At 26.3% G+C, this 253,159-nt stretch overlaps 25 protein-coding genes and 2 long non-coding RNA genes across 75 annotated transcripts; 16 read left to right on the plus strand and 11 right to left on the minus strand.

The window, feature by feature from the left end:
• Positions 1-12,153: 12,153 nt before the first annotated feature.
• LOC122720757 (myoblast determination protein 1 homolog) lies at positions 12,154-22,245 on the minus strand. Of its 8 annotated transcripts, none has more exons than XM_043947698.1 (6): positions 21,993-22,245; positions 21,139-21,789; positions 20,337-20,667; positions 20,048-20,221; positions 15,288-15,366; positions 12,154-12,464 (listed from the first exon to the last, which is right to left on the minus strand). In XM_043947698.1, the coding sequence occupies exons 2-6, from the start codon at positions 21,687-21,689 to the stop codon at positions 12,328-12,330; spliced, it is 1,272 nt and encodes a 423-aa protein (XP_043803633.1). In that variant the 5' UTR covers positions 21,690-21,789; positions 21,993-22,245; the 3' UTR covers positions 12,154-12,327. The 8 variants fall into 8 exon arrangements, with proteins under 8 accessions (XP_043803633.1, XP_043803637.1, XP_043803635.1 ...); XM_043947702.1 differs by having other exon boundaries at positions 22,097-22,219; XM_043947700.1 differs by having other exon boundaries at positions 21,139-21,797; positions 21,887-22,027.
• A 2,245-nt stretch (positions 22,246-24,490) lies between these two features.
• LOC122720666 (43 kDa receptor-associated protein of the synapse homolog) lies at positions 24,491-32,415 on the plus strand. 4 transcript variants are annotated; one of them, XM_043947488.1, is made up of 11 exons: positions 24,491-24,681; positions 26,415-26,773; positions 27,389-27,605; positions 28,093-28,244; positions 29,044-29,190; positions 30,488-30,647; positions 30,718-30,918; positions 31,005-31,103; positions 31,214-31,405; positions 31,541-31,740; positions 31,835-32,415. In XM_043947488.1, the coding sequence occupies exons 2-11, from the start codon at positions 26,736-26,738 to the stop codon at positions 32,040-32,042; spliced, it is 1,614 nt and encodes a 537-aa protein (XP_043803423.1). In that variant the 5' UTR covers positions 24,491-24,681; positions 26,415-26,735; the 3' UTR covers positions 32,043-32,415. The 4 variants fall into 4 exon arrangements, with proteins under 4 accessions (XP_043803423.1, XP_043803424.1, XP_043803425.1 ...); XM_043947489.1 differs by having other exon boundaries at positions 26,430-26,773; XM_043947490.1 differs by having other exon boundaries at positions 26,511-26,773.
• A 439-nt stretch (positions 32,416-32,854) lies between these two features.
• On the plus strand, positions 32,855-36,927 carry LOC122720774 (protein PAT1 homolog 1). Of its 2 annotated transcripts, XM_043947741.1 has the most exons (10): positions 32,855-32,954; positions 33,673-33,867; positions 33,996-34,425; positions 34,527-34,630; positions 34,704-35,200; positions 35,318-35,531; positions 35,612-35,720; positions 35,787-35,815; positions 35,993-36,256; positions 36,344-36,927. In XM_043947741.1, exons 1-10 carry the CDS (start codon positions 32,916-32,918, stop codon positions 36,599-36,601), a joined length of 2,139 nt encoding a protein of 712 aa, XP_043803676.1. In that variant the 5' UTR covers positions 32,855-32,915; the 3' UTR covers positions 36,602-36,927. The 2 variants fall into 2 exon arrangements, with proteins under 2 accessions (XP_043803676.1, XP_043803675.1); XM_043947740.1 differs by having other exon boundaries at positions 35,612-35,815.
• Positions 34,474-43,424, minus strand: LOC122720777. Its single transcript, XR_006347810.1, has 3 exons — positions 43,096-43,424; positions 34,708-34,821; positions 34,474-34,628 (listed from the first exon to the last, which is right to left on the minus strand). It is a non-coding gene; the product is annotated as an uncharacterized LOC122720777 (long non-coding RNA).
• LOC122720772 (protein diaphanous) lies at positions 39,791-52,518 on the plus strand. Of its 4 annotated transcripts, XM_043947739.1 has the most exons (18): positions 39,793-39,864; positions 40,037-40,254; positions 40,935-41,015; positions 43,990-44,172; positions 44,241-44,539; positions 44,642-44,662; positions 45,592-45,901; positions 46,092-46,438; positions 46,514-46,805; positions 46,920-47,291; positions 47,414-47,556; positions 47,637-47,904; positions 48,026-48,265; positions 48,391-48,645; positions 48,788-48,952; positions 49,016-49,259; positions 51,284-51,365; positions 51,634-52,518. In XM_043947739.1, exons 3-18 carry the CDS (start codon positions 40,980-40,982, stop codon positions 51,653-51,655), a joined length of 3,279 nt encoding a protein of 1,092 aa, XP_043803674.1. In that variant the 5' UTR covers positions 39,793-39,864; positions 40,037-40,254; positions 40,935-40,979; the 3' UTR covers positions 51,656-52,518. The 4 variants fall into 4 exon arrangements, with proteins under 4 accessions (XP_043803673.1, XP_043803671.1, XP_043803672.1 ...); XM_043947738.1 differs by lacking the exons at positions 51,284-51,365; positions 51,634-52,518 and having other exon boundaries at positions 39,791-39,864; positions 46,920-47,133; positions 47,230-47,291; positions 49,016-50,647; XM_043947736.1 differs by lacking the exons at positions 51,284-51,365; positions 51,634-52,518 and having other exon boundaries at positions 39,791-39,864; positions 49,016-50,647.
• Positions 52,519-52,888: 370 nt separating this feature from the next.
• On the plus strand, positions 52,889-64,074 carry LOC122720775 (rhophilin-2). Of its 2 annotated transcripts, XM_043947742.1 has the most exons (13): positions 52,889-53,161; positions 53,645-53,750; positions 57,856-57,971; positions 58,051-58,182; positions 58,280-58,355; positions 60,808-60,885; positions 60,966-61,349; positions 61,477-61,575; positions 61,689-61,959; positions 62,085-62,276; positions 62,362-62,591; positions 63,321-63,473; positions 63,560-64,074. In XM_043947742.1, the coding sequence occupies exons 2-13, from the start codon at positions 53,685-53,687 to the stop codon at positions 63,758-63,760; spliced, it is 1,998 nt and encodes a 665-aa protein (XP_043803677.1). In that variant the 5' UTR covers positions 52,889-53,161; positions 53,645-53,684; the 3' UTR covers positions 63,761-64,074. The 2 variants fall into 2 exon arrangements, with proteins under 2 accessions (XP_043803677.1, XP_043803678.1); XM_043947743.1 differs by lacking the exons at positions 52,889-53,161; positions 53,645-53,750 and adding an exon at positions 55,370-55,981.
• Positions 58,287-60,799, minus strand: LOC122720776 (dynein axonemal assembly factor 11). Its single transcript, XM_043947744.1, has 4 exons — positions 60,290-60,799; positions 59,299-59,560; positions 58,909-59,228; positions 58,287-58,806 (listed from the first exon to the last, which is right to left on the minus strand). Exons 1-4 carry the CDS (start codon positions 60,625-60,627, stop codon positions 58,386-58,388), a joined length of 1,341 nt encoding a protein of 446 aa, XP_043803679.1. The 5' UTR covers positions 60,628-60,799; the 3' UTR covers positions 58,287-58,385.
• A 1,479-nt stretch (positions 64,075-65,553) lies between the features above and the next one.
• On the plus strand, positions 65,554-67,802 carry LOC122720655 (clavesin-2). The gene is made up of 4 exons (XM_043947468.1): positions 65,554-66,437; positions 66,607-66,917; positions 66,979-67,072; positions 67,181-67,802. Exons 1-4 carry the CDS (start codon positions 66,050-66,052, stop codon positions 67,330-67,332), a joined length of 945 nt encoding a protein of 314 aa, XP_043803403.1. The 5' UTR covers positions 65,554-66,049; the 3' UTR covers positions 67,333-67,802.
• LOC122720653 (cobalamin trafficking protein CblD) lies at positions 67,799-69,333 on the minus strand. Of its 4 annotated transcripts, none has more exons than XM_043947465.1 (5): positions 69,202-69,333; positions 68,851-68,989; positions 68,361-68,773; positions 68,045-68,261; positions 67,799-67,952 (listed from the first exon to the last, which is right to left on the minus strand). In XM_043947465.1, exons 2-5 carry the CDS (start codon positions 68,987-68,989, stop codon positions 67,828-67,830), a joined length of 894 nt encoding a protein of 297 aa, XP_043803400.1. In that variant the 5' UTR covers positions 69,202-69,333; the 3' UTR covers positions 67,799-67,827. The 4 variants fall into 4 exon arrangements, with proteins under 4 accessions (XP_043803400.1, XP_043803399.1, XP_043803398.1 ...); XM_043947464.1 differs by having other exon boundaries at positions 69,064-69,269; XM_043947463.1 differs by having other exon boundaries at positions 69,079-69,259.
• Positions 69,334-69,459: 126 nt separating this feature from the next.
• LOC122720654 (RING-box protein 2) lies at positions 69,460-95,241 on the plus strand. Its single transcript, XM_043947467.1, has 2 exons — positions 69,460-69,939; positions 94,769-95,241. Exons 1-2 carry the CDS (start codon positions 69,786-69,788, stop codon positions 94,945-94,947), a joined length of 333 nt encoding a protein of 110 aa, XP_043803402.1. The 5' UTR covers positions 69,460-69,785; the 3' UTR covers positions 94,948-95,241.
• LOC122720649 (facilitated trehalose transporter Tret1) lies at positions 70,955-89,622 on the minus strand. Of its 2 annotated transcripts, none has more exons than XM_043947458.1 (7): positions 88,557-89,622; positions 80,037-80,489; positions 74,708-74,833; positions 73,591-73,714; positions 73,242-73,415; positions 72,768-73,147; positions 70,955-72,672 (listed from the first exon to the last, which is right to left on the minus strand). In XM_043947458.1, exons 1-7 carry the CDS (start codon positions 88,623-88,625, stop codon positions 72,094-72,096), a joined length of 1,905 nt encoding a protein of 634 aa, XP_043803393.1. In that variant the 5' UTR covers positions 88,626-89,622; the 3' UTR covers positions 70,955-72,093. The 2 variants fall into 2 exon arrangements, with proteins under 2 accessions (XP_043803393.1, XP_043803392.1); XM_043947457.1 differs by lacking the exon at positions 88,557-89,622 and adding an exon at positions 85,595-85,705.
• Positions 95,242-99,659: 4,418 nt separating the features above from the next.
• On the minus strand, positions 99,660-127,632 carry LOC122720648 (serine/threonine-protein kinase PAK mbt). 4 transcript variants are annotated; one of them, XM_043947454.1, is made up of 8 exons: positions 110,581-110,707; positions 105,667-105,747; positions 104,759-105,131; positions 104,269-104,668; positions 103,767-104,180; positions 103,096-103,628; positions 100,493-100,646; positions 99,660-100,382 (listed from the first exon to the last, which is right to left on the minus strand). In XM_043947454.1, the coding sequence occupies exons 2-8, from the start codon at positions 105,704-105,706 to the stop codon at positions 100,221-100,223; spliced, it is 2,076 nt and encodes a 691-aa protein (XP_043803389.1). In that variant the 5' UTR covers positions 105,707-105,747; positions 110,581-110,707; the 3' UTR covers positions 99,660-100,220. The 4 variants fall into 4 exon arrangements, with proteins under 4 accessions (XP_043803389.1, XP_043803391.1, XP_043803388.1 ...); XM_043947456.1 differs by lacking the exons at positions 105,667-105,747; positions 110,581-110,707 and adding an exon at positions 127,588-127,632 and having other exon boundaries at positions 99,661-100,382; XM_043947453.1 differs by lacking the exon at positions 105,667-105,747 and having other exon boundaries at positions 99,661-100,382; positions 110,581-110,930.
• LOC122720652 (odorant receptor 30a-like) lies at positions 107,359-108,712 on the plus strand. Its single transcript, XM_043947462.1, has 5 exons — positions 107,359-107,874; positions 108,026-108,125; positions 108,225-108,344; positions 108,424-108,579; positions 108,656-108,712. Exons 1-5 carry the CDS (start codon positions 107,384-107,386, stop codon positions 108,704-108,706), a joined length of 918 nt encoding a protein of 305 aa, XP_043803397.1. The 5' UTR covers positions 107,359-107,383; the 3' UTR covers positions 108,707-108,712.
• LOC122720793 (zinc finger protein 84-like) lies at positions 110,833-111,852 on the plus strand. Its single transcript, XM_043947770.1, has 2 exons — positions 110,833-111,694; positions 111,812-111,852. The coding sequence occupies exons 1-2, from the start codon at positions 110,833-110,835 to the stop codon at positions 111,850-111,852; spliced, it is 903 nt and encodes a 300-aa protein (XP_043803705.1).
• Positions 112,916-118,189, plus strand: LOC122720647 (ATP-dependent DNA helicase fml1). The gene is made up of 13 exons (XM_043947452.1): positions 112,916-113,167; positions 113,256-113,423; positions 113,507-113,679; positions 113,803-113,892; positions 113,990-114,214; positions 114,345-114,498; positions 114,577-114,698; positions 114,779-114,898; positions 114,972-115,137; positions 115,210-115,364; positions 115,531-115,768; positions 115,846-117,797; positions 117,866-118,189. Exons 1-13 carry the CDS (start codon positions 112,999-113,001, stop codon positions 118,112-118,114), a joined length of 3,981 nt encoding a protein of 1,326 aa, XP_043803387.1. The 5' UTR covers positions 112,916-112,998; the 3' UTR covers positions 118,115-118,189.
• Positions 120,001-125,668, plus strand: LOC122720651 (serine protease inhibitor 27A-like). 2 transcript variants are annotated; one of them, XM_043947459.1, is made up of 8 exons: positions 120,001-120,112; positions 121,160-121,356; positions 121,443-121,625; positions 121,738-121,951; positions 123,592-123,809; positions 123,864-124,046; positions 124,130-124,280; positions 125,504-125,668. In XM_043947459.1, exons 1-8 carry the CDS (start codon positions 120,088-120,090, stop codon positions 125,653-125,655), a joined length of 1,323 nt encoding a protein of 440 aa, XP_043803394.1. In that variant the 5' UTR covers positions 120,001-120,087; the 3' UTR covers positions 125,656-125,668. The 2 variants fall into 2 exon arrangements, with proteins under 2 accessions (XP_043803394.1, XP_043803395.1); XM_043947460.1 differs by lacking the exon at positions 120,001-120,112 and adding an exon at positions 120,719-120,760.
• Positions 127,633-128,666: 1,034 nt separating the features above from the next.
• LOC122720702 (TBC1 domain family member 20) lies at positions 128,667-131,572 on the plus strand. Of its 2 annotated transcripts, XM_043947583.1 has the most exons (6): positions 128,667-129,342; positions 129,412-129,531; positions 129,731-129,974; positions 130,092-130,295; positions 130,371-130,590; positions 130,678-131,572. In XM_043947583.1, the coding sequence occupies exons 1-6, from the start codon at positions 129,084-129,086 to the stop codon at positions 130,981-130,983; spliced, it is 1,353 nt and encodes a 450-aa protein (XP_043803518.1). In that variant the 5' UTR covers positions 128,667-129,083; the 3' UTR covers positions 130,984-131,572. The 2 variants fall into 2 exon arrangements, with proteins under 2 accessions (XP_043803518.1, XP_043803517.1); XM_043947582.1 differs by having other exon boundaries at positions 128,669-129,531.
• Positions 131,573-133,085: 1,513 nt separating this feature from the next.
• LOC122720714 (phospholipase A2 group XV-like) lies at positions 133,086-135,221 on the minus strand. The gene is made up of 7 exons (XM_043947608.1): positions 134,933-135,221; positions 134,712-134,854; positions 134,407-134,641; positions 134,085-134,312; positions 133,763-133,934; positions 133,482-133,604; positions 133,086-133,366 (listed from the first exon to the last, which is right to left on the minus strand). The coding sequence occupies exons 1-7, from the start codon at positions 135,033-135,035 to the stop codon at positions 133,147-133,149; spliced, it is 1,224 nt and encodes a 407-aa protein (XP_043803543.1). The 5' UTR covers positions 135,036-135,221; the 3' UTR covers positions 133,086-133,146.
• Positions 135,222-135,859: 638 nt separating this feature from the next.
• Positions 135,860-138,118, plus strand: LOC122720724 (integrator complex subunit 14). The gene is made up of 6 exons (XM_043947627.1): positions 135,860-136,245; positions 136,328-136,652; positions 136,762-136,973; positions 137,050-137,304; positions 137,369-137,698; positions 137,768-138,118. The coding sequence occupies exons 1-6, from the start codon at positions 136,069-136,071 to the stop codon at positions 137,993-137,995; spliced, it is 1,527 nt and encodes a 508-aa protein (XP_043803562.1). The 5' UTR covers positions 135,860-136,068; the 3' UTR covers positions 137,996-138,118.
• A 338-nt stretch (positions 138,119-138,456) lies between these two features.
• On the minus strand, positions 138,457-139,252 carry LOC122720748 (pyroglutamyl-peptidase 1). The gene is made up of 2 exons (XM_043947666.1): positions 138,979-139,252; positions 138,457-138,903 (listed from the first exon to the last, which is right to left on the minus strand). The coding sequence occupies exons 1-2, from the start codon at positions 139,192-139,194 to the stop codon at positions 138,514-138,516; spliced, it is 606 nt and encodes a 201-aa protein (XP_043803601.1). The 5' UTR covers positions 139,195-139,252; the 3' UTR covers positions 138,457-138,513.
• Positions 139,253-139,652: 400 nt separating this feature from the next.
• On the plus strand, positions 139,653-142,531 carry LOC122720688. Its single transcript, XM_043947526.1, has 6 exons — positions 139,653-139,898; positions 140,194-140,816; positions 140,927-141,240; positions 141,361-141,600; positions 141,690-141,956; positions 142,029-142,531. The coding sequence occupies exons 2-6, from the start codon at positions 140,348-140,350 to the stop codon at positions 142,317-142,319; spliced, it is 1,581 nt and encodes a 526-aa protein (XP_043803461.1). The 5' UTR covers positions 139,653-139,898; positions 140,194-140,347; the 3' UTR covers positions 142,320-142,531.
• Positions 142,532-149,342: 6,811 nt separating this feature from the next.
• Positions 149,343-152,330, minus strand: LOC122720699 (bis(5'-nucleosyl)-tetraphosphatase [asymmetrical]). The gene is made up of 4 exons (XM_043947563.1): positions 150,949-152,330; positions 150,723-150,726; positions 149,781-149,936; positions 149,343-149,664 (listed from the first exon to the last, which is right to left on the minus strand). Exons 1-4 carry the CDS (start codon positions 151,006-151,008, stop codon positions 149,348-149,350), a joined length of 537 nt encoding a protein of 178 aa, XP_043803498.1. The 5' UTR covers positions 151,009-152,330; the 3' UTR covers positions 149,343-149,347.
• A 155-nt stretch (positions 152,331-152,485) lies between these two features.
• Positions 152,486-206,584, minus strand: LOC122720695 (serine/threonine-protein kinase MARK2-like). Of its 25 annotated transcripts, none has more exons than XM_043947541.1 (18): positions 201,561-201,693; positions 177,550-177,639; positions 176,731-177,437; positions 176,035-176,314; positions 172,897-173,112; positions 172,432-172,810; positions 172,109-172,329; positions 171,927-172,038; positions 171,309-171,421; positions 170,985-171,201; positions 170,318-170,515; positions 169,386-169,587; positions 167,910-168,077; positions 166,228-166,348; positions 165,953-166,041; positions 158,691-158,732; positions 155,265-155,376; positions 152,486-155,049 (listed from the first exon to the last, which is right to left on the minus strand). In XM_043947541.1, the coding sequence occupies exons 3-18, from the start codon at positions 177,435-177,437 to the stop codon at positions 154,831-154,833; spliced, it is 3,396 nt and encodes a 1,131-aa protein (XP_043803476.1). In that variant the 5' UTR covers positions 177,550-177,639; positions 201,561-201,693; the 3' UTR covers positions 152,486-154,830. The 25 variants fall into 25 exon arrangements, with proteins under 25 accessions (XP_043803476.1, XP_043803475.1, XP_043803474.1 ...); XM_043947540.1 differs by lacking the exon at positions 201,561-201,693 and adding an exon at positions 178,092-179,142; XM_043947539.1 differs by lacking the exon at positions 201,561-201,693 and adding an exon at positions 177,988-179,142 and having other exon boundaries at positions 177,550-177,835.
• LOC122720700 lies at positions 179,898-182,468 on the plus strand. The gene is made up of 2 exons (XR_006347800.1): positions 179,898-180,355; positions 180,582-182,468. It is a non-coding gene; the product is annotated as an uncharacterized LOC122720700 (long non-coding RNA).
• Positions 206,585-206,776: 192 nt separating the features above from the next.
• LOC122720698 (ADP-ribose glycohydrolase MACROD2-like) lies at positions 206,777-208,470 on the minus strand. Its single transcript, XM_043947562.1, has 7 exons — positions 208,299-208,470; positions 208,162-208,229; positions 207,965-208,091; positions 207,515-207,772; positions 207,301-207,417; positions 207,035-207,243; positions 206,777-206,965 (listed from the first exon to the last, which is right to left on the minus strand). Exons 1-7 carry the CDS (start codon positions 208,453-208,455, stop codon positions 206,879-206,881), a joined length of 1,023 nt encoding a protein of 340 aa, XP_043803497.1. The 5' UTR covers positions 208,456-208,470; the 3' UTR covers positions 206,777-206,878.
• An 885-nt stretch (positions 208,471-209,355) lies between these two features.
• On the plus strand, positions 209,356-215,562 carry LOC122720668 (lysosome-associated membrane glycoprotein 5). Its single transcript, XM_043947492.1, has 7 exons — positions 209,356-209,525; positions 210,118-210,323; positions 211,010-211,192; positions 211,281-211,397; positions 211,968-212,055; positions 212,137-212,275; positions 212,407-215,562. Exons 1-7 carry the CDS (start codon positions 209,483-209,485, stop codon positions 212,615-212,617), a joined length of 987 nt encoding a protein of 328 aa, XP_043803427.1. The 5' UTR covers positions 209,356-209,482; the 3' UTR covers positions 212,618-215,562.
• A 9,012-nt stretch (positions 215,563-224,574) lies between these two features.
• On the plus strand, positions 224,575-228,319 carry LOC122720750 (homeobox protein SIX6). The gene is made up of 4 exons (XM_043947670.1): positions 224,575-224,921; positions 225,248-225,709; positions 227,733-228,058; positions 228,144-228,319. The coding sequence occupies exons 1-4, from the start codon at positions 224,575-224,577 to the stop codon at positions 228,317-228,319; spliced, it is 1,311 nt and encodes a 436-aa protein (XP_043803605.1).
• The last annotated feature ends 24,840 nt before the right edge of the window (positions 228,320-253,159 follow it).

The following is a 253,159-nucleotide window of genomic DNA, read 5'->3' on the forward strand; positions in this document are numbered from 1 at the left end:
AATATATATCATAAATATATATAAAATATATATAGATTAAGTCAAGTACTATTATCATATCTGATAAACATTAAAAGTCTATGATATTAGAAAAGAAAAAATTTAAACATTCAATTATAAAGTTTGTAGATGCTATTACTGATATTTATATCAATACTTAAAGGTATATAAAATTTTTTTTTTTTAAAATATTAAAAAAGATTATTAAAATATTATCGGTTAATATTTTATACATATTCATTATTTTTTTAAAAATTATAATATTTGTATTATCTATTTCTAACAAAAAGAATAATTTCATTAGCTATTTAAATTATTAAATATATATAAACTATTATAATTATTAATTATATTACATTAAAATTTATTCAATAAAATATTGAATAGATAATTATTTGAAATAAATAATATTAAAAAAAATAATATTTGATTGAAAATCAAAATATGTCAATTTGAATCTATTTATATATGTAGTAATATAGAATAAATGTAGTAATAATGATAATCATTTACATTATATAAATACTTAATCTCACTTTTTAAGTGAAAAAAATTCTTTTTACAGCAAATTTTAAACGACGAATTTGTGCAAATAATCAAATATGAGTAATAACAATATAATATAACATATAAGAAAATGAATTGAACGAATGTATAATTTGGTACAATCACTAAATATATTATTTCTTTAGAAATGTTATAAGATTATGAAAAGTTTTTTGTTTTTGTTAATTAAAAAATAAAAAGTTTAAAAAAAAGTATTAGTAGAACGAAATAAATATGGAGATCATTTAAGAAAAGAAGATAAAAAATTAAAAAATTAAATTTAAGAAAAGAAAATAAAAACACTCGCATATTGAAACACAAAAATTAGATACTAATAGCAAAGAAATAAAATAAAAAAACTACAATAATAATAAGAAAAAAAATAAATTAAATTATTATATACATTAAATCTGAAACAAACAAAAAACAAAGAAAAAATAAAACAAATTTATAAATAAATTTTATAACATAAAAAATAAAAAAAACTATGAATATATGATATATATATAAGTGTATGATTTAAAGAAGTTTAAAGAAAATTTACTTTAGTAAAATAAAATAAACAAAAAATCTTTGGTAAATTTATATAAAATTACTATAAAAGTTTTTAATAAAAACTTAGAAAGTTATAAATTAGAAAATTATAAATTAGTTTATAAAAATAATATAGAATTGTAAGGTGAATTGAAAAGAATTTGACAAGCCAAAAAATCTATAAAAAAAAGAAACATACAAATAGAGTCCTAAAAATAAAAAGAAGAAAAAATATTATTTCATAGCAATCTTAAACTGAAAATAATTTAAAAAAGAAGTAATAAATGAATGGAAATGATCCATTAAAGAATTAAAAGAGAAATTTGCATTAAGATAATAGAACCAATTTGAAATAGAAAAATTAAAAAGGAAAAAAAGTAAACAACAAAAAATTATTTGGAAAGAGATAAATAATATTAATCAGATTTAAAGATTTCAGATTTAAAATTATTAATAGGCCATATATGCGTAAATAAAAATGGAGCCAATGAAACAATACTACAATTGCTTTTTTGATTTAGGCATGTACAAAAAATATAAAGCATAGACAAGGAAATGTTTTATATATATGGAGGAATATTATACATATATTATATATTAATATAATTATTATAATTATTATTATATATTATGTAATTATATATTATGAATAATATGAAATGTATAAAAGACATAATCAATGAAAAACATATTATAAATATCAAAAAAATATTTCAAAGAGCAACTATAAAAAAAAATTATGGCTTACAAAATTATTAAATTAAAATTATGAAGAAACCAAAGAAAGATATTAAATATATAATGTAGATTCAAAAACATGAAAGACGATATATATTATAACAAAAATCTAAGAAATAGAGATTTCTCAAATGAGAAGACAAAATGAAGAACCAAAATGAATATTTCAATAAAAAAAGAAATATTTATATTGGAGATAAAGATATGAAGCATAAAACAAAAAAATAGAGCAATCAATAGATTTCAAATAATAAATAAAAAAAATGCAGAAAAGAGATAAACTTTTGATTAATAGATAATAAATATAATAATATATATCAAGATAACAGAAGAGATATATCATTAAGATTAACTAAAGAACAAATAAAAAAAATAGAGTATGAATCAAAAAAATAAAATCAAAATTGAATAAAAAAACTCAAAAAAAAAAATGAAACAGTTAGGAAGATAAAAAATTGATGAAATACATTCAGGATTTAATTAATCTGATAATAGAAAAGAATCTATAAAAACTTGACGAGTCACAACTATATCAAAAAGAATAAATAAAGACAAAAAAATGATAATATTAATTATAAACAAGAATAGAGAAAAAAGGAATAAACTATCCAATTTAAATAAGATAGTAGAAAAAAAAATGTAAGTAAAAAGAAAGAAATAGAAAAATTAAAAAAAAGAAACTAAAAAAGAAATAAAATAATTGAAAAATTTATAAATGTAATAGAAGAAGGAGAAAATAGAAAAAGAAAAGATAAAAATAGAAAAAAATTATTAATAGTTAATTAAAAAAAATAGAAATAGAGATCAATAAAAACACACATATGAGTAAAATATATATAAAAAAAGAACAACAAACAAATGAAAATATAAAAACAGAAAAAAAAAAAAAATAAATATAACTTACAGAAATTTATATAACTACAACTTAAAAGTAACAAACAAAACAAATTACAAGAACAAATAAACAAAAAGAATAACTAAAAATAACCAATAAATAAAGAGAAAAATATATATATAATAAAATAGAAAAATTAATATGATAATTATAGAATACTAAAAAAGAAAAATTATATAACTAAAAAACATAATTAAAAAATACAATATATTAAAAATAATAAAAACATGATTAAGAAAATATGATAATATTTATATAGTATAGCAATATAAGATAGAAATAAACAATAAATAAATATATAATATATGATATAATTTTAACTTATAGATACTGAAATCCAGAACTAACAAGAATGGAAAATATTTTTTTAAAACATAAAACTACACACACACACACACACACAATGAAATAAATATATAGTGCAAAAAAAATTAATTAAATTTATGAGAAATCATTGAAGAATATGATTTATATCATAACAAAATCATCATTTCTAAATTATAGAATGGAAAAAACCAATGAACATTAATTGATACTATCATAATAAGCAAAACATTGAAGTCGTAAGTCTGATCATCAAATTTTAATTATAAAAAAAATATATATATAAATAAAAATAATAAATAAAAAAAGTAAATTAAAGAAAATTTAATAAAAATAAAATAAACTAAAAAAAAATATAGAAATATTATAAATATAAAAAAAATCAGAAATACAAATCAAAAATACAATTCTGAAAACAATATTGATACAATAATAACAATTATGGAGAAATACGAAATCTTTAGAAAAGCAATAGAAACTATAATTAAAAAATCATTCATTAAAAAAATATAAAAAATAAATAAAAGAAAGACAAAAAATAAATATATAATTTAATAGAAATAAAAATAAGAAAAAGTTAAGAAAATATATTTGGAAGTTAAGAAATAGAAAGAATAAAGAATAAAGTTAAGAAAATATATAGGATGAAAAATACGAAAGAGCAGATAGAAAAAAAAAAAAATTTTGAGAAGATATAAAAACTAATATGAAAAAAATAGAAGAAATGAAAGAAAGCGATTAAAAATAACATTTATATGAAACATATAAAAAAATTAAACAAGCAGAAAAGTAGGGATGGATTTTATGAAAAAAATAAACTCTCAGATTAGTGTCTTAACAAAGTAGCAAAAGATAATAATTTGGCTTTAAGATAATTTACGTGTAATTACAGACTAAAGGAGAAAAATCAAAAAAGAGAAAATATAAAAAATTCTAAACATCAAAAGAAGGAAGGAATATTAAAAAAAAGACAAAAGAAAATTAGTGATGAAAATAGAAGAGAATAAAATAAATAATAAGACAATTTATGTGATGATTTCACCAAAGACAAAATTGTTTATAAGTATGGAAGAATGTCCTACGGCTCTTCTAACAAGCAAAGAAACACGAACTATAATTGATTCAAGAGCTATCAATTTTGCTTATTAACAAATTATATAATAAATTCTTCAATCGCTTTAATGCTCATAATCATGTTTTATGTTTGATTTTACTGATTATATATGTAGTAGTGATTTGCTCATGATAAAAATCATGCAATTCTTCGAGAAAAAAAGTAAGAAGAGAATCTAGATCTAGATTTGTGTAACTCTCGAAGGGAAATAAATTCAATTAAAGTATACTCTTAAATAAATAATAAAAAGATTTTAGATATATGTTGAACAAAAATATAAATATATATGTATAGCAAAAAAACATGATTTCAAGAAATTGGATTAAGATCAATAGTGATATTAAATCACAAATTAGATAAAATATGTTTTTGATCAATAGCTCTAATAAATTAGCGAAAATTATATATATAATATAGAATGAATCAACAACAACTCATAAACTAGGCAAAAAGAAAAAGATATATAATAAACAAAATAATAATATTGAAAATCTGAAAGAAATAAATTCAAAAATATCAGCAGAAAACATAAATAACTTTAAAGAAAAAATATAGATAATACAACAAAATTTTTAGAAATAAGATAAAAAGATTAATACGATAAGAAAATGATAAATGAAACAATAGAAATAAAATTACAAATAAATAAAATTATAAAAAAGCAAAAAGTAGATTATTAAAATATATTCAAAGAGTTAAAACCAATATTATGATATCAATTACATCAATAATTTGTATCGAAATGATACAATTATATGAAATAGATAATTATCAAAATCATTAAAATATTTAAATCGATATATTAGCAAATATATTATAAAAAAAAAAGTATTAGAATTAAGAAAATATCAAAACTAATATTTAATTTTTATAAGATATTATTATTTTATTATAAATTTATTAGTTTATTATAAATTTTTAAAGTTCAAATAAAGTTCAAATATTTTTATAATGCAAAAAATAGTTGTGATTTCATTTAATTTTTAATATTATTTTATTATATTAAATTAATTAAATAAATGATTCATATTTATACAATAAATATTATATCAAAAAAAACGAGTTTGAATTTATTTCTGTTATAATTAAACAAAGATATAAATCATTAAAGTTAAACATATGTTAGTATCAGAATATTTTTGTGTAGTATCAGTATATTTTTACACTTGATTTAGAAAAAATTCTATCTTTTCCAAAACTGAGTATATATATATTTATAAGTTTATTTATTGGGAGCTCGTTCTTTTTAACGATAATAAAGAAAACATGTTTATGTATGATATAAAATCTCGTCAAAAAAATCATAATGAATTGTACTAATTCTTATAAAGTATATTAGAAAGCTTTTAGTTAGATTCATGTTTATTATATATTTAGATTGTTGTACAATTCTAATAGAATTAAACAGAAATATTAAATTAAGTTTATTTTTATTAAGATTTAGGGATTAATGCTGCATAGAACAGAAATGTTAAAGTATCTAAAATGTTAAATTTATCTTTATTAAAATTAATACAAGATCCATTAATGCTATTTTTATCAACAAAAAATTTTTTGTATTTTCAAAAAGCAATGATTTGGTTTATTAAAAAAATAATTCATTAATAAAAATAATTTATTTAATGTAATAAAATGAAAAACTAAAAAATCGATTAAAAAATTAGAAAATTATATTTATAATAAGAAAATAAATATTGAAAAAGATCAGATAGATCATTTCAACATAAAATGAATAAGATTTTTTACAAAAATCAACCGTATTCCATCTTCCAGAAAAATATAAAATGCTTTTTCTTTGTTTAGAAAATGATTTTTCATTTTTATGAAATAAACATAAAATTAACGATAAAGAAAGATCTACAAATTTATTAGATGTTGCATAAACTGAAGTGAAATAAAAAAATAAAAAAAAAAACATGTTTGATATATTACAATAAATTCTGCTACATTGTTATTAATTTTATCTAAATTTATTAACAATAAATAAAAAACATGAAAAACATCAACCTTAAAAATAAATCAAATTAGACATTGATGCAAAAAAAAGTTTCTTTTATGAAACTAATACATATGAAAATAATATATAGATTGATTTATAATGATTTATAATACATAGATTGATTTATTCAAATCTTTCAATGGATATTTAATGTAAATCACAATTTTTTTTCATTTAACAAACTATGAGAATTTTTTTCTTTTTTTTTATATTTAAATTCTTTTGTATATAAGAATTGTATTTGCATCATTATTTACAGTATTTTTATAATTAATTTGTAAAAATCTTATTTATCTCGATTTTTTAATAGATTTGGACTTTCAATTTAATTTTAAGTTTACGAAATATGTTCGGTTTTATTATAATTTCATCACAGAAATAAAATATTTAAATTAGAAAATAATGAAATTATATTGATAATATTTTGAAATGCGATATTATTGATTAGATTATCCATATATTATAATTAAATATATACTATAATTAAATTTATTTAATATATCCTATGTTTTCATATATCCTAATACTTTCATTACTAGAATTTGTTCTATTCTTTATTTCTTTTTCTTTTGATTGCGAAGTATAATTGTAAAATTCAGCAAAATGATTAAAAAATAAATATCTTGACAAATTATTAATGTTTTTTCTGAAAATATAAATCTATAAAATCTATAAAATCTGTAAAATCTATGAATCTATAAAAATGAATATATGAAAATATGAAAATATAAAATAACAATCAAATTTTTACATTTGCTTTTTTAAATAAAAGAAACTTAGTATATATAATTAATTAATTAAATATATTAATTTTTACATTATAATTTATATGTTACATTATAATTGTATTGTGAAAATTATAATTGATTTGTAAACAGTATTTACTTTTTTATAACCAATTTTTTCTATGTATATATACTAATACTAATACTAATACCAATAAAATAAAATAAAATAAAAAATAAACTAATAAACTAAAAACAATAAATTAATAATGTAGTAAAAAAAATAATACTAAAAAAACTAATAACAAAAAATAATACTAAAAAACTAATAACTTTAAAAAGATCTTTCTTTTACTACTATTATTCGTATTTTATATTATAAAAAAATTCACCTTATCTGAAAATTCTGATTTTATTAAAAATTTGTTTGTATGTAAAGCATAATGGATACAGAAGTAATTATTTTTGCCGATAAAGAATCTTTTTGTGAAATTAACTTTCTAAGGTTTCTTTATTTTTTTTTCAATTTTTGATATAATTCATCTAAATATATTTTTCACAATAAAATGATAAAGTATAAAAAACTAATATCTTATATAAAATTTTGATTTATTTCGAATTACTATAAAAGTTATTGAAAACAATAAAACAATATTAAAACTTTGTATATTGATTTTAAATATTATTAAAAAACATTGCCTTACATTTTTTTAGAGATGAAATCAATGTTCAATATTTTTTCTTTTTTCTTCAAGTTTACAATTATACAAGATAGAATATAATTTTATATTATAAAATGTTTAATTTAATACTTTATTATTTCTTCATTTAATACTCACTTTTAATTTTAATATAAAAGATTTCCTACAAAAATAATTACTCCTTGTATAATTTATGTTTTATATATCACGAATTATATATTTTCATATGAATTTTCAATAAAATCAGAATATTCGGATAAAATGAATTTCTTTGTAATATAAAATATTAATATAAAATATTTTTTTAACAATATATTCGTTCGTAAAATTCGATTATCTAGTGTTTATATCATAGTAGTGTTTATATTCTCATCACCGATTTCAAGAAAAATCTTTATTTTACATTCCATTTTATCGTTGAAATCTGAGCAAAAAAAGAATATTTCAATTACCGAAAATATTACAATCACAAATATCATAATGGAATTCTATTTCTAAAATATAATTCTATACTTTTTATATCTTAAAATATACAAAGAAAAAACAAATAATAGATAATAATATTATAAATAATACTGATTCTAAAAGTATTTTAGCCAAATAGCAAAAAGCAAAAAAATTAAACATAAAATGATAAAAATAGAAAAAAAGAACATTTGGACAAAGAACAGTGAGAATTAAAAAAAATAGAAAAAAAGGAAAGTAACAATACAAAAGCCAATAAGAAAAAAAGAAGAAAAAAAATTTTTAAAAATAGAATTTGTTTAAATTCTAATCCATATTAGAATAATAGAAAACGAAAGAACGGGCAAAAAAGCGAAAGGAAGAAATTAATATATACAAAAATCAAAAATATAAAAGTAAATTTACTTTTAAAAACATAAAAAATCACAAACAAACAAAATAAAAGATTAGATAACTATATAATATTATAACAAAGAAGAAAACAACGAAAAAAATTAATGTTTTTTAATGATTTAAGAAACAAGAAGAATAAAAAAAATAAATAATTATTATATAATAAAGAATCAGAAAGAACATAACAATTTGTTAGTATATAAATGCAAAGCAGAATTAATTAAGTAATTAATTAGATGATAGGGACATGAAAAACATTAAAAGAGAAAGAATGAAATTGAAAGAAAAACTAAAAAAACGATAATAGAGCTAATACATCATTTTTATATAATAAAAACTAATATTATTTTTATTTTTGGAAATGAAGGAAAAAAGGCAAAAAGAAAAGAAAAGAAAGAAAAATCTTAGCAATTAAAAATTGAAACAACTTAAGATCAAAAAGATTTCAAATAATGAATAATGACAAAGATTTCAAATAAATTAAAAAAGAAGAGGAAAAGAAAGATTTAGGAAAAAATAAAGGAAAAAAATAGAAAAGATTAAAGGAGAAAAGGAAAAGAAATTAGGATTAACTGGAAACTAAATGAATAATTTACAAAATTCAAAAAAAAATTACAAGATTTACATTATTATATTTACATTATTATGATATGAATTGTATTTATGTCTAAAATAAAAAAAATAAAAAGATAAAAAATAAGATATACATATATTTGCATATATATATATATATATTTATACATATATTTGTATATATCTAAAATGAAAATATATAATACATAAAAATATATAAAAAATATATATTTATATTTATATATGTATATTCATATAATTTTATATGTACTATATTTAAACATAATTTGAATTTTAAATGGTATAAGTAAAATAAATAAAAAAATATAAATATAAAGAATATTTAATCCTCATTGAAAATCAAGTATTTTTCTATCCATTATTTTATTTATACATATTTAAAAAAATTTTAAAAATAAAAAAACACTACAAAAATATTATATATTATAAAAATATTATATTCATTATTGTATCCATTTTTGAAACTGTAAAAACTCATGACAAACTGACAGCATTTTTTTAGCTAATATTAAATTTTCTGAAAAATTTCATGAAGTATTAATTTCATTTATAAGAAGATATTTTATTCTAATTTCTAATTATTATTTTTTTAAAACTAATTAGTTATTTGGGTAACAATTCTTAATATAAATGAAATTAAATAAGATAGTACATTTATGATAATTGAAATTCATTAATCACTCTGTTTAAATATAAAACTTTTATCAGTATTTATTAATATAATATTATTATAATAAACAATAAATATTGTTATAAAAAAATCAAATTACTAATATATGTTTATAAAATCTTTGTCTATAGAAATAAATTTTATATCTTTATTACAAATATAAAACAATTTTTTTTCTTTATAGAGTTTTGTATTTCATATTTTCAATATATTATTATGTAAAAAATTAGAATCTTGTTAATATTTTTTAAAAATCTTAAATAAAATATTCTATTAATTTCATTAGGTAAAAATGAATCATATTTATATTGACATTTGAAATTTATATATTTTTATATTGTCATTACTTATTTCATACAAAATATAAATTTCATCTAAGAATATATATATTTTGTATAAAAAAATTATTAAACATAAAATACGATCATTTCAATTTCTAAAAACAACGAGCAGTATTCAAAGAGACATTCGAAAGACACATTCGCCTCAAAATATAGTAAGTTTTGACGGGTCAGTAACTCTAAAAATATTTATGTCGTCCTCAACTATTCTTACTCCCGCGACATGGATATTTTCGGCTTATGTTGGGTAACCCCAGTATCCCAATGTTTCTCTTCTTTTTTTGTTAAAAGATTTATCATTAAATAAAAAAAACTGCAATGAATTATGAAAATAATTCTTAATATTTATAAAATTGTTTCCAATTTCATTTATAATATTTAAAGAAATATTAATAACAATTTTGAATTCATAAAATATTTTAATATATATATATATACATATTTCGTGAATTTTTTAATAGAAATAAATTCACATGTAAAGATAATTCTAATTAATAATTTTATATATTAATTAGAATTTAAATCAAAGTATAATCGAGAGATAATAAATATTTATCTATTTACTTAATCATGTTCGAAATTGATGAATTGTTGATAATTTGAAAAGTGATGAAGAGAATGAGAATCAAATAATATGTGATTTTCAAATTAATTATAAATTATATATGATTGGAATTTGGACACATTTTTTATACAAGATGTATAAAAAAAATATAAGAAAGAAAAAAAAATATAGTAATGATTTTTTTTTGAAAGAGAATCATCAACGGAAGTATAAGAATGTCAATGTAAATCAATGTCATAGGATGACATAATATATAACGTTGATTTTTAAGTGGGAAAATAAGAGGGAATGCCAAAGAAGGAGAACAGATGTGTAGAAACATGTGTCTTAAGGGATGCATTTTACAGGATGTTTTGAATACGTGATATCGCATCCAAGCAAGTATATTGGTAATTAAATTTTACAAAGTTTCCAATTCGTCTATTTAAAAGTAATCTCTGGTTTCCGGAATTAATTTCTTTAGTCGTGCCGATTGCAAGTTTTCAAAAATATGTTCATAAATCACATTTTAACTTTTAACTCTATAAGAAAACTACAGATTTTAGTTTTTATTGATCAAAAGAAATGAGAAAAAATGACCCGAATATATATATATATATATATATGTATATTATATATATAATATGTCTATTGAGAATCTAAGATTTAGGCTTGTAATAAAATTCACATTTTAATTAACATAAATTTGAAGAGTTAAATTGATAATATCTATTTTTTCTATTTATTTATTATTTTTTTCTATATATGTTTTTAGAATTTAATATTCAAAAATTTAATTTCAATTTTTGTAATTATAATCATTGTTTGAGACTTATAATTTTTTAATATAATTAAAATAATCATTGATAGAAATTTATTGATAAAAAAATTTAACAATAAGTTGAATTGATTATATATACGAAATAAAAGGAAAATTAATAAATACAATTCAAAAAATATACGAAGTTTAACGTATCCTCATATATTTTATTATTTGCGCTTATAAATTTGTATATATGTATATAAGTAGATATTATGTACTGTTCAAAAAAAAAATCCTTTGAAAGGAATGCAAGTCTGATTACTTGTAATAAATCTAATATAATAATAACAATAAGCATGCAATAAGCATTAATCAAAAGTCTCATATCTCAAATAATATTATCGTATAATGATAAACGAATATAATGAAGTAAGCAAAATAAATACATACATGTATCAGCATATTTTTTTTTGCTTTGTACCATGCCAGTATATATTTATTTTTTCGCAATACATTATACGTATACATTATATATATATATATATTTATATATACATTATATATATATATATTTATATATAATCATATAAAATATATATATATATATATATATATATATATATATATATACTGTGCATACGTATTTATATACAAAAGATTAGATAATTTGTATAAGATTATTTTGTTTAAAATTCTTTTATAGGATTAATAAAATATGATTGGCGAATTATGCGTAAATAGATACATACTTAATTTAATTAATTGATAACGAGATATTAGTTAAACTTAAAAAAAATAATTGCTGTATTAACATTAAAAAGAATAATAGATATTTTCATATTTAATTCACTTTAGGAACTTTGTTGTTTTTCCATTCGATGATGTATTCAACAATGAATCAACAAGGAACGAGAAAAAAAAAAATTCTTCGATCTTTCATGCTTCAAACATCTCTATTTGTATTGATATTCGAACATAGTGTCATTGATGCGAAGGATATCGAAGCGTATCGGTGGTTGCACAAATCGGTCCGTTGATACTTTGAACAATCATATTGAGGCGATCCAAGCTGCTTCCATTGAGTTGAGATGACTGCGATTCCAGCATTTCCTCGAATTCTAGCAAAAATGAATAATGAATTATTAATTTATTAAAAATTATTCATTTTGATTCAACTATATTTTGATTTATGAAGATATAAAACAAACTGAAAACTTGAAATTTTAGATTTAATTAAAATAGTATATTATTAATAATATATAAACATTGAACAACGTATATATATGAATGATAAAAAAAAAAGAAAGAAAAAAAAATGGAAATAAAATCCATTTTGGAATTCTTTCATTTTATATTTCGAATCTTATATATATACATAAATATATAAGTGGTTTTGATTGAATTCATGTTGAATTATTTCTGTAATTTCAAAATATAGAATAAACATATATTTATTTGAGCGATGTTCGAAAGAAATAATTGAATTATTTATTTTGCAATTGTATTTATATGTCAATACAAATGTATATGATTTAAGCTTTGAAATATAATCATTGATAAAGAATCGAAAAGGAAAATTAAATGAGAGATTGAAAAAAAAAAATGAATAGTGTTTCGCAATGTTTAATATTTACGTATATATTATATATACATATTTATATATAAACATATAAAATATATATATACACTGTGCATACGTATTTATATATAAAAGATTAGATAATTTGTATAAGATTATTTTGTATTAATAAACTTTATTTTGCATTTGTTGGAAATGTATCAAAACAATTTGATTGCACTGTTGATCTTCAAAAAACATCGATTCATTTTTATCTACGGCAATAATATTCTTATTACAAAAAAAACATGTAGAAGAAATTTTTCGTATTATCGAAATATAATCTCATATTAATGAAAAAACTTATAAAAAACATTGATTTTTCTTTGATAAAAATACTTTTTATCTCCGATTACATCACATATAGATGTACAGCAAATTGAATGAAATAAAAAAATTTCTGTGAAAATTGATTGAGAAAATAAAAATGAAAGATAAAGAATAAAAAAAAAAGTTAAAAAATATAACGAATAAGAGAAAAAGAAAGACTAATTCGCTAATTCATAAAGGAAATAAGCGAAAAGTAAGAGAAAATTTTCAAAAGATATGAGAGAATTCTGAATGTGGCAAAGTATGTATTTTAGACGTTACTTCCGTCGTATTTAAATGAGCGGCCTGTTGGCAAAAGGATAGTCCAGCAACGATGCGTCATAGTAATGTACCATAGCAATATATAGCACTTCTACTTGGATTTTCTCATCATTTCACCGAATTTTGAATTTTAAATGTAAGTTCTTATGAAAAAAATGTACATATATACAGATCCGATAAATATAATGTAAAATATACTGATAAATATGCGTTTTGATGATTTACGCTTCGTAATAATATCTTATTTATTATTGTTTAATATTTGATTATATTAACTTATGAATATGTAATGATAGAAAATAATAGAATAATAAATTTTTTTAAAAAAATTTTTTTTGAAAAATATTTAAAATATTAAACAATATTATTCGATTACAAAATTGTGAAATAAGATAAATTTAATATAATTGTATAATAAAATCTCGAAACATTGATCGAAATGATCAAGATCTACGCTAATGGGTTACGGTTTGATAAATTCGTTGGCATCTTCATCTTGTAAGCTATTCGTTTACCAAGAGGAATTTGTTTCTCGTCGTTGCAATTATAAGCGTTCTTTTTCCTCGGCTCATGGACCATTCGGACTTGGCAGATGTGTCGCGTGTGAATTATAGATTGTTGCATTTAACGAGAAACTCGTGCCACGAATTTCTGGCGCAGTTTCTCTTACTCTCTTAATTCTTTGTTATTTTTTCTTCCTTGAGTTCTGCTATACAAAGCATCCAAAGTTATTATTTTCGTGATAACTGCGTGAAATAATTATGAACGATTCAATGTTGAATATGTAATTAAGTCTTATGCATATGCAAAATTACATTCTCTTCATTAATATTTTCTTTTTTTTATCGATTTGAATTACGTTTCACGGTTGCCAATAGTCAGGTATTCATTAATGCTAATTAATCCTAAGTTATTTTAACGATCGAAATTAGATTGCGCGAACATATCTGCTCTTTTTGGCTCATGAAGCAATTCGCTCAGCCGTCATCGGTGCCAAAATTGATATTACCATGATATGAGAAATGCATAGTTACATGTACACATATGTACTATCGGTTTTTTTTCTCTATCATTTACAATATTTGTTAATCAATTTAGTCGTACATAAATTCACACATGATTTATTAATTTTCATAAAAACGAAGATAGGATCAGTCATCTAATTTCAGAATATGAATCAATTAATTCGATAATACAATCACAAATCGGAAAAACAAGGAAATTTTGGAAGCGAAAATAGAAATTGAAGTTGAATATAGAATGTTAATTGCAAAATGTGTGTTTTCTAGTCGGTTCGATTAATGACGAACGATGCACAACTCATGATACATGATAGACTATGAACCATAACGCATGGCACGTGGCTTATAGATCATTGCGAGTAATGCGACCCACGAACAAGACGCGAAGCGACTATATCCGAATGACGTTACATCGTTAGAAACTTACGGGTGGGCTATCTATAGCAGCGCGTGTAACCAAATAGAAACGGAGTGTCATTCAAGGGTGACAAAACTCATTAATACCGATCTGCTTAATGCTCCATCTCGTGTCAAGCATTAATCTATTTAAAAATATCAGTATCATACGGCTGATACCATTTTGGAAGCATTAAACAAACAAGAGAAACCGATCGCATCGCACTCCTTAATAGTCGCTTCCTGTCTTCAATTCCTATCTCGGCAAAGTTTCTCAAAGAAAATTACTGTTTTATGGATAGAATATCACTTACCATTGATAGGTTGAAATCTTGCCAAAGGATCTGAAAATTGTCTCAGCTTTTCCGTCATGTATCGCGGAGAAGTTGTATCCTAAAAATGAAAAATAAGATTAGATTAGTATTTGGAAGCAACATTGCTAATATCTGATAGCATTGATTGCTTGATTTTTATTATTCGCAATATACATACATATGTACATACTTACATATGTTACAAATCTTATCTTGTCATATCTTAGATCGTTGCATCGCGTAACTTACCGTGACCATGTATCGAAAGTAGTACAGGTAGGAGATAACGCACCGCACAGTAGTCCACAATTGGCCGATTTAGCTGACCAAAATTAAAAATACCTCCATATTGATTTTTTCGATATGAAAATATGATATCATTTATGTGTATATAAAAATTTTATATTTATATAATAAATTATATTATGTAATATGTATCTAAATAATTTATTAATTTATTATTATTATACACAATAATAATTAATTTGAGAATAAAGGAACACACGATTATTCCCGAATTCAATCTATTTGCGTATATTGTATGAAAAGATACTAATTTTCAAAAAAATAAAATAGGATAGAGTTAAATTCAACAGAATTTAAAATATTCATTTATAAAATTAATTAATTAATTAAATATTATCATACTATCAATTTGGCGTAGGAAAATGAAGAGCAAAAATAAAAAAGAGCGAATAAAATCATTGATTTTTGCATATTTGTATAAATTATAGAACAATTTTATAATTATTTGCATTAAGAAGTAAAAAAAATATATCTTTTCTTTTTACGTTATTCAAAGTAAACTTTACAAATAACGAACAATTTAACAGAACAAATAAGTACGTTAAGATTATATATTCTTTTAATAATGTGCATATTTATTTTAATATGATAATAAATAATAATATTTTTTAATCTCTATATTGACGAAATTGTATAAATACATTAAGTAAAAATTCCTTATTAGAAATTATTTATTAGAAATTATAAAATGAAATTATGTAAAATAGAGAATATAATATTTGAAAAAGAAAAGTATATAAAAATGATAGTGACAATAACAATTAGGTTGAAGATATTTAATTATAAAATAGTAGATGAAAATTTGTTCATTATTCTATATTTTGTTTGTTGTTGTTGTTTAAAAATAGTGTTTTTATTTTTGTTGAAAGAAGATTTTTATTATATAATTTATTAATTATTTTTATTATATTTATTATATCATTTTTTTAATTATTATTATTATATAATTCAAATTGAATCTTTTATAACACATATATTTGGCATATTGTCCCGGAAATAAGATAAAAATTTAATTCAAATATTATTTAATAATTATTATTATTAATATTTTATAATATATTTTATAATTATAAAATATTATTTAATTTATTATTATTTATTATTTAATTAATATTAATTCAAAAACCCATTTTGAATTAATAACTATTTTGTAATATAATTCAAAGAAAAATATACGATATTAACAAATTTTGTAAAAGTAAAACATGATAGCATTAGAATTATACAAAATAAAAAAGTATATTTTTAAATTATTATTATTAAATTATTATTATTAAATTTTACATAGGTTTATACAAAAAACTCGATAATTTTCGGCATTACTTTATCTATTTCTATAATCTATTTCTCGTTTGGTTTGTAAATGATATTTCTAAAATGATTCTTTACATTTATTAAATTCCTTTTTGCCTTATTGTTATTTGATCATTAAAACCGATTATAAATATAACAATGTAACTATCATAATAAAAAAATTGCGTTTGAATGAAAGAGCGTTTGTAGAATGCTAATAGTTAACTAATATTAAGATCAATATCAGTCTTACCGATACAAATTTCTATCCAGCATCAGTATGTATTAAAATATGTATTAAAATGTTTAGATCATTATTAAATCATTTTTTTCAACATCGACAACTTTTAAAACGATATCAAATCAATATTATATCGAATCAAAAATTATTCGATACTTATAAAGATTCCGATACTTATTCAATAACTTTAACTTTTATTTCTAAATATTATAATTAAAACCAGATTTGATTAAGAAAAAAAATAAAATATAATAATAATAAAAGAAAATAGAATAATAGATATAGATTGGAATCAAAGACAATTAGAATCAAAATAGACATAATATGTTTATGATTATGATTAATAATGAATATGAAATATCAAATAAAAATCTTTTTAACATATAATTTTTGATTCGATATAATATTGATTGATTTAATATCATTTGATGATTGCTTTAAGAGGCATCAATATCAAGAAATAATATCAAATACTTAAAATTTTGATACATATATAGAATACGTATCTTTTGATACGTATATCTTCTATTGAGTATTTTCAAATCGTTTGAACATTATCAATATCGGTATTAATTTGATTACTAATTAATTCTTTTTAATATAAAAAATAGTTCTTTTATAAAATGAAATAATGCTTAAAAACATATTGATACTTGAAATAAATAATATATATAATAAAATCATTCATGAAATTTTATAATCTATGTCAATAAAAAATATTATTAATATATATTATATATTAATCACATTTAAATCAATAATCACAAAAAACTACAAAAACTATATAATATAAAAGCAAAAATCTTAGAACATAAATATAAAATATATTTATTAGAAAAATGTCCATAAAAAAAAATACTTATAAAGCATAAAAATTATTTCAAAGAATTTTAAAAATTTAGTATATATTAACAGTTAATCTTAATATTATTTAGTATTATTTTAATATTTGACAAAACATATTTAATTATTTTGGATAAAAATTTATTAACTTAAAGTTTTTTAAATTGATTTTTGATCAGCTAAATCGATCAAGAGAGACCACTATACGCCGTTTTATTATTTTATTATTTATTATAAATATTATATATTTACATTACTTACTTAGTTGGAGAAAAACAAAGAAAAATTATAATAGCATTTAAAAATGTAAAATAATATTTGAAATATATTGAAAATTATTGACATAATCTCGATAAGATCTCAGATATCATCGTATAGAGAAAAGAATTAATTTCGTCAAAAAATTTATAAATATTATTAATAATTTTCTTTTTCTTGTTCATTGTTCATCAAATAGATATACTAAACATGGTGTATACATTTTATCTACTTCAGATTTCTTTATTTGTTTCTATACATATACGTCGTGGCGACCAACTATTCTTGGAGTAAAAGCAATTCCTCGCTACACTGTCCTCATATCGTACGTTCATTCTTGCGCATTTGAAACTTGTTGCAAGAAATTATCACATTGAACACTTATCTATTCTTTGTAAATATATACGTTTTTCTTCAAAAATTGTTGGAAAAAATTTTTTTATATCATTTTTTACATTGTTTTTTAATTGATTATAAAAAAGTTATAAAGAAAAAAGATATATATATTCAATTTTTAATCGAAACAAATATTTTTGGAAGATGAACACGATGAAACTAGAGACAAACAACACGCAATGGGATGGCATGTGAAGTGAAACCGACGAGCTTTTATCGTAAAGTAGGATACGTTAACCGCTTCGTGCTCATGACTCAAACGACTGCTTTAAATAAGCACGATGTTTGTTCTGGGAGATAGCTTTGCGTTCTCCATGTCGGAGGTCGATACAAGAGTAGGTAGTCTTCTTTCAAAGTATACATGAATGTATGTATTTTGAATCTTTCAAGTATATAATATAGCAGAGTTTATCAAATTGTTACACGGAATAATATTCAAAAACATCGAGAATCATTGATTGCTAATTGCTCAAAAATTGTAATTTTCACAAGTACAAATATTTTTATTATATAATAAATATATTATATATAAATATATTATATTAAATATTTGTCCCTTTCTTCTATAATATAATATATACTCTCTAATAACTATCTATATAATTGTCATCTCATTTTGTAACTCTGTCTTATATTATTTTTAAATTTCTTCTATATCTGAATATAATAAATGCAAATAAATAGAATGTTAAAAATTTTTTAATCATTAGAATGTTTCAAAGGTAAATATATCAAAATTAAAATTTCATTTCAAAGAAAGAAAAGTGTTCGTTAACATGCTATGAATCGATGTGTAGCATCAAACTTATATTTAGCGAGGATACAAGTCGACTGCTTTGCGCGATACGAAATACCAGGGAAATATATTTCATTGTATAATCCCCTCGAGAAGAATCCCAAAGTAGCTGGCTCGTTAACTCTATTTTAAAGACCATACAACGATGGTTAAATTTTTCTAGTCGCAATTTTTTATCAGTTTGATTTTTTTTTCTTTATCACAAAATTTATGAATTTGTAAACAAATATGATATATATATATATATATATATATATATAAAATGATTATAATATATACAACACAAAGAAGTATTCCGGATATTCCGAAGCAAGTGCATCCTGTATATTTAATAAATTATATATTAATATTTTTAACTTTGTTTATTATTAAAATTATATTTTTTAATATTATATTAACTAAATGTTCAATACTAATTTAATAATAATAAATATAATTAATAATAATTTTATAATAATAATTTCTACTGATTTAAAATAAATAAATTGAATAAAGAATGAAAAAGATATTTGTTTTCATTTATTAGAGAAATATTGAAAAAATTGGAAGAAGGTTACATGCATGTTCGATTCTTCGATACGAAGAAATACAGAATATTATAAGAAACATATATCTATATAAACTTACTGTCGTGTTTTCTACCGAGCCATGATCTTCAGCTAAGGAAGATCTGTTGTTCTGCAACAATGCTTCGAGACTTTCAATATACTCAATTGCGTTCCTTAAAATCTCAACTTTTGGTAAACGTTGATTGGGATTATTACTTGTTCTTCTTTTTAAAATTTCAAATGCCTCATTTACCTGAAATACAAATAATTTTTCGGATTATTATGTGTTATGATACGAATCGAAATACTAATATAAAAAAAAAGAATTCTATCATGAACTCAATTATTCATATATATTTGAAACTCACTTTTCTCAAACGTCTCCTTTCTCGTAAAGTAGCAGCTTTTCTTCGATCGACAGTGACAGTTTTCTTCTTGCAAGCTTTGCAGGCCCAAAGTAAACATCGGCGAGGTCCATGTATTGAAGTAGCGGCATCCAGAGCCACGTCAGGATGAGGCACATGTTCATGTAGTTCGGTTTCGTTCAATTCGTGATTCCTTTCGTTTGATTCATTCAATTCGTTACCCTCATTGCTCTCCTCGGCTTCGACGGAACCGGATTCAAGATCAGCTGAAGCATCCACCGATACAATAGACGACGCGTCGTCTGAGTCCACCGCGTATCGTAATGATTGCGATCTATCGATGAATAAATTTTTGTTATACCTCTTTTCTTATTTCTTGTATTGTTTGAAATCAAAGAAACAAATCAGAAAAATAAAAAAAAAGAAAAAAAATAAATTAAAAATAATTAAAAATTGGTTTATATGTCGGTAAATAAACCAGATTAGGCCCCGTTTCATGGAAAATGTTTTTTCTGATAGAAATAATTCCAAATTATTGGCAATGTAAGATTCCTAACATTGTCGGTATGACGATGAATTCAAGATAGTAAGCATAATTAAATGAAATATGAAATGGTGAAAATGATTTGACACGCGACAAAATTGCCGTGTCATCGTGTATGAGAACGCATTGCGTTCTTCTTTGAAATAATGATATTATACGATATATGATACGATTTGAATTTCGCTTAAATCCAAAAAAAAAGAAAAAAAAGAACAATAAGAGAAAAAAAATGAAATTGAATAATTTTTTTCTTTATCGTACTGATAGCGTTGAGAGTTCGTTGATCCTAATGCAAAGTCATTTTCAGCTGTCTCGATTACACGATTTTTCGTTTCTTCATCCACATTTTCTTCAGTCAAATGTCTTTGTAGATATTCAATTGAAGGATTATCAATAGAGGTATATACACTTTGTCGCCGACGATAATGATAATGATGATAATACTGATGATGATGCCGATGGTAATAATAACGATGAAGATGGTGATTATGATGCCGAAGTTGTAAGTGATGATGCCGATAAACGTCGTAGGATTCTCTACCAATCGATTGACATGCATAAGATATAGTATTTGTCACAAGAGTCATCGTTTCTCGTAAGACACTCCGATAAAAAGTTTTTTTTCGTGCAATCTTTCTCCACTTTCTTCCACTTTCTTCCCGTTCTCTTCTTCCTCCTTCTCTTTTTTTTTCTTTCCGTCCTTTTTTCGTTTGGAATCGAATAAAACGGCGTTTCTCGACTCGCGTATCAATATTTTGATTATCAATATATTTTTGCAAAGGAAATTCGTGATTGATTCGATCGATTTTCATGCCGAATTCATGTCCCGTTAAGCGATTCCTAACATCGCAAGCAATATCCGCGATCCGATTTCCATTTTTGTTTTTCCTCGGGACCTATCCATCTATCTACCTATCTATCTGATAATTTATTAATCGATCGATCGATCGATCGATCGACCGATAGACCGACCGATCGATCGACCGACCGATCGATCAATCAATTATACCTGTAGACAATCGTTGGAATTATCCAATTTTTATACGAATTTAAAAATAAGAAGGCACGTGAATGGAATAAAACGTATAGAAGAAACGTATAAATAGAAAATGTACACAATATAAATGATGAGAGATCAATAATCGATGATTGAAAATTTTCAAAAATCGCAAAAATCAAAGCGAAAACTCTAAGATTAAAAAGTTGCAATGTGTCGCACGTCGCAACGCAGTTTCCGGGAACCGGCTCGTGGCCCTGAAACGTGTACGAATGCGGACCGCAAGCTCTCGTTCACGTTCGTCGAGTTCCGTACCCGATCACACTTATGCTCGCACTCGCGCTCACACTTTGAACCACGTTCTTCGACCGTCGAAACCCACTCCTAGCGAACAGTTCGGATACTTTACGAGCTACGTTTAGCATCTGGGTACACCCAGATGGATTATTTTCGACGAGAAACCAACCAATTGGAGTCCGTGAAAATTCTCCGACGTTCACTATCGTCCCGCCTCTTTTCTTTCTCTACTCGAATCTAATGGTTGGTCAAATGTCGTCACATTGGGGTGTGGTTTCAATCTCGATACTGTTTAAAATTTTTTCATCTTCTATCTGATCTATAAGTTACACATCGAGTTGATATAAAGTCATGATATTTTTCCTTCTCTTTTTTCATAATGATTCATTCTCCTCACAATCATTGACAAATTTGAATGAGATGTATTCGAGAATTTTCAAACTTTCTTATTTTTTCTCATATATTTAAATATTAATTTCTCAATTGATCAAACTAAAATTACAATATCTTGATATCAAAAATGGAAATATAATTAAAAGAATATAAATATCATTTCTTATTCAATGCAACTTAATGCGTCATCATGGCGAAAGATATATATATATATATAAGTATATGTATATAAGCGTATTATATTCGCTTCCTGTCTTTTATACTAGATGCGATCGACTTACTTTTACTCTCGGATTGGATTGAACATATCGAACAAATAAAAGCTTTTGATTCAAAGAAACAAACAAATGATGAAACAAATGAGGAATTTTCTATGTAATATCAAAGACCAATGGGTAAGCCAACAAAGGCCATTCGATGATATAAGAGAAGAGATTAAAATTAAAGGAGAGCGATGCAGAGAACACGAATTGCCCTACGGCAAACGGCGAAGATTGGCCTTGAACCGGTGACCTATTTACCTACATAGGAAAATATCGTAGAAAGAGATTGTAAAGAAGGACAAAAGGCATTTTGCAGAATATAATCGCAAAACACCGAGGAAATTAGAAAGAGTGTTCGAAGAAAATTAACGGTTTTATCGATAGATAAATGAACAAATCATCCAGTTGAGAAATTTTCATTACACTGTAAAATTTTTCATTTTTCATTTTTCATCGTGTAATGTGTTATCAATATAAATAACATACATATATCCATGAATGTATCTTAAATAAATTAGACTAAGTAAATTAGTGTATACAAATATGTATCCGAATCACAAATAAAATATAAATATGTAAATAGTATATAAATGTATAAGTATGCATCTAAGAAAGAAAGAAAGTTTGACGCGTAATAGGGGTGGTGCTGTATTGCATCCCTATAAACAGTATTCGTGAAATCTCGGACCGACTCGGAGGTAATCGTGTCGAAAACGAAGAGAGAAAATCGCAAGGCGAACTATTTGAATCGGAGAAGCGAGATGGAAAACAGGTCACCCTCTTCTCCTTTCAGGATTCGGTTGGCTGGGATACCTCATCCGGCAAAGCTAAAAGTTCAGGAAAGGGCAATGCCTCACCCATTTTTATGGAAACGCATAAATCAAGCTGAATGATTCACGATTCTCTTTCTATTTCAGCTTTTCTCGTTTCAACTTTATTTTTCGAGTGATCACGAGATTACCAATACAGAAAAGATTTTCGTCAAATTTATGATATTTTTTTCGGTTTATTTCGTTTTCTTTATGTAAGTATGCTTAGTAGCAAATCCAATGAAAAAGAAAAAAGCATTCAGATGAAAGATAAAAATCGATTAGATCAGAATATAGTTGACAATTATAACGAAGATACAAAAGTAAAAAGCATATCGAGATAAGTCATTACCGAATACAAGAAATTTTGTTCCCGTAATTGCGCGCGCGCGCGCACAAACTCGGATGTATGCCATTGTGTATGCATGTATACCATTATGTATGTCAGTATGTATGTGCTATGCATAAGAAAGGAAAAAGAATAATTCTGTAAACAGAGATCGTGAAGAGCTAAGGAATGATCGGAGGAAAAGAAAGACAAAATAAAGTATAACGATACGGCAGGAAATGAAAAGAAAAGTGAAAGCATAAAACGAGGGTAGCGACATAAAGAGGTTAGGATGGTGTTGAAAAGTGTGCAAAAGCGGCGCTGTGAGAAGAGACGAGAAGAGGCGCGGAGAGTAGTTGAGGGCAGAGGGGAGAGGACAACGAAGCAAGAGTTTGGGCGAGGAGTTGGAGGGGGAGGTTTTGCGAGGGGTTTGCAAGGGGTTGCGAGGGGTTTGCGAGGGGTGATCGGGAAGGAGAAGAGAGAGTTGGTCGTCAGGTCGTGTGTTGCGGGCTGCTGCGGCTCGGGCGCGACAGTTCTACCTCGACCATTGCCGGTTAATTTTCGCAAGGCGGCTACGTATACGAAACAATAGAGGTGATCTTTTCAATGCGATACGGCGCGATATGGCGACAGTTTGTGTGTTAGGTTGAATCGTAAATCTACTTGCAACGCTTCGGTTACATTTCTGACTTTATCCTCATCGCGGTATTACAGACGGTAAGCACTTTCGGTGTTCGGACGGATCATCATCGAATATATACATCAATATCTCAACGTGAACCAAAAGAAACTAAAGAGGAAAGAAAAAAAGAGAAGAAGCGAACGGAAGGAAAAGAGAAGAAAAGAATTTCATATGACAAGAATCATTATCGTGTCATCTATATATCGAGTCCTTATAATAATATATCAGACTACGGCATGTGGAAATATATTAACCGAACAAGATCGTTAATTTCATCAACAATATACATCATAGCACGCGATTAAATCTCAAATGCATATGTTTAGCTCAGAATGGATAGCAAATTCTGATTGAATTTTTCTCTCTTGAACAGTGTAAATTTTTGAATCTTCGTACCGATCTCAATTATTATCGTTCATTACAATTCTTACAAATCTTTTTTTTGTTACGACAACTGTTTAATGATTTAATTCGGAAATTTTTGATATGAAACAAACCGATTAGGCGTTTTTTGAAGTAAGAATTGATTGAATATTGTGCAATCGCCAGAAATATGAACAATCAATCCCGTGGTAATTTCTTGCTATTAATTATCTTAATTTTTGATTGAAAATTCGCGCGCGCAGTATTATTTTTCAAGAGATAGAAATAGAGATATTTGAGATAGAAATAAAATGATAATAAATAAAGAAATAAAATAAATGAATCACTGATCAAAGAAACCATATATATAAACCATATAATTGCTCTAGAATATACGACAAATCGATACTTTGTATACCTTATCACAACGCATTTTGTTGATCAAGATCGACATCGAACAAATGACGCGATTTTTTGATGAAACGATGAAACGAATGAGTTAACTCATGCTTTTCATTATGATCAAATTTTTTCAATTGTCTTTTAGTTTTATATTTAAATATCATTGTGTTCGAAATTAAATAATTGTTACGTAAATACATATATATATATATATACATACATACATACATATATAACGCGACCGCATGTAACAGGCATTTATATATAGTTCATGTTCATAAAATTCAATAGCGCATGCTGAATATTTGTATATTCTGTTATTACATCACAAATTATAGAATGTTATATATTTAACAATAATCATATTTAATAGTAAAAGAATAAGACGAACGCTCAAAATTTCCAAGTACAAAGAGTCAAATATAATATAATAATGTATAAAAATCATAAAAGATATCATTCGATCAAAAAGGATTTGGTGAGATTCTATAAAGATAATCATATTGAAAATAAATTATCGAAATGTTAATTATTTATCAATTGATATTCAGTTTCTTCTTTACGTACAATTCAAATCCCGATATTCGTGGCCTAATTCTTCTCGTTTAAATCTTTTTTTGTTTCCTTCCTTTTTTTCTTTCATTCCTTTAATTTCTCCCCTCTGCCCTTCTTTTTTATGCTTCTCTGTCTTTTCCTTTCTTTTCTATTTTAATTCCATTTCCTTGTCGTTTGCAAAAACTCTTCTTGTTTTTCGACTAATTTTTGAAAATTAAAAAACTAAACTTTGGCAATGCTCAATTAAAAGCAAGTACAAAACTTCACAAAAACAAAAACTATTTTTTTCTGCAAATATAAATATAATAGTCGATACACAAAAAAAATTCTGTCCAAATGCACAGTGTGACGTTAAAAAAAGCTACCTCAATATTGTATTATCTTCTTTTTGATTGCATATATCGTATTTAACAAGTTAGATCCGATTTCACGATTTCTTTTGCAATAGGTTCATGATTTACAGATAAAAAATCATATTAGTTGATTAATTGGTGAGAAAACAATCGTATCTTCTTTCTTTTGTATTGTAATTCGAATTTAAAAGATTGAAAGAGTTAAAAACAACTAACTAATGACACATCGAGTGTCGATTCGATTTAAGAAGAAGGATATGTATCATATCGAAGTAACAAGTTGCAAGCATTGTAGAAACAATGCCTCTGCTGACGAGGGAAGTTGAGTTTAAACTTTGGCGAATCGACATGCTGTTGTGGGAATACTGGAACATACATTCCAAAGGACAAAGTAACGAAGAAAAGAAGACACAATCATGTCATGGGAATCAATCTCTTCGAGAGATTATCTCGGGTAAGTATCGAATAAAATAAAATAGTGATTTATTCGGTTTTAATAGACGTGAATTCTCGGATTGCGCGAGAATCACCGAAACGGGAAAGGAAACGAAATGGGAGGGGCAACTGTCGCGGTGCCATAATACTCGGAGATAACTTGGTATATAGGTCAGAAAAAGGGGTTACAGATGCCTCGCCCACTATGAGCATACAGGTCGTTCGTCTCGAATTGAGAATTCCGCGATTGAATTTTCGCATCTCTTTGTTTGATCGCAATAACCGCCATCATTCTTGTAATCTATTTAGGAAGGAAAAGAATGTTTTCATAATCTAATATTTCGTTCGATCGACAATAACAAACTGACACGAATATAATAAAAATTATAATACGAATATAATAAAAATATATAAAAAATATATATAAAATAAAAAATACAGTTCTATATATTATTGATTTGAAAATATAAAAAATAAAAAAAAAACCATTTCCTTGTCGTTGAGAAATTGAAAATGCTCGATCTTTATTTTCATGTGTCTTTTCGCAAGTCCACGAATCGAAAAATATGTAATCATGAAATATGTAATAATACGCGATTGAGCAATCGTTGAACGTACCATTGGAAATTTACAGCGGGGCGGCCAGTCATCAACTCTCCGCGACCGCTCTTCTGGGTAGTCCAGATGGATCGCGGCATCCGCTAGATGTATGTGAATTCACCGAAGAGGACTATCGGCATCAGAATTCCAATGGAAACACTCATTACCAGAACGGCAGGTCCGGCTCTGGTCTATGGGAATGTCTAATAGGTTGCAGACGTCGTTTAGACCAACATATGGCTCGAAGACGGGTAAAAATTTAATTTTTTATAACGATTCGCAATTTCGACGCTCGAATTTATCCCTTCCTTTTCTTCGGTCACGGTCATTGCCGAGAATGGGATCATGGCGCGTATAAGATGCACGCGACTATGATTGCAAGTCACGCTACGTATAAAATCGATTTTTATATTTACTTATACTTTTGGATTTTCGCGATATAATGTAGTCGACACAAGTAAAAAAAAAAAAAATGAAAGAGAGATAAATCAAGAAGGAAAAACTTTCTGATTGATCGTTTGAGTTAAACGTCAATCATGCTAGCTGTATTATTTTTATTCGACGTTTAATTAGTCTGTTCTTTCCATTATTGTCGAGGTTGACCTTCGTGCTATTTATATTACACAGGATCGAGTGATCTTAAACCGATGGAAGAAGTTCAAGGCCAAATCGATACAACCTCCTTCATCATCGTTTTAACTGATAAACGCGTGTATCTATATTCTCTATTTTTTTCAGGTGGAACAAGGCTTGAAGTTATATCGCGCTCATAAACAACAAGCTGCTGTTCGTAAATGGAGAGGTGCTTTAAAGAATATCAGACAACGAGAAGATAAATTCGCCCTTCTCGGCTATCTGTATCAAGCCTACATGGATTGGGGAAAGTATAGGTATGTGATCAGAATTACTTCGATACTTTTGTTTTTGAATTCTTGTCCAAATGCTTGTCTCTTCTTCGTATTCGCTACCTAAATATGCTTTTTCCAAATCGAAATAACTTTTCATTTCAACTAGTTTTTAATCAAAAAAAATGAAGGTGGAGAAAATAATATGACATCAATAAAAAAAATAAGGAAGAACGAGAAATGAAATGGATAAAGAGATGAAGCGATGAAAGAAAGAAGCGAAAGAAAAAAAGAAAAGAAGAAAGACACGAGTTGGTTTGTTTCGCCGAAAGGCACTGGTTGTCCAGACTATTCAACCCACTTCAATGCTATGGAGAGGCACTGTCAACCTCGTAACTTAAACTACGAACAGGAAGAGAAAAAAGCTTAATAAAGAGATTATAACCAAGAGATAATATTTAATTAGCGAGACACATCATACTTGAAAGGTGAAAGGTTCGAAGATTCTTGACACCGTAAAGAAGCTTTTTCTTTTTTTTTTTCTTTTTTTTTTTTTTTTCTCCCTAAAAAACGAGTAACGAACCACTAACAAACCAACATGTTCGTTATTACTCGCAGATATTCATTGTGCTCATTCATGTGTGAAAGAGTATTTGATGCACTTCGATCTTTCACCATTTCCTATTTTTATTTCGTTTCTTTTAATCGTTCCATGAACGAAACTTTCAACTTTAACCAACCAAGTTCGTCGCTCGACTTATTCTCGCTTTCGACAACAACTTGTTATTGATAACAAATAAATGAACAAATGTAACCTATTAAAAAAACCATACATCTTTTTCAGAGATAGCATCGATTTTGGACACAAACAGTTATGCATTTCCGAAGAATTGGATTCGCCAAACATGCGGGCAGAAGCCTATTTAAATCTGGCGAGGGCACATGAAAGATTGGGCGCATTAGATAGGGCTTTGGACTATGCGAGACACAGGTAAAAATATCTATTATTTTTTTCTTATTATTATAATGGTAATTATAATGATACGTTAAATTATTTTGGCTTTTTTATTACATTATACATATGTCTCAGCTAATTTGATCATTTCGAATAATTGCTAAACGATACATTTTATAGGAAAAAATTATAAGAAATAGAATTTGAGAGAAATTTCGAGAAATACATCTTATAAGCTACATGTTTTTTTGTGAATAGAGACATTCCCCAGATTTCAAAATCACTTTGATTTTTTTAAATAGAAAAATCTATTTTTTGTATTGTAAATCATTAGAATATCACATTCGAAATAAAAATATTATATATCAATCTTCATTAAATTTAAAATGCATTATCTTTAATTTAATAATTAATAAGATTAATTAATTAATAAAATAATTTTATCTCTAAAAGCTAAAGTAGATGCTTTAGAAATAGTAATTTAATTTTAATACGATGCACTCAAGTGTCATTTTGTCAAAATTATTATGTTTTATTAAAAACTTTTATAACAAAAATAATTCTTTTTCTTTTTCTTTTTTCACAAAATATTTTATTTGCGAATAAAGCAATATTTACTTGTTATAAATATATTAATTTAAAAGATGTATTATTGGTTACAAAACATTAAATAAATTGATCATTAATGACAATGGAGTGAATAATTAATATATGATGAGATATATTCAATAATAAATAAGATAATTAGATCATATTTTTCATTGAAGATTTGATAGGATGAAAATAAGTATTGAAATTAAGTTGAAGTTATATTAAAGGAACATTAATTCAAGGATTTAGTTTAACTTAGAGATAATAAATATATATTAAAAATTATTTTGTTAATATTTAACTATTTTAACTATTAAGATTAAAATGCATGAAGATCAATTTTTACTCTAGAAATGATATTCTAATTTATAATATAAAAAAAATTCTATTTAAAAAAATCAAGATGATCTTGAAATCTCTGAAACATTTTCATTTACAAAAAATCACATTTTATGAGATATGTTCCTCAAAACTATTTAAATTTCATATCTTAAAATTTTCATGAAATTATATAGCAGTTTCGAGATCATCAAGTTAACTGAGATATATACAAATAACTTATATATATGACTTATATACTTTATATACAAATGATTTGTATACGGATAAAATATGCATTTATCAAATTATCCGATTCAAATTATTTTCAATTGATTTTTGATTTTCGAATTTCATATTTATTGCTCGATTTAATCCAATTGAATAAAACTATGAATGAATTATTTAATATGTTGTTTCATAGCTTATACAATGAATGCGATCAATGTGCGACTGCTGGATTGGTTCATTTGACCGTAGGCAGAGTTCACTTAGAATTAGCAGGATTTTGTAAAGCTTTAGAAGCTTTTCAAAGAGCTCATAAAATTGCTCATTCGATTCAAGACCCGTCATTGGAATTGCAGGTAAGCTTTTAAAGATTCAATCTCATTCAGATATAGATAATTGTTGTTTCATATTGTTTTCGATCCACAGGTATACGTAGGTTTATCGGAGCTATTCTGCAGATTACACGATGCTGATAAGAGCGCTAGGTATGCGGCTAGAGCTTACGACCTCTCAAGAAGCTTGCAACTGGGCGACTTAAATTCCCGACATCATAGAGCAGCTCTTCTTCAGATGGCAGCGGCACTCCGGAAAAAAGGAGAACTCGGTGACGCCCACGATTACTGTTCGGTAGGCAGTAACTTTCTTTCTACAACCCCCATATTCAACTGTCACGTATCCACTTGGACCTGTTTATTTTGATCGGGAACTCGCAGGAGGCAACACGATTATCGTTAGTTTCTGGAGATCAAGCTAGTTATGCCAGGAGTATACGAATAATGGGAGATATTTATAGAAAAAAGTCCGATATAAACGTAAGTATATAAAACGGATAAAAACTAGATGGACAAATTCTTATTCATATAAAAAATGAAATAAAGATATAAGATATAATTGTGTGATTATATTATTGTTTCGCTCGTAGAAAGCATTTCGACAGTATGAAAGTGCGATGGGATCTGCGGCAGCGACCGGAGACCGTCTCTGTCAAATGGAAGCTATGGACGGCGCAGCGAGATGTCTTGAGGCCCTTCGATTACAACATAAAATATGCAATTGTCGTCCTCTTGAATTCAATACTAGGCTGCTCGAAGTAGCTGGATCAGTTGGTGCGAAGGTAAGAAATCTTATATTTTAATTTCTAATTTAATTTTGACTAACATTTAGATCCTAATAATCTTCGCTGTTTCTTCTATTTCTTCTATTCATCCTCCCCTCTTCCTCCTCTCTCTCTCTTTTCTCTGAAATGTAGTTCCTGGTACGAACAGTGAGATCGAGGCTTTCCCGTATTTATGGTTCTCTTGGAGATGAGGAACAAAAGACTCATCACGAAAGATTAGCTACGGCAATGGAAGAAGATTTAGAATTGCGATGTGGTAGTTGTAACGAGCCTTTCGGCCTTGAAACCGATTCTTTGGAAGCATTACCTTGTTCTCACATATTACATGCCAGGTAAAGTGAATTCAAAAATATAACATGTTTTTTTCATTTTTTTTTTTCGAATTGCTTTTATTATTTATCGCATTATATTATATACAATTTATAGGTGTGCATACGACATTTTAAAAAAACGTGACAAAAAGAAGAAACGTTTGTGTCCCGACTGTCACAAATCCGTTAGTTCACGATTGTACCTGCATTGCGAAGATCCTCATGGCATGAATACTTTAAATCACAGTTCCTTGAGTCTGGCATCATTGAGAGCCAGCAGTTTAGCCACGTTGGACGACTGTCACGCTACTAGCAGTGTTTAAATCTAATAATCCGTTACATCAACTTACTTATTTACTTATGTACTTAGGATTTTGTTTACTTAGAATTTTTTGAACAATGTGTTCTTTGTAATGATCACTACTAATATTTCACGTATGAATGTAAACAAAGCAAATGCAAGCACGACCAGTTGTATCCTAAATCTGACTCAAAATGCAACTGTGCACATTAGCTTAATTTCAAATATTTTTTTTAGGATATAAGAGATATCAAGCTTGCGTACAGTCTGCCAATTAAGCGATTAGACATGAATATTACTTAATGCGTGAATTGTTTAACATTTAAATTAGAATGAAGAAATTTAAAAAATATTAGCACAATATCAAAAGACTTGATGGCAATAAAAATGCACATTCAATTCATTCGTCTTTTCTCATTATTTTTCCCTTTTTTATCATTAAATGATTTTTTTGTCATTATAAATATCTAAATATTATACAATTTATTTTTTTAATATAATATAATGCATGCATATAAAATAGTGTATGTCAATACTTTTCAATAATATTAATACATTAAGATATTCTTATTCTTATTGATTTAAATAAAAAAAAAGCTATTTAACATATGTATTTGATACATGTAATTAAAAAAATAGTAACATTTTAAATATTTTAAGTGTAATTAATGTAATCCTTGAAATAATTTAATTGTAATTAGAGCTTCGAAATATTAAATAGTAAATATATAATATAATAGTAAATATATGCTATATATAAGCTTTTTAAAGAAACGACTGCGACATCTAGAATACAGTTATGAATTCACATAGTGAACCGCCATGACAGCTGATGCATTTCGTATCGCTTGACGTTTGATCAGAACATGTCATTTTGCACATTTAATTTCGACAAATGGCAGACTTCTTTTTCGGTTTCGATACGTCGCTTGCAGTAAGTAAGCAAGTTCTTCTTGGGATTATTTTTTTTTTTTATCTCTGTTTAAAAATAATGAAAAATAACACGACAAGATTAAGAGATTGTGCATGATTTTAACCAAGAGTCGCGTCGTGGTTTCATCAGAAATATAACAAATTATAAACTGTCCAATGCAATCCAATGCTAACACGAATAATTTATTCATTTAACATGGATTGGCAAAGATTATTTAGCGAATTCTTTATATCTTATATTCTATTATTTTTTTTTTTACGCATATATAGTTCTTAAAATACATAGTATGTATCATTACCATTTCCAGTCGTTATGGAGATACATACATCGCATAACCTCGTCAATGTTTTAATCTCTTCAAAGGTCATTAATACTGCTATTTTTATATTAATTATTATTTTTCCTTCACAAGCTTGTTTTATTTTAATTTTTTCTTTATTTTTTCTCCCATAATTTTGTTTTATTTTAGTTTTCTATTAGATGTTTTAACAAAATAAAGAAAGCGAATGATCGTTGTATAGTTTGCTATTATCTTTGTATCAAAATTTTTTACTTATCAATCAATTTTATCAATACAATTTTGTATTAATTTTAACTAATTTTGTATTTATAATAAATAATTAATTAATAATAAACTAAAAATAGTAAAATATTATTTTAATAATATTTCTTTTTTATTTACTATTTTTATATATACTATTTTTTATGATTTATATAGAATAGCAGTTTAGAAGATGGTCTCGAATGTCCCTTTGAAGAAGATGATCTTGGAGAAGAGGAAGAATATGATGCTTTGAATGATGAAACTTTTGGCTCTGAAGCTACTATTGGTGATTGGGAAAAAGATCATGAAAAACTTGCAGAAATTACAGAATCCAATCGCCCTCATAATCAGAATACTTTAAGCAAAAAAGTAAATATATATAATATATATATATATATATATAATATATATATATAATAATAGATTTATTATATTTTTTTTTATTTATAATCATTTATATCAACTGATTTGTAAAAAAATTATGATTATTGTTACAGAATGTAACCAATTTAGATATTGAAGATAATTTATCCCATTTGGTATTAGATGAAAAAGAAGGTATTGTTCCACGTCCTGGAGTATGGGATAGTCCTTCCAATTTAGTCCTTCCTAAACCTCGACCACCTTTAACTTTATCACCAGCTATAACAAATGTATGCACAGTGGAACAATTGGAAAAGGGATTAATTGCAAATAGACAACCATCTAGATTAAATAAACCTACTCAAACACAACAACCACAACAACAACAACAACAACAACAACAACAACAACAACAGAAATCCGATGGATCACTTTTGTTTGAATCTTTGTCTGCACCACCGCGCTTCCCGCCAGGATTGGGTATACCTCCACATCCTGTTGTTTTACCAACAAACATGAGATTTCCTCATCCTCAATTTTTACAGCATCCTAGATTATTAGCCAGTAAGTATATGAAAAATTAAATTTCATTATTGATAAATTAAGATGATATAAATTTGAATTCACATTATTTTCTTTTGAAATCAATATATTTATTTTTACAGATCAAACTGGAAATGTACTGAGATATCCTATTACAGCACACTTGATGTTACCACATACTGCTCAAAGACAACCAATTCATGGTTCATTTTGTAATAATTTTCCTGTAAGTTTTAATAATTAATTGTATATAAATATTTCTAAAAAATATTTTGTAAAAATTAATCATATTGTTACAGCAACCATCGCTTTCGAATTTATGTCCACCTCCATTTTTACGAGCAGATCATAGTATGATACCTCCTTTCTCTAGCAATCAGACCAGTCATCAACAACAGCAACATTCTTTTCCGCATTCTGGAAATCAAAGAAATCAAAATAGAGCTTTTCATCATGGGGAACAACAAGGAAATCACCAACCATTTTTTAAGAACAATCAACATCATCGTAATCATGATCGAAATAATCAACGACATTATCATTATAATCATCACTGTCAAGGAATAAATGGAATCATCGGATCAGGAGAATATGATGAATATGCCGGTCTCATGAGTACTCGGGAAAAACAGTGGTTAATTAATATTCAATTATTGCAACTTAATACAAATGAACCATATGTTGACGATTATTATTACATCGTTTTCTGCGATAGAAGAAATAGGCAATGTATAAATCAAGAGCAAAAAGATAAAAAACACAATAACAATAATAATAATTATCATAGAGATTCCAGGTAATCTTAATCTTTCTTTTATTTTCTTTCTTTCCTTCTTTCTCTCAGTTTATTTATTTTTTTTCTGCTTAAATTCCTGATAAAATAAATAATCATTATTATTACATTTGTTTTCAGAGATCGAGAACAACCACATCATGTGCTTTCAAAATCTATATATACACCAACACAATTTGAAAATTCTTTGGGAAAATTACAGTTTGCTAGTGTTATTGCACCACGTAAAGTTATTGATATGGATGTTGTACCAAATAGTGATCCTCAATTAGCTACTCAAATACAACAAAAAGATACAAAGCGAACAAGACAATTGTTACTCGAAATTGAAAGGGTATTAATTTTTTTCTTATTTTTAACAAAACGTTTGATTTATCTATAAGCATTCTATTGCATGAATAATATTATTTTCAGTTATATATAATTCAATTAAAACTTGAAGATTTGCATAATCCTTTGGCTCTACTTAGCGAGCAACAACAAAATCAAGAAGAAGAGAATGAAACAAATAATATTAAAAAAGGTAGCTCAGATATAATAAATATGATATTATCAGCTTTTCTTCAATTAATACAAGATGATAAATTAGCGAGCATACTAAGTATTCGAAAAGGAAAGGTAAGTGAAAATAAAATACACATCTTTATAAGAAATAAAATACGCACATATACATACATATATATATATATATATATACATATACATACATAATACATAATACATAAATACATAAATACATAAAAAAAAAAAAAGAAAATTATATATCGATCATTCGAATATTATTGTTTATCGCAGACGCTGTTGTTGAGGTTCTTACCATATTTAAATATAACGGACCATCGTAATCAATTAGAAGAATTATGGAACGCGATATTTCGAGGATTAGCTATTATAGGTCGTAGAGATTCTCACCTCTTAATAAGCCTGTATTCGGAATTTCAACGATGGTTCGATACCGTGCAAAACTTCAATACAATATTTCGACTAGCTCGATCGCTATCTGACTCTGTTAATCAACCTATCAAGAACAACAGTTTAGCTTTTGCTTTAACGAACAAGGTTTGTTTAAAACTTTATTGTTAAATTTTTTAATTTTTTATTTTTCTTTTTACATCGATTTCAACATTTAAACGCTTTTCTGTTTAGTTTGGTGTATCTGTAATTGCTTCGATGTTTGAACAAGCAGAAAAATTATATCCCACGGATGATTCTTTATCTTCGGAATGGTCATCTTTCATAGCAAACATCATTGAAATAATTGGTGAAACTCCACCCTGTGTCGCACCTTGTCGACCGATTGCTGCAAATACGCTCAATCAGCATTTGAATCGACTATCTCATTTAAAATGCGGGAGATATACAAATCTGGAACTTCTATTAACTGATGCCAATCCTTCTCGATAGTTAAACGTTATTAGATATTTTTTTGCCATTTCTTTAAACCTGCTTTTTATAATCATTGATTGAACGACAAATTACATTGAAAAAGAGACGTAAATATTTTAATACTTTATATCATTAAGATTAATCAAATATTTTCTGCATATGATTAAATATAGTAATTGATACTCAAGTTTCACATAGTAAACATATATCTTTTATGTTTATTTTAACAAAATATTATATCAATCGTCTGATTTATTATGTCAAATAATATGATATTGATTAATAATCTGTATAATATTTACAATTGTTATAGTTTGTTTACAATTTCTTTTTTTGTTTTGTTTTTTTATTCTAAATATATCACGTAAAGCAGGTATTAATTATATTCATTGGATAAACTGTACATCTTATTTTATGCCCTCTATTCGTCATTCTTTCTCTATCTTTTCTAGTTTTTGTATAATATTTTTATTACAATCTCATTAAACAGAAACATATATAATTCAATTTCTAGATATTTTAATATTGTCTTTTACGATTTTGCAAAGTTTTGCAATCTTATGTGCATGTAATTTGTTCTCTAAAAATTTTGCTTAAACTTGAATTATTAATATTCATCATTAATCAAATTTACTTCTTCAGAATAAATATGAAAACATATCTATAATTATATATCGATGTTTTTATATACAAAATATTTTTCATTTTCTTTCTATTATTTTTTTTTTTTTATTTTCTTCTTTTTCTATTATCGATTCTATTAATGATTTTTGATTTATTTTTTTCGATGACGAATGGAGAGGGAAAAGTGATAATTTTCGTAGTTTCGTTTCAGACTAAAACATATTTCTATTAAATAAATGACAATGAATATCCATAAATTTGTAAAAAAAAAAAAAAAGATAGATTACGTTAAAATATAAATATAAGTTATTAATTTCATTTAAGATTTTGAATAGGATAAAATGTTATTATGAAGTCAACTATTTGTTAAACAAGATTAATTATATAATACTTAATTAATCTTTACGTAAAAATAATTATAATATAAAAATAATATTGTTCATCCATATCTTTAAAAAACCGAAAGAGCGCAAGAATCATATATGCAATAATTATGTAAGTTTCTATAAGTTTCTATATGAGAAACAAAAATATTGCAATGTTTTTGTGTAACAATTAGCGAATTAAAAACTTTCATTGATAAAGTTATAATGTGAACATTGCAGACATATAAATTCAATGATTTCATTTTATCTGTTATTTGTTTGCAAATTTGTTTCATAATGTCTGTTCAATCATTTGGTGTATATTTTAAGAGCAGGATTATTATTGAATAAAATGTTGCATACTTACTATGAATGAAATAGTCACAAAGATATCAAGTAGTGAGTACATGGAATGCGATTTACAATATACTACTACACGGCCTTTGGTGCACAGTATGAACGTTTACTTTTTATTGCAGTATACATTTATAAACTCATATGTACATTTAGCTTGTACATAGAGCGATGAATGAATATATTTTATAATCGGATGCGAAAAAGAGAATTTATTTTTTGCCTCCGTAAATATAGCATTAGATCATTTTTGCAAGAATAAAAAAGGGTAAAAAGAAATTATAAAAATGATAAAAAAAGATAGATCATGTTATTTTTCAATATCAATATATATTGATATATTGATCATGAAATCGAAAATTTAATTCGATTTCTGAATCATAGATTTAATTTTAATTAATAATAATAATTTAAATTACGTGTATATTGCGTTGTATCGAAATTCAACGCTAATACTCTTTTTTTATTACATAAAATCATAATTTTAAATATTGCGAATTACTTTCCCTTACTTTAAGAGATATTTAATAGAACAGCTTTTAGGTTTCATAAATTTTTACGTAGTAATTTTTTGGTAAATCTTATATTTATATATTGATTAACATAATACAATATGATATAAAAATGTGATGTAAAACATATAAGCACTGTCATTTATGTTGCAAACCAAGGTTAGTTGAAATTTCATAAGAAATGAAATGTCTTTATCATTTGTAAAATAATGATCGAATGATAATTAAACTAAAGCGAGTACTTTTCAATTCTTTACTCTGGGATGAAAAATATTTGTTGAGACTGTACAAATTTTTTAATCTTTGAAATTAAATTGTATTATAAAGTTTAATTCGCATTATCCCTTGCATATAATCTTGCGAAATATGTTATCTTTTTATCCTAATTACATGCGTCCACATAATATCGCGTTGTATACTGTAAAACAATAAAACGTCGATGTATTTTTTATTTTTTATTTTATTAAAAGCAATTTAGAATGCATACAATATTAAATAGGAAGATCGTTAACGCATAACATATATACGTAGATTTTTGTGTGTATATACAATCGTAAATTTTTAATTTTTTTTTTTTTTCTTAAAATCAAATGCGGGAATAATTTTATATATATAAAAAATAAAATACATAAAATATATAATAGCTGATATTATAAATAGTTGATATATTATATGAAATAGTATTTCAATTTCTTTTTATATAGTGCAAATATTTAAATATAAATATAATAAAAAATTTCATGAGAAAAAGAAAAAAAAAATAGATGAACTAGAAAAAAAATATTTCATAAGATAGATTGAATCAATTAAAAAAACACTTTTCATCTTTCATTAAAAATATATTTTTATAGAATTTTACGTTATATTTACACGAAATTCTTGTAGAAACGAATTTAGATATAAATATCTTTTTGAAAATTGATACTTGTGTATCAATTTATTTCTATCACTATTCTAATATGAACATTAATAAAATCGTGTATTTTATATACATTTTTGATGTGATTAACAGTAATAATTCTATTTCAATATGTATCTATATAATCGATATAGTTTAAATTAAATTAAATCATTAAACCAATAAATATTTTGCATTTTGATTTTTATTATTTAATATATTATATATATATATAATAAAAAATATTTAAGAATATATATTTTTATATATATATATATAAATAACAAATAGAAATTATAATTGAAAATTAATATTGGAAAATGATATAATGTTTATGTAGATCAAATATATTGTGTTTACTGTGTCTACTGTTAGAAAGTAATACATGAGGAGTTTATAAAAGGCAATAGTGAATAATGATAAAAATATTTCTACAATACCGACATAGATATGGAGAAAAAGTGACATTTGCAATTCGTTGTTCATTGGCGCTGTTGTGCGTGAGTAACGTTTCTCGCATGCTACTCGGTACGACTTTTCATTTAACAAACATATATTAACTGATACAACAGTTTTCTTTTCCTAATTAATAATATTTGTTATTAATATTTTTTTAGTCAATTATTTTTTTATTATGAAATGTAAAAATTTTGTTAATAATTTGGTGATTCTTTCTAAAAACTTGTTTTCATATTGGCAGGTGTTCCATTGTCATAACGGATGAAATGAATATTTATCTATGGAAAGGTCATTTCAGTTTGCTCGAGAAATTACAAGTATTTTTTATATGGTTTAAAAAAAACTGTTAAATTTTGTTACCGATTAATTTAATATAAATAACGAATGAATACAAATAATATCGAATTTGTAATTATTAAAACTGTATGTCTTGACGAATAAAATTTTAAGTAATATTAGGTAAGTAAAATAATTTTTATAAAAAATCACTTTATATTTCAGTAAAATATATATAATCAGAGTTATTTTTTTTTTGTTTTTTTTTCTTTTATCAATATATTGAGTATTATTTCTTCTTCTTTTTAGATTATTTTAAATAATTTGAGAGTTTTTTTATTGTGTTATGTGATTAAATTTTTATATAATAAGATAATTTTACTATTCTAGTATCATATTTTGCTTTTTTTTTATTATTTTTATAAAATTTTATTTCAATGAATGAAAATGAAATTAGAATCGAAAATGATTTTAGAAATTTTGTAATAAAATAATATATAATTTAAATTTGTTAAACTTTATTTGATATGGAAGTATTATAAAATACTTTATTATAAATATAATCATACATAAAATTATTAATTTTTGAACTATCTGTTAGATATAAAATATTCAAATATTTCAAATATAAAACATTTTCTTATAAAATAAATATCAATATAAATAATTTATAAATTTTTATAATTTATTATATTATATTATTATATATTTATTATATATATTTATTAATATATTGTTATTTATAATTATTCATTATTTATTTATAAAATTATTACATTAATATGAGAACAATTATTAGAAATTTAATAAATTTTACTGTACATAAATATATGTTCATAAAAAATTTTTCATATCTTTTATAGAAAAACAATGTATAATAGAAGGTAACAACTGAGGAAGATTAAACTATGGCCAACAGAAAAGATAAATCATCTACAGGTTTTGTAAGTATAATATTACATATAGAATTAAAGTTAATATAATTAACATTACAATATAAATAGAAATGCAGAAAAGAAATAGAAAATATGATTTATTTTTAATTTTTGTTTATACTGTTTATTCAGATTTCATCGACTATCATCCATCTGATGATAAAATTTGAAAATTGTCTTCTTTATGCGATATCAATTTTTATAAAATTTTCAAAAAAATTAGATAAATTATGACATATATAATGTCTCTGCATATAAGTATAAATCATCTTTATAATATACAACATATTTATAACAATCTTTATAATATATAAGAGTTGATAATAACTTTTATAATGGAATCATGCTTGTAAAAATAATCAATTTGACAATATTTAATAATATTCAAACAATCAATGAAAGTAGTAATTTAAAACTATCAAAGTAATGTACTGAATTATTTAAATTATTATCATATAAATATGATATTTTGTTAGTTTCGTAAAATCGTTTTTATAAGAATACAATTAAAAATAAATATAACATTATATTGAAATTCTTAATTTAAATCTCAGCAATATATATGATGTGTGTGTGTGTGTGTGTGTGTGTGTGTGTGTGTGTGTGTGTGTGTGTGTGTGTGAACACATATGTTATATTTCCTGCTATAATTATGAATTTCATATGATAACAGAATAAATATTCAATCGAAATAAATTTTAATTTTAGATATATTATCGTATAAAATTAATTTGTTCAGCATGAATAAAGTTTCGAATATAATTTGAAAAATATTTTTCAAAAATAAAATATTATTACATATCATTACATGAATCAGATGAATCAAAGTAAATTATTTCACATACAGAAAAAAATTATTTTGCGCGATATATATTAGGACAAAATAACCAGAATAATTTAAGTCAATATATTTTTTTGTTTTTTTTTTTTTATCATTTTATTTCATTTCATATTAGCTTTTCTCGCTTTTAGAAATTTTTTTTTATTTTTTTTGTTAATAATTATTAAAATTAAAAATTTTATTTCTGAGAATTTTAAAAAATTGTTTAATAATTAAAAAATTATTTAATTAAAAAGATTAAAGTTTCTTTCATAAATTATAAATTAATTAAAAAGATTTAATGAAAAGTTATTATTATTAATTAAAAAAATTTTAACTCTATTTTCAAACAATCGTATAAATGATCGAGAAATATGCAAAAAACATATATATTTAAAATATATAAATAACAATGCTTTTTTTTTATTTTTTTCTTTGCGCACAAACAAAACAATTAACGAGAGATATAAAATATGATAAGAAAAGGATGGAACGAAAGCACGTTAGCTAATTATCTTAATTATCTTAATAATTTATTAATTATATTATTATTAGCTAATTAGATTAATCACTTATAGAGATTATATCGTCGTTCATTCGTATAACTTTGATCTCATCTGTGCATACATTTCTTTTCTCATATTTTATATCAACAACAATTCGTTAGCGCATAATGTTATCAATAAATTGATAAAATTTATATATAATATTAAAATTAATTTTTAACATAAATTTTGAAAGTAGAAAAGAACAAAATATTTTTTGCAAATTTAAAATGTCAAACAATATATAATAATAATAATAATAACAATGATTTTAAAATACTATTTTTATTCAAATTATCGCAACCTTGAACTATTCACGATTATGACATCGAAAAGTGATATAGAAAACTTTGAATGTGAATCACTATTACTGTCACTCCTTCATTAAAGTTGCCAATTATCATATTTATATGCCGATAATTGTTTTCTCTTTAACAACTAAATTATGTTATTACATTATTGTCTTAAAAATTCCTAAAAAAATTTTCTAAAAACAAAAATAAAAGAAAGAAAAAACAATTCGTATAGATTCGTATAAAAATATGAGAAATATGAAAAAAAGTATGGAGGTAAAATGATTGCAAGAATTTAAAGTCATTAGGAAAAGTTGTTTACAATATAAATAAAAAAATTATGAAAGAGTTCCTCGTTTTATTCGCATCAAGAGGCATGAACGCATGAAGACCAGTCTGCGATATACATGATGCGATGCTAATCTACTTACTTAGTTGATCGTAGATAGACTTGTAACAATTACGCAGACGCGCTTCTTGGATATTATCGAGGCCAACGCGATTTTCCCTTCTTTCGATCCGTTCAATGACTTGATCATGATGCCGTTAACTTGATTCTACTTTTCGATTTGATACTGTTCGCTCGTTAATCCAAGAAAACATTTTATTCTATGATTCAATATCTGTCCGAAGGAACGCGCTCGCATGCACCAATCTTGATTTGTGCGAAGGTCACGAAACAATCGCGCCGTGACGTGCCTTGCCGATTCATTGCTCTACTCTGAAATAAAACGACAAATTACACTTTATCGAAATTTTTTATTGGATTGTCATATATCGGGAATTTATTGAAATATTTTTTATCTCGAAGAATCTGAACTTTGAAAAATTTTATAATACTATCATAATATATTTATCGGATAAATGAAAAACGATATTATAAATAAGTCAATTATTGTAGATAAAGATATTATTATAGATAATTCTAGAAATCAAAATTTTTTTATTCAATGAAAATAACTGAATAATTTTGATGCATCAATTATTGTAAATGATAAGACACTTCTCTTTTTTCTTTTTTTAAACTTTTCTACTAATGATCACAGATTGAGTAAAATTTATTTTCAAATATGAAATCATGGAGTTGCAATGAAGAAAAATAAAAACAAAGTCAGAAGGGGAAAGGGAAGAGAGGGATTAATTCTAAGAATAATACAGTGACATTACATTCATTTCTTGATAATTTATACGAATTGAAAGTTGAATAATGTAATATCATCATCCCTATTCGTGAGTGAGTGCTATATTAAGATCGAATTAGAACGACAGCAATTTTGTAATTGATTTCTTTTTTATTTATTTATTTTTTTTATTTATTGTTGTAGCTGGACACATGGTTCGGCCGACCAAAAAAATCCGGGCGTGGAGGTGGGGTCAGAAGTGGTTTAGGAAACAATACTATACCACGACCTCATTCCGGTGATGATTTCAATGAGATTGAGCAACAACGTTGTATCATTGAAAGAATGGATAAAGAGACAGTAAATGACAAATTTGAGGAAATGTTGGTAAGTTAAAATCTATCTTTCGATCCATGATATATGATTTAAAATAATTAAATTTTTTATCGAAATAGGCTAATATGAATTTAACCGAAGAAAAAAAAGAACCATTACGACAACAATCGGAAGCGAAGAAAAGAGAAATGTTGGTTTTGCATTATAAAGGTAGCATTCAAGAGAATAAATCAAAATTTGATAAACCTGCGGATTATATTCAGTATTTGGCACAACCTGATTTAAGTGTCAACAAAATCTACAATTGCATTGAATCATTAAGAATAGCATTGACAAACAATCCTTTAAGTTGGGTTCAGGAATTTGGTACGAAAGGATTGAAACAGGTTTTAGCGACGCTCAACGAGTGCTATCGAAAGTAAGTATTTTTCATAAAAAAAATTATTATATTATGTATCATAGCATTGGTATTTAATATTGTCAATTAAGAATTTCTAATATTCATATTATTCTATTGCAGTGCCTTCATATATTATAATAGGTAATCTTTGTAAAAATACTATTTGTTTTAATTTTATAGCAATTTAGAATATTTTGCATTTTTTTTTTTTTTTCTCTCCTCTTAGCTTTTTATAATGATATAGATGCACGTTATTATGATAGTATATGATAATATCTGATGTATAAATATATATATATGAGAACACTAGTAATATTATACATATATGTATGTGCGTTATATGGATAATTTATAAGCAAGATTCTGTAAATTTTATGCCAAAAAAATTTTCTTTATATGTTTTTTATATAAATCAGAATGTTAATATATTTGTAGAATATTTTTATAGAATGAATATTTTTGTAGATTATACAATGGATAATATAAAAATTGATATGTAAAAATTTTAAATTTGATTGAAATTTTATTATTAAGCCTTTATTTATTATATTATAAGCAATTTAATTTTAATTTTGTTTAAATTAAATGAAACTAGAAAAAGATGATGCAAAACAGCAGTTTCGGAGATAAAACTGTTTTATTTTTGTTTTGTTTTATATCTAACGCAAATTTCAACTTATTATAACTTAAGTAACATTTTTGTATATATAAATTTTGTTTTAACTTCCAGAATTATTCCATAAATATATTAATGTCCTGCATATATATTTTAATGCTTCAATAATTGCCATTAAAGAACAAAATGTATAATATCAATGTTTGTTCTTTAATTGCATGATAATCTATGTGATGTTCCATATAATAGTACTGATCGATTAATCGAAAATCAAAAATCATATAAAATTTATTGAACACGATTTGAATTGAATAGTTCGAATAATCAATGATTAAATATTCGATTTTTCTTTTCGAATAGTTGAACAGTTCAATGAAAATATTCTTATTTTTTTTTTATTTTGTTTCCTGTAATTAGTTTCAATAAATTGATATTCTTTTGTGTTTTATAACAGTGACAATCGATATGAACGTATACAGTACGAATGCATTCGATGTTTGAAAGCTATTATGAATAATACTGTTGGTATAAAGGAGATGTTGGCTCATCAGGAAGCACTCACGATCGTAGCTAGATCATTGGAGCCGACAAAACCATCCGTTATGTCAGAAGCTGTAAAACTGCTTGGTGCAGTTTGCCTTATTTCAAGCGACAGTCATAAAAAAGTTTTGGATGCGATTACTATGAACGGAGAATTTAAGGGAAGAGAAAGATTTTTACCTATTGTGCAGGGTCTAATGAATAAGAAAAATGAAAATCTAAGAGTACGTTTTATAATCGCTCTATCATATTTTTTTTTTCATTTTCATTTTTCAATTTTATTCCTACTTTATTTTTTTTTTCTTTATTTTCTTTTTCTCATTTCTCTTTCTTTTTTTTTTTCTTTTCATTAATACTTACTATTAAAATGCAACTTATAATATAACTAATAAATTGCAACTTATTGATTGATAGGTGGAGTGCCTTCAACTTATCAATTCTATCATTTCTTCGGCCGAAGAATTAGACTTTAGATTGCATTTACGAAATGAAATCATGCGAGTCGGTTTAGCCGATATTTTAGAAACATTGGAAAAAAATGAATCTGAAGATTTAGCTAGACACTTGAAAATTTTCAATGATCACAAAGAGGAAGATTATGAAGAATTTGTACAAAGATTTGATCACGTACGATTGGAATTGGATGATATAAATGATTGTTTTGAAGTAATTAAAAATATGGTAATGGAAACGTCTGCTGAACCATACTTTTTATCAATACTTCAACATCTTTTATTCGTCAGAGACGATGCTTTAGTCAGGTAGGAAAGAGCATAGTTTTTTGCATACTATTTATTTTCTTTTTTCTTTTTTTTTATTTTCTTTTTTCTTAATAGACCGGCCTATTATAAACTGATAGAAGAATGCGTATCACAAATTGTGTTGCACCGTTCAGGCTGTGATCCAGATTTTAGTGCAACTAAGCGCTTTCAAATTGATGTCCAACCATTGATCGATACATTGGTTGAAAAATCGCGAGTGGAAGAAGAAAGGCGATTGGTTGAAGTATTGCAAAAATTAGAAGAAGCTATAGCTAGTAAACAAGAAGCAGAAGCAAAACTTCAACATGCAGAAAATAAAATTAGAGAATTGGAGCAAGGAGGAATAAAATCAACTAACGGTAATGCGGTAAGTTTATCATGAAATTCTCATTTAAAGTTTCTATTTGATATAAATATAAATTTGCTTTTGACTTATAACTATTATTAACAATTATTAACTATAATTGTTTTGATTTGATAGAAAATTGGTTCAGTCCTATCGGGTTTGGCTGGAATTGGTAATCTTCCACCTCCACCACCTCCGCTTCCAAATGCGAGTGGATCAACAATAATAATAGCACCGCCACCTCCGCCGCCACCACCTTTACCGGGTTCTGGTGGTCTATGTCCGCCTCCACCACCACTTCCTGGATTAGGAGGACCACCACCACCACCTATGCCTGGTACACTAGCAGGTCCTAAACCTCCACCAATGCCACAATCAGGTCCACCACCGCCAATGATGGCTGGGATTAATTCCGCTATTAACACGTCACAATCACTTCCATTAGGATTGAAGCCAAAAAAAAAATGGGAAGTCGATGCACCATTGAAGAGAGCAAATTGGAAAGCAGTAAATATTTATACGATAATCTTTTTTATTTATTTATTTATTTATTTATTTATTATTATTATTATTATTATTATTATTATTATTATTATTATTATTATTATATAATACAACATATGTTGTAGATCATGCCACATAAACTCACTGAAAAATCATTTTGGATAAAAGTACAAGAGGATAAGTTGGCCAGTCCCGAAATACTAAATGGTTTAAGCTTAAAGTTTGCATCAAAACCAAGTGGGAAGAAAATTGATGACGTTGTTGATAAGTAATTAGCTAATAATTATTCCATTATTGAAACATGAAAATTTTAAAATCATTAATAATATGATGCTTCTCATTATATAGATCAGCTTCATCAAAAAAAGTGAAAGATTTAAAAGTCCTTGATGGAAAAGCTGCTCAAAATATTCTTATACTTCTTAATGGTACTTTAAAGCATATGTCATATGAAGAGGTAAAGTCTTGTTTACTCAAATGTGAAGGACCCGTTATTTCGGATAATATACTTCAAGGACTGATACAGTATTTACCGCCACCCGATCAATTAAAAAAACTTCATTTTTATAAAGATCAATATGATGATTTAACAGAAGCTGAACAGTTTTGTATTACTGTAAGTGCATTTTTCAAGCAATCTTTGATCGAAATGTTTTCTATAAAAAAAACTGTATCTAAATATTTGAAACAACTATTTTATTTATTCTTTGAAATATTTTTGAGTCTATGTACTATAGATATCGACAATCAAGAGATTGTTGCCGAGATTGAGATCATTAAGTTTCATGCTGCGATATGAAGAATTAGTGCAAGATGTAAAACCGGATATAGTGGCAGGCACAGCAGCTTGTGAAGAAGTAAAGAATAGTAAAAAATTTGCCAGAATTCTGGAATTGATCCTATTGCTTGGCAATTATATGAATTCTGGTTCAAAGAATGGTCAAGCATTTGGATTTGAAATTAGTTTTCTTACTAAGGTTTGTTTCTTGTTGTGAATCATGTTTGTAATTTCCAATGATTTGTAATCATGTTTATAATTTAATATAACAAAATCTCAATTTTATTTTTTTATTATATAACAATAATTTCTTTTAATTTTCAGTTAACTAGCACTAAGGACATTGATAACAAACAGACTTTAATGCATTATTTAGTAGACACAATAGAACAAAAGTTCTCAGAGTGTCTTAGTTTTACAGAAGAACTGGCACATGTAGATAGAGCAAGTCGAGTTTCTTTAGAAAATGTACAAAGAACTTTGCGACAAATGGATTCTAGTATTCGAAATCTCGAACAAGATTTATCGAATGCTAAAATACCACAATCCGATGAAGATATGTTTTTACATGTCATGGGTGTATCCTTTTTTTTTTATATTTTTTTTTACATTTTTTTTTCATCATTATATTGTAATTACAAATATCGTTAATATTTGATTGAGTTTTTAAATTATATTCTTTATTACATTGTTTTCCTTAAATATCATATCGAATATACAGCCTTTTGCAAAAAAAGCCCGTGAATCTTACGAAGTTCTTCAAAATATGTTTAAAAATATGGACAGCTTATACACAGAAATTTCCGAATTTTTTTCTTTTGATAAACAGAAATATACAATAGAAGAATTTTTTGGCGATATAAAAACATTTAAAGATGATTTCATGGTAAGTAAAGAAATCAAAAAATAAAGCTTGTATCACATTTATTTTTGATGTATATTTTTACAGCAAGCTCAAAAAGAAATAATAAAAATGAGAGAAACAGAAGAAAAACAAAGAAGAGCGAGAGAAGCGCGAGAAAAAGCAGAAGCAGAGAAAGCAGCTCGAGTAGCAAGGAAAATAGCACTTGTCGATATGAATGCACATGAAACTCAGGAAGGTGTTATGGATAGCTTAATGGAAGCTCTTCAAACTGGTTCCGCGTTTAGTCGACCAGATCAACGTCGGAAACGTCAAACACGCGCTGCTGGTGGTAAGTTGTATAGGACTGCATACGCTTCAACGAAATCTACGAAGAAGGAGAAGTTGTTATTTGCTAAATTGTATCAATCGGGAGAACTTAAGCAATTTGCAATTAAACGAAATCAAAGCAATATTACGCGAAACGTCTCTCTTTCTCGTGATATGCTCACAATTTCAAAAAATTCTGGTTTCACACAATATGCAACACCAGAAGAAAATCAACATTTTTATAAATGTTTATTACTTGATCTTGTCACAAGAACGCCTAAACAAGATAAATTTTTATCTAGGATTAGTTCATTTAAGAGAAAAAAACAAAGTGAAATCGCATCCAAGAAAATACGTATTGATCGATTAATATTTGAAGAAACTCCAAAAAGAGAAATTTCTATAAAAATATCTCGAAATTTCGATGATATTTCGAATTTATCAAATAATTCCGACCAATGTGTTGCATCTTACGGATTTGTGATAGATGAGCTAAAAAAACATACACCGAAACATGTCAAATCGAATTTAGTTTCATCCTCTCCAAATCAAACGATTTCTATAGGTACAGCTGTAAAGCTTAGTCCAGTTAAACGAAGACAAGTTATAGTAAGTAAGAAACATAAAAGAAACAGTATAGTGCGGCGTGTTGTTAAGAATCGTAAACAAAGGCATTCGAGATTTAGCGATAATCGAAGAGCACGAAAGCTGTTCAGTTATTTGGGCAGTCCTATAGGCGAAAGTATTTCGCTGATCGAAAATCGTTCCCTTTTCCATGCATTCGAATCGGATAATAGAATATCGAAATCTATGGACAATATTATAACTAAAATTGATAAAATTCCATTAAAATTGATTGAAAGAAAAAATTTAGATATCCTTTGTTGGAAAGATGAAAATAAAAATGATTTGTCTATACAATATTCGAATAGTCAGCTTTCATCTTTGAAGTGTTTCTTTCAATGTCCGATCTTGAATTCGAACAGAAAAATGACTGAGTTGGACGAACTTACTTTTCAAATGACACAACCTATTACTATTGAATCTCGAATTAATAATAATCTCGATACTTTTCATCAGTTAAAATTGACAAATAACGCATCAAAAAATTGTTCGATATTTGCGCTCAAAAAGGACACGCTTTCGATATCGACTAAACAAGAATGCAATTTTATAATTACAACCGAAACTGAACAGATCGTTTCGATGAAGAAAAAACATCGGAAAAGAATTTGGAAATTTTGGTAGATTTGTTAAATTGCGTTGTTGTCGTAATTTCTTCAAATGTTACATATCTATAACTGTTTCATATTGTATTTTATTGTATTTATGTAATTTTAACGACAAGACTGAATTTTGTTTCATTAATATTATTATATATTTTATTTTTTATTTTTTCTTTTTTTTTTCTTTTTTTTTATATATTTTCTTTTCTTATTTTCTCTTTTTATATATATTTATTTCTTTTTTATAATTCTCATTACATTGAATTTAAAAAAAAAACATGATTATTTTTTCTCTCGTACTTCTTTTTCTTTTCTTCATTTTTTATTTTTGGAGAAATCATATTGCATCAATTATCGAAACAGTTTTTGCGAGTTATTTGAAACAGGAAAAGAAAAAAGAAATAAAATTAAAAGAAGAAGAAAAAGAAGAAGAAGAAGAAGAAAAAGAAGAAGAAGAAGAAGAAGAAGAAGAAAAATACATATAATACAGTTTTGTTTTTACAAGAAAAAAATTATAGGCTGTGCTATATTTTGTGATCGAGATATAAACAAATATCAAATATATATACGCGTATACATGTATCGATCACTTGTAATTGCATTCGTTGTAAATATCGTAAGTTTCAAATTAATAAAGAAAGTTTCCTGTACTATCGATCACTATTTAAACTATTTTCGTTAAAACTGATATGTTGCGCGCAACAGATAATTCTAATCAACATGATATGCAAGCTTATGACGTAAAATGATGCAAGTTAATATAGCGCATACAAATGTATGAAAGACGGATACAAACGACGTAAATATTTCTTTTTTACAGCAGAAAGAAGAGCTCAACTTAATAGAAGTCGATCGCGTACCGGATTAGTTGGAACTGGTTTGCTAGGAAGAGAACTTTCAACGTAAGTATTTAGATATAATAATATTTGTATTTAGATCTTCTCGCGATATATATAATATATATATATATATATATATATATATATCGTATTCCGATACTCAAAATCGATTATCATATACGATATGTTTGATAATAACGAGAAAAGATCACAACGAAAACAAATTCAGTAAAAGAAATGAGATAGACTTGGGACAAGAGAAGAGGTATAAAAAAATTATAAAAAGGGATTATTTCCAAAATAATACTTTGCCTAACAAACATTGTTACAGAGAACTTATAAGCTCGGCATAATCCATGGAATAGCCTGTTTCCGTCCTAAATTCAAAACTGTGATGGATCGAGTGTTTGTTTTATCAATAAATGATAAATCGGTAAAAAAAAATACAAATAACTTGAAAAACATATAAATTTTCGATATTAATTTATTCGGCATCAACAGAAGAATGAGCTTTGATTTTTGTGAATTATGATTAATCTAGCAGTCTTCCTATTGTTATGGATAATATGTTTAGAGCAATTGTTTCGTAGATATACATAACATGTATAATACAGTACTAAGCGTTTCAATGACAATGAAAAAAAAAACATTTAAAAATAACTCGACTAAATTTTCTATCAAATTTTCAACTTCTTGATTAGTTTTTATTTTTATTGAACTAATTCCGTTAATAGAAAACAGATTTTACGACTGTGAAATAATATTATGTAAATATGCATATATATATATATATATACAATATGCGTACAGTAGATCTTTTTCTCTGCGATAATCCAAAGACGGCTGATCTTAAGCACGGTGATCGATTAGCCTTGTTCGATTATGTGAAAACGGTATCGGTAATCGAATCCTTGTGTTGTCGCGAAACCTTTCAAACCGTGCCAAATCAATAAAGCGTCGAAAAAAAAAGTGAATTATGCGATAATATTAAGCATTTGCGTAAAATGTTTAAATGCGGACTGATTTGTAAAAATTCAAGTGAATTTGAAGATATATTTTGACGCTATATTAAAATAATGAAAGACCATTTATTTTTCGAATCTCGAGTTCGACAATTGTTTATATTGTATGTATTAACGTCGGATTTTAAAATAATTTGTATCTATATTGTGAATATGTGAACTTAGATAGTGTCAATACATTGCGATCAATACAATCGTAACGCTTTTTTTTTTTTTTTTTACCTTACGATAAATAAAAACACCTTTAAGTAAAAGGTGTGGTATTTGATTGGTATTATTGTTCGAGCGACAATCAATATTACAAAACACGTTGCGTATATGTATCTATGTGCATTGGCGTAACTGCCAATCAATTTTTTTAACAAAAATTGCTTACAAATAATAATAAATCAATAATAATAAAATGAAAATAAAATAAATCGATTAATAATATGAAATTGGATGGAATTGAATAAAAATGAATCAATTCGAATATATATTTATAATCGTTGTACAGTTTAATTGCGATTATTTGTTCGGCTTTTCAATTGTCGCTTGAGCAACGACAGAGAAGCCTTGCAACGGCACATCGATACTATATGGCATACATATGCGCATACGCACATGCGATGGTGTTCTCGAGCGCGCACACGCGTGCGCGTCATTATACTCGCGCACACCTGTGAGAGAATAGTTGAATCCATTTGCAAACAGACGAGGTCACATATATTCGTATGACGAGAAAAACCTATCTCTCGGTACACGCGTGTATCGGGCAAACAAGTGTACGGTCAACAAGCTAGTTGACGCGTAAACGACGTGCTTTTAGCGTCTCAATATTTTAGTGCATTAATCGTGGTACTGTTCGCAGTCATTTTTTTCTGATTTCCTAGCAGTCACATTCCGCTTGATTCATAACCGTACATTAAAACGGAATATTTACGTGTTCAGTTTGACATATGAACACATAAGCATGCGACAATTCGCCTATTTATCCGGCGACATTTTAAATGTTTAAATATTTTGAATCGATGATTTGCACTGTAATTTTATGTAAATTCATTATTGAGAAGAAAACATACGCATTTTCTGTCCAAATCACATCGAATAGTAAATTGTACAATATCGAATCAACTAAACGAACAATTGACGCTACAACAATTGACTGGATGCTCACTTTTCTCGTTTCGATTCATATCTCTGATTACAACAGTCTTTCGTTTGCACATCTACATTTATAATATATTAATTAAAGAATAAGGAAATATTGATATCGTGGATGAAACATTCTATTTGATTTCAAATAGTTTACCAATTGAATCGTATTATTATTTTCTGAAGGTGATACATATTGCTCGCTCGATAGAATGAAGAATATACAATGAACATACCTATCGTGTCAGGAGATATCATCGAAAATGATACCCATAAACTACATTTTATTAGGGTGAGTATCGCATCAAATTTTTTAAATACCCTTTTTATTTCTAATTTTACTAATTGATTTACATTATTTGTTTTGTTTACTAAATATATTACATTTTAATCGAATATATTTCGATTAAAATATACGTTTATATGATACAATAAAATAAAAATATAATTAAAATTTCTTCATTAATATAAAATAATGAATTTAGAAGAAAAAGGAAACTTCAAAATATTTATATGTCTATAACGTTCAATAAATTTCACTGAATTCACTGAATTAAAAATTCAAAAATATTATCTTGATAGAAAACGATATCTAAATTTTTTGCTTATATATATATATATATATAATATAATATATATAATATAATATATATATAATTATTTTATCATAAATAGTAAAATATTTAATATATTTGTTCATTCAACATAACGCATTTATATGATTTTTTTCATTGATTCTACGTTCTTTTTTTCTATGATTTTTTTCATTGATTCTACGTTCTACGATCTTTCAATCATCAATCCAATAACTACATTTTACTTGTACTTTATAAAGTGATTTAAATATAATAACGTGCGTGCACGCGCGCGCGTGTGTGTTGTGTGAGTGTGTGTGTAAAATTGTATTGTTTCTATATGCGCGCGCATGTGTGTACGTAATAATAAAAAATCCTCAAAAAATTACAATAGGTAATAACGAATTAAATAGACACAATTTGCAATCATTTATTTATAATATGTGATTCAAAAAGTAAAATGCATAGCAAATAAAATTTTGATTTTCTCTATTTAGAAATTATAGAGTATTGATCTAAAATAGAATTATTTATTGCAAGCATTTTGAAAAATTACATACAGAAAATTGCAATAAAGAAAATATATATATCTCATTAATCATTAATCTTATAAATTTTCTATAAAAACTTTTAGTAGAAATTTTTATACTTGTTAAGTTGCAAGAGAATTATATAAAATTTAACAATCTTTTTGTTTCATTGTATAAAATGTTGTATAAAACACAATCAAACAGTCAATGTTAATATATGAAAAAAATCATAACATAGATATGGAAATCAAGAAAACATGAATTCAATTTGCTTTAAATAATAAATATATGCATAAAAATGTATGAAATATAAGGATTAGTAAAAATTCGTCAAGAGACGATCATTTCAAATTATAAAAAATTTATGAAAGATTTTATAAAACAATCGAAAGATTGCTGAAATTCATATATTAAATAAATATGATAAATTGATTTACAACTCATCATAAAATTAATAAATTAATCTAACTCATAATAAAATCTCAGATTGTAAATTTCAAAATAATTCAATTATATTCAGATTTAAAAAAAAAGCGCGAATAATTTTTTAAAACATTTATTAATGTTATAATTTAATAATATTAAAAAACGAAATAACCGATAGTGACCGAAAGAGAGCGTAGTCGGTCGGATTGTCACGAATCGAAGCGAAATTTGCCGAATGAGAAAAGAGATCCGATCGGTCATTAACTAGAATAAATTGTGGAAGGTGAAAAATTGGTGGATTATATTGTGCGCGTTATTCGTCTTTTGATCGATATCGAGCCAATAGTAATTTTCTTGGTTAGTCTTTTCTTCTCTCGTGTTCTTTCTTATATATATATATATATATCCCCTCTTATTCCTCTCATTAGTTCGTTTGATACTCCCTCCTTTGCGCGAGCAACACCGTTCGTCGGCTTGGGAATTCCGCTTTCTCATAGAAAAGAAATGCATCGCGGAAATATCGAATGCATCTATTTCTATAACATCTCATTCAGTTAAATTTTTAATTTTATCGTATTGAATGTATTTGTTTACGCGAGTGAAATGTGAAGAGATACATTTGTTACTAATTTATTTAGTGTTTTTTACTATGCAATTGATTATAGAAGGACATGGATTTATCGGTGTTCAATTAATCGGTATGCGTAATTGAGAAGCATCGATCATTTTGAGCTATTTTTTGAGAAAGAATCTTGATTATTAGCATCCGTTAGTGTCCGTTATATCATCTATTTGTTCATATTAATTAGTGAATTAGCGAATAATCTTTTTTAAGATCAGAAAAACAGATAAAAATAAAAAATTTAAAGAACAGTACAATCTGTGATACAATATTATAAGAAGAATAATCTATAAATTTATCAAATTCGGTTGTTTTTAATAATAACCAAAAACTCAAAACTATGCTGATTCTTCCAGATTTAAGATTACAGGTAAATCAAAATCATTCATATATCGTTTTCTTATAATGCAACTTTTTTTTCTATCATAAATTTTAAAAAGTAAAAAGCTTATTTGTTAAATAATTAATTTATTTTCAAAAAAAAGATTATCATCAAAAATGAAAATATTATCTGCATAATCGATGAAAATAATAAAAATTAAAACGACAGGAGAGTACAAAATCTAAAGACGAAATAATGAATGAAAATTGCATTTCCTGTTTCATAAGTATGAAAAGCTATAGCATGCTTCAGATTCGATAGAATATACCTCGTCTACTGAACTCAAGTGGCGATACCCACGCGTAACGAAAAACCACTACAAAACTATAAAAACGTTAGCGTTTATTTCCTTTCGTTTCTTTGAACACTACTTAACCATAATTATTTCCAAATAATTGAAGCGATATTGTAAACATATTTAAAATTTGTTAGGTAAATAATCTTTTAATATATGAAAATTAGATTTATAAAAATGTAGATTGAATATCATAATATTTTGTATCTTTGTATCAAACTTGTTCTCTTTTTGATTTTCACGAAAAAAAAAAAAATAGAACATATTGCAGAAAGCAATTATGTATAAAAAACTATTAAAATGGCAACAGTAAGATCTTTGACTATTTTTATTATTACATACATCTTATTCGATTTCTATCCCGATTTCTTATGATAAAAAACTAAACACAGAATAGCTAATTGATTAGAACGCTTTAAATAATAAATAATTTAAAAGATATTTAATATCATTGAATTAATAAATGAAATCGGTAGTCAAGTATGAAGCATGCCGACCTTAAAATTACATTTTTATGTAGCTGGCCGCACCCGGTAAGATAGAACGAACGTTATCCTTCTCCCCACCATCAATCAGTTTCTCTCCTTTCACCAAGAATTTTCGTTCCATGAAGTCGGTTGAAGAAGCTGTAAGGCATGGTATGCCATAAGATAAAGAAAAAATATTTTATAAATAAATGTATTTCTTCATTTTTCGAATTGATATTATGATTTACTAAATTATTAGGAATAAAATAAATTAATACTAAACTAAACTAACATATGAAGAGAATAAGAATATATATAGAATGAGCAAAAAGAATAAAAAAAGATAGAATGAAAATAACACGTTATTTATTGAGGATTTTGTTTCGTTAAAGCTTTCGCAGAGAATGCTTTAATATACAAATTAATTGAATTGTAGATTAAAATGTGTATAATCGTTTACGTTTTATTGACGAGTTATGAAATAAGTAAAACTTAAATACATGATCACAATCACAAGTATCAAGCATACCATATCTTGAAAATCTATATAATCTTCAATGAATTTTTTATGTAGACTGTTGCTTCTCGCTCGACGAAGTTTATTTTCTATTCTCAACAACGTACTGACATGAAATAGTGATCGAAATAAATGATGTGATTACGAGATTAAATGCTATGTTAATGAACTTATGCATATTTTTTCTTTCGGAAAATCATACATTCTTCCAATCAACTTCGTTGAATAAATAAGAAAAGAGAAAGAACTCTGCAAAATTATTGTATCATTACAATATTTGCGAATAGAAAAAGCTTCTTATTATTCAGAAGATAGAGAAATATTTCAAGAATTCTCTACGAAAAAATGTTTCGGGATGAAAAAAAATTTCTTTTTAATCCGGAGAATAATAAATCACTCATACATGTATAATTTAATCGTTTTTAACGAGCCCAAGTTTGATTCATACTCAGTTTATCTAAGCTCTTCTGTCATTCATATATCTTTTTTTTTTATTTCATTGTAATACAACATAATTGTTGATCTTAATATCAGTGTCCACTTGCAGTACAAATTAAAATTGCATGTTCAATTGATTGTACAGGGTTCCGATCCTAGAGTGGCTACATGTCGAGGAAAACTACAGAACAAACGAAGCAAATTGAATCAAGAGATTAATAAAGAGCTTCGATTGCGAGCCGGCGCAGAAAATCTTTTTAAGTAACTATCTTTCTTCTTATATATATCTTACTACTACTCAATTACATACAATTATACATTATTTTACTTTATATTTCAGAGCAACAACAAATAGGAAATTGAGAGAAACTGTTGCGTTGGAATTGAGTTTCGTTAATTCAAACTTGCAATTACTAAAGGAACAACTTGCCGAATTAAACAGTTCAGTTGAATTGTATCAAAATGGTGATAGGTTTGTGAAATGTTTTTATATTGATTCGACACAGCTTAAATTCACTTAACTTTATATTTGTATATGTATATTTGTATATATATATGTGTATTTTTAGCGAAGAACCGGCAATGCCAATGATACCATTAGGTCTAAAAGAAACCAAAGATATAGACTTTCAGGATCCATTCAAGGTGAGTATTTTATATGAAAGTCATTCTCTTTCATTCAAGTGGTGGTATCTCTAAATTATTATCGCAGCAAATCTCTTCATTTTTTGATTTTACTACTTGATTATTGACAATTGTCTTATTGATCGATGGATTGACAATTTTCAAAAAATCTAAATCATTTTCTGGACCAATTTCTAAATATTCCCGTACACTCATTGTTAATCGTCGTTCGATTGTTGTATATCGATCGGGATTTTGTTTAGTTATCTTTTTATTATTAGAGAATATCGTAGATAATCCATTTAAACGTGGCATCATTACTATAAGCTTGCCGTTCGTCGTATTTCTTCGTGCCGTGCTGCCATTTACTGATACTTCACAGGGTAAAGTCAATTGTAATATTTTCTCTTTTATAGTTACGCGCACGTAATCAGGATGCACATCTACATCTACGTAACAAGTGTCCAAATATCTAAATTCATAATAATATTCGAGTATTAATTATTGATTAATTATATTAAAGTATTATATATACTACATAGAGCAATATACATAATATACATATAATACATACCTATATAAAGCAATCTCTAAAACAATGTGATCCCTATCTTCCTCTTCATTCAACTTGAAAGATACTTTTGGCTGATTAATGTTATAGGGTTTGCCTTTGGAATCAAATAATTTTAATTTATAAGTAGTTCGTGATTCAATTATTTGATCCTTTTTCCGATTTTTTTGTGTTTGTTTTCGCAAAAATCGTTCCGCAATAGCGATGCGTTCTTCCGGTGTGTGACGACTAATTTGATTCCAAAATAATTCATCTTCCTTTTCTTCTTTGTCCTCTACTTGCTTATCCTCTTCATTTTCATTTTTTTCTTTATCTGCATCTTTCTATAAATAGATAATATATTAATATAATTAAATTATTATCTCTTCATGAAATCAAAAAAAATTTGCTTACTTGATTTTTCTGTGATTTTATTTGCTCGCGATAACTTAATAATTCAGCTTCTCTTTTTATCTTATGTTTCATACAACTTCTAACAATTTCCCCTTCGATTTCAGCATAATGTTGTAATGCTTTTATGCGATCCGATCTTTCAATTGGTGTTCCATCAAGCTCCTTTAATTGTATCAATGTTGCAATTACATATTCTCTATAACCTTGATAATCCGCACACGGATTTCCCATCAAAAACAGCTGTTCCAATTGTTCGTTATATCTGTGATACATTGAAATAATTATATTAATGCCTCTATAAATGGATCGTGAGAGAAATGGATTTTTAACTATCAGTTCATAAATCTTCATCCAACAAAAAGATGATTATTTCATCAAAAATCATCAATCGTAATCAGTTAATTATAATTTAATACATTTTGGTAGCATAAACCAAGAATATGAGTGTTTTATATATCGCGTATTGCATATTTACGTATTTTCTGAGTCAAAATAAAAATTGTATATTTTATGATTACAATTGAATGCAATTGACTATATAAACAAAACACGTTTTAATATAAAAATTATATATATAAATATTCATATTATAAATATCATCATTATAAATATAAATATTCATGAATTGCCATTTGTCATATGCAGAAAATAGAATATGCTAGCAATGCGATACAATGTTTAGTATCGATTTAGTATCATTATACGGTAATGAGGATTAAAAATATGATTAATAGATAAAACATAACATATAAAATCATCCAGCCAACTTTGATGAAGAAAATATGGTGTATAATGTACAGATATTTTCCTGACCTTAAACATAATTAATTTAGAAAAAAAATTGAATTTTTTTTTATAAAAATATAAAAAAGTTTCAATGACTTGACATGATTTGACTGAATTTTGACATATTGTCATGAATTTTGATATGTTATCATTTTTCGATTAATTTTTCCTTGTAATTTAATTGTATATATTTCAACAACAATACCTTAAACTTTTGATCCCTCGAAGATCACCAATAAAGTTAACAGTTAAATCCAATTTTTTCAAACTCTCAAGCCCTTCCAAATTTTCAATTACTTCTATATTATTCAGAGCTAAATTCAAATATTCTAACCTTTTAAATTTGCTTAGATTTTCAATTTTTGATATGAGATTATTCTGCAATAATAGAATCTTCATATGTCTGCATGTTTTGTCGATTAATTCGATCTTCACGATATTTTCTTGATGCAATGCGATCTCTTCAAGTGTTGAAATCTCGCCCTCATTATGTTCCGAACGTTTTCGTAATAAATCGAGCGTGATTCTCGACATTTTGTACATATAACGCGAATTCTCGTGGTCGCTAAGCAATTAATATCGAACTTGTCAAACAATGCAATTGTTTATTATTTTATTAATTTCTATTTTATTTCTATTTTATTTATATTTATCACATGTATTATGTAATGTATTATTATTTATTAATGTATTATTACTGTACTTATATATATTGCGTTACAGGATTTCATTCTCGAACATTATAGCGAAGATGGAGTAAATTATGAAGAGGCAATAGCAGATCTAATGGAGACTAGACAGGTGAGCTACTAATAGTTGAATTCCGACAAAATGGAATAAAATAAAAAAAAATAATTGAATTTCTTTTCTATTGTTTAAAGGCAACACGTACACCGACCAGAGATACTGCAGGTATTGCATTGTTGTTGCGGTATTACAATCAATTATACTTCGTTGAGCGAAGATTTTTTCCTCCTGATCGAAGTCTTGGCATCTATTTCGAATGGTTCGACTCGTTGACAGGAGTTCCGAGTTGCCAACGAACTGTCGCGTTTGAGAAGGCTTCAATTTTATTTAATGCTGCTGCTCTTTATACTCAATTGGCTGCGAAACAAGATCGTTTGTCCACACGAGGCTTAGATCAGGCGATTGACGCCTTTCTTCGAGCCGCTGGTACTTTTCGTTATATATACGAAAATTTTACCAATGCACCGAGTATGGATCTTGGACCGGATATGCTGGAGATGCTTGTTCAACTGATGCTGGTAATGACACGTTCGTAGTTTTGTTACACACGTTTTAAATTCATCACAAAATAAATGATTATAATCAAATGAATAGAATGCATTTCGAGTGTTTTGTTTAACATGCATTTTATTATTCTCGTTTCAGGCCCAAGCGAGAGAATGTTTGTTCGAAAAACTAGAACTTCAATCAAAAGATGGAAGGAGTATTGATGTTTCATTGGATCTCGCGCAGGAAGCGTCACAGGTAGCGACCGTCAAAATTTTACTTACGCGTGAATCTAATACGCCTATATTTCGCTTAGATCCCCGAACCATTTTACCGAACGTATGACCTGCGTACGGTCATCAATTGCCTAGGTTGCGGCTGTCTACAGCGACGTCCATGGATTGATCTCGCGCGAACCAGTCCGTGACTACGTTCCAGAAACCTGGATTTCATTGATCTTGGTAAAACGCGAACATCACATGGCTCTCGCACATAAGCATCTTGCACTTGGATTGTTCGATCGATCAATTTCCGAATGGAGAGCGGAAACTAAATTAGCGCTCGAACACATACAAAAGAGTGATGGCAAAACGCAACTGGATATAATCGTGCCACGAGAGGAAAATGAAAGGAAGTTATTAGGTGTGTTGCTAATTATTACCAATTTTTAGTTGATCTCTTTCTGCTCGATTTTATTTCTTTTTTATTCTACTCTATCCAATTCAATTGGATTCAATCTTTGATCTTAATCGATTTAAATGTTTCAGCGAAAGCACATCTCAGGGAAGCTTTAGTTTTACACGAAGAAAGTCAGAGATTGCAAAGAATGTGTAGAGACTTAAAAGCAAAGCAAGCGCTTGCCAAAGTTTTGAAAAGGATACAAGAATCAACAGTAGAAGATTATAATAGAATTAAAAATGAAGATGATTTTCGAGAATTAGATCCACCTGATATTATAGGTAAATGGAGAGATTGCATGGAGGAAAAGCAGAAGATATATATTCATTAACAACGCGAATAATGATATCTATATTTTTATCACAGCATCCACAAAGTTCCAATTGAGCATAACTCATCCGGATTTTGGACAACATGGAGTCGAAGATCTTTTCAAATCATTAGGCCCAGTTGCCATATTTTCGGCAAAAAGACATTGGACTGTACCACGATTAATACAGCTTCAAAGAGGACCTGAAGGCGAAGGATTCGGTTTTAGTGTTCGAGGAGATTCTCCTGTAATAATAGCTGCAGTTGATCACAATTCTTTGGCCGATGTAAGTATATACATATATAGGATGTATATATGTGATGATTAATATATTCTTGGAATATTTTTGAAATCAATTTTAAAAATTAAAATAAATTGTTATACAAAAATATAGTTTAAAATTTAATAACATATTAAATACTATATAAGTATATTTTATATTCAACTCAAGCTAAATGACTAGAAGTTTTATAAATCTAATCTCTAAACTCTAAAGAAATCAGGATGTGCTTCATATATTACTGATTTTAATAAAGATATTCCATAAATTGTATATAATTATAATAAAAAAATATATTTTTTTTTAAATTTATTGAATTAAAAAGATATTAAGAATAAAAATATGCAATCTTTGAAGATAATAATTTTTTTTTTTACTTTGATGTATTTGCAAATTAAATTATAAATAATTGAAATTTTAATAACATAAAACAAAATTAAAAAAGAGTGAGATAGCTTTATCTCTATTACATTCCTATCTCATTTCACCTAATATTTATAATATGCAATAAATTGCTTATAATTTAATAAATAAATTTCAACATTTTTTTTATATTAATTTATATTTATTTTTCTAGAATCGATTTAGATTCACAAAGATATTCACAAATATATTAATAGATTATATTTTTAATTTTTATTTTATTTTATTGATTCTTTTTATTCTTTTTAAAGAATTCTGCACATTAAAAAGCTTTGTAATAAATTTATAATTGAATTATTTTTTTTTCTTTAGTTGGGTGGTATGAAGGAAGGTGATTTTATAGTAGGAATTGGTGATAAAGATGTAAAATGGTCATCACATGAACAAGTAGTTCGATTGATCAAGCAATCTGGCGATTTTATCAATTTAAAATTGGTCACACCTATGGATAGAAATTATTTAAAGGTAAAAAACTTAAAAGACAAAGATTCTGAATTATAATGATTAAGAAAAATGATTTATAACAATCAAAAATTTATTATCGATTTTAGAAACCAGGTAAAATTAACCAGCAGGATAAAGGAAGTGTTTCAGCGAGTAGTTCTTCCGGAATTTCTTCTGGTCAACCAAGTCCTGCTGGTTCTGTTACCACTGCTCATGTAATTAAGAAACTGCCATGGAATCCATTTAAAAAGTCAGCTACGCAGCGTGATAGCAGGGACCTGACATTTGATAATGTAATTCTCAGATGACTCTTTAGATATCATGATATATGGCTATTGTAATTGGAATTTTCGAACAAACTTTGAAAATAATATGAAAATATTTAATATTCATGTTTTAAGTTTTGACTTTCGTTGATAATTCTATTACGATTGATTTCAACATCGCAATTCTCGCGTTATAAAACTCGTATCTTTCTCAACAATTATATGATTCTTCCTATCAAACTCAACAAATACATATAATATACATACACACATAAAATATAAATTGTAAACATATTGTATATGAACAAAAATTTATCGTTTGTCATATCAAAATACAATAATATCCAAATAAACAATAAAAATATTGACATACATTTACAAATGTATGCATATATATTATATACCAATTATATTTTGTTCACAAAAAAAAAAATAATTCATTATATTACCTCTTTTTCCTATAATTATCTTATAATATAGATTCTATTAAAAAAATTAAGTTAATCATAGTAATTATTCTATAATTTAACAAAAATATAAATTCTGATAAAGCTTCAAAATAAATTAATTTTAGATAAAATTTTTTCGTATATATATTAATCGAACAACTTGAAAAATAATAAAATTGATGTAAAATAAGCGTAAAATATATACAAGTTAAAAATGAATAGAAAGGCACAATTCCGAATGGAATCGAATCACGACTTTCACCAAATCAAGAAATCAAATAGTATACAATTGATTATGTAAGTAAGCGAGAAAAAACTTCATATATAATATGTAATTATAATTAATCATTAAATAAATATTGACATTATTGAAACAATCTTTCTCAAAAGATTCGAATTGATGAAAAAAAAGTAAGAAAAAATAGAATATAAAAAATTATAAAATGGTTAAACATAAAACGATTTAATAATAATTATCGATTATAATTCCAATAGCTCTATTCTGGAAGATTTTATCAAATCTTCTTTTGTCATTGAAATGTTGCTTTCAATGACGATATAAATTTTATAAATTTCTTAATGTTTTGTCGCATAACATAGTTTCAATATTTAACGATTCGATCGAAAGAAGATTTATGGTGAAAATAAAATATAATTATGAAAAGGAAGTGAATTCTCAATGACATAGTAAATAGTAGACATTTGTAAATAAAAATTTAAATTTAAAAAAGTTCTGATTATTCAAAAAATAAATGCATTATTCATAAAATCATTTTATTGTAATTTCAAAAATAGCAAACAATTATGTTTCAATTTGATTTTTCAATAATTTTTTTAAAAGATTATAAGTATTTTTCTTTTTTTTTTTAAAGATATTTAAGTATTTAGTATTATATTAAGTATTAAAGATTATAAGTATTTTTCGTATATATGTCAAATCTTTTAATTATTCAGAAATAAAATTAAACTAAAAAGAAAAAAAGAATAAAATTGAAAAGAAGAAAAAGAATAGAATGATAAATACGGGAAAAGTAGAAGAAGCAGTAAGAATAATGCATGATCTTAAATTGATTGTACAGATAACTAAGCGGATCATTTCAATCCAAGTCAGTCAAAAAGCAAGATTTTTTTCTGGAACATATTTTTTGATGCGAATCATAATTTGATCGAAAAATTTGATGAAATTGTATATTTTCATATAATTATAAAAATACAATCACTTAATTATACCGTAATTACATTTTTAATTAATTCTAATAATATCACAAATAAAAAAATAGAATATAATAATATTTCAATTTTGCAGATATTTATATAATTTTATATAATTTTCATTAATGCATGTCTTTTTATTGTATTTGTGACGAAATCAAATTTCATTATCATAAGAATGTGTGTCTAGAAATAAATGAAATTTGTGTAATTATTTACTTTTAATTAACAAAAAACATCAATATAAATATTGAATAAAAAATTCAAAAATAAAAAACGCGGTGAAGAAATATAAGAATAGTTTTCTCGCAAATAAATCAATGTTGAACTTTCTCCTTGATGAACTATCAAATGGCGTAAGAATTTGTCGAGTCTTATAATCATTGGTAGCTCGGTTAAAATTCGAACGAACAAAACGAGGACGCGGGATCAGAGAAAGGGTAAAAAAGTGAAGGGAAAGGAGGAAGAGGAGAAGGAGTAAGAGTAGGAGTAGAAGTAACATTAGTATGTAGCAGCTGCAGTAACAACATAACGAGAACAAGAAGGAGGTTGAGAAGCAAGAAAAAAAAAAATAAAAAGAAAAAGAGAAAAAGAGAGGAACTAAAAACACGAATCTATTCATGAGGAAAGTGCTATTCTGATACTCATCTGCTAGTTCTTTCGTACATCGATGATGGCCAAGTTAAAAGAAGAGAATTACGGATGTGCATTAAGCGAAGCCACGAAAACGATCGCTCGTTTTGAACTTCGTGAAGACGATGCTACTAGGGAAGAAGCACTGAAACAATTCAGACACTGGATCCAAAAGCATCCAAATATCAAGCATTGTAGAACAGATGCAGCCTTTCTTCTCAGATTTCTCAGAACCAAGAAATTCAGTGTACCGATGGCAGAAGAAATGCTCGAACGTTACCTGACTATTAGACAAATGTATCCAAACTGGTTTCAAAATCTCGACATTGAAGATAGAGATATCGAAGCTATAATAGATGCTGGTTATCTGATACCATTGATGGAACGTGATCGTCACGGTCGACGAGTGATTCTTTCTTGCGCTGGTAAGTAATATTCGTTTCTAAGCTCCGTTCTAAATGTTAATTCCAAGTCCGAAATTATTTTTCTATTTTCTTTTTCTTCTCTATTTCATTCACTTCTTCTTCTTTTATTTCTTCTCGTTACATATTTATTATATATTTCACATGATAAAAAATATATTTTTTTTCATAGGACGCTTTGATCCATACAAATATACATCTGCTCAAATGGCTCGAGCTCACAGCCTCGTCGTGGAAGCTTTAATGGATGATGAAGAAAATCAAGTGCGTGGATATACACACATTAATGATGAATCTGGATTAACAATGGGTCATCTCAGTGCTTGGTCTCTAACAGATATTCGTAATATGTTACGATGCATCCAAAATAGTACACCCATGAGACACAAAGAAACGCATTTTGTTAATATTCCAACTTGTGCAATCAAGATCATCGAGTTTGGCATTTCTCTTCTCAACGATAAGTTAAAAAGTCGAATTTTGGTATGTAAAGATATGATTAAATTCTTTCAAGTTTGTTAATTTCATTATATTTTCAATTAAGGTACATAAGAGTTTGGATGAATTAAAAAATGCTATTGATCCAAGTATTTTACCTAAAGAATATGGAGGAGAAATTCCACTCTCTGAGATGATTGGTATATACACATATTTAATTATCATTATTTAATTATTAATTTGATATTAATCATTTAATTAAAAGATTGCGTTTCAATATTAGTGTTAATTTTAATTTTGTTTTCCAGCCAATTTCAAAAAAACTTTGAAGGAACAAAGGAATCGAATAAAAGATCTCGATGATATGTATATTGAAATTTCATCGACAGATTGCCAGTATGTTTCAAACAATGATTTGTGTGGTATATCTGGTTTTTTCCGTAAATTAGAAGTTGATTGACAATTTTTTTTTCTCATTAAAAAATCATTCCCTTTTTCATTATTTCACATTCAACTGAAACTTGAAGTTATTTGTGTGCGCCTAGATAAATACCTTTTATTTTATGTTCAGATCAAGAACTCTCCTGCCGGTGGTATTAGTTACCTATTAATTGTTTCAATTTACATACAATATAGCATTTGTAATATATGACATATACTGTACATCCTTTAAAAAAATAATTTTATACATCGACGCAGAAGTAGTAAGATAACAAATATCGATGCGTGAATCGAACAAGATGCACAAGTTGCAATCATGAAACAATGTATACTCAAAAAATATATATCGAAAAAAAAGCATTTTACATTCGATTTCGAATGAAAATTTTTTTTACAATTATATAATATAACTTAATTTAAAGATTGAAATATTTCAATGACACATGTAACATATGTTAAAATATATATTGTATCAATACTCTGTTTTCCCTTGTTCCCTTTCATTTTATTTTTATTAAGCTTCATTAACATTTACAAGCTCGCAATCGTACAGAATTTCTTTTAAAAATTCTGTACTCGCAGGCGCTGTGGTGTAGAGATTTCCTGTAATATACACAACGGTGCCATGACCGTTTTGAACTGTTCAATCATGTGAAATTGATAAATCTTCGATAAATAATGGAGTAGTTTATAATTACAAATAAAACATTATATAGCTTATGCTTACTTACCCAAAAAATTCTTTGCATTATTATCGTATAAAATAATTTTACAATTGTTTCTATGTAATATTTTAAATCCTAAACATCGAAATCGCTCATCCGTTTTGTAAAGAGTATTATTTTTTTGTAAATTTAAATGTGGTTGTCCACTAAATGGATTGATGAAATCTGCCCAATAACCCATTCTCCTTAATTTTGCACAAATATCTGAAGCTGCTAATACAAACTATAAATAAAAGGAAAAACATACTTTGCCAAACATATGAAATGAGTGACAGTTTATGATTAAAATATAAGCCATATTCTTTACATTTTACATACTCACATATTTAGCTAGTTTCTCAGTTTCTATTTCTTTGTTCCATTTCATAACTTTAAAATTAATTGATTGACTGATAGTAATTATAGTAAGTTGTGGAGAACCAACATCTAAACATCCAGGAAATAATTCCTCTATACCTTTTCTCAACAGTAAAGGGCATTCTTGTGCAACACAATGAAGCATTGAATGTTGAGTCCCTTTCAAACGATTTGATCGAGGAGCAGGTTTTTCTTTAGAATCATCTATCGATATCTGTTTATCATTGTCATGAAAATCAACTAATTGCGTTCTAACTTGAATAGTTGTGGTTACATCTGACCAACCAGGGCCAATGCTTCCCGGTAAATAAAATCTGAATCCTCTAGGTGTTAAAAGCTCCCAATTAGAATTTATTCCAAGCATAGCACCATCCACATCTAAAAAAAAATAACAATAAATATAAAAAACAAATTTTTTAAAATAAACAAATTTAAACTTTAATAATAATATTTACCATTCAAGTTTTCACTATTTGCTTGAACGATTTTGTATGAGTTTGTGCTTTTATTGCTACGTCGAGAATAGCAACCCTTTGATAATATATTAAACAGAATTGTGGTATTATTTTTCTTGACATATTTTACACAAAGCATCTGAAAAAAATGACATCGTGTAGGTTATGTTTTATATATTCTTTTTTATATATGAATAATCAGTAAATAATTACTATTGAATTGCTTACAACTGAGCTGCGATTAAATTAGTTTCATGGAAAAAATATAAACGTTACTGTTAAGTCACGATTCACATGCTGAATTAAAAATTTCTTTTTCCAAGATATCGTTATATGATTCAATTATCTAACCTTACGTAGAGAATTAGTCGTTTTGATCACTCGTATCCAACTATGTAACGATATCAAGCGCAATATTCTTCGCGCATCAATCAGATTTAACGAAAAGAAATAGACATTTCATCACTAGATGGCATAATACGTTATGTTCATCTTTTTTAATTGTAACCACAGCATAGGAGTTTTATAGGAGATATAATATATATATATAAGACTTATATCTAGTCTGTAATAGTATTTCTATATCTGTGACTATAGATTGCTCAAACAAGGTTTCTTACCTACAATCAATATAGTAACTTATCAGTGTTAAAAATACAGATTCGATTATTATCGATTGTACATAATATACGTTATTAAAATCCTACATGAAAAAAAGAATTGAACTTCTTCGTATTGAATTTCCGATGTACTGATTTAAAGATCAACTATAATGTTAACAGTGTCATTAATTTTATCTAAACGTGTGTGATCAAGTTAATTAAAAATAAAGTGTAAATAAACAACAAAATTCTTTGAAATATTTTAAGAAAGTACGAATGTCTTAATCGCTTTAATAACGCTACATTGCTTTGTCGTTTTTAACCTAAATCGAGATGGCTGACTCAGAACAAGATTTCGGAGATCGTGGAGATAATGACAATTTAAAAACTGATAAATTATTTATCTTAAAGAAATGGAATGCTGTAGCTATGTGGAGTTGGGATGTGGAATGTGACACTTGTGCAATTTGTCGAGTTCAAGTAATGGGTAAGTTGTGTATACATTATATATATAATATATATATATATATATATATAATAAAAAAGTTTATATTTATATAAACTTATAGGTTAGATTATTCGTTGCACATTTTTAAAACATTTTAAAAATCGAAATGATACTGTAATATTAATACGCAGTATTAATAATATACTATTAAGTTTTTTTTATAATTAAATTTGTTATTTTATATTTATTTATTAATATTTATGATAAGATATTTAATAAATATTATACATATATAATGCAAAATAATGAATACATCATAAATAAAAAAAATAACATTAACAATAAAAATTCAAAAGGAAAAAAGAAAAAGAAAAATATTCTGTTAAATGTTGTACTTCAATAATTTAGAAACTTACATGTAAATTTAACATAAATATTATTAATAGCAGTAATATTTAGTAATAACAATAATATATATATATATAAAATATATATATAGTTATATATAGTTATAAATTTTGTATATAAAATATATATAGTTATAAATTTTGTATTGAGTAAGTTTTTTCTTCAAAGTTTGGCAAGTACCTTACGCCCAAGCAACACACAATAAAAATATTCGTCAGATAAATAGAAATGACGATAAAAAATTAAAGTAAAAAATTAAAATCAAATGTCAGTATATGGCAAAAAAAGATAAATTAGCATATGAAACAAAATTTCTTTCGATGGAACACATATTACTCTCAACATAATATCATCGAAAATTGTACGTGAATTTGCAAAATAGTAATAGTAACGTTTTTTCTTCTTGTCTTGCCCTAATTTTAAGATTCGGAATGATATAAAGGCAGTTTTATTTAATATTGAGAACAATATGCATCTGCGCAAGAAAGAAAAAAAGAATTGAAAAGAAGAAAAGGTGAGATAATAGGATTAAAGAGTAAATAGTATATATATATATGAGATGAATCAAGATGAGATGCGACAATCGAAATTCAATCTGGATATATTATCGGAAATTAGAATAAAAACTAAAAATTAAAAGCGCACATTTGTAAAAAATAACTACATATACAAATATATATTAAAGATTTACAAGAAAATCATTTCTTAAAGTATATACAGTTCACATATAAGAGATTCAATGAATCGTGCGCGATCATGCATATGTTCCCTTCGTTTGTTGATCATATATATATATATATTTTTTTTTTTTTTTTTTTTTTTTTTTACTAATTAGTTACATTAATTTTGGTAATGGAAAAATAAACGCAATTATTTTTATCTCTATTTTTTAACTATATGTATATCTTATGATTTAATTAGTTAATAAATGATGCAGTTGTTCATTGACGTAAATCGGTAACTGTATAAATGCGACGGTTACATCCATAAAGATGTATAAGAATTATACATATATACGACCGTCGCGTTAAAATTTTATTGTTGCTTGTATAAAAGGAAGAAATTCGTTTTTTTCCTTTGCTAGCAAATGCTGGTTATACATATTTTCTTAAGTACAACATATCAGCATATATATCAGCGAATTTATGCACACAAATTATGTGTATTAATTAAATAATTCATACTTGCTGTTAACCTACTCATATACTTTTAATAAAAGTACTAATTTGAGGTAGACCCTAAAATGAAAGAAGAAAAGTAATGGTTACGTATAATATCTAATTAACGGATCATTTTCTTTGTTGAGCTTGCATTCGCGATTATATCGCTAATTATAAACAAATATAGCTCATAAGTACAGAAAATTGAATATCCGAAACTCTCTTTATTGTTCTCTGATCTATTGCTCTATTATTTTCTTTTGTACATTTTTTCCTTGTTATTTCATTTATCATGTTTTCTGCTTTAATTTTCTTTTCAATAAGATAAAACGCAATAATACAAATTTTGTCGATCAAGAACTTATTGCTATGATCAATGTAATCAATCATTACGTATGTAAAGATCGATATGATTATAATAAAGAGAGAATCAGAAAAAAAAAGAAAGACGATCCGGAAGACTATTATTAAATCTGTTCGTTCTGATCGACAGAATGAACTATAATACATATTCGTTCGTTTGATAAAACGAAACGTAATTGATCATTGATCGAACAGATTGATTAACTAATTATCAAAAAGAAAAGATATAAAGCGAGAAAATGATAGGAACGATTAACCAGCATTAAATGGTTATTGGCATCGGTTTTAAATTGGCGATCGCACTCGTTCTTCTCACCGGTCCAGCGAATCTTCTTTCGATTTCTTCGAGAGATCGTCCTCGTGTTTCTGGTACGCAAATAATTACAAAAATGAATGCTACTGCTACAAGCGTACCGAACAACCAAAAAGTTCCATATGGGCCGATATGGGAAACCAAATCTTCGTAAGTTTTCGTAACGACGAATGTACAGGACCAATTGAAAGCTGTTGCAACACTGGCAGCCGTACCACGTATCTTAACTGGTAAAATTTCGCCCATCATTAACCATGGGATCGGACCAAAACCAAATGAGAACCCGATCACATAAACGATCAGACTCATTAGTGGAATCCAACCAAATGCAGTAACATCCATTAATTCTTTCACATAGAAAAAAGTACCGAATGTGAATAAAGTTATACACATTAGTATACTACTTATATAAAGCAACATTTTTCGACCTAATCTATCTATGATCATTGCTGCAACGAACGTTGAAATGAAATTTACGAGACCTATGATGATGGTGGAAAGATTTTCATCTATAGTACTTCCAGCGTCCTGAAGAAAATATAATTGAAAAAATCCGAAAATTAAACTTTGATTTTTCATTAATTTGCAAGTAGATATGGTAAAAATTATAGAATGCGATATACCTTGAAAATTTGAACTGTGTAAAATATGACCGCATTGATTCCTGAAAACTGTTGAAAGAACATTAAGCCAAGCGAAATAAAAACCGGTTTTATATGATTTTTCTTGAAAAGTTCTATGAAAGCACCCTCTGTAGCGATACGTTCACTTTCGATATGCATTTTTTGAATGGAATCTAATTCCTCGCTAATATCGGCAGTCTTGCCCCGCAACCATTGCAACGATTTTCGTGCCTCTTTTATTTTCCCTTTCGAAATGTACCATCTTGGCGTTTCAGGAATTAGGAACATCAGAATCAAAAATATTATTGGTATACAGGCACCTAATAATGCAAGATTTCGCCAAGCTAAATACATTCCAGCTGTGAAGCACATTAAGATCCCTGAAGAGACCGAAGAAAAAAAAGAAAAGAAAACTTATTAAGTTTTGTTTGACATGGATAATGATTGGTATAAAATATAATTCGATAAACTTACCTGAATTACCAAAGACGGTTGGTAAGAGACCAAGTGAACCACGTACTTCTGGTTGTATAGATTCTCCAAGATAAACTGGCAAGGAAAGAGAAGCAATACCGACGCAGAAACCGCATATACTACGGCCAACCAATATCATCGCAACATTTGTTGCTAGTGCGATAAATAACCAGCCTGGAAGATATTATTTTTTTTTTAATTATAATTAAAATATATAATATAATATAATAACATTATATTAATATTGAATTGATTTCACAATCTAGGATTGTCATGCATATTATCATGAATAGAATGAGTAAAACACATTATCTGTTGCATAATTATAATAATAAAAATGTAAGCATACCTGCAAGAAACGGTAAAGCAGTGCTCAGAATAGTGTTTCTTCTACCAATATATTCAATACATGGACCACCGATTATGCCTCCAATAAGAGCGCTCAGTGGCATGATCGATCCTATCCACATAGCCTGAAACGAAAATTTCATACGATTATTTCTCAATCATTTCGTTTTAAAATTTCGAGCTACGATTCTCTTGTTAAAAATATATTAAGCAAATTATATTATGTCTTCCCGCTTTTGATGTTCAAAGATTAGTGGGTTATGCGCTGATCTTAAATACAATTATATATCCGAAGAATAAAGAAAATGTAAAGGAAAAAAGGAAGATAGAAAAGAAAAAAAAAAAGAGAGGAAGGAAGCAAACAAGCAAGAAAGAAAAAAAGGAAATGTTAATATGCTTATACAGACCTCGATTTTTGTAAGTTGGAATTGGTAGGGAAGACGAGGGACATTGACTTGAATCCAGAAGTAGGTACTTGTACAAAGATCTGTTCCTGTCGAGTAAATCTCCAGGTGGCATATCGTCAAATAATTGAAGGTTATGGTAAATCGCGATTAATCGCGATAAATTGCGGTAAAAGACTCGTGTCGTAACAATGTACGGATATAATTGCATCGATCATGAACGAACCAATTACCAATCGAGGTTGGACAAGACACGTCGATAGCATAGCTATTAACAACCGGGGTCGAATGAAAAATGTGTTTCGAATCTATATCGCATTGACGCACTTGATGGGTTAAAGACTTAATCATTTATTGACCCTTCCTTCATATTACCGATTTGACAATGCATCGCGTCATGCGTTGTTATTTGAATGTAAATATGCGAATCGATCGCAAGAATTTACGGTGAATCGGTCGTTCGAGGAGGAAGTCTCGCGTAATCGGAATACGTTTGAAAACAAACGTGCCTTGTTACGAATCGTTTGACCTTCGGTTGGTTTTCGGTTTTGATAAGAAGAGAATCCAGATAACATTGTCTTTCGTTTCACCGAAATACTCAAGATTATCCGACATTCTTGCGAAGCACGTTTGTTTGAAAACAATTTTATTCGTGATAGAGAAAAACAATCTTTTTTTCTTTTTACATATCCACTTTTGCACTTTTCTACTTACCATATCCATAGTTACTTCGAATGTGGCTGTCGTGTTATCTCGCATCGAAACTAAAGCAGGAGACGTGTAGGAAGTGGAGTAACCGATCATCAAAGAGGACATTGACACCGCTAGAGCAGCTATCAGCTAAGAATATTAAAAAAAAAAAAAAAATGAATTTACGAAATTATACGAAATTTGAGCAAAATCAAATTGATATTTCTATTAGAAATCAAAATTTTTATAAATGGCCAAAATTCGAGAATCATAATACTCGTGATGTTTATGAAGCGAAGTCAATTAAATAAGATCTGGTAAAAATCTCGACCAATATTCAATACGAAACGAAGGTCGAACAGTGGTAATATACAATAATAAAAAGAATGAATGAAGGACGAAAAGAAGAGATGATTATACACTTAAGATCATATGAATAAAATGAAGCATCAATTTCTATATAAAGTATACAATGCCGTTGTCGATACCTGAGAAGGGGTGCATTTAGCAACTGGCGCGTTGCCCGGTAATTCGATGTCCACATGAGTATCAGCTCGCATAAAAATCTTCATGATCGATAAGAATATAGGAACAAGATGAAAATTGATCGAAGAAGAGATATAGAAATAACAGGCGAAAGCTTCACGTTGTAACGTCAAAGAGATGAAAAACAATTCTACGATCGTAGCACGATTTTCGCCTATACGTTAACCGCTCGATTTTTGTTTCGAATCACGATATGTATAACGAACCAAACGAATACACCGTTCAAACGCGCGTGCGCACCGATCAATATCGATTTAATTTTATTTGATACACCAAATCAAATCGTTTCTTAATTAGAAATTCAAAATTTTTCGATTTCAATACGCGTATTTATCGATTATTTGCTTTCACCGTATTATTAATTTCGCGTCCTTCTTATATCAAATGTTATTTCTATTGCTATAGTTGCTGTTGTTATTATTCTTTTTCTTCTTTTTCTTGCTGGTATCAATTTTGATGATATTACTATCGATATCGATATTTTCGTTGTCAACGTTGTTGTTGTTATTTATCGTGATTTTGTCGCCAATTGGTTTTGTTAATGTTAACAACGTTCCCGTAAGTTTAAAACGCTATTGACACTTGTGGACCGACGGGTGGTTCCCTGTTTATATAGAGAAACGATGCTGGGGGGCCGCGACTATCCCTTCTCTTGTCATTGCGAAGATCCATCGTCCGCGAATCGGACGATTATACGTATAAACGTATATATGCGCGCGACTTTGCGTACGCGGGGTTCTACGCGTAAACGTAACTTGTGCCATTACTGGACGACATATAGTTAATTTCGAGAGACCGTTTAATACAGAAAGCAATAAGGAAGAGAATGGATGAAAAGAGTTATCGGGAGGAAAACTTTTTCCTTTCAAATTTGATTATAAATAAATCAAATTTTCTTATATTTAAATTGCAATTGAAAAAAATATTTAAAAAGTCTGTATTTTCGAAAAATAGTCGCTTGTCTTCGCGACAGAATCGCGTTGTTATATGATCAACCGATCTTACCGCTCGCGACCTTCTTTCGCGTTGCGTAATGTTCTGTTGAAGCATGACACGCATTGCTCTTCTTTTTCTTATTCGTGATCAAAGAAATATTGCCATGTTTCGTTTCGTTTCGTTTCGTTTCGTTTCATTATTTTCCGTTTCACAAACTTAAGAAGATGAATTCGTTATGCTTTTTTTTTATGATTGACACGATAGAATGTATAGTAAACACTTCTGTAATTTTGAATATATCATTTCTTCGCTTTAACGACAATATAAAACAAAAATCATGATTTCTAAATTTTTCTTCATAATAACATATAAAAATAATAATTTTAATTTAAAAGTATTTGAAAAATTCTTTATTAAATTTATTTTAAATTAACGTTCTAAAATGTAAAAGACTACAAGTTTTGAATTATATGATTATTTCAACAAATTGAAGTACACAATTGAATGGCACATTTAACTTCAACTTGAACTTCCCATCTCTATATCCATTCGCATTCATGTTTGTAATGATAGAGATTATTATTAAAGAATCGAAAAAAAATCAATGATAGAATTCGTGAATGATATATCTATCATTCAATTTTAATTCTTTCGTATCATTTATCATTATTAATTGTTTAATATGGTTCACAAACATCTCGAGTCTATACGTCAATGATGTACGTGGAAGAAAATTAAGTCGTTAGTTATTATCAGAAGCGTATACAAGGTCAGTATAGTTGAGTACAAATGTATATGCACGCATGCAATGCATACATTCGTCTTTTGTTTTTCGCAATTGTTTCTTTCGATGAATCGACCACAAAACAAGTGAGAGATCAACATTTCCATTTTCCGTTTTTGCACCTGCTCCATTTTTGCTTTTGCATTCTTCTTCACTCACATGCCCTTCTCATAGATAAATATATTTCTTCTCATCTCATCCCATATTTTCCTCATTTACTCTTCAGCCCAATTTAGGTTACGTTTATATTATCCGATGCAACAATGAACGTCACGACTCAGACAAATATTCTCGCATGTAATCAGATGAGAATGTTATACATATATCGCGTATCCATCTTCAATCCAATCGGTACAAGCTAATTTATACTCGTTCAGATGCGATGTATTATCAAATAATTTATTATGATGAACTTTCTTGGAAAAAATCAAATTCATATAGCATATTAGATATTTTGTTCAATCGACAAATATCTATCATTACTATCAATAACAATATTTCGTTGAATAAACATTTGACAACAGATTAGCATATATAATATATACTATAGAGGACTCAATATATATATTTCATATTATCATTATGTATTATTTCTTCTTGTATTATAATTATATTATTTAATACTTCAATAATTTTCAAATTTTTTTGGTCAATTTGCCGATTAATTTTAGTTCTTCACTAATGTTAATGAATTTGAAATAAGTTAGAATATAATTTAAAATAATTTAAGTTAGAATAGAATTTGAAATAAGTTAGAAATAAATAAAGAATATTATTTTAAATAACTTTTTCTTTTATGCATAATCATCAATTTCAGATTATTCACAAAAAATTTTCTTCGTATAATACTATTGAATTTTGTCTTTGCATTAGTCTTATGTATTAATATGCGATCGCCTCTTCAACTATTTATATGAATATTGTGATATGCAAATATCATTATACTCATCCAAGTTTGGAATAGATCCGTAGAATGTGAAAATAAAATATAAAATAATTCTTAGAAAATTGAAATTACAATGATCAAAGATTCTTATTGTATATACGAATGTTAATATATTCGTAGAACATTATTAAGGGATTGATTCTAGAGATCAAAACAAGAATTGATACGAAAATGTCAATTGAAATGTTTATTAACTATTGAATTGTTTATTAAATTATAAGTAATTTAAATTTTCGTTAAATAAAACGAGGCAGAAACAGAACAAGACAGCAATATAATAAAGATAAAAAATAGAGTATTATTTTATTTAACGCGAGCTTAAATTATTTATAATTTAATAAATAAATCTCAATTGACATTTTTGTATATCAATCATTATATTTGTTTCAAAGAATTAGAATTCTAAAATTCAAAAAGTATCTCATAAATATATGTATTAACATCTTGTATATAATTATGTCAAGAAAAGAAGAAAATCTTAAAAAAAATTATTTTCAAAGAAACTAAATTTAGGAAGTAAATTTTCGATGAATTTACTCATTTCATGTATGTATATATATTATTATTCGCTCTTAATAATTGCATACTTATTATATAACGAATGTATGTGTACAGATAAAATTCAATGATAATATTATAAAAATCAATAAAAATTTTTTGCAAATAATTTGAAATCTAAAACCACTTATAAAAAAGTCGAAATAAAAATTCATTAAAATCACTTTTTTTACAATATATTTCAAATTCATTAAAATTCATTCATAAAAATCAATGAGAAAGGAAATAATCAGCAAGTTGACAATTATAATATTAACATAATATTTTATATTATTTTTTATATAATATTATATAATATTATTAATATGATTATTATATAATAATTATATATTATTTTTTATTATAATTATAATTATAATATATATTATATATATATATATGTGATAATTATAAATATTATATTAAATAAAATAAGAATAATTGAAAATTATAAAAAATTTTTATTTTGTCAACTTCTTATTATTCAAAATTCATATAATTTCAAAAAAGGAATCATAAATGAAAAAAATATAGTAAAAATATAAAAGATAACATAATAACAATCTAATCACACTCTAATCAAATATCTTAAAATAAAATCAGATTCTAACTCCAGGAAATGATCTTGTATGCGTATATGTACTATTCTGTAGTATATAATATATTTGACAAATATCTTATGTTATTGGAATCGAATAGTATAAATATTATATTAAAGAAATATCGTCATGTCTGAGTCGTATTATTTAATGTCGGATCCAAACAGATAATATATATAAACATAAGTTCAGTTTGCTCTTAGTTGGGCATTATTCAATTGCAACTGAAGATATTAATTATGAAAATGCGATTAAAGTGAAATTTTGCAATAATAATTACGAACTACGTTTAATCAATGTTTTGAACATATTGAGTTTCATGAAATATTTAAATATGAATTAAAAATTTATCTATCTTTTAAAATCGATTGATTTAAGATCGCACTTTTTTTTGTATGCTTTCATAATATTATATCATTGAAGATGTTATTGTCGTGCATTCTTGTTTGCGTAACGATAATAAATACATGTACATACATGTACACACGCGCGCAACATGGATGTCGTAAAGACGAAGATCACGTTGCCCTCAAGTTTAGCTCAAACGACAGGGCGGAGAGGCACGCATGGCATTTGATTCACGCGAGAAAGAAAAGCATCGAGGGCAAGAAGCTTCGGGATCTGCCGCATCGCGCAATCATCGCGCAAGATTCCCTTGAATCATGAAACTTTCGACTTTATCAATTTGATGACAATTATCGATAATATCATTTCCAACTTCAAATATTCAAATATTCAAATATTTCGTTTCAAGTTTTGATTCTCGCAAAATGAGAAAGAAAATAGATTAAATGCTTAAAAAGATGTTTTCTCAGATTATCCTTGAAATTTCTACGCGAACAAAAACGAACGAAGAATAACTTTGTTTTTTCACTTGAATTGAAAAATATAAACGCGATTTCACAATGTTGCTCGTGATATTTTTTTATACGGTTAATTATGTATAATATATTATATGTATATAATATAATTAACGAAATGATTAGAAAAAAGAAAATTAATTACCTGCATACTATAGCGCATAGGTGATCGTTTTACTTCTTTGAACTGTGTATGTAAAACATCGTCCGAGTCCTTGGCCGGTTTTATATTTTGCGAACTCATAGTTTGCTTGGTGTTTTCGACCCCCATATACGGAGGTTCGCCGACCAATAATGGATCGATTTGCTTGTAATCGTGATCAGAACCCTTGTCAAGAGGATCGTATATGTGAGACCCGTTTAGAGTCTTTTGATGATTGTTCCTCAAGTTCTGTGCATAGTAATGGTTAGCAATGACAATATTGCCAGAAGGAATCACTTTTTTCTCCGCGATTAGGGCTGTTTGACTGTTGAACGGACTCGCGATTGTTGCGAGTGTCGTATTCGATGAACAATCTAGATTTATGCCTGAACTGTTCGTCGACGATCTTGCAACCGAAGGCACTCTCGTATAGTATTTTGGTAGAACAGTTCGTTCCTGAAAACAGACAAAATTAACCTTATCAATTTTTTTTTCTTGTTTTATCATTCTAGTTTTTTCTCTTTTCGTTTCAATTACTCATTCTCGTTCGCGTTCGCATTCCATAATGCGCAAATGAACTTTCGATACGAAGCAATCCGATATCTTAAATAATTATAAAAATTTATTCAACTGAGTCAATAAATGTTAAACTTATTTATGTTATTCGATTAACTTATTCTTTCTCTCTCTTTTTCTTCATAGAAACACACACTGGGCACTTATGATCAAAATTACCAGAACCTTCGTAGATAATTATTGTTTATTGCAATAGATGTAAAAAAAATACCTAAAAATACAGCGTTTATTTAATTAACTAATGTGTTGTATTATTTAACACAGCAAATACCTAATCTATAGTAATCCAATGTTCGCCAGGAAACGGTCAATTATGTTAAGGGGATGAAATTTCAAAGTTGGAATATTTATACTAGATTCGTTTATCGAGAATTGTGCCAAAAGAGGAGGAGACACATACCGATTATCGTTCTGAACCAATGACAGAAAGCGATGAACGAGAAACAGCGTGATTCTTACTCGACGATTAGATGACTTTTACCCCTGTGATTACTGATAACCTCTGTTGAACTTCATGACCAAATCGTGAGCTCTTTGCTTTTGCGAATGTTATGCTCGTGCACAACGCATCTTGACATATATGATACATAAAAAGTTCATGGAATTTGCTTTTTCGTTTTGTAATGTTGACAACACTGTCATTATTTTTTCTATTGGACTATACTACTGATAGCATATTTTATTATTAGTTCAAATTTCACAATTATATGACTTATAGTTCTTATGCAGCGACAATTTTAATAGACTTCTAACCATCATCCCAAATGAAACAGAATGTTTCACAATCTTTTGAAAAAATAACATGTTAATATTTTGTTTTTTCAAAAATTGCAAGACTTAACTTGTGACTTGTTTAACTTGTGACAATGATTAGACACAAATGTTTATTAAAACTGTAAGAACTATAATATAATTATGAAATTTGAACTAATAATAGAAAATATTATTAATAATAGTTTAATAAAAGAAATTGCAGTGTTATCAATATAAATAAAAAATATTCCACGAACTCTATTCACATTCTGTATTTTGTATATGAGGTGTATATAAATCCTAATAAATCGATTTAATTTTATCGATTTACCGAAATCTTTGAATATCTCACTCAAAAATTAAATGTTGATCACACGTGTATTACACATTCACTGAAATATTAGTGATTCTCTATTGTTGAAAATTTAAAATTTATATATGACGATGTACAACATCGCGTGGCAATTAAATTTGCAAATAATCGTTTCAGTATTCTATTCTAATAATAGCGATTGTTTCTATGTGAACGTTTTATTCTTCAATAACGATATATTTCCTATTTTTAATAATTATTTATTTTCCTTCATTTTCCACCCTTTCATTTCATTTTTTTTTCATATAACTTGATTATCGGTCATTTTTTTGCCTTTTTTTTTTTTTTAATTTTATTTTTATTCTTTGATTTTTTCTTTTTCTTTTTTTTTTTTTCTTGTTAAATTAATTATGTTCAATATTCGTAACATTTCTCAATGGTATTTGATATCGAAAATTTATTGTCAATATACAAAATAAGTTAAATACAAAATAAGCTAGTTAATAGTTTCATTGTTTGCATTTTAAAAACGATGATTTTGTTGTTTGTTTTATACTATCGCATTTTTTTTGAACTCGACCGATTGTATAGTCGATACGGATACAACTTGTTAATGATCTATAACTACGCGTCATCTTCTTTAGTTATTAAGAAAACAATGGAAACATTTTTTCATGATATCGTTGGTGCACAATGTATATCATGTGAATGATCTTTGACTCTTACATTTATAATATATAGATTCAACAAGAAATGTTGGAACATAGAAAGTCAAAAAACACGCATTTGCATCTTTGTTTTGCGGTTGGCGCTAGTTTCAATTTCGTCGAATTCTTGTGGCGCTATCTCTCGTGAATGTTTAATACCGATAACCGACAGAAGAGAATCGTATATTTGAATCACAAGTTATACGGTGTATTAGTCATCATCGTTACATTCATATACCGACAAATTAACTTTATCCTTTGAGTTTTGATACGATTATTTGTTTTCCATTTTTTTCATTTCGAAATGAGAATTCGTAGAATTTCGAACAATATAAAATAATTAATAAAAATAATAAAATTATGTTTACTTTAAATAAGTATTTAAATATGTTTAGTTTTAGTTCAGTACTAGTAGGTTAATCGAGATTGTTAAACTCTATATTTTATTAAAATTTAATTTACACAAGCAATTGTTATTAAATTAATTCGATTGACCAACTAAAAATTTATTTAATATAAATGTTTAAAATTAATTTCTTTTCGGTTACAAAGTATAAACAATCACGAAAAATTTTATATGTCAACTTTTACTAATAGTTTTATTTTAATTATTACCATCATAAATTAGAGAACATGTAACAGCTTGATCAAAGTTTATATTATATTACAATAATTATAATTAAAATTGCTGTATTCTTAATTTTTTGAAGATATCAATAAAAATTGTTTTATATTGAATGTTGCCTATATGATACATATATGATAATGTGTACATCAATATCGCTTCTTATCTTTCCAGGTTTCTGTAAACACATCGTGATTGGTACTTAAAATGTATAACAAAGAACTGTGATTTCATATTTATCCAAAGAGTTTGAGATCTTTTGAATCTATACAATATGAAAACAAAATATAAAATAATTTTTGGGCAACCGAAATTACAATAATTAAAATTATAATGATAAAGTGAAGCAGGTATTGTTATTATCGTAACTTTGATTATTGTAATTTTTATCATTATAATTTCGATTCTCTAAAGATTTATATTTTATTTTTGCATTTCTTAAATGCAAAAAATTTCAAATTTTTTATAATTAGATTCTAGTTATAGTTATTTATATATTTTAGATGCCGAACACAATGTGTTTATATAAACAGTAAATAATTGTATAATGATGCATATATTCTCATGGATGCATATATAAGCAAAATTTAATGTAATAATAGTAATAATTTCTTATATATCTCAAAAATTATATTTGCAACAATCCAGAATATAAATATTATAATTCTTGAGATATAAGATTTCAATCATGATATCATATGATCAACTCATTATTTAATATAACTCATGGTAACTAAAAATATCGAAGTATTCAGTATTTAGAAATTATTTCAATATATATTTATTCTTTAAGATTATCTATTTCTCACATGATGTCATTTATTTAAAGTTTTCAGTACATTGAAACATATGACAGGATTATAAAATAAGAATTAATGCATAGAAATTTTGGATCATTATTGAAAATAACATTAAAGTATGAATATTAAACATATGCATTTGAAGTATTTATTTTTCTTATTTTGAGAATATTCAGAATTATATTTGCTATCCTATTTCCAGAATATATGTTGTCCATACATCCAACACAAATTTTTATCGTTTCATTTGCGTAGTCTAAATCGAACGACGGTACTATTTTCGTTCCTCCCGAACATTGCTGAAGGAAGACGCAGCTTTTCGTTATTCATCAGCCTCTCGAACAATCGATTTGATAAAAAGAAAAAGAAATTTACAATGTATATTTACATAGAACAAAAATACTATAAAATGAGAATAAAAATAATTAATAAAAGAAAGGAAAGAGAAGTATAATTTCATCATATTTTCATCATATCAAAAAACAATGATTCCATAGAATTTAGATGTAAACCATAATAATTGAAATTCAGTTATATATAAATTGAACAATTTTACATTTCAAATATTTCGTAATTATAATATAATATTGCATCAATCATATTTACCAAGAAATATGTTAAAGAAAACAAATCCATAGTTATAAAGATTGAAATAGAATATCATTTGTATATTCGTATCGTTTTTCAGTATTCAAATCTACAGTATTTTTGATTAAGCTTAAAAAATGTCGCATGTTCTACTAATTTGTAAGTAAGATAACAAATATAACAAATTAAATTTTACTCGAGAAAAATTTCATTGATACGCAGAATAATATGCATGAGTACGTGTCGTAATGATCTTGTCTCGACCGTGAATTGACGTTAAGGTGACATTGCGTATATACTAACGATATGCGCAAATATCGCATGCGCATGAATCGGAATCTGTATGAATGTATGTGTACAAAAACAAAAAGCAGCTGCATTTAATCTTCATCAACTAGTAACAAATTCGTTTCGATATCGTTGCATCCATTCAAAATACAATAATACTAATCTTTCAATTTATATATTCATATAATATCGCTAAATAGAAAATTCAAAATCTATTAATTCCTAGAAACGAAAAAATTCTATAATATAATAATTGATTCATTATCGATAGTTGCGTTTAGTATATTATAAATATTAGGTAAAATACTATATATACATTCAATCTTTCTAAATGTCTTTCGAAAATTTCTATTGAAATTATTTTTTTTTCTTTTTTAGTTCTTTTTACATGAAATCTCATTTAAAAAAAAGTGCACAAAATAATAAAGTTTCTTTCAAAATAATCTCGATTAAGTGAATATATAAAATTATTATGTATATTTTTCGCAATAAAAAAAGAAAAAAAAAGAATTAAAATAAACGAAAAAAAGAGAACAATGATCAAGAATATTTAATAATTTTGTGTGCGCACGCACATACAACACAAAATATTTAAAAAATATAAATAAAAAAAGAAGAAAAAAAAGAAATATATATATATTTATATATATATATATATATATATATATATATGCACGGATATTTCATTCAGCTATATCTACAATCCTACATTTCTGCATTTTCGCTAATTTTACACATTAGTTCCGGTGATTTATCTGCATATCAATCGGTTGATTGGATCCTCTCGACATAATAAATTCTGATGTTTTGAATTATTTTTCTACATGATCGATAAAAAAAATTCTACACACACTTTTTCTACATATTTCAAAACGAAGCTGCGATTGATTTAGAGCAATAGTATGACGTACCAACGATGTAGACACTTGTGGCTGACGAAGCATTTTAGCGCTGCGTCCGTGACAATTAACGTAGAGATAAGTCGACTGCAATATCCACATCCTGCTGGCCGAAATATATTATGCTACGAAAAGCGATATAGCGGGGAGTACTACATAATAGTTGGTGTAATCTTGGATATCTAGCCTGTCAGTGGTCACAATATATGACTCCTTTTCATAATTATCAATGTATATGAGCCGTATTCATATATGTACGTCTTACCTATTTTCCCCTATTTCTCTCCCGTTTCTCAGTGATTCGCAACAGTGCATCATCGTCATCAAACGCGATACGATAAAACATAATTATATATATTTTTGTTATTCCATTTTCGAAATCTAGTGACGTTAATGTTATATGCTCTTTTTTCATATTAAACATTTATTCAAATAGTTATACAATATTCTTGTTTCGTAAGATTTTTATTTTTTTAAATCATAGTATTTTAATAATTGTTTCTTCTCTGAATTTTATTTTAATAAATAAGTTTCATAGGTACATCGCATCATATATCGATACGTGTCATTCAAATATGAAAAAGAACTTTTAATGAATAGTATGTAGATAAAAAATATTAGATGTATAATTATAATGTATTTATAATATGTCTTTATGTCCTAAATCATGGTGATAAGTATAATAATAGATAAGTATATAAGTTCATTTTTTTCAGATAATGATCAATAGATTTTTATGATTTTATGAGTAAGGAAGATCTATTATAACAACCTATCCTATTGTATAGATTATATATTTTATTATATAATAGGATTATTATATAGATTATTATCCTATTATTTATTATTATTATCCTATTATAATATTATTATATACTATTATATAGAATATTAATAAACATCTTATTCATATATTGATAGAATGATATGTGAATGTGAATCTGTGTGATTGCGTATTATTACATACATACATAAATGAATACGTATACACTTTATTTCCAAATCATGTGGTATAATGTATTTCAATTTAAAATTTTTCAAATCGAACTTTTCATAAAACTTTCCAACTAATATATGTATGTAAATATACATAGATGAAAAAGAAATATTTGTTGGCATAGAAAGTGAAACGAATTCTAAATGAATAAAAATGATGAATAGTATTTGATGATTAAATGTTCGAATGTGAATGGTAATGGAAAAGTAGGTCCGAAAACATTTAAAAACTGTTTAACGATTAAAAAATACTAATTTAATAATTTATTAAAAAATAATAATTTATTAAAAAAATTTTTTTATTGTGTTACAAAATTTCATGTCATCTTTAGATTCGTGTGTAGATCGTACATGCCGATCGATGATTCTGGTAGACAAATCCTAAAAGACAATTTAATCTTCGAAATTATATATATATATTTCATCATTCAATAAATATGAACTACGAGTGTAAATATGAATATAAATAGCAATAAACAATAACGATAATTAATTGTTCAAAGGTTTGTCACTGTCGCAATTTCGATTATTCAATAGAATAGACATAACACAATTTATATGAAAATTATACGTAAATATTGTGGTTTGTCAATGATTGAAATGAAATAATTGATCGAATAATAAAAAATAAGCGAAAAGACAAGTAAAAGATATTGAATCTAAATATGAATAACTCATATTGTTTTGCGGAATTCGATTATTTTTATACAATAAAATTATTTTAATAAGAAAATAATATAAATATAAAAACATATAACTTTTTTTTAACGACTGATATTTTCGGATGATACAATATTAAATACTCAATAAAACACCTATGAAACATGTAAAAGGTAAAAGATATACATGCGAAATGTTGGTATAACGAAGAATATCTAACATCGCGATCGCGGTCGCGGTCGCGGTCGTGATCGCGTTCGCATTCGCATTCGTGTTCGTAGACGCAATCGCAGTTATATACTATGTATCGCATAATATGTATACTATGTGCTCGAGTATAGTTTGGTTCGCGATTAACTTCCGACATATGATACACCCGGTAATCTCCGCCGACATCGATACATACAGTCTTTCTTAATATATATAGAACGAAAAATTTTCTGTACGAATGAAAGGTCGCGCACAATGAATAAAAAAGCAATAAAAACAGACCAATAATGACCAATTAAATTTTAAGAAAATCTTAAACAAACATACTTGAAAAAATAGAAATGAAAAAGAAAATAGAAAAATAAAAATATTAAGTAATAAAAATAGAATTGAAAAAAGCTAAAAATTTAATGTGCATTTATTATAAAATTTGTAGAATTTTATATTTATCCAAGTAAAATGAGAGAAAATAAAGAAAATTATACAAAAAGTAGAAAAGTAATGATATATAATAAAAAATAAAAAATCTAAAATTAAAAAATAAATTATCGTTATTGATTCATATATATATATATATATATATATATATATATATATATATATATATCAAAATATAATTAAAATACTTTGTGTGTAACAATAAAATACAATGATGATTGAAAATGAAAGAGAAAGAAACGATTAAATTGAAAACAAATAAAATTATGATAATATGAAATCTATATATATATATGAAAAAAGGAATACATAGAGAGCGATGAATGGTAAAAGAAATATATAATGAAAAGTTGCAATGGTAACGATAATAGTAATGACGATGGTAATCGAGGCGCCAGCTTCAATACCGGCCCCGGCGTCGATGGCGGTAGCGGCACGTACAGTGGAACTTTCCAGAAGCTCGAGAGGGGAGAAAGAGCAAGACGATGAGAGTACTGAATTGTGGAAACAGATATGAGAAAAAGAGAGAAAGAATATGCCGAAAAAGAACGAGAGGACACGAACGGCTAACATGGTTAGGTGAAAACGAGTCGGCGGAGAACGATTGGTTCGTCGATTACGAACGGTCGAATGCGCATTATATACGTGAGAGATAGCATACGTGTCTTACCTTCGTTCTTGAAAGAGGTACTAGGCACAAAGGCCATTTCTGCATCTGTCTCCTTTCGGAATTGGACATTTTGTCGTCACGCCTCAAAATGTTCGTGTTGTGTCAGTGCTGCGTGTTGTCGCCTGGTTGAACTGGATCGCGTCACGTGAATCTTCACATTCAACTCGGAATCAAATTCTCGAAATTCTATCGATTTTCTTCTTTTTTACCCGTTGCTACCTCTTTTTCTGGTTTGATGCTTTGCAACTTCTCTTGTCGTGCAAACTATTATATTCCTTTCTGTGAAATTTCTCGTGACTTGCAATCTTGTTTATAGTGTCCTTAATAATATCACGAGTCAGTTGTATTTGCTATGCGCAATAAATAATATTTCATTCGATACAACTTTGATGAGGATATAGTTTTCGATAATGAAGATTTTGAAAATGACCACGCAATCTATTTTTCAAATAAATGAAACGCGCGTGTAAAAGCTATTTTTTTTCGCTTTCTTTTCCCACGTGTACACAAACCACCCTTACAAGACTGCGCAAGGAATGGTTAAAGTCTAAATGATGCCGCGTGGACGGTTCAACGTATTTCTTAGCTCGAGCTCGAACTACCACCACTGCTAAGCGGTACCAGCGACACTACAGCTACCCTCCTGCTCTCTAGTGTTGCTGTTGTTCGTACAGTACCGTGCCGTGTCGTGCCGTGTTATCCGTTGTTTCCCTGTTGTTTGCTTTGTATGTTTCCTACGTTCCTGATTCGCCGCGCTATTCCTGCTACATTTACCGCGCTTGTGGCATGCGTCTCTATGCGACTTCTCACATTTACAATTTTGATTTTTTTTAAATTTTCTGATCTATTACCACTCCAATTTATCAGTTATCTTTAGATGATTCTTCATTTATCGCTAATTATTGGTACCAATTTGATTTTCTGTGTTAATATGTTTTTTCTTCGATTTAAACACGTGAAAATACAGTTTACATTTGTTTTATAAATTTTTTATTATTTTTTTCGTTTATCCGTAAACTTAAATCGTGTAAAATATGAGTGAAATGCACTTTTACGTGTGTTTGAAACTTTGCTAATCAGATCGGGGGGTTTGTCTCTTTTATATAGAGACCGGTGTGGTCGTAAGCGCCGCCTCTTCTATTGGGGCGCGTGTAACTGGTGGGGGACGCGCGGTGACCCGGCACTTCCTCTCACCCTTCTTTCTCTCAGTTGCTTCGTCTCTTGCCTCTCACCTATCTGTTCCATGTTTCGTCTCGTCGCGCTTTATCCTGCCTCGTTTCACCTCACCTCACCTCTCTTTACCATATCTCGCCAGGCGTAACTGCTGTTCGTCCTATCTTTCTTCGCCATAAGTCGCATCTCGTTTCGCTTCGACCAACTTTATCCTCTCTTTCTTTTTCTTTTTCTCTTTTTCTTTTTTCTATCCAGACGCGTCAACGTGATGTAGTCACACATCGTTTCGCGGCTTCTCATATGAATTTGACGCAGATTGAAAATGCGACATATATCCAGAATAATTTGTTTTTTTTGCATTTATACAATCTATCATATCAATATACTTGGTTTAACAATTTCACCCATTTTTTAAAAACTAATCAATATTGTATTCATTTTTTATTTCAATTTTCATTTTTTCTTCATTGCAACTGCCGTGAAAGTCGAATTTATTTATTCATTTTAATTATAATTTATTGCAATTATCAAACAAAATCGCTTAGAAAAAATATGTATATATTTTACATATTTAGACTTATTTCTCTTGATGAAAAAAATAAAATTAATATATTAGATTTCTAATTTCCAAATACTATATCAATATCTTATGAACTTTTCACAGAATTTTCCAGTCATTCGACCTCGTTCAGTTGCAATAGTATAGAGATGCCCTCGATTTTGTTCATTTGTATACATAAATATATGTGTGTTTGTTTTCCTGTTTCTTATTTTTATATTTATATTATTTTATAATTTCTTGTTTCTTATTCATATTTTCGAAAAAAAATAGTAATTGAAATTATATTTATAGTTTAGATTATTTAAACAATATCTGGGAATAATAGATAATATTTTAAAATTTTTTATGTAAAATTATATATAAATTTTATAATAATGTTGAAAAAAAGATATAAAGAATGTCTCCAAAATCATGATACAAATTATGTAGTGTTTTTGCATACAAAAATAAATCGAAAAAAAAGAATTAATTTTTTTGTTTAAAGTTCGGTTTTCAAATAAATCAAGTTTGAAAAATTTTCAAGTATAAGCGAAATTAGCTATTTTCTGATTAGATACGAGTAAACTATCGATAGGAGGTAATTCTACATATAAAAATAAGTATAATACATAAAAAATAAAATAAATTTTTTCGTTTAAAAATTAGTTTTTAATGAGAATTGAAAATTTGAAAATTCATTGATTATACAACTCTTTAATTGTAAATATTCAATTTCGATTTTTTCGAAAAATAAAAATATAAGCCATAAAATTTTATTTTATATTTTTTGCTTATTTCCATATGTAGACTAGATCACTTATCGATAGTTTATTTATATTCAATCGAGCCAATTTCATTTATATTTAAAATTTTTTCAAACTTAATTTTTGATATTTGAAAATGAATCTTTAAACAAAAAAAATTTTTATTTTTTTTTTCGATTTATTTTTGTACAGAATCATTTTGAACCCTTATATTTTGCTTTCAAAAACATTCTATATAAATCATATTAATTTTTTTTGCAAAATATATTTATTGTTTTTTAAGTTCTTTCTTTAAATTTCTTTTTCTACTTTTATTATATATTAATTTAATATGCATATAGGAGAATAAAAAGATATTTGTATTTTTACATTAAAATTCATCGCTTTAATAATTGCTTAACGGAAATAAAAGATAACTTTTATATTTTACAAAAAATGTAAAAGATCTTAAAAATACCATATTATATTCATAATTGAATTTTTATCTTTATCAAATTCATAATTGAAGATTTTGTGTAATCGAAATCGTGTTTTTTTTTTAATGTTTTATATTTATATATAAAATGCTTTTTAAAATTTAATATAAATATAAATTTTTTAAGAGTTTTTTTTGTATATACATATTTAATTTAATAAAATATTTATTTTAATCTTAATAATATATGTATATATTTATTAATTATTGTATTAGTGAATTAATATATAATATTGAATTATAAATAGGATCTATCATGAGTCATTTAAGATATTGAAATATATCAATTTCTCTTAAAAATTAAAAAATTTCTCTTAATATTAATGTGATTTGCAAAATGTAGAGGATGAAGATAAATAGAGTTAAATAGGATAAGAAATTGAAAAGCATAATAATTGAGATTTTAAAACTAAATTCAAAAACAAAATGATAGCTATATTACAAATTTTATCTCAGACGAAGATCAATTTCTTTTTCTTCTTTTCGTTTCTTCGATGATCAGATTTCTTCAACAATTGTCGTGCATGGTTATATCACGGAATACGGTCAACTCATTGATCGATAGAGGTTAATCGATAAAGCGAATTGTTAGTATTGTATCGAAGGAAAAATACCTGGTAACTGTAATGATCGATAAAAATTTACGAATGTAACACTGACAGAATTAAAACTGATTGAAAAAAAAATAAATTAATATATTATGGGATATTTTTCGTTTTTATATAAATGTAATAAATGTTTTTATATAAATGTGTTTTTTAATATAAATGTAATAATATTTAATATCTTTTTTCATATTTAATTTGATAAAAAAAAAGATGAATGTACCGATTGATTAGAATCGTATATTAATCAAAATATGTTAGGATTTATGAAGCGAATATATTTTATATTGAATTGTATAATTTTATGAACATATTTTTATGAACATATAGAAAGAAAATGTGAACGGAAGGTGTGGCAATAAAAAAACAAACACATATATTTTATGTATATATATATATATATATATATATATGGCATTGTCATAATTGTCAAAATTATATTTTGAACTTCGATTCGATGCAGAGCTTCTCAGAGTTTTTAAATGTAGATGTAAAGTATTCATGATTTTAATAGCGTGCAATTCAATAGCATACATTGTGAGAGAACATTATCACACATACGCCATTCAATCGTTCTTGTTGCTCGGTCGTCGTGCATCATTTGTCAGGTTAAAGCACGTGACAAACATTTTGTAATTTTTTTTGAATTTATAATCATATATATATTATTTATTTTATAATCATTAATTTTTATATGATTGAAACTTCTTGAATTTCTTAATGTATAAGTATACATAATTACATAATAAATTTCGTTCACTTTAATATTCCAAATAGTGTTTAATGAATTAAATAAATTAATTAAATGATTAATGCAACATGTAACATCGATCAATCTTTATTGCCTGTCAAATCTCACGAAGAAATGGATAGGACGCATTCTTCGAACGTTCGAGAAACTCGTTAGAAAATCGAAATGTTTGATGCAGTTAAACTAGTTCGATAACTATCGCAATCTCATCAGTATTAACGCATACGATCTTCAATTTTCAAAATTTAAAAGCAAAATAGTCATTATTACGAATAGCCTATTCAATATGTAAATTATTTTCTTGGATTGTAATTAAATACCATTACCTATCCATATATTATTTGAAGTTTGAATCTATTTCTAATTTTGTTGTAATCAATAAATTATGCTTTTTAGGGAAGTTATTATCGTTTAAGATCGATAGATTATCGATGTTCTGGTTAATCGAGGAATGCAAAATTGGATTGTTGATTCGAAACAAATCAATTTATTTTATAGTAACTATAAAAAATATATTTATTAATTCATAACGAATTCACATTGATTTTGTAATTTCTAAAAATAAAAAGTAAATGTAAAACAAAAGAAAGGAATATTTTTGAAAAAGACGTATTTTATGTTTCTCATTTTCTTATTCGTTTAAAATTTAATTGGTCCAATGTTTTTTCGCTTTAAACTCGAGAGCACGGCTGATATATCCCCTGGTGTGGGTCAACGAGAAGCAATTCTCGTGAAGATCATCGAAGATTGACCAACATTATTATTTCTTCAGAATTGTTGCATGCGTTTTATCAAAACTATTTTTATAATCTATCGTTAATTGTCAATGTATCCTATTTTTTTAGTTTTTCTCGATATTCATGATAAAAAATTTTTCGATTTATTCATGATAAAAAAATTACATTTAAATGATAAAAATCTTTAATTTTTAATAACTTGCTTAATTTTTTTTAATCTGCGCTTCTATTGATTTGCTAATTATTCCTAACAAAGCGCACCTGCATTAGATAAGACGATGGAATTTTACTGGATATGCTTCGTATACCCGAGACAGCAGAAGCCAACCGAGACGATATCGATGATACCAGTCAGTTAGTTGGTCGCTGGTGAATCGGCTTCTCATTCAAAAAATTCAATGTAATAATTCGATTGTTATCATTGTATTTCAATTTTATATTTATATTTATATGTAAAATTATTAATCAATTATTAATCAAATTTTTCGATATTAAAAAATTGAAATATCTATGAAATATATTCATATTTTTTGACAAATTTCAAGCTTTTTCTATCACAAAAATATAAATACATATATATAATATGTATAAGTGAGCATGATTTTTATAAAAAAATAACAAAAAATTTAGAATAAAATTTTTTAATCCAAGATTTAATTTTTAAAATAATTAAATTCAAAAATTTATTGCATGTATATAATAACTGTTAAGATATAATAACTATTGATGATTTATTAAAGATATATATCAATAATCAATATATCAATAATATCTATTGTGTTTTTGAATAATGTTTATAATATTTTCGAATTTTAATTCGAATATTAAATTCAAGAAAGATCAGAAAGATATTTTTACAAATAATAAATATTATGTGATAGTTTGATCATATCTTAATCATAACTGCATACATAAGCAATGAATTTTCGAATTTAATTATTTCAAAAACAAAATTTTGGAAAAAAAATTTTATTTTATATTTTTTTCTTCATCTCATATCCATCTCAGAAAAAATGAAATCATTTTATATTTACTTGTATATGTTATTTGGTTGTACTTTATACATTGCACAATAGGCATATTATATTTAATTAAAAGTTAATATTTAAATCGAGAAGATTTTGCCTTATGAACAATCATATATTCCAAATCTTTTTAATTTTCAGATGCATGTCTTCGGTGTCAAGCAGAGAGCAAAAAAGATGATAGCCGACAGGATTGTGTCGTCGTCTGGGGAGAATGCAATCATTCATTTCATTATTGTTGCATGTCACTTTGGGTGCAACAGAATAATCGTTGTCCATTATGCCAGCAAGAATGGTCCATTCAACGAATGGGAAAATAACTAAATCAATCAAGCAAAACTTCAATACTTATTTTTTTTTTCGTTTTCATTTATTTTTTGTTTATTTTTCCTTCTTTCATTTCTTTTTCCTCTCTCTCTCTCTCTCTCTCTCTCTCTCTCTCTCTCTCTCTCTCTCTCTCTCTCAAACACACCAAGTTGATTAACTTACTTTCAAATTTGTATTTTTACATGTTTTTTTCTATTCTTCATTTTCTATTTTCCTGCTTCCTTTATTTTTTTGTAGTTTTTAAATTTCATGACTTAATATTTTGGTCATAAAATAATAAATCAATAGTAATTGATCAAAACATTAATATAATAATATTATATTGTATTCAATTTCAAATAAAACACGAAACTATTTATTTAAGAAAATATTTTTCGTTTTAAGTTACCAACAAACGGGACAAAATGGTTAGCAGTGACAGAAGTAGGAGAAATGGGCGAATGATGATGAAAAGCTAGCTTATTATGATACGATGTAACGGTCTATTCGACGGATCACACGGTATAATGACGTGATTATTGCTTTTCTATTCTCCTACTTTTTTTACGTCATTGCCGATTATTTTGTCTCGTATGCTGATAACTCAAGTTGTTATTATATTATGAATTATTACATTTACGAATTAAATTGCATTTTTTTTATTAAAATTTCAAAAAACAAAGTACATTTCATATTGTTAAGTTATCAAATTATATTATGTCATTTTTGATAATCTACGCCGAATTATTTTTTATTTTTTTATTATATGTTGAATTATTTCTTAATATCATAAATAAAAAATTAAACTTCTAGTAAATTTTAAATTTAAATATTAGAGAATAGATTTTGAAAACTTTTATTAATCAATTTCATGCTTTACTTTGATAATCTTTTTAATTTAAATTTTTCAAATAATTATACTACTTCATTGCATGAACCTAATTGATAATTTTTCAATAAAGAGTATAAGATAATTCAATAAAGAGTTCTTTTCTTCATTTCTTTTTTCTTATTATTTTTAATTAAAATCAAATAAGATAGATTAATTAATGGTATTTTATCTATAATTCAATAGTTAGAAAAATTCGGTATTCCACAATACGATGTGTATTGTGTTGTGGCGTGATACGAACGGCACGTAATCACGATCCAATGTTCGAAGGTCGCACCTTTCTTCTTTTCTTCGTTCGTAGATTTCTCGTTTGTGCTATCCTTGTCTTGTCTGGTTCATCTTTGATCTTTCTTTTTTGTTTCCCCTTCTTCCTTGTCGAAGCACTCACGCCTTCGTGCGATTGTTCATTCTATCGTTTCTCCGGCATTACGTATCGTCATGAGTATACTGGAGGCTCGTCGGAGGCTCGACCAATCAAATAGTAGAAAGGTATAGCAGCGCTTATATTTATGACCTCGCAGTTGTTGCCACTTCTTGCATCTTTTTTTCTCTCTATACTCTGCACTCCTTAGTCCCTTCTCTTCTCCATTCCTCTACTACGTTTCTCTTTGCCTCTGCAAACCTTCTCTTTTTCTATTTTTGTCGTCAATCTATACGTAAAACTACGGTTATAGCAAATGCATTTTCTAACAAACTAACGGTAGAACAATTAAATAAATAAATTCTTATAAGAGTAGTTGCATTCTTTTTTTCAAATAGTTTATGAATTCGTCTAATAAATTATTTATTTTTCAATTATTTTGAAAAATATATAATCTATATCAAGATGTTAAGTTTATCAGAAAACGTTTATTTAGTATAACACGGTTTAGTGCATGCATATATATTTATATATTTAATGTTTTTCTATTTTTAATATTCTAACTATTTCTTTTTCTTTAAATTTTGTTATTTCTATTTTTTATTCAGAATTGATGAAAAAGAATTTAAATAATGTTATTATATAATATATTGATAGATTTTTAGCAATGTATTTAAATTTCCATCAAAATTCTTCTAATCGATTAATTAATCGATCAATTAAATTAAATGATTTATAATTTTTATGCAACTTCATCATATTAAGATAAAAACAATTATGATTTACCATTTTGATACTTTGTATAATTTTTTCTGTATTATATCTATATATATTAATTAATATTTTAAGCGCTTTTTATCAAACTTATTTTATTTGTTTTATTAAATGTTTTATTTTTTGTTACGTTAAACTATAGAGGATGTATCATAAAAAAAAGATAAATTGAATAAATTTTTAAAAAAAATTATTTTATTAATTTTTAATAAATGTATAATTTGATATATATTATACCAAAGTTTTAAATATATACATATGTATACAGTTTTCATGAAAGAAAAAGTAAAAATTAGTGACAACGAAAAAGAAAAATGAAAATACTAAGAGTTAAATATTGATATAGAATGACGTAATAACAAATTCGTTTATCACGTTCTGTTGAAAAATGATGATTCGAGGTCAACTTGAATCGAGTCTTTATGAAACTTATTTTCATTGATTTTCTAAACCGAAAATAAATTATAAATAGAAGATTATTTAATTTTTAGTATTTAAATTTTTAGTTAAACTATAATTTTTTTGTTTTATATAATATTATTATTTATTCTACAAATAATTTTTAAACATTGTATAATTTAATTCGAAATATGTTAATCATATTTAATCATTTTTTGAAATGTATCAAATTATTCTTTTTTTTTACAATAAAAAAAGTTAATTTTTTAATTATATTTGCTTGTTCATAATATAAAATATGAATTTACAACGTCAATAATGTAAGAATTTACATTACAATATATTTTTCAAATTGAATAATGATGAGAATAAAAATCCTGACACGTTGGCATGCGATTACGTTACTGCACACAGTCACGTAGCAATGTACGAATACGTAAATCTTCTAGATGCAAATATTCATTTTTTTTCTTTTTATCTTCAAATTCCATAATGAAAACATATTGACTGAAAAAAATTTATGACCACTGAAATCTATTATTTTCTTAAGTAAATATTTGACATGTGAATTGTTTGATATAGTTCTCTGCTATGCAATTCATGAAAAATTATCAGTTAAATTGATTGAGAAACATCAGTGGCGCCAGTGACCAAGCATAATATGAAGGTCATTTCGGTCAAATGGAGGCTCGTCACGTTTCACCAATCAGCAAATGGTATTTTAAAATATATTTGTATTCGAATCTGATCATATATGCCTGATGTTATATGGCACTAATACTTTTAGAATAGAATTATAAGATAAGATATAATATTATAATAGAATTATAAAGATAAGGTAAATTGATTTTATATTACCTTATATTTATATTTGATTTATTTCTTTTAATCATTGGTCCAATTATTTTAATCATTGTGCTTCCAAACTTATGACCCAAAGTTATTGTATACAATTGTATACAATATAAATACAATATAAATGTTATGTGAAAATTCGAGATTAAAATATTTCAACATATTTTCTATTATTATATATTCCATTATTAAAATATTTTTAAATTGAAAACATATATTTTAATTTTCTTTTAAATTTATATATATATATATATATAATATATATATATATATAAAAATCATGAAATTTAAGTTATAATCAAATCGATTAGTTTTTTACGATTGCATACAATTTGCGATGCTCTTCATTTTCAAAGATTATCTTTAAAATGATCTATAAAGAAGAATCTATTAGAAGAACATTATTAATGTATATAAAAAATGTAATCATATTCTATTATAATTTTGTTTTTTATTGCATATATTGATATATAAATATATTATAATATAAAAAAACTTGAATTATTTAAAATAATTTTATTTTTTATTTCATATCTATTAATTCATTCAATATCAATTATTAATCAATAATCGATATAAATTTACAAATGTTATCATATGAAATATGTCATCATAATAAATCTTATGAGATAAAAAAAGTAGGATTGTTTTGTATTTTTATTTGTATTTAAAATTTCTTTTTATAAATAGCGAAGAATAGCTATATGATTCATATCATTTTGTGACAATTTTATTTCTATATTTTATTATTATGTAATTCGATAATACCATTCTGTAAACATTCTATCTGTAACTTAATAATTTAAGTTATTATAATCATAATAATTGATGATTATAAATCGTGTATTTGATTGGTATTTGTTTGTATTGCATTTTTATTTTTTATTCAATCAAAATAAATTTTATCATTTATATTATAATTTGTTCGTGATAAAAAATATAATAAATGGATTATTATTATAATTTGTTTTATAATAGTTTAATAGAATAAAATAACTATTATTTTAATTTTTTTTCATTAATTTCACTAAATATCTACATTCAAAAGTATATATAATTACAGTTGTCTATTTTCTTAACCAAAATACTTTTTGTTGATATCATTAAACTTAAAATACTCTTTCATATTTATTAAAAATACTGAACGGAATGCATTGAATTATATTTGAAAAATCTAATTTACTTTATAGTAATTCATCTTGTACTTATTTTCTCAATCTGAAAACTGTAAAATTATAATTGCCAAATTACTTTAATTTTTATTTGAATTGTATATTTTATAAGTATTATTATATATATAGTATTATTTTAAGATATATAAAATAAATTATGAATAAAATCTCACCGTTTTTTTTTAAATTAAATACATTAAATAAAACACATGAATTGTCAATTGAAATAATATAATTATTGACATTATTATTCCTTTCTCAGAGCATTTAATGTAAGAATGGTCTTATTAATACTTTTGAATTAAATATGATTATTTAATCATTACTAAGTAATTATTAAGTAAGTACTTATAATTATATGCACAAAAATATTTTTATTTTACTAATTAAAAGAGAAATATCTCTTTTCATTATCTTTTGAATAAACAAGTACAATAAAATTTATTTCTACCATCTCACTCTCTGCTTTTACAGGTAACAAACAGTGAAATTAATATCGAAATAAAAAGTATAAACAAGAAACAGTATTATTTATGAAGGCACTTGAATGTTTATAATATTTTGTTAAATAATTCAATATAAAAAATATCTTTTATAGCATTAATGCCTATCAAAGGCAATATAGCCATTTGTAACAACGTTTTTAAGTTAAGGTCACAATGGAATGTAAAATTTTTTTAACAATAAAAATCGCTTAAATGTTTCTAAATTCTACATATTTTAAAATGTAACATCTAACAACAAACTTAAAAAATAAGATCGTAACTATTATTATTTTTATAATCTATGTACGTTTTAATTACTACTCTTATTTTTATTTTTTACATCGATTTATTAGCAATTCGTATGTCTAGAACCTCTCATTAATGGAATTAAAATACTTGGACTCTGTGCTTGCCTAAGAAACGGATGTTGTAACAATTCAGTTGCCGTAGCTCTTTGTGCTGGATCACGAACGAGCATTCTTTCCAAAAATCCTTGAAGACGTGGACTGACCTTTATAACAATAATAATAAATAATTTAATAAAGTTAATTTAATAAATAATTTGATAGTTCTTGTATCATTGAATTCATATAAGTGATTTGTGAAATATTTTTAGCTCACTTTATGAGAATTTTTTAATTTTGGTGGTGGCATATCTCTAATACGTCGCATAGCTTGTAAAGGAGGTTCATTAAAAAATGGTGGTTCTCCATCAACCATTTCGATAATCATTATACCTAATGACCAAATATCCACTTCAGGACCATATGGTAACCTAAAATAAATAAATATATATAAATCAAAATTAAATATTTAATGAAGTATGATCTAAATAATTTTACACAATTTTTTGGATTGATTTGGAAAATGTAATTATATTTTTTTTTAAATGGAAACTTATCATTTTGATAATCAATGTAATTTTTTAATTTCTATAATAAAATATTAATTTATTTTTGCCCTTAATCTACTGATGTTGAAATTAATTAAGATATTAGTTAAAATTTTCTAGATTATTTGTGAACGAGTTACTATTATAAATTATTTATTACAACAAATCTGCTATTAGAATTTAAATACTTCTTCGTTCTTTTTTTAATATTACTTATTGTATTAAATAATATTAAAAAATTATTAGTTAATATTAACAATGTGTAAATATTAACATGTTTACAAATATTGTAATGTGTTATAACATAAATCATATTTGCAGATTAGAAAACTACTTTAAAAACTTTTAATTGTAATAATTTTTAAGTAGATTTAGAGCAAAAATATTAATATATCATTGTAGGGATTAAAAAATTATCAAAATTATAAGATTTTATTTAAAAAAAATATATAATTACATTTTTCAAATTATGCCTAGATTATTGAATATTATATGAATTATATGAATAGCTTATTGAATATTATTTAATTTTGATTTACAATATTTCTATATTTAAATTTTCTATATCTAAATTTAGAATAACTTATTCTAATAATTGGAATATATTATACAATCTACAAAATTAAGAAAATAATTCAATTTTTGCCAAAAATTTAAATAATTAAAATGATATGTAAATAATTATATTTTCATAACAAAAAATCATTTCATCAAATCACAATAATAATTTTGGTCTCATTTTGAAGTATAAAATTTTTACTTTCAAAATCTAAAGCTAAATAAATTTTTCCTAAGGATGTTTCTGCATAGGAAAATAAAAATATAAAGCTGCTTTTTTTTATTAAAAAAATGTGCTTATCAATTCTTTCTCACATACTGATGTGAGAAAAATTAATATGCATTTTTCACTTTTTGAAGAATATCTTTCCAAAATCTCTGAAATGAGTATTTCTTTATATATCTAATGTGATTTCTTTATACATCTAATGTCCTTTCATGCTTTATCATTGTTCATAATATTTTATACATTTTCAAAGGAGTTTAAGTTTAGATTCTTTGATGAGTGAAAAATAATTCCAATATTGTTTGCTTTGAAAAATTGATATATATTATATTTGACTAGGAATATTCTTATTCGATTTGGTTCGATTTTATATTGGATTACATGTGGAAAGATTCCATTCTGAATTTATTATTGCTGTATACTAATTTTATCCAATAGAAAAACTTTATTTCCGCCTAAATATCATCTAAAACCAAACTATTAAAAAGATCTGATTAAAATTATAGATATGAAGAAATAAGAGGGGACAATATCTCTTTTTGAATATTTAATTACTCACATTCTAAAATTGTATACTTTAATTAATGTATTATACATATACATTAATCACACATATTTGAAATATAAATCAAACATTAAACATACACATGAAGTGTATTCGATCGTGTAATCTCTCCATAATGTATCTCGGATTATTTTAATATCGACGATTTATTTTTTATTCAAAGTTTAATAAAAAAAAAAAATCATATCATCAAATTTTAAAAGTGTTTATAAAGAAGAAATTTCAATCTTTGAAATTTTCAATTTTTAAAGAAATTTTTGAATGTTAGAATCATTTAAATCCGAACAATTTTTGAAAGTATTTTTATTTTTTTACTAGCTATGATGTCGAAATATTTTTGAGAAAAATTTTTTAATGATTCTTTGTCTGAAAATAAAAGCTTTCAAAATAACCATAAAATTATTATTATTACTATATAATTTTTTGTGATAGATAATAGACAGATATATATATCTGTACTTATAATTATATGCACAAAAATATTTTTATTTTACTAATTAAAAGAGAAATATCTCTTTTCATTATCTTTTGAATAAGCAAGTACAATAAAATTTATTTCTACCATTTCACAAATGCTTTTACAGGTAACAAACAGTGAAATTAATATCGAAATAAAAAGTATAAACAAGAAACAATATTATTTATGAAAGCACTTGAATGTTTATAATATTTTGTTAAATAATTCAATATAAAAAATATCTTTTATAGCATTAATGCCTATCAAAGGCAATATAGCCATTTGTAACAACGTTTTTAAGTTAAGGTCACAATGGAATGTAAAATTTTTTTAACAATAAAAATCGCTTATATATAATATATATATATATGACTTAAATATCGATAATTTTGACGAAAGTCAAATGCTTTTTTAATTTTATATATCAGTTTATATGATATTGCTAGTTTTGACTAGTATTGACTAGTTTATATATAAATGAAATATAAAACAATTAAAAACTAAACAAAAAGAAATTATAATTCACCTTGAAATAACTTCTGGGCTCATCCAATATGGCGTTCCAACGAGAGATTTTCGCCTGGGTAATTCTTGAGATACTTGAGCACAAAATCCAAAATCAGATAACTTGACCCTACCGTCAGCCGTTAATAGTATAGAATCGGACTTAATATCTCTATGAATAACACCTTGAGAATGCAAATATGCAAGAGGCTTCAAACATTGAGAACATACTGTGGCAATCTGATTTTCGTCCATGCGAGAATGAGTCACAATATCCGTAAGCGCTCCTCCTTCAAGATATTCCATCACGACCCATAATTCGTCATCTACTAAAAAACTATCATACATTTCAACAATGTTTGGGTGATGATAATCTCTCATGATAACTACTTCATTAAAAAGTAATTCACGTCTTTGCTGCTTTCTTAAATCCATTTTTTTCACTGCTACTTGTCGATTTGTATTTTTCTCAGTTGCTATACATACTGTTCCAGTACTTCCTTCACCGATTTTAAGAAAATTTTCTAAATTTTCTCTTGGATCGCCTCGACTTACCTGTGGTAAATTTTTAAATGAATAAAGTCGAATAATAATTTGAAATATCTTTTTCTTATATATTTTTATAGAATTCATTTATATTATTATTATTTTTATTATCTAATATTATCATAATCATAATTTATTTTTTCTTACCACCATCTGTAAAGCTGCTCGAAATTGTTCATGAGTAAGTCTTTGTTCTGCTGTTTGTTTATTTGTTGTATTCGAACTTGAACTGACTGCCAGATTTCCCGAAGACAAAGCACTCTTCATATTTTGATTTTGATCAGGTATCGAATTGTTTCCAGAAGATGGTAAATTGGATTTTGATAAATTATGCATTGATTGAGATGTTTCAATAGATTTTTTTATATGAGATTGCAAAATAGAAGAATTTTCAGATGTATTATATGCTTGTGAATATTTATTAACATTATGTGTACTTAATTGGCTTAATGGCCGTTGAGAAGCAATAGAACCTACTGGTGAGATTTTAGGTTGTAATTTATGCAGAAGAGTATTTTGAGTTATTTGTTGATCCTTTGAAGAAGTATCAATATTTGAAGCCTATGTATAAGAAATAATACATATTTTTAAAGATAAATAAAATATATAATATTTAAGTATTACCTGAAATATAATATTTATTATTTACCTGAACATTTCCATTATATTGACCAGATGTTAAAGATATTTGAGTATTTATCCTATGAAATTCAGAATCTATAAGTTGAGGAGTGCTAGGACTTTGTATAGAACATTGTGGAGTATTAATAGGACTTAAATTTTGAAAATTTAAAGACAAATTCGGTGCATTTGAACCAACATGTGTTAAATTAGGAGATGATTGCATATTTGGATTAAGGTTTTGAAGATTTGGAATCATGTTTTGTGTATTGGAATGTAATCCACTTGTAACATTAGATGCATTTTGTCTCAATTTATCAAGATAATTGTGTTGTTTTCCAAAATTAGTAGTATAACCCTGAATTTGATTAGTATTTGATGACATTTCTTGACCTTCTGGCACAGAGGGTGGTAAATTATTATTATGCCTAAAATATAAATATAATAAAATACTTAATATTAAAATAGTAATAAATACAAAATAAATACAAAATAGTAATAAATATAAAAAAGATTACCTATAATCTCTTCTAAGTTTTGGTGGACTTGAAGAACGAAGAGAATTAGATCTAGCAACTGTACTAGTTTTGGGTAATCCATTTTCAGTGTTTTTCTCACCACTGAAAGTTCTTCCTTTTGGATCATTATGGCCTCGAACAATAGTTTTTAAATCTAGAATTTCTGTAGGTGTAATTTCACTTGGATCTACTAAAGGTAATGGTCTATTTGTAGATTTTAAAATTTGATTGTTTCCAACAATAGAAGCCCATTGTAATGGAAGTCCAACGAATTTTCCTTCACGTTTATCAAATCCAGTATGTACTCGATGTTCAAAATTTGTTGGAGTAGATATCTGTGGTTTCTTTTTCTTTTTAGCAAACATTTCCTGTCCTATAATAATTGTGTTAATATTAAAAAATATAATTAAAATTATATAATATATTCTCTATGTTTGTAATATATAGTATAATATAATATTTAGAAAATGTATTTAATTATATAAATTATATAAATTATATAAACTAAAAATTATTTTGAAAAGCAATAGATTTAAAACTGTCAATTGAGTAAATTATTCTCAAAGAATAATTTTTACATATGCATAGTAACATGATAATTTTCTAAAATTAATATACAGAGAAAAAGAAAAATAATGTATTAAATTATATGACTTATTCAATATTTAGAGGAAATAATAAAATCAAAGAGAAGCCAAATGACAGCAACGCCTACTAGTGCGTGATATGATTACCTTAAAGTAATTTTTTTGAGTTGTTGGTTAGATTTTTTAAGAATAATTATTTTCTATTAACGTTATACCGCTTTGAAAAAATACTAAATTTTAAATAGTATAGAAACATAAAAAAATTAATTAATTAAAATAGGTAAATACGGCATTTAGCCCTTCGACAGGTCGTTTACACACCGGCGCTCCGCGCGGAGAGCTTATGAATCTTTCTTGGCATTTGACTCGTGACAATTTACTCAAATGTGCATGAGGTAACACCTGTAATGAAATTATTATAAAAAACAAAATGAATATAAAATTGTGTCGAGAGAAAGCAATTGCAATTGCAATGATTAAAAAAAGAAGAATACATCAATTTATAATTATAATCATTTATAATCATTTTAGTTTACTAAAATGCTAATAAGTATAAATGCTAACTAACATATTATATATGTTATATGAAATATAACATGTATAAATGCTAACTAACATATTATATATGTTATATGAAATATAACATATAACAATATTTGTTTTTTTGATATTCGATAGAATGAAAATTTGAAATTATAATATGATGAATTCGATAGAATGAAAATTTGAAATTATTAATATATTATATTTTATTATTAAAATATTCATAAAATTTGATTTTAAATAAATAAAAAAATAAAAAAACAAAAAATAAATACATGTATTTAAATTCCAAGATAAAAAATTCCTAAAAAATTTATATTTTTTTATAAATAATTTGATAAAAATATTAAATTTAATATATTCTTATATATCTCCTTTAAATAATATAATCTAAATCTATATAAAAGGAAAATTATAAACATATACATATTTTGACATTATATATAATAAATAATAAAAATAGTAGAATTAATATATTTAAAATAAATATAAAACAAATACATGCATTTTACTATATTCGTAATCTTGAATAAAAAGAGAAATATGTTTGAATTATAAAAAAACAATTTTACATACGTACATATATATATATATATATTTGCATGCACATACACGCACGAATAAAAGAATGTATAAAAAGATGCGATCACGCATGAAAATGTTTGGTTCTTCTTCGTATCAAATCGTTTAAAATAGAAAGAAAGCCTTTATGCGATCTGCATGATCGATCGCCCGAATCTATCGGAGTTATTAAAAATGTACGAGAGAAAAAAGAAATATACATTGTTTCTCTCTTCTTTTTGAAAGTTTAATTGAACAAATGTTTCATCGTTGTTGTTTCCACTAAGTTACTTTTACTTACAAATAAAAAAGTAGTTAACAAGCAATAATATTACAAACAAATTTCGTTTCTCACGATACAAGATAGGATGAAGTATTAAACATTTTCTTATATTTTTTTATATTACAATGTTATACCATGAGTATTTAACATTGTCCCCTAATGTTTTTATCGTTGTCCATATATAAAAAAAAGTAGTAATTGTCTGAGTGTGTAGAGAAATTTGAACATAATGGATACATCAGAATCAAAGAAATATTCAAAAGGTGTATTTTTTAATTAGTTAATATTTTTCAAATAATAATTTTTTATAATAATAATTTATAGATTACGAATGGGCCGTAAGATTAAATCGATTTAGTTTAAATGTAATTTGTCTTTGGCCTGTAGAAGAACAAAATATAAGAAAACAATCTTGGACGAAATTACATGTAACGACATGTTTCATGCTAATAACTTTTGTTTGTACGATTCCTTGTTTATGTGCTCTTAAACAATGCAATAATTTAATGGAAGTGACGGATAATCTTGCATATTCTATTCCTTTGATAATAACTACAATAAAATTTATTGTGATATCCAGCAAGAAGAAAGGTAAGCTGAAAGGAAAACAGAAAGCATCAATAAATAAAAAAAAGTATATATACATGAGATATGCATCACTTTTTTTTTCAAGTTCTCTCGCTGATTGTAAACATGATCGCAAAAGATTGGGCAAAATTAAAAACTGATTATGAAAAAGATATAATGATACGCCGAGCAAGAATTGCAAGAATAATTAACATATTCGGTTATATATTAATATGTATCTTGATATGGTTATTGATGATTCTACCAAGATTCGGTATTACTATTCGATATGTAACGAATGAAACGGATGCAAAAAAACTTTTTCCGTTACCAACTTATTATATTTTTGATGTATCTGAAACTCCATATTTCGAAATAATATATGTTCTTCAATCTATCAGTCTTTTAATAGCGGCATTTTGTTATGCTGGAGTTGATAATTTTTTTGGAATATTGATCCTTCATATTTGTGGCCAATTAACAAATCTTCGATTTCAGCTCGCAAATATGAAAGAATCAGAAGCTTCTAATTTCATTCTAATAGCTATTGTAAAAGATCACATACGACTCATCAGGTATTTTATTTTACATTGTATTATATAAATTTGTACTATTTCTCTTTTTTTTCTTTCTATTTTAGCAATTTATATATTATTATATTATTATATATCTATTATGAAATGTACGCAATAAAAAATTATTTTAATTTTCAAAAATATTTCATAGAGCAGCAAATGTGATCGAAAATACATCAACAGTTTTATTTCTCATTTTGTTACTTAATTTTGGAATGTGTGCTTGTGTATATGGTTTGTTAATAATCACTGTAAGTAATTTAACCTTATAGAATTATTAAAGATGTTTATAGAACAGAATTGTAAATCTGATAATTACAATCTTTAAATATTTTTTTAAATATCTTAAGATATACATTGAAGAAGAACAATTTTCTCTGCTTCGAATAATATATTTAATATGTAATTTTACAAATACATTTCTTCAAACGTTTCTCTATTTTATGGCAGGACAAATGTTAGTAACTCAAGTAAGTAAAAATTTTTTTTTTCTTTTTCCATGTTGTTACATTATTTGTATTTACTTAAAATTTTCTTGTAATTATATAGTCCGAGGAAGTGCATAATGCTGCATATGAATGTGAGTGGGTAAGTTTAAAATACACGAAAGCAAAAAGTTTGATTATAATTATGGCGAGATCAAAGAAGCCGCTTTATTTAACTGCAGGAAAATTATTTCCTGTAACGATGTTAACATTTTGTAATGTAAGATATATTCTTTTCATATATTTTTACTTATCTTTTTTTTTCATTGTCTTTATTTCTTATAATGTTATTTCAGATATTAAAAATTTCGCTCAGCTATATATCCTTCTTATTAACAATATTATAAGATATTGCAATTTATAAAAATTTATGAATTAATTTAATTAATTTTATATGTATATATATATCACGTATATATTTAAGAGATATTTAAATGATATTTAAGAAATATTTAAGAGATATTTAAATGATGCCCTATATAAAAGATTAAAATACAGTTTAAAAAAAAAAAACAAATATAACGACGTATTTTTTAATCATAAATATTATAATGGAAATAAATAAAATAACATCATATATTTTAAATACATTATTTTTGCTTAATTATTTTTATTAGATAAGTATAATAAATGAATTCTTTTATTTATTTCAATAGATAACAATAGAAATTTTGGTATAAAATCATATACATTATAATACATATATATCATATTTATTTATAGAATTTTTTCTCTAGAGAAAATATCAAAATATAAATTGTTAAAACAAATAATTTTTTTTAAATTATAATATTTATAATAAATAAATCCAAATAAATAATTCAAAATAATTGTATCTTAATGAAATATTTGAAATTTATCTATTAAAATTGATTTGTTTATTTTTTAATTTTGAATAATATATAATAAATATAATAAACTATCGAAAGAGATGTATCCTATAATATATTGTTATCGAGTATAATCATTTAACTAGCAGTTCCGTGTAGATAGTAACACAATATGGTCAAGCATGAATTTACCTATATATATCATATGTATATATGTACATATATACATATAACCGTATAATAGAGACATAGTATTTATGTAACGTATGTTTGCATGTGTGTGGAACGCGCAGTTTCATGATATAAAAGTAAATTAATCGATTCAATAAATTTTATCAAAATAATATTATTATATTATCTATAATATTAGAATGTGTGTATAATCTTAAAGAATAAAAGAAATTTTGAATGTTAATAACAAAAAGAATAAGAATTAGTAGATTTTGATTTATATGTCTGTTTTAGGTGAAATGTGTAATTTCCGTTGTAAGTATAGAAATAAAAAAATCATCGTTTTCAATTTAATCATAATAATTAACAAAACAATTAAATTATCATATGACATACAATTTTTATGAATAAAATGATTCTATACGTCAAAATTATCGGATTGATCAAATTGTATGTCGTACTTTTAGGTTAAATGATTCTATACAGTACAATATAATTGACTATGTTCAATCTTGTAAAACATGATTTTTTTGCTTTTTGTATTATAATCAGATTGTTTATACATAATATAAATAAATAAATTAATTTCACTTCTAGAATAAATCATAGCAAATGGAAGATTTTAAAGTGAAAGATGAACCAATGGATGCGTTAAACATAGACAGTCAGGTTATGGTAAACGTTTTCTATGAAACAGCAGCACCATACAATACAATGCTTCCACAAGGACTCTAACTTAAACCTTACTTTAAGGACGAAAACATTGTAAGCGTTGTACTTAAGGAAGAACCCGGCGATAGATTTGATCCAGACTACATGGAGGACATCTGTTCTGGGACATTCGAGAAGGTATTTTTACCTATCGAAAATAATGAAGTTGACTTCTCTAATGAAATGGTAAATTTTATATAAAATTATTAACGATTAAGTTTTGTTTATAAAAAAATCAATTTATTAACAAAACATTTTAGGTAAAACTCGAATTAGATGGGGAATCCAGTAGTCATCAAAATTGGACAGCACAAATTGCAAATACAAATTTGTGTGATAAAGAAGATGGTGCTATGCAAAGGTGCTTAACAAATGCAAATTTTGCTCAAGTACATGATGTAGAAAAACATTCTGGATTTTGTCCAAATGGACAGCAACCAAAATTTTATAAAATACAATGTTCAATTTGCAAAAAATGGTTTTTAAACAATGATTCTATGGTTACTCACCTGAGAATGCATTGTAGTGGAAATCAGTGTGAGGTTTGTCAACAAAATTTTCAGGATAATTCCAGTTTACATGCTCATATGCTGACTCATGTTGGGATGAGTCCATTGGAATGCAATATCTGTCAGAAACGATTTGCTTACAAATGGTGTTTACGTAGTCATATGCAAATGCATGTATTAGAAAAACCATATGACAATGATGCATTGCAACACGCATTTATAAAAAGACCTGATTCTGAGCATGACCAATCTATGAGTACAGAAGAAAGAGTATTTGAATGTGATGTTTGTCATGCGACATTTAAAGAAAAATCTAGTCTGAATCGGCATGTGATTACTCATACAGAGGAAAGACCATATAAATGCGATGTATGTTTTGCAGCATTTAGGGAAAAAGCAAAATTAAATATGCATATGGTGTTACATGGAAACAAACAATTTAAGTGTACAATGTGTCATAGATCATTTACACAAAAAACAGCATTGAACAATCATATGTTAGCACATAGTGGTGAGAAACCACATGCATGTAATATTTGTGAAAAAACATATAAACGAAAATCAGAATTAATAAGACATACTATGGTTCATACTGGTGAAAGACCATATGAATGTAAAGAATGCCTAATGACTTTTCGAGAAAAAGCAAAATTAAATTCTCATATGCTTGTGCACACAGGTGAAAAACCACATGAGTGTCATATATGTCATAAGGCATGTGCCCGCAAATCCGATCTTAATAGTCATATGCTATTACATACAGGGGGCCAATATGATTGCAAAGTTTGCGATAAAATATTTACTCGTAAGTCGGATTTGAATCGACATACTTTGATACATACAGGCGAAAAGCCATTTGCTTGTGAATTATGCGACATGGCCTTCAGAGAAAAAACTAGATTAAATTCTCATATGCTTATACATACTGGCGATAAACGACATGCCTGTCACATTTGTCAAAAAACATTCAAAGAGAAGTCTTCATTGCGAAAACATATGTTAAGTCATACTGGTGATAGACCATATGAATGCTATGTATGCCATAAAGCATTTACTCAAAAAACAACATTAAATAGTCATATATTAGTACATGCAGGAGAACGACCATACGAGTGTAGTGCATGTCAAAAAATATTTAAAGATAAAGCAACATTGAAAAAACATTTGTCTGTGCATATAAATGAAAAAACTCATGAATGTTTAATTTGTTTAAAAAAATTTGCCCATAAAGCTGCGTTAAATAGTCATTTATCCACAAATCATACATCCTAAATAGGGTGATCTAGTCTATTATGTTTCAGCTTTTAGTTTTTTTATTAAGCATTGTTCGTCTATAGCTGCGTAAAGATGATTACATACATCCGTTTTATATGCTCATTGGCCCAAACAATCATATTCTTTCCTGTATATCTTTATGTATAATAAATTAATTTCTAATTAATTTTTTATGGTTTCTTTTTTTAATATTTCTATATTATTCTACACATATTTAATAAAATGCATGTACTTTTTATAAGTCATTAGATATCTGACATTTATTACATATTGATAACAAATATTTTTTTATGATTATTATTATTAATATAATAATAATTATAGTAAACATTTTATTATATCATTTTAATATTTTTTCATGTTAAATGTTATTCATTTAATAACATAACGCCTGAATAATCTATGGTCAATCAGATCATTAATACATTCATTTTATTACATGTACTTTAATAAAAATGTAATGATATATTGACATTCTTTTATACCGCTTCGATAGTAATGTTTTGATGAACAAACCTACTATTTATATAGTATAAACAACAAGATGTTTACATTTTTTATTTTATTATGAAATATATATCTATAATGTTTTGTTTATGTGTATGAAATGAAAAATATTGAGCCAAAAATATTATACTATTAAATGGATGATATTTGTTTATTATGCATTTTGATTCAATATATATTCAGTTTATAATATTCAGAAAGATAATGTTCTTAATTTAAAAGATTTTATATGCATACATAAATCGAAGATTATTATTTTTAATAATAAAATGTTATTTTATTTCATGATTCCCATGTTTTATTCTGTTAAAAAAAATTCCCTAGAATGGTAATATAATTTTTTTTTATATTACTACAATGTAGCTTTCCTATTTTACTATAAGAAAGTCAATAACAATCCAACTCCAAATATATACATGTTTATACATTATATGCTTATAAATATTATATATTAATTATTATATATTAATTTTTCTCTTTATTATAATATGATTGTTTTTTGATTATAAACAAAAATAATTATTTCATAAAAAAATTATTTTTAAATCTATTTAAGAAAATTGTTTTCTGCAAAATTATAAATGGTGAAATAAATAAAATTTTTATAACTTGAAATCAATTAAAAAAACTTTTCAAATGGAATTGTCACAAAATCCTCAGATTTCTTTTGATGAAAGAACAAAAGGATTTGATTTATCAGCTGGCAAAACATGGATTTATCCAGAAAATTATCCTGTCAGAGATTATCAGTTCAATATTGTTCAAGCATGCTTATACAAAAACACATTAGTTTGTTTACCTACTGGTAAATGAAACTACATTTTTTAACATTTAAACAAAAAAAAAAAAATTACAAAAATTAGCAATAATAATTTATTTTTTATTTTTATTAGGATTAGGAAAAACATTTATTGCTGCAGTTGTAATGTATAATTTTTGGAGATGGTACCCATGGGGGAAAATTATATTTTTAGCACCTACCAAACCATTAGTTGCTCAACAAATTTTTGCATGTCACAATACTATGGGCATACCTAGTGCAGAAACTATTGAACTCACAGGTAAAAAAATAATTTATGAAATTTAGAATATTATTATATTTAAGTATTTATATTTACTTTATTGTAAAAATACTACATTATAGGAGCAATTAGTCTCAAGAAACGAGAAATAGCTTGGTCAAAAAAAAGAATAATATTTGCTACTCCTCAAGTTTTTCACAATGATTTAAACAAAAATATTGTACCTAGTGATTTAATAAAATGTGTAGTTATAGATGAAGCTCATAAAGCTTTGGGTAAACACTCTTACTGTGAGGTAATTATTCTATATAAAAATTATTTATATGTAAAAATAATGAAATTATTCATGTAGAAACAAAAAAAAAGTTTTAATATAATATTATTGAGTTGAATAATAATATATTTTATTTATTTTTAGTGTATTCGCATATTAAGTGGAAAAAATCAAAATTTCAGAGTATTAGCTCTTTCTGCTACACCAGGCAATAAAATTGATAATGTTCATGAGGTATATTTTACTATCAAATATATTCAAAAATAATGAATAATTTTTTAAATTGTAATTATAATTTATTGAAATAATTCTATTTAAATATATTTTATAGGTATTACAAAATTTATTAATTGCTCACGTGGAATTAAGAGATGAAACTTCTTTGGATATTGTACCTTATATTAATAAAAAAAAAATCGAAATAATTTTAGTACCTCTTAATAATAAATTGATAGAATACAAAGAGAAATATATTTTTATTATGGATCGTCATGTTAAAATTTTACTTCAGTATAATATTCTTCGTGGACAAACTGCAAATATTTCAAAAGGAAGAGTAAGTTATTGAATATTTTAGTAAAATATTTAATACTTTAATAGACTATAATATTAAGTTTAAATTTAATACTTTTGTTTTAAATTTCATTTATAATTATAATAAAAAAATGAAACAAAAAATAATTTAGGTCTTCCATTTATTAAAAGAATTCCAAAAGAAAACAAATAAAACAGGAAATTATGGACAAATTATAAAAACATTAAATATTTTAATGACAATGTATCATGCTTATGAACTTATGATTAGAGATGGACTTAGAGCATTTTATAAATTTTATCAAAGTATATATAATTGTTATTTTTTTTATTTTTATAAATTGTAAAATTTAGATTCAAATAATTTTTATATTATCTTAATAGGCCATTCTGATAAATTTTGGATGAATGAGGAACCACAATTACAAATATTGCTTGAAGATATTAAAATATATCTTGGCCCATTTCCTGATACAAAAATTTTATGTCAAGAAACTATAATGGAAGTTTGTAAAAATTTATATTTATATTATAAATTACATAAAATTTTTTATTGTTTCAAATCTAATGTAAAATTTTATTTCAGATACCCCAAAATCTCATATTTGGACATACGAAATTCGATAAATTGAAAGAATTGCTTATATATCATTTTAAAAATAATCAAAAAAAAGAAAATAATACAAGAGCTATAGTTTTTGTTGAGGTTTATAATTTTTAATCTTATTATAATGTAACCAAATTTTAATTTTATGCAATATAATTTTCTTTTTGTATAGTATCGAGATATTGTAAGCGAAATTTATATTCTATTACTACAATGCCAACCATTAATAAGACCCCAAATGTTTGTTGGTCAAGCCGGGCAAAAACAAAAGCAACAAATAAAAGCATTAGAGAATTTTAAAAATAATTATGTTAATGTTCTTATATCTACGAGTATAGGTATACAATATTAATAATAAAAAGTAGTAACATATTTAATGAAAATAAGCAAAATCTTTACATTTCTAATAGGAGAAGAAGGATTGGATGTTGGAGAAGTAGATTTAATAATATGTTTCGATGTATCTCAACATTCACCGACGCGACTAGTGCAAAGAATGGGAAGAACAGGACGAAAACGCGATGGACATATAATTATTCTTGTTACTGATGGAAAAGAACATGAAGTAATTTAAAATTTAATGTTCTATGATATTTTAAAGTGTTCTATATTATTTTGATTATATTTTAATTTTAATTTGATTATATTTATTTTTAATTTATATTATTTATATATTATATTATTTATATATATTTTAATTTATTTTATTATATTTATTTTTTATATTACAGACATTAAAATCTACAATAGCTAGAAGAGATTCTTTAAATTATAAAGTATTAAATACGAATAATATTTTCTCTTCACTTTATCAAAACAATCCACGTATGATTCCCGATATCTTAATTCCAGAATGTTTAAAAATGCATATTAGCATACAACCAAAGACTCCTGTTATAAAATATAAAAACAGAAAAAGAGAGGCAAATAATAAAGAAAAGAAACATCAAAATATCATAAAAAAAAATGGTAATATATGAACATATAATTTTTTATATATTTTTCTTTCTTTTTTTGCAACGAAATAAATTGTATATATGTTTTAGAATTCAATTTAGTATCGAAGAAAAACGAAACTAAATTTTTAATGATGAAATATTTGAAAGTTGAAGAAAACAAAGAATCTTCTAAATATAATTATGGAATTCTTAATTTTGAGGCAATTCAAAATATTAATAATCATAACACTACTAAATTATCAGATGTGAAAATTCTTTCTTGTGACAATCATGCAGTTGATTTCCTTACAATATGTGCTTTGAAGATTTCTGCAAGAGAAGAAAATATAAAAAACAAATGTAAAATTAATAAATCTTATGTACCTAAATCTTCTTTTGTTAAAAATTTTGTGGATTTTACAATACCTGATATTAAAGTTCTTAATTGTTTAATTACACTGAACGATATTATTCCTTATAATTATGACAAAAATAAATCAAATAATGATAATGAAAATGACAATTGGAATAATTCGCATAATGATGAATATATAGTTAAAAATAAAATAACATCAACAGAGATCGTTGATAAGTATCAACATCAAAAATCATCTTCCAAGTTTGAAGATTTACTTGATGATAGTAATAAATCAAATGAAACTGATTTATCAGATAATGAGGAAAAAAAACTAGAGAATAGCATTATGTATTCTACTTATTCTTCTTCAAGTGTTTCTAAGCAATGTATAAAAAGCAATCTGTTAGAATCAGTCAGAGCAGGAAATACAAATAACATATTACAAAGTTCAATATCTGATAAATTTGAAGATATATTGAATGAAATATCTGATGATTCTGAAATCAATTATACTGAAAATTTTGAACAAAATTTGATAAAAAATATTGACATTAAAAACGATGAACAAATAAAAAATTTTTCTAATATTACGGAATTAGATAATAATTTTAGGTTAAAAAATGATTTGCAAAAAGAAATTAAAATAAATAATTTTTCTTCAATTCCAATGGATCAATATAAACATAATTTTGAATATTTTGAAGATTTAAATGAAACTACTAATATGCCAAAATTTATTCAAAATGAATTTCAAAATGAATATACTTTTAATGAAAAACAAACAATTGATGAAATAGTTCGATTAAATTCAAATTCAATCCTTTCAAAGATCAATGAATCAGAAGATGATATATTTCAAGACAAAAATTTTTTATTGCAAATCGATAATCAATCAAATTTTGATGAACAAATAAATAATTCGATTGATTATAAAGATGAAAAGAATTTTAATAAGATAGAAAATTTAAATAATCAAAAAAATATAATTAACACAGAATTAGAAGTGGAAGAATATGATTGGGATGATGATTTTAAAGTTTCGACTGATACTGTACAAAATTATATAAAATTCGATACATTTGAAGAAAAACAAAATAACGAGAAATTAAAAATTGAAAATAATATGGAAAGATGTGATCTAAATAATAAAGAATGGATTTCAATCGAAAAGTCGAAAAATATTTCAAAACAAAACGCTTCTCATATGACTATAGCAAATAAATTAGCGAATGTAAGAAAAAGGAATTCGAATTATAATTATTTTAATAATGATTCTATGAATAAAGATAATTCTAAAAATGTTTATCTTTCAACTGTAAAAGAAAAAAAATATATTTCCTTCATTAATAAATCAAAAAATAAGAAGAAATATGTAAGTCAGAAAAAAGAAACAGAATATTCTCGAAAACATAATCATAATCGAAAATTGAGAAAAACAAAAAATGAATTTATATTGGAGGAAGCAGAAGTTTCTTCGAATAGTGAGACGACAAATGAAAGTTGTGAAACCGATGATGATCTCAAAGATTTTATTAGTTATACGCAAAATATACAAGATACATCTGATATATATGTTCATTATTTACAGAGTACTAAAAGTCCAGTTAATAGACAAAATTTTCTTTTGAAACAACAATGCACACTGAATTCTAATATAGATATATATTCACAACCTATAACTCAAAACGAATCCTACATAAATGTAAGTGAAATGATTGTACTAATAACAAACGCTTGAATTTTAATATTTTTGTTTTTAATGAATTTCAGGATTCGTTTTGCGTAACGGGAGACGAAACTGATAAGGAAATTACTCGAGACAAAGAATTGTCCGAACTAGAAAAAGCGGAAAAAAAACTTAAAAGGCAAAAACGAAAACGCATTAGAGATAAAGAATTAAGTCGTTATAGGAGAATTAATAAGAGAAGAAATATAATAAATTATTTTAGCACCAGTGAAGATGAGACTGAAAATTTGCGCAAACAAATAAAGGACGAATCGTTATTAAAGCGATCATGAAAAAAATAAATCAAGTTAATTTTAAAAATCTATCATTTATATAATTTATAATAATAATAAATTGAGCATTTTCTTTTTTTTTATTTTTCAATTCAATATAGTATCTAAAATGTATTGAGTTTCTATATATTTATATTTGGATTAAATTGATTCGATTTTTTTTGTTTTTTATTTATGATTTTTCTAATCAAATAAATATTCGTATTACATTAATTATTATTGCAATTTTTTGCAGTAAAAGAAATAAAGATAATAACTTAAAATATAAATAATTTCATGATTGTAGATAAACATTTTTAAGAAAAAATTTTCATCTAATGTTGATTGAATCTTGTTAATTAAAAATAGCGAAAAAAAGTCTTCCTGATAAATAAAAATTTTTTTCTGTGCAATTTGTTTTTGTTCCAGATTTCATCAGATCTTTAAAATATATAAAGCCAAGATTGCTTTAATAATAAATATTTTGATCAATTATTTGAGTTGAAAATATCAAAAAAAAAAAAACAATTATGTCTATTTTAAACGATATATTATTATTAAGATAGTTTGATATTTATAAATAAAAGAAAAGGATTAAAAACTATATATTATATTTTAATTTATTTTTTGATTTATTTGATAATTTATTTCATAATTAATTAATTGATTCATTAATTATGATATAAATTATCAAATTATTATATATAATTATATCAAAAAATGAATGAAATGAATTATCAGTGAATAGATCTATTAGTGTGAAAAGTTAAATAATTCATATTTATAATATCTCAAATTAATGATTAACAACAGCTTTTTATTCACTGTTATTGCAAAAAATCAAGTAATGAAATAATAATGAATATTTTTATTTAATTTATCTAAATTATAATAATAAAATTATAATAATCGTTATTTAAACAGGATATAAAAGTTATCTTTATCAAAATACTATCATCGTGAAGCATAAATTATTTTTCAATTACTAAAATTGCAACGAATTTGCTACTATTTTCTAATGAAATTTTAATGTACACAGCTCAAATTAGAGCTCATTTTATAATTTTTTTCTTGTAATTCTCTTAAGTAATATTTTTATAATCATATCAATTTGTGTGTTTGTATCAATTTATATGATTAATTTCTTTAATTTTGATCTTGTGTATGAAGAGTCAGATAAGAAGCTATTTTTATGTTGTTATTTTGATCAAAAAGAATTAATTTTTTACTTAAATTTTCTTTTGCAAAAAACAAAATATATAGTAAAATTAATTCGAATTTATATAACTATGAACATGATTATTTTTAATTTCGAAAATTTTTGATAAATATGCAGCAATACAGAATAGAAAATATAAAAACACAGGAAAAAAATCAAAAAACCAATTAGAAATTCAATCATATCAATAATCCATATTTTTATGATTTTGTAAAATCATAATCATAAGTCTTATAAATTTATTTTATTCAAATTATTAATTAAAAAAAAATAAATAAATTATTTAAAAATTGAAATGAAATAAAAATAAATAAAATAAAATAATAAATAAATAACTATTTTTATTGTATTTTGTTTCAATTGATTTCTATTAAATTGATATTAACATTGTTATAATTCATAATCCGATCTTATTATTATCCAAATTTATTCAAATCGCAAGCTTTTTTTTCTGAATAATTCGAATTTTAATTAATAATGTTTCAATTAATAAAAAAAAAAGAAAAAAAAAAGAAAGAGAAAAATATATGATCATTTTATATATAATTTTGTAAAACTTCTGATTAAATAGTAGAGTAATTATATATATACAGATAAATGATTAAATATGTTGACTGACTGATTTTTTATTAAGTGATTTTACTTATCTATTGAATACTGGATGAAATCAACACGTAATAGCTCATAATAGAGCTATTCATGTATTCTCAATTTACTGTTTTTTTCTATATATCCATTTAAATTTTATATATACATACACATACATATATAAATAATGAAATACATCGTTGAAATATTAGGTAAGAAAAATTTATTTAATAATAAAAATATTAATTATATAATTTTTTAAAAAAAAAATGCCAAAGTGAACTTATCGCTTCACGAATTTTTATGAATTTAATGTTACAAAATATACATGATAAAAAAAATATTTTGATCAATTTTTTCTTGTACATATAATAAGCAAACGATTTTAATTTTCAAAATATTTGTTAAAAACTTTTGATACTATCATATTAAATTCTTGTATGTGTCTGAGATAATACATGTGTCAATATAACTATTATTTATTAACTGTTTATATAAACACATATAAAGATAGCTAATCAATCTGACTATAGCAGATAAATTATCCAATACATCATATTTAACATCTCGAATAGCGAATTTATAAAAATAAAATATAAAATAATTATTGAATAACTAAAAATATAATGATTGAAATTATATAATATTAATTTGATTAATATTTATCATTATAACTTTGTATTTAATTGTTATTCTATTTTTGATCGTTTAAGGATTATATATAAAATTGCATTTTTTATATTTTATTTTCATAAGTTCGCTATTTGAATAAATATATAATGTGATACTATTAGTTTACGATATTGATTATTGTCACTTTGCCATATGTTTATATGAACTATTGATAAATAATGATCAATGTAATAATATTAACATTTTTAACAAAAAAAAAATGAAAAAAATTATTTTTTTAAGTTTCTTGATTGATTTTTTATTTTAATGATAAAATAAAGCTTTAAAAAAAATTGAAATGAAATAGCTAAAATGAAAATATAGCTAAATTGAAAAAATCGCTAAATTATGTAAATTAATTATTAAAAGCAATTTTGTAAATATTTAATAATATTAATATTATTATAAATATTAAATTTTTTTGTACAAAAAATATAGAACAACAAAAAGATGAACTTTTCATTCTGATATTTTTTACGATTATTGATTCAAGATAAAATTTTCTTTTTCTTGATTCGATCATGAATAAATGATCATATTTGTAAGTCATGATTATTATTATTTATGATTATATTATTTAATTTTAGGTTATTTAGTAGTTACATATATAATAATTCTCACATTAAAACAATGTAAATCGGAGATAATGAAATCGCAATCTATTTTCGATATAAATATGACTACGAATATTAATCGTGAAATTATTAACCATAATAAAAATAACAATGATTTTGTACCTTATCAAGGAGAACGTTTCGATATTTTTGATTGGACATTTTTCAAAGTAATGTATATGAAGTTTTAATTGTATCAATTTTATAATATAAATACTATATATATATTTTTATTCTGATATTCTATTTGCATTAGAGTATAAGCAAGAAATATTCTAAAAACGTTATTCTTTCGCCTATATCTTTAAAAATTGCATTAGTATTATTATATGAAGGAGCTCAAGGTGAAACTGCATATGAACTTGCTGATATATTGCAATTGCCCGTTACCCGAAATGCTACACGAAAAAAGTTTTCTAATATTTTACAATCACTTCAGGTAAATTTCTTACAATTTTGATTGTGTAAAAATCAAAGCTAAGAAATATGAAAAAATAAATACAAAAATAAATGCTTTTTCTATCAAATCTTATATTCTTTTATTTTCTCAGACTAATTTTACAGCATATACTTTAAATATTGGTACGCGAATTTATATTGATTCGAATATTTTGGTTAGACAACAATATGAAGCCAATGTAAAAATCTTTTATAACACCGATGTGATCATTGCGAATTTATCTAATGCACAGCCATTAGTTAAGATGATTAATAATTGGGTCAGTAATGTTACTAATGCTAATATTGATCGAATAATAGAAGATGGTAAGAATTAAATTATAATAATATAACTATAATGACAAAAGTATTTATATAACAGATAATATTTAAAATATTTTTAAAATGGAATAATTTTTTTAAAATTGAATCAAACGATTTAAATTTCTTTGAAATATTAGAAGAATTAATTTACTAATCTTTAGATAATATATAAAAAAAGATAATATATAAAATATTTTCGCAGATAATATATAAAAAAAATGTTATATTTATAATAAATTAAAATTTAAAAAAAAAATAAAAATCGATTTTTTTATTTGAACTTATAATAAAGATTTAAAACATGTCTAAATTTCAACAAGTTATATATATGTACAAAATTCATTAAAATTTCATCAAAATCGATTAATATTGCAATGAAAAATAATCAAAAATATTCAAATTTGCAATTTTTTACGATTTTTGCATAATATTTCTATAATATATACAATAATAAATACAATTATATATAATTCTATAATATATTCAATACTTGTAACTCTTTTATATGTCAATTGATTTCCGTAAAAGTTTATGTATATATATAACTTAAATTTATAAAAGGCATGTTTTAAATTTCATTGTAAGCTCAAATAAAAAATTAAAATATATATTTTTCTTTTTTCTCATGATTTTTCCAAGTAATTATATAATTATTTTTAAAAATATATATTATTTAGTAAACTAATTCTTCTAACATCTCAAAAAAATTCAAATCGTTTGATCTAATTTTAAGAAAGTTAAGTAATTATTTTAAAAAGCAGTTTTTTTTATCGATTTTAATGATTTTTAAATATGTTATAAAAATCAATATTTTGAACTTTCTATGTTTATAAATCTTCTATGAATTTTTTTTCTATATATATAACTATCATTAAATTTCCAAGATATTTATAAAAAAATATTAATAATTAATTAAATATAAACTATTCGCTATTACATAAAATTTTTTTATACATATATGTTTATATATACATACGTATATATAACTCCATAAATCTACAACTATCTATTGTTTATCTATTTTTTTTATAAACACTGACATTCAAAATGTATAGTATCAATACATCAGTCAAAAAATTATATCATTATAGTAAGCTTAAAATGTTTTAAATCCGAATTTGGATATTTTTTCAGATCACGGAGTACTAAATTTGGATTTAAGATATTTTTAATTTATTTCACTATAATCTATGAGGAAGTACTTTTAAATTTTTAACTTTTCGTTGTAGATCTTATTTGCTATCATTATATAATTATAAAATAATTTATTTTTATATTATATAATTATATTTTATTATATAATTATATAATTATATAATATTTCATTATATATTTATAATATCATTATACTATCATTATATAATTATAAAATAATTAAAATAAATCGCATGCAGGCATGAACATATAGAAATTCTATGTAACAATCTTTTTTCATATATTTCGAAAACTAAAGCCAATGATAGCATAAGAAAAAATTATTCAAAATCTTGTTTTTTATAACATATCCAAAAATCATTGAAGTCGACGAAAAAATTTTTTCTAGATAATTATTCAAACATTATTTCGTTTTATAAAATGCTCGAATACTGCATTATTTTATGTAAATTATATATATAATCAAATAAATTTCTTCTTTTTTTCAGATAATAGTGTGAAAAATTCTTTGATGTTGATTGTGAATACTCTTTTCTTCAAAGGATTATGGCGTGGAAAATATTTTTCTCCAGAAAATACAAAAAATGGCAAATTTCATTTAATTGATAATCGAACTGTAGATATACCTATTATGCATGCTTACGGACGATTTTATTATATCGAATCTTCTGACTTGGACGCCAAAATTTTAAGAATTCCATATGATGTATGTAATCTATTATCCTCTTTTTTCTTTTTTTTTTATTTTATCTTATTTTAGGGACAATTTGCTATATATTTGTTATTACCACGCATATTAAACGGAATTGATCAACTCATCAATAAAATTAATCCTTTTGTATTAACACGATACATATGGCTAATACAAGATTTACCTGTTGACGTCTTAATTCCTAAATTCAAGTTTGATTTTTCTAGTCACTTAGAACCCATTCTACGTGAGGTACTTATCGTTCATTTTCTTATCACTTTATTTCTATTAATTTACGTTTAGTTTCTTATCTTTTATATTTTATTTTTTATTAGCTTGGTATTCGCGATATTTTTGATGATACTGCAACGTTAACTGGTATAGCTCAAACAAAACGAACTTCAAAACGTCTTAAGGTTTCAAATATTTTACAAAAAGCTGGAATCGAAATAAATGAGAATGGAACTATAGCTTATGTAGCTACCGGTAAATTTTTTCTTTTTATTATCCTATTTATGTTCAGAATTGTTTTTCAGGATTATATAAAAAGATATACCTTACTGATTTCGATGATTTTTAAATATGTTATAGAGAAATTTTAAACAATATTTATCTTGCATATAACTATGCATATAACTTTTTCATAGTTTTCGAGATATTTGGAAAAAAATATTACTACTATTCCATAAAATTTCATTTATACATATGCGTCCATGATAGTATATGCGAAATATGCGATTGCTTCTTTTTTGCTATTAATATAAACAATAATTTTTTTTGCAAATATCAAAACTATAACATAGTTATACAATAAAAAAAAATTATTGAAAAAAATATTTGCAAAAAAGATTGTTATTACATAGAATTCCTCTTATATTAATATCTATTGCTGCATAAGTATGTGATTGTCATTTATTCTCTATTAAAATAAATACATGATGAATTAAAATATATAATGAATGAACTAAAAATCTAATGGATTCTAATTTCTCTCTGGATTAATGAAGTTAAAAATATCTCAAATCCAATGTCGAACAGAATATTAGATCCTTTGGATTCGCGAAATATAAAAATAAAATATAAAATAATCCTTAGGTGACCGAAATTAATGAATTATAATGAATTTCAGTATCATTTTTAATATCGTTTTAATTTTGGTTGTCTAAAGGAGTTATTTTATATTTTGTTTTTGTATTTCATGGATCCAAAAGAATATCTAAATTTCACATTAGATTTAAGACATTTTAAATATATTATAAAGAAGAAATCTTTTTGATCAGTTTTTTAATCATTATATATTTTGAATTGTTGTTATACAACAATATATAAAACAATATTATTTATAGAAATAATAAATGACAGATTTACACATACATAGATATATATAAAAAACATTCTATATAATAATACTATATAATACATATACTATATATACATATACTGTATAATACATTCTATATAATAATACTATATAATAATATTTTTTTTGCAAATATTTTGAAAACTAACTCCGAGTGGTAGTAAAATGCGAAAGAAAAAATTATTCAAAATTTGATGATGTTGATTTGTATAATATATCATCGAAATCAGAGAAGTAGTAGATATAATCAAATCATTAAAAAGTATGTATCACTTTCTATATAATTATTTTTTTTATTTATTTATAAATATACGGAACATATATAATCTATTTTTCCATTTATTTCTAGAAATTGAAATTGGAAATAAAAACAAGGATGAAATATTTCATGCTAATCATCCGTTTTTATTTTATATTGAAGACGAGTCCATTGGAACAATTATTTATATCGGCAAAATTATGAATCCTCTGGACACAATGGATAATATAAAAATAAAATAAAAATAAATTACTAGCAAGAATCAACATTTACTATCTAAATTTAGAATTAAGAATATCAAAAACAAAGTTAATCTCTTTTACTTATAATAATGAGATATAAAAATAATTTTCAACCAAAATGCTAATTTAATATAATATAAATATCAAGTATCGTGATTTGATTATTATTATTATTATACGCAATAATTTTTTCCATTTTTATCAAGATTTATTATCAAGTATTATTATTTAAAGTATATTTTTAAAATATTACATAAATAGTCTTGTACTAAAAGTACTTAATAAAATATATCTTTCTTTTTTTTTTTACATTTAACACATTATTATTATGCATTTAATTGGTATTTAATTGCTGTATGCCACATTGAAATTTCTTTTTTTAGATAATTTAATAAAAATTATACTTGACTTTTTCTTATATTATTATATTTTAAATCTCATAATATTATTATATTTTTTTTTTATAATTTATGCCAATTTATGTCAATGGCAATGATCTTTTATTTTCCTATTTTCATAATAAACAAAATAAGAGTTATAATAATATTCATATAAAATATTAATATTAATTTAATTAATATTAATGTTTTTAGATTTGATTTTTTAAACAAACTTCAAACTTAAATATCAAAAATTTTCAATATATATTTTTCAAATATTAGATAAGGTAAAAATGCTAATTAACATTGAAATAAACTAAAACAAATTATTGATGTATATTTTTTATGATATATATATATATATATATATATATATATGCTTTTAATATTTTTAAAGATATGACAATTATTATATTATTATATTAATATATAAATTATATATTTATTATACATGATTCTTTTTTCCATAATGTAAAATGTAAAAATTTTCGATTTTATATTATTTGCATTTTTCATTATCACTGTCAAAATTGTTTTAATGCTCATATGTGATGATTTAAATTTAAATAAATTAGATTTTTATTTTTATATTCTTTGCTCAAAGTTATAAGCTAGAAAGAATTGCTTAGAGCAATTTTAATAATATGATATTGAAAGAATACAGTATAAAAAAACATTACACATAATAAATAATAACTTTGATTATACAAGATTTTTAATCAAAATAATAGAAATAATAGAATAATAGAAATGATTCATAATTAAAGATAAATAAAAATTAAATAATAAATTAAGAAGAATACATATATATAGAATCTCAAAATATAACCCATTAAATCAATGAATTAATTCAATAGATAATATGCAATATGATCTCTTTTGTTATATTGTTAAATACATAATCTTACACTTAATACACATCTGTTTTTTAATTTTAGTCATTTATTTTAAGAAACATTGATTAAAATGATTCAATGAAACAAATATGAAATGATAATTTTTATATTCTAATATTAAAATATATATTTTATGAAATACTAATCTATTTATTGATATATGTATATTTTCCACTTAAGAATACATTTTAAAAATTTTATTTTTGATAAGATTAAGAACTTACAGCCACAAATTGAAATAAATACAGCTGTTATATATATATATTATTAGCTTTCTTTTCAATAATAAAATATTAATAGATACAAATTTCAGAAAAAGATCTATATTACTTTATATTAAATATTATCTAAAAATATAATTATTATTTTAATTTTTGTAATTTTAATAATTTTTATAAATTTAAAAAAATTTTAATTTAAAAAAAATTTTTATAAATTTTAAAAAAAAAATCTTAAAAATAAAATCTTTTTTTCTTTCTTATAATTGAAAATTTTATTATATTTAAAATGTATCAACAACATAAATTATATTTTTTCTATTAAACAAATAAAATTTAAAATATTTGAATTAAATAATATTATAATATTATTTGAAAACATATTTATGTCATATTGAATAAATTGTTTATTTGTACAATTATAGAAATATATCATACCTATATAATATATCTAATATAATACAATTAATATTTTTCATTACTTGTTTTCATATTGATCCTTAATATCTTTCCAAAGTTTCTGAAACAAAAAATATAAATGGATATTTTTAAAAAATTACTATTTTTTATTATTATATAAAATCTAACAACATTATTATATACAATATTATTATATATAAAATTTAATATTATTAATATACAAAATTATTATATAATACTTTCTATTAAGATTAATAAAACTATATATAATAACATTATAAAAAATAAATATTAAATCATATTTAAATTGTATCATTTTAATATCATAATGCTAAACAATATATTATTAAATTTTTAAAAACAAAATATATTTTAAATATGAAATTATACGCATATGCAATATAAAAAATGACAAATCAAATAATTATTCTTTTATTATTTCAATTTATTATATAAAGAATTAATGTATGTTTTTAAATATGTGTTTATAACGTTAATATTAAACAATATTTTTTATATAAATACATACCCCTTTATTAATTTGTTCGAACATTTCATTCGAAATTAGATCAAATGCTCGTTCAAAGAAAAAACTGCTAGCTATAATAGCCATGGTAAATGTAGAGGATCTTTTAAAAATGAAATTGTATAGAATATTGGCCATTCTTTTAATTCTAATTATAACCTTTCAGGCAAAAATATTAATTTCACAATATATATTTCTTACTGCAATAAATCGTAATATGATCTTTAAATATACTTACAATACTATTCAACGACTGAAGCGACATAAACGAACATCAAGTTACATCACAACTAGATATAATATAGATCTATCACTCGATAAAAATTTATATCGTATATGTTGTTTAAAAATATTTTGTGTCAGTTTTAATGTTACTGATTTAAAATATGATTATATATATATACAAATAATAATCTATATTTATCTATATTTGTTTTGTAAATAATAATCAAAATTAAAATAAACTATAAATATAATATATATATATAAATATATATATATAATAATAATTATATGAAAGTATATAGTAAAATATAAATTTTTATTTTTTATAATTGTAAACATAACGTATAGACTATTATTTATTGACATTCGTTATATGTAATGTTAGGTTTGTTTTGATTTGTAATCACAAACAAGTTTGCTGTTTATATTTTATTTGGATTATAATATTATTTTGTATTAAATCAATGATATTAGAAACAATTAAAATGATAAGGGGCCTTCTAAGGCCCCAAACTGCGTAACATATCTATTTTATATCTTTTCTGTGGTGTAAAAAGCAAAGAAAACGATAAGCCACGTCAATGTCTATTCAATTTCAGTTGATAAGCAATTGAATTCTTTTACGAATTAGTGACGGTGATCAATGTATGTTTCTTGACAGACTGTCATTGTTCTGTCAGATGTTCCGGGAGTTTTCAGTAAATTTTTTGTACAATGAAATATTTTGAAAAATTTTTCGTATAAATTTGTTTTGTCGAGTAACATGGAGCACAAAGAAGACGAAATATCTTTGGATTCTAGTGTTCCAGAAACGTTTACGGAAATGTCAATTCCTATTGAAAACCATAACCTAAAACTTAGACGAAGAAATGTAATCGAAACCATAAATTTCGTATCAAAGGAAGAGGAAATTTCCGATTCCAAAAATAATATACCTCTCGTAAGAATATCAGATTCTACAAAAGCATGGTATGATGACATTATACCACGAATACCTGACATCGCAAACTTTAGTTCGTCAGGTAAACAAAACGGAGTGTTGAATCATGAAGATGATAACAGTTCATTAGAATATAATTTTGATGATACAGACATATTGACTAATACAGAACGGATCAAGATAAGTGTTATTCGAGGAAGCATCGTTAATCCAAATTTAACATTAGGAGAACTCAAACTACTCGGTTGCAGCAGTGAGGGTTTAGTTCATGGTATTTCATTATGATCATGTATTATTATAAAGAAGGAATATTTATATGGATAATATAGTGTAATTTGTTTTTATACCTTCATTAAATGAAAATTTGTACAATTTTACTCAAAGTAATAAAACATAAAATTATAGGTTTCTTATTGAAAATGATTTTATACTTCATAATTAAATCTTGAAATCATAAAGATTATTTGTAGATGAGATACGAAGGATTCTATGGCCAAAACTATTACGACTCTCAGAAGAAAATAATTTTTCTATAACTGGATTAGAAACTATACATAATCACATACCAAATGAAGTCTACCAACAAATATTGAAGGATGTTGCACGTAGTGGAAGTCATATTTCACAAAATGCTACACAACATGAAATAGATGATTTCCATGAACAGTTGACTCAAATAATGTGTTGGGTTCTTCATAAACATTCTATGCTAAAGTTAGTATTATATACATTTAATATATTATACAATATTTTTATTTTATTATAATTTTTGAAACATTTGCTATAAACACATATATATTGATAATACAAAATAAAATAATACGTACTTAGTTATTACCAGGGTTATAATGATATAGCAGCAACTGTTCTCCTTGTCATGGGCTTACAAAAAGGTTTGCATGTACTTGAGAGCATTTCTTTAGAATTTCTTGAAAGATTTATGGAGAAGACAATGGAGAAAGTAAATCAAGAATTATTTTATATATTTGCACTTTTAGAAAGAGTACATCCCACTTTATTAGAACATTTGGAAAAGTTTGTATAATAAATATATATTTTATATAACTATTTGTAGATAAATCATCTATTAAATCTATTTTTTGATTATAGTGTAGAATTATTTCCACATTTTGCATTGGCTGAATATACAACATGGTATGCGCACAAATATGCGGAAAATAGAAAGTTGCTACATAGATTATTTGATTATTTTCTTGGCAGTCCACCATTAATGCCTCTTTATCTAAGTACTGTGATTGTAGCACATAGAGCGACAGAAATTTTTAATACTACACCAGATATGGGTCATACACATAAAGTTTTATGTACTGTAAGTAATGTTTAACATTGATAATATGAATGAAATAAAATTGTAGCTATATTATTCATTTAATATTAAAATACTTTTTATTTATAGTTGCCCGATGATTTACCTTTTGAGAAATTACTTGTTGAAGCTAAAAATTTATATCGTCAATATCCTCCTGAATCTATAAATAATGACGTTAGAGAATATGATCAAAAACGAAAATCTAAAGAACAAGAATGGAAAGCAAAAGCAGAAGCAAGTCGTCAAGAGAGGGAAAAACAACGTCAACTTAGAATTGTGCAATTAGTACCAAGGATACCATACCGTATCAGAAGTTACAAAACAATTACAGTAGTAACAATTTTGGCCTTAGGATTATATGCTTTTTTAAGATCTTCATCTGGCCTTAACTGACATTAAATAAATTTAATCTATTTAAATAATAGATTGATTTATGTGTCCTATAAAAATTCCATTTTATTTATATACCATTAGCTTGGTAAATAATAAAACAAATTATTGGGCACACAAATATAGTAAAATAATAATATTATAAAATCGTTGATATTGTTATAAATCAGCGATTAAATGAATTTATTTCTGAATGTATTATAAGGAGCATCTTGAGCATTCCTATGCTGCCTTTATGCTGTGTTCTTTAAAGTTGACATGAACATTTTGTGCACATCTATTTAGTGTCAAAAATAAGTATAAACAAAAACTTTTCAAGGTAGGCGAATGTGAGTAAGAGGAAGCATACAAATATGTTTGCAAAATAAAAATATCTATAATATGTATATTTTGAAACATTAAAAAAAATTTTTAACGTGAAAGATATATTTGTTGTTTAAATTAATTTTTTTTTACATCATATTGCAAATTTATGTAATATATAATATATACAATCAATTAAAAAAGTATTAGTATGTTCTTTAAAACACAATAACTTTTTTGGACTTAATGATTTGAATTTTTTCAAAGACTTGATGAAATGAATCTAGTTTATTAGACGAAGTAAAAAATTTTTGAAAAAATTGCAATTTATTGAAATTGTGAAGAAAATAATAAAAAACATTTTTTTTTTATCTTTCAACTTTTTCATCTGAATCTTTAATAAAAGTTTAAAAACTTCTTCTCATCATTTTAAGTTAGTAAAATACAATATATATTTATATATTTATTATATACACAAATTTTATTGGAATCGGTTGAGGCATAAACAAATAATAGACATCAAGAAATATAAAAATCTTTATATTTTAAACATGAAAAATTAGTCATTAGAAAAACTGATTTTCATTACTTTTAATGTTTGTAACAATAGCAATATTAATCGATTTTGATAAAATTTATAAGATGTATATTATATGTATATAATATACATATATTATATGTATATGTATATAATATACATATATTATATGTATATAATATACATACAATATGATGTATATTATATATGTATATAATTCAATACATAAAAATTTAAAAATTAATATATATTTAAAAAATATAGCTCAAAAGAGTATCTATTTTTTTTTCAGGAAAAATCAAAAATTGTTTATGAACTATTTATAAATGTTATTAAAAAATAAAATTAATGGATGAATAATTCTTATTTATTAATATATTCATGGGACGTCTTTGAAAAATCGATTTTAGACTTGAAAACAAATACAAATTTGATATATAAATATTAGTTGAAAATTATTTATTAAATTTGCGTTAAACAAAAAAAGAAATATCGAAATAAAATGAAACAGCTATATTTCCTTCATATTGTTCTTTCGCTCTGTTTTTGCTTCACTTCATCAAAGCAAATTTAAATTATTTATAATTTAATAAATAATTTTCAACTGATATTTTTTTATATTTGTGTTTGTTTCTTTTCTAGAATCAATTTTTAAAGATATATTATGAATATATTAACTTTCTTCATGATATATATATATGTACATACAAATATATATATAATATATATAAAAAGAATTGACCTTCTACAACAATAAAATAGAAAAATATAATTTTATGTTCATAGTGTTAATTATAATAATAAATATTTGTTTATTTATAATTTTTATTAAAATTTTATTGTAATAAAATTTGTAAACAATTTGTATTTTAAAAAATTTATTATCATTAAAAAATTTATACATTAAATTATAAATTGAAATCGTATAATGTATATGTTCAAAAAATTTTTATCTGAAATATTGATATAAAGTGTGCTAAAAAAAATTCTTATTATACAGAGAATGTCAAAAATAAATTTTTTAAATTCATAAATTAATAATTACTAAATAGAATTTCTATATGTAAAAAACTTAAATAGATTTAATAGCAAAATGATATTTAAATATATAAATAAAATATCTTTGTACTTATATAGCTGTAGATAAAAAATAATAATCTATTTTAAAACATATTAATAATATATATATATAATATTACTTCTAATTGCAACTTATTATCAGAAGATATTATTATCATATTTATACAATTTATTATAATTTAAATATTTAAATTTAAATATTTAGTTTAATCATTATACTAAAAATTATACATGAAAAAATAACATCATACTTTTAAAAGAGTTTTAATATAATTCAAGACATTATTATTTTTAAGAATGTCCATATGATTTACATTAGGGAATACTTGAGAATAAACCTTTTGTTTTTGTTTACCTTGCCAATATTTACAACCCTCTAAACTTCTTAAATTTACAGTACCATCACCATCACCAGGAATTAATTGAGGAATTCCTTCTATTGATATACCAGGTTTATAATATAATCTAATAGTTTAAAATGTATTATTTATATAATAATGTATTATATTATATAAAATATATTAAATATCCAAAAAAATTTATAGCTTATTACTAATCTAGTTAGAATATAATTAAATACCTTTGCACTGTATCTATATCACTTCCATATAGACAATGTACTTCAACTTCTGGTGCAGTAAAATTTAACTGATATTTTTCATTATCTTTTCTAAATTCCCAACCATTTGGAACATTTATATCTCTATAAATGTTATTTTTAATAATGTAAGTTTTTAATAGTAAACCATTGATTAAGTGAATAAATATAAATATTAATAATGAATAAAATAAATAATAATTATTAAATATTATTAAATAATGATTATACATGAATCATTATCTATATATATTATATCTTACATTAAATAATCTTGTAATGTCAATAATGTATAATTTTTTTGTTCCGATTGCACTAATATTTCTGTATCTTTCCAAAATAATCGCGATGGTAATAACCAGCCTAAACTGGGATTAGTTATTTGTTCATCTTTAAGAATACTTTGGCGTAAAAGATATGCACCTAAATCATCTCCTATAATTATAAAATAATTATAAAAATATTTAAAATATAATAAAAAATAATAAAATAAAATATAAAATATAAAATACTTATAAATAATTATAAAAATAAATTTTTATATATTATAATATTATAATACAATATTTTGATAATATTTTATACCAATTGCAAAAACTTTAAGTGCTTTAACACTTCCACCCCAAACAGCTGAAAGAGTAATTAAACAATTAATATATTTGTCTTTCCACTTTTGAGATTGACGTTGCAAAAATATAAGTGACATTGGTCCACCCATACTGTGTGCTAATAATGTCACAGGTACTTGTTTATTTATATTATATGTTTCTTCAATTAAATTTTTTAATTTATTAAAAAATATTTCATTTTCATCTAAAAATTTTTTTCAATTATGAATTATAAATTTAAAACAATATTTTATAATATAAAATAATTATTATGTAAATATATATGCATATATACATACTAGGTGCTTTTCTAAAATCATATGGTGCACCTCGTATAGAATGATTCCTAACATATCCAAGCTCATTAACTAACATATTACCAATATCATTAAAATATACTCCAGGAGAAGCTTTACTTGGATCTAAATATTCAACAACAAATGGATCACCCCAGCCTGGTATACGTATATCAACACCATCTTGATTTCTTGTTGTTCTTGTAACATTGTCATAAATTAATTTCATATTATCAATCTAAAATACAATATTTTTATTTATCTCACATATCATGAAAAATATAAAAAACATAAAATAAAAAAATTACCCAACAATCTATAATAACTGGTACAAGTAATTCTAAATTTAACCAGATATTAAAATATTCAGTAGATACTTTTTCACATAAATAATGTACCACTTTTGTTTTGTTGAGTTTTGCTTCAATTTGACTACCGCCATCGCCTGGAACTTTTAGGCTAATCATATTAATTTTAATATTTAATATATATATTATTATTATATTATTTGATGTAAAAAAATAATTACCAAATATAATGGGAGATATTTGTTTATTTCGTAAATGCCACGAATTTGCAGATAGAATACAACGTAAAGAAATAATTGTGTAGATAATGAAGCACAAATGCATTTTATATTAAATTCTGTTGATTAGATTTTCAATAGTATTATGCATTTCAATTTATATTATAAAATTAACTCTAAAATTTAGAATAACTATTGAAATCATTACAAGTACGTATGATAAATAATTTTAAATAATTGAAAAAGAAGCGTTAATTATTTGTTTTTTTTATCTCGTAGTACGCAATCATTGACGCACACATTTGAAAGTTACATATATTTAAAATTTGTCTCGAGATTATATATAAAAAATCTTATTAATATTTTATATATATAAAATAAATACAATAATAATTTATTTCCTAATAATGTGTTTTAAAATAAACAATATTTTTTTTCATCGAATGTAAATATAATAAAAATTTTTATTTATTTAAAATATATTTTATTATAAAACATTTATGTTGATTAAAATGATTAAAAGAATTATAAGAAAAATATAATATTCAAAATGTGATTATTTCTAACAGAAAAGATTTTATACATTCAATTTCAAACTCTAATTGTAATAAAACTATAAACTTTAAGTGTAACTTTAACTTTTTACAAGTTTATAATAAAATTACTATATAATGCTATTTTTAAAGATATAATAGTTACATACTATTTATAAGTAAATATATAGAAATAATTTTTAGAAGATAATTATTTATATTAATTGTCTTGTTTATTATTTTCAATTTTCAATTTTAAATATTAATTGAATAAATTTTATATTTTATTTTTATATAAAAATAATGAATTTATATCTAAAAAGAAAACTTAAAAAAAAATAAGAAGGAAATAATATTAAATAAAAAATAAAATTATAATAATATAATTTATTTGCATATAAATGATTAAATTCAGAAATGTTTATGAAGGAATATGTACATAACTGTACTTAGATGTATGAAAATATACGATATTCTAACCTGAAATTTTCGAATAATAATTAATATGTACTATTATATTCTAAGAAATATTTAAAGAAATAAATCTGGAAAATCATTGTATTATGTAAATCAACGACTAAAATATTTGTTAATAAATATATCAAAATGCCAACAGTTATAGCATTAGACGTATCTTTATCAATGAGACGTCCGATATTAGGAAGCGTGTCTGGTGAAAGTAATCAAAATGAACAATTAACAAGACATCATTTAGCTGTACATGGAATAAATGCATTGTTACATTATTTACAAACGAATTCAAAGTTGGAATTTGTCGCTTTAGTAAGTGTTTCTGTTTCTAATAATAAATAATATTATTATTTCATTAATTTTAAATCGTTAAATTATCTTTTTTCTAATTTAGGTTGTCTTTTCATCATTATATGAAGTTATTTGTCCATTCACTCGTGATTATGATAGTATACGTTCAAAATTACAATATATTGAAGAATGTGACAAAACTTGCATTGAAACTGCTCTTCATGGTGTTAACAATGTTATTATGGCAGAATGGGGCAATACTACTGCCTGTCAAGTAGTGTTAATTACTGATGGTAATCCTGGCATAGGACCAATGTCTTTAGCTGACTCTTTAAATTCTTTAAATGTAACAAGAGATATAAATCTATTTCCATTACCATTTCCTTATCCAGGGAAACTAAGTGTTGTATGTATCTCATCACAGCAAGGTATGTCAAAATATGGTCATATAATATTTAAATATCTTTTTTTGGTATTTATTAATTTCAATGTTTTTTTATTATTAGATTTTATTATTAGATATTATTTTTTTATTAGATGCTGGTTTACATATTGCTTTACCATTATACCAACGATTAGTTGAACTTGCTGGTGGTGATAGTGTAGTGTTAATTCCTGAAACACCAATTTCAAAACATTCAATTACAGCTTGTTTTCAAAAGTTAGCAGAAACTAATTATGTATCTTTTCAAGGATATTTGAAATGTGGAAATTTAGGTTCTCGTATACTTCTTTCACCAGCACCTATGGTAAATAATAATATAAACAAAGAAATAAATTCGATTAGAATTTAATGAATGAAATTATGTTTATTTGTTATTTTAGGCATATACTAAGAAGACTGATTTTGAATTAGTATCTGGTTTAATAATATCAAAAACTATAGAAATTTGTGGATTTATATCAGTAGCAGATGTTGGTAGTCCTAGTGCTATATCTAGACATTTAGTATTGCCATTATCTACAGAAAAAAATTCAAGTATGCAAGGAATATCTCTAGAAGAAGATTCAGATACAGATGAGAATGGAGATGAAGGGAAAGTACCATCCTTTTGTGTGCTGTTACATGGAGCTTTAAAGGTTACATTTAAATAAATTCAATTTTTTATTTTTCTGAAGATTATAAAATGAATATTTCTTATAGGTTGAAAATATGGTAGCTCTTTGTTTATTAAGTAGTGAATGGTATGGTTTTATATATTCATGGGCAGATACAAAAAAGAAATCAAACTTAATGTTAACAGTCTTGGAGCCAGGTTTAGATGTTGTACCTTGGTTAGGTAATTTTAGCAATTTAGGTCCTATTGATGCAACTAAAGGTGCGATTATTAGTTTCCCAGTTAGACCAAATGAAAAAAGAAGTTATACTCAAAATGCACCTTCTTGGATTCGTCAAATTGGATTACAATCAGATATTCAAAAAATTTTAAGACATGCAAGAAAATTACCTGAAAAAACTCAAAATTTTTATAAGGTAAGATCTAATCTCCTTAAATGGAGAATTATAAATTTTTTAATCTATAATATTTATATTTTTGTATAGGAGGTAAATCGATTACGTAGAGCTGCAGCATCAATGGGATTTGTAGAACTTTTAGAAGGATTGGCTTGTATTTTGGAACGAGAATGTACATTATTACCTCCAAATTTAAACCCTGATTGTACAATTCAAATGGGTCATGTAGCATCTTTGATTAGAAAACCAGAATTTCTAGAGCTTAGATACAATATTCCACCAGCACGTACTAGATTTCAACATGGAGGATCATAGATGAAACAAAAATATGTTTATATGTATTAATGTATATATTAATTCTGCACAAAATATTTATGTATCTTTGTATATTATGTCTATTTAGATATAATTGAAATTTTACTTTTAAATATTTTATTAAATATTTTATTAAATATTTCATTTCTTACTGAAGAAGAAAAAAATTTTTTAATGATAAGTTTAAAAAAATAAGTCTTATTGGATAAAAAAATAAAAATTTTAAAAAATAATTTCAAATTTTGTTCAATTTATAATATTTTAGAATATTAGATTTTAGAATAGAAAATTTTAGAATAGAATATTAGAATTTAGAATATTGAAAAGATTTTAGAATAGAATATTAGAATTTAGAATATTGAAAAAATTTAAAATAAATAAAATAGATTCAAGTATACCATGAATAATAAATTATAAAAATAGTTTTGATATTTTAAATAAATTTATTAATTTTTATTAGGAATAAATATTACATATTATATATATAAATTATTTGAATTTACATTTAAAATTTATTTTTATTTTTGTTTTATATTTTTAATTATATAATACAAGATATTGAATAAACCTTTTGCACTTTGTATACTTGAATATTGAGTGAGATCAGGAACATGAACAAATAATGTTTTTTTAGGTGAAATTTGTAAAGATTTATAAAATATATATTCGCATAAATATCTTCCTGCATCATATGAAATACAAGCATGACATTTTGTTTCATTTGAATTTTCATTAATTATATTACAAATTTGTGTAACATTAATTTCAGTTTCCAAAACTTCAGTTTTAATATTACTTTCATCTGGACATTTATTAAATATATCTGGTCTTAAATAACCATTACTATGAGCACAACATTCTATAGTCAAACATTGTGCTTTGTAACTTACTCCTATATGTAAAACTACCTAAGAAACAAAAGCAAAAAAACAAATTATTTATATATAGAATCTTAAGATATAATTGTATAAATTGAAATTTACTATAGGTTTATATTCTTTCCAAAATTTAGGTATATACATAATAACATCTTCATAAGAAACTGGAATCTCTTTCACAATTATATCAATATCCTTCATCTTTTTTGAATTAGCGCATAGTTTACTTAATTCTTTTACAGCTTCCCAACTGGCATTAATAATATGATTACCAAATGGACCAAAGCCGGTTATTAAAATTGTATTTTTGTTAATTTCCATTATTAAATTTAATTATTTTATCTTAAAAAGATTTTTTTGTTGCAGTAATGCTTCATACAATATACAAATCCATTATCTTTTTTTTTATCACGTGTAAAATATACTAATATGGAGATTTTAATAGATTAAAAGATTACTAATTATGGATTTTTTAATAGAATAAAAAACATGTTATATATTTAATTTTTATGTACTTAATCTTTTTCTTTTGCTAAATATACAATTAAAAATATTTATATCTACTAAATATTATGAATATTTATGTATTTATAATTATTTATCTAATCTATAATAGTATACTGTAATTTATTTATGCATTTATGCATTTATTTCACTATTTTTTCTTTTGATATATGAGATACTATCTTGTTTGTATTTTACCAATGATTCATGAGAGAGAATTAGTTAGGGAAAATGGCTGACTATACAGTAATGTTTTGACAATTTTAATTCTTTTATTATATTAATTTCAGAAAAAAGTGTATAATATATTAAAATATCAATCTATTTATATTGTAAAATATATTTTTTGGTGAAAGTTAAAAATATCTGTTGATATATATGCCTAAATTAATAAGAAAAAACTTATCAAAACTTGTTTGAACGTGTTTCAAGTAGCTGCCATTAGGAAATGCTCATTATAAACGTCTGAATAATTTTTTTCAATAGTTTTGTGAAGACATGCATTAAAATTTTTATACGCTGTAAATATATATATATATATATATATATTTATGTTTATATACTTTTGTGTTTAAAATTGAATTAATTGATTTTATATTTGTAAAAAATAATTTGTTTTATATTAAATTTTGAATTACAATTTAAATAATTAATTTACAATATTAAATTTACAATTTAAATATAATATAGTTTATAAAGAATCTATAATTATTTAAAGAAAATTAATAATTAATTTATGTATTTTAAGATAAATTATACATTTTTTATTGTAATATTTTTTAAATATTTATTTAAAAATAATGTATTTTGTTGTAGATAATCAAGATTTTCTATTGATTAATACATTTATGTAACATTGATACAATGGTATATCATTCATAATGTAATAGTGTTTATAATATTTTTGTAAAAGAGAAATGAAAATGAAATATTTTTGAGGGCAATAAGATGCCTGTCAATCCATTCAATAATGGGACAGCATTTCGCTAGTCTCAAAGAATTTTTTAGAATGGACAATGAAAGGCAATCTTCTGAAACATGTAATGCTATACAACCAACACAATTAGAAATAATGAATCAAGATGATATAGAAAATTTACATAATAATGAAAATAATGGAAATGTATCTACATTGAATTTAAGTTTAATTCTTCATGAAGAATGTAAAGCAGATAGAAGTTTGGATAATGATCATGTAAATTTAGATCTAGATAATCATAATTCTAGATTTGAAACTTTATATAGTCAACCAATTGAGACACAAAATTCAAAACAAATTTGTAGTAATGGAAACATTAATAAAGAGATATGTTTTAAACAACAAGAAGCATGTTGCAGTAGTTCTGGAAGTAGTAATACTAGTAGTAGTTCTGAAGATAGTCCTATAAATCCTTCTTTAAGAAGATCTTCTAAAACTTTATCATTTGGAAAGAGGAAAGGTAAAAATCTTTGTGTATCTTTGTGTTTTCTATCTTTTTTTATGAATTTCAATAATATAGTGTTATTTGTAATATAGTGTATTTAATTTTAAATTTAATTTTATATTTAGGCAAACAACGTAATAAAGATCAAAATTCAATATGTACTCATATTTTGTCTTCAAAGAAAAAACGAAGTAACTGGGTGTTAAAATTTAACTGTGCTAAAAATAAAAATTCTAAAAGCACAGATATTATTCCTGGTCAGGGAAATAATAATTTAGATTGTGTTTGCACTGGTTATAGAAGAACTGAAGAACATTCTATAGGAGCTAGTGTTATATTTAATAGCCGATCTGCTCCTCAAAGTCCAATACTTGGACCACTTCCACCCAGTCCTATAATTAATCTTTCAAGATTTAATCCAGAAGAGTTTCCAATGGAAGTATGTATTATTAATATTTCAATAATTTATTATTATTATTATTATTATTATTATTATTATTATTATTATTATTATTATATATATATATATATATAAAATTATTTTAATATTTCATTATAGGATTGTGACAAAAGAGCACGATTACAACGTGCACGAGAAATGGAGGAAGGTGTTGAACCTCCTCCTGGTTATAAGCCTAATTATCCTTCTGGAATTCAAGTACATCCAAATGGAATAACAGTAGACAGTTTAGCAGCTTTATTCCAAGCGCATGCTGGTATACAAGCTGCTGCTCTTACAGCTTTATCACAAATTGATTTTACATTAATTCCAAACATTGAGAGGCCAGCACATACTCAAGTAAATTAATTGATTATTTTTATTTGAACATAGGAAAAAATAAATTGGTTATTGTTAATTGATATTTATATTTTTAATTTTTTTAATAGGTTGATTATGTTCATTGTCTTGTGCCAGATCTTAGATCAATTACAGCTTGTTCTTTCTATTGGGGTAAAATGGATAGATATGAAGCTGAACGTTTGTTAGAGGGTAAACAAGAAGGTACATTTTTGTTACGTGATTCGGCCCAAGAGGAGTTTATTTTTTCTGTTAGTTTTCGAAAATATGGACGGTCATTACATGCTCGAATTGAACAATGGAATCATAAATTTAGTTTTGATTCACATGATCCAGGAGTTTATGCTTCGGAAACGGTATTTTTATTTTCAAAATTAAATATAGAAAATACATTATATAGATATTCGAAATTTCGTGTATTTTTTCAGGTATGTGGTTTAATTGAGCATTATAAACATCCATCATGTTCTATGTTTTTTGAACCTATGCTTACTATACCATTTCATCGAAATTTTGCTTTCCCTTTACAACATTTATGTCGAGCAGTAATTACTACACGAACGACATATGACGGTATTAATAAGTTACAATTGCCAAAGACGCTTAAAAGTTATCTCAAGGAATATCATTACAAGCAAAGAGTACGGGTTAGACGATTAGATACTGAGAATGACTTACAATCAGATGGAAGATCCATATCATATTTACCTTTAATATAAATCTCTGTATTAATATTTAATAGAGTTTATCAGGCATTATTTTATTGACTTTACATTCGTATTTACTACTTTATTACAGTGATATGTGGTGTATATATAATAGTAGAATTAAAATTACTGCACGGAATACATAAATAATACATATAAAAACTGTAATTTTTCGTAAATGTTACAAAATTTAAAAAACAATATTTTTTTTGTTTTAAATATAATCCGTCCTTTATTTTCTTCACATTATAATATCAAATAAAATATTATTATTTTACTTACATATCACATATTTGCGATTATAATTATATTTCTTATGCGTATTTATAATTATGAATATTATGGATAATTTAAGAAATTTTAGAAAGTTCAATTTGGAATTATATATAATCTTTATATATAATATTATAGTACTAAAGATATTGGAATTATTTTTGAAGGCACTTAACATTTAACAAAAAAATCATAATAGTAAACTATAATAACAAAATATACATATTCTACATAAAACAAAATATTAGCATAATTAAAATAGTTGTTATTTTCATTTTAATATCATTTCTAATTTGTATTATAAATAAATGAATTGGTAAAAGAAGAAAAAGAAAAAAATACAATAACAATACATAAATAAATTAAAACAATAACCATATAAATACACTGCATATTATATCTTATAATTTAGTGATTAAATTTTTCTTTATATTATTTTTAACATTTATTTGTAATTAAATTAGTTGATATTCATTTCAAATATAATTTAGTTGATATGTTAAAAAATAATTAAAAATATCTGAAATCCAATATCATTGTGGTATGTTATATTAAAATATATTTGCTGATTTTAAATTTGTACTTGTTCTGTATATTTATTATTATTATTACATATTAAAAATATCTTACATACTTACATCTTAAATAATTATTTTCAATCTTAAAAGGAATAGTTAACAAATATATTTCATTTTGCAAAGGATTTTTCTCATGTAACAAAGCATCTATTACTATTAAATTACTATTAAATATAAAAAAAATGAATTACTGCAATTATTAGTTAATTGAATATTTAATATTTAATTATATAATAAAATATACATATGGTTTTGAATAGAGATATTTCCTTAATAAAATATATTAATTCATTTTAAAATACTAAAATCATATATAACTTTGAATACAAATTTACTATTACTTTCACCATACAATGTTAATATATGTTATATATAATAATTATATGTTATAAATTTTTTTAATTAAAATACAAGAATAAATTGTTTTTCTTAAAATAAATACAATTAAAATATTATTGATTTTGAATGTAACATGTACTGTATAATTGGTAATACTATTTTACAATTGAATACAAAAAAGAAAAAGAAGAGTATAACAAAAAATATATCTATATGTATTATAGGAATAATAAAATAATTTTCAAATGTTTTATTATGGTAGTTTGTTACTATTTTTTAAATGTATAAAATTATATATTGTAATATTTTTTGAATAGATTTCAATTTTTATATACATTTTAGAAAGGATACTGATGAAATTTCTTTCCCATTCTTCAACCATGTATAATTCCGTAACAAGCATGTATCTAAAATACCAGTATTTTAAGAAAGAAAATAATTTTTGTAGTGGATTAATCATATTTCTTATGTTATTTATGGAGTGCTTAAATCGAAACAATAAGCTTATATTACTAAGTTATAAAATAATTACACATAACATATTTTGGGTTATATACCAACTTAAAAGCATGAAATATATATCATTATGTTATCGCATGAACTTGGCTTTATTAACGTTGTAAATTTTGTAATATCTGCTTCAATGTATCAATAAATAAAATGAGAGCGGATTTTTTGAAAATGGCTGAGCAGATGTGAATATAAAGTATATCTTGTTTAAATATTTTTTGTGAAAAATTCATTGTGAAAAAGTAATTACATTTTCTTAACTATTCTACTACTTCTTCTATTCTACTACTACTTCTTAACTATTAAAAATTTTTTAAAATTAATTTATTGTAAACTGAATATGAGAAATGTCAGAATAATTTTATAAACAAAAAATATCGAATAACAAAATTTAAATTTTTATTTTGAATATTCCGCGTATTTTTGGTGAATAAAGCAAATCAATATTTTATAAATATCAAGCTATATTCTTAATTTCTTGAATTTTTATAAATTTGTAAAATATAAAGAATCGAACTTATAAAGAATCGATTCAAACTATAATTTGATATAATATATTAATAATAATATCAAATAATATAATAATAAATAATTAATGATGACATTGTTTTGTTGAAAATTTGAATTCTATTTTAACATTATGATAAGAAAAATGAGGTATAATTATTTTTTTTCTTAGAAAATAAATCTGAAAATATATTATATATAATTAAATATATATATATTTATATATTATATAATTATTTANATATTCAAAATTAATGTTTAAATGTTTAAAAAATTATTTGTATAATATAATGTTATATTGTGATGTTTAATTAAAATTTTAAAATATTTTAAAATTTTAAACTTGAACAAATATTAATATAAAATAAATTTCAACTAATTTAAGACATTATATAGAATTATAGTTTCTAGAAATTAATAAAAGAAATAAAATTTCTAATATTTATCAAATAATATTAAATAAATATAGTAGATATAAAAACTGTTTGTATGGTAATTAATTTCAACAAAAAAGTAATATTTTTAGAAAATTACCTAATAATTTACAAAAAATAAAAATTGTGATATACATATTGTAACAATATATTGTTAATTATTTAGAAAATAATTTTATCATTAAAAAAAAAAATTTTTTTTATTAAAAACAATTTAAAATATAATATAATTGTGAATAAAAATTGTCCATTATTAAGAATAATTGCAATAAAAATTATCAAAGAGTTTAAAAATTATCAATTATTTGGACATTAGTATATATTACAGATTAATCCTTTTATGCAAAAATATAGCAACATCACATTTATATTCAGGATTTTTTTCCTTCCTTATCTCCCTCAATATCATATTAATTATTATATTAATCAATATTATATTATTTATTATATTAATATTCAAATATTATATTAATATTTCACAATATTATTAATTTATAGGATTTTAAGAATAAAATTCTAAAAAACCTTGATGATTGATACGAAATTTGAAAATTTAATAAAGAAAAAGACTTCTAATAAAGACTTCTAATAAAGATTTCTAATAAAATTTTAATTTTATTAGAAATTTAATTTAAATTTTAATCAATTATTATTTTCTAAAATAAAAATTTTTTAGCAATATATATTGAATATATGTTTTTAATTTTTTTATATTTATCTCTATTATATTTATTTCATTATAATTACAACGAATTTCTATTTTTGAAAATAATAATCCAAATGATTACATTAAGATTACAAAAAGAATTTAAAGATTTTATATTTTAAGATTTTATATAAGTTAAGATAAAAAGTTTTTATTAACCAAAAATAATGAATATATTTTTTTTAAATAAAATATTTGATCAAATATTTAAAATAATTGAAATTTTCTATTAAATTATACATAATGTTACTAAATTATATATAATTAATAATAGTAATAGTAATAATAATAGTAATAAATTTTAATTTATTTTATTTTTATTTGTATTTATTTTGCAATTTTGATTGTGATAAATCAAATGTGATAAATAAATTTTATCACATTAATTTTATAAAAAAGACAATTTTTTATCAAATTTTCAAATATAAAATTCTAAATATTAAAAAATTTCTTATTCATCATATATCGTTTCTTCAGAGATTTATTATTAATACATATATATTATATATAAAATGTAAATTGTAATTTATATTATAATATGAACTTAAATTAAAATATCAATATAATATTGTAAAAGAACTTTAAATCTTAAATTCTTAAATTTTTTGATAAAAACTGCAATATTAAATTTGCGTCGCTTCTTATTTATTAAAATTTGATTTAATATTTAATATTTATTAAACATCATCATAAAAATTTTTAAAAATTTTTAAAATTGAAAATATATCTATAAAAAAAGAAAAAAGAAAATATAAAAAATTTGTTGCGTTTCAAAAATGTTATATTATAAAATATATACTATAAAATCATATTATAAACAAAATTGAAAATAAATTTTGAGAATTAAATTATATTATAGACAATAAATTGAAATCTTTTATAATTAATGTAAATGACTTCGATAATTCGAAATCAAATATAATTTATATTAATTTCAGATAAAAAAATATTTATTATTCATATTATTTTTTTCCTAATTTAATAACAATACTTCAGACAATGTCCCAGAGAATGTCAGAAAAAAAAAACTCAAAAACCATATCATACTAGCAGGTCATGAGTGTATCTTCTTTTCTTTTTTAATATGTACTTTTTTATAATTTTAATATGTACTTTTAATCAAAGAAAAAACTGAAATTTTGAGGGAGACAAGGAAGGGAAGAAACTCTGAATCTTAGCTTCAAATTTTTATTATTATTTTTGAGATTATTTATAAAAAATTTTATAATACATTATAAAATATAATATATTATAAAATATAATATATTATAAAATATAATATATTATAAAATATAATACATTATAAAATATAATATATAATATATATAAAATATAATACATTATATACATATATGTATATAGATATAATTAACACGATTGAAGAGAGATTGAATTCTGTTTATACACACATACTTGGCAATCCTTCGGATCCGCTGAATGCAAAAATAAAATAAATAATAAAACAATCATTGAATCAAAATTGAATATCAACAATGAATATCAATAATCATTTTTGGCATGTTATAATTATAATCCAAAAGAAATTTCCATCGTTAATTTCTTTATAGATAATCAATGATTCACATGTTACGCTTCTTTTCACTTATGAATCTTTCCTATTATATTCCTTAGAATGTAGAAAAGAGAGAGAGAGAAGAAAGGTAGAGAAATCATAATAATTTTCACGCTGCTTAAGGCGCAACATATTAACATATATTAAAATATATTAAGTAAAATATATTTTCACGCAAAACTAAATTGTTGACTTTTTTTATGATCATGATTTTTGTCGTCGTCATATTATTATGAAGTTATGATATTTAATATCGCTTGCGAATCATGAGAAAAAAAAATATTGCTTAGAATCTAAATCTAAATCTAAAGAAATATGTCATTTGGTATGTGAATGTATTATTCTTTTCCGCTTAGTTTTTTCCTCCTTTATTATTCTCAATCAGAATACATGTTATATCATAGAGATTAGATAAATTTAGATACATTATAAATGTATCGCGTTTGGTAATCTTGTTTATAATTATTGACTTATAACATAAAACAAATTCGTTCCATTTTTTAATTTATTTGTTAATTATTTATTTATTTGTTAATTATTTATTTATTTAAGTAGGTATACATAATTTAACCAATTATGTATCTTTCATTTTGATTTATAATTTTCTGCTATTTTCAGCCTTTCATAAAAAAATTGTAAAATTTAAAAATTGGAATAATTAATAATATAAATATATATTATATATAATAATCTACGTTATCCTTTTTGTTAAATAAATGATTTATGAGTATAATGAGTTTAATGTCTCTGTTATAAATTTCCATTTTTTGTTATCAAAAACAACTTTTTAAAAATATTTTTCTTTATTGTTTTAGTAGCAAATTAACTTAAAAAAAAATTTTAAGTTAAAATCGATTATCTAATGATTTTATTTTATATAAAACATAAAAATTGTGATAAATAATTAAACTTTAATGGTATGTAATCAATTAAAAAAAATTTATTGTTGCATACAAAACTTAAATGTTAATAAAAATCAATAGTTATAAGTAATATTATTATGAAATATTAATAAAATCATCTTTCATTTATTTAAATTCTTGATAAATTTTCGATAACAAATGTTATTGAAATAGCATTCTATGTATTATATTTGTTTATACATTATAAATATATTTATAATATATAGAAATACATTTCAGTGAAATAAAAGAAATAATAATTATTGTAATTAAATTGAGACAAACTACAATAGTAAAAATTAATTATTTACTATTATAAAAATAAGAAAAACTATAATAAACTATAATAAATTATAATAATAAATTAATAATTCGATAATAAAATTAATCGAAGTAGAATACCGTTTAATATCATAAAATACTATAAATAAAAAATATTGTTTTATTAATTTTTTCTCGTGTTGTTAAATAATCAATCGATTAAAGCTTTGATTTTATTAGAATTTAAAATGTTCGACTAAACGTTTGAGATATATTTTTTAGATTAATATTTTCATTTTTAAATTTTTAAAATCACTTTCTATAATTGATTCGTCTTTATGTTCTGCATATATTTTTTTACATATTGACACTTGTTTTTTGAATAATAAAACATTGTGTTGAAAATTTCTATTTTTTGATATTTAAAAAATTTTATAATATATTATAGAGGCTAATTGCACTTTTACTGAAATAATTACTGAAATCTAATTTAATATATATTATATCAATTAAAATATATGAAAAGAAATTTTTAATGCATTGATTAAATAATGTCATGTAACCATCAAAAACAAATTTATTATTATTTACTTAATATATGTATATGATCTAAGATATCAATTACATAAAAACTTAAAAAATAATCAAATTTGAATTTTGTTTATAATATTTTATAGTTTTTATTATAAAGTTCATTATAATGAGATAATGAAGTAATAACAATGAATTCAATTTTAATATGAATTCGATTATTGTATTAATTTATATATTAATTATTAAAATTATTATTATTAAGAAATATATTTACAACAAATAAAAAAAATATCTAAAAAAACATAAAAAAATGAAAATGAAAAACATATTTTTATCATATTACTTTTATCATATCATTTTTCTCATATTAAAAGATAATATAACAAAATTAATAGTAGTATTAAAATTTATAAAAATATTATATTAAGAAAGATATTTTAATATATATTCGTTAAAATTTTTTAATACATTTTGCATATCTTGATATTTTGCTATAGAGCAAGCTTCTTGAAGTGGAAGCCATTTAAATGCTTGATGTTCGTGCGACAATTGAATAGATTTGTCAATATTTATTAATTCTGCTAGCCAATAAACAACAGTTTTCAGTTTTCCATTCACTTCGTAATTAAGTTCTTGTTTTGCATCTTCGAATATAATTAAATCACTAGGTAAAAAACCTGCTTCCTCTTGTGTTTCACGTAATGCGCTTTCCATATCTGATTCACCAGGATCAACATGACCTATAAATAAAATGTAATAAATTATTAAAATAAATATTTTTTAAATTTTATATAAAAAATGTTTTATTTTTTCTAGGTTAGATTCTAGAAAATAAAATCACGATTATGTGACAAACCTTTCGGTGGTGTCCAATGATGTTCGCCGTAAGAAACTTGCATCAAAAGATATTCGACCATTCCTTGAATACGTCGAAATATAACGAAACCACAAGCTCGTGTTGTCATCATGCGTTTATATCCGAAATAATTACTAGTTATGTTTCCTTCAGACACTTAATAGATAGACAAATGGCGACAAAATAGTGAAGAAAACATGTAATATATATAATTCGATTGTATATACAAAATCTTTAAAATTAAATTATTTTAAGCGCTCTAAATTCAAAATCAATTAATTATTTATATTTATATTTAAACGAAATATAACAAATATTAATGTAATAATTAAAAAATTTGTATCATAATGAAAAAATTCAAGTTATTTTTAAAAATAAATAATTTTTAATAAATTCATATTTTTAGATACGTCGTAAAACTACGTTTAATTATTTCATTTTAACATAAAATAAAAACTAGAAGAAAAGACAAAGTATCGCATAAAAGAAACGAATGTTTTTAGATTGATAGATAGAAAGATTGATAGATAATATTATGACAATATTAGATTATAATATTTTAACACAAATTTTTAAAAATTTGACAAAATATTATTCTTTGGCAAATTATGTGTTTTGTTTTGCCTCATGTTAAAATTTTTTTTACATCAGTAAATATAAAAAAAGTGATTTTTATATTTTTGTAAAAAATATATTAAGACATTCGTGTAGGTTGGGTACGTCCCACGCCATTTGAAATTCGTTGTAAAATCTTTGAAAAATTTATAGTCATTTTTTTTTCTTGCATTTTAAATTTTACACTTTTTTCTCGTATATGATAATAATTATGATTTTACAATATGTAAATAATTAATTATGATTTTTACAATATTTTAAATATTATAAAGCATACTTTTTAGAAAAAAAATATTAATCATAATAAGTAGAGCGTATATAACTTACGTAGCTTAAATGGAAAATCATCAAAAATTAATCCAGTATAGAAAATATTAAGGTTTTGGATATTCGCAATGAAAACGTGAATTTATAAATAAAAAGTAAAGAAATATATATTAATGTTTTTCAATTTTATCTTTGATTTGTTTTTAATTTTTTACTATTTTTGTTCGTGGGATTATATCACAGAACATTATATTAAAAAATTATTTAAAAAGGATAGAATATTTACCCTATTGCACATATACAATTTTGAAAGGAATCTGAATTGGGAAACAATGTGTGTTACCATTTTATTATAAATATTTTTGCTACATTTTGTTGGCTAAATACCGATCACCAGAAAACACTTAGCAAAGCTGTATGTACGTATCTATCTACAAATTGTCACGTGTATGTTGCATGTGTGAGATGTGAATATGTGTGCGTGCAGGGCAAAGTGATGTCACTGGATGGATGACGAATCGAACCAAATCGAATCGAATCGAATCGAACCGAATCGTACCGTACCGTACCATATCGTACTGTACTGTACCGTACTGTACCGTACCGAACTGAACCGAACTGAACTGAACTGAACTGAACTGAATCGAACCGAATCGAACCGAATCGGACCGGACCATATTAAATTCGATATTTCTTTCTTCCTCTATTGTTTTACTAATTATATAATAGAAAAATCACATAAGCTTTTTACTAGTGTGACGCGATTAAGATAAACGCGCAACACAAGTATGCGCTCGCCGTTTCGAATCGCTAATGAGTCATCCGTTCAGCTTCTTCTTATAATTCACTTGGCCAATATTCTCAAAATTGAATCTTCTTTTTAAGCATCAATCATATTATTTGATGAAGCAAGCGAGTAACGAGCGGCGAGCGTGCGAATGAATGAATGAATGTGTATTTATATCGTTACAGTAAAGTACCGTTTCCTCGCCTACTTGCATTTTACAGGGATATATCATTAACGCTACTGAAAGATCTTATTTTGTAACATTAATTCATAATTGCTATGGTAAAGATACAATTTTCTACAGTATCCTGTCTTTTTTATATAACGACGATTGCATTCGGAATTATACACAGTACTGTTTCATTGGCATGCATGATCATTGTGAACAGAATTTATTTTTTTCATTCTTTACTGTCCTTTATTTTACTGTCTACTTTCTTTCAGGATCCTCCTGTTTTCACTTATTCTTTTTATTTTTTCTTCTTGCTTTTTTGTTTTTTTTATTTTTGCTCTTTTTTTTATTCAGGAAGAAATTGACATAGAAAAAGCTTTCAAATAGTAGTTTGGACAGCAATTCAATTTGTCATAAAGATCTTCTGTTCCGTTGCATTATCATAATTCAAAATTGTGTCCGACATTGCAGAATTATTCGCATCGAGAAATTCAATACGTTTATTACTTCGAAACGAAGCTTTATCGATGACTAGTCGAATGACAAATGACGAACGAACCTTGTTTGCAACTTATAATAAAAGGAAAAATATTCACGATGTTACGCTTAAATACTATATGTATAGTAATTAATAGTAATTAATCGAAAACTTAGTTTCCGCGAATTCGTTTTACGAGAATAACATGGTCACAGATTATTGATAACAATATTTGGTCGTTATCGGTCGTTTCCGGCAAGAAAGAACCATACACCGAAACATGTGCTGGACAATGAATGTTTCATCGAATCGAAAAACCAAGATTTTATTCGATATTTGGAGGCACGGTTGTGTGTTTAATTCGTGTTAAAAATGTGAAAAAATGATTCGAGTTTTGCATTTATTTAAATAAATTAGTCATTGCCTTTTGTTTAATGTAGATTAATTTTAGGCAAATATAAAAAGATCGCAATACGAATTTTTTCTCTTTTCTTTTCTTTCGTTTTGTTTACATTTTTTCTTCTTTTTTTTCTTTCTCTTTTTACTTCTTTTTTTTTTATTAATCTATTTTTTTTCTTCTCTCTCTTTCGCCGTTTTTAATTTTTTATTTGCATTCTTAATGAGGCTTTATTTATTTGGTTAATTTAGTACCTTCGTATATTGTATTATGTATGTACACCAAGTCTCTCTAGTCGCCTCTACGTTTATAATAATTTCTAATGTAAGTTCATTCAACCGTGGATACATTTGCGAATGAAGGGTTAAATAGCGTAGTAGTGTATAGCCAATTACAATATTTAAATATAATCTTACATAGTATCATTCGTAGAAATAACAGATCTCGTTATCGACGATGTCGTGCGCTCGTGCATATCGTGCTAGGTATATCTCGGAATTGTTTCGGAAAAAAGTACTTGCATCATTATTCGCGCGAGATACGAGTAAATTCGATTGATAATAATCTTTAAGTAATTAACTCCTTTTTCTCTATTTTCTTTTTTTTTTTACGTTCAACATTATGTTGTAACGTTATTTGTATACTATTAATAAAAATAAAAATATAATAACAACAATAATTAATAATTAATAATTAATAATAATAATAACGCGTTACATAATTAATTTGACTAATGCCTATGGTATGAGATAGCTTTAAACTTATAATATAGATAAAAAAGTAAAATATCTTAAAAATATTTAGAAAGGTGGTGCGTGAATTACGTTTGCATAATATTTTGAATTTTTTTCAATATTCAACGAATGACAAATGTATAAAGATGTTTTCGTTACAGATAGAAGTTTCCTATATATTCCTTTACACTTTTTTCGAATAATTTGATCGATTATGTACAAACAGATCACTTGTTTACTTAAGTGCTCCTTATATATGTATAAAAAACATAATTTGAAAAATTAATATTGCGAAAAGAAAGACTCTTGACATAGAATGCATAATGCATTCGATCGAACGCCCCACTTATAAATATCTTTATTTTTAAAGAGCTTTTATTCATGTACACTATTTTCCACTCATCTCGTCTTTCCTTCCATTCTTGCTAACAGATTCTATATTCCTTTCCTCGCTCATTAGAAGAAAGTTTATATTTTATTGATACGCATTATTAGGCACAATTAAAATAAAACAATATTTTTTGTGAAAGAGAAATTAGAAATTTAGTAAAAGGAAAGAGAAATTAATAAAAAAAAGATCAAATATAATTATGTAGAAGACGCAAATATAAGATTGGCTTAAGTAACTAAAAATAATAATTTTGTCAATTTCACCGGAGATACCGTGTTATAACATCAAGAAAATTGCTTGGAATATATAATACTGTAAACGCGTAATATTTAAGTTGATAGCAACCGTTTCGGCTAGATTGAGAGAGTACAGAAAATGAGCATAATTCGACATAATTGATACGATGACGCGAATGATATTCTCGATATCAAGATTTCAAACATCGTTTTTTTGCGTATCGATAAGAAGAACGTTAAATTATTAGCTCGATCATATCGATTGATAACAATTTGTCGCGCGATACGATCAATTCGTATCTATTCGTATTATCTTTTTTTTTCTTCTTTTAGCCTCTTCTCTTTTCTTCCTTCTGTGGAATCTCATTGAATTTTTTCACGTTTCTGTCCGATCAGCACCACCTTCTCCATTCACTCCCAATCTTCTCATTGTATTATTCCATATCTAGACGATTTCACGAAAAACCGACTGCTTGATTTTGTTTTGGCACTCGGGAGTATTTGAATATGCGCGCGTTCAACGGTCACGGATCACAGTTTTTTCGAGGCTTCCGAATAAGTAACGGGATGATGTAATGCGTTGATAAATCAAAGATCGATGATCGATGATCGGTGAAAGTTCGATTCTGCCGACGTTACTTTCGCTATTCAACTGGGACGGGATAGAGAGAATTGTTTAAACGAATATCTCTCGTGTATTGGTTTCGGAATGAAGATTGGAACTAGAACCAGAATCGGAATCATTATTGGTATGTGTATGTGTATGGATATTGGTATCGGTATCGGTATCGGTATCGGTATCGGTGTCGGTATCGGTATCGGTATCGATATCTGTATCGGTATTGATATCATCGAGAAGATCAAAGTCCCAGAAGAAGGAAAAATGAAAGTTGTCGGTAACTGTGAATCCGTGTCATCGATCATGAGAACGTTATGGATTGGCGCGGGTGGATAGGGCGCCTGTTGTCGGCAGTCACAGCTTGAGCTCATTTGCTATCTTGCTAGCAATATTTTTGAAGCCAATTGAAGTGCCTGAGATCCGTTTAAAACGTACTCCGTTCAAAGAAAGTCGTGGCAGTTTACAAACTTCGATTTCCCACTGTACTTGGCTATCTGTTGCTGCATCACCATGCGCACATAGCAGTAGAAACCTTTCACGTTGTTCGTACTGACATTTATTGGCATCCAATACCTAGAAAATTGATTAATAAATATATAAAATTTTTTCTTATACTTCTTATTACTAATTTCTTATTTTTTATTTTCTTATTATATATTATATTTTTTCTTAAATTTTCTTAAATTTATTCTTCTTATTTTTTGTTATTTAATATTATCATTTCGAAACAATTTCCATAAAATATTTTTTATTTATTTATTTATTTTATAATGAATTGAGTATAATACCTTTCGAATTTCGGACATAATTTCATTTGGATCTCGACTACTTGTAGTTTTCATACTCCAAGTGAAACGTAGACTGCGTGGCTTAACTTGCTCATCGTTAGTAGTTGCACCACTGAAACAAAAATATATTTTAAATCTGTTCGTTGTAAATTATGCATCATTCATACATAAATTTTTAAGCGACTTAAATATATCGATCACTTTCATTATTGTTTGTATTCTTATTTCCTTTCATGATTTAAAGATACTTCAATTAAATTGATAAATAATGTGCATTAAGATTTGGAACTTTGTTGATCGTTGAATAATTCGAAAAATGCAATAAAAGATGTGACATGCAAATTATGTGCATACATGTATATTGATACATTAATAGAAATAAAAACTATTACCGAGAAAAATTCTATACATACATAATATAAATTGTATATAAGTTGTATTTAAAAATTCACAAAAGTTATGAATTTTAAATAATAAATAAATATAATATAATAAATATAATATAAATATAAATATAATTTTATAGTATTTTCTTCCTTTTCTTGAATTTTTTTGTTACTATTTCTTTAGTTTCATTTCATTTTGTTTTATTTATGAATATACATTATTATTATATTGAATTCTTTGTTATCTATAAATCTGATACACGCTTTTTTTTCTCATTTTATTTTGAGATGAATTCGTGCGATTATAAGCGAGAGTCGTTTTCATCTAACGTGTAATAATTTAAAGAATTGGAGATGAATTGAAAAAGAGAGAAAGAAAGATAATTGTTGGAAGATATTAAGATAGATACATAAATTTATCGAAAAGGAGAAGATAAGGAAAAGAGAAAAAGAATAGGAAAAGTATCAGAAAATGTGAATTAAAAATTTTATTTTTATGTAACAAATTTTCAAATACGTACGTATTTGATTATTCGGAATATTCTTATATGGATAATAACTGCCCAAAAAATAAAAAAAAAAAAAAAAAATTTATTTTCTGTTTTACAATATTCATTGAATATGATTCTTATAAAATTCTTCACTCTAAACACAAATTTAGAAATTGAATTGTTCTATCATCTTTAATTTTCAAAAAATACATGATTTTTGACAAAAATATTAAAAATTTTTTAAAAATTAAAAACTAAAAGCTTCAAATTAGTTTAAAAAATAATAGCGAAATTGAATATTATACTATTAAATTATAATTATTTATAATTTTAAATAATTGTAAATTATTAAAAACTTATCAAAGTAAAAAAAAAAATGAATATTGTATAATATTAGAAAAGTCTCGCGAGATAATAGAAAAGCATGAGGTCTTTCGGTAACATTAGTCTATTATATCTATATCTATATCTTGACGTTCTTGGAGATTACATATAATTCTTATTGACTCATATTATATATAGAGTAGAAGATTAAACATTCAAAATTGTGAATAAAGGAATTTTGATGTACAAATAAGATATAATTATTTTCACTCATGAAATTATTTTAAAAATAAGTCATTTGTGAGAATTATTAAATTGAAATATTTTCGAAACTATTAATTATTTCAATATTATATGTTTTTTCAATATTTCAATATATATTAGTATATATATATATATATATATATATATATATATATAATATTAGTATATATATAAATATACTTTATTCTTACGTATACATTACTATTTTTTTAATTATTAAAAATGCTTTTCTTTGTCATTGTATTATTATATATATACAATTGTGTTAATATAGATATCCAATTAATAAATAGAACAAAAATTAGAACAAAAAATGTGTATGAAGTGTTCCTCTTCCATTCTGATCTGCATTCCTTCTTTCTAGTGAAAAGAGTTTTTAGGTTGTTTTGGTTTTTTATTATTTTTAATAAATAGAAATTTTTTTTAAGAAATTATGTTTATTTAATATAAGTTTCTAATACAATACTAAATTTTATATACATTTCTGGAGAAAAAATGATTTAGTCGAAAGAGTTTTTAATTATTGAATACGTTAAAAAATAGTAATCGATAACATGTGCATAATATTTTGCCATCATACAATCATTACTTTGTCTATTTGTCAATGCTATAATTAACATCAACAAAATTCTTGAATTGAAATTGAGAACTTTCTAAACGTAAGTTAAACGTAAAGTTTATTTTTTTCTTATAACTTTTTATTATTTAATTTTTAAATAATTCTCTAATAATTGACAAAAAAATCTAATATTTTTTAAGAATATTTTTTTAATACTATTAATTTATAGAAAAAAAACATAAGAAAATAGGAAAAATATAAAAAAAAATCAAAATTAATATAAATCATTAATTTATTTTATTAAATTAGAATTGAAGTGAATATTTAAAAACAAGTAAAGAGAAAATTTTTTTAAAAATTAAACAATAGAAAATTAAAATAAAACTAAATATTATACGTAAAAAGTAAATGTCCTATGAACAATTTTATTGATATTAATTAAGCGTAGTTACGGCACAAAGAATAATCACATAATGACAAAATACCATGCATATGCTATCAATTACTATTTTTCAACCCATTCGAATTAAAAAGTATTTCGACACTTTTTTTTTCAAAAATATATACAAAATTAGATATTGTGTATAAAATATATGTCAAAAAAACATAAATAATAAAAATTTAAAAATAATATATAAGAACTACTTATATTTACTTTTTTTAAACTTTGATGCTTATTTACAATTATTCAAAATTAATACAAATTATTGACATTATGGTATTTAGAATGTTTTTTTTTTAAATTCTGTGTTTTAAAATTAATTTAAAACTTTTAATTTTCATGTAATAAGTTTACTATTTTCCCGTGTTTTTACAAAAAATTTTTTGGAACTTAAGGATGATAGAATAATTTGGCTTTTAGAATCAAGAGTGAAGAGTTTTATAAAGATCATTTAGTGGATTATTACAAAATAAAATTTATATTACAATATAATTAATAAATTAATTAAAATTGTAATTATTACGCCTTATCTAAATTGTGCATTTGTTTTGCATCCAAGACAAATAAACGGTAATTAAATATATATCGGTATATATATATATTCTTTGTATTGTTTAATATATGTCATAACATTGTTTTTCAAATAAGAAACATATTGTTTTACAGAAAAAGACGCCAATTTATTCTATATATTACATTACAAAAATGAATTTACGTTGTGATTAAGCTTCAATAAAAAATAATCTAAGCGAAAAGAAAAAGAATCGAACGATTATAACGAACAAAAAAGAAAAAAAAAAGAAAAAAGGGAGGAGAAAAAATAGAAAGCAATAAAAAGAAATAAAAAAAGAAAAAATAAAAACGTAAAAAAAAAAAAAAAAATATAAGAACGTAAGAAAAGGATATAAAATGTGAAATTAGAATGCGTGGATCATGGTATTATGGCATATAGCAACGTACCTCACTACTGGGTGCTTGGGAGGTACGGATGGGTCCATGGGGCTGAAATAACAAAACAAAGGTAGTTGCTAACAAACACTAAATATGATAAATCATCAAATCAAATTTAGCCAAATTCAATTCGTATATTTAAGCACCACCATTCTATAATTATTGCACATCTATTGTAAAAAATGTTGTTAGGGAAATGATGAATTGATATTAAAAAATTGAAGATATAAAATTTTATTGAAACGATACTATTTAAACTTCAAAATTTATTATTATTTTTTATATATTTATTAATGAGTTTTAAAATACTATTATGTTAATTAATTGATGGAAAAAAAATCATTTAATGCATATATATAATTATATGAAATAAGTCAAATTGTACATAAGATTTTGATAAAAAAGAATGTACAATGAATACATATTACTTTGAATAGAGGATTTAGAAATAAATTAATACAACATATACAAGGCAATTTTAATACATTTATTAATATGAATTTATTACTATTATTGCTTCTTAAAATTATTTTAAATAATATCTTTATTCACTTTCTATCAGCTATTTACTGCCCTCCGCAATATAAAAATTAAAATAAACATCTTTAAAATAAATTCGTTAAGGTTTAGTAATTAAATAATTAATTTCAATCAAAGATCTATTGATAGAAGAAAACAAAAAACAAAAAAAAAAAGGAAGAAAAAGAAAAAAAAAAGATTATAATAAAAAAATATTAAATGATTTTTTGAATATTCGGACGGGAATTGGAGTGCAGCAAAGAGCATTAATCATGTACAAATGTGCTATATTCATAAATTTTGTATATAAATATTGTTGATTTATTTCTCCCTTTTTTTTATCATTTCATCTATTATATTTATAATATTAGTATTGTAAAGAGCAAATTTGTGTTGCTTCAATTTCCATCTTTATTTTCATACACTATCAATTTGTTTTGTGGCCTCAGGAATGCGTTATTAATTTTTTTTCTTTTCTTTCATAATACTTTACAGAAGTTTCACACATATGTTGTATATGTTTCTATTGAAATAAAAATTTTAAAACGGTATAGTTACAAAAAAAAAAAAAAATTTGATTGATAATTGGAACTTAGATATAAGATTTAGAGAAATATTCACGAGAAATCTGTACCAGTATGCGCTTGAATTTCATTCGATTGAAAAAAATTCATGGAAATGAAAAATTGAAACTATTAAAGTAACCCCAAGGCCACTTTTCGTTCTAATTTTTCACGTTCATTCTCCTTGTTTTCGCTCATTCTTTCATTTGTTCGCTCGATCAATTGTTCATTCTCTCCATTTCATTTTACATCACATATTACAAATCTTTATTTTAATATTTCTTTTTCTCTTTTTTCTATGCTATAATTACATTCTATAATTATATAATAATTGATTATTGAAATCATTCGGTATGTATATAATTACGCATATTGCGCGATCGAATTATGTTGAACTTGTATTAAATGCTTGAAAAACTAGTGCATCGTTTTGCATTCGTCCTGCCATTTTTTTTTTCTTTTTTCTTTTTCTATATTTTTGTTTTGTCTTTTTGTCTTTTTTTCTTTTCGTAATCAAAATATGCATGAAATGTATAATATCGAAAATAGGAAGGCACGTAGTTTCGATAATAATTTGGTTTACGCAATACTCGAGATCATTTAATCGATTAAAAATGTTTAACAAAAATAGCGTTTGCATTTAGTACAAGTTATTGCATATAAATATTATATTTTTTTTGCTCTTGGATTTCTTACGTATTTTTTGTATAAACTAAAAAATAAACAAATATTTAAGATAATCGAGCGTGATTAAAAAATAATTTCAGTACTACGTGTACTACACAGCGTGACATTATTCTATTGAAAAACATATTGAAAGAATATATAATTTTTCATTAATTCATGATTTCATTATCAAAAACAAATTATATCTATATATTTTTATTTATTATAATAGGAATCATTCTAAAATAATTGTTATATAAAGATATTTCTAATCAAACTTTTATATTTTGTTTTTTTAAAATCTTTGATTTTTATGATTTAACATTATTTTTAAAAAATTTTTTTGTTAATTTTAATATTAATTTTTTCTTAATTTTAATATTGAGATCAATTTTTGGAACGATATCGTATTATTGCAATTAAAGAATCAAAATTTATCGTTATCTTTCTTTCTTCTTTTTCTTCGTTTATTATTATTATTATTATTATTATTATTATTATTATTATTATTATTATTATTATTATTGTTATTCTTTATTGTTTTGGTTTTTGATAAATGAAATATTCAGTGATAAAGAAAAGGAAAATGTATATTCGTGTAAGAAAAATTTGCTATTTGTTCTACACAATTCGAATTCAAAAGTTCAAAATCAAATTCTAAAAATACTAGAAGTTTGAATTTCGATGATAAATAAATGACACACGATAGATGAACATATGTTAAATAAAGCATGCAAAGGAAAATATATATTGGAATGCCTTCGATATAAATATCAGATTTTTCGATTCGATATCGAAGAAAATGCATCGCGTATAATTGAATCGGGTCAATTAAATGAAATCAACAGCGCATTAAATAATATAAATGTTAAGAAAAAAAAACAAAAGATATCAATGTAAAAAAAGAAATATAAAATAATAAACGCAAAAGTTTTGTCAATCGATAAAGATGTGTGACACGTCGAATATCGATTCTTTAAAAATTCGTCGCCGATTTCTAATGCGATGAATATGATAATTATAAAATGGTTTTGATTCTTCTTCCATTTTATGAAATACAGTTTATTTATATGTTATGAAGCTGTACAAAATACTTTGCCAATGCAAATACTGAAACTATTAAGAATAATATATTTACATAAATTATACACATATGTATATCGCAATATACATGTACATTTGTATAAAGAAATGCATTCTCGGTTAGACGAAAGAATCGATATGAGAATCTTTTTATAAATAGCGATTCTGTCGCGTTATCAATTATATTTGCATTTCACAATTAAATAATATTTTGATAAACGTAAATTTAAACATAATTCACGTTTATTTCTGATTACAAGAAGGAATGAATATGTTGGATACCAACAGAAAGAAAAAAAAAAAACAAGAAATGAAAAATGGAAAACAAGAAATGAGCAAATAGTAATGGCTTAATATTATGGAGATAATGCTAATTCATTTTTTTTTCATACTTGAAAGAATTATCGTTAAAAGATCAAATAAAAAAATTTAAAGATTTTTTATCTAATAAGATAACAAGCAATATTATATTCAATAGTATAATTCTGTTCTTGAGAAAAACTTAATAAATTTTTGGCTTAAAGTTATTGTTATCCAACATATTTCCTCGAGTTACGATTTAATCATTACTACAAAATTTTAATTATCATATGTTTTTGATATAAATTTTAAATAAAAATTATTACCACAGAGAGAAGGGAAAGAATAGAAGAGAGGAGAAGGGGAATAGGAGGAGGAGATGAAGATGAAGAAGAAGAAAAAGAAGAAGAAGAAGAAAAAGAAAAAGAAGAAGAAGAAGAAGAAGAAGAAGAAGAAGAAGAAGAAATGAATGTATATATATTATATAATATAAGAAATCATGGTTAGTCGATTATACTTTAACTACTGTGCCAGTAAAATATCTATTTATTGTCATTGTTTGATATTCAGTGTGGCTCGCTTTCATTTCGGCTCGGGGGAAACAAGGCGAGACTTCAATCTTCACTTAGAAAACTTATCTATGTACGAAGTCATATATACTTACTTTATTGTTATTATAAAAAGAATTATATAACAATTATATTAATTCAATTACATTTCCATAAGAATTAGATAGCGGGTATTAGGTATTCGTATGTTTTGAGAAAATAATAATATGTAAATAATGTTCACGCGATGGATAACGATTAACGAACAGTGTTGAATTATCGATAACATCGAATAAAAAAAAAAAGGATATAATATTCAATTAACTAGATCGAAAATATAAGACACATAACGATTATTATTTTGCAAAAGTCACGAGGTTAACAGGGCAAAAATACACCAAGACTGCTATATTTTTCTTCATGATTTACAATTACACCAAGAATTATTTTTACGAAGCAATCATGCGTAGAAGTCATATATTTTGTCCATGCGACTTTGGCACTATCGATGTATAGAAAATTACATTTGAACGAATATTATTCAACGAATATTCTGTTTTCATCGTAACAATAACGGTAACGATAATGACAACGGTAACGATAATGATAACGATAACATTAATGATAACAATAACGGTGTGCATATATATCGTGCATCTTCAAATTACCTTACGCGAAACAGTCAATTTTATTTCTACCCCATTTTCCTCTCAGTTATGAGCATTTTCTTTTTTTTCTCTATATTTTTCTTTTTCTTCTTCTTTCTCTTTCTTATCGATTTTTTAACAAATTAAAAACGACAGAAAGAGAGAAAGGACAAAGAGAGAAAGAAAACGGAGAGCAAACGAGAGGGGGAGGAGGAGGAGAAGGAAGAGGAGGAGAAAAGACATATGGGCGCACAAGAATATATATATCGCGAATACTTATTACGAGCGTTACGCGTATGAAAACGAACAAATTCATTCAAGTTTCTTCTAAAATTGTTCGAAAGATGAAGAAATTAAATAATGTCGAAAAATATAATATAAATCGACTAATGATCGACGAATGCTGATGGCCACCATTCGTTAAAATTATCCTAGAATATCGCGAGAAGAAGAAAGGAAAACGAAGTTGATGTATGTCACGATGGGTACACGTATAAAAATAGAAAGAGATTGGATATATATCTTTAAAAAATGATTGGCATAAGAGTACACATTCACTGGCAGGTTATGTTAGGAAAGGCACGATTTTAAATGCTATATCTAGAAAGATAAGGCTGCGGCGACGGTGACGGCTGCTAATTGGTAATGAGAATGTTGTGTATGATGTTATGATAATAATAATGGCGGCGATTGTAATAACTTGTTGAATCGTCGCGCGTCAGGAAGACACTTCGAAAAAAGAATCGTTCCGAAGGATCATATTAAGATTACGCAAGGATAAACACGAGAATATTGCACTTCGTGTATCCTGATAGTAAAATGGTAAGAAACCTTTCCTTTAGATATGAGCAACAAGTTTCTGTTTCGTTCTCGAAAGCTTGACGATGCACCACAGAATAACGGAGTTATTCTTTCCCTTTCCTCCTCTTCTCTTTTCTTCTCTTTTCCTTTTTTTCTTTTTCTTTCAATCCAGTTTTATTTCGTTCATTTATTCAACGTATTCCAATATCCATAGATCGTTGGCACGGATGATATTACCATTCTTCTAAGCAACACGCTAGACTCGCTGGATTTGCTGCTTTTGCGCAAATTTCTCTTTCTTGTATTTATTGGTCATTAAGTTTTGCGCATCTTTATGGCCATCATTTGAAGTTCGAGCGATGCCAAGTTTTAATCGGTTCATGTCCTGTAGCATAGAATACACCGGTATAGATTAATCCAAGTGAGAAGAACGATGCATCAATGGCTATGCTGAGTCGGCAAATCGGGCAATTTTCGGATTGATCAAACAGTTGTGTCTATAGTACGTATTGACGATGCGTACAGTGACCATATCGTGAAAGTAGAAAAGATGCTGACGGTGAGACGAATAAGCTGGATTGCTCTCGTTATTCTGTGGCCTTGCATCCTTGCTTTCAACCGTTTTATCGCGTTATATTATATTATTCCTCTAATCTATTCTATTCTACGCGTTCATTATAACACTTATGTCACTTTTTTGGATTAATGATTATCTTTTCTATGTGATAAACTCAAAGTCCCATATGTATATAAAGTATAGGTAAAGTACTAAGTCAAGGATATGCCTCGCTATATACAGTCGAGTCAAGAAGGGATGCACAATGAGTATGCGAGGTAGCCTGAACTTGAGCTGGCCAAGCGGTATTATTTTCACCGATGAATTTTTAGGGTTATTTTATAAATGAGAACATTCAAACATTAAATAGGTACGATAACGGTGCATTCGTCGTGAAGGGCACAGAACGGACGATTATATTCGATATATTTGTTATTTAGACTTTTCTTCAATAATTAATTGCATTCTTACAGGAAAACAAAACAGGAATCGAAATAAAAGAGATGAATAAAAAGAGATGAGAAACAGAGCAAAAACTGGAGAAGGATATAGATATAGACATAGATATAGATAAATAGATAGATAGATAGATGGATAAATATCGATAGACGGAGAAAGAAAAAAAAAAAATACATATGTGTATGTAACGTTCGGTCAACGGAAAGTCCAACTAAAAGGTGCTACTATAGAAACCTGAGAAGCAATTTATGGGACAAAGAAACGGCAAAAACGGCGTAGAAATAAATGCAAACTACGAGAAGTATTGTGAATAAGCTACGTTTTTCGTGGCTTTCACTGATAATGGTCGCTGCTCGCTCATCGGACTGCTATATATCGTTTTTGCAGTATATTACGTATAGTTGTATAGAGAGAAATATTACGTTAAATAGGATACAGAAATGTTTAACGTATCGATATAAAATTTTTAGAATTACATAGTCATTGTGCATCCTTAAGACAAAAATGTCATATCACATGCAAAACGATAGGTTCGACTCGTTTGCGATATAAATATAAATTCAATAAATATCGTTTTATAAAGTTATTTTCTACACATGCATTGAAGATCTATTGCAAAAACTGTCGTGTCTTTGCGATAGATTTTTTTTATCTTATATATTTAAATGTATATATATATATATATATATATATCTATGTCAAATAATCAACTGCATCAATGAAATGATTTAAATACGTCTATTTTGTGAATTAGAATCGAACTTATCGTACCACTTAATCTTTTTATCTTTTTCTTTTTCTTCTTCCGCTTTCGTTTCTTTCTCTTTTCCTTCTTTTATTCTTTGCAGAAAGGAAGTTTTCAAATCAGTACAGTTGTTCTTTCGATACAATTGAGTATTAACATTTTCGAAAAAAATTTTAAATCATCGTTTATTATAAAAGATTGATCGATTGTCGTCCTTCAAAAGTATTAAGATTAAATATTTGATCGAGATTTGATTATAAGACATGTATCTGGACGAACGGTGGTACTTTACAGTGGTACATGTACTAGCATGCTGTCGAATGTGAGAAACCGTTTCTTCGATATACGTATATAACGGATGTATAACGAATCGAGAAAACTTACCGTTTGGAGAATCTTGAGGACAATTTGGAGAAGAAGGACGGTCTCGCTAGTGGACTAATTGCATTCGTGTCCTGTGTATGCGTGTGACCCTAAAAAATTTGTGGAATACAATATTATACAATAATGAAAAATCACATGTTAAATAAATAAAGATAGATTATAACAAATTATGAGGATATTCAAATATCGATATACATATTATCAAACATTTTTTTTTAGATAATTTTATGACGAGATTATAAATAATATTACGAAAAAAATTATGACTTACAAACCTGAGTATGATTTCGCTGAGCTCTATTCTGACCAGAATGAAACGTACTACGACTTGGAACATTTCGAGGAAATGCTGGTGTTGTAGGTGTTGCCAGTCTATTACTTGGAGACACACCCAAGCTGGTTGAAAATAAAATTTTTTTTAGTGTTGTATTAAAACTATTATATTTATACTTATTAGTGCATTTATATATGCTTATATATATTTATGAATATATAGATACATATAAACATAAATACATATTTGCTTTGCCCATACTTTTTTGCTAAGAATTTGTGCACCATACAAAAAATTTTTCGTTTTCGTTTTGTATATTATCCTTTGTTATAAAAGAAGCAAAAGATAGATTACAAAAAAATAAAATTAAGACGTAAAGTAAAACGTTTATTTTCCACAGAAATTCTTCTGTGAAGTTCAAGGAATAATTATAAGAATAGATAATGCATAAGCGATCTTTCTATATCTTGCAAAACAAGCTTCGATAGAATGAGCTAAGAAAGCATAATTTTGAACAAATTAGTTTAATTTGGCTAATGAGAGTTAAATGATATTGAATATAGAATGTACCGAAACTGAAACAGTTTACATTTATTTGCGTATGTTTCGATAAGACGTACGATTATTTTTTGTTCTATCTGGATTAAATTTATCATATAATACGTAATTTCATCAACATGTATACGATGAAGTTCATAGAGAAAAAGGAATAAATTTGTTTAAAGATTAAGTATCAATATATGTGTACAATATATCAAAAATTTCATCTAAAATTATCGATATCTATCTATCTTATCGATAGATTATCGATATCGTGATGATTGTATCTAAATATTCAATGAAATTATTTCATTTCTTTCGTTAACTTTTTTGCCATTGATCTTAATAAATATGTACACGAAATAAGTATACGCAAATTGGTATACCGATAAAGTAAAATGAGATGTTAAACTGCTTCATATGTAACGTACATATTATAGTTTCCCGTTAATTGTACGAAAGACAAGAAAGAATGTAGAATGGTGTTTGCTTGTTCGTGTGTGAACATAGTGATAATTATAGCGGAAAAATATGTGCTAGAAATGAAGGAATTGGGAAATAAATGAGATGAAGGTGACCAAAACCAATGATCGGAATAGAAATATACTATGATATATATCCATGCAAATTGGAAATAAAAATTAGAGAAAACGAAAGAGATTATGAATAAATGACCAAAAACTATCCTAGAGAACCTACAAAGATTACTTGCGTCATGAATGAAACATTGTATAACGTTTACACAAATATCATTTCATATTTATTATCGTGTTTCATTTCGAAACGTGAACGTGAAATAAATTCTAGTCATCCTAAGAAAGTTAGTGGCCCAAAAGAGAGAAGAAAATAAATAAATGAATGAAAAAGATGTATATTTGAAAATCTCTTGCAATACAAACATTGCATCAATAGTCTAGCGTAGAATTCTACCGAGCATTGAAATCAGTTATAATCAAATGAATTTTCCATATGATTTTTATGGAGTATAATCATTTCAAATATATATTTCAAATATATTTTTCTATCCTATCCAAGATTTGATAATCGGATTATTATCGGTAGAACGCACGATAGACTTTTGTCGCATATCTAATAGAGGACTGTATAATAGAGGTTGGCTGATAAGGCGTTGAGGATCTGTACCTCTGTCTAAGAGGGTCAGCAGTGGCGAGTAAGGAGTTGTGGGCGTTGCGTGGTTGAGGGTCCAGTAGTGAATGGTCGCTGGGAGCTACGCCACTTGAGGAACGGTGACCTGCACTGATGCTCGCAGACTTGGTGTGACCCCGTGTTGGTCTAGTGCCCTCGCCAAGGCTGTGTACAAAACTAATCAGCAAACTGCCCGGCCCTACTTTTAAATAGTTCCTATACTTATTTTCATAGATAATCTTTATTTTTTTCTTCTTGTACTTTTTATTTTTCAATTCATTTTTTTCTTTCTTTTTCCTTTTTATTTTTACTATTTAAAAAATTTAATTTTGTCATTGAAATTTTAAACGTCTTCATATATAATTTCTTTGTGACGCTTCTTTGACTATTCCGATATTTTTAAAGGATAGAATGTGGCAGAAAGGATAGGAGAATTGAAGGCATAGACGAAAATCAACGAATCAACTGATACCGAATATTGTTGTTGATTCGCGAATTTAGCCATCTAATCGTATTATAGTAGGTATAATTAGCAAGACGCAATGAAATTTATTGAACACTAATGGAATGTTGTACTATGTAATGTAATGGTTGTATTATGAATACGATAGGATAGGTAAACGGATGATAAATGTAAATTCTAACTCACGCATAGCTAATATTTTTAGCACGCGACAAGTTCTACGATGAGGGACATAGAATTGTGATACTAAACATAAATAAATAATGGACATATGTATGATGATGTTAATGACTGTTTTATACACACACACGCTGGTAAATCCAGTCATACGTTGGTAAAATATAACAGAGTAAAGAAACATGTGAATGTAATTGTGATTCAGTATCATTTTAGCAAGCATTTGTATATGTATATACGTTTATTTAGATCATTTGTTTCAGTAGATCTGTCAAGCCATAAAGAAAGTGATCTGCAATGAACGATTGGCAGGCAGCAGCCAACATGCTAGAGCAACGCAACAAACAAAGAAACTCCCTGGGGCTTATCGTGACAGATTTTTGTTATATCAAATGATTGTCATTTGTTATAAAAATGATTTTTTCTATATGATTCATTAAAATAAAAATCAATCACCTATGGTTAGTAAACGGTACAACGAAAAGTATTATTTAGTTAATAACGAAACGCCATAACGTATAAGTGATTCCGAGTCGCGCATATTAAATAAATTCATTCATTCGATTAGTGCAGATACTGGATTGTATAATTCATTGAGATTATTTCGAATATTTTTTTTAAATTATTTCTAAAATATTCATAAACAAAATTCATATTGTTCTTATACATCATGAAAATAGAATACAGAAAAGCTGTTATACATGATCACACAGATCCAGTCTCTATGCTACGTTAAAAGAAATTTTCTTTTATTCCTTTTATTTATCATAGGAAGAAAAGAAAAGAACTATTTAAATTGACATACGATGCAAAATAACTAGATAACACTATACCTGGGTGTATCGTTGGTTCTTTCGGTAGATGAAGAGGACGTTTTCGCTTGATCATAAGAGATGGTACTACGTCGACCAACAGAACCAGGGGCAGGTGAAGTAAGAGGCCGACCACTACCTACCCCTGCATTCATTGTGTTGCTCTTTCCTGCCCATGCTCTACCACCGGGACTTGTACCCACGCCTAGAATGAACATTGTCACTGCAAGCCTCATTAGATATAGTTCAACACAAAACAAAGCAGCGTACTTTACTTATACTATAACAAGCATAGCAACGAGTACAAATAAAAAAAATAATGTGTATGTGTCTGTATCGTATATAAAATAATAAAACGCGCAAAGATTATATAACGTCTCATCTGGTTCCATCCATAAAAGAAATTGGGATTTTCTTTGCAAGGATTAAAAAGACACAAATGCGACGTTGAAATTATATACATCTACAATCATAATTTTTTAACTCTAGATTATTGATAGTGCATAATGATATCATGAGTGTAAATGAATAAACTATTATCGTTGTCTATAGATACTTGCGATAGATTGTGCATCTTTCCATTTTTCGTCGGTTTGTTCATTAGAAAAAAATATAATCATTATTGATATATGATTTCAAGATAACATTAATCTAGAGTTAAATTTATTAATATTCATGCGTTCTTATTATGTCTTACAAATTAAAATCATATTTTGTAATGTAATATGAAAAAAATTGACATTAAAAAAAAAAAAAAGTAAAAAGAATGGAAAAAAAATCATATAAAGTATGAATCTCAACTAAAACTTTGATAGATTAGAATTACAAATTATGACAATCTTATTTAAAGCAGAGCTAAAGCTTTGCACAAGTACAACGTCGCAAAAAAAACAATTAGACAAATATAAGTTGAATTACGAAAAAAAAATCACAAGATGACGAAAAAAACTCACTAGTATCTAATTGGCCAGGACTGTTTTTAGGAGCCGAAGGTCGGCTCGCAGAAACGCGAGCAGTATTCTCTTTGATCGTGGCCGCATCCACAGTATTTTGTCTCTTAAAATTACTACCAGTGTTTCCAGTTACAGTTCCACCAGTCGTAGGAGTTGCGTGATTATGGTTCGTTGCATTTCCTGGGCTCGGCGCTGCTCCTAATAAAATAAATATTATTTACGAATAGAATAAAATTTGTGTTTTCACTTCTTGTAATGATATGAGCTTGATCGATGTTAATCATTTTTTTTTATAAAAATCCTTATAATTGCTAATCCTTTAGCATAGACAACATTGAAAATTGGGGGAATTTTTTGCTGAAACATAGACCGATTTAATTCGGATGTCATGCAAATTCATTGCAATAATAAAATAAAAAGTTGATAAATTTATTCTTTTTATCTATTATATAATATATATATAAAATCTAATTTTATTTAGTAAGTTTCGCGTTAATTTGATTAGGGTTCACGTTACATATACATTTAATATTATATACTTAATCCGGACAGATAATTGCTAATAACTGTAATAATAAATTTACAAATATAACTTGAATTCAATTATTTAAAATCTTTAATAAATAAAATCTTTGATAAATAGATGGATAATACAATTTTTACTTACGAAGCGTTTCGAGACCGGATGAAACTCGTCTACTCGGTTTTGGATTGCTAGCAGAGATACTTCTATGAACACCTCTATGCGACGGACTCTGCACAGCACCACCAGTGCCTCCTCCACTTCCTCCTCCACCTCCACTTCCACCACCACCTGAACCAGCTTGCGGTGGAATGTTGCGCAATGACAACGAACTGCCTGATCGCGAGCCATCTGATTCAGGCTACGAAATGAATGAACTATTAATTTATATCCATTCATTGGTTACGTTAATCATATATTATACACAATAATTCTCCATGTAAATCACCAAATCTTTCTGCTACTCACATCAGTTGTCTTTCTTCCTAAGAGTAAGTACGTGGCGAACACGTCATCGTACTTTGCTTGTCCTAAGGAATCTTCTATTTCACTTCTTGTATATCCCATACTAGCCAGGGCCTCTAAAACAAACAGGTGTAACGGCATAGTCACAACCACTAAAAATACTAAAACGACAGAAATGAATCCTAAAAGAAGACCTACTTATATTTATATTTATTAATGCAAAAGAAACATTTCTAAAAGAAGCTTAATGCTTTTGCTATACAAAAAGTGCAATTACATACTTTTTTCACTACTAATGCTCTATAATTATTATTCTCATTATTATTATTTCTACTACAATTGTGCATTATTCAATTCAGAGATTGAAATGATTGTTAAATCGTAGACAGTAAGATGGGATAAGTACACAGGAAAAATCTTTTAGTTACAACCATCGTTGGTTTAAGTAAAAATCGTATGTCATTCATGAAAATATACATCACACGTTTGAACATGTATAATTTTTACGTATAATGCGACGCGAAGCAATATAACTTGCAATATAAAATGATAATAGAATCAAGCCATGCATTTTTATATTTTATATAGAAACAATAAAAGTAGTAAGTGTTATGTACATACTGGCAGACTCACCTATCCTCTTGTGGTCTTTATAATCAGGTTCAGGTTCTAAGTACGGTTTCAATTCGTCGTCATCATATCCCATGTTCATCCATTTGTCCTTCATAATAGTCTAAAAGCATAAAAACAGAATAGAATGTATATAGTACATTTTCAAAGATATTATACGTTTGAACATATACCTCTAAGGATGCCCGTTTTGTCGGGTTAAGCACCAAAAACTTTTTCAAAAGATTTTCACAATCCGTGGACATGTAAAATGGAATTCGATATTTTCCTCGTAATACTCGTTCCCTCAATTCTCTCAATGTCGAACCGTCGAAGGGCAGTGATCCAGACACTAATGTGTATAATATTACTCCCAACGACCACACATCTACTTCGGGTCCATCATACTTTTTACCTAAAAAGCATTATTGATGTTATTGAATTTTTTCAAATCTCGAAATATATTGATTCTTGAGAAATAAAGGGAAGAAAAGACAATTAATTTATGCATATCTACCTTGAAAAAGTTCAGGTGCTGCATAAGGAGGTGATCCGCAGAAAGTATCCAACTTGTTGCCTGGTGTGAATTCATTGCTGAAACCAAAATCGGCGATTTTGATGTTCATCTCGCTATCGAGTAATAAATTTTCAGCCTTTAAATCCCTATGGATGATCTTTTTTTGATGGCAGTATTGCACAGCAGAGACAATTTGCCGGAACTTTGCTCTAGCCTCCTTTTCTTTCATTCGACCATGTAGGACCAAGTAGTCAAAAACTTCGCCACCGCTGGCGTATTCCATTACCAGGTACAATGTTTTCTCAGTCTCGATCACTTGGAAAAGCTTCACTATATTCGGATGATCGAGCATCTTCATTATTCTTACTTCTCGGAACAACTGAAATAACACGTAACATTATTCATACCGTAACAAAATATCATTTCATTCGATGAAATAAATATATAATCCAAATCATTTCTTACTTTTTGAAGGCTACCGGGATTTAATTGAGTCTTGTCAATAATTTTGATAGCCACTTCTTTTCCGGTAGGTACATGTTTGGCAAGTTTTACCTTGGCAAAGTTACCTTTGCCAATTGTTTTAAGTAATTTGTACTTGCCGATGTGGGGTTCCTCCGAGGTTCGACTTCGAGAAGAGAGTCGACCACCGCTACTCGACACTCCCACGCCATCCCCTGTCTGTAATAAATGTAAATAATTTCTAATTAGTAAAATCTAGAATATCTATATGAAATAATGATCTTCGCGCGGCGTTACAGCTGCAGCGACAACTAAATCTTATCAGTGGCCAATTTAATGTGTTTCGATCGATTTTTTGCAATCAAATATTACAATCTGAACTGATTCTTTAAAATTTTACTTAACTCCACTCGATTTTATACGATTATGGAACGTTGAGCGTCACGCGCTTAATTGACCTTTTATATTTTCAAAATTTTATCGAATTATAGAATTGATGGAATTGAATTTTAAAATATCGTTAAAAATTGAAAAAATATTTGAAAAATTATTAATTTCGATTACAATTATCTCTCTAAGGTCAGTTACCCGCGTATGGCCACGAGTGACCATTTTGCAAGAGGAGGCTGCAGCAACTTTTGAGGCCGCCAGTTTGATTGGTTTTTCCTCGTTGTCTTGAAAGATAAAAAAACCGACTTGCAATCGAGACGAGAAAATTGAAGAGTGTCAATCACTTTCTGCGGGAGTGTATCCGTAATAATTACGTATTGATAAACTTAAACTGATTATTCGTAACACTGTTTCACTTAATGAAAATAAGCGACTGTTCGATTCTATTTTAAAGATTAGGAAAAAAATATTTGAACGATTGGAATACCTAAACGAGAAATTCTCGTCTTCCTATTAGTTTTCTTTCCTAATTAATTTTTTTCACGCGGCATACACTGAATTTTGATCACTTCAGATGACACATACATACACGCACATATGAAATATCGCGGAAGAAAGATAAATATCGCAGTAAGTGGTAACATAAAATATATGATTTTTCGTCAAGTATATATTCTCTCTTATAATTGGTATAATCAGGTACAAGAATATTTTCTTTTTGGTCGACATATATATATATATATTACTCGGCTTTTTTATCGAATCATATCAAGGATAATTAAAAATTTTTTCCCGAAATAATATAGATAACATTGATCTTTAAATGAAAATAAGAAAAGAAGGAGGGGAAAAAAATTCGAATAGTTAGAGTTCGCAATCATACAATTATATGCATTCAAAATGAAATAAAACTTATTTTCTTTCATATACGTTTAAAACAGATAGATGTTGAAACCTTGTAGAATATTAATTACAAAAAAGAAGCAGAGCCATAATATTTACATTGTTTATTATATTTGATTAAGAAAGTTGGTTTCGTTTGAAAAAAGCGAAGGTGCACAGTTTTATTTATTGCTCGCACAGTCACTTCGATTAATTTCAATCCGATTACACTAAAAAATTTTTCCACTAATAATAACGAGATGCGAAAAGGATGGCGAGTGCGCATTGATAACGTTAAATGAGTCGAAATGACACTCAAACGAAAAGAAAAAAGTTAGCAGCGATTAAAGATTGAAACGAAGGTTTCGGAGGTGTGCCGCGAGCGCATATGCGTCTGACGTCACTAATTACAATTGGCGGCCTTCGTCTTCGGGTTAGGTCATGCGAGGATCGAGCGAACCGCATCTTCGTCTTCAGTCGGTCACAGATCAAAGTCGAAGCGTCGACCCCTTGATTCGACAAAAATAAAGATGAGGAAAATTTAAAAGGTGGTTAATCGTCGTCGTAGCCAACATCCAATGCGATGTCTTCTCGATTATTATTTTCTTCTTCTTTCTCGTTTTCGTTCACCGGACGTCACAGAATCGGTTATTGGTCAGAGAAGTTCACAGCCGAGGAATACGAAAGGAGAATCAATACGCGTAATGCCGCCACCCCTGTTGCTACCGTGCGAGCAAACTACCCTTGAAAGCCGAGCGTTTATACAAAACTCTCCTTTATTCGACTTCTCTTATAATTAATTCTCCGACGCGTTCATCACGACCAAGACCACTTTCACCACCATCGCGCGATCATGGCGGTGGCGGTGGCGGTGGCGGTGGCGGTGGTGGTGGCGACGACGACAACGAAGAGGACGACAGCAACGACACGACGACACGACGATGAACACAACGATGGTTCGTAACGACGACAACGTTTGCGCATGCGCTAATCTCGGAAACAAGTGCCACCGCCATCCCGCTTCCCAATAATCTTTCTTACCAAAAGTATCGGACTAGATGCGATCGAAACCTAAGTCTTCGCGTAGTCAGCTGATCACCCCAAAACAATAAACAGTCGTATCCGAATTTATAACGTTATTTTTAGATCGAAGGAGATCAAGAACTACAAACTATTGTATTGTAGCACGAGTTATATATACGATACGAATTATAAGTAATTTTTTCGATTCGTAAGAAGACATGATTTTGAATATCACACGATTTGACAAGGAATTGTGACTTAATACATAAAAAGTTAAATCATCGCATACTAAAAGAATATTTTAAGACGAAACGATTGTAATATGATTCGAATCGAAAAAAAAAAAAAAAAAAGAAAGAAAGAAAATAGAATGCAGAATGAAATAATGTAATGCAAAGTAAATCGACTATGATGGATCTCACAATTAATAGACGATGCATTTTTGTATAATCGAACGGACAGATAAACCATCCATGTCATTCTAGCTGAAACGGATGAGACTGTGACTAATCATGTGCGTGAACCAAGCTTATACGCGTTATACTCGGTTGATTAACCGAGGATTGCGATTACGTTAGTCTTAACATCGATAGTTTTCGATTTATTATTTCGGTTTGATGGCTCAATATTTATTCGAATAAAAAATAAAAGAGAGAAATAAAAAATAAGAATAAAAATAAAAATAAAAAAAAACAAAGAAGAAAAAAATAATTTCGAACAGAAACACTTATTATCTCCTCTTTTTTTTTTTCTATTATTTTTTTAATCGCCTCCTCTCCTCTTTATCCCTTCTTGAAAGAATTTACTATTTCTATTTAATTGCCGCCCACTATAAACAATATCTACCTCCTTCTCATTTTGCGCACTCTTCTGCGTGACGGTTGACAATGGTCTGACCGCACTGCTCTGTCGCTGTTGCTGTTGACGTTGATGTTTCTTCGCGTTGTTAGCCTGTATCAATACACGCGCTTGCGACACCCTAGCTTGCGCTCGAAGGAGTACTTCCGCTTCCTGTCCCCGCCTCGAGTCCGAGGCTGTCCTTGATAATTTTGTTGAAGCTTTCTTAGTAACGATGCCTGCATTTCCCGTCGAATTCCTTGTCGCATCTCCTCGGTGTAATGGAGACCTTTTCGGTGTAATTCACCGTGATCATTCTAATTCCGTTGTTTATGATTTTCCTACGATTTTACGTTAAATCGTGTCTTTGACACGTTTGTTCCCGCCCGATTCTATAAGATTTATGCGATTCAATAGATACACAACGAGAGATTCAATTTCGCTTCACGAATAATCGAACAAATGGACAAAGGAATTAAAAGAACTGAGGGCAGATAGATTAAAATGAAAAAGAATAAAATTAATGAATAAAAAAATAAAATGATTAAGAAAAATACATATATAAATGACAAAAAAAAAATAAATAAATAAAAAGAAAAGAAATGAGAGAGCGAAACACCAGAATAATACGTGTTGCGAATATATCATAGATGTGAAATAATTGCATTTCGTATGATGAGAAGAGAGAGAGAGAGAAAATGTTACCCCTCGGCCTCGTTATCCGTCACGTTTCGAAGTAGATCCTCGTGTTCCCTGTATCGGTGAAGGTCCGCGTATCGAATTTCCGGCTCGAAATCCGAGCTAAACTCCAACTGGCGCGTTCTAGCTGCAAGAGTGTCCATTTCGATGGCCTTGACCTGCTGTTCTAATCGTTGAAGCATATCCGTACTCTCGATAGCCGGGCCTTTTCGCTGCTTCAGGATTAGTTCGAGATTAATCGGGACTTTCGCATCATCGGCACATTCGTGTTGAGGCGCCATAATAGGTTGAACGATCTTCGAGTCTTTGAAAGCTTTCAACTTCTCTTCGAGATTCGCGTCGATGGCTATGTTCTCAGGAAGAGTTTTCCTTCCAGCGAAGCTTGAGATACGTTCAACATCCGTCCCCGATATCTCTTCCCGAGGTTTCGCGCCGATTCTCTTTTCCACTACTCGCAAACTGTGACCGCACTCTACCAACTCCCATTGCTTTAGATTGTCCATCGTCGGACGAGGTGTCGCCACATACTTTCCGGAAGAAGTAGGACTGATATGTTCTTTCGTGGGATGGCGTTCACCGATTTGGCACTGTTTGCTGTTCTCCGTCGTTGATGTCACCTTCCCTGTCTCGAATCCTTTTCGCCCGATTTGCAATCGGATCGAATCTCTGCTCGGTTGCATCCGAGTGAACAGCGATCTCTCTTGATTCTCCATCTTTTCGATTAAAATAATTTATCGCGCGTCGAATGCGTGTTACGATCAAATTTTATAATGGAAAAGGAAGAAATGCTCAGATTTCGATTGTTTTCCGCATAATCGTTCAAACCTCGATTAGTATTGGCAACTCTTCAATATGGACCCTTCATTGACCAAGTGGATAGACTTCTACAGGCGGATGGGTGGCAGCTCGATTTCTCTGTTAGAAAAACATGCGTTATCCTTGTTAAGATGTGTCGTTGGATTGCTTCGCTGGACGACGATCTTCGTCGACGAAGGGACGATTACCACTCTTGACACATTTTTTTCACATTTATTACCCAAAACCCGAGCAGAAGGAACGAGGCACGAAACACGATTCAGCCGATTATCCTTCGCCGGTATTATACCTTTCTCTAATTGGCAACAGTGACATATATGTGTATATATATATATATATATATATATATATATATATGTGTATGAGTATATGTATATATATATATTATTAACAATATATATTATATATTATATATATATTTTATTAACTTAATATATATATATATACCGATAAGCAGAAAGCAACGACGGATAACAGGCACACTTGATGAAAGACAGAAAAGCTTTTTCGACCGATGAAAACTTGGAATTATAATATTTTCGATATATTACCGATTTGATCAAATTTTCGATTCGCGAAGAACTTGCCGATTTAAATAACTAAAGCGCGATAAAGGCGACTAGATTTAGAACGAATCTTTAACCATTTTAATTATATCATTTTCATTGATAAAAATCGATAAAGGGAGTGAATTGATAAATGAAAAGAGAAAGAGGAAAGAAAGAGAAAGAAAAAAAAAACGAGAGATAACGAGAGAAGAAAACGAATGGTAGTGAAACTAATGATATCACATGTACATGGTACTTAGCAATATATATATATATATCGGATCGACTGATAAAAACACGCACGCGTATTTCTAAGGTGTTGATTTGTCGATCTTCGAGTTTATTTTTTTCATTGGCTTATCGCTCGGTGGCCGCGAATCCGCGTTCGAATATTCGAGAATATACGCACATTTTCTCAAAATAAACTCGAATCGGTGGGAAAGAAAATTAGAAGGAAGAAGAAAAAAAAAAAAAAGCGGAAAAATTTGATAAGAAGAAGCCAATTGTCGTTGTTGCGAGACAGATTATACGTTTCGATGGAAAAATTTAACTCGTTGAAACTGTTTCGAGTATGGGTTAATAAAGGTGTGATAAGAAGTATGTTTCTCTTTGTCGTAGTAAGTATCACGGTTGGCCTCGACGGCGGTGCGACGATGGTGAGAATAAAATACCCCCAATTTATCGCGCAATCTACGGAAATTTATACGATTTGTTTCTTCATTGTCAAGAAAAGAAAAAGAAAAGAAGTGATAAAGTTTCAGATGAAGAAAAGAAAATTTTCAAAAGAAAATTGAGGATTTTCGATTGGTTATGATCTATATCGATTGTTGATTATCGATATTGCTCGTAATTATTTAAGAAACGTATCTCTCTTGTCCAAAGAAGTGACCGATCGATAAAATTTCAAAGAACACACAGCACTGCAAGAAAACTCGGCTCGATCGCCGAAAAGATGGGAACGAACAGTCTTAGATTGTGCGTCAATAGACGACTACGAACAACTGGGTCCATTTCCCGAACGATAATAACTCGACCAACCACCACCTCGACTTTGTTAGACCGTTATCAATGATAGATGAAGATAAGCGATAACCGCCTACCTAACTTATTTCGGATTCCAACCTAACTTACAAGAAGAAAAATATATTTATATCATCGTTGAAATTTTCCTATTTAATTGAAATTTTTAATTTTTTCTTTTTAACAATAAGTTAAAAATTATAGTAATAATGTGAATCGCGAATAGGTTTTGAAAATTAGCTAAATATATATATAATTTTTATAAATTATATATAGTTATATATATTAGTCCAAGACTATAATTCTTTTATAGTCTTTTTATAATTCTTATAAAAAACAACTGTTTATCTAAAAGTCTCGTTTTATGCGTTTCTCAGAATACTATGTTTCTTTCATAATGTTTTCCCATAATCGATTTTCAACTGATATCGATTCAATAGATATCGATTTGTCATTCGTATGTCATGACAGACGGTAAAAGAAAGAAAAAAGAGGCGAGAAAATAGGCGATTATAAACGTTCTTTATAGAGTAAGAGTCAATGTGAGATTCGATCGATCCTTCCGTTCAAACAATTCGCCAATGAATGCACGAATGAAGCAAAATTAGAAATAGGCTGCATCGAAAAGATTTGAACAGTTGTGTCTCGAGTTTCTGGAGCCTGGCCAAAAGTAAAATTTTCAAGTATCGCAATATCGTATTCAATATCGAATTTTTTTTTTTTTTTCAAAATTTTCATTCTCGATCGGAAATTCTTTAACAATTTTCCATTATAATCGATAAGAAAAACAAAAAGAATAAAAAGATCGAAAAGAGGAAAGAGAAAAATAAGAAAAAATAAAAATCGCTGAGAAAGATGTTGAATTGAACTTGAAGAAAAATGAATGGAATTACGAAAGAATCATATCTATCGAAGCATATCTGTATACGCGTGATCTAACAGATAAATTGATTATCGAACTGATTAAGCGGCAGCTGTATGCGTTCTTTCGTTTGAAATATAGAGACAGTGCGTTATAAATCGCAGTTAAGAATCGAACAGGTGGCTGGCAAGGCTGAGCCGAAAACGGAATATATCTATTCTCGCCTGATCGAATACGTTCACCTATGTGAATTCAGCACAGTGCGTGATTGAAATTCACCGTTATATAATACAGGATTGAAATAAATAAAAGAAAGTAGTTAGCAATTACTAATAGTAACCAATGTATTAAGCAAATATTTATAAGTATTTTCATAAAATATACGGTAAGTAGTACTGATTCTGACTTTTCTTTTCATGTTGATTATCTTCATTCCAGGTTTGTTCGTTTGACATAAAAATGTATATTAATCCGTGACTCGAATTATCTAAGCAGACGAGACACATTTATAGAAAAATAACATACATTTATAGAAAAATAACTACAGTTACAAACGTATTTAATTAAACTTTGCAAAGTTGAATTATCAAAAACGTATTTTACATTCGCAGAGATTTTAATTGAAAGCGAGATCAAAATCGAAGAGTTTGAAAAATGACTGAATCAAATCTACGATGAAAAATGAGCACGGAAATCATTTCGTGGGAAATAATCCATCAATTCGTCGTTTATTACCAACTTAACTCTCGAACTTATTCACTGAATGATCTCGGTTTGTCATTTATTTGAGAAAATGATGAAAATATTGATTATTTGTGTACTCGATTGTACACAATTGTAAATTGGCACTAAATTGACGGAATGTTTATACAATACGGCATATACAATACCACGCCGCGCCGTTCCATCTTTGGCGTGGCCAAGCCACGATATGAAAATTTCTCACGAATGCGAGACACAAGCGTGTACACCAATTGCGGTCAACTGTGTTCACAATCGACGAAAGCAGTGCTCGTGACTCACTCGTTCGACCAAGTCGATGGTAAACTCTGTTTCTCGCCTTTCGTCTCTCACCTCTTTCCCAATGCGGTCATCTATCATGTCGAGAGCTCAAAGTGCAAGTACCGATAGCAGGTCTGTATTCGACCGCTTCGGTACCCGTACTGCCATCTTTTTCCCTTTCGAGAGGTTTGATCACACTTGAAATTAGATATTCATCTTTCTATCGAATGAATGTTTGCGTATCGATATTATCCTGAAAACACTCTTTTCTTTTTTTTTTCTTTCGTTTCGAATCTAATTCGAATCTAATCGAAATCTTAAGTTTATTTTTAGTTTCAATTTTTTTTTTTAATGTTAAATGAATCATATCGGAAATTTACAAACAATAGATAGAAAATGATAAAGTTCTGTTGCTTTTTCTATACGTCATCGATATGTCGATAAAGTAATAAACGTATATCTGTAATGATTATCAGGAATTTTCTATAGAACAAATTTAACTACAATGGCTAACTTTTTGTATAAAGTTGCATTATAGTGCAGTCTGCATGCTTTACATCGAATAAAAACGTTGAAAATTGTAATAAAAATAATAAAAATTGTAATAAAAAGTTCAATAGATCGAGTTACACGTTTTACACGATAAATGTTCAAATATATATTTTCTTAATAATTATTATATTTCAATTGTGACTGAATTGAAAAGAGAGAAAAAAAAAAGGATACAAAACTGCCCACTGAATGTATTCGTTGAATCATTTTTGATAATTCACGAAAAGTAAAAGTTAAATTAACGAATTCGTTATCCGTAATTAATCGTTACGAAATCATGTGTTTAAAAACATTTAAATTTATAATTTCTTTTTTTGTCATTTGAGTATTGGTTTGAAATTTAGAGAAGATTGTAAATCAGACGCGTTTGAGCAATGCTTATTTATATGTCTTTTTTGACATTGTCAAAAAGACATTTGTCAAGATAACGAATCATTCATATATCAAAGGAAATATTTAACGGATATAAAAGCGCATAAAATTTATACATATTCTTAGAAATTATTATTTTACGACATTAAGTTTGTTTATGATATTATTGTATCACCGCATCATAGAATAATAAAAAAAAAAAAAAATGTTTTAAAAATATACTCGATAACGGTAGAGATTGACGATAACCAGTTGTGAAGACAATTTGAAACATCTTTAAACTAAGTGAATCAGGAAACAAGCGCTATTAATTGTTTATCATGCATGTTCGTTCCATATGACCCAATGCTAGCTTTCAGTTACACGAGACTCACGAATGAAAATATTGAAGCTAGTTTACATAATTCTTTGTCTAATTGATATCATGTACGCAGTTGCGAGTTTGGAATAGAAGTTTTCCTTCACGATTGTCACAAAATGTGCGTTGACAAATTTTAATACTTTTAATATTCGATATATATACTTACATGTTCATACCCTCAGTTTCATCGTTTCAATAAATATAAACGATATTCTTCGATTTTTGATCCCCGAAACATTCCAATTTCAATAATTAACTTTATAAAATTTTATTAAACTGTCAAAAAATTAAACTAACTTTTTTGTTATTTGATCAAATATTTAATTATTCAAATATTTTTTAATTTAATTTTTATATTTTAATAAACAAAACAGTAAACAGTAAAAGAAGAATTACCATCATTATAATGAAATGGAAGATTCTCGGAATTCCCAATTATTGTCCAAAAAATTCAAGATTATTCAATTTTTAATATTGTTTGTAGTGTAATCCACAATATGGAATAACTTTGTGGTTGTTTGAATCAGCATATTTTGATAAATATTTGAACAGATAGAAAAAAATCATTTTTAGTAACATCAGTATTAAACGATACGTACAGTAGGGGAATGTCGATTCGTTAAATGAAAATGGCCTTGATGAAACTCTCATCCAATGTCCGTATGAACATTGCCTATGTACATACAGATGGACAGTCCCCTGATGGCTATCACGGAAGTGAATCGTTTAAAGTATATTCGAGCCGTTGTTAACCGGTGTCTCCGAAAGATAGTTTATCGTTATGGAACAATGAATTTTTTCTAATGAATTTCATCATTAATAAATTTCATGATCGATAGCTGATAAAATCATTTTTATTCTTCTATATGTATCAACTATATTCACATTTATCGATTTCTACTTATTTACTTAAATATTATAAATAAATATTTATTTATAATTAGAGATGGATCAAAATTTTTAGATTTGTATGAAACTTTTCTTTTTTTTGTATGAAGTTTTTTTCATAAGAAATATTATTTTATTGAAAAATAACATTCTAATAAATTTTTATTTCTGAAAATTCAGATTAAAAAAAAGTTTGAGATTATATTTGTAGTCAATAATTATAGTCAATAATATATAATTGCCTTTTTGACTAAGAAAAAATTAAATTTTATTGTTTTTTAAAAAATTGTTTTTTATTGTTTTACTTGAATTAATTAAAATAAGTCAATAATCTACATATAAATCTAATTGAATATTATTGATTAAATAAAAATAAATATATTTTCATAATATTTTTTACAAGTTACGAACAAACTAAGAAATTATACAAATTATTTTTCATTTTGATTTTGAAAATTTTCAATTTTCAAAAAATTTCTTAAAAAATTTAAATATTCATCAAAATTTTTTAAATATTCATAAAAAACTAAAACTTGTTGAAAATCCAATACAATTAATTTTGATTTAAATTTGTTTTTGATTTTGTTGAAATATTAATTTAATTAATATAATTATTTATTTTTTGTTGCTCTTTCATAAACAAAATTTTAACTAATGCTTGCATATAAGAATATTAAAAAATACATATATATTTCAGTATATTTTAGTTGTTTTGCATCAAATTAAACAACATTAAAATATTTTATTTCTAGAATTATTCCTAATGCATAAATTTTTGATGATAATATAATTGAACTATAATAATTTTAATAACTTTTTATCATCTTGTACATCAAAATTAGTATCGTTGATAATTATGGGAATAATTAATTGCAAGATTTTGGTTAAGAACTCATTAAATATTGTAATATCAAATAGTATTTTTTTATTAAATATGATAAACATAATCAGCGATGTTATAAATAGTCCGTAATTATTATTTTTTGTTATTCTTATTTTTATTTTTTTTAAGATCATATACAAATCCTGAACAAAATATAGAATGACATCATTGTATATTTAAGTAGATATTCTCATTCATTTGATTTTCGAGAAACCGAATAGGAACAAAAAGAATCATACGATAATTCACACGTGTGTTTGGTGATGATATATGAATGTTAATCGTATATTCAAAGGCAATATTACTCGTGTACCTAACAAATAAATTCATTTCGTTTGGCTAGTCTAATAGCGTAATGAAATCGCGCGTCTAGTTTATCGTATATCAAGGTTAAATATGTTTCATAACCAGTACAGTGATAAAAAATATATAAATTCGAGAATTTCAATTTTTGTCAATTGAATCGATGGATATTTTTCTTCAAGAAGAATTAAAAAATGAAAATAAATATTTTGATCGATATTGAAAATAATAATTGAATAAACGCGAAATCATCGGATGTTGTTATTATACTTATTGACAAAAGTTAAGAAATATAAAGAAATTCGCCAAGGATTATCTTTTAAAATCAATTGATTGAAATTAAAAAGAAAGTAAAAATTAAAAATATGAAAAGATAATCAATATATTATTACATGATATTTGTAAGGTATTCATTTAATTAATCTATAAAATCATGTCCCTATTCTTGACAATATTTTCGTTAATTCGATTTCATTGTTAAAACAAATGAGTTTCCAATTTAATATAATCTAATAAATGCGAATTTAGATTCAAATCTAGAAATTGCTATTTAATTACATTCATATTTTATTAATATAAAATTATTATTAATTTAATTAATTTAGAAGATTTAAAATTTTAATTTTTAAAATTTTTAAAATTTTTAAAATTTTAATTAATTTGGAAGAATTTTTTGTCATGTTAAAAAGATCATTTTATTCAAATTTTTTCATTTTTAATTATAGTAGTATATGAATTTATACAATATAACAATACATTAATTTATCTATTTGTTTCAAGAAAGAATTAGAAAGTCTGGTTGGAATTTGTTAAACATTTAAGTGAAATTACTAAATAGTCGAGAATTCTATGAATAAGAATAAATTATTTATTTTAAAATAATTTCAAATGTAACATACAACATTCTACTAGATAACAATTTGATTTTAAGGATTTGAAACATATAAAATTTAGTAATAATAATGTGATAATTTGATTGTTTTTCTTATAATCATCCTCACTAAAAATAAAAGAAATTATACGAATAAATTCGTATATCACGATATTTTATAAAATTCATACATTGAAATAAAATATATATATATATATATAATATATAAAATACATTAGAATTAATATATTGTGTTTCAAAATCATATTGAAAAAATATCAGTAAACGTTATTTCAATAATGTTTAATACACAAAATAATACACAAAATATTTTTAAATTTTAAAAATTAATTATCACAACATTCTCTTTGAGAATCATGAATGTAATTAATAGAACAAATATTTATGTAAAATCATAGTTTTATGAATATAAAAAATGAACTTTTTTTTGAAATATTATATTTCTTGTAATACTTACTAATTATACTTTAGATTTTATATATCTCTGCATATTATGAGCATTTTATACATTTTTATATTCAAATTTTGTACAAAATACATAAACATTTGTAATCAAGTAGTTAAATCAATTCTTAGATTTGAATCTAATTTGTGGAATGTCGAATATTAGGAAATCATTATCAATTAATCAACACATCGAAATTAATACAATAAAAAAATAAAAAAGAACACGAAAATATCATCAAAAGCACAAACTGAATCTTGCATTCGATAATTAATTGAATAAATGTCGTGCGAATAAATCATGAAATCTAAGTTATTCAACATCTTAGTCACATAAAAATTATCGATATTTATATATTGTTTTTTTTTTCTTTTTAAAAATAATTATATAATCTGACTATGAAAATATCTTTCTAAATTTTCCTCCTACATATTTTGTATTGTTTCTTTAAGTCGATATTACTTTTGGTCTTCATAAAAATTATATTCGAAAAAATTTGTAATGCCTGTTATATTCTTATGTTATTTTTTAATTCCAAGCTATTGATTTCAAAGGATAAAAAGTATAAAAAAATTCGTCAATGATTGCTTTTTAAATTCATACATCGAGAAATGTACGTATGCACTAGGTATAGATATATTTAAGCGGAAACCGATGATACGTAAACGCGAGCTACAATGCGTGCCGCGCATTCTTGAACGGTGAAAGGAAAGGAAGGAGAAGTTGCTACGCCATGATGTGACGCGCCATATAGGTATCGATAGATAGCGATTCTCCGATAGAAAACCTCGAAACGAATTAGTACGTGTCTACAGTTATAATGTCTAAATGAATAAAAACATAAACGTATGTATCTCGTATAAGAAACTCTGATACAGAAAAAATATGCAGATTTCTATAATAGAATAAATATCGAGAATATTTTATCGTTATCGAATTTGTGATGTAAATGTGTTTTTTTTTATATAAAAAAGAATATTAAAACACGTGTCACCGTTGTATATTTAATGCAAACCATCGAATAAACATCTGACACCTTTGTAAATCGAATGTTTTTCCGATGAACAAAAGTGATGTGTTTCAAAAGAGCATTGATGAAAACAAAAGAATGTTTCACCGCTAATAAATACCTACGAGAATTTATTATTTTGCCACAAAGGAAGCAATTGTCGCAGTTGGAGGTTACGTACGACTATTTTTCTATATTTTAACATTTTATTTTTTTTTTTTCAAACCATTAATGTTGAATATAAGAGCATAATTTTAAAGTACATGCTCGAATGGATGATAGAACTTGATTCAGTGATCCCAGTTGAACCATTTTGCCATGTTTTTTATTTACTGTAACCGATATTTTGCGAATCGAATATTTGACAAGCAATTACATAATATATGCTAAGATCAATTATAATATTGACAGGAATCAATAATTTGCGGAAATCCTCCAAACTTATAAAGTTTTTTCGTCGGAACTTCCTTTGCGTTCTTCTCAAAAAAAGATCGCTGCAGCACTCATTTTTATCTCTGTGTCTTCGATCGCCAAAGTCGACTTCGAAAGACTTATTTGTAATAGCTCAATGTATGCCGTGTGGAATCGTTGGTTGTGTAATCGCTTATGTTCTCGGAATCTTCTTATTTGACAAGACAAATAATTACATCGATAATTTATAAAGATATTACAATATGGTTATATATGTATATATATATATATATATATATATATATATACACCCACATATATAAAACCACATTGTAATATTATATATATATGATTGAGTCAAAAAGAATCGTATGAAAAATATGATTCATTCGATTCGCGAGAAACATATATATTTATATCTTATATGTTTATATACATATATATATAATGTAATGTGTATATTACATATACTGACATATATATATATATGTATGTGTATATATATCCTGATGAGACCAAATTTTATAACAAAGATTTGAAATATTGTTCGCGCAGCTGATGCTCGCGTGAGACTCAAGGTCTAGGGGGAAGGATTTTTCCGTGAGACGACGTTCTCTTACCTGAAATTTGACGCGCAGCCTGGAATGTCGCCTACCGTAGCTGTTTCTGCTCGAATGTTGCTCGAAAGATGTTGGGAGGGGAGGCTGAGATCTTCTCGCGGTTGGATCGTTCACATTATTCGTCTTGTTCCTCACGATGGCCAGGTTATTTACATTTTGATTTCCGTTTGTCGTTTGCATGATCATAGAGGTGTTCGAGGATGGCGTGTCTCGATGACTTTTCGTTCGACGAAGCAAACGGCGCACAGTATTTTTTACAGTCGCGGCCAAATGTGTACCACCACCGCCACCACCGCCGCCACCACCACGTTCACCGGTTTCGTTCATCACTTTGTATTCGACCATTTTTGCTCTGGTTATAGATGCAGGTACCACTTTATGGCTACCCGTCTCCGTTACAAACATCCCAACAATGTCCACTTGCTGCAATATTACTCACTTTTTTTCTCTCAATTTTTCTTTACAACGAATGCTTGCTTCACTTTTTTTAGTTAATTCCACTGGATTTCGTCGTCTGGCTTGCCTCCTTTTCCTTGACGCACTCGGCATAAAAATTCATGTGCTTCTCACACGCTTGCGTTGTTCGGTTTGTCGGCAGAAACACCAGTCAACTGATAAACACAAGATGTTTTCCCACTTGTTTTTGATTATGTGCATATCTAAATGATACACCAATTAAATGGAAAGATTTTTTAATTTTTTTTAAATTTTTTAATTTCTTTTCCATCGAATCATCGCAGAAATGTGATAAATCGGCCAAATTATTGCATATATCACCGTTTCAATTTTTGTCTTAACAAAAAATCGATAAAAAAATTGCGTTCGTTAAACTTCTTTCATAAGGAGCGATAATTTTGAGAGGCGGCAATATTTTTATGAGAAAAGAGGAGGATTGATAGTAAATTTGCCGATAGCAACGCGATAACTAATATATAATACGATATGGTTTATATCAATAACCCATAATTGTCAAAAATGAATGTCGATGAAACGAATATGATTTTAAATAAAAATGCAAGGAATGTCAGAAGATTAAAGATTCGTTTTGAAGTTAATCTTTCAAATGCGATTGATCAAATTAAGAAAAAACGATCAACAATATATTGTGATCGCGATACTTGAATGGAATCTTTTTTAGATTCTATTCTTTGACGATTGTAAAAAACCATTTACACGTTTCAAGTTCTCTCATTGTTGGATATATCCTTGAGTATCCGCTAAATACGTGCGCAAATGAATACTTGAATACATGATTTGAAATTTTAGAAATTTTCCAGATTTAAAGACTGTTGATAAGCACTATTTTAAATACACATATTACAGATTTAGATCTTGAGTTAAGTTTTAGAAATTTGAAATAAATAAAAAACTATTCCTCTAGATTTTATAAACTGAATAAAAATGAAAAATTATCATATTTCAAATGATACGTAAATGTTGTTAATATAATTTTCGCAAGATAAAGAGGGAAAAGTACGTAGTATGGTCAAGACCCCGTGTTTTTCTTCGATTGTACCGCATCAGAGATAACGACAGGAAATTTTTATAAAAGCGATAATAGTTGAATCGGCGAAAAAGACAGAGACAAACGCATCATTTCTCGCTTTATAAGAAAACAAGAAGAACGATTGATGACGTTAAACTTAAAAAATGTTTGATAATCTGACAAATTGGCTTTGCCTTCAACCTATTACTTAAATCATTCTATCATAAATTACGTAATTTATTTGATCACGAATTCTTCTTTGAAATAGAAATTATATTGAGAAAATAAATTTTCTCAGTTCAGAATTTATTGAATCTAACGATAAATAAATAAGTACTTATCGTCGATTCGAATCATATACAAAGTACATATATTAAACAGATTATTATATCATAAATTAACAATAATCTATTAATATTTAATTAATATATTATTATTATATACATTATATAATAATGTATGTATTATATATATATATATTATATTTTTATATATTTATAAAATATATATATAAAAGGAAAAAAATTGTGAAATGAGATAATGAAGCTTTAATAACCTTCGTTATTCATTACTTAATATGCTTCGTTAGTTTCACATTTTTTTGGATATTCATAAAGGTAATTTCATATTCAATTTCGATTCAATAGAATATCAGTTTATAGCTTACAAAAATTTAGCTTCTTTAGGTCGGTATGTTTCAGTGAAAAATCGTAGGTAACCACAGATCGGTTGACGAATATATTTTCACTCATATATTTTCTTGTTATATTTATTACTTATTTTCGATAATCGAGCTAATCAAATTTTGAATCACTTGCTAATTTTTTTCATTTTCATTATTTTTTTAAATTTCGCAAAAACGTCGTCGTATTTGAAATGATCGGTAACTTTTGCGCTGTTCACAAATACTAATGCACGAACATGGTGGAGCATACACCGTATCACGAACACACTCCGTCTTAAACTACACAACAGATTTGAGAAAGAGAAGAAACAAATAGGCAGTGGAGAGGAGAAAAGAAGAGAAAGATAGAAATGGAAGGAGAATCAGAGAGAAAGAGAACGAGAGAGCGTATACCCGACTTCCTAATGTCGTTAAGTTAAACGAATTAGGCCAGTTCTTCGATACTCGCACAAGTACGTAACCTTAGACTATATAGTCGACAAACTGAGATCGCGTTCAATTATGACACATGATTTAATTCTTTTAGTTTCTTAATATTTACCAGAAAAAACAATTTATGATTTCCACAATTAAAATACGGACAAATGTTAACAATAATGAGATTGGTCATACATTCATTTATATGACTTCCATCGATCGAAAATTATCTAAAAAATGGTAATTATCTAAAAAAGATTTTTACATTGAGTTTCATAATTTTTAAATTTATTATATAAAGAACAAGATTTTAAACAATTTTATAACTAACTATACGTATAATCAGTAGTCAAACTTATTTTTCAAAATATTTACAAAAAAAATGATTACTATGCATAGAATTTCTATAAATATACATCCGTGACAAAGTGTATATCAGCATGCGATTACTACTTATCAATTGTATATACATATATACACATCAGAGCGGTTAACATTTAAAGTACATAACAGGTGAATTAATATCATCACACTTACAATTAATATCTATCTAGAGTTTCGATTCGTAGAATGAAAAAATAATATGAAACAATTTTTAAATAAAATTGATGGATGTTATAATAGATATTAACAATAGATATTAAATATAATATCATTATTATTGTAATTATTTCGATCTAAAGATTGTTTTATATTTATATTTTATTTTATATTCGTGAATAGCTATTTTCTATGAATACTATTTATAAATATAATTATAAATAAAATTTCCGCATAATATCTAAATTCAACATCGATATCGAGATATTGAAATATTTCGAAATCCATGAGAAAGAAACTAGTTTAGAATAGAATTTTTTGACTAATTCATATCGTTATTTACATATTGCTGCTTGTCGCCACGAGTTGTTATATTAACAGTTGATAACAGTTGTCTGTTGATGCACGTGTCATGAAGTATATCTATCGAAAATATAATAATAGTAACTTTTTTTTGCAAATATCTCAGGATTAAAATCGAATAGCGGTTATATGTATGAAAAATTTGTTCAAAATCTTACTTTTTAATAATAGTTATTTATTTATTCAGAATTAAAATAATTCTTCAGAATTTAAAATAATTTTTTGTTGTTATAATTTCTAAAATTTAATTCAAAATTTAAATCTGTAATATGCATCATATATTTAAAACATTGATTATTAGTAATTTTCAGATTTTGAGAAAAAAAAATATATTATGAATAAATAAAGTAATAAATATGTTCTTTTTTAATCATTCACTTACATGTGTGATTTCAAAATGTGAAATTTTGATTCATAGAGATTCGTGGATCACAGTTTAAGAAATGTTATTTTATATTTCAAAATCATTGAAATCGATATTCGCTTCTCATGATATTATTTAAATTATCTTTTTTCTACATAATTACTATAATCACTATCAAACTGTGTAAACATTTGCATTTGATTGAACAAAAGATCGATTCGATTAGATTCCGTGTCTAAAAATTTAAAGATTTAATTTTGAAAACAAAATCAAGATTAAGAAACGATCAAGGAAAAAGCTGACGAATGATTATAATCGAATTTGTTATAATATCGGCGAAACATAAGACGATAGTAACATGCATTGACAAATCCAACAGTCATGTAATATCATCAATCGTTATATACTCGTGTCACGCATCTCTTCGCTGTTCTTCGTTCACGATTCGTAATGTTTTGATTAATGAGCCTATCGGTTGGTAAGTGAATCATAAAAGATTTGTTTTACGAACGACGAAACGAACACCTGATTGCATTTATAATATTTACAAACATTATCGAAGTCTAAGTAAGAAAATAACAATTCGATATTTTTAATTTTAATTTCGATTTTTTTGAGAATGGGAAATTTTTTTTATTTATTGTGTTAAATATCTCTATCATCTAAGGATGTGATGTATAATATATGTGATGTATAAATATATATACATATTTTAAATTTTAATTTATCATTCTATCGCATATAATTTATATATATATATATATAATTGATTTAAAAATTAAAATTTTTATTCGTAAAAATTGCAATTATCTGCTTGTGATTGTTAAGTGTTTGATTTTGAATATTAAAAATTTGTGCAATAAACAATGATTTCAAATGCTTTGTTTACACCTTCGCTTTCTATACGTGATTGGGAATGATATAGAATGGATTGGAATGAAGTGGAACGGAATGGAATGAAACGAAATTGAACGTAACAGAACGGAACGGAACGGAACGGAATGAAATGGAATGGAATGAAATAAAAAAAAAGAAACAAGGTATATATTGTGTAAGTATATAAGTATATAAGTAAAGTAAGATTTTTCTTTAAGCACAGGAATGGATAATTTTCACATTAACACTCACATCACAAATTGTGATTCAAATCGCACATTCGATTGTAGAAAATAAAATAAACGGTAAAAATTAAAATGAAATAAAAATTCAAAGCGTCGCATCACATGGTTTTTCACTGTATTTGTCGTATTTCCGTTGAACGATATTACGCGGAAAAATAAAATAGTGATTCGCATCAAGCAAACCAGGATTGACGAAATTAGCGAGCGAATCGTGTACGAATGTGTTGCTTGACTGCGAGTCTCCTGCTAACTGAGCGTAGAACGGCCGTGACGGAGACACGCGAGCTCTGCTCGAGTCGAGCTCTTTCGTTACTGGATCTTACACCGTCGACATGTTCTCTCCTTCTCTTTCTTCCTCACTATCCTTCTAATACGCATATGCTCCCTCCACCTCTTTTTCTTTCTTTTATATGTTAAGCTGTGTGTGCACGAATACTAACGCAATGCACAAGTCACCGCTATTTTACCGAAGAATATTCATACAATAGCTTATTTTTTTCCAATAATTTTTCAATTGGATTTATACATCAAATACAACATTCCGATAAGTTTTTCATGAAGTAGCATAGTAAAGTACCAAGTGATCAATTCGCGATCGATTTTAATACTTATTAATAGGTGAAAAAAATATCAATCGTGCAAGCTAGTCACTATTAAATAATTATCGATAAGTGTGTTTACGACTTCAACAACGATCAACTTCTTTTATATATCCATTTACTCTAGTCACGTATAGCATCATTGTACGTGCATGCATTTCTGCGTGCACTGGATGCCATCATAGATAGAATAGAAATTAAACAGACAATACCACGCCTAGATACATTCGTTGTGCAACAAGTACATTTTAAGCGAACGAAAAGGAGGGAAGGAAGGAGGAAGATTGTGACGAAAGGAAAGACATAATATACGGGATATAGAAAGTTGTAGATCCATTATATTAATTGACTTTGGGATATATAAAATATACGAAACGAGCCTCCCGAGGCTATGCTCACGGAAAAAAATTGAATGTCAAGGTTAACTGATTTGACCTTTATGTATTAACTTTTATGTATTTTCTTAATTCTTTACCTCATTTCTTACTCGAGATTTTTTTTGGATTTTTTTTCCGATAAAAAAAGATATTTAATGATTTTTTCACTTTATTATAATACACATATAATATATAAATTAATTTTTTTTTCTTATATATATTCTTATATAAATAAAACAGGGTAATCAACCGCGCAATCACATTGTGAAGAATTCAATATAGAACTACTACAAGTGGAAAGTTTGGGATAATGCGTTTAATGCTCGAAAAGTTTCCAAAGACTACGAACAGAGATATCTTATTCTTGATGTACATATGTATTAGAAAGCGAATCCTATGCAGCTAGCCATAAGATCCTGATGGATCGTAAAAGCGAATGAGAAAATAATTATCGATTCTCGAATCAACTTCGCATCCTTGACACGATCCACTTGTATGCGTATATATACATTAGATATCGACCTACTTAATCGTCAGTTTACTGATTTTTTTACATAAACTTAAAATATGAGAGAAATAATCTTATTTTCGTCTCTTAATTTATATATCAAAATATAATATATAATAATATTTATATAATATATTTTGTGTAAACTCGATAAAAAAAAAGTTTTTTGAAAGAATCAACTGTGATCAATTGCATTCCTATGTCATGTTTCGCTCGTTATGGCATTCTTAAGTCGGACACTTTTACTATGTGTGTTCTTTTCTGACTCACATACAACTGATTACACCGACAACATACCGATTAAATCAACTTTTTTCCTCGAAGTTTTACAAGCCACGGTCATTCTAACAAGTGACGCAACAATCGTTATAGCGGTAAAAAAGAACCGCGTAACTAACTTCGTTAGTTAATGTCATTTTTTTCTGAAAAATCTATATAGATATCCTTTATCATTATTTTCAAAGAGACAGAATGTTGATTAAACTATCAATCAAATGCAAAAGTAACTTTTTAGTGCAAAGAATAGAAGGGTCTTTTTAGGTAGAGACCTTTGCTTACATTTTGTTAAAGATTAACAATTTTAGGAACTTCATACGATACTGATGTTATTATTCTGAACACACGTGTTATATGTATTTAACCTTCGATTTATCGATTCTCCAAACCTGTATAATCAATGCGAAATGGGTGAAGCACACCCTTGGCATTGTATTAAGCATGGAAGAGGTCTCGAAAGGACTACACGATAAGAAACGCATTAGAATGTCAGATAAAGGAAAGAATAGATTAAGATTGATGGATAACAACTATATATACAAGTATTATAATCGAGATTAACTATAGGAGAAAACTTATAAGTTCTTTTTTCTCAGAAAGCAAACAATGAATGACAATTTCCAATTGTTTAAATAAAATGATAAAAACGATATTTTATTCTTTCATTTCTTCAAAAAAATTAGCATGCATGCATAAATATGTATATGTATATATTTACATATATTAATCTTAATATTAAGAAACAAATTGTATATCTAATATTTTCAAGGAGATAACGTTTCAAAATTTTTTATCTAGTTCTCTTGTTCTATATTGCTTCTATAATTTATTATAGAATATTTTAATAATTTATTATATATTTGTAAACAATAAATGTATATTGTAAATAACTAAATAATAAAATAAAATATTGTAAAACACTAAATCAATTTTTTTTTCTATTTCAAAAACTTTTATGAATAATAGTGAATAATACTTCATAGATGAAATTCATTATAGATGCATAAGGATAATATGTATACGATTGAATTCGAATCTATGGAGAAGTTTTTAATTTAACTATTTAATTATTATACCATTTTTAATTTAAACTATAAATTACGTTTTACATATCAAGAATAAAGATAAAGTTGTAAAACTATATTTCAATGATTTTCAAATATTATAGAAAACAAAATTCCAAAATAACTTTTTCCTATACATATAACCGTTTTTGGTTTTCGAAATAATTATAAAAAAAGATTGTTATATATAAAATTTTACTTATATATATATAAATCAACGGGCGATTGCTACTTATCAATTGTTTAAATAAATATTTGCGGCGTATCCAGAAAATAACGAGTTAATATCACTACATTTAGCAATCGATACAATGTTGAAAAATAAAACAATTTTTAACTATATTAATTAATTTTTACTTATAACCGAAATTATAGTAATGTTATAACAATAAATATTAAATATTAATATCACTATTATCATTTTATCATTATCATTTCGATCGTTTTAAGATTGTTTATATTTTATTTTCACATTTTTTTTTCGCAGGTTGAAAAATAAATATTAACAACAATGTGAGAATGTTCATATATCTTTGATATAAATTGGGGTTAATATAATTCAAATATATCACAATTCATGAAGAAATAATTTTTTGATTAATTCATTGTTGTATGTATAATTCATTATTGTATGTATTAGTTATCTGTTAGTGTGATGTATTTATATTAACAAAAAATAAGTGACGGTTGCATATTTATGGTTGTTGTCATGGACGCATACATATAAATAAAATTCTAATAATAATAGTATTATATAATATTATATAATATAATATAATATATGTTATTAAATAATAATAATAGTATTATAATGTAATAATAGTATTTTTTTTTTCAAATATTTTTAAAACCCATTATCAGTTATATATATAGAAAAAAGTTAATTTCTATAATATATTAATTTCTATATTTAGTAATTATCATAATCAAAGAGGAATTAGCTTTTCTGTAATTTCATTAAAATGTGATTTGCGGAGAAGGAAAAAGGAAAAAAATTTATAATGGAAAACAATGACGAATATATTTGTTTGCCATCAAAAATTAGTAAAGATCAAGCTCAAGAGAATGGATACAAAAAACATGCATAGTCGTACTAAGTTAATTGCTTGACGTTGCTTTTGTTTCCTCTTCGATATTCGATTAATCTGCAAAAAAAATATGAAGCCTTGCCACTGTTACTCGCGATGCTTCAAGTGACACGAAATCGCATACAAACTATTTTCGAAGGTATTGTTCGTAGCTTTTGAGAAATCAACGATAAGCTTGATCGAGAAAAAAACGCTCTTCTAGCATGATAATGCGGTGGAGGTAAAATTTTTATTTTCAAAAGGAAACATGTTTCAATTCAGATTTCCTTTAAATTTTAGTTCATCGATAAAATTTTTTTTTCTTCATTTTTCCATCAATTTTTATTTTAATTTAATTTTCTTTTAATTTTTTATTTTTTTATATATATCTATTGGAATTTATCTAAATGTACATATATATTTTTTTTCATGTATTCAATGTATTAAAAATGTTACGTGTCAAAAAATGATACAAAATATATATTCAAAAAATTGCCAGATTTTTGTTACAAATTGTTTATTTCAAAGCTTAAAATTTTTTTTGCAATTACATATAATATAATATAATGTCCAAAACTTTTTTTTAATTTATGAATTTATAAATATAAATATTTTATATTTTTATTAATCAATTTCGAAATCATTTTATTTTTTTTAATTTATTTTCTTTCATAAGTTGAAACATTTCTTTTAATATTTTATATTTTATATTTTAAGAAAAAAATCAATTAAAAGTCACCAATCTGATAAATATAACGTCTGTTATATTATAAACATGAATTTGTTAAAAATTTTTTTAATTTGAAAAAATTTTTAAATTTTATTAAAATGATTCCTAAAATCGATTTGTAAAAATGTGTTTGTAAATTGGAAACAACGCTTCCAATACTATATCGTAATTGGAGAAAGTATGTTTTGTGATTCATCGTACATTCTTTATGTCTTGAAATAAACAATTTATGGCAAAAATCTTCGAACATATATTATTATTACTACTACTACTATTATCATCATCGTCGTCATCATCATTAAATGTAAGGATAGAAAAGAAATATTTTTCTTTTTTTCTTCTCAAACAAAAACGATTTAATATGTATATGTATATGTATATATATACATACATACATATATATATATATATATATATATATATATATATACTTATAATATTCAATAAATCAAACTCAAAATTATATTTCGAATTCGGTTAAATTTTTTTCAACAACTATATATATACATATACAAAGTATTGATAATCGTGTTATATCTTTGAAATATTATAGAGAAGCAAATACATTAACAAAATGTCAATTAAAGTCAGAATAGAGCACAATAATAATAAAACGAAAACAGAGTGAATCATTTCATTTTTAATACAATTTTCGATTATTTATAACTTAATAAATAAATCTTAATCAATATTTTTTCATATCAAGTTTTGTATTTATTTCAGTTTTTAAAATTAGTTCTCATAATGTGCCACGAATAATTTTGAATGTAATTTTCTTTTCTTTTAGAATTAATTTTCAGAATTTAAATTTTCGTTCTTTGTAATTTTGTAAGTATGTATTAATATTAATATAAAATTTTATTTTATGAAATATATATGAATTCCTGAAATGTAACGCTGTGTCAATCATTTAAGTTTATTGTAAAAAGAAAAATATAACAAAACTGCGTATCGTGAATCAATCAACAACGAAGATTTCGTTATGAAATGTTCACTGATATACATATATTGCGTTGCTATACACTGTTTGGTGATCGTTCCGCAGTTATTCACCATCCGTAGGTGGAAATCGACATGAAAACAATTGACTCGATTCGAGATGGAGGAATGTAAAAGAATTGTGTATGAGTGGGGACAATAGATTCTCAATGAACGGTTGCACTGCCATTTATGGCGATCGCTGTCGTTCTTGACCAGCTAGCAGCTGTTTCATACTGTTTTATAGCTGTATCGAAGAAGATTCGCGTTCACAAATCGAATCGTGAAATTATAAATTATTTGATATACGAATAAAAATTAATAAAAACAGTAACTATTTATATATATTTAATGAATAATATTATTTATCCCTATATATTTTTCAAAACTATAATGGATTCGAAATGAAATACTTTATATTATGGATATTATAAGTTCATTCGATACAATGAAGTTAAGAAATCTCATCGAGTACCCTTTTGTATCGTTTTCTTTCTCTCTTCTCCCGTTACATGAATTCGTGCAGAAAGGTAACGATCGCCATCTGGCGTTAGTTTTGCCAAGTGAATTTGAAACTCTATCGGTGCACTGTCTAGCTAGTAACCGTTCTCGTTTCATTTGTGTCTTTTAATTGTGCTATATTTGAAGAGTTAGTTTGAGAAGATTATACTGCAAAGAAAGCTGGAAAGATAACGCAGAAAACTAGAAACAAAAAATTGTCTGTGACGAATTGGTGAAGCGATGAAAAATAAATGAGCTTTGTGACAAATTCAAACATTCTAATTCAATGTAAGTGTTTATACAATTAATGTGATTCAATGTAAATATTATTAAAAATATAATGAAATAGTGAGGAGAAAGGCAGCATACAATAGCTGTGCAGTTAAAAACAAAAATGTTTGTGTCTGCTAGCAATGATGGATTGATCTGTGAGTTCGAAGATAGAGCAATCAGGACAATACTTGAATTGAGGATAAATCTCTGTTTGACCATAAAAATATTGTACCGTAGTTCACGATTCTCTTCTCTAATCACTTCTCTCACTGTGCCGCTTTCTTCGATCTTCTCTGTTTCATTATAATCAGACTTTTCGACAACGCTTGCTTGCATATGGGAAAAACAGATATTTTTTCGAAAAAACAAAAAAAAAATTTAGACTATAAACGATAAAAGATTAAAATGGAGACAAACCAAATCTCAATGACAAAATTAGTTATAAAAAAAATTGAATAATAATTTTTCTTTGCAAAAGGGAAAAAGGATCTATATGTATGGTTCGCTATATGCATCATAGTCTGCGACAAATTGGCGAAATGCCGTGAACTAGATTCATGCTTAACGAATAATTATAAACGAATTCGTTTAAGATAGTGGCTAAACTTAGGCATCAGCTAGCGAGCACAAAGTTCGCGGTCAATCGAATTCAAGCAATTCAAGGTGAACCGATAACCCCGACATCAAGAACGAGGGCGTGTTAGTAATATATTTTCTTACCAACAAATCCACAGGTAATTATTTTCTATTCGCAATATTATATACATTTGATATTATTATTCCTTATAATCAATTCGTTCGATTATACGAATTATATATTAGATTGATCGTATTATGATATTTCGAGAATAGGAACAATTGGATCTTTTAGATCGTTTCTTCAATTAGTGTTTCATTTCTTATTACATGGCATTCCCAGCTGATATTCAGCTCAACGAACAATTATCAACGCCAATGAATAAGCGTGTCGACGAAAAGAGAGCAATTCTCGATTAGATGAAAAAGGAAAGATGAAAAGAAAGTAAGAAGGAGGAACGTCGCGCGAGTCGACTGGTATACTACACACGCGATCTTTGTAAACGAATCAGCGCCCATACAATTCTGCTCAACGTACTATCCGATTCTCGCAACAATTCGACCGAATATATAATGCGAAACATTCTCGTCGAAACACCGTAAAAATAAGTTTTATCAATTTGACGATTTTTCTTCTATCTCTCTTTTTCTCTTGTCCTCTTTCAAAGGAAAAGGCATGTTATGTAAACTAATAAATAAAATTTTCTAATCAAAAATATATATATATAAGATGATAGCTTGAGATGATACTCTCTTGAAAATTGCTAATTTAATATTTCAATATGATGCAATACATTTCTGATTAACCAAACTTTCTTTTTGATAATCATCTAATGAATAATTGGAAAGAAAAAATGAAAAAATCTATATAATAATAATAATATTGATACTAGCCGAGTATACATTCTTATATAGTTGGGAAAAATATAAAAATTTTCCAATTATCAAAACATCGAATATTCGATGTACGTTCAACTATTTAATCAAATAATAAATAAATTATATTATCGAATATGTACAATTATTATGACGAAGTGAATATAAACGATATCAATTCAACTTATTCAAGTTTTATTAGATTATATGACGCATATGATATGAAAACTGGCAAGATGCAATTGATTCAAAAAATAAACTCGGCCACCGACCGACCACATTACCGAGAGAAAATTCGAAAGCAACCAATCGTGGAAACCTGTTCAGCCGAGTCATCGGGTATTGCACGATATCTCGATGCGCGAAACAGAATCCGACCTATTCGACCGAGTAAAAATCAAGTATTCGAGTAACGTTTGCAATTTCCGATTGAGTACAACATCAATTTCACGAATTCAATCGTAAGCGCGAAATATGTTTTCCTTCTTTTCTTACAATCAGACTCTAGATATTTTTTTTTATCGATAAATATTACGTTAGTACTCTGCGGTACCCCGAACCGTTAATCAAACATGTCACGAAGCACCCTTGAATTACGCATCCGTCACAATAGAGCAACATAATCAAATACACACGATTACGTTCAGATCGTTACACTAACGGTAAACTAATCTTATTTTGATTCAATTTTTATTTTTAAACGATCATATCTTTCTTTTTTTTCTTCTATTATTTTCTAATCGCAACTTCGATGCTTCAAACAAAATAATTTTGTTTTGCGGGCACCGCAAATGCAAATCTTTTTCTGAACGTAATCGTTCAACCTTCAACCATACCCTTAACACTTTTGCGTGACAAGGCACATTATCGATCGACGAAATAGCGATCGTGTTCTTTCTTCTATTGTAGTTCGAAATGGAACGCACACGAGATACAAAATTGCGCATTCGTAACATTTTTAAAAACACGATGAGCCATTTCATCTTCGAGAGAACAGTTACGATTACATGAGCTTAATGGATTTCGTTTTCCCATAAATTTTCGTACTTACTTTGGAGTTTGTGACGTGGTCGGCCGGCACTGATTCTGGAACAGTTTGCAAAGTGCTCCGCATACTAGCGGACATTGTAGGCCAGCCAGTTTTACTGCCTCAAACCCTCCAACGCTTCGACGATGCACCCTCTCCCCTTACGCCTGAAACAGAATATTCACGCACTTGATTAAAATCTTTTTTTTTTTCGAAAGATAAATTCGAAATGCTTCAATAACTTGCGAAAATGTATCTCCTTTTTTTGAAAAATGAGTAAAAGTACAGTTATTTTCGCAACGATTGACAGTACGGACTGACATGAGCGATAACATTGCGCATCTGGCTCATAGACGATCATTAGACTGCTCTATAATAGTAACTCGGTCGACCAAGCGCGGTCGCGATTCTAACGCACCTTCTCCGTTGCGGTGCGTGCATCTTCACCGTGAATCCATGACGCGTGAATGGTATGCAGTCCGGCAAACAAATACAAAAATCTTTTCGTCCCATTGAAAACGTAACGCTTAACGTCGACAATAATAGTGATCGTAACATATAGCTAAAAAATGTTCTTCTCGACTTGTTTCACTACAATTACGTTTCAGTCTATCAGTTACGCATCAATTTTGCATAAACATTGTTTTATATTGATCTTCGGAGTGGGATATGAATTTGATATTTTGTGATCTAACACGAATGAGGACACGGACGCTGTTGCATTAAATCACCTATAGAAATGGACATATATACAGGTAGGCGAAAGTGAATTATACCTTGTTTCTAGTAACATCTGGCCAATTTCGTCTTTCGCTTTTCTAATTCATAGCAAAAGTTTATTATCGCATATAGTCTCGTGTAATCAGAGCGAATAAGATAAAATACAAAATCGGAAAATATAAAAATCGCGTGTGTCGCGTGTAAATGCATCGAGTCAGGGAAAGCGACGTTTTAAACGGTAAAGAGAAAACATACATTCGCTGCGCTTTTGCACCTATTTCGAATAAACAATACTATGCACGAATCGTTTAATCACACAATTCATGTTTTTTGAAAGAAAAAAAAAACATACTGACATTATTCGATTTCTAAGAAAAGACGAAAGAAGTAATAAATGTCTCAATTTCAATGCGCATTTATTCAAATGCTCTAATATAAATTCTTCGAGTAGAATAAAATTGGCAAAAGTTGTTCCTCAGCACCAAGATTATTAATTCATTTAAAGCATTATCTTTGCTAATGATATAAATCAATTCGTAAAACCAATTGATCAATGTTTGGTTCGATTAAATAATCAAGAAACAAGATTATAAGAAAAGATGCTGCCTGCCTTGGAATTGATCAATGCGAGACTATGTAATTTTAACATCGCTACACACATTAAGGCACGAAACATTAAGTAAGAATATTATTATATTTTTGTTTTTAGTCAATTGCTTTATGAGATAAAAACATAGGCCAATATATTATTATAAATAGAGAAAAATAGATATTACTATAACAAAGAGAAATTTTGCTTTTTTTTTTAGAAAAAATCGGAATATTAAATTTTTTATGATTATATAATCAAGATCGTTTCAATTATACATAAGTTAAAAAATGGTTTTTATTAACAGTGAGATTCCGAATGACGATGAAACAGATGTTTTGAATATACTTTTAATATTTAGTCAACACCTGTAAGATATTTCAAATTAATAATAGAAACATTGAAAATGAGCAAATTATTTGAAGAAACTGAAAAAAACTTCAATTGGAAATTTTGCGGTGGAAAAAAAACGTGTGCATTTGTGTTGAACTATTTGAATCGGTTATAAAATATGCGCGCGATATCTGTAAATATCCATCAGGCTGTGACGGAAATCATACAATGCGTTAAACTTATTCGAAAGAATCAAAAGTTAAGAAAAAGATTGATAATCAAATTAAAATATATAGATTGTATGAAGCGTTAAGCGAAATTGGATTTTAGATTTTAACCATATAACTATAAGTCGAATCACGCACATAAAATCTGAATCGTCAAACTAGTTTGAAACTTCTTAAACCAACCGCCGCTCCCTCTATAATCGTTATACATAAACGCTTTTACTTCGAAAATTTAATTATTCTATTTCGGCTTTGTAATTTGACAAATTACGAGAAAAGTTTCTCTCTTCTTTTGTTTTGTTTTTTCATTGATTGTACCACGGATCAAAACTATTACATAAACGCATGAACCAGGGTTCCATAATGTAATCCAAGAATAAATCGTTGGCTAACGTGTAACAACTCATATCCCCCTTCTCTTTTATCTATTGCTATCCATCCCTATTTGTGGAGTAGTTTATTAAAGACAAGTTTGTATAGTTCTTTCGAATCAAGCATAACTTGTGAAATCTAGAAAAGAACAGCAAATATAAAATATGACACTAAGTCGTGTAATCTATGATGATAATAACGATGAACATATGTATTTGGCAATCGGTAATACTTAATTAATACATATACATATCATGAACACGGAAAGAAAATTGGAACACGAATAACAACAAAATGCCAAGTTTTCACATATCAAGCGTGTTTGTTTCTTACAAAACAGAGCAATCATTCAAAGAACAATGCTCGAAGTTAACGTAAACGATGAATATCTTGATAATTGTGAACATGATCGTGAAAGTACAAAGGGATTGTTAGAAATGATCAATATTTGCAATATCATTCGAACGAATTGCGTAAAGTTCTACGAGTGATGTCTAATCGAATCGATTATTATTGCTGCAATATTAACTTTTCATGCTCTTGAATCAAAATGTCAAAAAATCAATTCTTTCAAAATAAATAAATAAAATCAGAGTATAGAGGAAAAAAATTGTAACGAAAAAATAATATATTTAAAGAAAAGAAAGAGTGACAGTTTCATAGAGGATAGAAACATAGAGAAATATTATTCATGACTATTAATCGATCAATAAGATGTTATAATAGTAATTCTTTATAGATTTAAATTAAGAAAAATTTCATAACATCGAAAAATACAATTAATTTGCAGTGAAAAGAATAAAGGTTTATAGATAAAAAAAAATAAAAATATTTTAATTAGAAAAAAAAATTTGCTGATATCTATAGTCCGAAAATGATCTTGATCACACGTAAATATTGGCAAACGATATGATTGTTATATGCATTGTTTCGATGAGTGAATGTCGATCCCTCGTTTTTTACAGCCATATCGGTTTCGCGTACGTTGGTCGGTGTTGAACACTCCACAAAATATATACGCTACTTTGTTCATTGTATGTATGTATATAGCTTGGATAGTGGGGCGATACGTCAACGAGAAACGCGCTCCCCAACTAGCCTCGAGGTGTGCTCGTGACAGAGAATGAGTAAAATGTAGGGTTAGGTTGACTAGTGAGCGAAATCAACGACTATGGAAATGAATAATTGAAGAGAAATTTTTTGCGAGTTTTGATTCAAATAAAAAAAATAGCAAAAAGAAAAAATGGAAAAAAAAAACGAGCGAAATAAATTCTCGTGACATGCTTCGTAGACAATTTCTTCCATTCGAGTCTGACTTTTTCGATACTTACCATCCTTACACGAATGTACACACAAACGAGCGATCGTATATGGTCATAGTGCGCGCGAGCGCAATTACATACGGCACGGCACATAGACGCGACACACGCGCATGCATACACGCCAGTCATACGAACGAAACCCACACCCACTTGTATTGCTAGCTAGGACGCAACACGTTCTGGGATCACTAGTCCGTTAAGATACGTACACGTCGAGATGCATATACACGCGTACGAGTACGAAAGCAGCACGCGTTTATCTAAGGTAAAAGTCTCGGCGTTGAAGTTGAGGTGCTTGACGAGGACAGCGGTGGAAGCGGCGGTGGCGGTGACGGCGGCGGTGGTAGCAGCACCAGCGACAGTAGCAGCACCAGCGATTCAAGCTTCGTCTGCCACATGCAACGAGTCTCCGATCCGAAATCGGTGGCGAATACGGAAAGTACACTCGAAAAACGGTGATGATCGGATACTTCGGACGTCACACATCGGTGATTGCGTTTAAAGTTGTGAATGCGCGCGATAGCTCGCTATTTTTCTTTCTCTTCGCTTCCCATTTCTTCTTTTCTTTTCTTTTTTCCCTTGCCTTCCCTTTTTGTCCCTTCCCTTCTCTTCTCAACCCTTTTCTTCTCTTCTCTTTGCGACTATTCTATTCTTTCCTCTCTACACGACGTTCCCTCTCGTTTACTCTTTCTATTATACTGTCTTTCCTATCTATCTCTCACTCTTTCACTCTCTATCCCACTCGTGTGCACGTATACTCTTTCACTCTAGTGCCTGTTCTCTCTCTCTATTTCAATCGCTCCTTCTCTGTCGCTCTCTTTGGATGTCCGTCAGTAACCTAGAAAGCGGTAGCGGCGGCCATTCAGGATTACGGGACTCCGTCCGTACGTCCGCCTTGTCCGAGCGATCGAGTAAGAGGATACGTTACCGACATATAACCTATGTTCCGTTTCTATCACGAAATCCTAATATTTTAGTCCCGTTTTAACTGTTTGGAGCAAGCCGATGAATCTGATAATTTTCACGCCGCGAACGCGCATACGCACATATTTCGAGATTCGACGACGCGACGATATTGCTTTATTAACGACAAGATGATAAAACGCAATCCGAATGGTATTAATCGATCTTAAAATTCTAAAAACTGTCCACAGAAATGACACTGTACTCCTTGAATGCAAGCACTACTCACTAGCCGCGATCTTCGTTGAGAGAACGCACCTTCGCCACGACAGATCGGCAAGAGCACTACGAAGCTATGGGTGTGCTTCTTTTGCTAGTGTTCTCACGTTTCGATCGACGCGATAAAAACCAAAACCGAATGATCCTTTAATTGAACGGCTTCAATACAAGAGATATTTACCCATTTGTGACAGATTTTCCGTACGAGACGCACCACATTAACGACCGTCCCCCACCTATTACCACATACAGACATTACCACACTTTGATTTTTCAAGATGGCGACGTACCGTCGTCGGGTCGAAACACGATGCGGATGGACTCTAAAGTTGCAGCGCTGCGATCGCGTTAATCACCGACGCTTCGCGACAACGAACGATACGTTTACCCGCGAACTTTTGAATCACTTATACTTATAATCTTTGAAATACCGGATAACCGATTTTCCAACACGTTTGAATAGAGGAGATGTCTAGGAAAAATATATTACTTTGATATTTTTCTATGAATATTATTCGATGTGTATACTGATACAGTTTCACTCTGTTTGTTTCGAGTTTAGTCTCAAAACATGGGATACTTCTGTTAGAGAGTAATCTAATCAATAGCAAAATATTTTTGTAACAATTCTTCGTATATATCTTTGTCGGTTTTCAAAAATAGGCAAAAAATTATTCTATCCACCTGTAATTTGAAAGATATATCAATATCTTAATGTATCAATGCATATACTTTATTAATATAGAATCTTACAGCGTTTTTGTTCTCTATTAGGAACTTCTTGACTGTCAATAAAGCCACTTTAGCTGCTGGTCTTTGTGGATATCCATAAATTCCTGTTGATATACAAGGGAAAGCAATTGTGCGCAATTGATTTTCTCTAGCAACGATTAAACTGTTTTCATAACATTCCTTTAATTTTTCTGGTTTTTCCCCTTGTGGACCAACAGTATGAATCACATCTAAAATATTATACTTACATAACTAGTATTCTCTTTACTATATTAAAATATACTAACACTTTGCTGGCAACATATAACCACCGGTTATTTTAGCTTCACCGACATGACATCCACCTAAAGTAGCACATTCTTTTTTCAAATTAGGTCCAGCAGCTTTGTGTATAGCTCCATCAACTATAGAATGATTAAATATTTTTTTTACATGTTGCTCATATCTTTATTTTTAATTGTACAATTACAATTTTTAATTGTAAAAAACATTTTAATATACCTCCACCGCCGCCAAGAAGAGTCGAGTTTGCTGCATTGACGATCGCATCTATTTCAAGAGATGTGATATCTCCTTGCCATATCGAAATTTTATTAGCCATTTCTTCGTTGATCTTTTCAATTTTTTCGAGATCGGTCAAATTTATATTTGCTTTATTTTTATTCCAGTATTGGAACCATGTTGGTATTTCGTCTATCGTATTTATAATTCCCTTATAGTATTTCCTTTTTTCTTCTGGCGGCATGTTCAAGAATTTCTCTGTTTAACACAGATAATAATAATCAACGATGTTTTATGGCATTTTCCTTTTTATATATATTGTTTCATTATTTAATATAATATATATATAATATTTTGAGATGACGTAACTTATATTCAATTGCAATAAACAATCAAAACGATCAACATTTACATAACTACCAAAATAAACAAAATGATCGTATGTCTTACGTTTTTCAATTTCGAACGACATTTTTGATTGAGGTTTAACAAATGTAACAAAATTCTTTCCAATCAAGAAATTCTGAATGGTCGATCGAACTACGGCGATAACTGCAAAACGATCGGCGATGTTCGCCTGTAAATCAGAAATAATTTTCTTCTCACTACGCAATTCACTTAGCCCTTGATATTCCTTCGACCCTTACTCTGAGAGTCAACATAGTCCCCCACTCGAAAAATGCGTTAATGATTTTTTTCAACCATGAATTTGTACCTCCACAAATGAAGAATTCAGTTAAAATTTGAATTTTTTCACCTTTAAAAGGAACTCGAGCTTACTCACAGTGAAAACTATCTTGTTTTGCTCCTATCTCTGAGTTGAGATCGTGACCGATGGAAACATAGAAACGAATCGTTGTTGTTGCATTGAAACATGCATATAGACATCTGGTGGAGGATAATGCAAACAGATAAGTATTTTCGCGATGTAAATACGCCATCTGTTTCGATAATCGAATACTGTATTTAAATTTAAGTAAATAAATATGCAAAATTTAACTTTTGACATTTTGGCTTTATTCAATAAATTTTTTCTTAGTAGAATCTCTCAACTTCTAACATTACGTTATTTCAAATAAATATTACGAATATTATTAAAAAGTAATTAATAATAGAATAAAAAATAAATGAAAATGAAGAAAATGTGTAAATGATTCTAATAGATATAAGGGATATTTATGTTATGTGAAATGTCATGGCTTAGTTGAATATTACAAAAATAATAATGAAATATTGTTTATATATTAATGCGATTTTTTTTTTGAACAATAATATGGTTTATATGTATCAAATTAATCTAAATAAAATTGCTTTGTTATATGATTTTATTTTATTTAAGTAACATTTAAAAAAAAATTTTTATTAGAACGAAAAATAATTAATCACCAATATTTTTTTAGTTTCCATTATTCCATTAAAGTTAATTATAACTATTATAACTTTTCTTTCTTCTATATATTGCAAATAAAATGGAATATTTTACTTTTCTTTTTATATAAATATTATTTTTGATTTGATTTAACAACTTTAAACATAAATGCGATTCATTTTTACAATTACATTCAATATATAGATAAATATGGTATAGATCATAATCGAAAAGTTTATTTAAAACGCATAGTTGAATATAATAATGAACGTCGATATCGACGCCGATGTGAACTTTAACGCCAACGCCAACGTCGACGTCAACATCGACGCCGACGCTTAATATCTCCAACAACGCCACCGTGAAGAGAACCATTGAACGAATTTTATTCTTATGCTTTTCTACGTTTACATGTATAGAGAAAGGCTTCGCAGCGCATGCTGAAAGCTACAATTATCGATCCATTCGCGCCTGAGCTTTCGCATTCAGTTCACAAGCTTTACGTACGTTGTTCAAGTGAAATCGTCTTGCGTGCTATATAATCAGACTAAATCAAGTATTTATTTAATATTTATTACCGAATTTGTTGGCTATAAAGGATGCCACGCCGTATGGATAACACTAAAACAATATTTATATTCTGTGAGTTTTCTCAATTAGCTTGCTGTTAATATTGTTAATTCGCAACGAGATAGTAGTGTATTTAATTTCTGCAATGAAGAATTTTGAAGATTAAAGCAACTCGATTATTTTTACATAGTTTTGAATTTTGTTTTATGTTATAAAACGATACTGGACTTTTAGTTGAACAACGAAGTTTGAACTATATTTCAAACCTATTAATTAAATTTGGCTAAAATTTTTTCGATTTAGAATTTCTTCGATTACAATTGTATCATCGTTTTTATTGTCATGATATCATCATACCAATTAATACTAATTTTTATATTAAGATAATTAAATTGCATCATTATTTTGAATAAATATAAAAGACATGATGAAAGAATTTATAACATTTTATAATATTATTATTAAATCATTTAACCAATAGAATATGTCGTATAATTTCTATGAGATATTTTTTTCTAAAGTTAATCATCTCGACCTTTTATCAGAGAAGTGAAAAACTCTTAATGGAAAAGTTATCGACGCGCACACTCTTTTGATGAATAGTTATTACAAAAAATGATCAAGAAACTTACCTCATTTTCTAATAAACGATATTTTTCTTCAGGGTGTGTCTTGAATACGGCGTTCAGCGTGCCTAATTCGTCGATACCACAAAAATTAGATGATATACCATATACGACATATGAACCAAATACGACATATCAACCATATACGACATATCAACCATATACGACATATCAACCATATACGACACGTCGAATGCCAAAAGTATTCATCGATTTGCCTGTATCCAAAACCAAACAATCTTTGGTAAGAATATCATCTTGAAACGTGAACGATTCTTAATTTTATTAATGATATAATAAAACTTGTTTCTTTTATAATATTTTGATAAATGCATATTTCGATATAATGATGAATGCGTGTATTTAGTTTCAGCGATTCCTTTAAATTGATACGTATGTCTGAATAATTATTTAAATGAATCCTTAATACTAATTGCTTTGTCGTGGAAACGTAATAATCGGATTTATCGTTGAACAAAATTATATCTCGAAAAATTGATCTAAACTCCTTTTAGCACTCCTTGAGATTATAGTAATATATTATATATATGAATATAATTGCATTTTTTAAAATTTATTCGCACTTATTTTTTTGGTCGAAAAGTATTGATTAGATGTAGATGCAAGTATTCAATCTGATAACTTTCTCTTGTTATATCTTTTAGATTTCATTTCGTTTCCACAAAACTGTATATGCTATATATTTTATATATTCTAATCGTAACAATATATATGTTTTATACATTAAAAAATATATGATAATGTTTATATATATGATATGATAATGCTTTTGAATAACGAAACACAAATTTTTATTAAAATGAAAGGAAACTTAATCGTTCATATTTATCGAAAGAATGTAAATTTAATTAGAATAAATTACATTTATTACATTTCAAACAATGACTTTAAAATTGATTTATTTTAAAGTTGGCGGTAAATTTCGAACTGAAGAGTACTACAACGATGTCTTTGGAATCAACGACACATAGGTCATTTTCCACGGAACAACCTTTGTATCGTTTGGATCGCAGTAATGGACAAGCTTGCATTCTCTTACAAGTAGATGCTCTGATTACGGTGAAATATCGAACAAAATTCGGAGATGATGAAGTAAGATTTTATTGTATTTGAATAACACATAATAGTATATATAAATAAATATAAAAATGAGAAAACTATGTAATGTTATTTTTTTTAGGAAGTGAGCATTTATGTTCCAAATGATGCCACTGTGACAGGCAATTGTGATAACGAAAATACAGTGACGATGTCACTTAAATGGAAAGCATTCTTATTATCATGGAGTTTCGCAAAGGTAATTTCAAAGAATTTAAATTTTTTTTTATTGAAGTTTCATAAAGTTTCATAAAGTAATTATTATTTTTAAGATTGAATTTATATTATTTTTAAGTTTGTTCAATTATTTCGAATCACATCGAATAATTTTTCTTTGTTAAATTTTTTAAATTATTTGAATTAGAAATATATTATTTAAGAAGAATTCTTGAAATGATGAATTGATAAAAATAATTTGCGTGGACACGCAACTATAATAATTTTCTTTCCTTGGCATATGCTATTAGCTAAACAGTTCATTCATAGAAACGACTCAGGTCACGAATATTACGTTATTTTAAAAGCTCTCTCTCTCTCTCTCTCTCTCTCTCTTTGTTTCTTTCGTATAAATCGATACTGACAAGCCCTTTTTTTCCTTCCGTTTATTTATGGATATATAGATATTTCACTTTCTTCATGCGCGACAATTTTCTATCCTCTTCTAAATCGATCAGTATCATTGATTGAAATTGTTTTAATCTTTGAATTATCCTTTGAATTAATCAATTTGGAAATAATTGTGAATTAATAAAAGGAAAATATTTTTTAGACACCTGGTGGCGAACGATGGTACGTTGAGAAAATCGAACTTACATATAACTCGAGTGATCGGCATTTCGAACATATCGATCAACCAAGTAAGTCGAACTGAATAGTGGTCTCATCGCGCGGAATATTCTTCTCGCTAATGTTATAATTTTAATCTGTTTTTGTACAAGATAAGACAATAAGGTTGAGCACTGGACAAAAGCATAGCTCCATGTTGTTCCCGACACCAGTTGGAAAATCGTACGCTTGCAGTGGTGAGACAGAAATTCCATTGACCGATGGGAAAAATCACGCCAAATTGCTCCTCAGGTATAAATTCGATTAATTTCTCATCGATAATATTAATTAAGGAAATGTATTAATGTATGTATATATAGAATTATATAAAAATTAAGCTTCCGATAATTGATATTCACGGATGAATTCGTTTGAAATTTCAGAGATATGAAACTGCAACCGTTTAAATTCAAGAATAACGAATTTGCAGCGGAATTCTCGTGTACATCATTAAGCGCACGAGGATTTAGGGACGAAACCGCGCCTGTTGCGGTTGGCTCGACCTTGGCTGCTGCCGTTCTACTTACTATTGCCGGTTACGCGGCCTATCGTTATTTCAAAGTGAAGAAAGTCAAATATGATACTATGGAATAAGGGCTCTTTGGAAACGCTGCCTAAGACGATGTAATTTAAAAGACGACCAATCTTTTCTACGAGATCCTTTTCTCTAGTTGCGTAGTCGTCGTCGTCGTCGTCGTTATACAACGGTATTTTGCTCGACTGATCGACAACGTCATCGGTATAAGCGTTCATTCTTGAATTTCATAGAATGTTGGCGTTTATTAGTTTACTCGCGTCGAGTTATCCGACTGAAACAAGGAACAAGAAGATTAGGCAACAATAGAAAAAAAAAAAAACTTTTATCTAAGAAATATCGTTTCCTTCTAATTATTACCCGATTCTCTAACAATCGTAAAATTTTATCGAATTGTTTGGTTCGAAGCTAATATTGATCGTAAAACAAAGCGTAGGCGTATCGTGTCAAATAGAATTTCCTCGGTTTGTATTTTTAGATTGGTATTAAATTCTTCTTTGAAAAATTTTCTGATTCTTGCAAAAGAATCGATTAAAATGCATTAAAAACGATTGTATAACAACTATATCGCGTATTTCGAATAAATATTGCAAAATACGTGTTAAATTCGTATTTGCAAGCTCTGATGGTTGTATCGATAAATATCGAATACTAATCCACTATTACTATAGATATAACTATATAATTTAACATTATTTAAGAGAACAACTCAGAGGATAAAGCTTTATATGACAGCTTGCTTCCCGACAAGGTTTGCGTTTGTCGTATTTTGCAATGTGAAAAACATTGTTTTAGCATAGTTATATAAGTCGAAAGAAATTAATCCTATCTACGTTATGATATATATTCAAATTGGTGCAATTTTCGATAATTTGCTTAATCTTGATATACATATATCTCGTTTCCATTATAATTGTAAAATTATACCAAACCTTCGACGATATCTTTGGAAGCTTAAGAAAAGCAAGCCCTAATTGGCAGCTGATAATGAGATTCGTTAAAGAAACGAATAGATGTGCGTGGTTTTCATCACAGAAACACCCCATCTTTTGACATCGGTCACGTGGTTCTAGTTTAAGATTTGATAATTTATTCTGATTTTAAATGTATATAGTATCTACATGTACGACGTTACCGTAAACGTCTAAAATTGCAAATAAGAAGACTCAAATATTATATTTACTTTTACATTTACGATTGAATTAATTATAAATGCTATCGATTAGAAAATTGTTTTCACTGTTTTACTTCAAGCGAACGAGGTAAAACAAAAAATTGATATAATTTATAAATCATGATTCGAGGTCTCGTACCTGCATTTTACATGCATAGAATTATCGCTAGAATAGGTCATTTCATTTATTATCTTCTAATTCTCGATGTAACATATCATGTAAATATTTTAGGACGCGGTCGATAAAGCTTGTCATAAAAAGTACTTCGTTTCTTAGAAGAAAAAGAATGTTTTTCTTTTTTTTTTTTTTGTTTTCAAATATCCATTGTTTATTATCCTACTCGTTTTCTGTTTTCTTTTCTTTTCTTTTACTTTTTTTTTTTTTTTCGTTCTTGAAACGAAATCATTCCTCGATTAACACGAGCTTTCACGACCGTGTCGTATTTTTAAATATATACCTTTAAAATATTGCGAATTCGTTACTCTCTAGTCAATGGATAGTCCATTGTCGTGAACATATCTTGACGCGTAAACTTATTATCCCCGAGATGATCGAGCAAAAAAATCGAAGATTTATTGCCTCTTTGGAATGGAATGGAAATAAGAGAAAATCTTATTCGATCTTCGATTATATACTATTGTAAAAGTTTCGAAGATACGAAAGGAAAAGCGTACATCTAAAGAGGCAACAGGAAGAAAATATATCGAATCGAACGGTCGGTTGACGAATGATGACGTATTAAACGTAATCTGCACGCGAGCGTATATGTTTACGCGTGTTCGGCAGGAATAAACTTACAATTAGAGATATGTGCGTAACACGAACCTCTGTCTTCCAAACGTGTATTAAAGTTGAACTTTCGTGTGTATTATGTATACGTATATGTATACATATTTAACTACGTGTACATTTATACAAGACACATGTATTGCACATATGCGTATATTTATGAATATGTATACACTCATATGCTATGTACACAAACCATGACACACACATACACACACACACACATATACACATACACATACACATATATATACACAATATTTAATATATTTGGAGAACGAGAGAGAGAGAGTGGGGAAAAGAGAGAAAGAGAGAGAAAGAAAGAATGATATTATGGATATCGTATGTCTCACTTCCGTAACAAAATCGACATGATCGCACTTGATTCACGATGTTACGTCGGCAGAATAAAGGAATGTGTGTTTCTTTTTTCGCGCGGTTCGAATAATTCGGAAGACGTGAATCTAGCAAATCTAGTATACTCTTTACAGAGTGATGTGATGTTCACGTTTGAATTTTTTGAAGATACTACAATAAACTAATTTAGGATCCGTCGGTATGCAAAACTATGGTTTAGATGTAATTATAAAAATGTATTTTTGTGCTAAAGTAAATCTTATTATAAATATTATTCATAGCTATAGCTCGATTGATCGAAGATAACACGATGTGACTTTCAATGTTTCCCGTTACAAGGCGTTATGACAGCGAAGTGTTGCCAGCTAAAAGTGAAATGCGAACGAGAGTAAAAAGATTTATACAAAGAAAAGAGATCGTGGGAGGTGGGAGATATAATGAGAATATACGATGATAAAAGTGCGAAGCCGCGACAGCTTTGAGAATTGAACATCAATAAATAAATAATGAGGATAACATCACGAGAATCATATAGTTCGACCTATTTCTGCAATTTTGAATCTGATAAGAATCAACGTGACGCGAGATATAATTCACAAAGACGAAATACATATGTACTTATATCGATAAAGCGTGTTGAATAAAATTGTATCATATCGATAAAATAAAGGCTGTTATACAAGTTTGTTTGTGATCGATTAATCCCTTAATTAATCCCTAATTATTTTGTTTTTGAATATATCATGACACACAATAATTACAGAATAGATATAACGGATATATTCGCATTAGAAAAATTCTTATTTATATAATCAATGTATATATCAAGTTAATATAACAAGGAATATAATCTAATAAGAAAAAAAGATAATATAAAATAATATAATACAATAAAAAAATAGAAAGTTAATGTAATAACTTAATAACGTTAATAACGAAAACAAAAATGTAATAAATATATAATATGGATTCGTGAGAAAGCCATGATGATTGCTAAAATAAGTTAATATAATTATATTATATCCATATATCCAACTTTATATTATTTGAACTAATATAAAATAATTTAAAATTATTATACAGTTTACAGTTTTAGTATATATTTTTCATATTTTTGGAAATATTAAAAATTTAGTATTAACAATTTTATTTTTATATAATATTCTCTTATAAGCTCGAATAAATTTAATTTATCGTACATTCAACAATATTTAATACAATATTTGTATTAAGATGCTACAAAAAATATTTTTTTTACATCTTTATTAAATCCATTTAATACGAAGAATCAAAAATATTTCGTTTTGTTTTAAATCTAACTATTATATTTAATCGACATCGATTTATAAATTCATGCTAAAATATAATATTTTGTGGACATAGAATAATCATTCGTTCTTATGATACATAAATGTATCATAAAGAGTCGAAATATTTAAAATTTTTTTATCTCGAAAATTTTCTCATTGGCTAATATAATAAATATGATAAAACGAAAATCTGTATCATTTGTAATGAATCGTAATCGAAAATTGCGTAAGATATCTCTCTTCGATACGATCGGGCGAATCATAAATATATCTGTTAGACATAATTTGTACGTACATAAGTACTTACATACACATATATGATATAGATACGTATTTACATACATATTACATACATATATTACATACATATTGTAGGTAGGTGTAATAGCAGATGCGTGTTTGGAAAAGAGAGAGGGGATAGTGCGACATAATAATTTCAGGTGGTGGCCTGTGGAAAAGGGCGTGAAAAGTACAGTCAAGCAGGCTTATGGCCGATGCCGCGTGGAGCGCGGAATCCCCCAGGGTTTACGCAACCCGGCGTTATTCATTGTCGCAATGTCTATTGAAATCTCCGCGACAATGGGTGGAGCAGGCCGATCGCATTGTCGTTCGCGTGCATCCGTGTCCCTCTACTGGTTGGCCGGCTAGACAGTCCAATCTTTCGAAAAGATCGTCGGTAACCGAGGATTACCTACGCCTCTTAATCTCGAATCTTCGAATGTCTTCCGTATAAAAGTATTCCCTGAGAGAGATAATGCAACAACGTGTATAATATCAATGACGCGAGATATTACCGATTACAATACAAAATGGATGGTTGGAGAAATAATTGTGCGTAATTGGCTACGTTTGATGACAGATGGGATCCTGGCGGGGGTTCGAGATACGAACGGAATGAAGAAAGAGGAAAAAAGATAGGAATAGATATAGAGATGGAGAGGGGATAGGGAAGGGGACGGGGATGGTCTATAATTTATAAACTAGGGGCTGTTTTGGGGTAATTGCAGATAACGATGGGGCGGTCCGGATAACAAGCCGACATGGGAGTCACTGGACACCCTGCCACTCCAGCATCCACCGGTAACACCATAACCTTCGTTATACATATACGGCTATTCTCTTGTACTCTATATCGTTCGCATCGCTGTCCAACCATAAGTTACGTCATGCGTGATACCGCTCTACGAGGGTTCTCTTAATAAATCGTGGCTTCTCTACTTCTATTTAATGAGATTACGTTCATTTTCGTCGCGATTGAAATCAAAGAAAATGTAATATAAGAAGAGAAAAAAGGATAGCCACGATCAAACATTTTCACTGTGATCATTTAGAAAATTTATGTAATCGATCGAAAGTAAATCGTATTTTAAAGCGTTCTTCACATTTATTGATGCGTAATACGTATTAGTCGACTGTTGCCTCTCCCAGCTAAGGATCCATTTAGTTCGCATAAAAGCTGCTTACCTGGCCTCCCTATTTCGTGGTTTCGTGGTAGAAAACCACGATTGCAATCACGACGATCTAGTGGATTTTGAGCGTTTATACGTTTTTACGTGAATGGCGGTACGATGGAAATTTATGTAAATTCGAGAAACGGACGACGGATCAAACTCTGATTTAATTCGTTATGCGAAATATGCGATCCATTTCTCGGACTAACGTATGACGGGAATGTGGAATAGGAAAACTGGGCAGACTTAGGATTCGTTGCGTTGTAAGAAGAATGATCACGATATAATCAAATGATAACTTTGGAGCGAGCAGCTTGTCCGAGATTGGCTCGCATTTTAATCGGTAGTATACATATATATACGTGGACGGAGGGGAGGCGCTTCCTGGAGGCGCTATAAATACAACTCTCGGAGGTATGACGCGATAATTACTCAATTCCCACAGCGTAGCGAGTAGCTTGGTCAACTATATAGAAGATGATAAACCGATAAAGAAATGGCGCGGCCTTGAGATGTCTGCGCGGTCAGCGTTAAGAATTATCGTAACGTAGCGTTATGTTTTCTTCTCTAACACTTCATCTTCTCCAAATAGTATAGCGTATTACTTTCACGAGATAAAAACTCCATTGCGTTTTACACCGTCCTCTACGAAGAAATTAAATTTTCTTATCGTATAATAATGTCAAATCGCATATTGATATTGCTTGAAAAAAAAAAAAAAAATCGAAGATTTATGAGTATCATGCACAAACTGTAAACACGAAACTTCTCTAGGCGTAACCTCTAATTAAATAAATCTTGATTGCGTTATGGACGATTTCATCGATTGTAAGCTAATCCCTGACGAGAAAAAGGGTGACAATGATACACGTACGCAAAAAGGAAAAATGTCCTGGAGGGTTACCTATTACATTGCACATAACGTGTCTATCTATAGAGTGTTAATATATGGAATATTTGAAGAGTTTATATTAGAAATCGAATTTACATTGTTAAGCAATTAAGTTGTAAGTTCGCGTTAGATGAAATGAGATGGAGACACAATTTTATCTCTGTCGTTGCTTTCTAACGCAAATTGAATTGCTTATATGATTTAATAAATAAGTCTTGACCGATATTTTTATACAAAAACAAAATTTTGCGTTTATACAGTGGTTTTTTATTATTGCGAATTAACCAAAGATGTTTAAAAAATATATTAACACTCTGTACAATCAAGATGAATTGAATAATATGAAGTCAACGATACTATTGGATGGATGATTCGTTCGTTTCAAATTTTCTATTTCGTCAATTTTATTGATCGAGATCGATGATTTTTTTTTTCTTTCTTTCTTTTAAATTAATTAGTAAGTAAGTAGTAAATTGTAACGTGCAATGTAATTTCTGATACACATTAAGAAATTGTCAAACTGATTATTAATGTATTTGTTACACCATTTGCTATGAGAGAAAGTTTATCGGATTGAAAAATGAACACAGAGATGGGTAGAGGGGTAAAAGAAAGAGAGAAAATGAGAGAGGGGAAAGGTTAGAGAAAAAGACGGGAACGTGGCGTGAATGGAGGGAGTTCATAATAACATCGAAGGGCCAACAGGGTTTTCTGTATTCAGATGCTCTTTTCAAGAGTGAGAACCCTCCTCGACGCGCATTCAAGTGTCGCCGCTTTGTAATACCTCTTAATACCGCTCGCTGTCGTTATTAAGGATCCGGAACATATTGTCGACATAACAGTGGCAAATACCTCTATGGCGTCAAGCCTTTATTGTTGATGCGAGTGCGGGCACGGGCGCGTTGCCCACGACAGGAAGCGGAATGAGATGGGAATTTTTTCGAAAAAATTTCGAATCGTCCGAATCTGGTATTCGAACATAGTGAGTATCGTCGAGATTTCACAAACATCTGTCATTTATTTGTTAAATAGAACGAATTTAATTAATTTTCCTTTCTAAAAGTTTTTACTACGAATTTTAATATATATATATATGTATATATATACACGTATAAAAATAGAAAAATAAAAAGAAACAAGTGTGAGAACGAGTTTGTAGGTCTTGGCAGATTTATGCCACTATGCAAAAGTCGTACTTTACCTGCAGATAAATCGTGCGAGTCAGCGAAAGACGATTCTAGCGAGAGACCTGCGTCCACCATTTTTTCCCACAAAACTCACCTGACACAAACCTCGCAGATAAGAGGAGGTCGAATGTGCGAGGTAGCGCATATTAGGAACGGTTTCTTCGATCAAGTAACGTGCCAACGTCAAGTCAAAATACCAAATATGCGTTTAAGTATTATACAAAGATAAATCGAACAGAACGAACGTTTTTTCTGCATTTTTAACTCGTCTATATTGATATATGACGCGACGAATGATATAATACGATTGAAATGAAAAAAAGGAAGAATCTTTTTCTTTTTAACAAAGTTTTTTTTATTTATAGAAAAGTAGGGCGCGATTGATCAAAAGTAGCGCGAAAAAAGCTGAAACGCAAAAGAGATAACACGATTTTTTGGAGCGTTCTTTGAACGATGTTTCTTTAGAAGTCCTTTTAATCCCACCCGGACCGATCATTCTGTGTTATAAGCCTCGCGCAATGTGTTTAGCCGATGCCCGTTACAATAGGGACGATGACAGTCCACCGTTTCGACTACCCTCAAATCACTGAGCGCGCCTAACTAACCGTGTAATCGGCAATTTTAGCCTATTAGGACATCCTACGTATTTCGCTACGTATTTCCCTCCGTAAATTACATTGGATGCGATTTCATATCTCTATCTGTTAACAAATAGCAATTAACAGATCTTGGCGCGTATCGCGGGTCTCCTCTAAAATCGAATCTTTTATCGGATAAACAATTAAAGAAGATTAAACTGTTCGTGGTATCGAAGTAGAAATTCAATCGGATCAAACATCTGCTTTCATTTTCAGAGAAGTTGAACACGATATCGAAGTTGTAAAAAAGATAGACACGACGAAGAAGAAGACGAAGTTCGATTTTGTTCCGTTGTCGAATCTGGAACGCGAACCTACTGACACGGAACCACGGCATAAAGTGGCCAGTGACACATAAAGGGCATATTTTCTAGCATTAGAAAGGTCTCGGCTACCTGTGTTCACGCCTGTTCGCGTTTTCCGTCCGTCCAAAGAATCTCCTACACCGATCTCTCTACCCCGAGCCGTTAATGGGAAAATAACCGACGGATTACGTCGCTTAATCCTCTCGCTAACACGATATTTCATTGTCCCGCGAAACGAGAAATAATCTCGCGTTTTTCTCTTTTTCTCTTTCCGTTGCTCCCGAATCTCTGTGATCTGTTAGACCGATCGTGGAAACGTTTCGTTTCGAAATTGATGAAAAATATTCAACGAGATGAGAGACGAAGTGAAGGCGAAGGAACGAGAAACGAATTAAAGAGAAAATTTAGAATAAATCGAGCTAGCTCACCTGCTCGTACCGAGAACGTACGAATAGTTTCTAAAAATAAATTCGGTCGACCGATCGTCGACGATTCTAGTCGTCTCGCGTATATGTAATGCACGAGCGCGCAAAGATAGTCGCTATCTCGACGAGCCGGTGTCCGATGTCGGCCACCAACGCGACCGCCGCGTCGTGTCGGAACTTTCGATCCCCGCGTGCCGAACGCACCGCTTATTGTTCGCCGATATTAATTTTAGAGATATATAAACGTACCTATCCACACTATCCACTAGCGAGCTACGTGTTTGCATAGAAGAAATACGAGGTGCGTCAAAGGCGTTCTTTCGTTTATCGTTGGATCGGGCACTATTTTATTGCGAAATTTGAACCGCGGTTCGGTTTCGATCATCAACGACACACAACGGCAATTAATGATTTTTAAATATTACGTTTCGATAAAAGTTCCCTCCCTTTTGGGCACGTCTCTTCTTCCATCCAGAGTTAAGCACGCGCCACTTATGAAAGTGTTGTCGCAAAGCCCCTCTGTGCGCTTTGTTCCTGTAGCCTTGTTTTAGGTGAAACCGTAGATACTTGACGTCGTCGTCCACGTCTCGTTCTCGTCATGGACAAAACGATCGTAAACGCGGAGTTCAAATCTACGAGAGAGATAGTCCGGTTTAATTTATCCGGATTTACACCGGTGAAGATGCCAACGGCTCGCTTTCCGTCGCGTTTCAAGGGGCTGAACGAGGACAAATGGAGGATCGTCGCGAGTCGATTTTGCACAGAGCCATTTTGGAATGCAATTAAACGCGGTACAACGAAATACGATGCTGGTGCTGCTACCGTTGACGGTGCTCCGCTTCGTTCCGTTACGTTCCGCTTTGCTTCGCTTCTCCCTTCGTTTTCTCCCTTCTCCTCCACTTCTCATCGTTTGCCCCCGATTGTCGTCTCCTACTCATCGAACGCTAGGAACACCTCTGTTTATCCAGGTATGAATTTCTTCGGCCCAATTATTTTATTCTTTTTTTCCTCTCAATTCGCCAGATTTATTCATTAGACGAGAGCTTTCGAAATATTATCCAATTCCAGTTCGAGGATGAAACGAACGAACGAGCCACTCAATAATTCGTGATCGAGCAAAAGAAAGAAGGAAAAAAATTGAATAACCTTCGACCGAATGTGCAACTACGATTTTAGGAATCATTTCGAAAAGAAAGCATTCCCCTGCCCTACGAAAACTGCACCAAAGGATACAAAGAAGATACTCGGAGGATAAAGGTGAGAGAGGAAGAGAAAGAAGAAAAGAGAGAGAAAAGAGAGAGAGAGACAGAGGGGGAGGGGGAGAGCGAGCGAGCGAGCGAGCCAGAGAAAGAGAGAGAGAGAGAGAAAGAGATAGAGAGGGGTGGGAAAATGGCGGCTCGGAGGACATCCGACACCAAATCGAAGGAGACGCCATCGCAAAGCGCGGCACCGCCCCTCTATCATCGGTTCTTGCCTCACCGAGTGTCATCGGTCCGTCTAACGCGCGCTATCCGAATTGAAACGAGTTTTCCCACGAAAGGCGAAAGAAAAGTCGGCGCGACTCGACGCGTTTGGGAGAATTCTTTCTTTTATGCCGAGATTATCCGCATCGCCGTGATCCAAGTCGATCCGGGTCTGGTTGTAGCTTTTTTCGTTTGGTTTTCGTTTTCGGTCGTTCGACTTCGGATCCCTCGATGGAAACTCGTCAAAGTCGCGCGGCTGCAATCCATCTTGGCGTCTGTGATCGGCAATTAGTCGGAAAAGGCGGAGCGAATTCAAAGGATTGGCAAGGCGTGGCTGGCATCGAGATTTTCGTGGCTGTTAAAAGACACGTTCGTTTGTCTCCGACAGAGGATCGGCTCTCATTGATCTACGTAACGCCGGTGGTCTGTCAAGCTATTTCCATCCGACTTCCTGCCGACGGACAAGACAAGATCCTGTCAGCCCGTTCTCTCCTGCCAGTCTCTCTGTGTCTCCCTTCCTGTCTCTCTCTATTACTTGTCCTATCCTATCCATGGATCTTTTCTCGTCCATAATCTTTAATCGGACATAATCGCGAATCGTTTGTTCGAAAAAAGAAAACGATGAATCGCGGATTGATATTCGCAGATAGATTTTCATTGGTAAAATTACGCATGTTCCAAACGGAAAGAGAAGGAAGCATGGTTGTCGTAAGTAAAACTCGCGATAAATAAAAAGATGGACGAGAGGGGGAGAATCGTTGCAGGTGTTGTGAAATTAATCGAACGCGAGGCGTGATAGCACCACGTAGAATCACAACATGGTGTACGGTAACGTTGTCGCGTTCCGTTTCCGGTGTTTGTTGCTTCGCTCCTATACTCTCAGACGTGGGCCGCCAACTCATTCAATCGTACGTGCTCGCGTATTTGTCCGCGACTTTCCACGATTTTGGCATATTTTTCTTTTTCTTCTCTCTCTCTCTCTCTCTCTCTCTCTCTCTCTCGAGACGAACGAAGGTTGAACGAAGGTTGGACGAAGGTTGGAAGAATGGCGAGATCGTTATGAAAGCATAATATGAAATTATTATGGAATTTTGAAAATCGGGGGACAGGTCGGAACGATCGTTCTTAGGTGAGGAAAGACCGGCAAGAGGAAGCCGGTGGGTCTCCGTGGACACCGAATGGGGTGGCTTTGGACGGGGGGTAGAAGTTTGCACCGCCCCCGTGCCGCTCCAATGGGACGAGCTCGCGCGCTCCCCGTCGACCAATGGCGAGGAGCGAGCGCGTCGTATCGTGCCGTGTTGCGCTCCACTCCTCGGCGTACGAGCGCGTTACGAAAAACGAAAAAGAAGCTTGAGCGGAAGATGATGAGGGAGAGAGAAAGAGAGAGAGGGCACCCGCCGACAACCTCCTCCACCAACTGCATCGGCACCGACATCGGCGCGGAGTGATCGGCAGTGCCATTGGCACCACTACAATCGTCGTTCGCGTTACCACAGTAGCAGCAGAGCCGTGTTACCGCGCTCGACACGCGATCGACGCGATATTTTCTTCTATGATAAATCATTTCGCCCCGAAAAGATTTGCGTATCGGTTCGTTCCTGTGTGAGAAGAAGTGTGTTCCGAGAGGTGATAAAACGGTGTGTAGAATCGTTGTATCCGTATGTGATAAATGTCGCGGGGCTCGAGGGAAGCCGTTTCTTCTACGCTCGATGGAACTACGTTGCATAGGAGATTGATGTGCATCGGCGGTAAGGATTTATGAATGAAGATACCGAATGGCGGGGACGTGAATGAAACACGGTCGATCGAATAAGCGTCGATCGTTCGAGCAACGGATGCTTATTTTTCCGACAAGTTACATCAAACCGAAGGTACGCGTCGTACGACGTTCGAATCGCGTTTATTCCTCGGATCGATAACGCGAGTCCGCGATCGTGGTTGCAGGCGAAGCGCTCGGACGTCGCAACGGAGAAATGAGCCTCGTGTGACCGGCGAGAAGCTGAAAAAATAACGAGACAACGAGAATGCCCGATAGTTCGGATCAATTGTCGTCGCCGAACAGCGAATGCAATAGCCAGATAGGTGTTATGCACCGGAACACGTCCACCGGACAATTTGACGATTCGTCGATGCCCGGACTCGCGTTGACGCATCAGACGCATTCGCAAAATCTAACGTCCGCCTCGAACGGTGGTGGCAGTCTTCAGTATCCTCAAGAGTTGACCACTTGTAGTTCCGCGAATACGTCCACCAATATAGGAAACATCGGTGGACTTTCTCTGGGAATTACGGCCAGTAACTATACACCGGACCAGATATCTTGTATGTGCAAGGCGTTATCGCAGAGGCAGGATATCGAGAAGCTCACGAGGTAAAGATCGTTCCTTCCTTCTTCTTTGTTTTATTTTTTTTTCTTTCTTTCTTTCTTTTTCTACTTCGACCGACTCGTCCGAGGGTTCGCGAATGTCGACCATCGAAATCTCTTCTTATCGCCGGAGAGGACAAGGAATTGGCGTTTCACGTTCCTCCTTATCTCTTGACGAAGTAATTTCAATTGTTAAAATTTAACGATCCCGATCATCCTTCCTTTCTTCTTCTACTTTGCGTACCGTGTGATTCTCGATCTTAACGTTCCTCGATCGAATCGTGGAAGAAATAATCGTGGTATCTAAAAAGGAACGCACGTTTCGATGATAGGCTCCTATGGTCGTTGCCGCCTGGCGAGTTGTTCCGCCGCGACGAGAACGTGCTGATAGCAAGAGCCACGGTGGCTTTTCATCGGGGCGCTTACCACGAGCTCTACTCGATCTTGGAGAGCCATCCGTTCTCCTCGGATCGGCACCCGGAACTGCAACAGATGTGGTACAAGTCGCATTACCGCGAGGCGGAAAAGATCCGCGGACGTCCGCTTGGTCCGGTCGACAAATATCGGCTCAGGAAAAAGTATCCATTGCCAAAGACGATCTGGGACGGCGAGGAGGTGGTGTACTGCTTCAAGGAACGTTCGAGAAACGCGCTGAAACAATGCTACATGAGGACCAAGTATCCACTCTCCGAGGAGAAGAAGAATTTGGCGAAGGAGACCGGCTTGACCTTGACCCAGGTGGCTAATTGGTTCAAAAATCGACGGCAGAGGGATCGCACGCCGCAAACGAGAACGTAAGTTTTTTCGCGCGTCTTTCTTTCGCGCGTCTTAAAAATTCTCCACCTCCCCCCTCCTCCTTCCCCTCCCCCAAGAGGATGGGCTCCCGACCGAGACGCGAAACCATTCCGCGACCAACTTTCCTGCATGGAGGGCACGTGTGTCAACGGGGGGTCCTCGACTTTTCCACCGAGCAACAAGTGTTTCGACATGTGTACAGGGTCGTGCGTTTTTCTTCGAGGGGCACACGCTGACCGACCATTTCGAACACGGTAAATCATTCCTCGAACGAGCCCTGACCGAGATCATCGGGGTATGCGCGAGTTTCTTCTTTTCGAGGAAAGAACCACTATTATCCGAAACTGCTCTCTCTCTCTCTCTCTATTCTTCTTATTCTCGCAGTGTTTCGTTTATCCATCTTTTTCTAAAAAACACGCGCATCTATTTATATATATATATATATATATATATATATAAACGTTTATTAATTTTTCGTATACGTTTATTCGTATACGTTTATTTTGCTCGCTAAGCCTTATTATAAGCTTAAAGTTACTTATTATAAGCGAAAAATATAGAGTAAATATGGTGACGACTGTTCGATTTTCCACTGTTTCCTTTCAATGAAAATTCGTTCTCGGAAAATTTATACAGATTATCGCGCGGCCGTTCGTTCTGATCGCTGGAATTTCGTCGCTGCGTAGGCAAGTCGCGCGCGTGTAAAATGGATAAGCGAAATGGGAGAAAGAGAGACGTGTATGTTGTTATGGCTTCGATGTGGTCTCGGTCACGGTCTGCCTTGGCTCGGAGGTTTGCGACGATTTTGCTCGGCGCACTATGTATGTACGTATATGTATCGCGTTCCCTTTTCTTTTTTCGCTTCCTCGCAAGCGTTCGCTTTCCGCCGAAACTTGCGGATCGTTTCGGAAAAATTATTCGGCCGAGGTCGCGAAGCTTTCTCCTAGTTCCGCCCCTAACGTGTCCCACTCCCTCGGCGAAAACCTCTACGAAAAGGAAATGCGACGCCCTATTACCGTTTTATGACGCAGCTTCGGTTACGTCTCCCGTTTCACCATTGAGCTGTTCGCACTACCAATAGTTTACTACATAAAGGCCACGACCAACCCTCCACCGCTGCTTCCATCAACTTCGAGCGCGTTCTGCTTCGCAGACACTGCTTTTTTTCTGTCCCTCTGCGCTCGTCGGGCTTCGAATCAAAATGGAAACCACCTCGTGAATTCACGAGGTAGTCGCTCGAAAAAGGAATCGGGCCGAGTCGAGTTCTGGCTTCGAGAGTTTAGACCTTGGAGCGCGACCATAAAAATCCGCGCGGTCGTCAACGGAGAGGTATAGAAACGAAGTGGCAGAAACGAAGCGTAGTCGGGGGCGGAGCTGCTTGCATACGGACCACCGTGCGTGCACGTGCGTGTTGTGAACATTAACGTTAATACTAATGCTAACGCGAACACGTATATGTATAGGGAAAGATCAGGGTAGAGAAGTCGGAGGTCGGAGGAAACAGTTCGCGCGTGCAAATGGCTATGGAACAATGCGCCGCGAACGAGCTACCTTTTCTCCTTTTCTTATTCTCTCTCTCTCTCTCTCCCTCTCTGTCCTCCACCTTTTTCGAGCGTGTTGAAAAAATTCTTGGAACGAATGAGCCGCGTGCACGCGCGTCTATGCCTGTGAACCCTCAATCGCCCGATCCTTCCCGGGCCAAGGGTCACAGGTTTTTTCGGATTTCGGGTAAGACAATGAACGACCTCGCATGTGCTTCGCCTCCAACCTCTCTCTTTGAACCTTTCCTTCGATTTTTCATCCCTGTCGACTCTCTTTACGAGATTGACAGAGATTTATGGCGGTGTACGGTCAATTTCTCTCTTGGCGGCGTCTTTCTCCCATACGACGTATCGACGACCAATGCCACGCGTGTGCCTCGCACATCTCCCAAATAGAAAACTGATAATTTCCTTCTAATGTAATAATTCTGTAATCGCGAACACTCTCGATCGCTCCTTTACTTCATCTTCCTCGTTTCAGAGACATGCTACCGTTAAACTGCCAGAATAATGCGAGCAACGTGATCACCGGCTCGGTTACCAACGGAGAGAGCATTCAATCTTTGCAGAGCATCGATTCCAACGGCACGAATCTCGCGATGTCACCGCTCTCGACGATGAGCATGTCACCGGTCGCCGTGAATCCGTGTAGCCCGATGGGTATGAGCCCGATGGCTTCTCGCCATCCAAGATACGCGACACCCGTGGCCCCGTCCTCCGTGCACACCACGCATCCCCACAGCGGCAGTCTTAGCCCTATGAATGACGTTAAAGCCTTATGCTACGGCCGCGGGGTTTGCGAAACCGGTAAGTCATTTTTTATTTATCCCATTCTCTATTTACTTCTTCCCGTTGATCGCCTTCGTTTTAATCCAATCTTATTTCTTTCCAGGTAAAGACACCGATCAGACTTCCGTCTATTATTCTACTCATTCGAGCATGCATCATCAGTATTATCAACAGACGCATCATCAGATGATGTCCACTGCTCATCATTATCAACATCATCAACAGAGTATGCCAACCGGATATGAAATTGCGCTTCCGCCTCCTCAACACTCGACGTGACCAACCGATTACGAGACCGATAGAAATGATGCGGTTCATCCAGTTCAAACGGAAGATGTATTTTCGCGTGTTCATGCGTTCGCTTGACTTGCAGTATTCGACCGGTGTTGCGTCTCCGATCTAAACAATTTTTATCTTATCATTATCGATTCATTGTGTTTTTCACGCAACGTTCCTTTCTAATTTTTTTCCATATATATATATATATACGTATATATATTTTATATATATATATATTTATATATATATACATTACTTGTTCGCTTTTGCGAAATCGCAAAAAAAGAGATTAAACGTTTGCGCGACGACAACCATCGATCGTACGTTTCCTAGCCAATGGAGGAACAAGATTGTTCATAAAAGATCTGGGAGGAGCCTATCCTTGAAGGAGAGAACTGGTTTAACATGCGTACTCTTTGCAAAGGTGTTCGCAATGGAGTCGTCAGCTGCTCTCTCTTTCTTCTATAAGCTATTAAGAAACGATCGCATAAAGAAATGAATGTCACAAATTGATATCTTATTTCTGAACCATTATTTTTTTTTTTTTTCGCATAAATTTTGTTCGAATGAAATTTTTTTCTATTCTTGAATGAAAACGATCAGCTTGCAATAGAATTTGCAATACTCATTTATCTTTTTTTTTTTTTTTTTTTTTAATTCATTCGAAGACAATTGATTGATGGATTTATTCTTTCGCTTAGCCTTTTCGAATGTTTGGATATGAAAAATAAATTATTTCTTCGTATTCGTTTCAAATATGCGCGTCTACGTATTTGTGGATGAACGTATGTATGTAAGTATGTATGTATGTATGCATGTATGTATATATGTATGTATGTATGTATGTATGTATGTATGTATGTATGTATGTATATATATATATACATATACATAGAGAGAGAGATTATATATATATATGTATATATATGTACATACATACATAAGTATCATAATGTTAAATTTCTGGTGTAAAATATATTTTTGACTGTAGAATTGAACATATGAATAAGTAAAGTATACTGTTGATAACCTGATCTCGCATTTTCAAACATAACGAACGATCTCTTGCAAACGATTCCTGCTTTGATGATTATTGTACAATTATATGCGAGACGCGTATTTAGATACATAAAAGTAAATCATATTTCGGTTCTTGTTACGTCAAATTTTCATATTTCTGTCCTCACATTGTTTGCGTTTCCTGCTTATATTTCATCAATAGTTGATATATTAGTTTAGTTCTCGAACACATAAACATGGAGATACGATTAATTCTTACAAAGTATTATTAATTCAAATGATATATCAAAGCGGGTTTAAATTTTAGCAACTGTTATCATCGGGAAAAATAACTTTTTACGATCTTATCGTTAGTAAGCTAAATTATCGATCATAGGTAATACACCGTTTGTGTCCTCTTTTATCCTGCGAAACTAAATTCGTACTACATATGTTTTCCCGCCATTTTGTTTCCTACGCGTTTTAATAAATTTGAAGATTCGCGTCAAATGTACGCGATACGAACAATGAAATTGTTCAAAATAATGTAAAAATATATATTTACATTTTTAAAAAAATGATCGAATAATTGATGGAAAAGAAAAAACGAAAAAAATGTCAAATTCAAATTGAACGGAAGTTTCATCCATGCTTCATCATTTAGCGTTAAAACGATGTCAAATACATGTTTAGATAATATATTGATTACAATACATATGATACAACGTATAAAACATTCGACATTATTCGATTTATGCTTTGCTTGGTGTCAAAAACGTATCAAAACAAAAGATGCACTTGTCTCGAAATCTTACCGCTTTGTAGTCGTAAGATGATCGAATGAGTAGTAAAGTGGAATAAATCATCTGTTAATATCGAATAACGCAAACACGAGTGCAATAGGAGACGCCATTGATCGATTTTGAAATCGATGAAGCGACGATTGAGTGCAATCAAAGATAACGATAATTAACTTCAATGATGTAAAAAGTATGGTTCGAGAACTTACGATTTGTTACTATGATCATATCATTAAAAGAAAAAGATAAAAATTATTAGAGAATGAACAAAATATACTAAATCAAAATGGAAAACGTGTAAAATGACATTTACTTAGTTGCGCGCCACTTACAAACTGATGATAAGAGATACCTTCTTAATTATCATTGATACACATCACCGCCATCTACAGAGAATTTTGAATATTTTAAATATTGCGTTTATATATATATATATATGCATATATATCGCATTTTTCATTTAATTTTAAATTTTAATTCGCGATTATTCAAATTTAAATTTAGATTTAAAATTTAATGACACATTTGTTTGTAAGAATAATGAACTGAAAATTATAAATGAATGAATATGATAAATGAAAGAATAGATATGTCTTTTCGATACATAGATGTCGCAAGATTATTCAGTTTTATATCGATGAATTAACGAATAGGGATAATGAATGAGATGCAGAATAAGCTTATCGATCAACGCATTTATATTCCACGTCTTTGGAAAGCTTGAAAACTATGAGTTATAAAATGTGGATGTGACATTTTATGAAATTTGATTCCATATATTCTGAAATATCGACTTTCAAAAAAAATCTATATTTCTCTTCTGTTATGGCCATAACATAGGAATTAACTACAGTTTATATATATAGTAAGTATTTACTTATATATTTATGTGGGCAATAGCTGTGAAAAGATGATATGTACATCGTTAAGTAAAAAATAACAAGTTGTGTACTTGATAACTATTTTGGTTATAGAGCTAGATAGTGATAATACTAGTTTTAGTTTGTTATGATTTACAAGTTTTTATTACAATTTATTGTATATCCAATTTTCATTGTACACTAATTCTATAATTACTAAAAGTTTTTTAAAAATTTTCATATAAAAATTATTTTATTTGGTAAAAAAAAATTAAATAGAATATTTCAAATTTTATATATAATTCTTATTTTTAGAGATTTCAATTCAATATTTTCAGATATATCATGTATATCATGTATATCATGTATATATATATGCTGTGTCATGTACATATTTACTTAAATATGTATAGTTAAATATATACTTATCTATTATCTATTTCAAATAGTAGAATATTGATAGAGTTAGGATACAGAATGCACGTAACATCTAATGCATTTTTTGTCCCATATCTCGAACATTTCATAGCATTTTATTATTTTCGAATCATTCTCAACATTAATACATATGATAATTGTTGGAATTGAAATCCAATTTGTAAAAAATATATTTCGCAACAAAGGTGTAAAATACTTATTTCTATTTTTATGAATATTATGATTTATTTTCATTTTTTTATACATTTATCAATATATAAGTACAGTTCTTTAGTAAATAGATTTATTTGTAATAATTGTGAAAATTGTAAAAGTTAATTGAAAATTATTTAGAATTACATATTCTATAAGAAGAACCAGTGTGGTAAAATTGAAGACAAGTAACAATTTTAATAAAATAAATAAGAATAATTGATAAAAAATAAATTTCATTTTTTTATTAATAATGTATAATGTCTTTTTTCTTAATGGCTTCAATTATTCTCTTTATATTATAATGATTTATATAAATTTTTATTGACTTTTTAATTTAATGCTTTTCATTTTTTAAGAAAAAAATATAATTTTTTCTTTTATATTATCAATTTGTTCGCTATTTAAATAAATAACTTGGACAAACATTCTCTAACAATTGTCAATAATATTGAGATATACAGATATCTACAATATATATATATATATATATATTTAAATTTTTGTATTAAAATTTGTTGAAATCATCCGATGAAAATGTTTAATCAATTGATCATATTATAATTTGCTATTCATTTTTTGATGAATAAATTTGATATTATTTTTATTACAAATATTGCTTCCTATTTCCGTCCATTTGTCTTTTTTGTTTCATAAGTTCTTTTTTTTCTAATGATAAAATTAATAATTTGATCTATCTATTATTTAAATTAAAGCGTATTTTTATCGAAAAATAAATTACTTTTTTACTGTTTATTCTCTTCTCTGCTCTTCGGTTGTAAATTTATTTTATCAATTTATTAAAACTTATTTTTTTATTCTTCCATTTATATTTTTGCATTTTATTGTTGCAAAGTATATTAAGTGAAAAAAAATTTTTTATTTCAACGTGATAATTCAAATGTATATACTGTGAAGCATATTACAAATTTTCTAAAAGTAAATAAAATTAAAGTTTTATCAGGATTTGTCTGATCTTCAAATTTCAATATTGTTGAAATGTAATTGGTTGAAAAGAATGTCTGAGATATTTATTCAAATGATAAAAAATTTGATAAAAAAATAAAAAAAATTGTATTTCAAAAAAACAAAAAATATTGTAAAAATATAATACTACATATTATTAATAAGAAAATGAAGTTCTATGAAAATATTTTCTAGAAAATATTATTATTTATTTTACCAAAAATATTATTATTTATCTTATATTTTTATCGTGTTGGTTTTTTTTAAAGAATAGATAAATAATAATTTAAATAATCTCATTAACTTGAAATTTTCAATTATTATAAATAAGTTATACATATTTTGTTAAAAAACTATATTTGCACTAAAACTATATTGATTGATTTATTAATTGTACAATAAAATAAAATAAATTATAACATTCACTAAAATAATAATAATATTTTATAGTTCTATCGCATAGTGTATATTTCAATTTCTCTATTTCTGATTGTTTTTTATTAAAAATAAAAATATATCTTTTTTATTTGTTCAGTATGATTCGAATATGGTATATTCGATAATGGTATATTTATTTGAAGTTTGTTTTTTAATATAAAATTAAATATAAAATAAAATAAATATATATTAAATATAAAATTAAATATAAAATTAAAGCATGCATGTATTAGTAAAAATTTATTTACTGTCATGCAGAAAGTGAGTTGACAAATTTTTCAATCATATTACTATTACTATTTTAAAGGTATATTATTATTAATATATTACTATTATTATTTTAAAGGGTAATTTTTAAATTATATTTCTTATATTTTATAATAGATTTTATTAGTCTACATTTTTATAATATATAAATAAGTTTTTAAAAAGTGATCTTAATTTTAAAATTAAAATTACTTAAAAATTAAAAATTAAATGTTAATAAAAAAAGACTACGAATATTTAGTGATTAAAGAAATTATTAAAGAAATTATTTAAAATTTATATTTTAATATAATAATATTATAATATTACTGCAGAAGATTAGAAAAGTATCTAAAAAAAATAAGTTTGAAAAAATCAAAATATCTACAAATAAATAAATATTTATATATTTTATAATTATTTAATTTATATTAATATTTATATAGTTATAAAAAACAGGTGATATAAAGAAAAATGCTATAAAATCATTATTTTGTAAAACAAATTAAAATTTGAATTTTGTTTACTCAAGAAATGCAAGTTGATATGTGTATAAAAAAAAGATTTTATAATCGGTTATCAAAAAAGTGTAATGTTCATAAATATTTAACATTTTTTAAATAAATAATTGAAAAAAAAATTTTGTTTATAATGAATCAATTTTGAACTTTATTTAATAAAATAATACTTAATGAATTTATCAAATAAAATATTATTTTATTAAATAATTAAATAATTTTATTAAATAAAAGAATTTGTAAATAAATAAAATTGAAACAAAATTTTAAGTTTTTATAATTATTTCGTTAAACATAGAAGATTGATGCTAGCGTGGAATAAATATAAAATAATCAATTTATTGAACAAGCTCCCATAACTTTGCTCATTTTGAATATTTCCATATTTATTACAATACTCAAGAAAAAATTTTATATACGATTTTGTTTGGTATTTGTTGAAAGGAGATACAATATGATGTAAATATTTTCTAATGAATATTTTCTAAATATTTTCTATGAGATATATATTCAAAATATTTTAAAATCATATATATTTTTTTGACCGAAATACTGTAATTTTTCATTAAATAATTACAATGTATAACATGATACGATGTAATAAGCTCAAAACATTGAAGAATAAAAAAAATGTTTTAAATGAATTTTATTCAAATGGACAAGACAAGAAGTATAACTTTTGGCTAATTTGATCTCCTGAATCAGCTGATTAATTGAAAATTTCTTTTTCTGAGGAACATTAAAAAATATTATTTATCAAAAAGTGTTATCTATATCTAAAAACATAAAAAAACTATTGCAGTATATATAGAATAAGAAATAATAAAATGTGCATGTGATTCAATAATTCAAAAATTACAATTTTATATTATTGCAAACGATCAACATTTCGAACATATCTTCTAAAATCATTTTGTAAGAAAATTTGAAGTTAATTTGAAGTTATTTTTAATTTAAACATTAGCTGTAATAATAATTCATTGAATTAATTTTAAATTTATAAAAAAATTTATAATAAATATATAAAATCAGCATAAAAAATCTTGATCAAAAAAATATAGATGATCTTAAAATGCCCTTAACACGTCCATTCAAAGAAAAAAGTACTTATATCATATTATGCTTTTTCTCATAGCAAATAAAATTGTATACAAGATTTCTTCATATTGTCATAAATAACGGATATGTTCAAAATGAATAAAATTATTGGATCATCCTATATAAAATAAATAAAAGATATATTGATAGAAGACAATTTGAAAATATTTTATTAAATTTAAAAAATTTAATAAATTTATAAATTATATTATAAAATTTATAAATTTATTAAATTTATAAAATTTAATAGAAATAATTAAAAAAAATAATTTAAATGCATACATATTATTTTATTATTTTTTTAACAAATTGATATTTATTAAAAATACAATATTATATTATATAAAATAATCAATAAGTTCAAAGAAAATCATTTATTGCAATGCATCATATCCTAATTTCTATCTAATCCAAATATTTATAGGAATGTATTTTTATTTTTTATTTATTTTTATTTATTAAAAAAATATAATATAATATTTAAAATTAATAAATTATTTTAAAAACAATTATTAAACTATTATAATTAAACTATATTATTAAACTATTATTAAAAAAAATTCTAAAGTTTGAAATTGATCAAAATATAATTACTAAATTATAAAATATAAAATATGAATAAAATATAAATAATATTTATAAAATGTAAATAAAAAAAATATCAAAAAGATTTTAAAAAATTATAAATAATTATAAATATTAAGTTTTGTATTAAATCTATGACTACAATTTAAAATTTTTCTTTTTACTTAATTTATTTTCTGTAAATATATTTTTTGCACAAAAATATATTTAATTTTTATTATTTATTATTTTGTAATTAATAAAAGTTTTATATAATTTAAATTTAATTATATTATAAAATAATTATTTAATAATATAATAATAATTATTATTATTATATAATATTATTATAATTATTTAATAATATAATTATATAATTAATAAATAAAATAATTATTTAATTAACATTATTAAATAATTATTCAATTCATTTATCTTCCATTTTTTGTTTAGTAATGATATATTTTTTTTGAATTTTCAATTTATTTTCCGCAACAGTAAATATGAAATAAATATATGGAATATCTCAATCTTATAATATTTTATAATCATAAATTTCATTGAAATATTTATTAAGAAGAAATTGATACAATGTAAATTACATAATAAAAATAAAAATTTGAAAAAAGTAGAAAATTTTACGATTTATGTTAGAATAATTTTTGTAAAGTAACATATTTTAAAAATGAGAAAATTTATAATATCATTATTATATATATTGTAATAGTACATTTTTTCTATTCTTATGTACATTTAATTTATTAATTTAGTGTTTCACTAATCTAGTGTAATTATTTCTTTTCTAAAATGGAATTTTCTTTTATGTAAAATATTTTAATTAATATTTAACTTAATATTTTTATGTTTTTCAAATTAAAAACAAATACTAATGAAACTATGTAACAGTAGTATCTTAAGTAAAGACAGAATCATTTCTACAATACTATTTTCGAATGTAAATTTTAAATAGTTAAATGTTGATTTTCTTTTTATCTCATTCAAGTATATTGTTTCTCATTTTTATTAAAGTGATTCCAATTTTTAGAATATATATTTCTTCTTTCGTTAGTAGAGGATGCAGTCCGATGCATAGTAGAATATTTATCTTCCAAATGCGGTAAAAACTATTTTCTAATTAAAATCATATATTTATTTTTAACTTTTTTTTGTACTACTATAGCATATATTTTTAGTTTTATGAATATAAAATAATTAATAAAATTTATTTTTTAATATCATTTATAATAAATTATTAAATACATAAAACGCAATGAAATATTTTTAAAATAATATAAAATTTAATGTTATTATAAAATATAATTAACAATATTTTGTATAAAATAATAATAATTTAAAAATATTATTTTTAATTAATTTTTTTAATTATAATTTTTTTAAATTAATTTTAACAAACATTAATTTATTTGTTTTTAGTTTATTTAATAACAATTAATAACTTAAGAAATTTATTTTAATTTATAATTTTTTATTGAAATTTATTTATTACAACTATTTATTACAACTTACTATTATTCAATTTATAACTTATAATTTATTCTATTTTATTCATACAATCGATAAAAATATAAAAATCTACAAAGTAAAATAGAATAATTTTTTTAAAATTAATCAAACGAATTTTTGTTAGAAATTAAAGTTTAGTTTATTATATGGCGTATAAAAAAATTTTTGAAAAAATTATAATTGATCAGAATCATAAAAAAAAAATAATGAAAATAGTTTTTTAACAATCTTTTTATTTCAGCCTATAATAAAAATTTGAAACATATATTTTGTTAATTTAAATTTATTAAATTAATTTAACATAGATTTATGTTAATTATATACATATTAAAAATTTTACCAAAATCAGTTGATACAAAAAATAAGTGATAGTCGTCGAAAAATTTAAAAATCTTTAAATATGAAAATTCTAAAAAAACTATAATTTTCATTATTTTTAAAATATAATAAATTTTAAGTTATAGTTAATAGTAAGTTATAATAAGTTATAGTTTTAGTTTTATGGTAATATTAACTGATTTGAAATTTTTAATATGTATGTAATTAATATAAATGTACAAAATCTTTTTAATTTTTATTATAAATTTATATAAAAAAACTTTATTTCGATTAATTGTAATTCAAAACTTTTTTATTACATGTAATAAACTACTCTTTTTAAGCTGTTAAAAAAATTCAAGTCATTTAATTCAATTTTGAAAAAATTACTAAAATGTAAATATTTTTGTCTGCTTCTGTATTTATTTACTTATTTACGTATTACTTTATTAAATACCTACTTTATTAAATTTTTATTTATTGCTTTTTTCCTGTTAGTTTACTATTTTCTGCTACACTATTCTATAAAACATTAGAAGAAAGTTAAATTTTTTAAATTATATATTAAAATTCTCAGAATGATTGCTAATATATTCTGTTCATTACATTCTTTGTAACTGAATTGAAACTCGATATTTAAAATAACTAGATAAAAAATTGAATTTTGAAAGTTTATTGTTTAAGAAAACTTTATCAGTATAATAAAAATTTTACATAAAAATTTCGATTAATTATTTTAAGATGATTCACGATGCATCATTAGTGCATCAATAATAATAAAAATTATTGCAACTACCTCAATAACAGTTAACTAATTTTTTTATCTTAAAATTAAGAATTTGCACTTTATAATGTTATCAGAAAGAACATTGAATTCTATTAAATATAAATTTAAAATTAAGAATAAAAATGAAAATATTAAATAATATATAATTTCAAAAATATTAATATATCAAAATGAAATTTAATATAGAACAAATATATATCTAATTCTCTATTTACTCCGGTTATAAATTAGTTAAAATAATTTTATTTAATTTTTCATTAATTTGAAGTTTGATTTCTTTAAATAATATAACTATGTACGAAGTAAATAGATTACATATTGGAAAACGAGTTACACTTAACTTTTGTTATATTTTAAACTTTTTTAATCTGATGATTATATTTGTATTTAGTTAGATTAAATGATTATATTTTAATCTGATGATTATATTTGTATTTAGTTAGATTAAATGATTATATTTTGTATTTAGTTTTTTTTTATGTAATATAATACATGTAGCTAAAAAATTTTAATTTATTATAATCACTTTTAAATATTTACATAATTAAATATTTAATTATAATATGCAAAATAATTTATTAAAAATAATCTAAAATGAATATAATTTTAATGGTTATATGTATAAATTTATAATTCATAAATATTAAACAATATTAATTACAGAAAAGTATTATAATTACTAATATAATTTATTAATAATATGTTAAATATATTCGATCTTTAATATCGATTAAAATATAAAGAATAAATAATTATGTTTGATTAATTGAAGAATTGGATCTTTAATCTTTATTTAAGTAGAGAAATAAAATAAAATAAATCCTGTAATAAGTTCTATTATTTATAATATGTTTATATATTACTTATAATATGTTTTAGTTATACACAATAATATTTGGATACTAACATTTGTTTAATTTTAATAATTTATATCTTTATTAATTATAGAATGAATTCAAATTTATTCGATAAAATATTTATTATATTTTAAAAATATATGTAATTTATTTAATTAATTTGATATAATAATATTAAAAATTAAATAAAACCATTTTTTTGCATTCAAACACTATAAAAATTTATAGTAAAATAATAGTAATTAAACTAGTTGTTTTTTTTATAAAAATTAATTATAAAAAATTAATTAATAATTAATATTAATTTTGATATTTTTTTGTTTTATAATTTTTTTTAAATTGTCTAAAGTATAACAAATTATTTTTCATTAACAATATACTATATTTTATTCTTTACTTAGAAGAATTTATTATTGTTTTTTAATATGTATTATTTTTTTTTATCCATTGGATATCATTCAGTTGTTTAAATAAAAATTCATATAAGATTTGTTAATTTAATTTGATGGCTCAAATATATTCGATTATTCTTGTAAATTAAAATTTTTTCTCCAATTTATATATATCTTTTTTGATATAGTTTATATATTATATTATATTATATATATATATATATATATATATCCAAAATACAGTTGTATTTGCTGTATAATGTTTGAATTTTTCATCTTTTAAAGATAGATACGCAAGATCAAAGTTAGTATTTATTTATTTTTGTAATTAATTGTAAAATAGATGTGTTATGATATATTTTTTTTTTCTTTTAATATTTATTTCCTTAATATTTATTTTCTATTAATATTTTATTTTATATTAATTTAATATTTATTTATAACTTTTATTTAGTTTATATTTAAATTAATGAAAATTTTTTCTTAATTGTTCATCATATAAAAAAATAGTTATTTTTATATATTTTTCACTTAACTTATTTTATTGTTTATTTTATTGTATATTTTGTTTTAATTACTAATAAAAAAATAAAAACAATTGATAATTTGAAGAATTAAGATTTTTAATCTTAAATAATTTTTAATTACAATTAATTTATTATAATCTTATTATAATCTTTAATATGATCTGAAATATAAAAATATTGTAATAAAGTTTTATTTCTTTGTTACAAAAAATTAATAATATATATAAAAAGATATTTGAGATATATAATTTTTATTAATATTTCATTTAGTCAATTATTTCATTTTTTAAATTAATTTTTCAAATTAAATTATTATTCATATTATAAATTTTTTGTTCATTGTCAATATCTTTTTTTATTTTTTAGATTTTTCATATTTCATTAAATTGATAAAATAGAATTATTAAAGCTTGAAATAAAATAAAAAGATATTAAATCAAAGAATATTAATATTAGTAAAAACAAATAAATAAATATATAAATATTCTTTAATTCAGGATTTTCAAATCCTGAAAACTCAAAACTCTTTCCATGTCCATTTATTAAGATCTCATTCATATGTCCAAGTGCTATTTAGATGTAAGATAGGTAATACATATGATAAACATAGTTCATAATTTATCAATTGTATGCATTAGGAATGATGATAGCATTAGCATATGATGCGCGATATATTTTTTATATTTTATATGTAAGACATAAAACTGTATTGACTTATTTCATTTGCAACTATTAATTCATTTAAAATAATATCTTTATATTCGTTTTGGACTATAAATAAAATAATATTTATCTATTTTATTATCAAATCATAATAATTGTAAAAGAAATTGTAATTATAATTAAATTATAATTATAATAACAATTCTAGTTAAGATTTATGCAATAAATCTTTTTTTTATATGTGAAAATGCAAATTTAAATGGTATACCATTTAAATCAAATATCTAAATTTTTAAATTAAAATGGTTTTTTTCATTATTAATAAAAAAAATAAAAAAAAATTAATAATCGCATATATGGTTTCAGAATTTATATCAATAAAAAAATTTTATTTTAAGATTATTGTAAGTATTGTAAAAGTACTGTAAGTTTTTTCATATAGCTGTTTTTTTACAATGCACAACGTGTCTATATCGAAACAACGATTTTTTTAACTATTTATTATTTTGATTAATTAATTTATGAAATCAAATCATTTGCTTTTCGATTTTTTTAAAATCTATCATTGCATAGTATGGATAATATAAATTATATTATAATTGCATGATATATGGTTCAGGAAATTTTTCTATGTATAACTTATTATGTTCTATATATTTACATAGCATTACAAATTAATATTCATATCAGTATTAAATTAAGTGAGCATTACGTCAGAAAGAAGAAATTAAAATTCGAAGAAGTACAGTAAATTTTTATATGTATTTTTATATATAATTTACATATATTTTTATATATAAAAAACGCAATAGTTTTCCATTCCTTGAATTTTCTTTAGATTTAAACGATAGAAAATTATTTTTATTATGTATTTATTATATTATATATTTATTATATTGTTATTAAATTATTTTAGTTATATATATATATATACACATATATAGTAATAGTTATATTTTTACTAATAGGAAAAATATTTCACTCATAGTTTGTTCAAGTTTATATTGAGTGAATTATCATATTTTAGTAGCTTTTTTGGTTAGTTCTTTATTTTTTTTTTTTTTAATCCTCTTTATTAAAATATTTGTTTATTGTGAATGAATATTTTTTCATTTCATAACTAGTTCTACTCAAAATTATTATAATTATAATAAAATATCCGAATAATTTTAAAAATTTTTTCCAAAATATCAATTTTTTTTTTAAAAAATGAAAAATAATATCTAATTAAATAATATCTAATTAAATTAATAATATTTTGTAAAATTTAATATCTCTTTCAAATATCAATAATTCAGTTCAGTGAAAGAAACCTTTTCTTTAAATTCTGATTATATGATTTTTAAATACAATGAGACTTATAAATTAGTTCACGATTATCCAGGATCTCGATCATCTAAAATATTGAGACTCTCGATTATCTGATATTTTCTGTTTACAAATATATTTAAGAATAAAACTCTTCAGAATTGGTATCGGGAGTTATTTTTCACTGGTTGAGAGTAACTATATACTCGATAGTAAGTATTTTCATTAGCAATCCATAGTATTAACAAAAAGAAACTTGATAGTAATTTTCAAAAGTTTTACTCTCAAATGTATTCACAACTTAATATCAATCTTGTATTCTTCTTTCTTTTTTATATTTATTTTTTATAACTTTTTTAACTTTATTACTTTTTTTCTTAAATTTTTCATCGTCACTTTTTGAGATTAAAAATTATTAGACAATCATTATAGCTGATAGATATTAATTATACATAAATATTTAATTATAATGAATATTCAAAATGTAAAAATGAAAGTAAAAGAAAGCAATTTATAAAAGACTGTATTTCTAGTTATTTTCTTCCTAATTATGAATCTCATTTCAATTTATTCAGATTATTCGTCTCGTTTGTTAATAGATTAATCGAAGTTTTACTTTGTTTTCATATATTTTTTGAATTTTACATATTTCATTAAAAAATACGCTTCGCGCGATTATTTAAATCGATTCAATTGATTGATTATTTTTTAAATTATTTTTACATCGTATATCTTAATAATAAAACTAATATTTCTTAAAGCAAGAACATATCACATAAAAATTACGTGTATTATTGGTATTATTTTTTATTAGCTTTTCACTTATTTATCAAAGTATATTACTTATTATCACTTTGCATATTGTTTCTTCCACAATTTTTTAATTGTATGGATATACAATGCTTTTTTATTTTTAATAATTCACATCCACTTAATAGCGTCATCTATGGCAGTAAAATATTTGCAAGTCGCCCTTGAAGAGAGCAATAGAAGAAAGCAATACTTATTCATAGATTTATAAAGAATATTTAGTCTAATGATAAAATAAAAATAATATAATAGAATAAAAATAAAAATAATAGAAATGACAATAATAATATTTGAGAATTTTGAAGTTAATTGTTAAATTAGTGTACATATTAAGTTTAATTATGAATTTTCAAAATATAAAAATGAATTATAAAAAGAATCAATTTTTTAAAGAAAATGTTTAATTATTTCTTTCCAGGATTATATTCAAACTGTTTTTTTTTTATATCCTTCATTTAATTTATTAATCAAAATTCTATTATAAAAGATGAGATTCTGAACAATTTTTTTTACATATCAACACATATTAGTTTTCACATATTAATTTTTGAAATATTTTTAAAAAAATAATAGCATTATATAAAATTTCGTCTATACATGATGTATACACCATTTGGCTATTTCATTTTTTTTTATTATTTAGATTATTATTATTATATAGAGGATGATAATACGTATTGAATAATAGATATTCGTAAAACATTTTCGGAAAATCGATTCTAGAAATCAAATTGAATATAAAAGTTGATATACAAAAATGTTTGTTAAAGATTATTTATTAAATTATTTATTAAAATAATAAAATAATAAACAATTTAAATTTGCTTTGAGATGAAATGGAAATAACGATATGATAGTGAATTTTATCTTTTTATCTAATGCTGACTTTAATTGTTTATAAGTTAATAAATAGGATTAACTATTTTTATATAGCAATTGTGTTTTTGTCGGCATCAATTCTTCAAAAATATTATATTCGTGAATATATTAATATTTTATATCACTTTAAACGAATAAGCTTAAAGTTTATATAAAATAATTGATAAATAATAATCATATGATGTCAGGTATGCATATGATATTTAATACAATAATAGCAATCATATTAAAGATATTTTTTATAAATATTTCAAAAACTAAGATCGAGTGGCTATTATATAAATAAAAAAAATTTATTCAAAATATTGATTTCTATAACATATTTAAAAATCGAAATAATATCCGTTTTCTAAATAATCATTCAATGTCATTTTAATTGATTTTTTGTTGTTTCAATATTAAAAATAAATTTTAAATTTTTAATATTTTATTAACTTAGTTTAAATTTAAATTTAAATTATTAAATTCTATTAAACTATTAAATATTAAATTCAATTTTTTTTTAAATTTTTATCAATTTTAATTAAAAAATAAAACATTATTTTTTAAATCAATTAACAATATTTTAATAATTTGATTATTTTATAATTAATATATCTTTTTTTGTAATGTAAATTTTTTAAAATTTAATATATGAATTTAACTTAATAATAATTTAATATATGAATTTCAAATTTATTAACTTATAGAATATTTAGAATAAAATTGTAAATACATATGCATGTCAGAAACTTTTGATTATAGTATGAATACAAAAAAAAAAACTAAAAAAGGAGATATCATACCTATAATAATTGTGATATATATGATATATTCTTGTTTGGATTTTGACTTTTTAAATTCGTTTTAGAAGTTCTTGATTTTAATGGAAAATTTATATTCTATATAGATATAATGTTCCATTCTTTTCTTTTTATTAGATTTACATTCTTATGTAGATAGATTTTATGGTTAATTTTTTCAACTTTTATATAGATAGAATCGAAAAGAGTATTAGTTTTTTTTTAACAGGTTGAATGTAAACATAATAAATAATCTATTATAGATTTTGGAATCTATTATAGTTTTTGAAAATACAAACCTTAAATTTTTTATACTATGAATTTATAAATAATTATAATTTAATATAATTATTATATTTATTATATAAATAATTATAATTTAATATAATTATAAATATATATAATTTGACCAATGTATTTTGAATTTAATTTTTTTCAGAAATCTTCACAGATTTGATATAGATATATCTACATATGTTATTTTAAAATTCAGAAAGATATACTTTAAAGTTCATTTTATTTTAGAATTCCAATTCCAAAAATTTATTATTATTTATTATTTATTTATTTATATTTATATTTATATTTATTCATATCATCATTATTTTTTAGAAATATTATTTTGAAAATTATAAAAAATCTTTGGATTTTTAGAAACTAAATCAAATTAGATTTATAATTAAGTAAATTATTTTTAAATTGAGATTCTTTTGGAATCTCATTTAATGTGATAAAAGAAAACAAGAAAATTGTAAAGATAAATTGTATTTTTTATCAGATATATTTCTGAATTACAAGAAAGTTTTAATAATTCTTGTTAATAATAACGAATAATAGTAACGAATTGACATAATAATTTAAAATCAATCAAAAGTTTTGCTGATGAATCAGGTCTAGTTTTCTCAATTGAAATTTTCTCTTAAAAATATTACAACAAAATTATATTAAATTTCTTATTAAATTGATTGCTTTTAATTAATACAAATATCTATAATTATATAAATATCTATTAAAAAAAATATTTATTTATTAACATATGTATATAGATATTTTTTTTAAATATATAAATATTTAAAAGGAAAATATTGGTTAATATTATTAAAAAGAAATATTAATATTATAAAAATATATAATTATAAATATATAATTATATATATTTATATATATAATATATATATTTTGTAGAAAAAAAACATTATAGTATAAAATACTAGAAAAAAAATAAAATGGAATTCTGCTGGTAAATTGGAATCCGTCAATAAAATCAATATTAATATCAATTTATAGTAGGAATATAATGGAACCTCAATTATTGGAACATCGAAATTCTCTATTATTCAAATGTTCTATTATCATAACATATTTCGTATTAATCCATAGTCTAGATATATATATAGCCCATACTGTATTTGCTGTATTTACATACACTTTTCATATATCATAACCATCAAAACAGAATTTCTTCATAATATTTCAATGATATTTACATTTGAAATGTTCGCAGAACTATATATATTAATAATGTCATCTAAACGGAAAAGTGTATTAATTATAGTGTTATTAATTGAGATTATTAAGAAATCGACGAATATGCAATAACTTAAAATAAGAATATATTAAAAAATTTATGATCAGCGATATAAAAAGTAGAAAACGAACAATAAACAATTATGTAAAAGATGTTGATTTATCGGATATTAATATTTCTCGAAAAAATTTAAAGATAAAAAATAATGATTAAAATTTTTTTACTAGTGATTTAATATAGAGAGATAAAAGATATCTATATCAATATTATCTAATATTTAATTTTTTTTATATCATTTAGTTTATAATATATGAAATTTAATATAGGAAAAATTATTTTATTATCTAAAAATTCTATTATCCGGAAATATTTGTTTTTCTATTAGTTCCGATAACCATCTTATTATTTGCAATAGAAATAAAAAAAATGATCATGATGAGACTAAAAATACATAGATTTTAAATATATTTAATTTTCTATAATAAAAGTTAAAACATTTTCGTAAAATCGGAAAATTTTCTTCCTAATTCTTTCTACATTGATATTTTTTTTTGTATATTCAATGTGTATATTAATTATTGTATTTTAAAGATGGTACATAATTGATGATATATTACAATAATATATCATAAATTCGAAATTTTTTAATTTTTTATGAATGTAAAATGTTTATAAAATTAATTTATTATGAATAATGTAAAGTATATAAGGAAATTAAATATACACATATTTAAATATTATATATATTAAATATATTTTTAGATATATTAAGTTATAAGCAATTTAATAATTTAATTGAATGAAATGAGACGGAAATACAATGATATAATTTTATCTTTATTGCATCATTGCATCATATGGTATCTATTTCCATCTCACTTCATTTAAAGTGAAGTTAAATTGCTTATAACTTAATAAATAAGCCTCAACCGACATTTTTATGTATCAATTTTTGTTTGTTTTGACTTTTTTGAAGAATGACTTTTTTGATCTTCTAAAGATATTATATGAATATAATATTATATATTGTGACATAATTATATTATAATAAAAAATATGAATTGATTAACTATGAAAACGGAATGATTATATTTATATTTAGAATATTTATAAAATTATAGATAAAATTTAATATATTATCATTTTATCATTTTAATTTCTAAAATAATAAACTATAAATACAAATTTTTAGTTTATATATAATTTTTTGATAATTAGATAATTTTTATTAGGAAATATTGAACTCTATACAAGCTGCTATAGTCATAGATGATTTTTGATTCAAAATAAACATAAAAGTTAGAAAAATGTTCATTAAGGCTAATTTATTAACTTAAAAATAATTTAATTTAATGTTCTAGTTTTATATTAGAAATGCTCTAAATAGGTAAATCTGTATCTAGTACAACATCTGTAAATAATGTTTTACAATGTTGTATACAATTTCATTTACTGTAACAAAGAGGTAAAAACAAAAATATTAAAAACAATATATATATATATCTCTCATTTTATTATTATTTTTTAGTAAAATTGAATGATTTTTGATATATCTGCATTTTGTCTCATTTCATCAAGTGCAAAATTAAATTACTTATAATAATTAAGATTAAATCGATATTTCTATAGACTAACAATTTTGAAATATATTTGTCTCTAGAATCGACTCTTTGAATTTCCTACAATTATTGTTAATATGTTGTAATAAAAGAAAAAATTATGTTCATTTAGATCTTTGTTTCGAAGATAATATCTTGTTTATATAACTAAGAAATAAAAAAAAGTGAAAAGAAAGATAAGTTTCTATTTACTTAAAATCAACTGTCATTTCAATTATCTGTTTCATAATAATCTGTAATAAATAGATTGCATCAGTTGTAATGTCTCGTCATTAAATATTGGAAAAATGATGTTATATCATTATTTACATATGGTTCATATCATATATGAACATATGGATTTTAAACTCATAGATAAAATAACAATAAAAATGTAATAATTATATTATATACATTTATTATATATATTTTTTATTATTGTCAATATATCACTTAATTATTATATTAAAATGTTTATAAATAATAATTTAAAACAGAAATTAAAATATTCTATTAAATTTTCTATATTGATAATAAATTAAATAATTTCCATAATGAAAATTTCCATAAAAATTTTTAATAATTAATCAAATAATATTATTATATTAGATTCTGTATACAAATTATAGCATGATTTTTTTGTTATATCTGTTATACATATGCAATATTTAATATATATTTTACAATGTATATTTTATTTATGTTATCCTAATTTTTATTTCTTATTATTTAATTTTTTTATTATATTATTATTTTCATGAATATTTATAATATATTTTGAATTATAAATTAAATATAAAATTAAATCCTAATTATATTTTCGAATTTCTTAACAATCTTATGATTTTAAAACAAAAATTTTCCTGATTACAGAATTCAGAGATAATAATCAATTAGATAATTAATCAATAATGAATTGTCAATTGCTTTAAGAATGATAATTCAATGAGAAATGCGATTTGCGCAGATAATATTTAATTTTTTGTTTTTTGTTATTTATCATTTATCCTTTTTTTGTTTTTTTTCCTCTTTTTTTAATATTATTTACACGTGAATTCCAATTTCTAAAAACTAAATAGATTCTTATGACTTTAAAGTTGACTTTAAAGATTCTTATATACTTTGCGAGAGATTCTATTTGAAGAAATCATAGCTTTTAGCATCTAGTTTATATCAACAATATCAGGATCTTATTTTATATAGAATGCGATCGAACGTTAAGCTTAATTTTCAAGATAATCGAATGAATATCCATATATATATACATATGGCTAAGACAATTTTTTATGCGAAATACAATATCAATCTTGCTTGTAAAAAACAAAAATCAATTAATACAATACATTAATTATGCATTCAAAGACATGAAAATCGAAAATATATTACTAAAAGTATAAATATTAATAATGAAACGAATAAAATTGAGTCACAACAATAACAAGGATGTAATTTTCAATAATATTGTATAATATTGTACAATAAAATATTATTTTGATCTCACAAAAGAAGATTTTCAACCTGGCAATTCGAAAAATTATGAAACTTTGGGAATATGTAGATAGAGCTTACGTAGATATATGTTACACAATTTTTTTTACTACCGAAATTATTTTATGAATTAATTTTTGAAAATTCGACTATTTTATAACTCGCAAATTATAAGAAATACAAGAAAAATTTTCAGACAAAAGTTGTTTCAAACAAAAATTATTTTTTGATAAAATATTTATTAATTCTTTATATAATTAATAAAAGTTATAAACAAATTTTTTTTAAATTTATTTTTCAACATAAAATTTTAATCAATAGTCTAAATAATTATGCGATGGTATAAAAAAATACTTTTTGTAATAAATACAAATTAATAATTAATTAATTAATTAAATGACAACTTATTAAAAACATAATTTTTTAACAAATACAGATTTGTTATTAATTTTTGTTGCTGAATTTTCAAAAGTAACGAAAAATTTATATTATATATTTCTTATTCGTTATAATAAACGCGGGATTAACGTACCAGATAAAAATACAAAAGAAAAAAAAAACTTATATATACAACTATTTTATAAGATCTTTTTATTTTTTTTAATGTAATTAAAACTTTTTTATTTTTAGAGAAATAAAGAAAATACTTCGTAATGTCTTGGTGATGAAAATTGATTATGAATGAGAAACTATAATTTAATGATTTTATGTATATAGATTAATAAAATTATATAATACAACAAAATTAGAAAATTTCCAAATAAGATTCTTCTATATGCAAAAATATATACATATCAATTCTATAGTTTTTTCGGTATTGTAAATATTTCTACATGTTAATTAGACCGTATATTATTTTATAATATATACATAAATATGACAAATATATATATATATAAAATGACTAATTCAAGAGTCCAATAATAAAACATTCCGAGATTCTACATTAAATTTTTTTTTCACTAAACAATTCGTTAACAATTTGGAGATGTGAAAATCGCTATATAAATGTTTCATGATCGAAATAAAGATTTTTCTAAACGTGAAATCATTAAAGCGGAAAAAGAAATTTGCAGAAAGCAAATATTGTTAGAAGTATGTGAAAAAATCTTATAAAATAGTTTCACATTACAAGTTTCGTTTTTCTTCTCTATTTTTATATGATACGTTGAATATTTAATAAAATACAAAAATATATAACATAAATTTTCCTATTTTTGAAAATTCAGTAACGAAAATCAGCAACAGAACAAAACTATATTTATTGTATATATAAAAACAAAAAGTATTTTTTTATAAATAGTTATTCATATAGTTATTTAGGCGGCTGATTAAAATTTTACATTAAAATTAATTTAAAAAAATTATTAATTTTTTTGTTTATAACTTTTTTTAATTGTAATAAACAATTAATAAATATGTTATCAGACGATAGTCTTTATGAAAAGAAACATTTCATGATTTATTTCAACAATACTGAAAATTTTTTTTATATTTTTTATAGTTTGCGAGTTATAACGTCGAAAAATAGCCGAATTTTCAAGGATTGATTTTATTCTAAAATGATTTCGGACACCAAAAAAAATTGTATTATATATACTTACATAAGCATTATCTACATATTTTTAATGTTTCATAATTTTTTGAATTTTCGGATTGGGGATTTTTCATCATCAGTTACATCCAAGATTCATAGAATAAGTATTACAAACAAGATGGAGAATAATATTTTACTTCTCGTGTATCTCAATCATAATTTAATAATTACGATTAATATCGTAATATATTCAAATTCATTTATTGAAAATTATTATTCAAAATTGAATTTTGAGCAAAAAAACATTCAATAACAAGAGAAAATGGTTGTTAGAAATAAATTAATTTACTTATATTTAATATTTTTATAATTTTTTAAATTTTCAAATTTTTTTTTAATATTTTGTCTGTTTATACGTATGCGATATATATAGAACAAAAGATTTTTTTTTATTTTTATTAAGTTTAAATTAAATATTATGTCTAAATTATGGAGATTAAATCAAAATCTCTGATTTTCGCACAATTGATATTTTAATATATATAGAGAATAAAATCCCATAAAACGACAGGTTTATTTTGTCTGTTAGAAATTAAAAATATGTTAAGCAAGTGTAATAGAAAAGAAAGAAAAGAATTAATTATTAACGATAGAGGAAATTAAATTGGAACATTCGGCATGTTACGATACAAATATTTGAAACTTGATGGTGAAGAAATAAATTATCTATCAACTTATATACCACTCGTATACAATATATCACATATCAACAATTTTATTTAATGTCGTTTTATTTAACATACAAGAGCTATTTTTTAAACACGATGCACGATTTTAAAATGCATACGAGTTCGCACATATTAAATAAGTCTAGGTTACACTGATATGACATTTCGTTACGTTAAAACTGTACACAAAAAGAGCGCGCAAACACGAGACTATTCGTTTCTCGATGACCTTGATTGGCTGCTTTTCATCGCATCTCGAGCGTTCCTCGCAAGATTTTATTATTATATCGCGATTTTCTCGTTAGACGATCATTCGCTCTTTACCTCCTTTTCATTTCAATATAATAAGTCGCAAAATGATTTTTATAATCTTGAGATATCGTTATAAACATTGAAAAAATAGCCGAAAAGCGCAAACATTCGAATAAATTTTGGTCCGATTCGATTTCTTCGTTTTCTAAAAGGGAGAACTCCCTTTCTTTGTATCCCAAGTTCTTTGTTTCGATCGTGTCGAGTTCGTTATCGGTGTCACGCAATCGCGATATTATTCGAACGCGAGAGTACGCGATGAAGAACGAGAAACGATCGAGGCTCGCGCATCGGCGTCGCGCGTCACGGGAACATCGTACGAACCTGTCGTCGATACATATTGTCTCCAACGTACATTTACACGTACGAAATACAGTCTGCGATTTATCGACGATCGTTCTACATACGGTAGATACGACGCGCGTCTGCGTTCGCGTCTAATACGCGTATACGCGACAAGTTTAGCATTATTTAGACGGTAAACGGTTAGAGACGATATACAATAAAGACAATGAGTGTCGCATTGGAAAAATATATGTACGCGTTAGTTTAGGGAAGAAGGAATGATAAGACGAGGTTCTACGTGCGGGCGCGCGCGCGCTTCCCTCCAAGCACAGAGATATGTTTAATTTGCACGACAATTGGTTATTTCGTGTTACAACGATAACGATTAGTATCGACTCTGTGAGATATTAGATGCAAACAAATTATTGTTTGCGCTTATATCGTTTTACGCGATTCATATACATACGCACCATCGCAAAATCTCTGTTCCCTTCGGTACTTTTATTATATCTTCTCTCATAATTATTTTTCTTTTTCATTCTTTTGTCTCTCTCTCTTTCACTCATAATATAACTATATGTACTTACACGTATTCAACAGTGCATATTTGCATCATTCTCTCTTCGCTCTCTCTCTCTCTCTCTCTCTCTCTCTCTCTCTCGTTTTTTTTGTTTAGCTTTTTTTTTTTTATAGTTCATAAGTAATAGGCTGTGTTTTATGTCGTTATCGTTGTTGCACGATATCGAGTCTAAAAACGAGCACGATACAAATGAATGATATCGTAGAACGCGTAACATTTTTTAATACTTGGATAGGATTTAAATTATATTGCAACAATATACAAAGCGAATAGATTCTCGAATAAATATGTACAAATAATTGAAAAACGAAACAGTGTATATATCGAAAATAACAGTGTAGATCGAGATATTAGAGAAACGAGATATGTTGAAATTTGGGGTATTTTTGGTTTCATTGCAGTTTTATTCGATAAAATATTTAATTTTTACGTGTTACGCGTAATACATAACGTAAAATATAATAAAGACATAGAAAAAGAATCAAGTAAAATGAAAATCTAGAATCTAGACGATTAAATGCACCAATATGATAGTTATTCGTACAAATAGAAAGCAGGGAAAGTTTTTTGTTTTTTTTTTTTTTTTATACACGATTGAATCTATCGATGAAAAATTAAACGAATCTGGTTTAATTCGTCATGAAGCTGCGCTATTTCGTAATCAAAGCTATCTCGTGGCAGAACAGGATGTATTACATAGCTTAATCGTGAATTTAATATCGTTCTTCTGTTCCCTTGAAATCGAATAAAGCTACACATTCCACGCATTGTCAGAGAAGGAGGGAAAGCGAAAATGATGGAGAAACAAAGAGAGAAAGAGA

The sequence above is a fragment of the Apis laboriosa genome, unplaced genomic scaffold, assembly GCF_014066325.1.
Source record: "Apis laboriosa isolate Shangri-la unplaced genomic scaffold, ASM1406632v1 scaffold1321_cov151, whole genome shotgun sequence".
NCBI classification, from domain to species: Eukaryota; Metazoa; Arthropoda; class Insecta; order Hymenoptera; family Apidae; genus Apis; species Apis laboriosa.

Excerpts from the sequence above, each read along its gene's own strand:
- LOC122720702 (XM_043947582.1), top strand. The coding sequence starts at position 129,084 with ATGGAGCACAAAGAAGACGAAATATCTTTGGATTCTAGTGTTCCAGAA. Across the intron at positions 129,532-129,730 it reads CAGTGAGGGTTTAGTTCATG|ATGAGATACGAAGGATTCTA; the intron begins GTATTTCATTAT and ends GATTATTTGTAG. Across the intron at positions 129,975-130,091 it reads CATAAACATTCTATGCTAAA|TTATTACCAGGGTTATAATG; the intron begins GTTAGTATTATA and ends ATACGTACTTAG.
- LOC122720648 (XM_043947453.1), bottom strand. The coding sequence starts at position 110,797 with ATGCGTGTTGCAATGCATCATTGTCATATGGTTTTTCTAATACATGCA. Across the intron at positions 105,132-110,580 it reads CCACTACAATGCATTCTCAG|GACAGGAAATGTTTGCTAAA; the intron begins GTGAGTAACCAT and ends CAATTATTATAG. Across the intron at positions 104,181-104,268 it reads AATATAATGGAAATGTTCAG|GCTTCAAATATTGATACTTC; the intron begins GTAAATAATAAA and ends TCTTATACATAG.
- LOC122720654 (XM_043947467.1), top strand. The coding sequence starts at position 69,786 with ATGGCTGACTCAGAACAAGATTTCGGAGATCGTGGAGATAATGACAAT. Across the intron at positions 69,940-94,768 it reads TTGTCGAGTTCAAGTAATGG|ATGCATGTCTTCGGTGTCAA; the intron begins GTAAGTTGTGTA and ends TTTAATTTTCAG.
- LOC122720688 (XM_043947526.1), top strand. The coding sequence starts at position 140,348 with ATGGGACAGCATTTCGCTAGTCTCAAAGAATTTTTTAGAATGGACAAT. Across the intron at positions 140,817-140,926 it reads ATCATTTGGAAAGAGGAAAG|GCAAACAACGTAATAAAGAT; the intron begins GTAAAAATCTTT and ends TTTTATATTTAG. Across the intron at positions 141,601-141,689 it reads AGAGGCCAGCACATACTCAA|GTTGATTATGTTCATTGTCT; the intron begins GTAAATTAATTG and ends TTTTTTTAATAG.
- LOC122720649 (XM_043947457.1), bottom strand. The coding sequence starts at position 85,684 with ATGTGGATATTGCAGTCGACTTATCTCTACGTTAATTGTCACGGACGC. Across the intron at positions 74,834-80,036 it reads CTATGCGCTATAGTATGCAG|CTGATAGCTGCTCTAGCGGT; the intron begins GTAATTAATTTT and ends TAATATTCTTAG. Across the intron at positions 73,148-73,241 it reads AACCGTCTTTGGTAATTCAG|GGATCTTAATGTGCTTCACA; the intron begins GTAAGTTTATCG and ends CGGTCTCTTCAG.
- LOC122720698 (XM_043947562.1), bottom strand. The coding sequence starts at position 208,455 with ATGGCGTATTTACATCGCGAAAATACTTATCTGTTTGCATTATCCTCC. Across the intron at positions 207,418-207,514 it reads TCTTCTTGGCGGCGGTGGAG|TTGATGGAGCTATACACAAA; the intron begins GTATATTAAAAT and ends ATCATTCTATAG. Across the intron at positions 207,244-207,300 it reads TTATATGTTGCCAGCAAAGT|ATGTGATTCATACTGTTGGT; the intron begins GTTAGTATATTT and ends ATAATATTTTAG.
- LOC122720772 (XM_043947736.1), top strand. The coding sequence starts at position 40,980 with ATGGCCAACAGAAAAGATAAATCATCTACAGGTTTT. Across the intron at positions 41,016-43,989 it reads ATAAATCATCTACAGGTTTT|CTGGACACATGGTTCGGCCG; the intron begins GTAAGTATAATA and ends TTATTGTTGTAG. Across the intron at positions 47,905-48,025 it reads CTGAACAGTTTTGTATTACT|ATATCGACAATCAAGAGATT; the intron begins GTAAGTGCATTT and ends TATGTACTATAG.
- LOC122720666 (XM_043947488.1), top strand. The coding sequence starts at position 26,736 with ATGTCATGGGAATCAATCTCTTCGAGAGATTATCTCGG. Across the intron at positions 26,774-27,388 it reads TCTTCGAGAGATTATCTCGG|CGGGGCGGCCAGTCATCAAC; the intron begins GTAAGTATCGAA and ends GGAAATTTACAG. Across the intron at positions 31,104-31,213 it reads GAAAAAAGTCCGATATAAAC|AAAGCATTTCGACAGTATGA; the intron begins GTAAGTATATAA and ends TTTCGCTCGTAG.
- LOC122720774 (XM_043947740.1), top strand. The coding sequence starts at position 32,916 with ATGGCAGACTTCTTTTTCGGTTTCGATACGTCGCTTGCA. Across the intron at positions 33,868-33,995 it reads AGAATACTTTAAGCAAAAAA|AATGTAACCAATTTAGATAT; the intron begins GTAAATATATAT and ends TTATTGTTACAG. Across the intron at positions 35,201-35,317 it reads AATTATCATAGAGATTCCAG|AGATCGAGAACAACCACATC; the intron begins GTAATCTTAATC and ends ATTTGTTTTCAG.
- LOC122720695 (XM_043947541.1), bottom strand. The coding sequence starts at position 177,437 with ATGGAGAATCAAGAGAGATCGCTGTTCACTCGGATGCAACCGAGCAGA. Across the intron at positions 172,039-172,108 it reads CAAAACGGGCATCCTTAGAG|ACTATTATGAAGGACAAATG; the intron begins GTATATGTTCAA and ends TTATGCTTTTAG. Across the intron at positions 155,050-155,264 it reads TTATGTCCGAAATTCGAAAG|GTATTGGATGCCAATAAATG; the intron begins GTATTATACTCA and ends TCAATTTTCTAG.
- LOC122720653 (XM_043947465.1), bottom strand. The coding sequence starts at position 68,989 with ATGCTTTGTGTAAAATATGTCAAGAAAAATAATACCACAATTCTGTTT. Across the intron at positions 68,774-68,850 it reads AAATAGTGAAAACTTGAATG|ATGTGGATGGTGCTATGCTT; the intron begins GTAAATATTATT and ends ATTTTTTTTTAG. Across the intron at positions 68,262-68,360 it reads CTGAGAAACTAGCTAAATAT|TTTGTATTAGCAGCTTCAGA; the intron begins GTGAGTATGTAA and ends TTTTATTTATAG.
- LOC122720652 (XM_043947462.1), top strand. The coding sequence starts at position 107,384 with ATGCATCACTTTTTTTTTCAAGTTCTCTCGCTGATTGTAAACATGATC. Across the intron at positions 107,875-108,025 it reads GATCACATACGACTCATCAG|AGCAGCAAATGTGATCGAAA; the intron begins GTATTTTATTTT and ends AATATTTCATAG. Across the intron at positions 108,580-108,655 it reads CGATGTTAACATTTTGTAAT|ATATTAAAAATTTCGCTCAG; the intron begins GTAAGATATATT and ends ATGTTATTTCAG.
- LOC122720793 (XM_043947770.1), top strand. The coding sequence starts at position 110,833 with ATGAGTACAGAAGAAAGAGTATTTGAATGTGATGTTTGTCATGCGACA. Across the intron at positions 111,695-111,811 it reads AGGAGAACGACCATACGAGT|CTGCGTTAAATAGTCATTTA; the intron begins GTAGTGCATGTC and ends TTGCCCATAAAG.
- LOC122720655 (XM_043947468.1), top strand. The coding sequence starts at position 66,050 with ATGATGGCCAAGTTAAAAGAAGAGAATTACGGATGTGCATTAAGCGAA. Across the intron at positions 66,438-66,606 it reads AGTGATTCTTTCTTGCGCTG|GACGCTTTGATCCATACAAA; the intron begins GTAAGTAATATT and ends TTTTTTTCATAG. Across the intron at positions 67,073-67,180 it reads TCCACTCTCTGAGATGATTG|CCAATTTCAAAAAAACTTTG; the intron begins GTATATACACAT and ends TTTGTTTTCCAG.
- LOC122720668 (XM_043947492.1), top strand. The coding sequence starts at position 209,483 with ATGCCACGCCGTATGGATAACACTAAAACAATATTTATATTCT. Across the intron at positions 210,324-211,009 it reads CCAAAACCAAACAATCTTTG|TTGGCGGTAAATTTCGAACT; the intron begins GTAAGAATATCA and ends TTTATTTTAAAG. Across the intron at positions 211,193-211,280 it reads CAAAATTCGGAGATGATGAA|GAAGTGAGCATTTATGTTCC; the intron begins GTAAGATTTTAT and ends TATTTTTTTTAG.
- LOC122720724 (XM_043947627.1), top strand. The coding sequence starts at position 136,069 with ATGCCAACAGTTATAGCATTAGACGTATCTTTATCAATGAGACGTCCG. Across the intron at positions 136,246-136,327 it reads AGTTGGAATTTGTCGCTTTA|GTTGTCTTTTCATCATTATA; the intron begins GTAAGTGTTTCT and ends TTTCTAATTTAG. Across the intron at positions 136,974-137,049 it reads TTCTTTCACCAGCACCTATG|GCATATACTAAGAAGACTGA; the intron begins GTAAATAATAAT and ends TTGTTATTTTAG.
- LOC122720748 (XM_043947666.1), bottom strand. The coding sequence starts at position 139,194 with ATGGAAATTAACAAAAATACAATTTTAATAACCGGCTTTGGTCCATTT. Across the intron at positions 138,904-138,978 it reads GGAAAGAATATAAACCTATA|GTAGTTTTACATATAGGAGT; the intron begins GTAAATTTCAAT and ends TTTGTTTCTTAG.
- LOC122720647 (XM_043947452.1), top strand. The coding sequence starts at position 112,999 with ATGGAATTGTCACAAAATCCTCAGATTTCTTTTGATGAAAGAACAAAA. Across the intron at positions 113,424-113,506 it reads AGAAACTATTGAACTCACAG|GAGCAATTAGTCTCAAGAAA; the intron begins GTAAAAAAATAA and ends ACTACATTATAG. Across the intron at positions 113,680-113,802 it reads GTAAACACTCTTACTGTGAG|TGTATTCGCATATTAAGTGG; the intron begins GTAATTATTCTA and ends ATTTATTTTTAG.
- LOC122720775 (XM_043947742.1), top strand. The coding sequence starts at position 53,685 with ATGAACATACCTATCGTGTCAGGAGATATCATCGAAAATGATACCCAT. Across the intron at positions 53,751-57,855 it reads ATAAACTACATTTTATTAGG|GGTTCCGATCCTAGAGTGGC; the intron begins GTGAGTATCGCA and ends TTGATTGTACAG. Across the intron at positions 61,350-61,476 it reads TGCTTGTTCAACTGATGCTG|GCCCAAGCGAGAGAATGTTT; the intron begins GTAATGACACGT and ends TTCTCGTTTCAG.
- LOC122720699 (XM_043947563.1), bottom strand. The coding sequence starts at position 151,008 with ATGGTAACACACATTGTTTCCCAATTCAGATTCCTTTCAAAATTGTAT. Across the intron at positions 149,665-149,780 it reads TCATTGGACACCACCGAAAG|GTCATGTTGATCCTGGTGAA; the intron begins GTTTGTCACATA and ends TTTTATTTATAG.
- LOC122720714 (XM_043947608.1), bottom strand. The coding sequence starts at position 135,035 with ATGCATTTGTGCTTCATTATCTACACAATTATTTCTTTACGTTGTATT. Across the intron at positions 134,642-134,711 it reads CAGTTATTATAGATTGTTGG|ATTGATAATATGAAATTAAT; the intron begins GTAATTTTTTTA and ends ATTGTATTTTAG. Across the intron at positions 134,313-134,406 it reads TGATTTTAGAAAAGCACCTA|ATGAAAATGAAATATTTTTT; the intron begins GTATGTATATAT and ends AAAAATTTTTAG.
- LOC122720776 (XM_043947744.1), bottom strand. The coding sequence starts at position 60,627 with ATGTACAAAATGTCGAGAATCACGCTCGATTTATTACGAAAACGTTCG. Across the intron at positions 59,229-59,298 it reads TAAAATCACAGAAAAATCAA|AAAGATGCAGATAAAGAAAA; the intron begins GTAAGCAAATTT and ends ATCTATTTATAG. Across the intron at positions 58,807-58,908 it reads TTAGAGATTGCTTTATATAG|ATATTTGGACACTTGTTACG; the intron begins GTATGTATTATA and ends TTATGAATTTAG.
- LOC122720757 (XM_043947698.1), bottom strand. The coding sequence starts at position 21,689 with ATGAAAATCGATCGAATCAATCACGAATTTCCTTTGCAAAAATATATT. Across the intron at positions 15,367-20,047 it reads GCTCGGTAGAAAACACGACA|GATACAACTTCTCCGCGATA; the intron begins GTAAGTTTATAT and ends TTTCATTTTTAG. Across the intron at positions 12,465-15,287 it reads AAGATTTCAACCTATCAATG|AATTCGAGGAAATGCTGGAA; the intron begins GTAAGTGATATT and ends CATTTTTGCTAG.
- LOC122720651 (XM_043947459.1), top strand. The coding sequence starts at position 120,088 with ATGAAATACATCGTTGAAATATTAG. Across the intron at positions 121,626-121,737 it reads ATATTTTACAATCACTTCAG|ACTAATTTTACAGCATATAC; the intron begins GTAAATTTCTTA and ends TTATTTTCTCAG. Across the intron at positions 121,952-123,591 it reads TGATCGAATAATAGAAGATG|ATAATAGTGTGAAAAATTCT; the intron begins GTAAGAATTAAA and ends TCTTTTTTTCAG.
- LOC122720750 (XM_043947670.1), top strand. The coding sequence starts at position 224,575 with ATGCCCGATAGTTCGGATCAATTGTCGTCGCCGAACAGCGAATGCAAT. Across the intron at positions 224,922-225,247 it reads GATATCGAGAAGCTCACGAG|GCTCCTATGGTCGTTGCCGC; the intron begins GTAAAGATCGTT and ends TTTCGATGATAG. Across the intron at positions 225,710-227,732 it reads CGCACGCCGCAAACGAGAAC|AGACATGCTACCGTTAAACT; the intron begins GTAAGTTTTTTC and ends TCCTCGTTTCAG.